Consider the following 244,878-nt stretch of genomic DNA (forward strand, 5'->3'; position numbering starts at 1 on the left):
GAAATGAATGACAGGCAAAGAAATTAATTTCTTAGACCCTTATGGCATAAAGGTTTGCATTAAGTTTTTCTGGTTTACCAGCATTCTTCTGGGACTTGCATACTTTTTATTTTTTATTTTGGCTCCTCCACCACAACTATTTTGATTGCTTACTTTCTCTGAAGTTTAAGGAATTGTATGAAGATGTTAACATACACTGTACAGCACTTTTTCACCTAGGAAGGCTTACCCCAGTAAAGACTCTGGGCAGAATGTGTGTATGGGGAAGTTCGAGCAGCACCATAGAAGTCTTCTGCCTTTGAAGCTCACCTTCAGGGATGCCAGGTCCTGGACCCCAGGAGATGCTCTAGCAGAAGCACTGTCTTACCTGGAACAACCTCACACAAGAAGACATGAGTTTCCCTTGGCCACTTTCACATCCCTCTGTTTCCAGAAACAATGGTGAAAGTCCTATTGAAAGCAGAAAAGAGTGTTTTGAAAGCAGTAAGACTGCCCATCTCCAGGCTGGATTGATGACCAGAGAGAAACAGCAGCCTTACACATTATCACTGTTCAGCATAGTGCATGTTGTACAACTGCCGCTACCCCATCTTCACTGCAGCTGCACCCAACCTCGGTAACAGCATGAAAGTGTGTCAAAGTGGAAGTTTTTCTTCCAGCCAACAAAGTGATCAAAGGCACCCTTAGGCTACACAACCACTGAAACTCTTGGATACAAAGTGAATGGAAGTATGTAGTACAGACCGTATTCTGTTAACAACATACAGGGCTGGCACTAGACTGTGCATCAAAAAATATTTATGTCTAACAAGCAACCGTGTGTGGTAGAACAAACTGTTCTGAAGATCACCCCATCCTTAAATAACTCAAGACCTTGGCACACAGCATGGATCTCAGTGCCACATGCACCAATAGTTGGCATCTCTTACTGCTGCCCTACAAAAACGCTGTCATACTGCTGCCTTTTCCTCCGCTAATGCTCATGCTTCCAAGCAAACATGCCTCTCTTCTTGCTGTCTCCTACCTAATCCTCACTGTTGGCTTACCCATACACCTTATAAAGCAGTGAGAGTGTTTCCACGGAGGTAAATGACATGAGCTCAGAGTAACTGCAGCTGCAAAGGTGGCTACTTTACCTGAAGACTAACACAGTACTGCAAAGATGCCTAAAACATTAAACCGATAGTAATAAAATAAGCCATGGTAATTCTGCACAAGCTAAGCCAGCCAGAAGGATTTTGAGAGCGATTTTCAGTGTTTAAATTCTCATAAATTAATTTTTACTACCTAGGAATAGTATTCTGATTATAACAAAAAAATCTCAGCTAAGGAGCTGTATGGTGCCCTCATAAACCTGTAAAATAATAATGCAAATGCACAAGTTTTTTGGGGTTTGGTTGTGGTTTTTTTTGTTAAGTGTATCACAGAATGCTGATGTGTAGAGTGGAATCATGTTGTCAGGAATAAATCTCTGGAATCACCTCTGGATCTATCCACTTATGTCATATTTTATCCATTACAGCAGCATTTGAACACCTTCCAACTACTTACAATACAAATAACAATCTCTGTCCCCTTTCCCACAATAGGATAGCATTCATATTCAGTTCTATGCTAGCAGATTAGTTGGTTTGTTGGCGTCTGTACAGTATATATCACAGCTTGTCCAGTGTCTCTGGGTACAATGTACAGTAAGTATAATAAGAAATAACAGAAATAATGTAATATATTGTTTGTCCGGTGATATGGTGTGTATAGACAAGCCTGAGAAATTGAATGGGTAAATATTGCATTTGCTTTTGAAAGTGAGTTTTATTTATCACACCAGCATTTCTTTCATTTTGCAGAGGCAGATTACCATCTCTACTCCTGAAGATTTCTTCTCATACTGGTTCAACCCCATATGCATTTCCTTGTAAGATAAATCCTCCACGAAATACTGGCAGGGAGATTTTGATTTTCACTGTAATTTAATAAAAAGTACTTCATTACTCATTCTATAGGAGTCTCTCTGGAAATATCAAGCTCTCTTTTAACAGGGAGATGTTTCACTTGTAAATCATAGGATACCAAATTAAGAAGATAAAACTGTCAAATGACTTTTACATCAACAGAGAATAGATGAACAATTCATAATTAATTATTTGGGAATGAATGCCACCTCAATTTATCATCGAGTATTTGCTAAACCAGTACATGCACTTGTATGCTTTTTAGTGTCTTTATAGGGTCCCTACTGAACATCGGCCCAATCCATTCCACTATGACTCATATATGGTCAGGTCACCAGTCCTTCACTGACTTCTCTGCAAAAAAAAAAAAAAAAAGTTTTAAGGATGATTTCCACAATAAACTAAATATTCAATTTCTTCAGGGATAAAAGAATTAGGAATTTCAAAGTCTGTGCCTGTTACTTCAACGTAACTGGCTGTAAACGGTTATGCAATGATTTGTTGAATCTCTGTATACACAATTTAAAAACAGCTTGATATTATGAATTCTCTGTGTTTAGTTTGTGAAAAATGCAATTTCACTTCAAACACATAGTTTGTCTTTCCTCTCTATTGGCTGTTTTATCTCATCATTTTTATTTTGAACTGAAATTCCCAATGACGGTGATTTAGGGCTAAGAGCTGCACAGTGATGCCACCTTCTGCCAGCAAGCGTCACATAACCTGTTAAGGAGACGTTCATCAGCTATTCGTTGCTAACTTTCTCACTCATATAACCACACATGCAGCATAATAGGAGTATTAACAAGATCCTTCTTCTACCATGATCATTATGTGCACCATCACACACATCACTTCTGGCCATGTGGTGGGACTGTGTACGTGCATCAGGTCCCCTAGGTGACTCCACATGCACATCTTAGGCCACAGCAAGAAGGCCCTGAGCATGCCAGCTGCAGTAAATATATTTCATTCCCAGTCTCATGATGAAAAAGCCCACTGAGACTTCAGGAGGGAGAATGACAGGGAAGAGCCTGTAAAATCCCAAAAAATCTTCCAGACCACTTCAGGCTGTCTTCTCATCTCCAGTCTACTCCACAGACTGGTTGAACTCTTTTAGTCATCAAATTTTTGTCATCCTCTGTTCACATGGAAATTTCATGGGATAAAATGTTCACTATCCCACTGGCCAGCTGCTTTCCTAAACCTAGATTTCAAAAGAGAATCAACTAAGCAAGGGAGTACTGAGAGGGGACTTGGATCACTTGAGGAGGCCAATTGAAGTTTTAATTGACACAGAGAAATTTGGCCTGAGTAGAGAAGCAGAGGTCTGTCCAGGAGAGGAGGCAGAAAGCTAGCTACATGCCAGAGAAAGAGACTCTAGGAGAGGAGTACCATTGCTGCAGGAGGACTGTGGGCACTCCAAGCCCAAGGACAGTTCCAGAGCAAGAAGAAAACTGGAGCACAGGTATATGCGAAGACACTTTGGTTCTGATTTCTTGTGCAAGGTCAAGCAAAGAATTAACATTTTATGGATGCTTTTTTCTGCATCCCCAGTCAGAGCTCTGAGAAAGAGTGAGCAACTGCATGTGAAGGACACCAAGTGATTGCCATTGCTTCTAGCTAGTTCAGGCTTCTAGGCATTAAAGCCCTGTTTCTGAGAAAGATTCCCAGGCTTCACATAAGAAGTTTATAGAAGAGAACAAGAAAACTATACCAGAATTATTCAAGTGACAGAAAGCTTAAAGGTACACAGGATCACCAGGAGCCAACTCAGCAGCATGCTGTGTACCCTGTTTTTTTAAAAAGTTTGGTTCAAAGTTCACATTCTTGAAAACTTCAGGATTCTCAGAATTTACCTGGGACTTCAAGACAGAACATCTCAGTAAAATGCAGTCTAGATAATGAGATCCAGAAGCAGCAATTAATGAATTCTCAAAGGAAAATACATTTGCTTTCGATGTTACAAAACCAGTTTCTGTAAAAATACATTTTATTTAAACTTTCAAAAAATATTTTGAGAGTTTCCAACACTATTCTATATCAATGTTTGCCATATTCTGAGATTCTCATTCAACTTTTATTCAGTTTGAACCCAGGACTGAGGAGAGAAAAAGAAGTGAAGCCTTCAGGATTTAATGCTCAGTGGGAATTTGTCTCCTGAATCATCACTATCTACATGTTATATGTAGCTCACTCCTTTGGGCTTGCATGTAACAAGGCTGTCCTGAACAGGCTCCTTTTTCTGATGTGAGAATTCTTGGTAGAGGAAATCTGAGGGATATATCCATTTGTCTGGAGTTTCTGGACTACTGTATGTGAGGAGGCTCCTCAGATTTTGTTGTCTATCATAACCCAACTGAATAGCACCTTCACAGCCAACTCTAGAACTAGATAGGGCTGCTGGAGAAGAAGCATATTGACTGTAGAACAAATCTCATATGTTCAAGGTGTTTGGGTTTTCCTATATATAAGCAAATCAGTTGTACCCCCATAAAGAGTGGATCCTAACTTTCTCAATAGCAGAGTCCTTGCTGTGCATTTACCATGCTTCTTATGAACACATACTGACATTTCCAAGACTCAAATTTCACCTTTCCTACCCAAAAGCAGAACTCAGCTTCCAATAGATCACCAACGGTAAGAAAGCATGGCAAGAGCTAAGAATATACTGAAGGCAAGGTCAATATAACTAACCTCCCTCAACCCTCACATAGATTTTCTTGAGGAAAGTTGTTTCATTCTTATGCGCCCATTCCCAGGGAGACCCCACTGTGACGGATCCACAGGTACTTCTGCACAAGAACAAACTACACTGAGAGCATTACCAAATTTTTCTATGAAAAATGTCAACCCAGGAGGTAACTGTACAGAGAAAATAGGTCCAATTCATGACTAGGCAAGTAAAATAAAACACACTGTTGATGCTCAAAATACTTAAAATTTATGAACCTGATTTTTTTTTTTTCCATGATTATTCATTCTTGCTGCAACAAATATGCTATTTATTCCCCTAAATTTCAAGCCACTTTGCCTGGTGGTATTTTTTCTCTAAGTTGGCCAAAATATTTGTGTCTGGAGATTTGCAATATCTCTGGCAAAGCCAGTGGAATGGCTTGCCAAATAACATCTGTGAACACATACAAAAGCTGGAATGAAAAAAAGATGTTGATGTTGGCCTACAAACTGGAGGCCAGGTTTCAAGGTCAGCAAGAGGTAAGTGGTTTGTTTGTTCCCCTGGGGTAAGTATTAAGCATCTGAGGCATAGAAGGGAATTAAACCCCAGTGTCTCATTTTCTAAGGAAGTGATGTACTCAGTAAGCTATTTTATAATATGAGGGGGCACATTCATCATGACTTTTTTATTGCCACCTAAAAGAGAGATATGTGTTGGGTTTTGAGAGAACAGCAGCAGCTAAAAATGTTTTCACACTACAGTTTCTCAATATTCTTCTCAGCTACCTTTAAATATGCAGCAGAAATACCTAAGCTTAAGCTAAGGCTTGGTCTAAGGTCAATAGATGCAGCCATTTCCAGAGAGCTTAGTTCGGATGCTAAGTATAACCTCTGTCTCCTGGAGTCGCAGGTCTTCACTCACTATAAAGCAGGTAGAGGCACTTCAGCTGGAAGCTTAAAGATGGTAGAATAAACACCGGTACCAGTACAAAGGCTTTTCAGGTAACTCTCTGGGACACCCAACTACATCCCTGGGTTTAAAAGAAAACCTCAGACATAGCTTTCAACTTTGGATCCCCCCTAGTGGATTAAGTACCTAAAAGTTACGTATTTATGTCTCCTACATCATCTTTTTTTCCCTCTCCCACCTATTAGTCAACTCCTGAGTCCGTTTTAAGTTTGAATTAATTTTGACCCGTAAGGAAGTACCCTGGAAAATCTCAAGAACCCTGACACTAAAGAGCCACTTGTAGCTCCTCAGCTACAGCAGATTTAGAAGCAGCTCAGATGTGGCTCTTCCATCAAAGCTGTGCCTCTCAGGGTTGCGCTGGCCCCACGGCTGGTGGGTCATCTAAACACTTGGCTGCTGTAAGAAGCTGGTGTTACTCATTTTGCTGGGTTGCAATCCATCTGCGCACCTAACTCAAGAGCCGTTGCCATCTCTTGTCCTTGTCCAGAGCTTTCTGTAGCTCTTGCAGCAGTGTAACAGGCACCTTGTTGTTCTCAGTCCCATGGAGACTGAGCACTGCGTTTGCAGGATCAAGCAGCCTCCCTTTTTTGGGGGCAGGTCAACATGAGCACAAACCTAATCTATATTCTGCATGGCTTCTCAGTGCACTTCTAGTCTCAGTTTCAAGTATCTGTGAATAAAACCTTTTGTAGCAGAGGATACAGATAACACAGAGAAAGCCTTTTGCCTCCTCAAAGCCCTCTTGTAGCAGGAAGATCAGTCAGCATGCCGCAGTCTCTCTCTGGATTTAGGTGCAGCTATGTGTAGAATTATTATTACCTACTATACTGAACACAGCCATTTATAATTGTAGAAATTCAAAAGGTCACGGCAACACCATCAGTGAGGCAGTCTGCAATAAGAACTCAAAGTGAGAGCGAGCTATGGCTCACAGACAAGCCAGCATTAATAGCTGTGGACACAACAGGAAGGTACAAGCAGTAATAGAAGAAAGGAAGAAAAGAAGAAAGATGATGGAGGGCAATGATAATAAATCAAACAGCTACAAGGCCTAACAAAGTACATAGCTGAGTGGTTTTAACTGAATTCAAAGTGTTATTCAGCAACTCCGTGGCTAACCTCTGGTCAACTGAAGGCTGATTTTTAAGATTATGCAGAAGTTAACATACGCACAATAATGAACAAATTTGATCACAAGCCACGGGATCTGCACAAACCCTTTCCACACATCGATGCCTACTCATGTTGGTGGAATCTGTGTACCCATACCTATTAAATAGTTCACGATACTTCAAAGACCAATGAAGAAATTCAGTGTGCAAATAAAAACAATAAAAACCTAAAAATTATTCTAGGAAGGCAGCTGTATTCCTAGTATATTGTGCTTGTCAGAGCAGAGGAAAAAAAATGCAAAATGAAAAAAATCCCCAAACAAACAAAAAAACCCCGACCCTGTATTAAATTGCTGATTGTTATTTAGTTATTATTTGTCATAAATTATTTGCAAAGTCTTACAACACTAACCAACAACTGAGTGGATTAAATATTCGTTTGGAGCATTAACTTGGATATCATGTGTTTTGTGGACTAAATTCTAATAACTGGGGGCATGGAATGGAGTGTGTGTATTTCAGTGTATCTATGTATGCATCCCATATGCATTTGGGAATCTTTTGAGGCTTACTAGTGTTACAAAAATACAGAACAGGAAAGAGAACAAGAAATCCAGGTACAGTGCTGGTTTAACCTACATGCAGTTTGATTCAACATACTTTCTTGGGACCAGATTCAGGTGTAAGGAGCTTGTATCAAATAGACACTTAGTAAGTGTCAGTAGCACTTAAGCCAGGAGAATCGCTGACAGGGTGGAAGCTATGCAGCTTAGACAGAACAAGCACAGGATTTACCAGGAGTCTCAGCTCCATCCCACACTGCTGTGGTCACAGCCATTTGGCTACACAGCACCTCCCTGATGTGCTCAGGGCACTGAGTCTCTCCTTGGATAAAGGAATCAAAACATGGCCTGCATCTTCTGATGTTTTTGTAGTCTTCATTTCTGCTGTGGCCTCTTCACACACTACCTGCTGACTGTCTGCATTTAAAGCATGCCCGACATTATTAATGAGTTTTCTGGATTAAAAATAACTGACAACAAATGTGAAACAATTCCTTTATCTTTTTTTTTTCCTTTTTTTTCTGCGCAAGCGAAACAGCACAATGTCATATATATTTCCTAATTAAAAACTTTAAATGCCGTTGCTGTAGAATAATGCCAAAATTAACAAAGGCACATAAAACAAACTGAATTACTGAAGACCAACAGAATAAAATTCCAAGACAAGATGAAAATGTATCATTATAATCTTTTATTGCTTGTGTATACTGCCTAAAATTACCACATAAAATTTTGTTCTACACCATCATAGGCAGCTATGCCAAATGATCCAGTGCTGAGCCTCCAGAAATAGAAATTTATGAATTGGCTGACTTCTCAGTTCTCTGTTTTTCAGACTCTGGAAACCTGGATGGTCCAAGGTCCCCCTGTTAGCTTTCTTGAAAAAAGGAGACGTTGTGCCACCTGAAAGCTAAGAGAAGACAGTATATTTTATCAAGTCAGAGGTACACGAGTCAGGGCTATTTGGCAGATTTTTTATTCCTCCAAAGCAACCAGTTTATACACCCTAGCATCACTGTTTCAGACAGAGGTTAAGCATTACCATTTCCAATGCTGCCATCTATTGGCGGAGGTGGGCTTTTATATTTTACAGTCTCTTGCCACATTTTCCTTACCAACTTTTTGCACTTTTACTGTTTTTTTTTTTTTTTCTCAATGGGATTTATCTGGATAAACATACACACCTGCAATAAGAGCACCTACGGAGAATTGCCTCAGGCTCCCTTGAAAATCAGTGGAAGAAACTAGCATTTCTGGGGTGCAGTTCACTTCACCCTAAAGTAGTTAACAAATATACATCAGATGAATACACCCACAAAGTATTAGTGTGCTTTGCCCGTGGCTACAATGGGATCTGAAGAGTGACTAGCTTAGGTGCAGAGATCACTGTCACATTGTAAGCAAGAACAGAAAGACAGCAAAACGAACACTACCCTCTTATCCAGCAGGGAGTCTTCAGAGATGCTGCTAATTTTTAATTCTTTGTCTTGTATCCAGATACAATGAGGCCACAGGTACTGCAGAAGACAGATATTAACTACATCTAACTTTAGGTAAGAGTGATGACATTTGGTTAGAAGTCCAGCTCCACTTCATATTTTCTTTGGCAGTAAAATCATCTTTAAGACATTTCAACCTCTTCCCCTACTCTGCCTTTGGTAGCCTGTCCACTTAACTCCTCAGAAAGGACAGCTAAGTAAAACAAGTCTCACATGCAGTTTTCTGCACACAAATACACATACCTCCCAGAAAGGGCTGTCAAGTTTCAGAACTGTAGATTCAGAACTGGACTTAAGTAGGATTTGGTTTAATCCAAAAATAGAATCTGCATCATGGTTGAAAATCTACTACAAATAATTTAATGTTAAATATGATTTTGTCTTAACAAAGGACAAGCAGAGTCAATAATTTCAATGCTCTAGCACTTTAGTCTACAGTTCTAAAGGTGACTTATTTTTGATTATGCTTAAGTCGGTAGAGCAATACTACAATAACACAATATTTGAAAAGTAATAGCCTACATACAAATTTGCACTAGTTTAACAGAGACACACATTTGAGTGTGACAGATGCGTACTTCTTGAACAGTGGTACAAGAATAAGAGATTACTGCCTGGTTTCCAACTTCCTATCATTGCATCCATGTGCTTAAAACTACCACCTTTCCAGATCTGATGGCCAGAATGTTCTTTTCAGCTTATATAAGCAGTACAGTGTGCTGAAGGTTTAAAACCTACATTTTTTACAAACCTCCATTACAGTCCTTGCTTCTTAAAGCACGTTAATTAAATTAGTTGGCTAATTAATGAATCTGAGTATCTGACAAATGCTCTCTGTCTAGACCCGACAGCTGCAAATGCTGCTTCTTATGAGAGAATTTTCCTGCTCTAACAGCTGTTCCAGCCTAACATTTCATTCTCTTTCCAGGAAACATCACCCTCTTTTCAGCCTGCTTCGAGACTAATGTTCAGCCACTGGAGCAACACTGAAAGCCACAAGGAACACAGCAACGCGAAAAAAGTAGTTTGAGACATGCTGCATTGTGGGACACCATTGATAAAAACTTGTAACTAAAACTAAACCTCCCCTGTGATGCTTCTGGCCCCAAACCTGGGAGGGAAAATCTCATGTTGGAATCAGAAGCCACCCTTCCTTCACCGGCATTAGCTCTGAGCAAGAAACCGCAGGGGTATTCACTTCATTCTAGACCCAGTTCACGTTTTTCATGTTTCATGGGCATGGGGGAAAAAAAAGGATTTGCAAAAAAACGCGCTGCTCACACACAGGCCCGTGAAAATGCTGGCTCGGTACCGCTCCACAGGCTGAACAGGAAGTTCAGAAACTAGTTTAGGAAAACAACAATAATCAGAGGACAAGAGTCAGTCATCAACAGCACAATCATCACCACATCGCACCCCGGTTTTGACTAACAATTCTGTTTGTACCGTCCTGCACACCCCTACGGCTGGAGGAGGTGGCAGACGGGATTACAGGAGCTCGCACCACCGTCCCTGTGAGGGGCGGGTGCCTACAATGGGGCAGCCCCTTCCCGGAGAAGGCTCTTGAGGAGACCGGGGCCATGCTGGGGAGCAGGGCCCTACCGCTGCCTCCCTACAGCCCCACGAGATGGCGCCGCGGGACCGGAGATGGATGGGCGGGCGGAAGCAGCGGGAGGAAGCTTTGCCCGCCGCGCTCGTCCTCGCCGGAAGGAAGGGAAGCCGGAACTGCCGGAGGAGTTTCCGCTCGCTTTCCGTCGGCTCTGCTTGCGTACCGGAGCCGCCGGCAGCCCTGTGCGTGTGCGGACGGCGGTGCCCCTGCGCAGGCTGTGGGTCAGGCCTCCCGCCTCGCTGGGCCGCGGCGGGGCAGTTGAGGGAGGGGGCAAGCCGGGGCGAGCGGTGGCGTGAGCGGGAAGACCGCAGCTCGGGAGGCGGTTTTGCGTTCGAGCTTGGCGGGGCGGAGGGGCGGTGTGTGTGGCGGCCACTCGGCTGTACGGGCTCGGCGCTTTTCCTTCTGTTTCCTCTGCAAGATGCGGGCCTCCGGCCTGGGGCGGGGTTTAGAGCTCGGGCGAGAGGGGTGCGCCGGCGTGAGCTTGGGCTTAAGGGTTCTTCTCCTGTGAGCTTTTTGGTTTGTTTGCCGTACTTGGCAGAGACAGGAGCTGCTTATGGGTTTTGTGATCCGTAAAGTCACTGACCAGAGCCTGTATGGCATCTGTGAGACGAGGAACGGAATTTTGCTTTCACAAGCAGTAGAGTAGAAGTTTCATCCTCTCCCTCGTTTATGGGTAAACTGCCAAGCCATATATGAAACATAAGCTAATTGAGGCTGCTAATAATTGTGCAGCTCTTAGCACTTTGCCTTTGACCTGTGACTTTTGACTTTTGGCTCAGTTAGCTTTTGGGTTTGTGTCCTGGATCTCAGAGAAGAAAAACCCTCTTTTTGGGAGCAGCAGAGCATTATGCTGGCTCATCTCTGCTCAGGTCAAAAGAGCTGTCATGCATATGGTTAAGTTTGGTCTGCATGCTTTTGGTCACAGGTCTAGTGATTAAATGTGGATTGTCCCTGCAATGAATGTAATTTTGTTTTATATGTAGTTTCCCTTCCATTTGCAGGAATTGATGTTACTGGTGTAAAGACACTGCTGTGAAGACATCGTAGTGATAGGTAGGTCTTCATAGGTCAACTAATTCTCCTGTTTAGATGATGACCAGCTGTACCTGTATCCTAAGTGCTGGACAGGTCTTGTATTTCGAGCATTCACAAACAAGAATGCAGTGTGTGGTGTTAGGAATTTAGGGAAATAACATGTACTGCTGACTGTCTCAAGAATCACAGGCTTATCTCTGTGACTAAGTAGGGCACTTCGGTATTAAAGTCATATGCCAGCAATGCACTGTATTAATCTGAAGCACAGAGTGTCAAAACACTTTCCAGACATTTCCCTTTTCTGATGGTGATTCTGCACCAAGAGTAAGCATTAGAAATATAAAATTAAATAGGTGGTTTTAGGAAGTTGTTACATGGCATGTTTTTCTTGCTGAATCCTTCAGATATTTTTAAAGAGTATGTAGTAGGGTGAGTTTAAAAATACACAGCACAATTTGGTGTTTAACACCTTAAATTGTGAAACTTAGTCTGATGGGGTGTTGTGGAAACACTTAGTATTAATAGGTTCAGAAAAATGGCAGTCTGGCTTTAAATTCCAGAACCAGCTGTCACTTGCTGAAATAGGGGCAAATGTACCTGGAAAAGTAATTCCTGTATGTGTGCTCTAGTGTTGTATTTTATTGAACATCTCTAATCTCTTTGCCAGAAACTGGATGCTGAGTTAGGGACATCTCTGGCCTGACTGAGGAAGCCACTTCTCACAGGCTAAAGAAGGAGGGAGGAAAGCAGCAGTGGGGAAAGGATGTGGCCAGCTGTCCTTTTGGGCATTTCTGATTTAAACATATTTTGCCTTTCGAGGAAAGGTTTATATAATTTTGTTGTTGTTTAAATCTGTTGAATTTATTGAAGTTTCACTTTTGTTTAATAACATCCTATGTTTTTATCTTACTACGGTGCAACGGGTTAATCTTGTTCACATTGGTGTTCTGAATAGCTAAACCTTCCTTGATCCCGCATTGGTGTTTCTGGCTGTACCCTGTACCCGTCGCCTCCACTATGGCAGCCATGTGGCAGCGCAGTATCCAAAACACCACAAGAGGGCCTTGCTCCCAGAATATGAGTGACATTACCAAGTTATAAAAAACAATGATTCGTGGTTGTGTTTCACAATATGACAGACATTCTCTCGGCTTCCTTTGACTCACTTTGGGATTAAGTGCTGTCATTGCTTTGATCAGATTTATTTATTTTCACTAATGCTTACTTGCCTCAGGTTGGTAAGGAGACAGATGTGATTTGATTTAAGGGAGTATGTCTGTATTTAATTATCAGTGAGGAAATATTTTTAAACTGAGAAAAGGAAGTAATAAAATTTATTTTAAAAATAACTTTATCATCATTAATGGTCAGCATAGGCAAACAAATCTCTTACTCATTTTAAAGTCTACATTTGTTAGAGAGTTTCAAGTGTTCAGTTGCATCCATATTTTATTTTTTAAAGTATGAATTATAGAAGTAGAGTTATCAACACATTTTGTGCTTCTTGCCATGTTTCACATTTTATGTAGTTTGTTTTGGAAGAGTAATTCAGCTGAAAATTTAGTGTCCCTGCTTGAAACATTGTTATGCTCTGCTTTATGTTTGTAGTCTAATGTTTCATAAATAATTTGTTAAAATTATTAATGTTTGTGTTTGACAAAACAGGTTTTTCGTATTTGGTAAATTAATGTAGTTGGATAGTTTTGCCGGAGTTTTTCCTCTCCTTCTCCTTTAGAAACTATGTATTAATAATAAAGTATCAAAATTCACCACTTTAAAAGTACTTTTATATTAAGCTTTAACCCTGAATTCTGTTTATGCTGAAGCTGGTTCGAAGAGTCTTTTGTCAGGTAGGAATTACAAGTGAACAAGGAAATGAAATACACATACTTTTTCTAAAGTGGAAAATGGAAGAATCGGCTACCATGGACTTAGGTTATTAAGTATGAGGAAAAAGATATTATGACAACCTTGACAGTATTCAGATGTATATAGGGAAGGGACAAAAGTTATATGTGTATGTCATGGGAGTGAAGTTTTAAAGAGGGCTAGCATGGGAAATGAGATGTTTGAAATGAGCAAAGAGGGGTATCACAAAAGCCTTTTATGTATGTGCGTGTTTCAAGTGTTACAAGTCACCACAGTGTTTTACAGTGACCTCAGCACTAGGTTTTCTTCTTCCTCCAAGCAGGCAGGAGAGAATACAATGAACTTGCACACTTTGGTTGCCTAACGTCTAATTCTACAATCCTTAGCTTGCATGAGTCATCCCATTGATTGTAAGGGAACTGCTCACATATGTAGGTTTTCTTGTAGGTAGGTTGGTGTGACCAAGGGTTTATAGGTTTGAGCATAGTGTAGGTTTTGCGAAGGATAATAAATTGCTTTTGAAGTAGCAGCATGAGTTGCATTTTCTTTGAATGTGGCTCATCCTTATTCTCCTTTCATGCAGCATGGCTTGTCTTAGAGACAAACTGTTGTTGTTTAATCAGTTCAGACAGAACACAGCTGGTGTATATACTAAATTCATATACATTTTGAAAAATCCTAGTTTTAAACTGGTATAAATCTGCAACAGTTGTAAGTGCTGTCTTGGCTATATTCAAGTGTTGCTGGGAATCGCATTTGACTGTGTCTTAGTGGTATCAGTGGAAGTTTAGTGTACTGAGTTTCTGTTACTTTTCACTGTCACTCACCTGACATAAAGTTCAAATCAATGCTGAGAGTGTCAGGAAAAATACGTGGATGAAGCAGCTAATATCTTAATAAAATAATTGTCAGGTAGGGAGGGGATTCAGATTTTCAGTGGTTCTTCTTGGTAAATCACGCTGAAAATGCTGGTAATGGTTAATCCTGCCTGGTGGTTACAGATAGCTTGTTTTCCATCTCTTCCCTTACCAAGAAGAGAGATAAAGCGAAAGAAGGTACTGTAGGTGGTTATAAGTGCACCACAGATTTGAATAGAGTCAAGATGATGTCGTGTTTTCAGCCTGTTTTAATTATTTTATAGTAATTGCTTCCTTTATATACATCCCACTAAAACGTGAGAACAGTGCATTTTGTTAAAGTTTATTATTTTTGTTCAGCATTTGGAAAATAAAGGTTGTAAAAGTATAAAGTGCATGAGAAAATAGAAAAGGGTACGGGGAGGGGGGGAGGGAAGCATTTAGTCACGGCATTTTTGGCTGCACAGTGTAGAAGGTTCCCTTTTCACCTTCTTATTGTAGTGGGGAATTTTAAGATCTGGGATTTTTACTGATGCTAGTCAAAAACTATAAATAAGAGACTTCAACAAGTCACAACAGAGAGGGGATATTTAATAGCTGCAGGCCATAGTATCCAAGTTTAACAAAAATATATTCAGTTCTTGTGACCATTTTAATACATACATTCTCATGAATTTTAAAGTTGCTGTTCTTTTCTCTAGTTCACCTTGATCACCAGAGCAAACTCCACAAGAGATGGTAAGTGGTCTTTACGGGTTTCTATGTAAGAACTTAGTCACTTTTTATATACAAAATGCATATAAACACTTATTGAACTGTCAGTGCAGACATGTAAAAATTAGATGTGAAAGTAGCTAAATTGCTCTAGAAATAGAATTCAGAATGTAACAGTGGATGATTTGTCTACTCCTGGGAAGACTCCAGAGACATAACAGGAAAATAACAGAGGACTCTGATCATTTGCCTTAGATTTATAGCTTTTATTTCCTTGAGGAAATCTCTTATTTCCATTTATTCTGCAGCTGAAAAAGCACAGACACAGAGCTAAGTTAAACTTTAAAGTGTTCCTTTCCCTTTTCCACACAGATCTAAAACATTTCTGTAATTTCTTTTTTAACAGATGTATTTTTAAAATTCAAATGTAAAAGGGATTTCAAGGGTCACTTGCAACAAAAAAGCCACAAAAAGTAGTTGGACGGGCACCAGCATCACAGTTTTGTCTACATGAACTGGCTTTTTGTCTTCTTTTCCCTTAAATTAACAACTGGAGCTAGTCAGCTAGACAAATCAGCCAGCTGGATTCCAGAGCTTTCAGTAAAGTGATGAACGCCCTTTTTAGAAACATTCTTTAAAAACTGGAGATAATTTTTGATATTTAAAAGAATATGTTGTCTTCTTTGGAAATACATAGAATGTAGGAGATACTTGCTTTTGTCAAGCTTCTTGATGTTTCAAAAACTGGTTTTTTAAGTACTGGGAAAAATAGAATGTTCCGAAAGTAACCTGCAAATGTATCAGATTTGACAACAGGACGCTGTCTGACTGCTGAAGGATGAGGAGTCAGTGTGGCATTCTTAAGTGAAGCAAGAACAGTAAATAAAACATTGTTCTTCCTAACTTTTAGGTGGCTGGATGATTAAGAATGAAGAAATTCCATATGGAAGACAGATGCTTTTCTTGCACCCACTCATGTTAAGAAAAAATATTCTGAAATGCATGGTCTTGTAGCGGTGCAATGTTAAACCAAGAGGAGAATCAGAATAAAGTTTCACCCCCATGAATTGTTGCTTTTCAGGACAGATAATTTGTCTAGACTTTTAAATCACGTAGCTGAGTCCCACAGCCTTTCACAAACAGGGTGCAATGTTTGATCAGAAATAGCCTCAAGTATGCAAGTTTGTTGTCATGCATTTTCTTCATGGGCTCTGTTAGTTGGAGGAATTTTGTTTCTGAGAGTGCTTCCCAATGACCTTAAAAAGATATTGTATTTATAGATCTCTTATGGGTTAACAAGCTAAATTTTGCAGAAGGAGGGGAAACATGAAAGTTACAATTATTATTCCAAATTCTGTAGCATTTACATTACTGCTTGAGAACCAGAAATTGAAACTAAATGTAAGTAAATGAAATTAACCTCTCTTGAAATTGTTGGCATTAAATAGAAGGTATTTCTTAGGGATGTTTTTTGTGTTTTGTTTTTGAATTATTTTTTCCCAGAAAATTATTCCTTTAAGGCTACAGAATGGTGCCAGTGCAGATCAAGAAAACACACTTAAAGATTTTTGTCTTGCATGCCTTTTTAAAAAAAAACAAACAAAAAAACCCAACTAAGCTAATAAAGGACTGTAAATGTCACATTTGTCTCTGAAAACTTCAGCTAAATCTCGCCTTAGTTTTGAGTGTTTGCCAAAGCATGGCTTAATTAAAATTCTTTCAATTTAAAGTACAGGCATTCTGGTTTGGCCCAGATAAAAGATAGTCTATGGAAATTAAGAGGTGAGGGAAAGAAAAAAATATATTTATTATACTTGTTCTAGGCTCTAGTTTACTTTGCGGCGTTCTTTTAAGATACCATATTATCCCCTCATTTTAAAGTAGGATGAGGGTGGAGAAGAAATGGCCTGTACAAAGAGGGCTTAATGCTAGAGGGACTGTGGGGCTTTGTAGTCACTGGTGAAATCTGAACAGCATGAAACTTTTTTTTCAGGAAAACTAAGAGTAGCTGGAAGACAGGAGAAGGTGTGTTACAGTGTGCTTCGTTCTATAGAACCATTTTTCCATGTACTTTATCAGTGGTACTTTATTACCCCTTTTCATATGTTGGTTGCTGATGAGTACAAAAGGGAGATTTACTGGCAGCATGCACTTGGCTAAATACAGTCTTGTTTTTGATCGAGGCCATGATGGATATATGAGCTTGGCTGAATTGCCATTTGACCTTTTCTGAGAAACTTATTTTGGCAGGCAGATGGAGGAAATATGTTACTGGATAAAATGAATGCCTTTGTTTAATATGGAGGAATTTTAATCTCTTGTGTTTTCTGTCTGCGGATTTGGAAATCAGGTGTAGGTTGTAATACATACACCTTGGAATGGTTCAGTTCTTACAACTCACATAAGCAGCTAAGGAACTGTGGAATATGTCCACACAGCATATCCTCTAAAAAGAGCTGATTCCCACTGTAGTAGCACAAATACTTGAAAAATACCTTCTGGAGACTACAAATTTTTGTTGCTGATTCTTCACTGGTAGTTGTGTTGATGCAAAACCAATCTCCTGTAATAATAAGAAAGTGTAGTGCAGTTGTACTGCGTTAATACTTGTCCTCTTTTAGACCTGTGTGGTTTACCGTAGGAAAAGGATGATTATTGATTAAAAGGCAGACTTTGTGCTTGCGTTTACAGTGCTTCCTCCCCTCAGTTACTCTTTGTTTTCTTTCTTTTTGGTGTTCTTTTCCTCTCCCCCATGTTTTGGCCACAGGAAGACACTGAGCCATGGTATTCTCGCCAAGTGTTCGCAAAATACTGGAAGCACTATGACTTAGCCATGCGCTGGATGCGTAGACACCAGCGAGCCTACAGGAAAGCCGTGGAGTCCTACTATCACCTACCATGGCATCTTCCTGCAGCCTTTCCAACTAGTCACTACTCAGATTGGAATGGGAATGACCTCCCACATACCCAAAGCTGTTCTTCCAGCTCTAGGCCAAGTGGCAGAGCTGTGTACCAGAGAGGAGCTCAGCAATTTGCAGATGCCCACCAAGAGAGGGAGGATGCTGATGGGGATTCTGAAATGGAGGAGGACTCTGAGTCTGAAGGGGAGATAGAATGTGACTTGAGTAACATGGAGATCACGGAGGAGCTTCGCCAGTTTTTTGCACAGACAGAGGCACACCGGGAAGAACTGCGTAAGTCAATGCTTGTTCTATGTTTTCTGGTTCTTGGTGGCCATAACATTGAATGATGGATGGTTTCAGCACTTACAGGTTTTGTATGAATTCACAGAAATGGGTACTGCAATGGAGCAAGACAAAAAAATGAAGTAGGGAAAGCTGATGGGTGCAGCTAAGTACCATGCATTACAAATAAGTCTCAGAAAATGTTTGAAGGTTTTTTGGTACGAGGGAGAGAAAATTATGACTGCAAAGAGGAGAATAACATGCTTGTTCAGAATATATTCTTCTTCAGTGCTGAAGGAAAAACTCCAGGATTTTTATGGTTAAATCTAGTTAACATGCTACATGTTTGAGAAGGGAACCCAAAGGAAGTGCTTTACTACCTCTTTGAACCCTAGAGTAAAACCTCAATGTATTTTATAACATGGAGCATCCATTTTGCTTGTTATTCTTTGGCTAACCCAACAGTAAAATTTCATGACCTTTTTCTTCTCCCTCTGCATCCCTAGGGTACCCTTCATTCTGTACTATACCACAAGTTTCTCTTTGTTTTACATCTTGATCTGGACCCAAGTCCTTAAGCAGGGAATGTAAGCCAAGGACTTAAGAATTTTCTCAGGTCTTAATCCTCAGAGGTGTTGGTCATCTTTGTTTTTATGAAATCCTTAAAAGAAATAAAAATTATGCAGTACTTTATTGACACATTACTGCATATACAAATGTTGCAGGCACATTTATTATCTGTTTTAAGAAAGCAGCGTGATGAAGATGACTTCCACATGACTCCAGTAGGCCATACCCAGAAAGAATGATTAATAGAGCTTCCTCTGGAAGAGGGAGATATTCTAAAAATGCATAATAAACACAGTGATGGGGAGGGAGAGATAAAAATTGTGTTGTTTTAAATTCTTTGATCAGAGGGTATCTGGTGAGCTGAAACACCTCAGCTTAACTTCACACTTCCCATCAGTATGATGCACGGTTGATCTTAAGGAGCTCAGTGTTAGTGCCTGACATGCATCCGTTTCTCATCATGCTTTCACAGAATCAGCTTGGTGCTCTCTGTTGAAATGTTCCTTTAATGAGGTACATAATGTTTTAAGATGCTTGTTTGTGTCTGGAAATGCAGTTTATTTTCTTCGGCTTTATGTTGTCTTTATGGTTAGTGGTGTTTAAAAGTATGCGAATGATTAAAGTGGTATCCTTGAAATTGGGAAATCTGGCCTCTGAGATGCTCTCTATTGCAGATATACTAGATGACCTTGGTATAGCTGTTTAATCTCTTCCTGACCTCTCACTGGCTGCTCTTGCTAAAAATATGATTTGATTCTTTATGATAAGCAGGTGAATTGGGAAAAGGTTTGTGACTCAGAATACAGATTTTACTTTTGTTCCTTCCACCACAGTGGTACCTGGAGCCTTTTGGAATAATTAGGTCTCTGCTGCGTGCCATCTAGTAGCCTAGTTCTGTGTAAGCATAATTCCATTCACTTCAGTGGCACTATTTCAGATCTTCATGCAAATTTAAGCCAAATCTGGTCTTTAGCTACTACTTGCCTCAGTTTCGTTAGTAGTTTCCCTGCTAAAGTGAGGTTAGTAATAATAATCTGTAATTCCTCAAAGCATGAAAAAGTAAGCAAGTACTTGATTTAATTGAAATTTTCAAGTGCTGCTGAGCTCTTGGGTGAACAGTGCTATCTAAATGCTAAATTTTGTGAGTAGGAAAGAATACGATATGATCTTGTTCAGAAATAATTCTTTTCTTGCGTGGTAAGGGAAAAGGAAAATAGAATGGAACAGATTTTTCTAATTCTTCTCAGAAGAAGAAACATAAGCAGCAGGAGGAGAGGAAAATCATTGTTTACCTGATGGCATGGAAATGAGCTGGTATGGCAGACATGTTGAAGGCAGTACCACTGTACTTCAGGAGGTAGTATTATTAATTTTCTTGGATGCTCTTTCTGAACAAAATGAAATTTGGGGTTCATTAAGCTGCAATCCATAATGATGCTGTCATGTTGTATCTTTCATACTGTGCTGAAGAATGATTCTGTCATTCTGTATCAATGCGCAAGAAGATGGAGATAATGCATCTACAAAAGAAACCCACAGTTACTTAAGTCCTTTTCCTTTTAATCCCAAACTGTATGTCCTGGGCTGCTCCCCCCTAGCTTAGGAGGAGATTTGTAGAGAAACTCGGGCACTAAAAAGCTGAGTAACACCTGAAATGTAGGCATCCATGTCCAGCAGAGACATTTGTAATGGTAAGAATTTTCAATTTTCTTTATGAACTGGAAAGTGATGTTTGGGTATGTCAGAGTGGAATACCAATAGTGACTTCAGCAATCAGTTGAAGTAATAAGTCAGCTGTTAAGGAAGGTTAAGGGAGGGCTGTCTCTCATGTTTTCTTTCTCTGGCATAAATAAAAGGCTATAGGTGGAGTTCACAGCCTTTGACTCCTGCACCTTGACATGCACTTGGTAAAGGACACCTGGCTTGCTCTTCTTTTAAAAAGAATACCATGCAACTTTGGTACACGTTTGTTGGCAGTTTACTGAAGTGTGAGACATGTGGGAAAAGAACAGCAGTGGGACAAATAGAAAGGGGAATTTGGCACATAAGGAAGGGGATGCTAGTACAGAGGGGTGGAGGTCTAATTTATCTTTGAAGGATGACTTCCATGAGTCTGGTGTTTTTCAAGCCCTGCAAAATTAGGAAATGCTGTGCAGCACTAATACAGGTATTTGGATATGCATAACGAGAGTGTTGATTTCCCAAGTAAGATATAGCTGGTTCCCGCATTTCATCCATGTCTCATCAACATGTAGAAGGATAATCAAAAGGACTGAAACAAATCCTAGCTGATGTCAGACTCTTCACTTCTAATGCTTGATCTAGAGTCTGCTAGAGGTGATCACAGACATCAGGGGCTAAGATCTTGCAAACTGTAACTGTGGAAGATTTACATAGGCCTGAGATGTAGGTGGGAAAGACATTTGTGTCTGGATGGTTAATGCTAATTGTAAAGAGAAGACTTTCAAAGAAAGCTGTCCCATCAGACTAGCCAATGAGGAAAACTTCAGGTTTATTTCATTTTTCAGTAACTGCCACAAACTTTAAGAACTAGCAGATTCCTCGCTTCTGTAGCGATTTTTTTTGTTCTGTTTTCACAGTGGGCATTTGCAGTGGTTGGCTGACTTGCACAGTAAAGCCTTTGAAACTGGCAAACTATGAGCCTTGCTGCATGATTTAACACTTCAGCAGTGATACAGTTGTTCACAACCAACCTCTTCTAAAACAATCTACTTTTTGTCTTTGAATTCATGTCAAATTCTCACTAGTTTTAGGTTCATGTAATGTATTGCAGTCAAGTTACATGTTCCTGGAATGCCCCGAAGTAATTGGGAGTGTTTTGCTGAGGCTGCATGAACTCAGGCATATTAATGCAATACAAACTTATCTTGTATTCTAGATATATAGTGCATTTGGTTATAATGTAATGCCCCTACAGACAGTTTACATTTTTCCACAGTTGTTTCTTCATATGCAATTGTAATTGTGTAGTGGTTCTGTTTTTAGGGGGATTTCTCATCAGGTTAGTCTGTTGTTCTAGTTCTTCATGTAACTGGTGATCCTAATATACTGTGCTTCTTGAGGATGTTTTTAGTTGCATTTAAAAATCTTCCCTCTGGCCATTGAAATGCATGAAGTTATTTCTGGGTTACCATACCTGTCAGACCTAGATAGTGTACTGAATTCTCCAAACATCCTAGGTGTAAAGAACAGAATACAGTAAGTTACCTTTTTATGTTTGCAAGAATTAAAAGGACAAAAACCAAGAAAGAAAGATGCACAAGCCCAGCAAATCTGTAAATTATCTAACTGTACGTATTTATTACACTATTAAATTTAGCCTTTGAAACATGTAGTTTGTCCTTATGCAGTTTTTCTTTGTTCCCTTTTTACATATAAGAGAAAGTGACTTCTGTAATTGAGTGAGTATAGTATTGCGAGTACATTAGAAACCATTCTGTAGTAGTCAGCAGGCAATGAGACTGTCCTTTATTTAAAAACAAAGAAAAGCAAAGGAAAGTACCATCATGTCAGTTCATTACTGACGGATAATAGTCTGCCAATTGTTAATGCTGTGACTAGCTTTTTCCATTAAAGCCTCTGTATTGCCCACACATACCCTCCAGCTTTTCCCAAAATAATGTTGTCTCAACTTGTAATTTTCATGCCAGATGGAAAACCTTTAAAAAAATTGAAAGGAAATGGTGAATGAAGATGTTTGTTTCAAATCTGCAATTTGTAGGTTTTTTCCCTTGGGTTTCTTTTTCTCTGAGAGATGACAGTTGTCACTGCCTCTTCCGTGAAGAGGGAGCAATGGAATTTTCCATGTTTTGAAACTTGTTTGAATAGTACCAGATCCATGAAGCTTTTGGTTTTGTTTAAGGCCTGTGTGCTTCCTTGGAAAGCAGACTTTGATTGAGGTTTTTTGCCACCATGTTTTCCATCTTTCCTTCTCTTCTCCCTGTTCTTCATCTGTTTTTCTCTCCATCAGGCTGTAGTTCAGATCCTTAGTCTTGGTCACCAGCATCTCTTTCATTTCTTCTTCCCTACCCTAAACTTTCAAAACAGTGTGGATGGTGAAGTTACAAATGTCCGCTCAACTTCCTTGGCTTTGTCAGCCTTGATTGTCACATGAACTTTTACCATTCTCTTTAGAAGCTGAATCGCTGAAGCTTCTGAAGAAATGCTTGTGAAGTAAGTGTTCTCTGCAGTACGTGTGGGTGTTTGGGAGATGCGTCTGAACCATGTTCCTCTATGAGCTGAAGGAGAAATTTGAAAGGCTTTCCTTTTATACCATGTCTCTGCTTTTGATGATTGAACCTTTTACTGTTTAGCAGCAGAATCTTCTCAAGTCCACACAGTGTGTCCAGTGTAGAGGCTGTGTTATTTTGCACTGGAAGCCAACAGCTAGGAAAAAAAAAAAAATGTCTTCTTACTAGAGAAACAAGGAAAAGTGCCACAATTTTTACTGTTTTAATATTGAAAACTAATCTGTACTTACAAAAATAGAGGGGCTGAATTGCATGTGGAGAGTAACAATTGGGCATAGTTTTATATCTGTTTCATAAGAAATGTTATCTCTGTACTAAGAGTATCAATTTGAGAATTCAGCCGTTCCTAGAATATGTGATAGTCAAGAAAATGCCCTTGGATCTCATACTAGGGACAGAATTAGAGCTTAGGAGAATGTGTAGTTTTGCTATGCGGACCTGTGGCTTTCCTATCAATCCAGCACTTGTTGTAACAAATGGACATTATGCTGTACTTGCCACTACAGGAATTAATGGAAGAGAGACACTAGAAAGCTTGAGGTGCTGCTGAGGAAACTGTGGCTGTGGTTTTTGTTTCACTGGACCAGAAACAGTTGGAAATGGAAATCCTCTGCTGAATGCTCAGGAGTGTTGTGTGAGGGTTAATACACAGAACTGGAAATTATATGTGAAATTTTTCTTATTCGTTATGTGCCTCTGGCTGAAACTTCTTGACAGTGTTGGCAACCCCTAAAACTATGCAAGTGCAAGGCCAGGCTTGTTTTCTTCTGCTAAGAGATGCTTCAGTTTTCAGCTTCCAGGTGACATCTAAGGATGCTGTGGACCACGCTCCTGTGCATGCATGCAGCCTGGACAGTTGGGTAGAGCTGGGGCCTGCAATGCCACTTTCCTGTCTTCAAGTGGCTGTACTGGGCTCAGACCTTCCTAAGCATGCTGTGGATTTCTGGTATTTGACTTACAGGAGGTTCATAGCTAGGAGCATGGGAAAAGAAGCTTACACGGCTCAATGCGGCTGTAGCATAGACATTGCTTTAAGAGGAATGCTAGGATGTCAAACACCCTCTATTTCCTCTTACATTTGATGGAAATGAAGAGTGTTGTCTTAATATGTATTAAGCTTTGGAAACCTGTTTTGGAAATTCTCACCCTTTATTTGTCTAATATGTTCCTGTTATTGTAGTGGAGATAGTGCATACCACAGGTGGCTTGTTGAGAGTTTCAGTCTCTTAAGATTTATAAGGGATTTTGGGTACCTTAGCAGGAAGTAAGCAAAAACCTCAAGTGGTAAAAGAATGAACAATATGATCTGAGAAGAATTGTTCATTCCAGACCTTTTGTTTAACATTCAAGTTAGATGTCATCCCTGTGACCAGAGCACATTGTGTCAACATCATCTTTGCTGAACAAATATGGGATTTGAGCTACTCTTTCTCCCAAAGAACTGTTGTCCTTAAGTTATTCATGAGGCAGTAAGAGAAGTCTGGTAATCTTGTATTGTTGCTGCTCTTAAGTGAATCTGTGGTAAAATTTCTTCTGACTGAACTTCTGTGACTTGTCTTGAGGATATGAGAATGAGATGTGCAGGACAGAGGCAGATAGATCATTGCTCCTCTCAGCTGCCCTGTCCCTTACCATCCCTGTGCTAGATCTGCTTTCGACAGCTGTGTCTTGGTAGTTGCTGGTCTCAAAAAGATCCTGTGGAAACAGGTCAGTGGCTTGCTGTGATGAATTAGCTATTGAAACTTTCTCCTTACAAAGAAAATACACGCAGTAACTCAGTTTTAGATCAAGTAAGCAGAGTGTCAGTGCCTGTTTTGTGTCCATGCAGTTTCCAAGGTTTGAGGGCATTGCTGCGATGTACTTGGACTTTGGTAAAGAACTACCAGGTAGACTCCAGGGCTGAGATGCCACATACAGAACAGGGAATCCTTCCCCAGTCTTGTAAGAGCAAAACCAGCTTTCAGAATGCTGTTATGGAAGATTGCTTCACATGGGAACAGTTTGGTGTGGGAAGATGCAGACACTACTTAAACTCAGAATTCATGCTGGTAATTTTTAAAGGCGGGTCTGCCTGCTTACTTATGCCGTTAGCATCTGCAGCTGCTCTGAGTGGCTCCTCTGGTCTTCTCTCCATTCTTTGTCCCTGCAGGGGAGCTTGTGAAAGCAGCTGCAGCTGCTGCGGAAAAGAGCAGGTGAGACCATGGTGACAGACACAGCTCTAGGGAAAAGTGGCATAAAAGCTGTGCTGTGCTAATCAGTCAGCTTGGGCAGTCTGTCTTTACAGTTTATGCACTTTCCCATTTCCCCTAAAATTCCTTGGTTACTGGTTCCATCTAAGTGCCACATGGATCATTTCTGCATCTCTGCATGATTTTACTTAGGAGACAGGGAGGGAGCTCTTGTCTCAGTTCTGTGCTGATAAATTTGAATTCATTCACCTTTAGCATAGTACTCTCAACCCTGTAAGTGGAAACAGTGATAGTGTGGGCTGTGAATTAAGCATTTTCTAACACAACCTTTTTTTGTATCTACCTGGGGGATCTGCTTCTGTACCACGAATGTTTAAAGTTTCAGCAGTGGAGTAATTGTGAAAAAACGGTGCTCTTTACAAAATCTGCTCAGAATCTACAACAGAACAGGGCAGCAGAATATCTCAAGTGTTACACATTTTAGATGTATCTGTTATAAAGTAAACTTCTTGTACAGATTTGCTTGGAGACACAACATTTACCCCTGTTAATTTTATTGGGTGTTGTTAATACCAACACTTCAAAGGCATCATTTCCTTTTCAACATCTCTCACTGTGCCTCATTTTATCAGAAGCATACAGATGGAATTCACATCCCTTGTTGTTTGGGAGATGTGGGTGCTGCGAAGGCAGAAACTGAGAGTTCAGAGACTTCTGTCTGCCTGGATCTTTTTGAATCTAATTTCCTTGCATGCTCAAAATCCAGTGAGAGAGACAGAGGCTGTTAGGCTCCCCATCTCAGACTTGGGTGGCCTTTACAGACTTCCATCATGACCTTGGACATGCCATTTGGGGCTAGATCCATAAAAGCTTGCAACAGAGGTGGAATTTAGAAACAGATGTCCAAAATAATAATCTTTCTCTTCCATCCATGCCTTCCAGGAAGAAGGGAGACAGTAATTTGTAGCCAAAGGATGGAGCATCTTAAACCCCAAGGTGCAAGGGGATGTTGTCAGTATTGTCTTTTCCAGTGGCTGTGTTAAGCACCTGTCCTATCTTGTCATGTGATCTGCTATGAAGCCCATATCAAGGAATCTAAAGCACCATCCTGTGCTAGGAATTTGTGTCCATTTTCTTTTTATTTGGACCTGTACTAGTGTTGTGGTTTAAGCCACTAGAGGGGTGGTAGCACTTCCCTTTCTATCAGGAAAGTAGAGAAGGTTGATATGACAGCACACCAGGAAAGAGTTGTGCTGCAGCCATATGAATTATTCAGTACAGATTGATCCATCTGTTCATTGGTGTTATAATTGCTATTGGTGTTATAATTGCTGTTGGCCTCCAAAGCACCCAAACCTGTTTCGCCACCAAAGCTTTCCCCCTGATATTTTCAAGGACATATGTCTAAGTTGTCATAACACTGCTCTGCAGTACACTGAAATCATGGAGGCAATGTAAAATGGAAAATAAATCTGAAATGGATATTTGTACTGAAATTAGGTTTGTACTAAATAAATAGCATGAGTGTTACACTATTGATCGCTGCTGTTCACATTTGGCTGGATAAGAATCTTGTGGGTTTAGTTTCATTTGTAATTGCTGAAGTGGAGGTTGTTGAGCTAAAAGTCAGCTCTCTGTTCATAGTAATTGGAGAAACTCTGCCAAGGAATGTAGGTCTCCAAAGATCATGCTGGGCCTCAATTTTAATATGGTTCTTCATATACTAGCAAGCCAATGCCGCTGTTCGCCCACTCTGCACAAAGCTTGCAGAGCACCTTCATATCTAGAAGGTCTGCAATTTCTGATGTGGTTGCTAAGCAGAAGGGTTGGAAGACTCGCTTGAAAATTCATCTCTTGTCATTGCTTTGGGCTTTTTGGCCACTGGTATGGTGGGAAGGAAGCTGAAAATCTGTAGAAGAGTCCAGACCATGGAGACTGCATCATGTGTGATGTGTTGGTGGAGGAGGTGTTGAGGTAGTAGATGGTAGAGCATCTGGATGACTTTGGAAAAGTGCAAGAAGTATCTGCCTTTTTCTGATCTCTCCATTTCTCAGTACATGAAGTTGGTGATGTGTAGTTATTTACATACCCTGATTTTGTATTCTTCTCTTGGCATTAGTCATTGGCCTCTGTCATGAATGCACTGTCAGGCTAAATGGGCTTTTAGTCTGATGGCTCTTCTCATGTAAAGTCTTCTTTCTCAAGTTATTTACACATTTCCTTCATGTGAGAATTGCCCCACTGAAAGAACAGAGGGGAGACATGGAGCTCCCAGTTGCTAAGTACAGCTTAACTCTCTGAAGGCCAGGACACAACCTGCGTTTTGGAAAGAAGACAGTGCTCAAACTTCTGCTATGAGGTCTCCACGCAGCCTTCTCTTCTCCAGGCTGAACAGCCCCAACTTCCTCAGCCTGTCTTCATACAGGAGGTGCTCCAGTCCCCTGATCATCTTCGTGGCCCTCCTCTGGACTTGCTCCAACAGTTCCATGTCCTTTTTATGTTGAGGACACCAGAACTGCACACAACACTCCAAGTGAGGTCTGACAAGAGCAGAGTAGAGGGGCAGGATCACCTCCTTCGACCTGCTGGTCACGCTCCTTTTGATGCAGCCCAGGATACGGTTGGCTTTCTGGGCTGCAAGGGCACACTGAAGCCGACTCATGTTCATTTTCTCATCGACCAGCACCCCCAAGTCCTTCTCCACAGGGCTGCTCTGAATCTCTTCACTGCCCAACCTGTAGCTGTGCCTGGGATTGCTCTGACCCAGGTGTAGGACCTTGCACTTGGCATGGTTGAACTTCACAAGGTTGGCATCAGCCCACCTCACAAGCGTGTCAAGGTCCCTCTGGATGGCATCCCTTCCCTCCAGCATATCAACCAGACCACACAGCTTGGTGTCATCGGCAAACTTGCTGAGGGCGCACTCAATCCCACTGTCCATGTCACCGACAAAGATGTTGAACAAGACCGGTCCCAACACCAATCCCTGAGGGACACCACTCGTTACCGGTCTCCAGCTGGACATCAAGCCATTGACCACAACTCTTTGTGTGCAGCCATCCAGCCAGTTCTTTATCCACCGAGTGGTCCATCCATCAAATTGATGTCTCTCCAATTTAGAGACAAGGATGTTGTGTGGGACAGTGTCAAACGCTTTGCAAAAGTCCAGGTAGATGACATCAACTGCTCTGCCCCTGTCCATCAGTTCCGCAGCCCCATGATAGAAAGCCACCAAATTGGTCAGGCAGGATTTCCCCTTAGTGAAGCCATGCTGGCTGTCACCAAGCACCTTGTTGTTTTTCATGTGCCTTAGCATGCCTTCTGGGAGAATCTGCTCCAGGACTTTGCCAGGCACAGAGGTGAGACTGACTGCTCTGTAGTTCCCCGGGTCTTCCATTTTCCCCTTCTTGAAAATGGGGGTTATATTTCCCTTTTTCCAGTCGTCAGGAACTTCACCTGACTGCCAAGATTTTTCAAATACGATGGCCAGTGTCTTAGCAACTTCATTCGCCAGCTCCTTCAGGACCCGCAGATGGATTTCATCAGGGCCCACGGACTTCTGCAGATTCAGGTTCTTAAGATGGTCCCGAACCAGACCCTCTCCTACAATGGGCCTAGGGTCCTCATTCTCACAGTCCCTGCATCTGCCTTCCAGGACTTGGGTGGTGTGGTCAGAGCCCTTCCCAGTGAAGACTGAGGCAAAGAAGTCATTCAGAACCTCAGCCTTCTCCAAATCCTGGGTAGCCAGTTCTCCCGATAGCTTACAGAGAGGGCCCAAGTTGTCCCTAGTCTGTCTTTTATTTACAATGTACCTATAGAATCCCTTCCTGTTGTCCTTCACATCCCTGGCCAGATTTCATTCTGACTGGGCCTTGGCTTTCCTGACCCGATCCCTACCTTCCCGGACTGACTGACGCCCTGACTGCCGCGCAGCGCTCCGCTCGCTCGCGCTCCTTAACCCGTGCTCTCCCCTGCTCAGGGCGGGGCCGTCCCTGCTGGCCCCGCCCCCTGTGAGCCCCTGCCCGCCTCAGCGGAGCTGCCGGCTCCTGGGCAAGGCCTGGCGGGGGCTCGGGGCTCCCTCGGTGGCTGTCGCCGCTCGGGGCTGAGGCTCCTGGACGCGGGGTTTCCCCTCGCCGCGGGGCTGGGGGCTCCTCGCTGGAGCTGCTCAGCTCGGCAAAGCGTTTTTTGTTGCGATTTTCATACTGGGCATAGCTTTATCGTCATGTATTGAAGCATATTTCATTTAATTTACTAGAATGCTGAAATGAGCAATGAGAAGCTCAGGTCAGAAGTAAACTGAAGTTTCCAAAGCTACCTCTCATCTCTTTCCCAGGATGTGATATATTTTGCTGATTCCTTTAGTTTGCCCCTCTTTCCAGATGTCTCTTTCAAAATGATTGGTCAGGGAGCGCACTGTAGTTTACTAACAGCATGGAAAAAAAAAACCCACATATTTACTTGCTGAAATTAATTTATCTGGGTCAGAGATTTTTATTTAATTCCACATGTCAGCGGTAGGTAATGCTAAGTTGTGGATCTGCCAGTTAGCTGAAAGGTCAGTTCATAACCTGAGTATGCTTCCTTTCAGAAAATCAGTGACATGGTCACAAGGAGCTGTTTTTCAAATGCTTTTCGTCAAGTAGCAGACTTCCCTGCAGATACTACTGAGCTGCTTTCTCATCTCATGCAATAAACCAGACTTGAGTTCAGCAGTGTAGTTTGTGGCTGGAGTCAAGAAAGACATTTCAGTATGAAGTTTTTATATGCAGGTTTGATTCAGAAGACTAACACAGGCTACTTCCTTTATATATTTATTTATTTTTGTGTGGAAGCACCAAACTTTCCGTATTAGCTGTCCAGCACACTGCATCATGGAACACTTTCTTCCAAGTGCATGTGCTTAATTTCTATGCAGGGAACATACAAAAAATGATTGTGAAACTCATGTTTCTTCAGTGTGCTGGTTTGCTTTTAAAGAAGCACTTTTAAATTTGAGCATTTCCTTGTTCAGTCTCCTCTGACTGTGCCGCAAATGTGCGTGTGTATATGGATATAGTTATATAGAGATTTAAGTAATCCTTCTGTTTACTCTAGCAGTGGTGTCTTTGTCTGACATCAGCATTGTTGCCATCAGTGACAGATTGGAGTTGTTTTGGGGGATGGGAGTGCAGAGTCAGCTGGTTTGCATTTAATCTTATTGCTGCAGACTTGATCCTTACTAGAGGCAGCTGCCAGTGCCTGATCCTGTACTAATTTCTAAGCAGTGGCTGATCAGCAGCTTCCTCGCCGTTAAATTCTGTCACAAGAATACCGCCTGGACATCTTGGTGTCTCTGGTGTGATACAGACCCCTGGTTACTCTGGGCTCACCTGTGTGTTTTCTATCCTAGACTTACATACATATATCTGATTATAATACATTATCTGATTCAGATTTCTAGAGGAGGCTTTCACTTGAGGTTCCACTGGGCTAGCTACTTGCTTGGTGTTTATGGGGTTTAATTGATTGTTTCAGTTCATTTTCTGGTTGGGATAAGAATATTCCTTCTTAAGGGTTTCATTGTGGAAGGTACTAGAAGAGAATACAAGAAAGGTGATTTCTTGTTTAGCTGGGCAGTAACCAGTGTAACCTACTGCTAGTGTAAACATGGACATGAAGGCTTGTATTGTTTCCATCTAGGATCTTTGGCAGTTTGTTTTGGAGACCACAAGACAACCTTTCTTGGGTTTTAATCCTAGTTCTAAAATAGTAATCAGTTTCTTTGTTCTCTGGTTTACTGTGTAACTTTTCGCCAGTTACTTAGCCCACAGATTTCAAAATAATGTGAGATAATTAATTCTTTAAAACTCTGTCAGGTAGGAAAGTCTGAGAATCATTTCACAGATCATTACAGTGAGGCATGTGCTTAATTAACTTGAGAGTGATACGTACCACGCAGTAGCAAACGTAGAAGTGGCACACCTTGGTTGTAACCTTACTCTTGGCTTACTATTAATTCTGATTTCAAAACTAGTTTCTCTGTTTGCAGTCTTGTTAAGCTTTCACCTGTTTCTACAGAACTGACCTCTTCAAAATGATTAGAAAATCTGTATTACAGTGAAAGAGAAGGTAAACTGAGTACTTCAGATTTGCAATGCTGTCTGCTTAGCTTGTTGCAACCGTGTCTTTCTTGGGGAGCATGCTCTTTCAACTTAGACTGTTTCCTGCTTTTACCAATAGGTTTTCAGTCAGACTGTGCTTCACTGAACATGTCTCTGTGCCAAAGTGACGTTAAGCAGTTTTTTTTCTTAGCCATTCAGTCCTGCTCCAGTGCTGCCCCTTTAGTTCAGCATGTGTGGTGCCAAGACACTGAACTGTACCAGGATTAAATATAACTTGTTGGGGTGGGAGTTTTGTTTGTTGGTGGGATTTTTTTAGGATTCATTGTGTGGCCCCTTAGACAATTGTAGCAGCATCCTGGAGAGGCCTGGGAGGGAGCTGGAGCATGAAGCTGAGGAAGAAGGAGGGGAGCAGAAACTGCATAAGCTGGTTTTGTAGCTGAGGCAAGAAAAATGTCCATGGAACCATGGTTTCAGACTGCCACAAGCTTGCCAAGGAATCACATCTGCTCTTGCTTCAAAGCTTGTAACAGAACATTTTCCTTTTTCTTGAGAATATTGCATTACTTGTAGATATATGTGGTGAAATATTCTATTTCTTTTAACTCATTCCCTCCTTAACTAGCAGATGGAAAACTTGTCAGCATTAGATACTTGTGAGTTTACTATTTTCAGCATTTTTTGTATTTCTTTTTCAGAGTGGTTGTGACTCTGGATGCTGAGAGGTTATTGTTGCAGGCAATTATTACCCCCAAAAAGTCACTTCTATTCCAAATTGGTGTTTTCAAGCCAGCCACAGCATTTGATTTTTGTGCATAGGTTGGACTGCTGGCATGGTAAGATACAGCCTGGCTGTCTCCACTTCTTTGAAGATTGGGCTTCTCCTGTTAAAAATGGGAAGGGGGAAGTTACGTTGTGTCGTCTGTAATCTTTTTCTTGCTTTTTTGCAAGCACTATTTTTTAAACTTAAGGAGTTTAAACGTAAGTCTGTTTTCTCCAAACCAACTTATAGCCAGAATGAGGCTGTTCATTCCACTATAAAATCTTCACTCTCTTCTTTCAGTATGTTTCCACAATTTCTTTAAGTTGTTTGGTGTTTCAAAGTAACCCTTCAGCAAGCCAGACCATGCTGTTTTCAGCAACCCAGAATGTTTTATCTTTAGAGATGTGGGGGTAAGGCACAATTGTTTGTATCTCACAGGCTCCCACTGATGGAAACTCTCTCATCCTGCAAAGCTTTGCACTTGATGAAGAGTAATTCTTGAGATGACAGCCCTCTGGAAATCCAGACCTCTGTTGATCTCTGTAGAAATTAAACTCCTTGAATATCCTGTTTACAAATCCCCAGTTTTAAATGCTTATTTTGTTGGAATTCCTTTAGGCAAAGAGTTTGGTTTTCCCTATGGTATGCCTGGTTCATGCAAGTATGGGCATAATAAAATGGTCTGATGCTATCACCTCAGAAAAACTCGTATGTAAGTTTATTGTAAAGGTACATAGCTTTTCTAGGGAGATGAAGAAGCTGGCATTTTGCATTGAGAAGCCTGTGTGGGCAGAACATTTAACACAGCAGACAGGCTTGTGGGAAGTGGCATTCAAAGAGAGAACTAGGAGTTTTTAATCAATAGAAATGGGTAGTGTTTTTAACTCTGTTAGTGGGGGCTGCTCAAGATCAGTTCAGGTAGCATTTAAAACAAGATGAGAAAGTTCAGAAAGTGCGCATGCAGCAGTAACAGAAAATCATTCATCATTTGAAATAAGCAGAAAAATATGTGAACAGGGGTATAGGTCAGGCTGAAATCATGGAAAAGAAAAAGCAGATCAAGGTTGGGGAAAGTGCATTATTTGCTTGAAGAATAATGTGCTAACTAAGCAAGAAACTCACAGTCAGTAAAGGCCATTTGACACGTAAGAGGAGCAAGCTCTTGGTCTCTTGCCATAACTACAGTCATATGGGGCAGAACATGGCAGACTGCAGGGTGGGAGCACCTAGAGAACAGTGGAGAAGGTTGTCTGTATAAGAAACATTGCCACGCTGCGTATGATCGCTGGTTACAGTGAGCTGAGGGTTGGATGTTTAAATGCTAAGAGCTAAAAATGATACAAGAAACCACACAATGTTGGGTATAAATCTGTCATAAAATTCCAACATAGATAATTACCCTCCCAACTTTCATCTCCTTTCAATGTTGAAAAGTCTCTCCACGGAGACTTCTCTCCAAATAAGGGAATTTATTTGGGTTTTGGGTTTAGGGTTGGTTTTTTAACTTGCTTTGGTGGGTTTGGGTTTTTTTTTGCTTTAATGAAAAAAAGAATGAATTCCAGAGAGGAAATATTTTTTGTTACTACTTAAGCTTCTCAAAGGATATTACAAAGAGGGAAGAGCAAAGTAAATCAAACTTACCAAAAGTTTATAACATTTTTCCTTTTTATAAAATAAGAGAAATAACACATCTGGATTTCTAAGGGCCTATGGGGAAAACAGCTTATGTCTTAAAGGGCTTAAGTCATGGTTTTGCTGAAAGTATGTAAGAGGGCATTTGTGTGCATATGAAGTCCCAAATGCAGTGAATAGCTAATATACTAGTTACTGTTTATCCTGCTTTTGGCACTCCCTGAGGATGAAGGTAGTTGTCTATATTTGTTTACTTTTCAGCTAGGATATCCTAGATTAAGTCATCCATAAAAAAGGAGGAAAGGGAAGAAACAACTACCCCAAATTTTTTTTTTAAAGGCCTGGAATCACTGATGATGTTCAGAATGCAGTATGAGTTAGGTATTCCCTAAATATGAAGAAAAAAGGCTTTACTGTGTTTGGAAAAAGATGTCTCAACTAGTTTTGGCCAGGTAGTGATGACTTCCCAGCAGAACTGGACTTAGTGGGAATAAGTTAATTCTGAAAAGATCCTGAAGAGATGAAAAGTATCTTTGGGAATAAATAGACCTGATCAATTTGGAAAATGCCCGCAATGCTTTTCATTTGCACAGGGACCAGAAGCCACTGCAGCTGCCTGCCTGCCTTGTGAACATTTGCAAGATAATGTTCCATGATGGGGGAAGCTTGCCAGTGATTGAAGCTGAATGCTGTAAAAGAAAGCACATTCTTCACTGTGTGAAGTGGAAGGAGGAACTACTTAGAACTGTGTAAAAATTATTTGTTTCACATTTATAACTTGGCAGCACAATGACTTATAAATTTGGAGTGTGAAACTATGACTTGAGAATGAGCTAGGGATGTAATGCTGCAGGCTGAGAATTAGGGTTTTCATAAACCTTGTTATCTAATTCATGGATGGCTGTTTGGTGCTTGCTTCAGAGAAATTCTGGTTAACTCTCTAGGTTTAGGGCTATAGAGAATTTTTTTTTCTGGTTGTTTTTTTACATTGTCAGATGCTTGTTGTAATCTTCTTGATGAAGAGGTAGTTCCCCATTTAGCTGCGGATTTATTGCTTTGTATGTTTTCAAAGTAAATCTTGAGGTAACAGAAAGAACCAGGCTGCGGGAAAGAAGAGCAGTTCAATTTCCTGACCTCTGCCCCACCAAAGGAGGTTTAGCATGCACCTCAACAGGACAAAACTTTCTCTGCTGCCATCTATTTCTTATCTTTGTGTTTGGCTGGAAATACTGCTCTTGGAAAAGCAGTAGTTTACATACCCATTTTAGTTCCATGGCTGTTCTTCCCTTGACTGACTGTGACAGCAGGTAGCACTGTCATGGTCAGTGGAGTTTTCTGGAGAGATATTACCATGACAATAACTGATTTGAAACAGCAGCATATTTCACACAGTTACAGTTATATTATCAGCAGCAGCTGCCATGTTCTATGCTCAAATTCAGCCTTTGGTGCAAAAAATAGTAGGTCACTGTAGCAGATTTCTGTCCCCAGCCTCTGTCTGGACTCTAGACCTGATTTACATGTCTGAGACTGTAATAGAGTCATTCTGGGAATTTTTAAGCAGTAGCTATGGAATAGTGAGAGTCAGGTTAGAAAGTTAAAGGCAGTGCATCTGATTAGTGTAAAGTAAACATTATACTTCAGATTTTTGTAGGTAATTTTGAGAATGCAGTTTCAAGTGGTGTTATTATTTTGATTGCTAACATTAAGATCCGTGAGTTCATGAACTACTCTCTGCTATAAATTGGAGATGACGCACACTAAACTGTAATCCACTCATCCATCATAAAGCTTCTGCTAGAGACCCATTTAATTTCCAAACCAAAGAATTCATTATCTGTCTCCAGAGAAATTAATTTTTCTTAAGTACTAGTTGTGCAATGAGCTGTCAGAGAGCATTCTATGGCAAAGAAGCAAGGAAGCAGTTGTCTCTAGCATGCAGCTATGGAACTAATGAATAAAAAATTTCCATGGGCAATACAGAAATACAAGGCATTATCTCTGTGGCCCAGGAGCGCCAACAAATCTGGGTTCCATTCTTTGCCCTGGCAGAGTTTTGCTGCATAACCTACAATGGGAAACATTTTCCGGCACAGATTTTTTCTAACTCTATTCAGTGTATGTTGCATCAAGTTCATGCTTAAAAGCGTGTTACCTAGTTGTGGGCAGTCTGGTGTTCCAGAAAGTTTGCATCAATGGAATGCAAGGGGCCCGTGTAGTCACTGCCTGGGTGCCATAGCCTGTCCACATAGTGCTCGGCCCTCCTTAGGCAATGTTAGTTCTTTTAATTTAGACCTTCTGGTTAAAATGGCCTGACGCCAAATAAATCTGACTCTTCCAAAAACACATACAGACTCTAATGTATGTTTCCTCATTAATTCTGGCAGTGAAGCTGCCTTCAGGGGTGTGCCTTTAAAGCAAAAAGTGAAGCGGCTCTCTGGAATAGATGGCTAATAGCCTTTCAAGCCCTTCTGTCGTGGTGTGCCTTTAAAGCAAAAAGTGAAGCGGCTCTCTGGAATAGATGGCTAATAGCCTTTCAAGCCCTTCTGTCGTTTGGCTACCAACACAAAACTGTGGACGGTGTTTGGAATGACAGGACAAAAGCTTTCTGTGGCCCTGTCAGACAGATGCAAAAATTGAAGTTTCTGAGTCTAGTGTTTAAAATACCTATTTTCTGTGAATGAGGGGTAATTCATTTAGGAAGGCTGACAGACAGTTGGCTGCTCTGTACAGTACTTTCCACTGTAAAAATAAACTGCAGATGTTTGACACAGATATTTCAGGTTATTTAACTTTGGGTTAGGGTTTGCAGATGTCGTGTTTAGTGGAAGCTAAATCTCTGTCTTAGGGGAAGGAGGGAAGAGATACACAGCACCAAATGCTGAGAAGCATGTCCTGTATGTGACTAATGCATCCTGACCGGTGGATACTCTGTCCCTTTGGAGTTTAAAAAAAACATGCTGTCATTAGTAGTGAACTGTTGCTGTGATGCAGCTTTGACAGCCCTCGTTTGTTACTGATAGCCAAAGGAGTCCAACTGCCAGGTGATTTTCTTCATCTTGTAGAAATGTCCCCATAAGAGGAGAGTCTTGTGTAGCACTTTGCTGTCTTAACTTCACAGAGCATTATTTGTTCCACCAGAGCAGCAGCCAGGAAGTAGAGGTAAGTTTGGGCACACAAAATCAAGTTCTTTGCTTCCTGATTGCGCTTCCCAAAGAGGATTTTTGACGACAATGTTTCACCACTCTCAACTGTTTTAAATCCTTTTTAAAAGAATGATGCAGGGATTTGTGTGCTGTTTTGGTTTGTCTTTAAAGCAATAGCAGTAATGCTGCCAGTTGCGAACTTTGCCAGTGTTGAGAAATGGATGAGATTGGATAGTTTATCTAAACACAACACTTACAGCTGTGTTTCATTGGATGCACTTAATGGCAGACGCTTACATGACAGAGCAATCTGTTCGTTTTCATAGTATAGTAACTGATTACATTTTCTCTTGGCTGTGGTTCAGCTGAAGTTGCATTGTCCTGTGCATTGTTTCCCTATCTCAGCTGCTAACTCATTGCTTTGGAAACAACTCTCTTGTTTGGTTTTTGGATTTTTTGGAGGGGGGATTGGTTTCGGTTTTTTGTTTTTTCTCTTCAAGAGGTATATGAGGGGAAGAAATAAGCAGTGACGATTTTTACGTTATTACTAATTCAAAGGTTTTTTCTCTTCAAGAGGTATATGAGGGGAAGAAATAAGCAGTGATGATTTTTACGTTATTACTAATTCAGAGGCTTTTTACAGTTTTAGGATTCAGTTCCAGGATCTTCTTCCTTTCTCCCCACTTCTTCCAGCCTGGTTCTATCATAATATTTAGTAGGAATTTGTAATTATGCATAATGAGCCCAGCAGGACAAATAACATGCAGTTTGTTTTGTAAGTTGCAGGAGTTGGCTGAACCCTCAGAAGTGTGGATATCGGCCCTTAGACCCAGCACAGATTTGAATATGTAACATTTTAAGAAGTTTAAATAAAATGTGATTGGTTGATAGCCCAGTAATTTACATCTCTTGTGGTTTATTTGTCCAGGGAGACAACAGCAGCTGGAAGCTGAGAATCAGTATGTGGAGGCTGATCAAGACCTTCACAAAAGAACAGGACGTTCCGTGCAACCACCCACAGAAAGACCTGGGGAAAGGCGAATGGCAGAAATGAAGAGGCTTTATGGTGCTGAAGCTGAAAAAATCCAGGCAATGGAGGCTGCCATGCAGCTTATCTTTGATAGAAGCTGTGACAAAAAGCAGCCCAAATACTGGCCTATTATTCCCCTTAAGCTGTGAGTACCTGGTCTGTGCTCTGACCTGGCACAGGTCTGTATGGATGGCTGCCTCTGTCAGGTTGTGCTGCTGAAAGAAACAAGTACAAATTTTGGGTTTGGCTGGGCTTTGGGGCAGAGACGGGCAAGGGCAGAATCTTTCTTGCCTGTCAGTGATGATCACAGTCCATTCTACCTACATAACAGTTGTCAAGTAGTGAATAGCTATTGTCAAGCTGTCAATAAGAGGGACAGTAACATAAACCTGTCCAAAGTCATAGTTTCACTCATTTGATACCTGCCTGCCTTGCCCGTGCTTGCAAGAAAAATAACACTGTCTATAGTCAGTGAACCATGAAAATTTAAAGCAGTGAGGTAAAGAAAAAAGACTATACAAATTGTCTGCTTTTCCCATTTAGGAAATGAGCGATCCCATTTTTCAGTCTCACTTAACATAGTAGCATTTGGATCCTGTTTAACACAGCACAGCCTGAAGTGTTATGTCTGCTGATCTTGGAGGGGTTTTTTGAGAACCAGGAGTCCACTGGCCAAGATACAATATATTAAATTACTCTAGGCCAGCCATTTGAATTCTTTTTCAAAGGTTTATAATAAAAGCAGGAAATTTTTGTTCCAGGCTGATACTTGTCTGGCAGAAGTTTGACTCTAAAGAAATATTATATCAAAAATGAAGGGGGTGGGGAGAGTGGAGGTAAAGCCTGATGTGGTCCTGTCTGTCAGAGATCTATTTAGCAGAAGAGACACCTTATGCTGTTCTACTTGTGACAAAGATTCATATGACTTTCTGGCAATAGAGGCAGGTCACAACTTCTAACTTCAGTTCGTGCCCACTATGTCTGGTGTATCTCTATGGCATGTGTAATTTGTAATACACACCAGCGGTTGCTGTGCCCTCTGCAGCAGGCAGCTGCACCAAAGTAAGTCTGTGGTGTAGTTTAGAGTATCTTTGGTTTTACTATTACTTACTATGTTTTTTCAAAGCAGCATTTTAGTTTCAGTTCTACCTCCTTCACTTTAGGTGTGACAAAATGGAGTTACATTGAGCACTGAAATTAAAACCCCCAGTCTCCAAGACTTACTACTGGTGTGATTAATCTGAAAAACTTGTGTGAGACAGGAGGGGGAAAAGGGTTATGAACAGTCCTGCATTTGTCTTCGCTCTTGTGTTTGGCGGGTTTTGTCAGAAATTCAGTGTTTTGTATGGGCTTCCATTTGGTCACTAAATAAAGTTTCCTTGTAACACCCTGTAATTGAATTTTATTTTTTATAACGAAGCTTCCATACTTCAGCACTCCAGTTCTCAGGTGCTAAAGCTTGCTTTTAGCTGCTGTATAGAGCAAGGACAGTTTTAACATACCGAGAAGCGTGAAGAGTGTTGACAAGACATTCACAGGAATGCCAGTCAATACCACACACGCGTGGTGTGGTACAGAATGAATGGGAGGGCTGTTGCATCTTCTGGGGAAAATCCCATCCCAGATGAACATGCATAGATCTCTCTGTTCCTGTTTGAAATGTTTCCAGTGTGATGATGGTGTCTTCTCTGTGCAGTTGAGTACCAAAGAAAGAAAGGATGGGTGAGAGTGGGCTTTTCTTACTTTTCAGTGTAATTCCTAGTTCTTCCTGTGGTTGTTTATTCATCCAACTGGTTTGGCTAGCAGAAGAAGAAATTCTGGTCTCCGAAAGTATTGTACACACCTTATATGAGACAAACATTGAATTCTTTTCCTACTTCATATAAAACATACAAGAAATATCTTTGCCTTTGATTCTTTTAATCTTTCTAGGAGGGTTTAAGATGCTTCATGAGGTTGGAAGTAGAGAGAACTGGATTAAATGTTCCTTAGGAATTACGTGCTGAGGCCTGCAAGGGAGGAACACACCACTGCAGATTTTGAGTTGCTAGTGGAGATAATCACTGTTCTGCTCCTGAATTTCAGGGAATGGGCTGTCGCTGTAGTTGGCCAAGTGTCTATTTTGCTGGTAGTTTGATGGAACTTGGGGGTTTTGTGTTGCAGTTTTTTTTCTCCATCTCTTGTGTCATTTTACATTTCTAAGAAATATCTCACATAAAAGCATGTGATCATGGAAGCGATGCAACTGCAACTCAAAAATGCCTGTTCAGTCAGAATGTCTGTAGCATTCACCTTTCTTGCACATATGTATTATGCTGCAATTCCCAATCATGGGACCATGTGTCCTTTATTTCCCCCCAAATACAATGTTATGTCAGCTTCTTGACTAGAACACAACTGTGATGCTGCAGACTTGATTCTTGTCCAGAATATTGCACCTTTGCTTTCAGTTACACCATCTGCTTCTACAGTTCTGCCCAAAGGGAATTCTTCACTTGCTGATGGAGGTTTCTCATGAGCTTTTCCCAGCTCCAGTAGAAGGAATTACACCCTTAAGTCACAAGTACAAGTTGTCATACAAACAATTAGTCTTAATTTCAGAAACTGGTTACCTCATTTGGTACATGCAAATATGCAAATCAGATTCATCTTTAGAAGAAAAGTTTGTGATTGCTTGAAGATGCTTTGAAGATTGGAGGAAAATGGTAATAGATCTTTTCTACTGAAAGCATTCTTAAAAAAAAAAAAAACAAAAACCTTTCAGAACTGGCACAGTATAAATTTAACATTAAAATGAAGCAATGACCTTTGTGTTTCCTACCAAAAGAAAATCTGCTTACTCTTCTGTTTTGGTGACATTGTCAAGAACACTCATCCTTTTAGAATTACTTCCCCACAAAGCCCCTGACGGTTTAGTATGCCTGTGTATACAGGTAAGCTGAGAAGAGATTAAACAATTTTTGATGAGCACAACTTTTTTGGTGAGCCTTACTGGTAAGTATTCAGCCTTTTTGATGATAGTCTTGTATAATGGATAGCTGCAAACATCTCATGCTTAGAAGAAGCTTTAATAAAATGCAACCTAAATTTCTTACCAGCCTTTGTAAAGGATAAACACATTGATAATATATGGATTTGTCCACTTGCGTCTTTTTCTCTTTGCAAAAGCTTCTCGCTCATTCATTATATGAAATACATTTCAAATACTGGCATCCTCATCTCTTGTTGCATTAGTATGAGTCTGGCTTCATGAATAGAAATTGAGAAAAGCAAAACACTTTGTGATTCTGCTGCTTAAATTTGGATTTTTAAGTATGATTTTTGGTATGCTAGTCTGAATATTTTGGCTGAAAGAATTAACGGAAGGGCCAAGATTATTGCCCAAAATGTGAAATACAGTCTGTCAAAAGGAAACATCCAGAACCCTGTTTTTCCTTCTGGTTTCTTAAAAGTGTAGGTTACTGGGGAATATACTAATCGATAAATAATACATTCATGCTATGACAAAATTCTGGGTTTATGTTTGTGTGCTGCTTCATCACCCATCTACCCTGTCTAACCTGCCCTGTTGTCTCCTGTGATCCTGCCGAAGGAATGACTTTCTTACGGGCTTTCTCCTGGGTAGAATAGCAGCCTGTGAGGGAGCCTCACCTGCTCCTGAAGGCCGGTTATGGCCAGAGTGTGTTCACGGCCTCACATCCCTTCATCTGTTTTTACATAGCTGAAATTCCTGAACTAGTACTCAGAGACGTGCAGTGGAGCTCTGGGTGGGTAAGTGATAGACTGGGTATTCTCTTGGCAACCTAGTTATCGTAGCAAAAGAATTGCTTGGACTCAGTCCATTCTTTGAAGTAGGTGAGCACACAGGCATCAGCCTCAAGTATGAATTTTGGCAGGGCAGGAGCAGCATGGAAATCTTGCTTGACCAAAAGTGGAAAAAGACCTTGCTCATCCTGAGCACTTTGAGTGTGTAATCAAGATTCTCTGTGTGTGGATTCTACTAATTACAGTCACAGAAGGGTTTTTTCCCCTTTAATCATGAAACATTTTCTTCTAAGAAAGCAAGAAAAATAAAGTGAGAACATACATAGTTTTTGAAAAGAAAATACTTTTCAGCCTAATGAGGCCAATACAACTGCTGGTTCCCTAAACTACATTGAGATCTTTTGCCTATAAAGCCTTTTTGAAAAGCCAAAATGCATAAAACTGCTATCCCCATGGCTGTTGTTTACAGCCATCCCAAAGAAATACCTTTGTGGAGAGGAAGGGATGAGAAAAGTAGAAAGGATTGGTAGGGATCATTTCTAAACAGAGTTCAAAGTGGTCCTCCTTAATTTTCAGACTCTGTTTTAAATAAAAGTATCAATTTATACCAAAATCTGGGTTCAATAAAGATGTGAGGCAAAAGCCTATCAGGGGCTGTTAAAAATTAAGTTACATTAGAGAAGACTACTTTATTCATGGACTTCTCTTACACTGGCCTATAGGCAGCTGCAATTGCCATTCTGATTGCATAGGAAGCTAACTAAACTGCTGATATCTTTATAGGGATCTTTTGAATCTTTCCACATGCTTATACTGAAGATGAAGATTGAAAGGTCTCAGTACAGAAGTTCAGCTTTCAGCTATCCCATGCATCCTTTTTCCTAGGTGCAGAAATTACCTCTGTGTCTCACTCCACCAAGGTTTCCTGCCATCAAGGTCTGTCAGCAGCTCTTAACTGTCTGATCAGTCCATTGCTGTGAGTCAAAAGGAGTTGAGTTGGAAAAGCCCTACTGCTAAGCTGTTTAATGTAACTTGTGAAAAGGATTAAAGGAAGCACTCGCTTGTGCAATCAGATGAGCAGGTCTGGAGGTGGCAGACTCCCCAGGCATAAGCATTCATAAGGCAATGTTGCTGCTGCTAGAAGAGAACTTACAAGCACATTTTTTTAGTGCTCAGAGCCTTTGAGGATTTTTTTGTGCTTTGGTCTAAAACATTTACATTTACATTTCTTTCCTTAGGCATGTTAGCCAGCTTCTGTAATACAAAACATGTAGAAAAGCAAACGTTTATTTTCATTGCTGAACACAGAAGGTAACACTCATTTTGGGCAAACCCACGGATGGGTTTATCCAAAGATTTCTAAGGTTTTTAGTTTTCGTTGCTACTTTCTATGTTAAAGTGTCTTGAGTTTGCAGATTTGCAGATGCTGTGCCAAGGAGCATACTTGCACGATTCAGGTTCATACCCTTTGCTTTGGCATGAACCATAGCAGGAGTCAGAGGCCCAAGATTCAGTTAGCCCTTTTGGTCTAGACGTGTACAAGTATCCAGCAAGAAAAAGTCTGTGGCTCGTATTTCATTAATTTTGATTCTGACATAGCTAAATCTTACTCCTATCCTTTGCGCTGGACAGGAACACTCTTGGGTCATCATGTCTAGTTTCTGCCACCTCCGGCAACCACAACCTGTTTGAAGCTTCCTCTTGCTCTGAAAGCCACAATGCTGAGTGTGTGACATGACTAGGTGCCATGGCAACAGGCTGTGATATCAGAAATGCCAGATGATTAGATAATTTCAGGACATGCCAGAAAGAACAGCTGCATTGTGCTGCAGAAAGCCCTTACTCCAGAACTGCTCTCTACTAGCAAAGAAAATAGAGAAAATGAGTGACGAATAACTGCCCAGTGCTCCCTCCTTTGCTTGCTCCATTGAGGAGATCCCTCTTCAGGTCATCTACAGCTCCAGTGTCAGAGCATAAACATTTATCTCTAGAGTGCAAAAGTGCTTCTACAAAGAACTTCTAAGGAGATTAGTTACTTGCCCTTCCTAAGTGTGCTTTACTGTGTAGGCCTGCTCTAAAAAGATGCCCTGTACTTTCCCTGTCAACAGCAGTTAAGTCTTGCTTGGAAGGAGAAAAAAAAGCTGCCTTAGTGTAGTCACTTCCCTTCAATAGCTATTTCAGTCTCGTAGTGTTACTTGCATTATTCAAGTCTAGCAAAATGAAATCTGTTTTTACAGCATGGCTATGGCTAGAGCTTTTTTTGTGGTAAATACATTGATTATAATCAACTGCACTAGTGGTTTGTGTTACATTGTGGAAACTGTCATTCCAGGCGTAGCCTGCAAGTGCGATAGTCCCTGTCAGCATGACAGAATTGTTCACTTCAGTCCAAGAAGATACTACATCCTACTGAAATATAACAATAGTTTATATTGTTGAAACTTTAAAATACCGTATTAAAAACCAGTAATAGAGCAATTTTGGTTTGCTAGTGTAACTTCCTCATGCCAGGTTTTTGATGTATGAAATGATGTAAAACCACAATAATGGTAGAAAACATACAGCTGACTCTCAAGTACAATGAGATTTATTCTTTTTTCGAGTAGGGTGACAAAAATTACAGTAATAATCGAGTAGGAAGAGTTAAAAAAAAGTTGGGTTTTTCCAATTTTTCAGTATTCTTTTAATTTCCTGGTTTCCAGAAATAAAATGCAAGGGGTTTTTTTATACTTCTTAGCTGAGCAACCTTTAAATGATGAACGGCTTAGCAGCCTCATTTTGCAGGGCTTGAAATAACATCTGAATGCATTCTGAATGTACGAAAACCGCCTACAGTGCCTTTCCCACTGCTGCCATCCCCACTAAGCTACCTGGAATTAAATGGATATGCGTTGTGATGCATTTTCCTGGCAATGTCCATCATAGTTTGCATCTCCAGGGATCTAGCTGAGCAGTTTTCAGGGTCTCTCTTGCCTCAGTCACTTTCGGTCCACCTGTGCTCTCTTCTTGCTCCCTCATCTTTTTCACAAAGGCTCCTATCCAGCTTGCATCCCTCCATCCCAAATACACACTCTTCTGCAGCCTGATTCTGCTCTCATCTCTCAGCTCCTACACTCTTGTCCACCTCCCACATGTGAGGCACGAAATGTTGCCTGGATGCACTCAGAAACCAGCAGGACTAATCTAGATGACCAGAAAAAGGGTCAGTGCCTCTGGCACCGTAAGTGCAGAAAGCAGAAAGTGCTGAGACACTTCCCACACTGTTGTCCCTGACCTGACAGTGGCTGAGGGGAGATCATTCTCTCTTCTTTTCCTAATTAAACCACAAAACTTCCTCACTGCTGTGCAAGTGGTGGGAAGGTGTTACTGCCAGTTCATCTCTCCTCACTTTGGGCAGACTCCAGTCACTCAGAGTAAATATCCCCATTTGTTTTAACGACGGACCAAAGCCTTTCTAAAGTTGCAATGCAGTGAAACAACCATGATCCTTTTGAGCACCAGGGGAAGCTTTTGTAAGACTTTCCCCTAGAGGGAGAAACAGTTACTGGATACAGAGCCTGGGCTTCACAATCCATCTGTTTAATTCATAGTGTGTCTCAACAGTGCATCTCTGTCAACTCCGTCTCTCCAGCAGCAAGGCATAGCTGTGATTTAGGAGCTTGGCCATTTGAAAGACCAGCCAGGCAACCATGATCTGTTCCCACTCAGCACATGAGGACGTTGCTAAGGCAGTTTCTCAATTTAAGAATGGTTTTATCTCTTTTTCTCTCTTTTTAGCCCTCTTTGCCAGCTGGCATCCCATTTTCTACTTTTCCAGTGGGCACTGTTCAGCTCAGTGTGAATCTTTGGAGGGGGAGCAGTAGCCTATTTAGAGCTTAAAACACATATTTACTGGCTGGAACCCCAGGGAACAACCTACCAAGAGGCTGATGAGGGCAGTTAGCCAGATCATCTCCAAAACATTATTGTTAAAAGAACCTGATGTGCATATTAAGTAAATATCAAATACGCAAAACCCCAGTACATGTAACATGCAGATAATAACACAAGGTAATAGGCCTTGTCTCCACATAAGTAATAACACTCTCATAACCACAGGCAGTTCCAGTATTTTATGTTCACTTTCAATGTCCTCTGACTGGTTCATATCTATAATATATTAAAACTCCCGCAGGCTCCAGCAGGACTAGGATTTAGTGTAAAACCATTGCTAAAAAGAGGGAAAGAAATTTTTCTTGCACACAAACAGGCAAAAAAAACTCTAGAATAAATGTGATCCGGGAAGCAATTATATAAAGGTTTTGATAGTTTGATTTGCATATAAGATAATAACAAGAACGGAAGCTAAGTTATCCCATATACACAGAAACCCTGGGTTTTCAGGATTGGCTACTCATTATTCTCTTGTCATACAAAGCAATTCAGTTTGCAGCTGCATTTCTCCCTTACAAATCCCATTCAATCAAGAGAAACATCATTAGCAAACCCACTGATTTATCCACCAGTAAAATGCTGATACAGGCTTCTATTCCTGCTGCTAATAAATTCTCTATGTAGCAGTGTTTGCTGCCTCTCTAGGGATCTCCCATTATACTAATGGCTACAGGTTTCTAACTTTACCACTGGAATTTTTAATAGAATAGTAGGGTCCAAAACCTGTGGAAGTCTTAGGAAAAGAAGGACACAAGCCCAGAGCATGCAGCCAGTTGCTACAGAGATGTGGCTACATGTCACTGCAGGTGGAGCAGCACCTGGTGCCTTCAAAATTGCTGTAACAAGACCTTTTGGGGGGGTTGGTTGGGTTGTTTTTTTCTTTTTTTATTTTCTGAAATAAAACCATCCTCTCCTGTTTTCCTCATCACTTTCCCTGATTCCTTCAGTGGGCTTGCTTCCAGTGCCTTGCCTCCCTCTCTGTACCTTTCCCTACCTCTTGCTTGGTTTGTTGCCTTGATTACCAGCCTGATGGGCTCATCTACATTTGCTTTGGCATCTTTTCTCCTGCAGACATGCAACAGTTCTGAAAACCCTTGCTAGGTGCTGTCTCCTGTTCCTCCTGCCCATCAGCTGCCACCAGGGCTCTGGGTGCTCAACTCATCACAGCATCATCCCCTTGCTGCTTTCACATACATGAGCCCTAACACACTATTTCAAGGCATGGGCACACGTTTCGGCATCTTTTTTAAGGTGGGCTCCAAAAGGGAAAGCCCAAGGGGTGTTAGAAGTGCTATTGTCTTTTGGGAATAATTTCCCAAGCTGCAGGTTCCATAGCTTCTTTAACAGTCCTAGGTCATTTTTATCTGCCAGGTTCATAGGATGCTGGGTTTGCCTGTGGCCCTTTCGTCATTTAAACTCAAAGAAGTTATTTCCATGGAATACTGGAAGCCAGAATTAATGTTCTAGGCTGTCTGGCAGCTAAGAAACACTTGAATTCGGCCTGAATTTTATTTAAAAAAAAAAAGTGCAAAATGTAAGAATCCAAATCCACCTATGACAGTAGCCCATGTTTAATATGGCTTTAATAAAAAGTTTTATTACATTCCTCTCTGGAGATTGTATTATTTTTCTACTTGCTGAACATGATATCCAAGATAACAAAAATCAGATTAAAAGAGTCCTTAAAAAAAAAAAAAATATTTGCAAAAATTCAGCATCTGGACTGAAAATAGTTGGAAAATGCTTATGTTTAGAATAACTGTTTGGATTTTTTAAAGAAAGAAAGAACACCGTTTTTGTTAGTCTAGGGAATGAGATGTTAAACTAATCTTCCGAACCCATGGTTCAATATCAAATGCCATCACACAGTTATTTGCCGATTTCCTCACTTGCATTCATCCTGGTTGGGCTTTCCTGGAGGGCTCTCACTCATCTGATGAGAGTGGCTTGTGCTTTTTTATTCCCGAATGTCGCATTTCTGGCAGGTCTAATGCATTTGGCTTTCAGTGAAGTCAGAAGGAGGTGAAGTGTTTCCATGACATCAGCACATCCGAAACCACATCTTCCTTCCAAAACCACACCTCACAGAGCTGATGAAGGATGTAATCGGCCCTTAGTCCCATTTCCATTACCTAGCAGTGAAGAATCTGCCACCATAGCTCCCACAGCCCAGGACACACACCCTCCACAGCCTGTTTGAACTATGCTGCTGCATTGTTGTGTATGCCAAGCCAGCAAGTTACACCACTGCTGAGTTACTGAGTCATTCCCATCTTGTCTCCAACACATCACATTTTTGCCACAAACCACAGCTCTTGAGTATAACCATTTGCTAGAACTGGACTGTGAGAAGTGTGAAGAGCAGTACAGGAGCAATAAAACACAGTGTGTGTAGGGGGAGAAAACCCAACACAAACCCCAGACCAGCATTTTGGAATGTATATTAGTAGAAAAGTAAAGCATTATGAGAGAATTTAGCTCAGCTTTATGATACAGTTTAAGTCCTAGGCACCATTCATGTTTACAGAGCTGAATTAAAACCTAATTTAGTCTAACTGTAAATCAGTCCTGCTGGAGCCTGTGGGAGTTTTATTATATTACAGATAAGTTACGGGCTGGTGCCTATTGACAGAAGTGAAAAAATGAGAAGTAAAATGAAATCATCTGGCTGTTACTCAGCCTTCACTGCCCAACTGGATCAGGAAAAGTGTTAAAATGAGTCCTGCAATTTTCCTTTCCAGCCTTTAGAATGTGATTTTCGGTTTGAAAAATAAAAGGGGGGGAGGGGGGGGGGGGGCACCTGAGAATGTTTTTAAATGCTCTCTGTGGCTGCCATCAAAGGAGTTTTCTACTTTGGAAAAAGAGAGCAAGCCTTGTCTCCAAATGCACTTTTGCCAGGAATTCTGTCCTGATTAGGCTGCCTTGGAGCACTTTATTGGGTGGGTGCCATACTGAATTTATTGGATGGCAGCCATGTGTTCAACACTCTTAAAATAAAGTCTATTCCCTTAATTTGCAACTCAGCATAAAGCTCAGGTTAAGTCCATTGATATTGCTGGAGGGCGGGGCTAATGTACATATGTATGCAATTATTTTCAGGATATTGCAATGAGTACATATATACTCCCACAGAAGTGGCTCTGAAGTTAAATGCTAATGTTCCTTGTGTATGCATTTTGCTCCTGTCTGGTTTCTTCATTTGCAAATTATTCCACATTAAGATCTCCTGGCTGGTACTAATGAAAATGCTGGATAATCCATACATTTGAGTCAACTCCTCCTAAAGACACTCAGTTGACCTCTCCAGCCCCCACAATCCTACCCCACAACAGGACCTTAGCAAAGCACTTAGGTAAATGTTTATAGCTAGGCCTGCTAGACTGAGCCCATCACCTCTGACCAAACTCAAGTGCATTTTTGAGCATAAATGTTTTAGAATGAGGCACATGGAAGAATGCCTTCACAGGGATCATTTTATAGTGACTCACATAGCAAGACGTAAGACTTTTCCCTCCCTTACTTGGAGAGAGGGTTGCCAGCATCTCTCATCCACATTTCACGTATCTATCAAGGAGAATGAAATGAGATGGGCTGCACATAGAAGGAAAGGTTGTATTGACTTGTATTTTTTCTGTGTAACAGGCATCCATTTCAGAGTTGTTACTCTTTCACTCACAAGCTTTCCACTCTGAATAATGCCTTACTGAGACCATCCACACTCTTTCAGACCTCATATTATCTCCTACATGATCCTCTACCAGCTATGGGTTACCTGTCTGGCACGCAGAGAGAGAAAGGCACAGGAAGGGATGCCATCCAGAGGGACCTTGACATGCTTGTGAGGTGGGCTGATGCCAACCTTGTGAAGTTCAACCATGCCAAGTGCAAGGTCCTACACCTGGGTCAGAGCAATCCCAGGCACAGCTACAGGTTGGGCAGAGAAGAGATTCAGAGCAGCCCTGTGGAGAAGGACTTGGTGGTGGTCGATGAGAAAATGAACATGAGCCGGTTTCAGTGTGCGCTCGCAGCCCAGAAAGCCAACCGTATCCTGGGCTGCATCAAAAGGAGGGTGACCAGCAGGTCGAAGGAGGTGATCCTGCCCCTCTACTCTGCTCTTGTGAGACCTCACCTGGAGTATTGTGTGCAGTTCTGGTGTCCTCAACATAAAAAGGACATGGAACTGTTGGAACAAGTCCAGAGGAGGGCCACGAGGATGATCAGGGGACTGGAGCACCTCCCGTATGAAGACAGGCTGAGGAAGTTGGGGCTGTTCAGCCTGGAGAAGAGAAGGCTGCGTGGAGACCTCGTAGCAGCCTTCCAGTATCTGAAGGGGTCCTATAGGGATGCTGGGGAGGGACTCTTCATCAGGGACTGTAGTGACAGGACAAGGGGTAACGGGTTAAAACTTAAACAGGGGAAGTTTAGATTGGATATAAGGAGGAAGTTCTTTCCTGTTAGGGTGGTGAGGCACTGGAATAGGTTGCCCAGGGAGGTTGTGAATGCTCCATCCCTGGCAGTGTTCAAGGCTGGATTGGACGAAGCCTTGGGTGACATGGTTTAGTGTGAGGTGTCCCTGCCCATGGCAGGGGGGTTGGAACTAGATGATCTTGAGGTCCTTTCCAACCCTAACTATTCTATGATTCTATGATATGTATACAGAATAAAAACAGCCAATACTGCTCTCTTGGTCTTCACCCAGGCCCAGTCTCTCACAGACACTTACAGAGTATCTACACACAGAAGTGCAAAATACTGTACTTCGGGTAAGGTAAGGTAAGAAAGAGGTCCTGATCTAAACATTAATCCTTCATTTTCAATTATATCTCCTAGGGTTTTTTTGTTTTTTCTTTTTTGTACCTTTAAAATCACAAAGTGACGTTGGTTATTCCACAAGTGACTTGGGGATATGAAACAGAGATGAGTCTGTCTTTGAACACTGGAGATGTATTCAGTACTCCGTAATTAACACCAAAATGGTAATCACTAATTTTCAGATAAAATCAACTATGGTTCATTGGGAAAAAAATATGCATTCTGTTGAATATATAATTATATCTATTCTAAAGCAATCACTGCTCGTATTTGCATATTGAGAAACAGTTCCTGGAAATATGACCTACTTGGTAATAAACAGTTTTGATTTTGAAGAATATTTATTCCTTACACTATCTATTGCACCTGTATGTTAAATTTCAGAAGGAGTACCTGCATGCTAGCTAAACTATATCAAATTACTTCTAATTTTTTATCTTTTTCTTTCTCTCTTTACCCCAGACTACACAGTACCCATGATCTGTACAATTTTGCTTGGATGAACTTTGCAAACAGCTCTCTGCAGTAAGCACTGAGAAGGGGTTTTGGTAGCAGCAGTTGGAGTCTAAAATGGATCAGCTTCACACAAAAGGTACAAACAACATAGGAGAGCGTGAGTCATTCCCCTTCATCTACACTGAGATGCTGAGTTTAAAACATGAAAAGGTCACCGCTTTTTTGTGCACAGATGAGAGCATAAAGTGATCCAATTGTCATCTTACTTCTCTTTAACATCCATGGCCTCTGAAACGCCACTTTGAACAGAAGATCACATGGGAGAGAAAATCCCCAGCATGGCTCAACTGTATGTGAAATCACAAAAGTTCAAGGCAGAGAGGATGGATGAACCCCCTTGAGAAAGGCCACAGAGAGCACTCACTGCAACTAAAACTGTATTTTATCACTTTTGATTCCCTTAAAACTAAAATACACTTGTGTTAACATTCAAAACGAGGCTGGTTTGTGAGTTTCTGATTTTATACGGTTTTGGAGATTTGCAGGATTTTTGCAAAATCAAGTGTAGGAATGGTACCCTATACACTCACTCTGGGAACTGGTACTGCCTCTGTAGTAGTTGGAAAAAGTAATATTTACAATTAACCACTAGCTTCACTATTAGCAGAGGGAGCCATGGGAAGGGGGCTCACCTACAGCCAAAGATAGGACACTGTGTGAGCTGAAGACCCACCGAAGCAGGTGTCCCACTGAAAGATAGTTTTACTAGACCACTGTCTTTAACATTACATAATGTTTAATCAAAGCTAAAACATAAAGTGGAAACATCCTGCCTTTGATTCTGGTTTTAATGGGGAAGGTTTCTTGTATCTAGGGCAATTTGTCTAGTTAGACAGCCTGGGGAAAGACAGAAGGGGTGGAAGACAGAGACAAGTAAACAGCTAGCGGCACCTACCACACTGTTCTGTCCACAAAGAAAATAGGGATTAATTTTAGAGCTAGGGTCTTCTCCACTGAAGAAGTAGGGAAACAGATGGAGCCTGGTAAATTAAAACCACAACAAAAAAGAATTGTATGCAACCAGCCTTCACTTGCTCTTGAAATCAGTTTCACCACTGATTGCTAGAAATGGTCAAATACAGTAAAAAGCAGAGTTTCAGGCTAATACCATGCCCTCAGTTATCACTGTTGAGGCCTTCCCTTTCCATCCTACCTCTCCCTGACTGATCTTGAGATTGAAGTTAAACTTTCTTCTGCAAATCAGAAGGCCTTTTTAAAACTTCTCTAGAGAAGAACACAGTGTTCCAGACCAGATCAGAAGATACACCAAGCATATTGCTGCAGGGAGTGAAGGTGTTTCTTGAAATACCTGGTATCATCACACTAGTATTAGGGTAACACTACAAATTTCTCTACAAATAAAGAAGTGCTTGCAGGTTGTTACCCAAGATATGGAAAAGGTTTCAAGCACCTAGCATAGACAATGAATGACATTAATCAGTGATGAATTCTGACCTCTGCCTTCTCTTTTACATATCAGATCTCCAATGGCACCAGGTTGTTTTATGATCCCTTGATGACAAGACTGTCTGGATCAATCTATCTGGCTTCCAGGGTAAACTACAGCAGGCCTTTATCCTTCCCTTAGGGCTACCAGCTATAGCACCCAAGGAGCCATTCAGCCACTGAGACTGGCTGAAATGCTACACATTCCAGCCTTTCTCCTTCCTGTTATATACTAGATAAAAGAGTAAATATGGACCAGAATCCAGCTGTAAGACTTTCCTAACTAGGGAAGTACCTATTTCTAGACAGCTTAGTTCTGAAATTAAATCCATCAGTTTCTATTCCTAGCAGAAATTCCAGCTAAGCATCCTTGCCTTCTTGACCTCATTTGAGTACTGTAGTGTAGTTTTGCTTAAAGAATCAAAACTTCTGACATCAGCCCTGTCAACTTCTCTCTTCACTTGTCAGAGACTCAGTATCTCTGTGAGTGGAGATCCCCACTGACTGCTGAGCCGTAACCAATATTTGGACAGCTGTTCTTTGCTTTGCTCTTTGGATAGTAAAATAACCAATGTTTCTGAGGATGACAGAAAGTGAGTCACTCCTCTCACTGCATATGTGCTAATATGGACAACTCCTGTGCTACCAAAAAAATGTCTACTCCATACTGTGGTGCAAGTATGCAAACCCAATCAGGACAGTGCTGACTGTGTTGACCAAATTCCCTTGAGCAACTAGTCCCACAGATTTCAGATGACTGTGCACACCACTTCACGAGCAGGGGGCTGAAATTGCAAAGAATGAGCTAATATCCCTCAAAATGAGTGGTCAGACTTGTCACTCCTTCGCCTTCATGTTTTATTAATATGTTCTTAAGCAATCGGTCTTCTTTAGAGGGGAATAATATGGTTACATAATTTAATAGATCAATTTGTTAATAATCATGGGAAAAGATTAAATATCTCTTTATACTTCACGTAAATAACAGAAAATTATGGTACTGTTATTGTGACAGAGAAATGCATGCCAATTACCCAATTAATGTAAATCAGCACAACCTGATTGATATTAGCCACTGTAGATGCATTTATTCTCACTAAAGAACTGGCCTTTGCCTCTGAATCAAATTGCTCTGATGGTAAAAATCCAACTTAGAAAAGAAACTAAACTGAAAAAAGCTGACTTTGCCACTCTGTTCCATACCCTTCACCTCCATCTGTGAAGACTCACTCCTACAACGCAACTGGTTTTGCCTTTCAACACATCCAGGTATGAAGGGGGTTTTACTGGTAAGCTCTCAGGGGAGAAGCCACTCATAGACCCCCCAAGCTATTTGGTGTGTTACTTTTGGATCCCTTTCTCTTTGGTTTCCCCAAAAGCTAAGATACATTTCTCGCGGTGCTTAAAGAAATTAAAAGGTCACTGCAAGCATAGGCAGGCAAGGCAGTGTGGCAGGAACATCACTTGGGCGGCAGCTACCGCAGTGCTATGTAGTGCCATACACCAGCATTCATAGGTTCAGAAGAGGCAGTGAAGATCAGAATCACGTTGCTGAACACGAATATAGATATTAATGAAGTAATGTTATGTTTGCGCACGTGGTGCCCTTGCCGTGGAGGAACATCAAGAAGCAGATGCCTCTGAAGGTCAAGGGTGCCCTTAGCCCCGTTTCCCGGGCAAGAGCCTGAAAGGTAGAGGAGCAGGGAACCAGCCTGGCCCCAGAGGCTCCTTCCTGGAAGCCTCCTGAGGAGAACGGTAAAACGCTGGAGGAAACCGGGGGCGCCATACGAAAGCGAGCCCCCGCTTCAGGGACCCCCCGGCAGCAGGGTCCAGGCGGGAGGAGCACGGCCGGGGTACCCCGTCAGGCCGCGGGGCGGCGCTTCGCCACTCTCCCCCGCGCCGGGCCGGGCCGGGCCGGGCCGGGCTCCCCCAGGGCGGAGCAGGCAGGCGGGGCTGTCCCCGCCCCTCTCTCCGCGCCGCAGCCGCCGGAGGCGAGTGGAGCCCGCCAGTGCGCGCCTCCCGCAGTCCAGCGAGGCACGGTAGAGCGAGTCCCTGCCCTGTTTCCCCCGCATCGCCCGGGCGACCAGAGCCGGCTATGGGTAAGCGAGAGGGGCTGCGGGGAGACCCCGCTCCGGGACCGCGGGGTAGGAGCAGGGGCAGGTGCTGGGCAGCCCCGGGGGTGGTGGCAGCCCCAGCCCGGCCTCTCGCCGTGAGGCGGCAGCCTGTTGAGCGCCCGGCAGAGCGGGCTGGGGGCGGCCGCCCCTCCATCCCGTTCGGGCCGCGCCGCTGCTGCAGCGGGGCGCGGGGGGCTCCTGGGCGGCGGGGCAGCGGGACCACGCGGGCTGCAGAGCGCTCTCTTCCTTTAGGAATCAGTTACTGTTAGTGGCGGTACCACAGGGTCCCGGAGCGATAGTTTCTTGGCTGTCCGCAGCCGGCCCGGAGTGCGCCTTCTTATGCGGTCCTGCCGGCGCTGAGGCTGGGGTCTGCGCCGCACGCCTGAGGCAGGGCAGCCGCTGGGGCCGGGCCGGAGCGCCGCAGGGCAGCCTCGGGGCTCGGGTAATGACTCGGTCTGCTCACCGCTTCCCCCCGGGCGCGGCGCGGGGTCCCTCTCAGTCCTCTGGGTGTGCTCAGCTTTGCCGTGGGGTGCAGTGTGGCTGGTGGGAGCAGGGATCATCTCGGGGGCAGGGCGGAGAGCGGACGTGCCTTTTTGGGATGGGGAAGGGTTGAGGGCGCTTGCTGTGCCCTGAGCGTTGGGAGGCACTGGGATAACGCGGTGCGCTTTTCCCTCTAGCCTGGGGTCTGCGCAGTGGGGAGAGTTGGGCATCGATGAGAATTGGCGGCTTCTGTTGCCCAACTTACAGGGAGGGTAGCGAGTGTGTGAGTGTGCTAACGCGAGCAGAAATGGGGCCCTGGCTAGGAAAGGACTCATCCTGCACACGGGTCACTCGATATTCAACACACACGCTCAGCGTTCCCATCCTTTCAGGCATGGGCTGCTTCCTGTGAGCTGTCCTTTCAACCAACAGAACATCCGAATTAATTAAGTAGTAATGAAAGTTACAAAATTTGGGAAATAAGAAAAAGGCAGCTGTATCTTTGATCCAGTTTGCCGGTGGTGTGTCATTGCTTAGAGGTTGCAGCTGCTAAAGCAGAGCCATCAGTGCATGCCTTTGTGTTAACATGCACATACTGATGCTGGCGCTGTCTCTGGTTTTAATTAAGAAGAAAAAAAAGATATTAATTACTCAGCCAAAACTAAAGGAAGCTGACAGAATTCCTATGGTTGCTACTTTGTTAAATTAATCCGCTTCACTTAAGTCCTGAATTTCTAAATGATGATTAACTGGTTTGTTCCCTAGTTTAGTGAAGATCAGACTCCTGTAGTATTAAGAGCCTTTTTAAGTTCTTTGAAGTTTACGACACCCTTTTCAATGCATGTTGAAGTACTGATTTCTGCTGCCTCTGCAGCTCTGAAGGCTGAAACAAGCAAGTCAGCTGCATTACTGGCACCAAAAAGCTTATATTTTCTGTGCATATTCTGATACCTTTTAGACAGTGCTTTCCCTATGTGAACTTTTGATATTAAACAGTGATGTTGACAGCCTCTCCTATGTCTGTATCTTAGTATCTGCTTAATACTTTTACTGTGTTACCGTAGGTTGGTGTCAAATAAATGTTGGAATGAGATGGAAGAGTGAAAGATAGAAAAAAATGTTTTTGGGTATTATTAGAAGAAGTGTATTCATTGGATTACTGTGTCGGGGGGGGGGGATAAAATTTATTAGATAACACATATCAAATTGTTCTTAAGTGTCTTTGCTGCTAAGTCTATGAAATAGCTTTTTCTTCAGAAAATTAAGCTGCTAGGGGTTTAATATCAAAAAGTTGGTTTAAATCTTTGTGAAGGATTCATCCTGAGAAGAAGCAAACCTTTATTTTAGTCCTAAAGTCTTCGAAAACCACTAAAGTTAGTCTTGCAGGTTGTGCAAGTGTGTGAAATGTATGTTTTGTGTTGGTATAGAATGTCTTGTCCTGGGTGTAGCAGTTGGGAAAAGGGGAGTGGAGGGAAGAATACATTTCTTAAACCTTTTCCTCATAACAGTGATAGCACAAAACTCCAATGTCTCTTGATTTCTTTGCTTAGAAACATTGCTGGATGATCAAGCAGTGGCTGGCTGGGCAGTGATGGCATGGTCAGCCAGGAGAGGGGACTTCTAGCACAAATTTCAGATGAAGTACTTCAAAAAGAAGTCACAAAAAGAAGTTGCAAAAAGAAGCCTTTGTCAGCTGTGGATCCAGTCCTTCATGAATACGATGTTTTGTTTATGCCATTGTATAACTGCTGCTTTGGCATTAGGTAGGCTGAGGCCAATGTGACCATCTAACCAGGACTTACTTGGAGCCCAGTGCTGTATTGAGCTTCCTGATCCAATGGCAAGGATGCATTTGACTGACTGTCATTGAGACACTTCGAATTGTCCTTGCTTGCACAAAACTTCTTTGTAGGACTGGCTTGCTGAGGCTGATTTTCCTTTTTCTTTTTGGAGGTGCTAAGAGCCCACAGTGGCCACTGATATTCATTGGGCTTTTGGCCCTCAGTGCTTCTGAAATCCAACACCAATCAGTGTCAGCATTGGCTGGAAGGTTGTTAGTAATGACCAGTGCAGTGCAAGAAAACCCACCTGTTGGTGTCTTACCTCGTGGCACACACTCTCCCAAATATAGTGTCTTATCTAGGAAGTGGAGAGAATGGGGGACTGTTGTTTTATAAAATGAACAGAAAATGCAAAAAGTTTATTTTTTCCAGAAGTTTCACAAGCATAATACAGTGTAATTTGTTGGAAACTGTGTGGTTTTGTCAGTTTACGCCTTTTCTTTTTGTACTCCCCAAACTGTTGCTTTCAAATAAGAAAAGTGGTTGGGGCAGGGTGTGTACGTATACTGTGTTTTGGTTGGTTGGTTTTTTTTAAAGAGATACAGCGGAGAACACTGTGTGCAAACAGGGGATGGTATGATGCCTGTCTTCATGTGGGTTTGCATCCCATCTCTCTGAGTCCCTTGCACAAAGTGCTGCCTAATGGAGCCTGCAGACACAGGAGTTCCCAGGGACATCGCACAGTTTTGTGCCAGGGCTGTCACCTGTCGTTCATCGCCTTCTGCAGCACATCCAGATCCCCCAACAGTATTTGCTGCTCCCATTCCAGAATGAACCATCCCTTCCTTGCAGGCAGTAACCTCAAGAGCTCCACTTTAGGGGCCTCTACACCTGTAGGAACAGTCCTTGCTTTTAAGTGAAAGGTGTCCAAAGTAGGTTTAAATATTCCCTAGACCAGGCTTTCTTCTTACAAACCACTGGGGGCAAAGCCTGAAAGAAAATCAGTCCTCTTTCTTTGTATTCAGCTATACACTTTGTTCAGGCAGGAGCTGAAGTCTTTTGTGTGTCACAGTAATAGTAAAATCTGATTAGTATCAGTCATTAAGGGTGGCTGGATTTCAATTGCCAAGTGGTGTAGTCCATATTCTGTTCAGTCTTGTACCTCTTAAATATATTTAACCTCATTTCTATAAAAAGAGGAAACTAAGTTTATCTTCCCTTAAAACCTGTGAAATATAAAATTTTATACTGCTGCCTTTCCTCTATCTCCGCAACACCTGCTTAGTCTATTAAAAAGTATTTTATTTTGCCTTCTCACTGTAATCCTTTGTGTCTGAGAAAGATGTGGAGGAGAAAATGTGCATTTCACATATTTCCCAGTATCCTAAATAACTTGTGTTTTCACCATATTTATGAATTCTCTCTCTAGCTCTCTTTTTAAACAAGTGGTTCAGTAATACAGGAAAGCTGCCTTCCCATGTGTGAATTATGATATGTCTGATAGATTTTGAAATGTTACATTTTAGAAAAACATACTGGATTATTGAATACATCCCTGGGAGGGCTGAACTCTGGCAGTGCCTGATTATTTGTCTTTTCAGAGTGTTTCTAGAATTTCTTAAACCAGTTGAAATCTTCAGGTCACTTTCAGTGTTTAAAGAACTTGAATTACTTTTCTGAAGCCAAGGATCTTTTTTTATTTTTTTTCATATTTGCTTCCATGTGTTGTGATTCCAGTGGTTGTCACGTTGCAAGCATCATTTATTTGTTTATATACAGCATCTTTCTATAGCCTTTGTTTTTCAAGATTTATGCTATCTAATCACAGAACAGAATCATAGAATAGTTTGGGTTGGAAGGGACCTTCAAGGGTCCCTCTGCAAAGAGCAGGGACATCTTCAACTAGATCAGGTTGTCCAGAAACACATCTGGCCTGGCCTTGAATGTCTCCAGGGATGGCACACTCACCACCTCTCTGGGCAACCTGTTCCAGTATTTTACCACCCTCATTGGAAAGAATGTTTTCCTTACATCCAACCTGAATCTTCTGTCTTTTAGTTTTAAACCATTATCCCTATTGCAAGAGGCCCTGCTAAAAAGTCTCTCCTCACAGAATGGTTTGGGTTGGAAAGGACCTTTAAAGGTCATCTAGTCCAATGCCCCTGCCATAGGCAGGGCCACTTTTTCACTTGCTCAAAGCCCTGTCCAGCCTGACCTTGAACACTTTCAAGGATGGAGTACTCAGAGATGGGGCATCTACAGCTTCTCTGAGCAGTATTTAGTAATATCTGAAGTCATTACTCTAAAACAAATGAAGTCCATTTCATGATAAGGTTAAAATAAATTGAAAATAAACCCAGTGAAGCCCACTTCTTGGTATCTTTTTATATTCATTGTCCCTGAGTGGTGCGTGTTCTTGTAGCGAGGATTTTGTTTTCCCTGAGATATACAGCTGGTACAGTGAGACGCAGAATTACCACACGTAATGTACTTTCACTGTTGGTATTTGGATGTAAATGCACTGTTATCTGTCTAGAAGTGCGAGAGCATTGTACCCAATGAAATTTCACTGGGGTAGATCATTTGCAGAGGGAACTGCTGTGGCTTGTTACATTACCACACTCCACAGGATGAGAGTTCTTCCCACTGAAAATCCTGGATTTCTTTTCTTTTTGACCTCCCCCATGTGCATCCCAGCTGTGTGTGCCTTTCACCCCTCTTCAGACACACATGTATGTATCCGGTCCCGGTGAATGTATTCCCCAGGGCGGCACATCACCTTGCTCTTCTGAGTACCTCCTTGGGCTGTTCCCACTGGGGGATTGAGAGCTTTCACAGAGCTGTAGAAGCAGCTTGCCTGTGAGTTGCTCAGGTCCACCTGCAAAACAAAATAATTGAACTCTTCATGGCACCACCGTGTTAACACTGCAGAAGATGTATGTATTTGCTTATAGGGTACTTTTAATGTAGGTGCTTTTTACCCTGAAGTGTGGAGTCAAGGCTTGCTCCTGATGGAACACATGGCATCTTGCTAGAGTGCCAGGCTGATCAGGGTACAAGTGTGGAGTCAAGGCTTGCTCCTGATGGAACACATGGCATCTTGCTGGAGTGCCAGGCTGATCGGAGTACACTGTGACACATTTGGGGGTTGTTCTCCAGGGTACTTGTGGCTGCATTGCTTTGAACTGTCCAGGGAAATCAAAATCCTTTCTGTTCTTCTGGCTTGTTCTTTAAAATCTGTTTGGGTGTGAGTGCCTCTGGGTTTGAGTTGTGGTAAGCAAATGTAAGGAAAGGTAGTTCAGTCTCCATGTGGGACATCAAAGAATGTTGTATAGGTCTCAGCTGAGCCTGTGAGGCTCTGTCCAGATGCAGAAGACAGGGCTGGGAGGGTTTGTGGGTTAATACCCAAAATAGCCAAAGGATGAAACAGAGCCATGGTGGCTCTTGGCCATCATATCCATCTTGTAAGATTTCTTCTTCCAGGTTGTATTCAACATAGCCTATGTCCCAGCGGAAGTGAACTTGGCATGACAGTACTGGGGGAGGAATCCAAGTCTTCTGATCCTTTCACAACTTTTCTTCTGTGGGCAGGTGTGAACTTCTGACAACTCGGGTGCTGGTATGGCTGTGCCCATCAAAATTCCCTGTCATCCCTCCCCTGTAAACAACAGGGGAGAAGATTTCACCATTCAGTGTAACAAATACATAGCATCCTATGTTCCACTGAGTCCTCAGATGTTTGTTACTTTCTGCTGTTGGTCTGTCTTGATTCTTTGGCAGTCTCTGTCTCTGTAATTATTTGTCTCTTGGGTTTTAGGCTCAAAAGCTTGCATGTGGAGTTGTGGCTTGGGAACCATTTACAAACAACACAGAGAGCTCTGAGAATTCGAAATCTTTTGTTCTCCCTGGTTTTGGAGCTGTTTCACTAGCAGTAGTTTCAAAATGTGAATGGAGCTTATGTTTCATTAATAGAAAGATGTGCCTGACAGAGCTATTGAGTGATATAAACCTTGGTGTGTTGCTATGCGTCAGTTTTGTGTTTGTTTTAATGCTTTGATAGTTGAATGGATGGGACACTCGTGAATTTCACCCTGAAGTTATATGTACAAAAGCTGACTTTCAGGAACGTGTTTGCACTTAATGTTTGGTTCTCTTTTGTGTTTTGTTTTGTTTTTTTTTTTTTTTTTTTTTTGCCCCAAGAATTGCCCCAGTCTAAGCCATGCATAAATCAAAGAGTGGGATTTCACTGAAAGCAAACAGGGCCAAACTTGCTCTGTTGGTGGCTCAGGAGTGAGGAAGCAGCTGGCTTGCCTTCCAGGTGCTGCTTTGTGGAATGACAGGCAGAAAGGACACCTTGTGTTAACAACACAGCTGGCTGGGAGATCCAAACACCAGAGTAAATGATGGGAGTCCAGCCAGAGGAGGATTATGTTTTGAGTAGTGAGCTGGTTTTCTTAATATTGGAAACATACATTCAGGCTCACTGGTGGTTTTGTTGAGCTGGAGCCATGGAGCTAGCTTAAGAGGAATCTGACTCCTGTTGCCAGCAAGCCACAGCTAACTAGGGTTCTCTGATGTCTGGTTTTTTCTTTACCTTTTAGTCTGTGTTTTGGTCAGCTTGCATGCTAGGAAATTCATAATTTCCTAAAAGTTCTAATGCTGAGTGTGCATCAGTGAAGCTGCTGGGTGAAGGTGAACGTTGGTTGACTTCAGTCTCTTGCTGCACCCTTTGTGAGTCTGCTTGGCAGAACAGCTGCTGTTGCATCTTAGGATCACTTTAAGAGAGATTCCCCACTGTTTGTTGGGGTTTTTTTTAACTCTTTGGGTTTATATGTTGTTTGGTTTCTGATGGGACATGAATGTTTCGTGGCATGAGAGTGCTTTCCTCAACTTAAGATGTCTTTTCAGAGCTTCTAAAGTTCAAGGTTCTAGGAACCTCTGTCAGGATCTGCTGGAATGAAGTCCTGGGCATTCACTGTTGACAAACGTTATGCAAGTCTGAATTAGTGCAGAGCTCTGGCTGGATCTAAAGTACTTTTTCCTAACTTCTCTACTAAACTAATCACCATTTTCTTGTTGGTTGTGTTTTCTGTATCTTATTCTGGGTTTCTTTTGAAGGAATGACTTCTGGAAGGTTTTAAACGATTGCTGTTTCTATGTAAACTTAGGCTTTTGTTACCAGAATTGTGTTGACATAAATGTCACCTACTTTCCCAAACAAAAGTGTAAAATGAGTTGTATTTGTGAAACACACAGCTGAAAGTAAGTTTACCACATGCAGTTTCCCTGGTGGGAAATTAAATGCTTTTCTTGAGCTGCTTAGGCATGTATTAAAAAAAAAAAAAAAAAAAAGTCAGGAGGAAAGAGAGATGACTAGTGGGAGTATTTGGAGCTGAGAACTCTTGGGGCAAGCACAGGGATCTGCTCCAGCACATCTGTCAAGAGCCCATGACTTGCAAGGTGTAATGAACAATAACACTTCATACAACATCTGCTTGGGCTCTGTGATGGGCTCTGATACAAAAGCCTTGAAATCTCTGAGATATTTGTCATACCATGTCAGGGGAATGCAACAGAATCTGGTGCATCATCTATTATTGCCTGCTCTCCAGACAGTGAAGTTACTAGGTGCTGAAGCTGATAGCTGTTTCCCTGAGCTAGTTTTACGTAAGCAAATACAAGGAATGCAGTGCAGAGGGGGCTTTAATATGTGTGACTGGTATAGCCCATGTTAGTAATTATATCCGTTAAAGAGTGTATACCTTCACGTATAAAGTGGCAATTTCTTATGCTTGATAATTGCCTGATGAAAATCCCCCATTTCAGATAATGTCTGGAAACTTAATGACATGGAATGAAAAATAGCCAGTTAAGTAATTTTGCTTTTTAATAGCCTGTAATTTTTAGTTTATCTCTTGAAATTGTTCTCAAACAGTTTGAAAATACCTATTTTTCTCCACAAACTTGAGCTATGAGAAGCATAAAATAGATATTCAATCTTTAACCTCCTCCTGGGCTTCTCAGTTTTTTTCATCTTACCTGCCACTTACATGCTTGCAAGGCCGTGTTTGACAAATTGTTGTAATCTACCACATATTAAATTCCTCTTATTTCTCAGTGGAAACCTCTGAGAGGCAGAAAAGAACCAGGAAGGAGTAAACAAACTCTTGAAAACACTAATTTAAAGTAGCTGTGGTGGACTGAAGGTGGGTATGTGGGGAGTGGGTGGAACCGAAAAAAAGCACAAATGAGGTAGAAGCATGAGTCAAGACTCAAGTGATTCTAGCCTTAACCAGTCTGCAGATTTCTTTTTTTTTTTTTTTTCTGTAAATCTTTGTTTCTGGAATTTTTTTAAGGTTTTCTATGGCTGTTGTCACAAAAACTGCTGGATGTTTTTCTCATTATGGTCAGCTCACCAGTGCATCCCAGACATCATTTAGGCTTTTTCCATCACCCTAACAAGGGGGAAGTGCTGGATCTTCATAGTTGAACCTTGTCTTGTCCTCCTGCCAGGCTGTTTTCTACCAGCTTTTGTGGGAGGGGTGCGCGTGTGAGGGCCGATTGTTCCTTGCACCTCTTATTCCTGTTGGCGTTTGAAGCCGTTCTCCCTGAAACGGTGACCAGGAAGGAGCCCTTGCTAGTTTTGCACGCATGTGTTTTACACGTGGTAGGTGAGCACGGCTATGACACCACCCGATGGTGCACTTGGGTACTTGCAGGTATGTTTTCCATAGGCTGATAGCTGCTAGCTTCTGTCTGTTTCAAAGTAAGGTACCCCTCCTAGGAAGAGAAAACAGTGGGTACTTTGGGAGAAACAGCTTTTAAATACACAGAAAATCAGGAGACACTCTCTTAAAGCAGAATTAAGTGCTTTGCTGGAGGAAGTTTGGGGGCTTGGTTTTCTCTTAACAGTAATAGAAAGCACTGCACATGTGTAATAGTGAATGTTCTTGCTGAGGCTAATGGGAGAGTCTTGGCTGCTGTTAAAAGCTGATGTATAACTGTTAATTACTCCACGGTGAATCTTTTAGCTCTTCTTACAAGAACATACAGAGAAAAAGTGCATGGAAATAACATCATAGTTACAATCAATGCTAGCTACTTCTTCCCATTACAAAATTCACTTAGTTGATGAACTGGTTCTGGCATGCTAAATGGGTGCCTGTGCAGGACTTCTGAGGAGAGTCTTATATGGACTTTGTAAGCAGACATAGATGGCAAGAAGCTCTTATCCAGCCTAAACGTGAGTTCTCAAAGCGTTCCTTCCTCTTTCTCATGGTATAAGGCAGGTTTCTAGATTAAAAAAATGCCATCATGCCTGCTTACATTCTCATCTACTGTAATTCTGTAAGTAAAAATAATAAAATACTTGATCCCTAACCCTTTGGGTTTTTAGGGAAGAGGATGGTAAGATTAGTAGGAGGGAAGCATGACTTATACCTTCAAGTTTGTGAGCGTGACTACTGTGCCCACTTCCCACATGGTCAGTAGTCTGTCTTCTTCTGCATGTGTGAAATGTTCCTTATGTTAGCTCCTGTACCTTGTAAATAAAGTATTTTCTATTGCCTTACTCAGAAAATATGTCAAGCTTTTAATTGCATATGCTTCATTGCTCCAACACTTGTGCCTTGCATTTGCATATTGTTATCAGATCTCTGTGGAAAGATATTTCTTCTCCTTACCCAAGTTTAAACACAGGAGAGAAATCTTAGAATCATAAAATGGTTTGGATTGGAAGGGACCTCAAAGATCATATCGTCTCAACCCCCCTGCCATAAGCAGGGACACCTTCCAGTAAACCAAGCTGCTCAAAGCCCTATCCAGCCTGGCCTTGAACACTGCCAGGAGTGGGGCAATCACAGCTTCTTTGGGCAACCTGAGCCAGTGCCTCAGCATCCTCACAGAAAATAACTTCTTCCTTGTATCTAATCTGAATCTACGTCCTTTCAGTTTAAAACCATTCTCCCTTGTCTTGTTCCTACATGCCCTTGTATTCTGTAGTCCCCTTTAGGTATTGGAAGGCTGCTAGGTCTCTCTTGAGCCTTTCCCAGGCTGAACAAGCCCAACTCTCTCAGCCTGTCTCCATAGGAGAGGTGCTCCAGCCCTTTGATCATCTTCATTGCCTCTGAATTTGCTCAAACAGATCAACATCCTTCTTATGTGGGGACCCCAGAGCTGAACGCAGTACTCCAGGTGGGGTCTTAGAAGAGCAGTGTAAAGGGGAAGAATCACCTCCCTTGACCTCCTTGCCACACTTTTTTTGGTGCAGCCCAAGATATGGTTGGCATTCTTGGCTGCAAGTACACATTACCAGGTAATATTCAAGTGAACTTGCAGCAGGAGCCTTTGCTCTTTGATGGCAAATATGGTGGAGCTGTGATGCTTAAAGCCTTCAGGCTTAGCATCTACTGCCTCTCTGCTTTGTCCTGAAGGAGACAGCTGAGAAGAGCACCCCAGTGAGAGTCTACATCCCAGACCTCCCGCAGCACTCAGGATGTACTGTGATACTAATGATTTAAAATCCTTCCCCTAGGTCATCATGACTTTTAAGGAGCTTTTGCACTTATCTCAGAAAATGCCTTTCTTCCTTGCGTGTGACCTACCGGGACAGCTGTGTTTCTCTTAAGCACTGAAGTTAATGATACAAAACATGAAGCTTGAGAAGGGGAGAGCAGGCTTACAGCTCTTCTTAGCTGTGTACCCACTGCCGATGTCCCTTGTGTGGGAGAACAGCATGACCAGGGCTTTTGTGGCTGCAGGACAGTTGTAAGGCATGACTTCAGCATCTGTGATCCTTTCTGCTAAGGGTTTAGAGGATGATGCTTGTATAGTCTTTCTGGGCTTAGTGTGAAACAAGGCAAGCTTTCTTATTTTCGCTGGTGTTTCTTTTTTGTTTGCGGGGGTTTCTTTTTGTTTGTTTGTTAATGCAGTGGAAAAGACTTTTTTTCAGACTTCACAGTAACAGTACATGCAAAGGTCTTCCTTGTGTTTGTGTACATTGCTAACATACACATTTCTGATAAGCCCTGTGGACTAGGTGGCTTTGCATCCTAGGGTGATCACAGTGCTTCTGCATGGAGTAAGACAAACCTTGTTCAGTGTGGATGTCTAGTAGTGTTTTGTCTGGACTGTACAGCTTCTTTCCTGTCAGTGTCCATACAGTAACCTAAACTTGCCTCTTTTCATATGACCTTGAATTGGCTATTAACTCGCTCTCTCACACACTAGCATGCACACTTTTTAATTTTCAGCTTTGCTTGACATCTCCTTCTCCTGTTACCTCTTCTCATGAAGCTGTGTGTGGGCTTACCTGCAGCATGGTAGGAGTTTGCATGAGGAACTACCTTCCCAAATATTAGCCTTGGCAGTTGTGCCTCTGTGAAGGCATATGGAAGAGGCAGGGCAGCAGCCCCAGCAAGCTTCACCACCTTCTTTTGTTTCCCTCATAGCTATGGTGACCCTGGATGTGAGACCAGGAATGTACGCACTGGAGATGATTGAAGGAAATGTGCAGCACTACATACTAATTAATTCAGGTCATGATACTCATAGGGTAAGCACAGTGGCTTCCTGCCTCCCAAGTGGTTGCTGTGATTCTGATGTGAACTCTTTTGGCTTATGCCAAGAAAAAAAACCTGTACAGTAATTAAAATGCACCTGAACTGCTTTAGAAGAGGCTGATTTGAATTAGGGCATGATTATTAACTCTAGTAGTACTCAGCTTTGCTAAATCTTTCTCTGACTTCCATGCTGTTCATTCCACTGCTGCTCCATCAGCTCAGTAACATTTGCTGGGATAGTATCTTCATTTCTGTGGAGAAGACAAGGACTTGGCTAAATGTACCATAAGCCTCGGTGGGACCCTGTCCGGGATGCGATGCCCGCTTCAGAGCTTGCTAATGGCTGAGAGTCTCATGTTAGCTCATCCTCAGAAAGCTAGAACTATGTGAGCAGAAAAAGGGGAGTGAATAGGCAACTTTATTGCTTGCATAACTGTGCTGAATGCTGACTTCTCATGGGTATCTGAAATAGTTAACAAAATTGGACTGCTTGGAGTTACTGCATGAAATTTAAGTCCTTTGGGATTTAAGGCATTGCCTTTTGTATGCATGTGTGGGAAATTCGGGGGAAAAGCGAGAATACAACAGAGTTTTAATCTCAGTCCATGACAGCTCTGTCAGTTTGAGGGCTCAGAGTCCCTTGCTTATGCTTTTCTTTCACATGAGCTAGATGATATGACTGGTTTTTTTCTTTATGTGTGGATGACACCACTTGAAAGAGTATCTTTAAACCCTCTTTGTGGGGACAGTACACTGTGAAACCTAGGTTTTCATAAAAAATTATGCAGTAAAGCTTTTCTGAAGAGAAGCATTTTGCATCAAGTCTTGTCACCAAGTCATGACTACGGAACACTAGTTTCAAAGTCTCTCATGTTACAGCTGTGCTACTTGTTTTCCAAAGCATTTTTCAGACAGAATCCACTGGGAGCTGCTGGTATGGTTTCCCAAATTCTTCTCCAGTATAGTTCCTGGATGCCCGGATGCCCCTGCCTTGATCTGCGGTACAGTGGTGTTGGTAAGGCCTACCGTGTTTGTAACCTCTGGTGATGGAGCAAATACTGGTTTCACTGTTGTTTGTTTTTACTACGTTTAAAAAGTTGCTGCTGGCAGAAGAACAAAAAGCAGTAGGATTTTATTTTTTTAATCCAAGAAGGATTTAATTCAAGAATCAGGATACTTATACTAGAAATGCCTTTCATAAGATATTGAAACATCTTTTTGGAAACAAAAGAAATTTGAAATGAGAGCTGTAGAAGGCTGTTTGTTGTTTTGACTTGTTTTGTTGTTTGGTTTTTTTTTTGTTTTTGTTTTTTTCCTCTCTGAAAGAGTTATCTCTGATGTGAAATGAAACCAGACCTTAGTTTGAAGGCTTGTATTCAACATCTGCTCAGCTTGGGAGCAATTAGAAAGGATTGCAAATGTATGAGTTACCTGGTCTAGTGAAGGGCGTCACTGCCCATGGCAGGGGAGTTGAAACTAGATGATCTTCAAGATCCCTTCCAAGCCAAACCATTCTGTGATTCTATGAGTTTTACAGAGGGGCTGTGTTTTGGTTCTGTGCTGATTTTCCATGTTTCTTCTTCTGAAGCTCTAATTTATCTTTGGAAAGTCCAGGAAATTAGAGCTAACTAAATGTAATTTTCTTTGTGCCTGCAAAATGATTGTATTGATCATCTCTACACATGACAGTACCTTCTTTTTAAGAATCATACTTTTGCAAGATATTATTGATCTCTACTACCAGTAAGATGTTTCAAGCTCTTCAGAGAGGGTCTCTGCTGTCTCTTTGCTTCTTGTGCAGGAGGTGGAAGAGTGTCCTTCAGAGAGCTGCTGGCATATGTTCTTAAGCATCAAAAAAATCTTTGGTCTTGGTTCCTGCTTGAATGATGAAAAAAATCACAAGACCTGCTTTTGGAGACTTTTGTTTACTGTTTGGTTTCTGAGCCCTTAGTGGCTGGTAGTTATTTCAAGTTTTCCCTCTTTTGCTGTGATAAATGGATATTGAATGGAAATCTACTTCCTTTTTTTTCTTCTTTTCATAATGAAAGATGCAGTTCTTCATGGGTGCTTTAGAATCGTGATTTAAGTTTGACCCCAGATCTTGATAAACTCAGTGCTGATACTGCAAGGTGCAGTTCAAGTGGAGATAGCATGCCTCTCTTCCTGCATGACATTAGTACCTTTGCTCTTGCCTTGGGATAAAAATAGCTGAATGTGTTCCATGCTATCTGCCTCTGCTTTTTACACTCTTATGTTTTATATAGGGTTTACTGTTGCAGACCTATGGGAAAGCATGAGCCCTAAGCAAGCCCTGAGCCTACAACACGTATAAAAGACATATGTTTTAAGGGAGCATATCTGAAAGAAAACAGTGGAAACAAAATGGGGATATTTTTTCTTATTTTGGTGGGTGATACCTATTTTGATAGGCTTAGACTGCCTGGAAGAAAAGTGTCGCTCCATAACATAGGGATGGTGCATTTTAAGTTCTCAAAATCCTCTGTGCTTCTTTCCTCATCTTCTCCCTATAGGGAAATAAGATCTTGCTATAAATTTATTGTCTGCATTTGAGCAATATAATACGTGTGTCTGACACTTCTGTGCATATCCTGTTCAGTCACTAAAGAGGCTCCCTCAGTTGTTATGTCTTTGTTACAAATGTTTAATTTAAAAACAATAAATTTGAGGCTGAGGGAATGGGGATTTTTACAGTAACGTCATTAAGGAAATGGTGCAAAACTGACTTAAGTGTTGGATTTCTTCTTTTTGGTTGTTTTTGGGGGTTTTTTGGTGGGGTTTTTTTGTTTTGTTTTTTTTTTTTTTTTTTTTTGGCTCTGCAGGCTGCATTTTTCAGGCAAACTTTCTCATAACAGAATAGTTAGGAAGCAGTGGTTAGTGGGTCAGACAGGCCCAGGGGGCTAAATTGGGGTTTGTTCAGCCAAATGTTAGTGCTTTTTAATCAACGCTGAATTCTGCATGCAACACTCTCTTCCTTCCCCAAAGCCATAACAAAATAAAATGGGTATTCAATTGGGTCATGAACAACATCTGCCCTTTACTAAAAACAGTTAGAGAGTTACCACAGCGAGGGAAGAGAAGCTGCCTATAGCTACTGCTAGAGCATCTTTTCACCACCATGGCTTTGATGGTCTGGTACAAACAGCTGCCAATGAAGATCTGTGCACAGTCCTCAAGCTCCCTTTAGAAAGAAAAGGAATATTTCCTTTCGTTTTCCGTGCAGCATTTTTACAACAAGGAGCAAAATTAAGATAAAACTGTGTCCTGAAAACTGAAAGTACAACAAATTTACAGTGCTGTGAAATAATTGCATAGATTTCTTTTCGTCCTGTACAGCTTCCATAGTTGTTAGGCTACTTCAAGTCAAGGAATTGTTTTTTTCAGATCTTGCTGCTGCCACCTGTTCAGTCTGTAGTTAATGTAATTAATGTGAGGGTAGAAATGCCAGAGGCTTTGGACTCTTGTCTAAATGGGTTACATATTCTCTACTGTAGACTGTGGGCTATCCTGATAAGTTTCAATTTGCCTTCATGTAGGCTTTTTGTTTGTTTGTTTGTTTGTTTGATAAAAGGCAGTCCCATTTCATTCATATAATTCAAGTGTCTTTGATTTGAAGATTTTAGGTTCAGCTGAACTTCTTCCAATTAACAGGAGCTTATCAAGTTCTTCACCCCAAGCAGGCTGTGTCAGAGGTGTATGGAAAACTAAAAATTAACCATGATTTATTGGATACTTATTGCTGGTTGCTGTAAAGGAACCTAAAAGCGAAAGATGGTAATTTTCTTTTTTAAAGTTCTGAAGCAATTCACTGTCTTTCATGGGAAGAGATTGGAGGATCTAGAACCAGATGATGTTGCCTTGATGTTGCAAAGAACAGGAGAGTTAACTTGGTCTTGCTTTGTTTTGGGTGAAGAGCTTAAAAAAATAAAACCATTATTTTTAGAGGGTTGTTCTCTACAAAATGTTACATTAGTAGATTACTTCCTCCTGAAACTTCCAAATACAAAGACTTTTCGAAGTAATGAAGATTGCTTTGAGGAATAACGTATCTCTGGAAACCAAGGACTAGTTGTCTTCTCACAATGCTCAGCATTGCCCCTCTTTCCCCCATTATATGGCAAGCCGCAGAGAAGCAGTGGGTGCAAATGAAAGTATGACATGCATGACATGTCTGTTTGAAAAGAGAGTAAGCTAAAATGTGAAACCAAATGCATGCTTATTTAAATAACTAATTCTCAGAGGGGAACTGTGTCTCAGGGTGCAGTCTGTTAGCAGCAAATGCTTGTTAATATAAAATTTTGTCTCAGTTCAGGAACACACTAACACATGTACTTATCCCTGGACACACCAACAAGCAGCCTTGTGAGCTTGAAAGACAATACTTGCTGTATGTGGCTGTAGAACATACAAGTAAACTGCTAGATCAGGGTCTCTAATGTGCGTGCTTGTGTTAAAAAGACATGTAGGAAAATATGCATGCACAGCAGGTATTAGAATTTAGAATTTAGCTCCGTTGAGACTTTGCAGTAGTGTTTTGTTACTATTGCAAATACTTGCGTGCTTTAACAGGCAGAAAAAGTCATAGTTTGTATTAGACTTAAAAGTAGGAAAAAAAGGGTTGGAGTGGTTTGCAAAGCATGACTTGGAATAATTTTTTATTTGGCAAGCATGTTGCATGAAAGATGAAATGAAATTAAATACTTCCTGAGCATCATCTTTCAGGTAACTAATCATAGAAATTGCTATTTGATAGTCCAGGAAACAACTTTTGATTATAAAAGATCTACAAAACACATTCCAGGCTATGAGCAGTTTTGGAAGTTGATTGAAGCTCACTACCGTGGAAACAAAGTACACTGCAACTTGGATACAAATGGTTAGGCTTAAGTAGAGAAATGACACATGAAAGCAAGGTTACTGGCTTCTAACAGATGTTTCATGCCGCAGTAGGGTAGCAGACATAGAAGGTTTTACATAAAACTTTTTTTCCCAGAACCACACACCACTCTCTTTTTGCAACTCTGTTCTTACTGATGTTTGCAATTGAATGCGTTGTAATACATAAAAAGTTGGTCTGTGGTGGGGATTGTAGGTATAATTGCAAAGTTGATAGTGTTTCATAGTTGCAAAATGTGTTAAATGTGCTTATACTTAATTGAAACAAGGCTTCTGACAGTTGCGGATGTGTTGGGAAGCGCTGAATTGGTTGCTAGGACTGCAGGGGAACATGCTGGTTGTGCTTTTCCAAGTTGCATTTTTCAGTCTTCTGTAAAAATGCAAAGACAACCCCAAATGCCAGTTTATTTTTCAGCAATGAATTGCTAACAGTTACTTTAACTGCAGCCTTCCTGGGTGATTTCTCTTACATAGATAGTCCCCATTACATGTGCATTTAGTGGTATAAACTAATGCTGTAATACATATACCATTTCAAAAATGTGTTATATTGTGAATAAACTTTCATCTCTGAAATGCTGAAACTCCTTTAGATATAGGCATACAAAAACCCACATGTAGCAGCTAGGTGGCAGAAACCGTACCTTTTTAAAATAAAGGGATACTATAAATGCAACAGTGTTGCTTTGTAGTGACTGCTCAGTTTCTTTAAAAGAAGGAATTTTGTGATACCCTTACATTGCCAGAAATTTGTCCTTTGAGAATACAAAAGTAAGCAACTTCCTTCTGTTTTATTCATGGCATATTTTCTCTAGGTGTCTAAACGGTCAGAAATAGATTCTTCTGTTGCATGTCTTCCATCTATCTGGTTTTAAAATAAAAGTAGCTGAGAGATGTCACTTTGTGCTTCTACAACCGTGGCTTTCTTAGCGTCTGACATCCAGTTATTTACCTGTCATACCTTGTACAACTGTATAAATACACCAATTAAACAATTCTTGTGAAAGGTTTGGTATGGGAGGGTGCTTGTGTAAATATTTGGAAGCAGGGGCTTTTCTGTGGGTTTGTGTATCACTCATTACACCTGAAGCTCACCCTAATTATATGGTCTAGGTCCTTTAAGAATGCAGAAATTATGGGGAGCAATATGGGGAGGAGGGAGGGAGAGAAAGGAGTTGTCTCTATTTTAAGGTATGCTACTCTTTCAAAAAGAATGCCTTATTTCTTAAATCAGTCTAAAAATGTAAATGGAATTGGTACCAAACGCCATGCCCTATAGGAAACCTTATGAACTCGGTTGATTACTGCAGTTCCACATATAGCTTGTTTAGTCATTTGCTGGGCATAGTTTACCTGCAGAGGTGGTAGATAGTTTATGTGCTGCTTTAAATTCTTCCAACTTCCAACCCTTTCTTTGTAGTATCTGGCTCATGGCCACTGTGGTTTGGATAGGAAGCCAGAGAAGACTTCAGCTCAACTCTGCATATATCTCTGCTTATTTGAGACAGAGCTGTCATTAGAGCTGGCAGCTATTAGAGCTATTAGACTAAATCACTGAGGTTGTTAGGGTAAAACCCTTGCTTTCCTGCATGAGTAAGAAACTTCTTTGGGGTTCTTCAGTCATACAGTCATAATGGTGATAAAAACTTCAGTCATCTGCTTCAGTTAGAGGAACTGTTAGAAAGCAAAGTGGAAAAAAAAAGAAAGAATCCTGCTGTTTATGAGCAATGGTGGCCTCGTCTAGCTGGTTTTTGCCTCTGTACAGGACATTGGGTCAGGTGCTATCTTCAGACTCTGTTCATTACAACAGGTTTGCTAGTCTGCAAGCTACCCACACTGAGTCAACAGCATAAAAAGTACTTCTGAGTGCACTATCTTATCAAGGTTACACAAATTTGTTTGTTTTAAGAAGAGTGCAGTAGAGTTTCTGTGTAACAGGTTGGGAAATAAATGTCTTGTTACAAAAGGAGGTGTTTAAGAAAATGCTTGAGGATGCAGAACTTATGTCCTTCTAAATGAACACTTCATGTACAACAGCTCTCTTAACACTTGAATTCCCAAAAAGCATGATTCTTTCACAACAGGTCTCTGGGTTTTGTAACATAAGAGCTGCAAGAAAGTTCATTTGTTCTGACGTTTAAACTTCATTAAATGAAGCACTAAATAGGATAATGTGATTTCCTAACAGCTGAAAATTGTCAAGAGCGTATTGTCCTAAACAGACAGTGGGCCTTGCATGTATTGAGCACTGAGAAACATAAGTCTTATGTAGCAGTTGATTAATTTGTAGAGTTGCTGTAAAGCTTGTTCAGTCACTCCTGCTTTTTAAGGTCAGCTTTTCATGTTAACATCATTGAGAAAGCATTATGTATTTGACTACAGAATGTTTTAGAGAATCTTCCCAAGTGCATTTTTTACAGGAATAAGCATATCAACTTAAGCAGAATGCTAAGCTGTTTATTAAGGCAATATGCTGTCATGCGATACATGTGAATTTTAAGTCATATCTGTATCTGTTAACTTGGCTTTATGGCTTTAAGAAAATTGGTTGAATTCTTTTAGGACACTTTCATTCTTTCATTTGCTTATGTATTCAGGATGCTTAATGGGTAATTATCATCTTCAAAATGCTTTGGTGTCTGAATAGAAGGTGATGCTGAAGAGGTTTCTCTGTGGGGAAAAAAACATAGCTTAGAGTTGCAGGCTTGATTCATACTTGTTCTTAGCATTTCAACTAGTGTACGTATCTGCATCCTCCAAGAGAGTGATGTATGAAAAGACATCTAAGTCCGGTCCCTTTGGTTTCTCCTGTTGCAACCATAAAGCAGATGACTGGAAGAAGAAATGGGCCATGGCTGAGGAAAGAGGCATTGCCTTGCCTTTCGGAAACCAGTGTCAATTTTTTTCCTGCAGTTTAGTTTCCTTTCGGAACTCTCCCAGCATGTCATCTTTCCTCTCCTCCTTTCCATGTAAGTTTGTCTAGACAGGAAAGACACAGTTTTTTTCATTCCAGATGGGGGAAAAAAGAACCCAAAATCAAACCAACAAAACCCAACCAAAAAAAAAAAAAAAAAAACAACCCCCCAAAACTAAGCAAGAAAAACCTTGGAAAAGCCCATTGCTGCTTCAGATTTTTGATTTGGAGCTCTCTGTGGCTCTGCCATCTGTGGAGCTTCAGATAGACAAAACATGTCCCAGCTGCAAACCAGCCTGTTGCTGCTTTCTGTGCTTACATGTGTAAGGCTGAGTTGCGTGGTTATCCAGGTGACAGAGGGACCTATGCCTCTTCTGGGTGACTGAGAAGGAGCTGGGTGATAGGGTTTAGGGTTTTGAGAGGTGTAACCACATTTCCTAGAGTTTGCATGCTTGACGGCTCTGGAATGGAGAAGCTCTTCTATTCTTTCCTGGCCTTGAGACATGCAGACCCTTCCTGCTTTGTCTACCCATCTTTGAAGATGAATTTTCCCTTGTGCTCTGCAAGTCAAGTCAGCTGTGCCCTGTTAATGGTCATGAAGGCAGAGATCCCAGCAGCTGGAGCAGGCAAGAGGTACATTTGCTTTGAGCCCTTATGAGGTGTTAATCTCTGTGGTGACCGAGTGACCCAGCTTGAAGAGGAGATGGAGCAGGCGATGAGCAGGGGGGTTGTGGCAGAGATGGGAAAGGCTGTACATGGGGTAAAAGTGGAAAGCTGTGGGAAAAGCAGCACTTCTTGCATATGAGGTTAAAGAAGAAAAAAATGGTCTAACCAGGAAGTGAGTTCAAATTTGTGTTTGGTACCTTGTCAATTAAATATTGATTTATTTACACGTGCAACTTCTGTATATAGCTTAGTGTATTATTACTTCTATGGATGACAGTATATGCATTTTCTTTTGGATACATAGTGCAAGTGGCATAAACCATGTAGAATTTAAACTCCCGCCCGTTTCACAATTTAGTGTTTCTTTACACTGTTAAATTGTTATGCGTTATGGTTTAATATCTTTTGGGACAAATCGGACTACATGGCAAGTTGTGGGAGAGGAAGTGTGTGTGTCTATTACTCATGATTTTAAGCGTAATTAATCTTTGTCTTTCTGCCTTCCCCATTTCATAAACTAATCTCAGTCATAGCTTCAGAGCCATCAATTTACATGTATGAGCAGTTTCTCACCTGTGCAGCCTCTCCTCTAGCCTCTGGTAGTGATTGCTTATGCAATAAATATGGGATTCACAGTCTGATTCAAAAGATTTTGGAAAGCTTTGTCAGTACTTTACATTTTTCAAGGGCACAGGGCATAGTATTTTCAGGCCAGGTTCTGGTATCCCTTCTTAATGAACACTGCAGTAAGTCCAAATCCAGATATTGAAGATCTGATAAAACCAGCCAGATTTGACTGGTTTTGGCTGTTACCATGTCCGCTGTGAACTTCAGTAATGTTTTTTCATTATGTTTGTGAGGTACTCCTATTTTTTTGCTGCTTGATTTATTTCTAACAACTCTGAATGCAGTATTTTCTGGAATGAAGGTTGTGTTTGGAGGCTGGGGGGAGTGTCAAGCTGGTTTTTGTCCTTTTGTTTTTAACCCCTCTTCCATAGAAGACACAGTGTCCTACAGACAGATAGAACAATGCTATATTCCATTTTAGCATCGAATCACAAGCGGGGTCTTTGGAATTAAATTTGGCGAATTGCCTGGATATGTTCAGTTTTCAACAAGCCCTGCTTTGTGCATTAGCACCCTACGCTTCCTCCCTCCCTCCCCCCAATGCTGCCACTGAAGAGAGGAGGCGAAACAAAAAAAAACCCAAACAGAATAAAAGCATCTGTTAGAGAAAATGGGGAGGAAAAAACGGATGAAAAGAGGAGGAAAGATGTTTTCCAGAACAGCTGTCAAATCTGTCAGAAGAGCTGGACATAATTTTTCACTTAGTCACACTCCTGAGTATCCGATTACATATGTGTAAATATTTCCTTTTTTAATTATTATTAACATTAGGTGCAATGTAGATATAACACAACTTTTTATACAAAATGCAGCTCAATTTGAACAGAATGTTTAAATGCTCATTTGCCAGGACTTTGAACCCAGGCACGAGCATGTCAGTATTTGACACTAATGCGTTCTTCCTTTTTCATGTGTGTGCAATTGGAAATGTGCTGTGGGAAGGAATATAGTCTATTATTGAGCATAGTAGCTAGATGAAGCTTTGACAGACTTTAAGGTGCATGTTAAGACTGTATTTTATTAAACATGAATGTTTGTGCTCCTTTATTTTAACTTGCTGAGGGATAAATGGAAATGTCAAGCTGAAAGGATTATATTCCTTGTAAGATCTGTGAAACTATTTCATGACCTGAAAGACAGTAACCTGTGAAGAAAAGTACTGTCCTACTGTGGGTAAGATAGTTGTTAACTTACTGACAAAACAGTGGGTAAAGACTGCCCTCTCACCCGCTGGTACTCTGTTAGGTCAAGCAGTGTGATTGATTGCACATCACCATTAAGGTACCATTTTTACTCGGCTAAAAAATGTTTGTTACATTCAATGCAGTGTATTGTTTCAGTCTACCTACAGAGCAAAAATTCTGATTTAAATGAGGATATATAGCTAAAATTAACCACCCTACAGTGGCTGCACCCAGTACTGCATTCCAAAGAGGAAGGAATCATAAATAAATGTGCAAATAAGCTAACTTTTAATGAGAGAGGGGAGTACAGAGGAGGTGTCCTTCTCTGTTCTCCAGCTGTGCTACACTTGTAGGAGCTGGGGTCAGCAAGCAAAGTTGAAAATTGAGAGCTGTGAACCTGAAGGGAATTCTTGTAATTCTTTTGAACTGCAGGCAAAATTATTTCATAGTGAAAATTGTACCAGAGGAATGTATAAGCTCAAATATTTTAAATTTAGAGAGCAAAGGGAAATCTGTAGTCAAATAAATGGCCATAACAGATGGTGGATTTTTTTCTATTTGTGTTTTATTTTTGTCCCAGGGATGCAGCTCTGAAGCAGATATCATTTATCCTTATGCAATGAGCTTTGGTTTGAGTCTCAGAGCTGTTCTGAAGTCCACAACCTGGGTTCATTATGGATGAAGCTGGACTGAAATGTGCCCTCCAGGTGGGCACCTGCAACATTCCTGCCACTGAGGATTGCTTAGTTCACGGCATTAGGCTAGAGCTGTCTAGAACTCACCTCTCCTCTCCTATGGAAGCACATCTTCTGCGGGTACTGAGTCCTCAGCAGCAGCTGTTTGCCCTGCAAGTCTGCTGCTGCTTTTGCTTTGCAAAATTATTTCTCAGTCTCTCCACTTAAAACATGTTGACTGAACTATAGATAGCTTTTGTGATAAATTTGCACATGATTTTGTCATGCATAAAGTGTGCAGGCCTATTTTAAGAAGATACATAATCTGAGGTTTTTTATTTATTAGAAGATGGAAGACGACTATTTTTAAACAATAAATAAGTTTTAAGTTTCACTTCATTTGAAAGAAAAGCACATCCTTTTAATGTACTCTAACACCTTCAGCGTTTTTTGCTTCACTAAAACAAGGTTAAATAAAACTGTCTAACAAACCTGCCTTAAAAAGAGATGTGTATGTGTGGCTAGTAAGTAGTTTGTCCTGTGTTCAGCTGGAACAGTTTGTTGGTTTTTTTTTCTTCTTCCTAGTAGCTGGTGCAGTGCTGTGTTTTGGCTTTAGTCTGAGAACAATGCTGATAACACACCGATGTTTTAGTTGTTGCTAAGTAATGCTTACTCCGATCAAGGACTTTCAGTCTCGTGCTCTGCCAGTGAGAAGAAGGGCACAATCTGGGAAGAAGCAGAGACAGGACACCTGACCCAAACTAGCCAAAGGTGTATTCCATACCACAGCACATCATGCCCAGTATATAAACTGCAAGGACTTACCAGGAAGGCCCAGATCGCTGCTTGGGTCAGACTGGGTGTGTTGGTCAGTGGGTGGTGAGCGATTTTATTGTGCATCGTTTGTGTTTATTGTTTCTTTTTTTTTTTCCTTTTCCCATTTAGTCTTATATTTTATCCCCTTGTTATTTCCCTTATCGTTATTATGTAAGTAGTAGTAATTTTATATTCTATTTTAGCTATCGGACTGTTCTTAACACATGGGGTTTACATTCTTTCTATTCTCCACTTCATCCCGCCTGGAGGGGGAAGTGTGTGTGTGTGTGACTGGACTAGCAGTAAATTAAGTGAGCAGGAAAGTAAGGGTTAAATAAATAGAAAAAAATAAAACCGAGAAAACCCTCTTTCATATCCTCTAATTCTGGATGCTTAGCTAGTGACTACCACTAATCTGATTTGTCTTTCTTTGAAACCTGACAGAAAGCATAAGCTGCTTGGATATATTCTGTACACAGTAATCATGTAGGTGATAAATCAGTGTTGACCTCAGCATTGGTTTTCAAAGCTCAGAAGTAGTTTTACTTTTGAGGAAAGCTAAAGGAAGTCTTTTATTTAATTTTTAATTTGCTTTTGGGATACATCCCACCACCATACCCAGCCATGCTTAGATAGCTGACCACAGTTCAGAGTAGCATTTGTGCCAAGGATATGGTGCATGTGAAGTATGGAAAGTCAGAAGGTGAAAGGTATGCCACAAAGAAGTGAAGTTACTGTGACTTATTTCACTTTGGCTTTTAGCTGTTCGATGTTTGTTTTTTTTTTGTTTGTTTTTTTTTTTTTTTTTTGATTTGTAATAGTTTCTGTAGTTCTCTTTTTAAATTGTGTTTAAGTTTAACAAAGCAGACCTTAGGAAGAAGTAAAACAAAGTGCTGTTAAAATGGTGGTGGCTGTAGCACAGCTTCTCAGCTTTTAGAGAGCTTATTCAGGTAGAGTATTGAAGGAAATACTTCAGTACTTTTAGTCACACTGGATACAGACCAGAGCTTGTTGCAGCCCAGTAGGTGCATCTCTTGCTGAGCCTCACGAGAGCTGTGGCTCTCCTGTGCCGAGTGCAGGTCTACTCAAAGGGGAGGCTGTGCAGCGCAGGTAGATGCAGCCAGAGGTGGCCATGTCCCATGCAAGCAAAAAGAGTGTGGCTCATTAGGGTTGGATCTGTAGAGTGAAACGGCTGTTGATAAGGTCCCAGTGTCCTTGCTGAACATGTTGCTGGAGTGTGGAGGGTTGTGTCAAATTAGCTTTGGTGTGAGCCTGAAAACTGAGTGTATTTACACAGTTGGGGCACACAGTTTAGTTTCATTAGAAATGAAGACGGTTTGTGTACTCTGAGACTATACTGCAGTGTGAAACAAGGTGTGGTAACTGGGAAAGACTGGGAGATTTGTGTCATAACTGTACTTGTCATTTCATCTAAATAGTAATCAGAGGGGATTGTATTATAGGTGCTCCCTAGCTGTTCAATCCCTATGTGTTTTTTCTAAGAGCACTGATTTTGCCTGTTCAAATTTTCATTAATGGTCCCTGGTTATTGAATGGGTTTCTGCTATGTCCTTAGCTTTTTTATTTTTTTGGTTTTGGCTGGAGCATATCACTTGGTTATCATTCAGATGATATTGTCCATCACTACTAAACTGCAGTGTTGCCTTTGTCAAAACTTGGCCCCAGCTGTTCACTAGAATGGTGTGAATGGTGTCTGAGTGTGTACATCTGGTCATTTTGGAACAGGTTTAGTACATTCCTTTCAGTACTAGAGTTTAATTTGCAGCTGGAAAGCAGACCAGCACAGCACTAAATTACTCAGTTTCAGATAAATGCTTTCTTTGTGACTGCTTTGTGAAAATGATTTATGGGAATACTCTGTACCCTGATATGTTTCTTCCCCTTCTTCCGCCACTTGCCCGGAGTCTGACATCCTGCAGTTTGTGTGTTAGTCTTTGCATCTGCTTGCTAAGTATATAATCATTACGTAAGATGAAGATCCGGACCATGTAATTAAAGCAATAAACTGAAATAGAAATTTAAATTTCATACCTTTCGGCAGTTGCAGAAATTAAGAAGAAAAATCGAACTTTTGCAGATAAGTACCAGCAACTTGTCTGTCCTGCACTTGAGGACTGTTTTTGTGATGGGTTTGAGTACTCTTGAAATAAAACTAGCAAAAGGGACTTTCACTGTCTGGAGAGCCAGAAACTGATTCTGGGAAAGCAAAATTAGAAATTATTTTTTTCCCCCTATAGAATTGCACTTGGATGCATTTCAATTAATAAGGTCTTTTTCTGGGGAGGGGGAGTGGTGTGAAGATAATTCCTGATCTGACATAGATTCAATGATGCTCAAATTGAATAAAGCTCAATCTTCAAGACTTCAGTAAACTGAAAAGTACTTGCTGTCCCTTGCAGGCTCAGATCTTGATATTTCTTTCTAAGCAGTAAGCGAAGAAGGACAAATGGAGGGTGCCTTTTTGCCACAGTTGCATCTTTGACTCTGCTCATCTTGTGACCTTGTCATTGGTATTTTCTTTGCATCTTGCATCTTCTCTCAGTGAAGATGATAAGGCTGCACCTGGTTTACTATTTGTAGTTTTTAAGAGGATCAGGCTGCTTGGTTTTCTTTATAATGATCAACCCATATTAATTATGTTTTAAATCATTGTAAGAAGGAAGCATCACTTATTAAATTCCAGCAAGAATTCAAACATTGATAGTTACATGTGGAGCTGTAAAAGTTCTGGGTTTGTTGATTTTTTTTCTAAGGTACAGACTTTTACAATGAGTTGGTCTTTTTCTTTTCATTCTTCAGTTCTTAGTTGACTGGTTGAGAATGCTTTTTGTACCACCTTCCCCCAGTCCTTTCCTACCTTCTTCATTCCTAGAAACAGCTGGTGCAAGCTGTTTCCTTTGTAATTATCAGTTCGCTGCTTTAGCAGTTCTCAAGATAGTATGCACACAAGAAAGTGGTGTTTCGAGGACCAGTCAAAAGTGATGCCAAGTATTAGAGAGACCATGGGAAGTGTGGGTGATGATAGCTTGCTATTTGTCACCTGACCTGAATTATTTCACAGTATTGCTGCCTTTTGCTTGGGATGTAGGAGGAGAACTTGCTGCCATTATATAGTTTTATCTAAAATGTCTCTCCATTTTGTTCTGCTTTCTACAATGACTTTGAAAAATACTTCATTCAGTTCCAGCAAAGAGGAAGCCACCTAATTGTTTATTGGTTGTACCACTGAGAAGATGGATAGTTGAAATGAAAACACAGATGTGCGTGCTTTGTACCCCCATGAGCAAAACTGAGGCAGTTTATGGAAGAAGCTGTGTATATGAATTTGTCTCTGGACATGTATCCCTGTGCATAGTAATCTCTTGACAAACTTCCTACTAGAGTAAATGTTATTTCTGTTGTATGTGCAGGCATTCTCCGTCTTCTAACAACAGGAGTGCATTGAGTATGCGCTTTGATAAGCAGAGGTTGGATTCGCTCACCTCCAGAGGTCCCTTACAAATGACTGGCTTTATTTGCACAATTTATAACACACCTTTGTGGAGTGTGTGTGGTCCTGTTTCTTATGCTATTTCTCCTACACCCCCTCCAGGGAAGTATGGGTACATAACTGTGGGAGAGAAATCCCTGGCATGAAAAAGACTTTGTATGCTTGTTATCAGTTACTTGAGAAGGTCCTGTCAGACAACTGGTCCTTCAAACTACTGCTAAGCTTCACAGGGAAACTTAATTCATCTGTGATTAGTCATGACTTTCTTGGATAAAAAAACCCCAAGACAAATTTTAAGTAGATGTTAAATTTCAATGGGAATGGATTCCTGTAATCCTAAACTGCTGTGTGTGACCAGGTAGTGTCATACATAACTTTTTGCACTATCCTGCTGTGGGGTGAAGACTCTGCAATGAGGTCAAATTTCAGGTCTCATATAATACACCCTTGTCCTCTCCTCAACCCTATCACGTAGTTTTATAGTCTGTGGTACTATTTTTTGTTGAAGGCCAGCACCTCCTGAATAATGCATGAATGGAGGATGTAGTATGAATGCCTGTTTTTTAAGTGTTATTTAATGAGTCAGGCCATTTTATGAGAATTTATGGTTGACTATGTGATCACTGCATAATGCAGAGACTGGGAAACCTTAGATGGAAAATGGAAGTGGCATCAGTCAAAGCAAGACAATTTTCCATTTTCACCTTGAACAAGCAAGTATCTGTTTTAAAGGGTTAATGAAATTTTAATCGTCTGCTATACATTCCCCAGTCACATTAACTGGTCCACCTGTTACTGTCTTTGCTCAAGGATCAGATCACTATTTTAAGAAGCCAGACTAGATAGTGCAGGTAGTTTTAGGCATTTTCCCCAACTTGAAAAGATGTTGTGTTTAACCAGTGTTTAAGGTAAGGGATTTTTGTTTTCTGCCACATTGAATAATCAGTGACTCTTGTGTTTCAATTAAAAAAAAAAAAAAAAAAAAAAAGAAAAACAAAAAAAGAAAAACAAACAGGATGCCTACTACAGTGCTGTTTGAGAGCCATGAAATGTGGCTGGGAGCTGAGAACTCATTAGCCCTGCTCAATCACATAAATATTTGTGTGTTTATAGAGTATTGTGGGTCTATGGTAACAAGGCTGTGCTTCCTTCCATCAATCACAATTGTCAGTGCCTAAGTTCTTAGTGCCACCATTCTCTCATTAAGCACATTAGCTGGTAAGCAAAACCAGGGAGCTACGGGTGCACCTCGGCCCTCTGCCCTCTGTGGATCTTCTGTGTGTCACTGTGGAGTTGCCTAACTCTACAGCTACTTCCATGTACAAGTGCAAGTGTGCAGTGTAACCTATTTTATAGGCACACATAAGATGGTTTAAATTACTGCTTTTCAAAGTGTGTCCTTAGATACCCGTTTATTTTCTTACATTGAAGAGAGCTCTTGAATATTTTGACCCATTGATACGACATTTTAACTCCTTGTAAAAGTGAGTCTAAAATATATGGGGGGGGGGGTTAGGCAAACTTAGTTATGGAAACTTACCATTGTTATGTGGTTAGGATTATTGTATTGTAGTTTCACAACCAGACTTTTCCTGAATGGAAAAATTGTGCATAAAAAGGTGGTGGCCAAACAGGAAAAATGCATATGCTGAATAGTTGTGGAGTGCAGCCAATACTAATGTGTGGAAAGGATTGCATAAGTCTTAGGAGATACTGGAAAGATCTGGTCACTGATGAATTCTAAAAGATTTTCAGAAATTCCTGGTATTATTTCTAAATCCTCTATTACATTCTGTGACAGCTTTTAGGACACAGATGCCAAAAAACCATGGATAAAAGTTGTTATGCATTTTCCAGAGCACTACCGTACCATTTATTTAAATATGTAGTTAAAGAAAAGCAACTTCTACAAAACTTCATTTTAAAGGATTAATATATATGAGTGTGAAGAGGGAAGAACTTTATTGTACTGTCCTTGAGTCAATAAAAAGGCAAGTGTGTTAAACCTTCTTTAACTGACCTGGGGAAAAAATTGTTACACTTTACAAATATTCATCATTTTGACTGAACAACAAAATACCAGAGGAATTGTTTTTTTCCTGTCACATACCATCCAGTAGAATATAACTGTGTAGCTGAAAGTGGTTAAATAATCTTTATTCCCTCTCACTCCTTGGATCAAAAAGGAAATTGCATAGTTGCTGCTCCTAAAAACCTGTCAAATCCCCTCAGATGGGTCTTTGCATTGCTTTGAAAGGCAGGAGAAGTTGTCAAGGGGTAGTTCAAAGTCATGAAACAGGGCAGTGGTGATTTGTTGAAAGAGTGTTGAAAGAGCTTCTCATCTCTTCAGACCTTTTAAAGTCTTTGATTGCCATTCACCTCTGGTGAATGCATTTCCCCTAAGTGGTAATCTCCTGTCAGCTATCTAATATAGATACATGGCTTTTGGTGAAAGCACTTGTAAAACAAAATGAAAGTGAATTAAACCTGGTAATCACAACACTGTAGGAAAGCACAGTGATCCCTGTTGTCCCATTGGTTCTCCCCAACATTTGTTTTGCCTGTTCTGAAAAACCTTCAGGGACTGACACTGTGGGCATCTCTAAGGTGACCTGTTCTGGTCCTTACACCTTGGACAAGAGTTTGTCTTTGTTTTGCCTGTTGCTCCTCTTCCCTCAACCATCGCCTCCCCACAGTTTCCTAATAACCAGTCTAACTTTCTTTTTGTCATCATTTTAAGCCAGCTGTTCTGTCGCTAGTGAATAGGGAGGATGATACGCTCTTATCCTCTTTGTGGAAACCTTTCAGATGTTCAAAACCTTTTGTCATGCTTCTTTCTTTTCTTTGTAGACTATTGATCTAATGACAGATAGAGGTCTTCCTGAGCCTAAAAAATAAAGGTATCTGCAAACCTGTGTGTGCATTCAACAGCAAATATGTAGCATAAGCAGTTCTGAGGAAGCACGTGTACACATCTTTCCTGTTTATCTCTTTAACCTTGATTTATGTGGCTTTAACCTGTCATGCTCAATTAATAACATATAACGGTCAATAGCACATAACTAGACAGTGAAGAATGACTTGGAAATAGCTGGCAGCAGTAGTTAGCTACACTTACTGTTTTTTTCTTGCATGTTGTGTCCAAGCACTGCCTGTGAATTGGCAAGGTGGGCTTGCTTTGCTATAGCTGGGTTTTGTGACTTGTGTGCACCCAGCCTGGAGCCAAACACCTCTATGTCTAGGTCGGTCTCCACAGAGCCTGCAATGAAACACCCCTCTGCTTGAGCCGAGTGGGGAATTTTAATCTGGCCTTGCTTGAAGGCTGCTGTTCTCAGTTTTGTGGAGTGCAAAGGGCAAAGAGAGGCCGTTCCTGCTGTTTTGGTTCAAAAGAGCCTGCACATCCTGGTAAACTGCTTCCATCCAAGATCCAGAAGCAGTTCTAGAGAGCTAGGGTTGAGGTTTCTTCTAAAAGTATATTAATGAAGTGAACTGTGCAGTCTGCTTACAAAAGTTCTAAATGTCATTGCCTGAAAGTCTTCCTATTCAGGAAATAAAAAATGGCTTTTTAATGAAGACTTTTTGGTTAAGCAGGAGCTTAAGAAATTCTTATAGTTCCTTCAAGCCTGATGAGGTCATATACATGCATCCACTGGAGGATGTTTTCAGTGCAGTGTCTTTGCAGAATCTGCCAGTGTAAAGCTGCATGGTTGGTATTTCATAGAATCATAGAATCATAGAATGGTTAGGGTTGGAAAGGACCTCAAGATCATCTAGTTCCAACCCCCCTGCCATGGACAGGGACACCTCTCACTAAACCATCCAACACAAGGCTTCATCCAACCTGGCCTTGAACACCGCCAGTGATGGAGCACTCACAACCTCCCTGGGCAACCGATTCCAGTGTCTCACCACCCTAACAGGAAAGAATTTCCTCCTTATATCCAATCTAAACTTCCCCTGTTTAAGTTTTAACCCATTACCCCTTGTCCTGTCACTACTGTTTTACTTTTTTTTGCACACACCTTTAAAAAGACCTTGTACACATTTTAGAAGAGATTGGGTCATGCTTCCTAGCACAAGTCAGAAAGCCACAATATTGGTCTGCTGGTAGCAAGTAACTTATAGGTGTTGTGTGTGACCAGTCTTAGGTGCTAAAACATCTGGCTGTGGGAGGAAGTGGTCTCTTTTGCTCAGTGTTGTTTAGTTACTGTGGGCTGATGGATGCTGAGGGAAAAGGTCTATCCTACCATTAAGACTGAGGCTCTCGGGGAACAGTCTCTTACGTCTTACTGGGACTTCTCACCTTGACATCTACAACTGAGACATATCTTGTAAATAATGACCATACATGCAACAATCAGCACCTAACTCTATCTTATTTGGGATCTATAGTCAATAGTACAATAGAAATGAAAAAAAACCTCATGGTAGGAAGGGAGAGTTAGATTTTTGGGTTTTGTTTGTTTGTTTTTGTGTGAGCAATGTTATGGAAAAGCAGTAAGAAAAAAAGACTAGTATTCAGGTGTTGTGGTAAAATAAATGGTCTCTGTAAACTTATAGGCATACTGCTCATCTTCTAATCCTCCCTCAAGCCACAACATGGAAGTGCACAAAGGTAGAAAAGGGAGAGTTGGAAGGCTGCTGTAGTATTTGAAGTTGTAATATTGCTTCAGTATTTCAGTAATAACAGGGACCATATCACCTTGTTTGAAGCTAGTTAATATTCTTTTAAGTCACCCTGCCCTTAATTCCAATTGTCTTCCTTCAAGCTTGTCAGCCAAAACCACATCCATTGATTATATCTCCCTTACACAACTCCTTACCTACAGAAAATACCATATAAAATTGTGACCATATAAAATTAGCTTGCATTTCAGACTGGAGTTTATATTGATGCATATAAGCTCTGAAACAAGTCTTGGCTTGGGCTGGCCTTGCCACACTGTATTTGTGAGTCCAGTGGCAATTTAAATTAAACAACCTTGTTTAGTGGTACAGATGTACCCTTGCGTGTTTTCTGTGTACTTTGGCCAGTAGCTGTTCCTTAGAAAGGGGAGGGTATAAGTGTGGGACCTTCATATATATATATATATATATATATATGAGTTTGAGATGATAACTTAATTGGGGAAAAAGCTGAGAGGAAAAATAGCTGGCCTGTATTACTTTGACCTATCCGAGATGTGATTTGACATCAGTAGGTAAGGCTTTATTGTGAACTGCAAGAGAATATAGGGATGACAGCTTAGCCCCAACCTCTCTTGGTAAAGATTCACTGGGATTTCTCGTTTATGAATGCCACAGCACTTTGCATGATGCCTAGGAAATACTGTTGTACTATTTACTCTTCTGAGTATAATAATGAGCTTCCAACTGAAAAGGGAATTAAAACAAAGGTGTGAGTAGCACATGAAGAGCTTCTTTTGGCTGCTAGTGATGAGGATCACTTTGATGCCTTGTTCAAACGCTGGTCAAGATGTAGCCAAAGCCCTGTTCCCATTCCCTTTTCCCTTCAGTGTGGGTGAACCCACACACCTGCTTATGCAACTGAAAACCTGCTCAGTTGGGTTTGTGGTGGCCTCTACTGGTGCTCCTCTGCAAAGGAAAGAGATCTGCTGTTCATGTTTGCTCTTTCAGAAACCTAATAGTCCAGAAAATCTCTCCTTTGTAAGTGAAGTTTGGGGGAGGGGGGGAAAGATAAAAAAGCCCTTCTAAGGCATCAGCTGTTCAGGGGAGCCCTTCAAATCAAGACCTACCACCAAGAGTATAGCTCTTAAAGCTTGTATATATTTTTCAGCTGAGTGTTATGGTTATGTTGCCTCAGTGAGCAGATGTGGCCTGTGAAAGACTAGCTCTGAGCCTTGAAGTATAGCAGAGCTCCTGTTGGCTTCAGCTTTGGGTTGCAACTGCAAGTTGGTTGGGGTCCGGCAGCTGGGGTGAATTGGGGTGCTGTGTCCTGTGTGCTTCTTGGCAAGGCTTGCTTGCTTTGGTTTGGCACTACCTGCGGTCTGGCTTAACCTCTTCCTGTCCTAAATAATTCTGTACCACAGGTAGTTAAAGCTATATAGAAGCCTTCCAGCTGTCGTGGGTGAAATAAGACGAGTGAATCAAGAGGCCTTGAGATGTTAGTCAGAAACATTGTGTTTATTGCTGAGAGAATGCTTTGGATTCATGTGGGTACAGGGCTCTTCTGTGCTCCTGCTGGGTCAGAGAAAGTGTGTCAGCGGGTCTGCATGCCAGGAAGAACATGGAGAGTGCTTGCATGGAGGGGAGAAACTGGAGCTGGGTCGAGAAATACCATGGAGAAGAGTTAGTGTCCAGGGTATGCCTCCATCCTTTTAAGCTGAAGAGCAAGGCAATGCTCTGAACAGCAAAAGGTCTTCTTTTTCCAGGTTTAAATGACTCTTCCTATGCTTCTAAACACCGAATCACTGCTTGTAAAGCCCTTTTACCAGTAACTTATGAGTAGGTGAGAGGGGATCTGTTGGTGGTTTGTCAATCGGCTGTGTTTAGTTTTTGCTAGAAACTAGAAAAGTTAGTGAGCTGTGTGCTGGTCCCTTCAGACAGTTGTGATGCAATGAAGGTGTGTGCTCTTATCTTTGAGTTGGGCTTGGTTTTGTTGGTTTTTTGCACAAATGCCCAAAAACTGGGCTCTAGAGCTGGTAAAGCAGAGGGTTGGACCTTCTCAAATTGGTCTGTGAACTCATCTGCTGGGCTTCCAGCCATGCTTACCTAGCTCATGAAGACAGCATCTGATGCAGAAGGTTGAACTGTTTGAAAGTCATGACCCAAAAGCACACAATTTGTTTTTAAACTGTAAGCACTTTGGGTTCATCAGTTTTTCTTTGTTTTGAGTTGTTAAAGGTTGTGTTCTTAGGCTTTTTCTTAGAAAACATGGAGGCTAAGAAATTTGGTTTTGTTTTGTTTGTTTTTTTAAGCAGCTTACAGCTGAGGTTTAACAGTTGAGAAGCTGAAGCCCTGATAAAAGCACTGAATATCAGGAGACTTGAAATAAAATCATGAGATGGCAGTGTTGCTTCTAGCAGCTGATCTTTTTGGCGGTGCTTCATTTTCAAGGTCTCTGTGCAAATGCTTTTTCCTTGCCAAACCGCCTATATTGACGAATTACAGCCAACACTAAATGCATTATTATTTCCACTATCTAACCTGTTTATCACTTCTGTGTTGCTTCTGGATTTGCCAGCTGAAGTTCTCCCAGGCACAAATTAGTGTACTTGTTTTTCTGGCAATGCATGGATTTTGAATATAGTTAAATATGCTTAAATTAATCTGACATCTGGAGATGTGGGTAGTGAGAACACGTTTCTATGTTACCAGCTAACTTTAGCCTTGTAGTTGAGGCGGCTTTCTCTAGCTAACAGTGTGTGGGGAGCTTGTAGAAGAGCCTTTTGGAGACAGCAGCCAGTGTCGGGCATGCTCTGGCAATTGAGAGAGCATGAAGTGACCTGCTTCTTGACTGATGTGTTTCAGTGTAATCCAACCTGTTTCAACCATGAGGGCATCATTAGTCTAATAGCAACCAGGGAGCTTCCCCTGTCAAGTTCAAGTGATTCAGCTCTTTCTGGCTGCATCTGTGCTTTGCTTTCAGGCTGAGTTTATTCGCGCATGCTATAAAGGAGAGCATCACCAGTGCTTGTTGACGGTAGCACTGACCCGCAAAAGTATGCTGTGTCAGACTAGCGCAGGCAGTGCTTTATAAGTTTAAAACCGTGCCTCCTTGGGCTTACCAAGTATATCAAAACTCAGCTAACACCATGAGAAGAGGTTTCTGTGAAGCCAGTGTCACATGTCACTTGCTTATCGTAGTCTGTTGGGACTGTAATAACACCACAATGTTTTCATATTGAGCTTAAAAATGGTATCAGCATACTTATGCTGATCTCTTTACCTGGGATGCAGTCCCAAGCAAGATCCTTTTCTGTGCTTCAAAGGGTAACTATACCTTTTACTTAGTTGTTTTTTCCATGTTGCTTTCCTTCTCATCCCAAAGCTTTGCTGCAGTTAGAACACTCAATGGGTGACGTTTTGTTGCTTTGAGCCAGAATAATGGCTGCTCTGACTGAACTTGAATAACGCTAATGTCCTTTGAGCAGGGGGATGCAGAAGCATTTCCTGGCTAGACAGTAAACCAAACTGGCAGAAGGATAAGCTTATAAGCAGCTTGCTTGCTGTGTGGGCAACATTCTCTACAGACTGCAAGGGTGGGAAATTCACTTCAGTATCTGGCTTTTGTGCATAGAAATCAACTGTCTTCACACTGATGAATAAGGCCTGGGTTTTGTTACTGGCTCTTGACCGATGCTAAGCACAGTGGTAGCAGCAGCTTCAGAGCTACAGTAAACTCAGGTGATGGAGCTTGACTTTGTGCAATATGGTGGTGGCCACCTCTTGGTCCCCTGTAGTGCTGTCATACTGTGGAAGCAATGAAGTGTGGTCTAAGAGTGTGAACTCAGGAGGAACAATTGTAAAGATGGTGGGTTAAGATATGGCAACGACATGTAGAAATATTTTCCCTGGAAAGAACCTTTATGCCATTTAGAATGGAAATAAGGGTGGCACCTACATTCTTCTGTCAGGATCCCCAGTTGCACATTCATTGTCTTGGTTTCGGTAATTTCGAGTAGAATTCAACTTCAGCTGCTCCCAGGTGAGCCAAATAAGAATTGAACTAACTTAAAGGAGGATTTTTCTCTATTTGAATACACAGATAATAAAAGGAAAAATCATTATAGGTATTAATGATTTGCAGATACCTGCCTGTGTCTTCTTTTGAGGCATTTTTGTGTTACTGAAATCTGTGCACTGCTGTTGATCAAGATCTACAGCATGTGTCACAGCAAGGGTTAATCCTGTAAGACTGTAATTTACAGATAGGAAAGGATTCAGAATTTCAGGGAAAATTTCAGTGGTAAGTTCCAAGTACCCCCTAACTTCTTTAGTATAGCAATTCCAAATCCTCAGGGAGTATAAGAGCTGCAAAAAATGGCCAGGCTTGCATGATCTTTCTAAATAGCATCTGCTTTTGTCATTCTCTGAGTCAGAACACTGGACTAGATGGCTATTGCTCTGACACAGCTGGCCATCATTACTTACATTTTTAAGCACCACAAAATTCCTGTTTTCATGTTCCCACAAACATCATGCTATAGATATTTTGTCCTCCGTGTATACATATGGACATGTTTATTTCCTGGGGGATGTATGCACCCTCATAGTGCTTCTCTTCCCATGCTGTTATTCCAAGATCAGGCAGTGGCTGCAAAAGAGAATTTCCTGAACAGGAAGAAGTCAGGTCTAGATTCTTTCTTCTGTCTCTGGCACACTTCTCATTAGTTGAGGGGAGACTCTGGATAAAACTTGTGCATAACTGGATATAATCTCCATGAAAATTTTCTGAGCGTCTTACCCAGAGTACCTTCAATAGTAGGTTTGTTAAAACTTTGTCACCTTGTTCTCAGAATTATCAAGTGAGGGATTTCATCTTCATTTTCTAAAGTGGATTAGCTCTGGCATAGCTGTGGTGCTACTCAGACTTCAGGGTGGCTTCAAGGTTGCACTGTCAAAGGCATTAGCAATATTGCTCTAAAAATGTGCCTGCTAGCAATTTGCAGTATTAATAATAAACGAAATGAGTCCATGTAGAAAAACTTTACAGGGAGTGTAATTTTTTATCACAGTGTGCCACTTTTTGTACTTTTGAAGTTACAGAATTTGGAGGTTTTGATTGTTTTGTTGTTTTTTTTGGGTTTTTTGATTTTTTTATTTTATTTTTTTTTTTTTTTTAGCAAATGTCCTGTTTCAGAAACTGTTGCAGCTGTTGGACGATCATTGTGTCTAGTTCAGGTAGTTTTGTAACCAAAATTCTAGTTCAAAGTTATAAAGAAGGTAGGCACAGCAGTATTAAAGTGGGATCCTCTAATAGCTTAGGGCATTTATGGACACACAGGTGGAGGGAGGGAATGAAATCCTGTGCTCATGACAGATGACTGGGAGCCTGGCTTGAATTCTTCTCATGGGTTTGTGTTCCCCTGGGTCTGTGTCTCAATCCCCTCAAAATTGGGGATGGATAACACTCATTTCACTGATAAAAAGGAGAGTGACTTTTTACAAGGACATGTAGTGAACAGAACAACGATTAGTGACTTCAAGCTGAAAGAGGGAAGATTTAGATAGTAAAAATAAAGTAAGTTATTTACCAAAAGGGTGATGAGGCACTGGAACAGATTGCCCCGAGAAGCTCTGGGTGCCCCATCCCTTGAAGCGTTCAAGGCCAGGTTGGACAGGGCCTTTGAGGAACCTGGTCTAGTGGAAGGTATCCTTGTTATGGTTCCTTTCAACCCAAACCATTCTGTGATTCTATGAAAAGGAGTTTTAAGTAAATGTTTCCTCAGATGTGCAACTTCCACAAACAGGGTAGTACAATGTCTGTCCGACTGTTTCAGGTAACAGTTGACAGTGTTGCAGAGTGCAGAATAAGCAAACTATGCCTCACTTTGAAAATTGTTTAAATTACTGCTGTTCTTACACAGATGTTGGTTGTTGCAAGCCCGCTTTGGGATTACAGCATTATGATTCATAGATGTCATCATATCTCCTCCAGCGCTGTTTATCCATCTGAGCTGAGTTTTCTCCTGACTCTGCACAGGGACAAAAAGGAAAGACAAAAGTCTAGATCTGATGATTGGCACTATCATTCTCATACTTCAAAGGCTATTGCTTGCTCTTGTCACCTCCTGCACTATTTATGTTGTATGTAAATCATCTGATCCATGTTGTGCTCCTGATAATTCTCAAGCTGTTTGCCAGAGCTGTTCATCACTATCCTTGCTGCCATGGAAACAAATTGTTCCCAGTTTCATAGGAAGAATATTTTCTTTTTCTGTGACAGCTTTGGTTATGATGCATCAGAAATTGAGAGGCCAGGCATCATCCTCTATAACCAGGTGCTCTTGGAAGAGTTTCTGGAGGAATATGGGGTGGGTGGTGCTACTTAACATTTGTTGTTTGTTCTGTTTGAAAAATCAAGTGAAAGAAGGGGGTGATGGGTATTTGATCATATTTGCTGCCTTTTGTTAAGGGAAGAGCTGCCACAAACTCTTGCTGCAGCACGTCATTTTAAAAAATGGATGACTGCCATTGTCCTTCCCTTGTCTTTTGTGTTTCCTGACAGCATGACTAGCGTGTTCCCATTGACTTCTTCTTTGACAACATTGAAGAGTCACTACTTATTTAAGCCACTTTTGACCGTTGCAACGTTTTGAACAAGTGTTGAGGGGAAGAACCAACCCCTTTCCTAATTGCAGTATCCTATGCATACATGCATACTATGTGCCTTCTCTGAGCTAACCTGCAGCTGGATTGTTACTAAGTATGTTCTCAGAAGCATGAAAATTGATCAAATAGTTTTTTGTTCTTATGCATGTAAACAAGCAAGGTATTCTGATACCAGCTTGGTGTGGATGTAAATTCTTTCACAAACAACTCTGTTGATTTTCATTGTGCCTTTTTATGCACATGACTTCTTATCCCCACTTGGATTGCTGCATCCAGCTCTGTGTCCCCCAACATAAGAAGGATGTGGACCTGTTAGAGCAAGTCCAGAGGAGGTTATGAAGATGGTCAGAGGGCTGGAGCACATTTCCTGTGGAGATAGGCTGAGAGAGTTGGGCTTGTTCAGCCTGGAGAAGAGAAGGCTCCGGTGAGACCCTAGAGCAGCCTTCCAGGATCTGAAGGGGCCTACAGGAAATCTGGAAAGGGATTTATTAGAAGGGCATGTAGTGATGGGACAAGGAGGAATGGCTTTAAGCTAGGAGAGGGGACATATTGATTAGACATTAGAAAGAAATTCTTTACTGTGGGATATCGAGACACTGGCACAGGTTGCCCAGAGAACTTGTGGCTGCCCCATCCTTAGCAGGTTCAAGGCAGTGTTCAAGGCTCTGAGAACCCCCATCTAGTGGAAGGTGTCCCTGCATATGGCAGGGGGTTGGAACTGGATGGTCTTTAAGGTCCCTTCCAACCCAAACCATTCTGTGATTCTTTGTAGTGCTGCAATGTGCACATGGAAAGAGCTCCCTCTCTGGAAAAGCAACGCTTAGCTAAACACCTCTTTTCCAGAGTGCATCTAGTAGCAGGCTGGCCTTGATCTTGAACATCTGACTGAAGGCTCAGATTTTGATAAAATGTGCCCTGATTTCACTACTGCTTTATCTTTCAGTTGAGGGACATTCCCTTCTATCCGTTTCTTTTGTTCAGCTCCTGCAACTTGTCTGTACAGCAGAGTTCAGTCTAGGATTACACAGCAGTCTGCTTTGCTCCTTTCTGACACGCCTGGCACAACAGGAACCTTCTCTGTAATTGAGCCTTGTAGGTGCTAATGCAGTAAGACTTTTGCTCATGATCACGGCAGCTTACAGTATATGGTTGCTTCTTGCAAAACAAGAATACCCTCACACGGCCGGGCTGCAGGGTGGGCAAGCTCAGCAGGCCGGTTGCATTTCTGCATTTCACCAGGTAAAGCAAACTTGCATCACAATTGCTGTTGATTCCCTTCTATGCTACCTTTAGTTGGTTTTTATTCTGCTGCTGTTACTTGTACTGTAGGTTTTACCTGTCAGCAAAGTTACAGCAGCGTTTGATTTCAGATTTGGTGGAACCCACTGTTGGGAGACTGAGGGGAAAAAGGAGAGAGGACATAGGAGTTGTCCTCTCCCTTTCAATAGTTTGGACCTTGATGGTACATTGTTTCAAACATATCTAAATTAATTGCTCAATTTTCCATCCTGGTGTTTAAATTTGGCAGGAAATGCTGCAGAAAGCAGCTTTGCTTTTTTTGTTTTTTTCCTCAGCATTGAGGGTTTTAATGTAAAGAAAAGACTTCTAATGGGAACAGAAATATTGCAAGCAAATCATTAAATTACATACAAGACAATGGTCTGTGCTTGTCTCATACTCCAGCAGCCATGACGGTAAACCTTGATACTGGATGTGGAAATGAAAGTGAACTCTCTGGTTTTCCTGTGATTTACAGCTTATGAAACTTGACGGTGGAACAAAAGAATAGACAGCTATCAAAAATGCCCTTTTGTCTAACAGCATAAGCAAGCGAGAGGTGCCCAGTGCCCTGCCAGGAAGATTTGGTGGCGTGGCATGTGCTTCAGTTCTCAGTGATCCCATTTTGAGCGGATCAGGTGCAGTGCTCAACAGACGCTTCAGAGCGCTAAGTAGTTGCGGGCGAGTGGGTGAAACACTGACTGACTTGTGTTGGCAGATGGGAATTCAGGGATTCATTAGTCATGCTGTAGTCTCTTGTTTTGCAGTTCATTGTGATGAAAAGAGAAAATAGTTGCCTTTCGATAGCTGAAGAGGGCTTTTAAATACTGCAAGCTGAAGGCCACTGTGCTTGAATGATACTGTTTTCCACAACAGTTGATCTTCAGGATAGTCATGTTGCAGATCAGGGAGACATATGTGGTGGGATTAGGATTACCAGGCTCTGTTAATTATAGAAAGTGGACTGGTGGACCTTGTTTTGGAATAATCAGAGATGGTCGAAAGAGATGCTATCTTAAATGTATTTTCTGTAGGTAGGAGGACCTTATTCAACTACAGCATAATCGCACAGTACTGTAGTTCTCATCTGACCAAATTAGGGGCTGTTCCTGTAAAAATCAGCCAACTGGGAGATAAAAATACTTTTTTCCAAACATCCTGCTTAATAGTATCTTTATGACACCCAAATTTGGAGTCTACATCTGTCTTGTGTCACTTTCTCCCCAGGAACATGTAATGTGCCTTAAGAGAAGCTTTGCCTTGCAATTCTTCAGTGATTCACTTTTTGGGTGGAAATTGGGTCTAGACCTGTGCTATCTGTCAAAGAAATATAAGATGTGTGAGGCATACTGTCCTGGTCACATAGTTTTAATTTTAGATTGCAGGAAGGAGGAGGAAGACAAACAAATCTTTCCAGCCACCTACATCATCAGTATTGAAGTCACAAATGTCTAAAAGGGTGTTAGTAGAAATGATTAGCAATGAAATCATCCATGTAAGTTAATAGACGGGTAAATATGATGAAGTGAAAGATGCCATAAAATTAATAGGTGGAGAGACATGAATATTTGTAACCTTGCTAATGTCTGTGGCAAAATAAAGTACTCTTGAATAAATTAGAATAGCAATGAGACGAATAAGCTTATGAAAAGTTTGAAGTATGTTCTGTCAAAATTGGGCAACGTTTCTTAATTGATACCTCAGAGGTATGCTTCTGCCTGAGGAAGCATGGACAAGCCTTGTGAAGGGATCCATCCAAGAGAAAACCAAGTTAATGGGTGCCAGGTTGCTTGGTAAATATTGGAGTGGAAAAGCCCTCCATGCAGTCAGACCAATTTCAAGTGACTGACTGCTGATAGGTGCTGGGCTAGAGCCCTCCAAGCTTGTTTTCACCCCTTCTCCTACTGAAGCGTGGGTAAATAAAAAAGTTTAAAATAAGCATTCCTCACAAAGTAAGTGAGGTTTCACCAGAGTCCTTTCATACCTTGGCTGCCTCCTAAGATATTTAATGTTGTGCTTTCCCCATGCTCTCTTCTGTCCCTGTTACTTTGCAAGCTTTGGAAATTTTTTACATTAGCAGTCAGCAACTCTTCTTTCGATTGTAGTGCTGGTCACAAATACTCTTCTGGCTCTTAAAAGAAGGAGCATGAACAGTCCTTTCTTAGACATTACAAGTAAGAATTATATTTGGAGGTGATCCCAACCTATGTTGTTCTTTAATCTGGAGAGGGACTTTATACAAGGGCAGGTAGTGCTGGGAAAAAGGGGAATGGCTTTAAACTGAAAGAAAGTAGATTTAGGTTAGACATAAGGCAGAAGTTCTTTACTGTATGAGTGGTGAGGCACTGGAACAGGTTGCCTAGAAAAGCTGTGGCTACCCCGTCCCTGGCAGTGTCTAAGACCAGGCTGAACAGGGCTTTGAGCAACCTGGTCTAGTGGGAGGTGGGGTTGGAACTAGGTGAAATTTGAGGTTGCTTGCAACCCAAACCGTTCTATGATTCTGTGATTCTAAGGGGACTGAACATTTCTTTCATAGCTGTGGGGGTCCAACACAAGCAGCTCACTACTGAGCCTTTCCACGAACGGTGACTTTGGCGTGCCTGAATGAAAATCAAAGCATCATGTTTGTACATCTCTTAAGGAGCTGCTTCTGCTCAAGTATGACCGGTGTCCTTGCAACACTATGGAGATCTAGCCCAGTCAAAACTGAAGCCCCATCTTTGAATAGCTTCTGGATATACGTACAGTGCAGAAGCAGCTTTTGTACGTGTGTGTGGGGCGAAGAAATCTGAAGCATTCTGTATTTCCAAAATGTTCTAACCATACTGTCAGTGTTGCTTAGCAGCAGAGGGTTTAAAATAGCGGTATTACTCAACAGTGTGAGCCACATTTGCACATGGTAATGTTCTGTGTCCTGTATTGACTTGCTGCATTATAAAAGTGCTAAGTTAATGTAAGGAAAATGAAGATAGCTCACCTCCTCCTCTCTAAACTTGATGAACAAATGACTAAACAGTGACATGTCTTCTTTATGGTTTCAGTAAGCAGATGTCCAATACAGGCATGCCACACTGTTTTGGTCCCCATAGATGTGTGCATGCAGAACTCACTTGGGTGTAAAGGCCTTTCACACCCCTGTTTTTCTATGAGAAAGTTGATCTCCCAGCCCAGCAGCTCACACTGGTGCTGACTAGGGCTGTGCTATTAATGCGGCATCATGTGGTTTGGGGGCATTGGCAACAAACAGTGGGAACAGGAGCAAGTGCAGATAACACTCACTGATCCCTCAGAAGTCCAACTTCTCAGTACTTGTCAGTGTATGTTTCCACTACTTATCTGCTTTCTGGTGGCTTGGTCTTCTGGAGTGAAGTTGAAATTGTCTGAGGCGGAGGTGTTTCACACACCATCTGTGGGATGGTGCCTACCCTGGTGTAAGGACATGCAGAACTGCAACTGTACTTGCTGTCTTCTCCAGAAGAGTGGAGTTACACTGGTTAGGGCAATAGATTGTGGTGGCTAGAGTGAAAAGTTTGACCCAGATATCAAGGAGTTTGAGAGTTTTGTCCTCTACAAGATTAAACTAAGGGTGGACAGTGGTTAAACTTTATGGTAGCCTACTGGAAAATGCTATTTGTTGATGTAAAGATGAACAGCCCAGTATATTGCATGTTTTATCTGCTTTGGAGAGCTTCAGCAGTTGCTTTAGAGCTATGGACATATTCCTTTAGCATTGCTAATTATCTTCCTAACAAACGTGACTGTGTATTATTGTGTCAAAATAGAGCCATGTTTTAAAGCCCTGAAGTTAATTAAAATAGTAACTGGATCTGTCATTAGTGTTTTGTGTTCCATACCATGGAAATAAAATGTTTATCAGATGCAGCTGCTTAAAAGCTGGCCTTAAAAATAAGGAAAATGTGTTTCTTAAGCAGATCCCCCTGTTTTTTTCAGTATTAAAAAGCATATCCTATTTCTTCAGTGAAGGCTCATAAAAACCCATCTTAAATTACGCAGTTAGAACTTTATTTACATTTATGGCTGCTTTATTCACCCTTTGCCTGAAGTATTGGCCATTTTATGATAGGCATTGTCTCAAAACACAGTATATGAACACTGTAGGAGTATGGCCGTTAAGTTTAAATCTAGGACTGGGCTGTGTGCAAGTAAAACTCTTCGTTCAGCCACTTTCAGCAAGAAATCTGGTAGTGCTTGTGACAAATAGTACAGTATAAATTGTGGGAATTAATATCAATTCTAAATGCTGATTTAATATTTTTAAGGGAGAGAGCCAACCTCTGCACAAGTATAATTGAAGTCAACCAATTTGGGTTGGGGATAGCAGTGTATTTAATACTTCCATAATCTCACCCACCATTGCTTTACCAATATAGAGACTTAAGGTCTGAGAGACAAGGACACTGGGGAAAAAAAAGATTATGCAACTGTTTGCTTGGAAAGATGATGATTTTCAGTTGTTAAAATAAACCAAAACTAAACAGACATTACGTTTTGGTCAGAAAAAGGACACCTGATATGCCAAGGGCTGATGCATTTTTTCCCCCAAATGATTATGAAAGACTTGAAGGTCATATGACAGACCTCATATTTCCCTGCACACATGCTTTGCACTACAGAAAGCAGCAAGCCTCTTGAGATGTCAGTTGCAAAGAAAACTATGCTTCTGTTTCCAGTTAGACAGGCAGGATCCTGTGAAACCATCTCGGCAACCTCCTGTAGCAGGAGGAGTAACAGGGGAGTCCAACTTGCAAGTTCTTCAGGTGCACAGGAGACGGTGCAAGTAATTTGTGCATTATTGGCTTTTTGTATTTGGGCCATGTGCTTCCCAGCTGATGTACAGAATGCCACATGCAGGCCAAGCATGTTGCTCCTGTGCTGGCTGGTGTGCTTCTGAGCTGGCAAAGCATTTTTAGTGAGTGTGATTCAAGGATGGTGCTTAAGTGTGCATTACAAAGGGGAGAGGGCTTTTTCAACTGAGATCTCTGTAAGTGAATTGTTCTGAACAGATTCTCAACTGCAGGAGAGGAAAAGAGGGGGATTGGAAAGCACTCGGTCCAGCTGAGTGCCATGTAGATATTATTTATCCCTTCAGATTAGTCCCTAAACAAATAATTTCCCCGTGTATGGGCATGTGCTATAACAAGGCCTTGAAATGTTTATCCCGTATTTCAGAAGTATCTTGTTCTTGTGGTTTCTAGTAACAGTGCTCATGTATGACCTGTTCCCTGGATACTTTCCAGTGAACACAAAATGTATTTAGTTAGAAGAAAGCAGTTGAATGAAAATTAGCTGGATACATGCACAATATTGTCCTTTGCATAACTGCATGCCCTTACTGATAAACTTCTCAGAGATAAGGAGGATTTCTTCTGTTTGATGCAGGGCAAAATCTTAGAGCTTGAAGTTCACAGGTGAGCAAAATTAGCTGTCAGTAGCATTACGGGACTCACCTGGGCTTCAGCAGGGCTTGGATTTAGTCCATTGAAAGTGTTGTTTCTGTATGTGTACTTGAAATGCGTGTTCCCCAGGCTTGCATGTTGCCTTAGATTATCAGATTGTTTTCTTGGAGACCTGGTGACTCCATTCAGGAGGAGGGATGAGATGCCAACTCATTCTGAAACCTTCTATAACTGTCCTAAAGGTTGGTTTCCTCTTTTTTTTTTTTTTTTTTTTTTTTTGTTTTGTTTGTTGTTGCATCTGTGCATGCTTAGGATCGTGAATGTCAACCTCTCAAGCTGGTTGTGGTGGAAAGGAGGAAAAAGCTCCATTTTCGGACTGCCACTGGGATGAGCCCAGGTTTGCCATGAGTGTCTCACATTTGGCTCTGAGGCCAAGCCAAGTAAAGAGACACATTTCCAGCTTCTCTTTGGCTCTAGAAACTAGTTTAACATCTGGAGAAAACGCTTCCATGAAATGCTTATCCCTTTGGGCAGAGACAGATGTGGACCCTGCGCGTGGGCACGGGCCAGCACCCGGATGTTTGTTAGCTCGAGTCAGCTGCTTGTCTGACAGCTCCCAGCTCCTGTGGGGCTGGTAGTGGCAGCCCTGAGGGAGCAGCACCTATCCTGCCTAGATGTGGGGTTACAAGCGCTTCTGGGCAGGCAAGGGGGCAGGTGCCTCTTCCTAGTAGACCCAGAAAGGGACACTTTCCTGCATCTTTTACCTCTAGGTGTGCCTAATGTTTTTTTTCAGGTCCACCAGATAAGTGATACATGTTAAACGTGGTGTTATTTCTACACGTAATGAAGCATTGCGTAAACTATTGCATAGATTACATTGCTGATGAGGCCTATTCACACGCCTGACCTAAGTATCCAGAGTGTCTACGGTCTGTTCTTGTGCTTTCACACCTTGCCAATTCAGGATCTAAATAATGAAAACCAGATTTCGACTGTATCAATTTGAGTTCACTTCCCAGGAGTTTGGTGCTTTCCCACGTCCGGCCAGTTTTACTCTCTTTGCCAGCCCTGTGTGTAGTCCTCAGCTGTGGGGAGCTCTTATGCATGTCGTGTCCTGTTCTGGGATGAGTTCCTGACTTTCCTTTCGTGTTTTGAAGGGAGTTTTTCTTCTTAAAATTTTCCTTCCAGTCAAATGGACAACATGGTTCCTTTGCTTGTTTTTGTTTAATCCTAGGGCTTCTGCTTCCAGGCATGGATCAGCTTTACTCTGTTTCACCTGCCTGGAGTAGCAGTTGCTGCTCCCTGAAAAGGCATTGGGCCCGAAGTGTTTCATTAGCATGTGCTGTCTGCAAGTAATTAAGGGGCAGGCTACAGCATGGCGAGCTATGACTTGTTTGTATTCTGTCACTTTGCTGGTTACCTGGTAGACATTTATCTTCAAAGAATCCATTTTGGTTTTCCTTGTTGTGAGAGAGCTTGGGGTATCGCACCAGTGCGACTTGTCCAGGGCACCCTGTGCAAGTGTGCTCCTGACAGCACCTGTATGCAAACTGGCATGATGTGGTAGGAAAACCTCAAACTGACACAGAGCTGGGATCCACACTTAACTGCTGACTGAGGTGTGCTGTTCAGTGCCCGGTTTCTTAAGCCTGTGTTTTGCTTTTAGTGAATAAAAGTGTCTATAAATTGATCCAGGAGCTGGTATTTGCAAAAGTCAAGCTAAGTGCAAAGTCCACTTAATATTTGGTGGATGTATTTTTTGATCTGCCAGTGTATTTTCTAGTGGTTCTTCCTCTGCAGTTTAAATGTCTCAGAACTGCGGAATGGGAGGGTGTGAGCATTGCAGTCCTAGATATCTCCTTGCTGCTTCCTGCCTCCTCCAGCCTTTCTCATGTTGCTGTGGTAACTCTGAGCGCCTACAGGCATGGAGAAGTTGATGCCTGTCCTTGCCTTCATGCTTCATAATCTTCTCTGCCTCTCAGTTTGTCACATGTTTTAGGGTCTGGGGGTTCTTTTGCTTGAGGTTAGGAACTGCTAACTTCTTTGGATGGCATTTGTCTAAGGAAAGATGTCTTAGATTACTTTTGGCAATGCTGTATGTTGAGTCTTGTTTGTGTTTGATTAAAATTCCTTAGGATTCTTTTCCCAGTAAAATGAAGCACGTGGTCATGCAGTGTCCAAGTCACAGGGTAACAAAGAGCTCCATAACAACATTTCATTAGAAGTCTGTGTATATCACAGTTACTTTCATTTCTAACAAGAAACCCACAAACAACCCGATGGAAAGTCAAATATGTGTATGCTGCTGTCCAGCTATCTGCTGGTGGCTGGATAGTGTTTTTGCAATCCCTGTCCTATGTTTTGTTAAAAATCTTCTTGCTCTCCTTTAAATTACAAGAATTTTTTTTTTCAATTTTATCAATTATTACAAAAATTGAGAATTAAGCAGAATGTACTTTGCTCTCATTTTCTTCAATTAAATACTTTATCTTTCTCTAATTAAGCTCGTTATCATGAGGAATTACTGTTGTCTTATAAAAACAATTGCCAAAAGGTTATCTTCATTTAATAATGGGACAGCAAATTGTGCTAGGGATTACAGGCCCTGTAGAGGCTTGACAGTAAATCTTCTACATAAATATTTCTAGTCATTGTAATTGCATACTGTACTTTGTGCTAGTGCAGAGTCACATTCTTCCCTCGAGTTCCTCATGCCTTAAGTCCTTTATGGTGCTCATGTGTTTAACATGCACTCGCTTCAGCAGCCAGAAAGTAGATTTAAATTGTGGAGGGAAAGAAAATGGCTAATGTTTTGCATATCTCTATTACTGTGCTACAAAGAATAGTAACACAGATGCAGATACAGACCAGTGGAGGGAAGGACGGCATGCCTGAAGGCAATCCCCGTTGCTGGGTATGGCTGCAGAGAAAGTGCAGGCAAGACTGAGGGGCTTCAAATCAGACTCTTCAAAATAGATTAGGCTTATGGGGACTGCAGTGAAATTGTGGTGTTTCACCCTTCATTTCAGATGAAATGCCTATGTACTTGAATTTGTACAGCTTGTTCTTCCATCTCTTTCCTTGTGACTTGGCTTGTGATTAATAACTACACAAGCTAGAGAGTATCTAACTTGGGAATGTCTTCCTGTGCCACTATTGTGCTTCTGACAATAACGTGTACTGGGGAAAAAAATCTATAAAAACTGTATAGGTCAGTGTGAATTCTTCCCATCATCCCCCCTCCCAGTTTACTCCATGTTATGTTCTTTGCTTGATGATAGTCTTCTAGCCAGGAATCCATCAAAAATAAACATTGAGCATTAGAATACAAACAAATAATTTTGCTTATGATTTTTTAATTTTAACTAATGGAATGCCCTCTTGATAATTGAGATTAAATGGGGTCTCTGGAAGAGAATTGTTTGGTGATGACCCCAAAGGGATAGAGGTTTGTTTCAGAGAGATCTTCTCATTAGCGAACTGCTTTCCCAACTTTGCCAAGTATGTATCCATCTATAGGAAAGACACTTCTGGTTATTGAACTCTTAACATTTAACTGTGTTTGCAGGCACATATCTGGGCTCTGTATGTTCAATTTTGATTTAATGCAGCAGTAATGTGTCCAATATATTGAATTTGAAAATAAAGAATTGTGCTATAGCAGCAGCGGTGGTATTATTGTAAGGTACAGTAACTTCAGGCCAAATCCATACTAGAAGAGGCTTCAGCTACCTAAGGCTGAATTTACAAATGTGAAAATTCCTTCCCAATTAAATTGAGAAAACTTGTGGGATCCCATCATTGTTCAGGGGAGCCAAGGGAGTTTTATTCCGTTTAAATCTGGAGCTCTGGGCAAGTTCAGTTCTTCTTTCTAGTCCTGAGCTGTGTTTGTACAAAAGGCAGAGAGGGGTGCAGAAGAAAGTTTAGGGTCTAGTGGAAGGTGACTCTGCCCACAGCAGGAGGGTTGGAACTAGATGATCTTCTAACCCAAACCATTCTATGATTCTATGATTTTAGTAGGCAAACTACATTCAGGAGTGTTGTCTATCTCTTGATCCAACTCATATTCTTTAGTATATAAGGAGCTTTCTTCTCATGTCACAATTTAAAACTAAAACATAGCATTTGAAATTCCCTTAAGTAGTCCAGTTCTACTGCTTATCTGAAGATACAAAACTAAAATAAAAGCTAAGTTTGAGGTTTATAATACATTACTTCAATACAAAAATATCATCTTCCAGCCCCAAATGCAGCCTTTTGAGTGCACTTCTTCAATGCCTCAGCAGGCCCCCAGATCTACACTACATGGAAAATGAAGCTACCAGCTACTCTGAAGCCAAGGCTGGTCATTATAAAACCTCTGTAAGCTGGCTGCCAGCCTTGGAGTTCATTATAAGGGAGGTCATTCTTCCTTACAGGAATGAATGTAGCTTTTGAGTACATTTTAGAAGTTTCATTTAATCACAATGCGGATGAGTTGTTTTAGCTGTGATTGCCTGATGGGAAACTAACTTTCTTCTTCCTGAAAAAAAAATACTGTGTTGATTCTTACAGCAGCTTTTAGAACTACAGGATGTGATTTTCTTTTTTCTTTTTTTTTTTTTTTTTTTAAGAGTTGAAGATTTTGGCAATAACAGAGGAAATTTTTCTCCCTCTTCTTTGCTTTTCCTTTAATACTGAGTAGTCAGTTTTCTTTTGAAATTTGTGAATGCACAGAATAAGGTCTTTAATGGAGCTCTTTCTTGAAGCATCCTCCCAAAACATATTTCTTTATAAATATTTTCAGCTCCTCCATAAAAATTGTGATTGTATAATGCTTTGAAAACTGTATCAGTTTCATATTTGGGTAAAATGTTTTTGAAGTGGTAGAAAGAAAGAATTTATTTCTCTCCATGGTGGATAGTCTTTCATGCCCGAGTAGAAGGCTTTGGAGTGGAATCATAGAATACCAGGTTGGAAGAGACCTCAAGGATCATCTGTTCCAACCTGTCATGGTTTAAGCCCAGCCGGTAACTCAGAACCATGCAGCTGCTCGTTCTCTCACTCCCCCCTCTTCTTCTAGCAAAGTATGTCACAGCACCCTGTCCAACCAGATCTTCAAAGCATCCAGTGGTGGGGAATCCACCACTTGCCTGAGGAGATTATTCTAATGGGTGATTGTTCTCTTTGTTAAAAATTTTCTGCTTGTGTCCAGACGGAATCTCCGCAGGAGTAACTTGTGCCTGTTACCCCTCGTCTTTTCCATGTGACTCACTGTATAAAGGAAGTCTCTGTCTTCTTTGTAGCCACACTTTGAACAGTGGAACAAGAAACCAGGCTCACTTTGAAGGTTCATGGTATTAGCATGAGAAAACACATCCTCAGGCTGAAACACAAGAATTCCCAATGAGATCAAAGGAAATCTTTTTTTCCCTATGACAGAAGAGGTTGCTCAGGGTGGCTGGGGATGCTCCATCATTGGAGATACTTGGTATGGGGCACATCAAAGCCATGACAGTTCTGCTGTGACTGACTGCTTTGGCCAGCACACTGGACTAGAAACCATCAGGAATCCTTCCTAAACTAAATTCTATGATTCTGTGAAAATAATCTTCACTGTATATGCAATATCTGTGATATTGCATGAGTTTGTCATTCTACTGTATGATTGTAATCTTTTTATAATTGCTGACAGCAGCAGAGAAATGGAAATGAGGGGATGGTCTTGGTAGAGGTCACAAGTCTACAGCAGCAACTAGTCAGTGAGCAATTAAAGTTCAGGAGTCCAGCACAGCAAACTGCTGCATATTCAGGATATTATCTTGCAGCCATGAAATGGTGTGTGTAGAGGTGTACATTAGTGCTTGTCAACTGCCTGAGGATTGTCGTGTGAAGTAGCTGTGAAGACGTGTGCCCAGGATGGATTTTCATTATGTGCATAAAAATGTGTTGGTGAATGAAAATGGTAAGTTTAAAACACTGTATAGCTTTAATTTCCCTAGTATAGACCTTTGCCAGGACCGGTTTAAAAGAATCGAGTCTCACAGTACTAGTTAGTGAATGCTGTGAAAAGCAGATAGCAGCTATTTCAAACCCCTGTCTCCTCCCAGCAAAACTCCAGGACTTTTTTCAAGTAAGTACTTGTTTCAAAACATGTTTAAATACTTAATTTTAACCTAAACACATAAAGTACCAGGGATATCCAGTTCTAATCCTCTGTAAGCTTTTTTTATTTACTTTATGGTTGTTGGAGAGGATATTGACTGCCTGTTGCCAGAGATTCAAGATGAGTAAAAAGTCATGGTCTTGTAGATGCTTCCCAACCCAACAGGTCAAGAAGTGAAAATTCCTTGGCTTTAAGGAACATGAAATGTATCAGCAGAAGATATTGTGCTCTTTATCCTAGAGGTTCCCTTTCTTGCTATTCTGAAGTAATTCTTTAAGTCCCTTATCTAACATGGTTGTGTAAGTGCTGTCCTGTTTCAGGCCATCAGTGTCAAAAAACTTTTAAATCAATTAGGTATGTGGTCCAGGCTGGAAGCAGCTGGGTAAGAGTCTGGTTTCTTGTTGTATTCTGCATATTGGTATTCTTACGCCATTTTTTTCAAGTGGTAGGTGACTTGAGGAAGAGTACAAGCTGTAACAAAGCACTAGGTGATGTTCACTGAAAGACCAAGTTTCTTGTTTTGAAATACTTCTGAAGACTTTTTTTTCTGGGACGAACTCAACCAAGTAGCATTGGGATGCATCTTTTGCGCTGTGCAAAGTTGCAGAAGCCATTTAAAACCATTACACTACTGAGCTGAGATGAAACTCTGTAGCTATGACTGAAAAAGCAATTGGATTTTTGTTTCTTCCTCCCTCCCGTCCTCCCTAGAAGTGGAAAAGTAAGTCATTTAATGTTAGTTGCTCCTGGAGTACCTGGGTTGCATAATCCAACAGGTCTAATTTAAGGGTGACTTACCTTCCTACTGACCAATGAAAAAAAAGGGGGCATAAGAAGGTCTTGGCAGCACCATTTTAACAGTGAAAAAATGCTATTGTGAGTAAATTACACGTGACATGAAATGGCTTCATAAAAATCCTGTGGACTTCAAGTAGATGTTTTTTTGGGTGGGCAGTTGGGGGAGAAGGATAATCTCTCTTTAATTCATTCAACCAGCTACAGGTGATGAAGATAGAATATTGATGAAAATAAAGTATCAATACAGTATTGTATCTAGCAACTGCATTTAGGTCACAATCCAAAAGAGGGAAGAACTGCAGTTGGAGAGGCACATACGGTTTGTGATGGATAATGAAACATGAGGTTTTGGTGTAAAGTACTCGGTAAAGGAACACAGCTGATCCCTGGCTACAGGACTGATGAAAATTCAGTACTGTGTGAAAGAGTTTGAATCACAAGATTTGCAAGGAGAACAGTAAGTCTAGAAAAGCTGGGAAGGAGTGAGTTTTCGCTTTGATCTAAGTGAAATTTAGGTTGCTGCCAGGCCAGTCTCTATGTGGGAGAATACTTCTACCTGTGGACAGAGATTTGATTCATAAGGCAGTGGCATAACAAGATTTGATGTCTGGAAGTTGGAATGCAAAATGCATGCTACTAATAAGTAGTACTCTGTACTATGCTGATGATTCATTTATAAAAGAAGTAAGCCAAAAATTTGGCAGGTTCCCCATCTGGTCAAGTCTTTAAAGAGATCAGATTAGCAGTCTTTTTCCAGAAGAAATGGTACAGATTTATAGATTTGCAGCAAAGATGGAAGACGGTGAGATGATGGAGGACTCACTGGATGAAGTCTTTTGGGCTATAATAATTTGGAAGTCTTGTGATCTGGAATAAGTCTGTCAGGAACTGGAGTAAGGCCATCAGGTTTTTTCAGATAGGCTGCTGAACAGCTGTCAGACAGTAGCTGCCAGTTAACATAAAGAATGTGTCCTATATTGCCAAAAGTCTAAGTGGTTTTGGCAGTGGAAGAAAATGTGGGCTTGCTTCATAGTCTTTTCACTGCAGGAAGGGATGATGCACATTATAATCTGTTCTAGCAGAGCATTTCTTTGGGCATCAGAGGAAACAAAATAATATACAGAACAAAAATCTGTATGAGTGCCCTGTAGAGAAGAAAGGGCAAGACTTAGATCTTGGAGGCTTTTACATGCAGTTAAATTCCACTCTTCAGGAAACTTTTAGAAGCAGCTTAGGAAATCATTTAATATTTTCTGTTGACAGTTGTGACTGGCTTGAAGCTCTATGCATCATTGCATCAGAATAGGTTCTGCTGGACTCAACTGTGCCAGTTTTGGGCTAGTGCCCTTTCACAGAGGTTTCACAGAGACCTGACTGTCTTCATTATGTACACCCAAATGGATGCTGGCCTCGTACTGATTTAGGCGTCCTTTTAGGTGACCTCCTAGGACCTCTGCTCCCCTCATGGCAGGTGCTTATGGTTTGACATGCAGAATGTAGACCATGCAAATGTTGAGAGGGAAACTGAAATCTCTCATACTCTGATTTTTTTTCTTTTTATGCACTTCTCTGCAGTACTATTTAAAAGTGTGTCCTGTAAGTTTCTGGAGTACCATGCTCTGTCTAGCTTGGCAAGTCTTTATGTGGTAAGTATTATCTCCAGTCAAATGCCAATAAGAAAGTTATCTTCTGATGCTGCAGTCTTGTTCCCCTACCTGTCTTGTGACACCCTGACCTACTACAGCACGTTATCACAAGGTGGTGGTCTAGTTTAGTGATTTGTCTCCAGCCTATTAGGGCAGACTGACATCTGTAGGTACCAAATCTTTCTCTAGAGCCTTCCACATGATTATCAACGCTGTTTAGTGATTCTTCATTAATAGCTCATTGACATTGCTCTTTGAAACTTCCTTTCAGGAAAGGAATAGACATAGCAAAGATGTCAAACAAACTTGAGCTCCTCAGTTTGTACAGATCTTCATACAGTCTGTAGACATTAAAAAATACCGCAAAACAAGGAATCCTAGATTGTATGTAGACCACTGAGCTCGGCCTTGTTCCTGCTTGAAAGTACCTCATCTGGAGAGAGGCATGAGGAAAATGCCTATGTCAGCAGTCAGCAGTCTGTGACTCCCAACTTCAGAAGTTGATAGTGAAGCATTATTTTAAAACAGTCACTACTAAGTCCTAATAAACTGGAAATTGGGAATTGAGAAAGGATGAATATACTACAGAAGCACAGCACTCTTCATATACCACAGGTGTTTAAAATACAACTTTTCTACTAACACTGAGATTCCGCTGAAAGTCAGTCTTAAAAAAAAAAAAAAATCTATTGTAATGAAACACAACAAAAGTTGGAATTAGTTTCCTCTCATAATAATCAGGACATGTATGTAATTCGTGACTACTCAGCTCTCGGAGAGACGCGTGTCTCTAACAAAACAATTCAGTAAAGCTGACAGAGTTAGTATGAGGGAGGGGTTCAATGCACTTTCAAGTAAGTTTATCTGCTCAGCTAAAAATAAGCATATACAAACATTACAGGTTTTGAGAGGACACCAGCGAACCAGCTTGCTTCTGAAGGAAAGGTCTCATTGCCCATCTGTTTCCACAGAAAAGTACCTCTACCCATCACTGTATTTTGAAGAACCACTATTGTTGGGGTCTTTTTGTTCTGCAGTAGGTGTCTAATCAAAAGCTACTAAGTTAAAAAAAGTTCTTTCATAGTAATTCAGGAATAGTTCAGTACCATCAAAGATGACTAGTTGAATGGAATGCTATACCTCAAATGCCTTTTTTTGTTGTTGCTGTTAAATCTTCAGTCCTTTCTGTAAAATACCTGCTTTGCTTTGCTGAAAACTCCCTACACTTTAATTGAAGGTCTTCTCCTCACTAACTCCAGACTATGCCTGTAGATCAGGTCTTTCTCCTTACTAACTGGCAGTTTGCACTTCATCTGATCTTCAGAAATTCTCATGAGCTCCATGAATTTGATATGCTTTTCTGTAAACGGTGCTATATTTCAAACTTCCATATGGTACTATGAGGGATGAAGGAACAGAGTGCCACTTGAAGTCCTCCTTTGCGTGTGGGTAGATGAGTAAACCCTGGTGAAGTTCTCATGTGCTCTGGTTACTTCTGAGTAGCAGTCAAGTCTTCGGGCTCTATAAGTGCCTCTAGTGGTGCTGTGTGAGAGAATGAGGCAATGAGACAAAATCTGAGCAAAACTTTACCACCTCTTACCAAAATATGTTTTGCATGCCAACTTTTCTGAGTCTTCAGCTGTAATTAATCCTCTTTCTGATTATTCACTTAAAACCTACTAAACTCCAACAATTCACCAAGTCCATCTTGGCATATAGAGGCATGAGGTATGTCAACATGTGGGCTGATTACTTCCATGAGCTTTCCCTGAGCTTGGTGACTAGCTCTGACAGCATGACTGAATTGCTGGCATCATGATGAATGCTGGGATGTGATGGTGCTTTTGGAGAATGGCTTGGGTATTGCGTATTGGAGGGAGAGAGGGGAGCATCTATCTTCTACTTGTACTGAGAACTAGAGAAAGTGAGAAGAAACCTGCTGGCAAGTTTAGGTATGTTTCTGCTGCTTTACCTACATTTGTAATAGAAATCTGTAACAGAAATCTATCTGGTCACAAGCAAAGATATTAACCCTTCTTCACCAGATGAAGCAATTCACAGAGAGAAAGTTTCTAAAGCACAAGGGCATTCCTATTAGAGGACAGTTTTTTGTACTGGATATGTTGAACAGGCTGAAATTATATCTAATCAATGACTGCATAAGCTGGCCTTGTGCTAGAAGGACATATGTTCATATGTGTAGAGATGGTGAACAGCATCTTCAGTGATTACAGATCTGCCTCAGAGCTGCTTACTCACTTGATGAGGAAGGTAGAGCTGGTGCCAGCCACCTGAAGTAACACTGATGCTCACTGATGATACATGAACAGATACAACAGTCTATGAATATTCATGGCCCATTGCTGCTTGCAGGTTTTGTCACTATGGAATGGGGTCCTCAGCCTCTTGGCTGGTTGGGAGGCACCTCATCTGTAGGAGGGCTGGATCATCATATAAATGCTTGGATACTCGGAGCAGCCTGTGTATGCAGCACCAGCACGGTAGATAGTGCATGAGCAAGTGCTTCTCTTTAAAGACAAGGGAAGCAGGCATGAGTGCAAAGGGCTCACCTATACAGAGCTAGAGCTGGGAGCTTTTCTCCAGCCCATGGTAGCAAAGTGTCTTTCATCACCAGATCCACAAATCTTGACTGTGTGTGCAAAGCTAGCAGGAATGTGCATGTACCTTTTAAGTACAATTCTCTCCGGGAAGGGAAGGGAAGGAAAGGAGTGTGTTATAAAGGTGGACAAGTAGTAGCTCAGGGTAAAATCTCTTCAGAAAATCTGTCTCGGCCTTCGAGAAAGTGCTGCGAGTGCTTTTTGGCTGTTTTTCTTTCTGCTTGAGGACTTAGATATCAGCAATAGTTCAGGGAGCCGATAGGAGACTCGGGGAAGGACCAGAGCAAAGAAGATAGCTTTGTTGTGGCCTATTTCTATAAGATGATGATGACCATTTACCTTTCACCAGAGTTGTTGTTTGAGTGGGGAGACGATGCCTTGGGTTGTGTAAGCAGAGTCTGGAAAACTTTTATTGAGCTGGAGGAAACAACGCATTCCTTTGTATTTAAGGTGTTTTGTGTTTGTCCTCTAGTATGAAGGACAGATGAAACAGGCTAACTTTGGAAAAATAAGAAGTCTCATCATTCTACCTCCCTGCCATTTTTACTGTTTTAGATAGCTCTGTCTTTTTAATACTGTTTTTGCTCTGACTCTTGTTCTGCTGGAAACTAGCTCCAGGGTGGATGGCTTCCAGCGCTCTTCTGCACATGAGGAAAAAACATTAGCCAAGGAAGGAGGCAGAGGAGAGGTATTGTTCAGCTCAGTGTCTCCAAATAGGAGCACTTAAATCCTCCAAAAGTGGGGTTTGTGTTAGAAGATAGGAAGATTTGTAGTCACTTGCAGTGATTTGGAATAATTTTTATGTCTGCCTATACACCATCAATGGACAAGTGGGCTTTTCTGATCAGTTCCAGAAGAAGCTGGAGATATTTTGTCTCAGTATCTCTGTGGGTTTAGTCCTTAATTATCCTCTTCTGCCATTCTGCTGAAGTGCATTTGTTAATCACTCCAGGGTACTTTAGCTTCTTTCAATGTATTGAATTCCACTTGGATGCTTTTTAAAGTGTTTGCGCAGCATATGCCTTTCTTAGGAATATGGGAAGTATCCACAGTCTGAAACAAAAGTGCAGTGTTCTGAACTCCACATCCATGTTGTTATCCCATAAATTAGTACGCTCTGTGCTGTTACATAAGGTTTATCTCGTGTCAGAATAATAAAAGCTGAGTGTGCTGAAAGGCTGATAAGCATGCTGTGAAGAAGTAGGTCGTTCAAAGTCTTGTGCTTTGAAATAATGCCTGTTGCTCTACTGACTGGTGCTGGTAGGATAGTGTGTCTCGAGAACTAGTATGAAGTGTAAAAGAAAAAGAGAAAAAAATACTTTAGAAGGTGGTGGGGAGGATATGGTATGTTTTTCCGGCAGTTCACGTCTGAGCCTTGTCAGCTCTGAGTTTCATATTGTCTCTGAGCCACTCTTATATGAAAGGACTACGTGAAAGCACAGCTGTTCTATATTTTTGGATATTAAAAATGGACAAAGTGACTTTTCAGTAATACTGCTGTAGCCTCAAGGACCGAATGCAAAAAAAACAAGTGCTCCTTCTGTTGGCAGGTGGGAAGTTTAATCCCTTAAAACGCAAAATAAAAAATAAAATAAAAATAAAAATAGATGGTTGTGCAGATTCTGAGGGTAGCCTGCAATGAGGGCAAAGGGACAAGCACCCCACAGCTGCCAGCAGAAATCACTGCTGGCAGTGTGTGTGCATAAACTAACAGCGCTCTTCCAGCAGCCCTTAAATAAATGGCAGGGGGGAGAGGGGAAGTTCATCCCTGATACCATGGTTCTGCACAATGATCCCCTTTCTGGGTGCCGGGGTCACAGCTGCTGTCTGGAGATTATGTACAGAAGCACTCTTCTTCTCGGGAGAGTGAGATTTCCTGGAGGATTAAGCACAGGCTGAAAGCAGGAGGAGTTACTCAGAAGGGAGACAAAGAAAGCAAGCCTATGGTCGTGACAGGGGAGGAAGACAGTGAGTGATAAGACAACTGTTCAGAGTTGCTGCTTGGGCAGGAGATTCTCCAGTTTTGGTTCCTGAGGTGGTCCAATTGTGAGGTGAAACCCACTGTGGGTTTGGCACAACCCTGCCTGCTTGCAGGAGTTGAAGCACTGCTTTCCCACTTATGTGGGAGGTGGGTGCAGTCTGAAAAAGCTCTGCCATCTCCTGCATCTGAACTGAAGTAATTTCTTTACTCGCATCTCAAGTCCCCTGTAGTCATCCAGAAATAGTGATCAGTGCGGTAACCTGAATCCCTATGTAAAGGTACATTTGTGCTACCCATCTGCCTAAAGCTATGCTTTTTTGCATTTTCCTTGGTCATAAACATGGTATCAGCATCCCTTCTGAGCCTGCTGCTTTGGTGCTTCCTCCTTCCTAGCTTTGTATGTCATCGTCCCCCCTGCCTTTTCTCTCTTATCCTATTTCACCTCTTGGGTGCACATATTCCTGGGAAAGTATCCAGAAAAATCGTTCAACCCACGTATCATGTGCCATCACCTCTGTTTTGTGTAGGAAGGTCTTCTATATTTGAAACCAGGGCCATCTGTCTTGTTCCTAAAAAAAAAAAAAAAACCAAACAGGTTTCTTGCCGTTTTCTTCAAGGGTGATGGTCACAGTTCTTGTGTGTAACTTCAAAAGGAAAATGCAACCCATCCTATAGTAATAATATTTGAAACTTCTGTTTATCAGTAAATTCTAAAGTTGAGTCTTATTTCACTTACTAGATCAAATTTCCCACAGCTCCCATATGGTGGCTACTTCTTTTTAGTGGCTTTAGAATCTAGTGGCTTTTTATAATCTGAAACAAATGGGTGCTGCACATAACGTAGGAGAGGTGGAGGCAGAGGAGGCTGACAATGTGTGTATTCAAATGATGTGAAAATACAAGTTGGAAAAAAACATGACTGTATCGGTAGAGCCTGTCAGAGGAGGTTTAGCACATGTTATGTATTAGCAAATCATAGCTATTTTGAAGGCAAGAGAATGAAACCTTTTAAAAGGAGCAAGATTCTAGAAGGACACTAATGAGTAAGTATTGGGTACCAGTGTTTAGATGTAATGTCATAGCTGCTAGTTATTGTCCCTGCTGCATGGGTATCTCCTAAGTGTTGTATTGAGTCTTAACCATCTCACTTTTAAAACTCTCTTTGCATTTGCCTCTGACTGTAAAATCTTCTCTAAAAAGAAACATTGATAACATTGGTAAGGGATAAAATACTGCTGTTGCAGCTGAAAATAGTTCATGCTTTTGATGTTGCATTTAGACACAAACCTAAATAAATGGTAAATGATACAAAAGCTATTAAGAGGAGAAACTTGGTATAAAAGAGAAATGTAACCTGTGCTGCTCACTTCAGTCCCTGGGTTATACTTCTGCAGGAGATAAATGCTGAAGAGAGCTACCATGCCAAGGACTAACTGAAGCAGCTTCAGTATTTTTCATGAATCATGAGTCCTTAATGGGAAGAGTACTGATGACTGCCCGCATCTTGTGAACTGTGGTAGAACCTAATTAGCATGAAGAGTTTAGGAAACTCTTACAAAGTTTTAAAAAATAGTATGTGAAAGAAAGAAATAGCTAAAAAGTCAGAGAAACATTACTGAAGTGTTCCTCGGGGTTAACTTGAAAGTAGCTTTCTTGTTCCTGGAAGATGTAGCACACACGAATGGGAACCTGTTTTATTTGTTAACATTTTCTGTTCAGATAATTTGGTACATTTAAAGGTATCTGTTGCACCTAATTGACCACTGTAGTTTCGAGTCCATCTGGAAATCTAGGCATTTACTGTGAAAGATCAATAAAGTGATTTTTGTGCTTGTGAAAACAATTTTTCTGGCCTAGTTTATACATTAAAAGGATAATACACCTGTCCTCCATTTGTAAAGTATCTGAGCAAACACTAAAGGAGAGTCTGTTGGGTTTATGTACTTTGTTTTCCAACACTGTTGTAATGGCATGTTTCCAAGCAAAAACATTTTTTCCCTCTACTCACTCACATGCACATCAACTATGCTGTATATCAAAGAAAGGTTAAATTTGGGCTGAAATGTGGTCTGAAGGAGAGAGGGAGCCAGAAACTCCTTCTATAAATGCATACTGTGGAGGAACACATATTCTTTCCCCATGTCTCCAAATTCAGGGTTTACACCAGCTTTGAGAAGCTAAGACTTTTTAAAAAGAAAACGATGAGTTGCATAGTAGAAATTACAAGTATTTTAAGATAGAAATAGCTGCTTTCATTGCTTCCCTCTCTGTTGCATTTCTGAATATCTGCTCAGCTTTGGGTGTGCAATTTCTTTTTTTTGGTGGGATTGCACAGGCCTTATTTGCACAGCATATCCATAGCAGCGCTTCAGCTTGTAGGGGTGGAAAGTGGGAACCTCTGTGTATTGTTAGTAGGTATTTTGTGTCCTTAGGAAAAATCCTGAGCAATAGTGAGGGTAGACCAGCATGTCTAACGCTGCATCAGATGATTCAAAACTGTGGGAGAATTACATTTGACTTGTGTAGGGCATCTCACATACTTGGTTGCTACATCTTTGATTAATTGTGATTTCTTTCTTTTTTTTTTTTTTTTCTATGAAGCTCTAAACCTTTTCTCTTTAAAATATTTAGAAGAGGGATGATACCTTGTCAGCACCTGTGGTGTTGTAGGAATAGCAGAGGTAGAAAGGAAACATGAGTATGGCTGTTAGAGAGAGAAGGGTTTGTATGTTTCAAAGCATATGGGCACTTGAGTGTTTCTGGAGTTGTTCAAAGGTACATCTCTACGAGAAAGTCCCACTGTAGCAGGACACAGGATATTCCTCCTCAGTTTGGGATCAGCATGTGCAGCATGCCTGTGACCGTGAAGAACTGTGATGTGAATGATGGGCTCCATACAGGCACTACGCTTCAACTACGAATGAGCAGGATGCATAGGATGCGATGTGGGGAGGCACTTCTTTCTCCTCTCACCCTGCTGTGTGCCAGCTTGCGTCACTGTCCTGATGTTGAACATGATGTGGCCACTGGCCCAGCTCCAGTATTTGGCGTTCCCCACTCTCCAGCCTTGATTTGAAAGGATTTTCCTATTTTATGGGACCCTGTTCCTCTGTCCCAGCACAGCTTTGGGAACCCAGAATGCTTTTTCATGTAACAGCTGTATGTGTGTGTCTAAACAAGTGCTGAGGCTCTTACATTTAGAGCAGAAATTTTAGGCTGGCAAATCTCTACCATATCCTGAGAATGCTGAAAATCACCTATACCTTAACTTGATACTTCCTGCTAGATTCCCCAAGTCAGAGCAGTGTTTGGAAAGTAGTAAAAAAAATAATGATCCAGGAAGTCAATTTTGTTACACTGAGTTAATAGGATAAGAAAGGAGACATGAGGGACATGTCCCGCCTCATAGTAAATCAGTTTCTAGTTGTGTGCCAGTAGTTTTGGGGTTTGTTTTTTCGTGGGATTAATACAGAAGACCAGAAACTATTTCTGCCTGCAGGAGCAGGCATAGTATGTCCTGAACATCCTCTGTGCCTTCTCTTCTCACTGAAAGCTGAAGCATGAAGCGTATTTTGAGATACTATATTGGTCACTTGCACAGAAGAAAGTAGCAGTAGGTGGGATACTGGGACAGTTAGTAACGCTTAGTGTGGAAGTGAGAAGGTAGTTTTGTTTCAGCAAGGTTACGACTCGTTATGCCAAAACTAATGTAATGAGGATGGTTTATTTTAGCTTAGATATCATACCTGTTGGGGTCCAAGAAAAAGCAAGTGAACCTTTGGTAGGAAAACTGTCAGAGTTCAATACCCTGTAGTGATCTGAGTTGTAAAAGCCCGTCTCATCACATGAGAATAGAGCGCTCTTTCTGGGGCCTTCTGAAAGGAAGAGTGGTGCCTTTGTTGATAGGGTGCTGCCCTGTGCCAGAACGCCACGGCGGATGGCAGCATGTGCTGTGTATTCATCATTGGTCTGAATCCAGTGAATCTGAAGAATAAACGGAATTTGAGGATGTTTTCCTTGATTGGTAAAGTACTGTGGTCAGGTCCCTTTGGAGCATCAGCAACAAGAAAGGCACTGCTTTACCTTGCTCTGACTTCTTTAACTTACTTTCTTCTCCACATCCCAGCCATCCTGAAGAGAAATCAGGTGGGTGAGATGTAGTGTTTCCTAATCGGTGAAGGGCTTTGTTTTAACTCTGCCTTCTCTTTTCTTGATCTAAGTTCAAAGTTATGAGACTATTTTACTTGAAGTTTCTGTTGATAGATCCCATCCCCAAGAAGCCTAGATCTCATTGCTGGGTTGACCATGGCTGGATGCCCACCAAATCCACTCTATCACTCCCCTCCTAAGCTGCACAGAGAAGAGAAAATGTTACAAAACCCTGTGGCTTGAGGTAACAGCAGGGAGATCACTTAGCAATTACCATCATGGGCAAAACAGACTTGACTTGGGGAAAAAAATAATTTATTGCCAGTCAAATTGAAGTAGGACAATAGGAAATAAAACCAAATCTTAAAACCACCTTCCCCTCACCTCCCCTTTCCTCTTGGGCTTAACTTTACTCTCGAATTCTCTACCTCCTCTCACCCAGCAGCACAGGGGAATGGGGGTTGTGGTCAGTTTATCATGTTGTCTCTGCCACTCCTCCCTCCTTAGGAGAGGACAACTTGCACTATTCCACAGTTCCAGCATGAGATCCCTTTCACAGGAGAAAGTTCTCCATGAACTTCTCCAAGGCAAGTCCTTCCCACGGGCTTCAGTTCATGCACTGCTCCAGCTTGGGTCACTTCCATGTGATGCAGTCCTTCAGGAGCAGACTATTCCAGCATGGGTCCTTCCATGGGGTGCAGCCCTTCAGGAGCAGATTGCTCCAGTGTGGCTCCCCTGTGGGGTCATGGCTCCTGCCAGCAAACCTGCTCCATCACAGGCTCCTCTCTTCACGGGGCCACAGGTCCTGCAAGGAGCCTGTTCCCACATGGGCTTCCCATGGAGTCACAGCCTCCTTCAGGCATCCCTCTCCTCCAGTGTGGATTCCTCCATGGGCTGCAGGTGGAGATCTGCTCCACCATGGACCTCCCTGGGCTGCAGGGGCACAGTTGCCTCACCATGGCCTGCACTACACGCTGCAGGGGAATCTGCTCCAGTGCCTGGAGCACCTCCTCCCCTCCTTCTGCACTGGTCTTGGTGTCTGCAGGGATGTGTCTCTCACATACTCTCACTCCTCTCTCCAGCTGCAATTGCTCCTGTGTAGTAACTTCTCCCCCTTCTTAAGGAGAAGCTTTGGCCAGTAGTGGGTCCATCTTGGAGCCAGCTGGCATTGGTTCTCTTGGACGTGGGGAAAGCTTCTGGCAGCTTTTCACAGAAGTCACCCCCCACCCCAGCTACCAAAGCCTTGCCATGCAAACCCAATGCACCACCTTTCTGTTACCTGTAAGAACTGCAGCAGTACAAGTACATCCATTTGTAAATAGAACTGAAATCTGTTTCTGTGCTAAGCTGTCATGGCAGTTGATTGGACAACTCATCTTGGAAGGAGTGCTTATAAAGTGAAGTTCTGCTCAACCTCGCATGAGTGAGAAGACAGGTCTCCATTTTGAACTTTAATTCCCCTGTCTCCTGCCTAGACTGCTTAATTACTCTCATCCAGCTGTTAATGAGTGAATGAAGGCTTCTCAAGGGCAGTGGAAGCCCTTCCTCCTTTTGCTTTGACATGACACCTTTCATGTGGTAGCATGGAACTCTTGTCCAGTATTTTGGTATCAAGTTGTGAAGTGCCTCAGAGTGTGGAAAAATGTGTGTCCTGCCTTTACAAGCAATTTATGAGCTGTGGTAGCAAAATACTTCCAAATAATACATAGTATTTTCCAACCAGATTCCTTCAGCCTCTTTTGGTCAGAAAGTCACCATCTGGTTATTCATGGTCTCAAGTACAGCAAACGCATCTTTAAAGCAAATGTGGAGCTATTGGAGACCAGGAAGAGCTTTCCTGGGGAGGGAAAGTTGGCTGGTTACTGGCAGAGCTGATGCATCAGAGGACAGTGCTAGTCATCAGCAAACAGACCTTCGGGCTGTAGGTGCTTGATGCTGCAAGGGTGTTTTGGTGAGAAGGGTGTGAGAACATCTGCCAGAGGGAGGAATATGTCTACAGTTAGACCTCCGTTACTGCTGCATAGCTGCCATATGGACACCATACCATACTAGTGCCAGGAACTCTTTGGTTCTGATGGAAATCAGCAAGTGAAATGCCTGTCCTGCCAGGTAGTACAAATCTGCAAAAAACACTGGGTTAACACTCTGCAGGAGGGAGCATGGTGCTGCGTGGGCTGCTTGGCACGTGGCAGGGGAAAAGTGGATGGTTGAGAGCAAACTGCTCACAGCAGAGACTGTTGAGTATCTTGAGCACTGCTGCTAAGGAAATCAAGGAATGGAGATGGCTTCTGATCCTCAGGAAAATTCCCTGAAACAGAAGAGTCTGAACAAAGCAGACATTTCTTTTACAAGGCTCTTTCTGCAGGCTGCATCCCAGGATTTTTTTCTGAACAGTTTCTATATACACCTCACTTGCATGCTGCCTGCCTGGGATCTCATTGGCATTCTGCTTTTCTGCTGTAGTCTCATGTTGTTAAGGAACGTGATTTTTGTTCTTAGCTATGCCGCATATAGAAAATTACATAAATACCTTGGAAATCATAGGAGGGAAAGAAAACCAAGCCCCAGAACACCAAACCCTTCTTCTGAGAAACATTTAGACCAGGGAATCTTATGTCTTCCTCAGAGAAAAATCTGCTTAACACAGGGGAGAAGCAGAAATGCTCTTTACCAGGAAAGCCACAAACTGGCTTCCTAATGATCCAGCTGTGCTAATGAGCAATTACAGACCAACACAGTGAGCCGAGGTAGATTGGTTCTCCTAGCCACTGTTGCTCAAATATGTTTTGATATGGAAGTGCTTTATCCTCCTCTCCTCCCTATGTGTGTCATTTCCATCTCCTTGCTGCCCTCCTTTCCCTGGTAAATAGCTATTCACTTTCTAATTTGAAGCAATTTCATAAAGATTGTACTTCTGAGGTTCAGGTCTCCTGTTCATAACCCTCAAGTTAAACCAAAGGATAATCCAAGGGGCTGGGGGAGCTGGTTTGTTTTTCTTTGTACCACAGTGATTTAATTTCTCATTGAAAACTGGTATTTTCAGCAGTGTGCTGCTGATATGGGGGGAAATTGAGCTGTGGGTACAGGATTCTTTATAGTGGGTTACTGTGAATGTGTTTGAGTTCCAGAATCCTTGATGACAGGGTTCATGCTAGTGCTGGGGACAGCCAGACAAGCTCACTGGTGGGTGGACCTTCAGCCTGCAGTTCAGTGGAATCAGTGCATGGACACCATGTTGCTCTCTGCCACATGCTTTTTTTAATTTCTTTAAAGTCTGAAATGTAGCAAATAATATAATTTACTAAAAAGCTTTTATCAGTCGTGCTTGCTTTTTTTTTTTTTCAGAAGAGTGAAATTTATTAGATATGCTTGCGACCTGGGAGAGAGAGGGGGAATAAAACTTCAAACAGCGCTGCTAAAAACAGCCTGGGCTGCTTTTGTTTGGACTTTCAAAATGCAGCAGCTTAAAGCCTCCATTGTATGCAGGGGGAAATATGCTAATTCGAAGCGCATTTCCCATCAGAAGCCCTTTCAGTCCTGTCATCGTTGAGATATGAAGGATGATAAAAGCGGGGAGAAGGGGGAGGCCCGTATCTATGGGAGCGCGGCTGCTGGTTATTGTGCGCGGGGAGCGGGGCTGAATAGGGCTGACGAGCCCGGTCACCCGTGAAGCCCCAGGGCTGTGTGGATTCCCATGGGCGCCAGCTGCCCCCAAACCCTGCCAGGACCCCCATCACTGCTGCCAGGGCAGGAGACCTCGAGAGTGCTCTCCGTGTCAGCCACCCTGCTGCCAGCCAGGACAGGAACTTGAGGGTTGCCATCAATATAAGCAAGCACCAGCCACCATCACCCATCCTGCAGCCCTGTAACCCAGAATTTGTTTCTGGGTAACACAGGCAGCGACTTTCTGTTCACCCTAAGTGCAACTGAAGCTGAAATAACTGATTTTTCCTGACAAGGTCCCCTTGCTTCCTTTACAAGTTGTTGACGGCTGTGGGGCAGTGGTGCTTGCCGGCTGTGTGCCACTGAGCTCCCTCAGTGAAGACACGCCTTCAACTCGGGAAATGGGTGCTGCTCCAGTTGGGGTGGCTTTTTTCCTCACGGTTCTGAAACAGAAGGGAACCTGTGAAATGCTACTTAGTCTGTTACAGCTCATTTATATGAGTATGTTTTAGGTTGAGATAACTACATTCGTCAGTGTTTGGTATATAGTAAAAATCTGTAAGCCCTACTCTTCAAATACTGTGTGATAGATAGAAAAACCTAGGATTTTGGAGTTTTTCTTGTCTTTTTTAAAGTTGGGGTTTATATCAGGAATCTGACCCTGTTGGTCTGGAGCTGGGGAGATGCTCAGTTTACGCAGGATGACTACTTTTTCTGTTTTCTTTTCAACAGGTGCTAGGGTTGTTTTATTGGAAAGAATTTGGGATTAAATGAACTCGAGGTTCTGATAATGTTGCTATGATATTTACTTGGAAACAGTTCAAAATGGCAATGAGAATTTAGTTGTAGTTGTTTGTTTGTCTCTATAAGCCTCCAGAGTACTAATAGCAAATTAAACTAAGAAAATGGGCTTTTGATTGCATTTGCAATCTGGTGATGTTCTTTCTGCGATAGAAGTATGTGCTGCACTCAAACACACAATCAGTTTAAATATTTCTGAGGACCATAGCTGGAATTAAGTGCTTACAAATACTTTTAAAGCTGTGCTTGGTCTTCAGTTTCTTCCCTGTAGCAGAAACTTATGAACAGCCAAATCAGGCCTGTTGATTCAGGCTGGGTATGAGAAGCTGTGATCTTTTTACTGCAACCTATGGGCAAGACTCTGTTTTGCAATTAAAGGAGCTCTATCCCACATTGAGCAACATCACTTGGGTCTCCTCTAGAATGGTGAGTGCACAATTGACGTAGTACAGTTTTTTGATATGGAGACACAATTCCTCCTATGGACCAAAGAAATAACCTTAGACAAAGGCTTGGCCTTTGTTTCTGCCTTTTGCTTTTCTCCATTGGTTTAGAGTTAGGGGGTTGTGGGATTTTTGTGGGTTTTTTTTCAATATATCTATTCCTTCTTTCTTTCCTTGGCTCCTTAGCTGCTTTCTTTTCCTCTCCAAATGGTACAGAAAGGTGGAGCAGATGATGGTACTTCAGGAATCGATAGTGGTAATAGATACTCAAGGTGTGTCTATATTATGACTGAAAGCAAAAATACCCAGTGCAATTTTCAGTAAATAGGAGGATCTCCAGAGCAAGCACATAATGGTAATACTTAGTGGCTACACTTGGAAAACTCTGAGTGCAAGAGAGATGGTTGCAAATGTGCTGAAACCCTGAAAGAGAAACAAAACAGGATGGGAATGATAAAGGAACAGATGAAGGGAGTAGATGCTAAATGAATTTCATTCTGACTCATGATATAGTGCAGAAATGATGCCTTTCAGCTGTTTAAAACAAGTGAATGTCATCTTTGGAAAGAAACAGGGAAATGAGGATGTAGCTAGGCAGTGTCAGGGTGGGATTGCTCAATAGAGAGTCTGCGTGTTTTTCAGGTGGAGGGACTGGAGGCCATTTCAGAGGCCAGGATCTTGTTCTTTCTGCTCCGACTGTGGCAGGGGCTTAGCCATTGTGCAAGCCTTCCTTTGTGCTGGGCCTCAAAACCTGCCAGGCTGCAGGATGGCTGCTCCCACAAAACAACTGAAATGCTCTGAGCTTGTAATACTTAAAATTAGGTGAGACGAAGTATTGGAAATGTATACTGTAGGGAATAACCCTGCCCTGGCAAAGGATTTTACTTGACAGCCTATCTGGGAATCCAGGTTGAAAGCTGCTACTTTGTCCTTAACTCACCCGGCAGCACTTTTGTCTCGGAGCTTGCTTTGTATGCAGGATCACCCACTGCTGAGGTTTGGCGAAAATTGAGGCGTGACATGATCCAGACGGAGCTCCAACCGTGCTTGTGGTTGGCAGGTTAAGTTAGTCCCTGTTTATAAGGTAGAGGGTGGGGTTTGTTTAATTGTGCTGAACTCCCCAAATGCACACTTAACTTTTCATGGCTGCAAGTGAAAGGCCTGTTAAACACTTCAGCGGCCATGGTTGTTGTCCACCGGTAGCATTCTGAAAGGCATTGTACAGCACAGAAAGAACTGCTACTTTATACATGACTGGGATCCCAATTGATGCAGCTAGAAAGAGGGGATTGGAAAAGCTAGCCCAGTCAGAATTGCCTGGCACACATTTAGTTGATGAGTTAATTGGACACCCTCAAAGTGGAACTTGTTAATGTCCTGCCCTGTTCCTAATGAGGGTATCTGCTCTTGCAAAGCATACAGTGATTAACTGGGGACTTTCGTTAGTGTCTTAACTGAGAATTTCTTGGCTAGTGCCTTGTGTGTGAACAGAACCTATATTTGCAATTCAACAGGTAGTCCACAGCTGCATATCAGAACCAGTCCAGGATCTTTCCCAACGTGTAGTTTAATTACACTAGAATGGGAATTTTCAGTATCAGGGAAACAGCTGCAGTAATGGTGACTTACAAGGTGCTGAAACTTTAAACGATGAATTTCAGTACCTTGTACTAATCATTATTTTGATGCTTTCTTTTACATCAACATTTTGGCTGCCATATTACATGGGTTTTCCAAAACACCAACACACAACTACCCAATAATCCATGAGTGGGTCTTGGAGCAATGTGTAGCTGAGCCTAGTGTTGGTAGGGCCAGCTGTTCAACCTGGTATACTGAGGTGAGTAATGGTGCCTAAGAAATGGTGGTCTTGCTGTGTGGTGTAGCTCTGCCTCAAACTCCAGTATGACACTGAGTGACTTGGTTTTCAGCCCTGAAATCCTGAGCTGGAGGAGGCTGTAGCACTCAAATGGTGCTTTGCTGTGTATTCACTATCAACTTGATTACCTACTGCATGACTATATGAATGATTTGGCATTCCTTTGTTGTGGTTCCAATGATGTTGGTAAGGTTTTTTTCTCAATAAAAATATGTATATAATCATGCATATGCTTTCTTCTTGTATATATGCTTACAGATCCATACGTGTTTTCTGCTTATGTGTACACACGCATATCTGTATCTATGATTTATGCATGGAATCCCTCATGAAATTCAGGAGGAGTCTTCATCCCTGTCTCTCCCCATGCCTCTCCAGTGTGAGGTACTTTTTCATAATGAATGCTCCTGGTTTCTTTCTGGGGAGCTGTAGAGTTTTGTACTTCTTAATACCTCCCAGCTTTTCTTCATGCTTTGTGAAAAGACTGGACTGAGGCCAAGAATGAAGAACAAAACGAGCGCTGAATAGATGAGAGATTGTAGGTGGGATGCTGAAGTCTATGCAAAGAGTGGGAGGGCAATTTTGAAAATCAGAACTGGATATAAAGTTAACACTGGATTGTCTGGTTAAATCTGACTTTGTGGAGCAAAAGAATAAGTTTGTGTCAAGGCTGAACCCAGTGAAGTTTAGATTTATTTATAGGTAGAGAAAAAAAAATCAACAGGTAGCCTCCCAGTATTAATTTTGCCTCAAACTCTCATGTGTTTTGAGACTAAGCAGCTGTATTAGCAGGAGTGTATTATAATGATACCTTTGCTGCCTTCTAAAACGCTGGCAGAAATAGCTTTTCTACAAGTACAAGAGGCACTTCTACTTAAGTGCTAGCAAGTGTGACACAGATATCTAGGATGCTATTTGAGTATGTCCAGGCATTTAGAAACTCTTGCTGGTCTTCTGAGATGGCAGTAGGCTTTGGAAACAGTATTGGAGAAGAGGGTTCATAGAAAAAGCTAAGTAGGTTGGATGGTCTTTGGGGTGCAAAATTAAGGGAACAAAGACAAAAGACCTGAGCCTGTTGTTTTCCTGCTGCACTGCAGTATTCCTGCTGCTGCCGAATGTGTGATTTGAGGCAGAGGCATGACAGCTGGGAATCCCCACTCTATTGTGAAGGTGACAGAGAAAAAAAAAAAAGGTGTTTATGCATCCCAAACTCCTAGCAGAACCTAGCTTTTACAATGATGCAGGAGTGTTTGAAGCACTGTTGGAGGGCTTCATATATTAATCGTGAAATGTGAGGATATTGCCACTGCAGAACAGAAAATGTATATAAGATTGGGTAATGCAAAGCCTTGTTTTGCTGCCTAATTTTAAATTTAAAGCATTTGAAACTTGCCATGTATTATACTTGTAGGAAACTATACATATTGCCATAAAATGGTTGAGCTGCAGTAGAAGCTGAAGATGACCATCAGGACTGGTACTCTGAATGTTGCTTACGGAATGAAAGCTTCTGCTGGAGGAGATGCTAGGAGGTCTTTGCTTTTTGTTTCCTATATTTCCGTGCTCCTTCAGCTGTAGTATAGGGCTCCAGTTTGTCGGCATATTTCTTTATGGCTTGCCAAGACCATGATGATTCTCCAGGCAGCCTTGCAGGAGATGAGTGCAGGAAGTGATGCTGCTTCCAGCTCAGTTTCAGATGTAGCCTGTTTTGTTTTCATTTGTATTACTTTTCCTCAAGTCTTTGGTGTGATTGAGATTGTCGTGTTCTGTCTATCAGTTTCCCCAGCTATGTTTTTTAAACACAATTTTCTTATACCTTTCTTACTTGTTAATAAGGTAAACCTTACTAAGTCAGTAGTTAGGATAAAGAAATAATATCTAGCATTTTTTTAATTACTTTCATGCTATCAACTGCCTTTCATAAGCAGAAATGGACTTCCCAGCTGCTTAGGGACATCATCAACTTTTGCTTTCATTTTTACTTTGATTATAGCTCTTCAGGCTTTCCCCTTTGGTCGCTTTCACATCTGCCGTTTGAGTCATCTTTGGGACTAGAACTTGATCAGATTTATCTACTAGAAAAGCCATACAGAACCATACATTCACTCTTTAACGGTTTTTTGCCCCCCTCCCTCCCACAGACACCCTTTATGTTCCAAATAAAAGTTAGGCATCAGTGTATGTTCTGGATTTAGGCTGTTTATTGCCTTTGATTCTCACCAGTTACTGTAACTGCAGTTAACTGAAGCAGTGTCCAGCTGGAAGCTAGCAGGCTGGCCAGACAATTGCATGAAACCCAACAAATGAACGACATCTACTTTGCCTGCCTGCTTGCCAACAAGCATTTAGCTTGGCAGTGCTTAGTGCCATCTTTGTGGGGCTTTATTAAGAGGGTCACAGAACTGGCACCTTCATGCTTACCCTCCTGGACTTACCTGCATCAGTTAATTCAGTGATTTTCTGTGTTTGTAAAGATAACTACTTAATGCTTAAACCTTTAGTTTTGCCCTTTCTACAGAAATCCAAGATTGAGAACCCTAAGTGCAGTGTAGACTCATGTTTTTTCAGTAGTCTATCTTTTATATTGTGGTAAAACTGCAGATTTTTTTCCGCTGTTACTTGTTCATTAATTTGGGTTTCATTTTCCCAGTAACTTACTATGTCTGAAAGAACGAGCCCCAAATCTGCTTTTTTTTTTAAGTCCTTGCCAGGTATATGACTGCTGCACAGCTAAAAGCTTGTTGCCATGTTTTGATTTTATACACATGGAAAGTTTGCCTGCCTTTGAGTAAGCATGGAGATTGGGCTTTATACTCAAGTCTTAGGTAACTGGTCTAAAGCTGGTCTGAACATCAGCAATTGGTGTGTTGAGAGACACACCAAGTTACTGCATGTGGATTTATGCTTTCTCTTGAATATTTTTGGCATATTTCCTTAAAAAAAAAAAAAAGAAAAGAAAAAGGGTGTTCTACAAGTTGTCTTTAAGATTAGTTGTTTGGAATACATGTCAATCTTGTTTGAGGGACAGTCTTGTATTTTAGCTTCTGAGTTTCAGATCTCATAGGCTAATCTTAAATTGCTCTTGAAGTATGTGAGAACACTCTTTATTACAGCTCTGTGAAGCCTTTGTAGGAATGGCAAGTGTGTATTCATCTCCTGAAAGCTTGTGAAGAATTTGCAGTAGCTCATGATAGAGCTTCTCAGCCTTCAGGAATGTAAACTAGATTCAGTGACATTAAAGATAGATGTTCAAAAGGAATTGGCGCATGAACAGAATTTTTTTTTTAATAACTTTTTAAACTTGTGCAATTGGGCTGTTTTTCTTGACTGAACAAAATGATTAAATGCTTTTTAAAACCTAGATAAAATAGATTAAAACCTTTATTAAAAAAAACTGTTTTGCAGTTAATGTGACTTGATCTGCAGTGCTTTCAAATACTTTGCTCCGCTGCTATTCATCTTGAAGTTTGGCTGTCAGCTCAGAGCTGTGCTTTAGCAGCAGAAGCCCTTACTGATCAGGCCCTCTGCTCATTTCATTTTCATTTTGGTCTGCAAATCAAACTCTGGGCTGAACTCCTGAAATGTAACCAGCTGCCTTCCCTAGTTGCTGGTTATCTAAATCAGCCTGGTCTGTACAGCAGGTTTTTGCTGAATATCAGTCTTTAAAGAAGTTTTTTGTTTTTTCTCCCTTTATGGCTTAGTCTTCTGTCATTTTATCATAGGCTTAGACTTGATGTCTTCCAATCTCATCAGGTATTATGAAAAGGATGTATCTATTAAGGGAGGCAGCATTGGATGAGACAACTTTCTGGCTGAGATTAATGCTCAAAGCTCAAGATCAGCACCCATGTTGGCACTGAAGGAAATAACATATAGTTTGTTTTATCTGCTGTGTTTATCAATGACAGTGGAGAGGTTGGAAGATTAAGAAATGACTTAAGATGAAAGTGCTTAAAACCCATCATACATTACAGCAATCTGGAAAGTAGTAAGAAGGGAGGGGGGTGGGCAGAACTTTACTCTCATGCATCACTTGAAGCTTTTAGAGGATGATTTAGTAGGTAGAATTAATGCTTTTGAATAGTTAGGATTGATGGCTTTGAAGTCTTCAGTTCAAGCTTTTGTGAAGTTGATTGTGGTATTGTGCATTGATTTCTTCTTTGCTTGTTTGGGGAGGGGGTTATCTTTTAATATTTTAGACCTTCCTAAGTAAGCAAAAGTTGTTAGGAAATGGAGGTCTGGACTGTGACAGTAGCAAGCAGAAGTACAGAATGAGCAATGAGAAATTCCAAGAAGGGAATTTTAATATCAGAGGCAATCAACTGTTTTGACCAGTGACTAAAATTTACATTACTTTTAGCAAGTAGGGTGTGTTTGCTATGGTTTTTCAATTTTAATAATGTTATATAGAGAACAAAAACCACTCTTTGTATAATATTTTGTTTGTATAATCATTATCCCTAATGTAAAGAAGTCATCTTTCCTTTCTTGACTGTGGGATTTAAACAACTTTTAGTAACGGTTAAAAGAATACAGCAAACACATCAACTACAATTTCACCTTTCAGCTGATTTCTTGAGACAGTATGTTTGCAGTACATGGTTTTGCTGGGCGGGGATTTCAAGGTGTATATGGACTACTGGGTGGGCACTGGGGAAGGAGATAGGAGACATACGACTTGCACCTGGTTTGAGGTCTCTGCCAGGGTTGATGATTTGATTACCCTCAGGAACCCAACCCATTGTCTCATGTTGGCTCCTGAGGATACTTCCTGTCCTCTGCACATACTACCTTCATGCTGCTTACAAAAAGGTCTGTTGGGGTGGGAGCTTCAGCTGCAGACTTTTCCTGGACTCCAAGAAAGCTTTTTAGGCAAATACTTGTGATGGTGTGTTATGAAACCCTAGGGTAAGCCCAAGACCTCTTGGCAGCTGAGCTGAAGCATATGTTTCAGCAGTAATGCCCAAAGAAAAGTAACAACTGTGGTGACAGTGGTTAAGAGATGATGATTTGTGCACTGATTGCTTGCAAGAGAAGAGAACTTTCTCTAAAGGTTGAGTCTGAGGGTTGTTTTGTGCTTTTCACTAGGCGCCTATAGAAATAAAAATGCACAGCAAAATTGTGGGTGTAGTAACTTCAGCCAGAAGAGGCTGAATTGAAGCTACAAATCTTTGGACTGCTTCCCTCTTCCCACTCTCCTGGTTGAATCTGTTATATGGAACATGCAGCGTGTAGGTTTTAACATCCCCAGCATTTGCTGAATCTGCTAGGCATTTTTGCAGCCTGCAGGATCGGCTGTGGTGGCTAGACCAGCAAAGCCTGCCAGACTGCAAAGGCCATTGCTCCATGGTTGCTCCATCATCCTACACACAAAAAGGGGTCCCTTTGGGCATGTCTGCTCTGTGCAGTGTGGCATGCTGTGAAGCCACTGAGACAAGCAAAGTGATAGGTGAGGTTAATTAGCCTCAGTGCAGCATTAAATATGTTATTTTGGGGTTTGGAAGGAAGTCCTGCACGGTGTTGCCTTGCTCTGTGTTTCCCCAGCTAAGAGCAGTCTGTGCACACCTAAATTCACCTCACACAGTGCAGCATAGATGTGTCCTGGCTTTGTTGCTGCCAGAGTCAGGTTAGTACAGCTTGTTAGATCATATTGCAGCCTGTCTGGATCTGGGGGAGCATCAAACATGTCCTTAACAATAGCTCTGCACTCACTTCTAAGCATGGCTTTAGGTCTCTAACGACAGACATTCTTTTAAAACCCAAGCTGTGTTTTCTTAAACATTTTTTCCTTTAAAGTATTGCACATGCATTTTAAGTCACTTGAGCTTGCTTCCTTTCTACTTGTGCCTTTTTTTCCATCGCGCTTGCTGGTCAGAGAAAGAATTTAAATTTTCCATGTATTTTATATATATATATATATATATACATATACATACCCACTTTTGCTTTTATGCTTCTCTCACAGAGTCTTTTGCCGTGGGTGAGCGGAACTTAGTCAGCAAAGAAAGCAAACAGAGAGAGCAGACCCATCGCCCCCTGCTCCTTGAAAGAGCAGAGGGCATGTGGAATAAATCAAAATGCAAAGCATAATTACGAAGTCCCATGGGAAAGGGAACCTTGAGATTGTATGCTGGCGTGCACTCCCCTTAGAGACGGCAGCTGGGGGGCTCACCCCATGGTGGCCAGGGGGCTCCTTTCTTTCTCGCCTGTATCTCCCCTCCCGATGTCACTGATCCATTCACCGCCCAGAGAATTGATTAACATTCGTTGGGAGACAGGGAAAAAGGGGGAGAGCGGAGGGCAAGGGGAAGGGGGCTTGAGCTAGTGATGCTGGTCCCCAGGACGTGGCAAGTGGAGGCACGGTCAGGAGCAGGATGGCTATTTTATAGCTGGGGACCGCGGTGACGTATGGCTGAGCGCTTGCTGGCACCGCTCCTCGTGGACCAGTCAGCGGAGCGAAATTGAAGCTGACAAGACTTTTCTGGCGTTTTGGAAAGGACTGTAATCTACTGTAGGGGAGAACTGAGCCATTCAATCACCGCCGCTGTAAATAGGAGACGGAAGGGAGTGAGAAAGGAGGCGAAGAGAAAAAGTGCTTGCTGGGGGGGGAGGGGGGGGCGGCATTTTTGGTGGATGGTATGAAGCCAGCCATGGAAACTGCAGCAGAGGAAAATGCAGAACAAAGCCAAGAGAAAAAAGGTACCCAGGGGTCTAACAATAGCCTGTTTAAATCTTTTCATTCAGGGGGCTTAAAGAGGTTTAGGCCAGTTCTGTCACTTTTTCAAATAGCTCTTAAACAATCATTACTGCATCTTCGGGCTTTCAGCTATCCTTTCCTGCATGGCTTGACAACAAATTAATAGAGCGGCAGTCTTTCTGTCTGTGTCTGTATTTGCTCTGAATCTGTCCTAACCCTACCCAAAATGATGTTTGCAAAAGAATTCTTGTTATTGCTGCATCTTTGATAGATTTTGGTAAATTTGGTTTACAGAGGTAGCGTGTGCCTGTGTGTTTGCATATTGTTTTCAGAACCATAATCTGGTGTCTTCATTGAGGCTGGCCATGTAGCCAGGTTTTGCAATGCAGTGTGGGAGACCTAGGTTATAATACCATATAATATGTTATAGTATCTCGTAATGTTTGTGTAGCTAGCTTGATGCAAATGCTACTTTTATTTTTAAATTCCTTTTCTGTGGTTTTGTCCGGCAAATTTTGCTATTGTAGAGATCTGCTTGTGGTATAGTAATGGAGAATAATGCAATGAGTTTCACAACATGAGATTTCAGGATCTGTTAATCACCAGGAATTGTTGCTTAAGGGAGAGAACAATTCCATGGTAGTGGTCCTGCGGTAGGGAGATGGAGGCGCAGAAGGAGAGGTGCTTCATCCATCCCAGCCTTCCTTACAGATGATTTATTTGGTCTGGAGTGCTGAACTTCAGAGGGTAGATTCAGCTACCAAAAGATGTTTTGTTTCTGCATCATATCATTTATGACAAGTGAATGTCCCTCTTCAGTGTGGCAGACTGTGTATGAATTACAGCAATGGTGTTTTGCAAAATGATACAGCAGCAACAAAATTACTGACGTTTCTACTGCCTTTTTACATGAGTTGTTGTATACTTTTGAACCTGTTGTGTCATTTTTAAGCAATCTAAGTATCTCAGAGGCATAAGCAGCTGGTACACAACTAATACATTTTGCCAAGTGGAATTGTTTCATTTATTGTTAAACAGTTCAGATACAAACATAATGACAAATCCCTGTACTGTCCAGTACCAGATTCTGTTTTCCTACTTCAAATCTGTTTCCTCCTACACACTTTGTATGATTCAAACCTAGCTTCAGTTTCAAGTAAATGAAATTTGTCAAGTGATTATACGTAGTACTACATAATCTGTTAGGGATTTCACAAAAGGAGGTCCACTGATAAGAGATTAAACTCTGAAAGTCATTACTGTGTGTGGACAATAACCCACCTCACTGTAGATGTTGAGAAATTGATGTACAAAATGTCCTAAATACCTTGACTGTAAAACTACTTTGAACTCATAGATCACTCTTCAAAAATTACAGCATTTTTTGCTTCTGATTGATGAGTTTCCTTTAAACTGATAGAACTCATGTACAATAAACACCAAAGAAAGTTATCCGTATGCATCAGCAGCTGTGCAAAATGAAATCTGTTGCTGAGTGTGCTTATGATGAATTTATGGTTTCCCTTTTGTTTTGGCAAGGATGAAAGCACAACATGTAGAACAGTAAATCTGTTACCAAGTCAGGGTGCTTGATCTGTTGCCTTCATAAGATGCAAGTAGGGGAACTTCCTATCTTAATTTTACCACCATTTCCTAGCTTTTCTGTGATAATTTTATACTTTGGATCTGTTACATAGGTATGTGTATGTAACACTTCAAGGCTTTGTTCTTGCCAGTTCCCTAATTTCTCAAAGTAACACATGGTCTCTCACATTATGCTCTTTTTTTCCTATTCGCTTAAATTCCAAACATGTTTCACAGTGAACTAGAATGCAGAAAGCTGAAATAGTCCCACTCCTAGTTTCAATAGCTAAATAATTAGCCCAGGTCTCTCTGCAAAGTTACTGCCATGAAGCAGTGATGTCGGAGGCATATTTGATTTGTGGGGGACACGACAGGTTTTCCAAAGTGCTAAGGCTGGTGCGCCCAGTTGGGTTTTCAGATGGGCTCAGCAGCTATAAGGTGCCTCTGAAATGGCAGGATTTTTCAAAAGAGTTCTTTTCCCTTTTCTCATTTTCTCATGAGCTTTTTCTCTGTGTGAACAAACTTCCAGGAAAATGCTGCTGTTTCGTTTTGGGAGTATGAAATAGAAGATGACACCTTAAAAAAATGATTCCATTTATTGTCTGGACTGGATCCCTTGCCTTCTGTGCCTTACATGCTTGCTAGGCTTGCAACATTTGCTTCTCCCTCCAAGATCCTACCTGGACTTAGTGTAATGGCCATCTTTTATGTGATGCCCTAGATCCAGGGATTGCAAGGCAGCCACCACAGCTTGAAGCAATTGAAGTGCTATCACAAAGTCTTTTAACTCTGCCTTCCAGAAATGAATTTTCCAAGGAGATAACTGAACATCTGAAGGAGTTTGGGGGATGTCACTGTTGCTAGGACTGAGCAAGAGGTCCTGAGCATTCCACTTTGGGTATTCAGGTTGACACCACAGCATACTGTCCGCTGCCAAGTTCTGGAGAAAGTATTTGCATTTAGCTAATAGCAAAAGTACTTTTAATCTAAGAGTTTTTTCCCTGTAAACAAATTTTAAATTACACTTTTCCAGGTTGGACTTTTTAATGAAAGGACCTCCTCAGTGATGTGCTGTGTTTGTATAGGATACACACTTGGAGGAAGTTGGGTTGGGACTACATGCTGTCTATATACAGGGCTCCCCGTACTCGGGAGAACTCTGGAGAACAATAACTGCCCAAGCACTTGGGATGAGCAGCGAGATCTATTTTCGGTTCAAGCACCATAATACAGTCAGATCTGAATGGTGGTGTCTCATAGGTGCTGGTTTGCATTTCCCATCCCTGTGGCAAATGTGGATGGCCAGTTATTTCGGACTGCAGTCTAGCTGGGACAATTTACACATGCTAAGATGCTTTATGAATAATTACTGAATGATAAATGAAAATGATTGACCTTATTTAGAATTTTAAAGTTTGCAAAATTTTATATGAATTCCAGGTTTATATTTTAATAGTTATTATTATGAATATCCTGCCTGATTCAGGCAGTGCTATTACCCAGCTGATGGATTCAGTGTTTATCAGACATTTGTTTCTCTGCACCCAGATGAGTGGCTGCTGCCCCAGTTTTTTAATTGGAAATGGAGCAACACCCATGTTGATGGAGATAAGAAGGAAGTCGGTTTTATATACTGTGTATCAGCAGCCCTTATCAGAAGAGAACACCATGAGCAAGCTGAAGCAAAATGTTTAACAGATACTTTACAGGGCTGCAGGACAGATTGGATGCATTTTAAAGATGAAGGTTTGCAAATTATTACAAATGACAGGGTTTATCTTGCAGGCATTAAATTAAATCAGAATGTGAGGTCTGGGCAGGCAGATTTACTGAGGTGGAATAAATAAGAAAAACGAAATGCCGTTTTGCATCAGCAGTGAAGGATATAGATCCTGATACACATTAACAGAGACAAGAAGTTTCCCTTTACATTTAACTATGAGAAATTCTACCAGGTTTCAAAATTTAAAAAAAAAGTAAATTATCAAAACCAACCAAACAAAACCCCACGTCAGCTGTGGATGACCGTAGTGCATTCACAAGGTACGCATGGGAGGATGGAAGAAAGCTATTACACTAGGATATAGATTCCTTATATGAGCACATATGATGTTTGAATTGTATATGCTGTGCTGGGGAATAATGAAAACCAGCCAGAGCAGCTGTACCAAAGGTTCCTTTTAATTGGCTCTTCTTTGCTAATTTGCTCTTCATGAAAGATGACGTTATGCTCTGGAATAGCAGTGTGCTTTTTTATTTTCATCATATATGAAGCTATCTTTCTACTCTTAAACTCGAAGTAGACAAGTATATGGTAGTCAAAAATAGAAAGAAAATACTTCAACACAACTGTGTGGCTGCGTAAATGAAGCTGCTGAAGTGTTATGTGAGAAAGGGGTGAGTTAATGTGCAGTTTGTTAACTTTTAGTGAAATTCTTTTTATGCTGTGAGCTTATGACATATGAATGTGTTACAGGTAGATGTACTTTGCATGGCAGCAAATTGAAAAAATTGTCTTTTTTTAGATATGTGTTATGTTATTTGGTATATAACTAAAATGTTCAAGCATACCCATTTAATATTAGGCTCAAGCCGTTTAAAGATTTGTAGTATGCTGCATATTTTTTTCCCATTTTATACAGGTTATTGGTGTTTCAGATGCCCTGAAAACACTTAACTGCCTTAAGTATAAGTCCCTAAAGAGTACGACTGTAGGAAGAGAGGTCCAGCCCAGAGAGAATCTGGGACACACGATATTCTGGGGATAATAATTTGGTAGGCTTAGTGATTTAGGTTTTAATGAATAGGATTTGGTTTCTAAATAGGAGGGGGTTGAAAAACACTCAGAGAACATACTCATACTGGTCTGGACAACCTCATGAAAGCAGAAAACCCAGACATATGTGTCACAGGATACAGTAATGGGGAGGGGAGCCCAGATGGCACTGCATGTGCACAATGGACTCTTCAGTGGGAGCAAAAGGGCTAAAAAGGGGAAGCAAAGAGGGGTTAAGAGAGTCCTCTTCGGTTACTCTGACCCTTCTGTGTTTTCTGACCAGCCTTGCTCCTAATGCAATATTCATCACCAGGTTGCCAGATCATAAATGACCAAATGACAGCCCTCTCTTTGCTCCTACAGACTGCTTCATCAGCTGCAACAGATGAATGTCATAACTGTTTGTTTGCTCTAAAACCATATGCTAAAGGCAGCAAGCGTGAGGATGTTGGGCACTGGGAGTTTTATTACAGGCGTGCAAGATGATTCATCCCAATGAATATTGAACACCACAGTCGCCATCATTGTGCCTGCATGGTATGACATGAAAACATTGTCAGTTCTGTAGCTACTGCGCCTGTGCAGGGTCGAGTACAACCTGGTGCTGACAGCAGGGCTTGAGTTGCATGAGCTTGGCTGTCCGTGGAGAGTGTTGTAACCTAGACCTGGGAATGCAGTCAGTGTAGTTAGTTCCTCAGAAAGCAGAAAGTAGTCATTTAAAGCTATTTCCTTTCTTAACTATTGGGGTACAGAGTTAAACTTCTAACTCATACGTACTGTGTGCAGTAGTTGTTACGTCACTGAAGCCTGTAGAGCTTTTGACCTGGTGATGATGGGCCTGGGTGGGTCCCAGCAAAGGCACCAAAGATGCCCTTCAGCTTCAGAGATCACGTCAGGCTTGCAGTAAGGGCTACCAAACAGCCATTGCTAAGTGGCTCTTTGTAGAGCAGCAGAAAACCTGAGATTCCTTACAGAATTTGAACTGGCTCCTAATGAAGGAAGCCCTGTTACTGCAAAATCAGAAATTGCTAATTAAAAAAACCCAACTTCATAGAATATTTTCATTTACAGAAATGATGTTGTGTCCACATTTACGGTTTTCATGTTTGTCCCACAGCAGACAGTGGTGACTTCACCAGTGTCTCCCCAGGCCAAGGGAGAAAGCAAGCCGCGTGCTCTGCTGCCCAGATCCAGCTGGATTTTGTAGCTGCTGCAGGAGAAATCACGAATTGTGTGTTCCGGCCTGGCAGGATAAAATCCTTTTGCTGTCAAGAGTTTGGTCTAGATACTATCGCAGTGCAAAAGAAAAATTTAAACAATATTAAAATACATAAATAATATTAAAAATAACCAGTCTTTTAAATTTATTTATTTTTAAATCTGAATCTCTTACCAATATCCAGTAAGTAGCTTCAAAAAAGCAGGGAGCAGATAGTTGGGAGGGAGGGGGCAAAAGATATGCAGTACCAGCAAGGAATTCTGTCATTTTCCGTTTTATATTCAAGTCATTTTATTATGGTGGTCCTTCTGATCACAGAATCATAGAATGTTTGGGGTTGGAAAGGACCTCAAGATCATCTAGATCTCATAAACAGGATTGTTCCTGTACAAACAAAAGGAGATGATATCATTCTGAGTGTGCACATTTTGGAACAATACCTTTGACACCTCTTGAATTTGGTTATGCTCGTAAGATGTGGTATTTGCCTTTCCTAAAAAGAAGGGTAAGCCATACAAAATGGAATAATGTCTTGCAGGAAAAACAGGCTGCCTAATACCTGTTTGGCTGTGCCAAGCCACGAAGTATCCTTTAGAGAGTCACTAAGTTTACATCCCAAACCCAAAAGACTGTGTTGGAGTTTATTTGCTGATGTCAAAGATGAACAAAAAAATTCTTGTCTCAAATCTCTAGATCCAGCATTTGGATTTGAGGCTGAGATTTTTTTTTCTCTTCTTGACATATGCAGATGTAGCTGTGCCAAACTCCTTATTGCACCAGCAGCAAAACCATATGAGAGAGGGACCAGGTCCAGGACCTTCCTAAGCCCCTCAGGGACCAGAAATACATGGTACTCCTACTCCCCCTGCCCCCAGAATTTGTTTGTGATTGAGTCTACAGCTGATGGATTTTCAGCATTGTAACCTTCAGTTCGTCCACATGCTCAAACACTGCTGAATTGAATTTATTTTGGCCAGAGATGATGGTTGCTTTCTGATTTAGGCACCACAGAGTGGGACTGCAGTGCATTTTAAATAAAGACTTGTCCGTCTCACCCTGACAGCCTTGACAAAGCCATAGCAGTGCTGAAGGGGACGTGTCAGTTCAAAAGTGGTTTGATGTTGTTTTGCCAGTGGCCTCTTTCAGGAGGCGCAGAAGCCCCATGCTGGTGAGTGTGTGATGAGTGTGCAGGAGGGTCAGGTGTGATTCTGCATGCGGGGTCTTGTTGCTGAGCTTCAGCTGTCCTCTGAGGAATAACTGCTCTCCTTCATTGTAAACTTAGAACAAGTCTGTTTTAACATACTTGGGTCAGATTTTTGGACGTGAGCAGAGCCTAGGTGAAATAAAGCGTGTGACTTACTTTTTAATGTGTGAAAATAACGGAACAATCTCGTGTGTTTGCCCTACCATTACACATCACAGTAACCATTTTCTTTAACAGATTTAGAGTCTTTTAAAAAAACAGATAATGTGGCTTTCCATGACTTTGTCTTCCTTTACTTCTGGTACAGCACTTTTCACCATGGACAAAGAGAAAGAGATGTGGGAGTGGGTGGGAGGAACGAATAACGAGTCCTTCCTTACATGTTTAATTCAAATACTAGCTGGAGTTTTAGCTATTCAACCTTTCTTAACACCTGTGTTAGCATTTCCCTGTTGATCGTCCGTCTCAACCCTTCCCTTGGTTTGTAAGCTTGTGTTGTTTCACTTCTGAAACTACAGTGTTTTTTTCTGGGCTCTTAGTTTTTAAAGTTAAATGATTGAAAGTACTGAGCTAAAACTCGCTGGTGACACTGACTTTTTACCACCTAAAATTGGCAGTGATCACCAGACCAGAAATGGAAATTGGCAGGTACCACTGGATGTACAAGAGTTCAAGGCCACACCGGTACCATCATGTGCCAGCATTGAGAGGCAATATTAGTCCTTTGGGGATTCAAGGTAAATAAAGGGCTGGGTGAAAGGGAAATGGAGAGTTCAGAAATGGTAGTAGCATAATCCTAACGCTTTGCACTAGTCCTAACAATTTAAGATAAATGTCCTTCTATTTTTCTTGTCTTGTTTGTTAAGGCTGTAAAGAGTCCAGTTCTTCCATTTGAATACTTACCCTAAACTTAAATTTGGTTGTTAATGCTTGAAAGACAGTAATGTGTGGTGAGGGACACCTCACTTTTAACTGTGCTGCCCGATTGCTTCAAAACTGTTTACAGATGAGATGGTGTAGTATGGGTTTTGTATGCCAATGAGTCTACCAAATTCGTCAGTCACAACTGCAATAGTTGATACTAAATTGACACACAGTACATCTGACTTACTGGTCTGCTGCAGTACACTTCCTAGGAAATGTTCTGTGATTTTGTTTGTGTTTTTCCCTTGCTAGAAGCAGTAAGTGTCTATGTCAGAATCTAAAGGAGGAATCCAGCTGAAGCTTTAAAAATGGTTTGGCAATTCCACATTCCTGCTCTTTCAATATCTGGCTTGAGACCTCAAAAAGATCCTGCTTTGTTTTCCTGAAGCTTTATTTTAATACTTCAGGAGGAATTTAGTTTTGAAGCATCTCAGAAAGACACCTGAAGTCAAGCACATGATTGATTGCATTGGAAAATTCCAGTCTGAGAGTTAGCACAGCGAAGGATATAAATGCTCAGAGACAGTGTTTGCAGCTAGCTCTGACCAGCAATCCTCTTCCCTTGATGGAGCTGATTGAAGCCTGCTTGACAGCTTGTTTACTGGAGGTGTCTGCCTCCGCATTAGAGATTTAACAGCAGTTGCAGGGAAATGTTCACCAAAGCTTGCTGCCTCATCCTTCACCTTTCCATTATATTTGCACACTTTTGTTCTTTGGGATTCAAATGTTTATATATTTTAGAATGGCTTTTTTTTTTCTCCTTCTGATACTTAGGTTGCAATTCATGATCTCAGTCTTCAATATTCTTTTTAGACATATTTTATGACAAATTGCCTGGCTGCCAAAAGACATTCCAAACTTCAGATCAGTGCACATAGCATACTTTATACACAGCAGAAATGCTTCAGGAAGGAGCAATAGGTTAAGAATGGTGCTTCCTGGGCTGTAGAGGACATGGAGGGAGCAGTCAGGTCCCTGGTTATCAATGTGTTCTGCCTCTTCATCTGTCCTAGTGATGAGACACGTCCATATGTGCTGGCACAGATGAGCCAGGACACAGAGGAGACTCATAGCCTTCTGTTGCAGCAGCTGGGAGTCTGGCACCTCAAATGGTGCTAGAGACCCTTGTTTAGGTAACCAAACCCTATTCAGGCTGCCTTGGGAATCTTCCTGAAGTAACATGCAGGTAAATGTGGTGCCTGTCATGGATAAGTTGAAAAAGGGGTTAAAAAAACCCACTAACAAAGCCCAGAAATGCTAATTCAAAGGGAAGGTCCTTTAAATGGCTGCACTTAAATTAAAACGTTTTTAGACAGTGATGAAACAGATTTTGAATAAGACTAATCTACCAGTGATGGATTAACCACAGTGAAAATATTGGTCTTTGCTCCTTTCCCTTAGATTGGAGGGAAAATGTTGCTTCAGTCACAACACAAGTCACAGCTCTAACACGTCTCCCTTCAGTACTGGTGTACAGCTTCCCGCTGCTGGGTTGCACTGCCTACTGTGCTGAGATAAACTCTCCATTTCTCTGACAAGCCACATTATTTCTTGGTTGCCTTTGCAGTATGGATATTTTTACTTTGCCTCCTCTGTCAGTGTCTGAATGGACATCACTAGGAGAGCACCCTTCTGGCAGTTCTCATGGCATCCATCTCTTCTCTCAGGGCCTCCATATATGACACGATCTCCCCCATTTTAAGCTTTATGCAGCACTTGAGCTATGAGGGAAGAGTCAGCGTGGGATATTCGCTGTGGTGCTGGAGCTAAGACATCCCCAGAACACCTGCAAGCTTAATGAGCCTTTCAAAATGCCTAAAACAATTTTTTCCCAGGAAGCAAAGTACCATCTTTTACTTAACCAAGAGAAACTTAGCAATGGTTGTTTAACATGAGCTTAGCTCTGGGCACTCTTCCAGGCTGGGTGGGTGTTGTTTGCTTTATGGGAATCTTTTTTTTTTTTTTTTGTTCTTCTTTTTATTTCCCTTGACTTGTCTCCCCCAGATGCTGGGAGGTGTTTCAGCTGCTTTGTGAGCACACTGAAGGCATATGTGGAGTATCTCACTGAAACAGCCTGCTCCCTTAATGAAGCAAGCTTACATTTTGAAAACGGTGTGGTTGTGGCTCAACTGGAGAAATGCCTGCATGAAAGCTCTTGCAAGGCAAAAGATTTCTGCAGTTGTGGTTCAAGTTTCTTATTGCTCCTCTAGTTCCATAGTTGAGTAAATGTCTGAGAAGACCTTGGCATCTTCAGTTGTCTCTGAAATGGAGAATTTACCTTCCAAATCTTATACCCACCAGGCTGAATTTCTGTGTGTCCCCCCCCCGGCCAGGTTTTGGCCCTTAGCTCTAGGGAGAGACAGGTTGTGTTTCTGTTTGCTTCTTTGTAGCTAGGGAGGAGTCAACTGGAGAAGCGGTCCATAGCAGTGACTGAAATCCAGTGTGGCTAAAGTCTTGCTTTCCTGCTGAGTTCTGAAGGTTGATGGAGAGTGAGGTGAGTTACAGCTGCCAGAAAGGTGGAGCTAAGAGTCTCAACTCCAGTTTTCCAGGTAAGATACTCACCTTTGATTAAAGTCAGCTTTAAAAATTATGTCAACCAAGTACAGGTGGCTCTGGAGGATGGTTGAATCAAGAAAACCCAAATGTCCTTACAGAAGGTTTCACAGAACTGCTGCAGTAGCTCAGGGGACTGAAATGCTTAAGGGCTTTTGTACTGCCCCCAGTGAGCTTGTCTAGGCTTTCAGGCATTTGACTATCTTTGGCAGTCTGCCCATTGCTTCATCTATTGTACCTCTTTGGCTTGAGTTTGTCCAAAATTATCACCTGGACTGGCATCTACTGATGCAGCAGTTCTTGCATGTTGAGCCTGCAGCATGTTTCTGCAAGAAGGAAGGGAGGGAGGTCAGGGTAAGGGCACTAAGGAGGAATGTCTTCAGGCACGTTTTACAGTGAGTTGTTGCTATGTCATCTGAGAGTTACAGACACAGTTTGGAGCAGCAGCTGCCCTTGCTGGTGCAATGTGTTTGAACTTTGAGCTCTGTGTGTCAATGAGCTCTTCCACATGCTCCGGCTGTGCAAAAGTCCCAAGGGTTATTTTGCATAGTAAAACAGTAGAATGAGTCTCCAGGAGGAATAATGCCAAAACTTATATGAGTACTGCTTGAGCCATCCCTTACATGAGAAGTCTCTTTTTGAATCACCATTTTTTTTTTTTCTGTGCAGTAGTAGCTTACAGCTAAAAGGTCTTGATCCATAAGGATTCCCTTATAAATATGATTCAACTAAGGCCTCTCCCAAAGTATAAATTAGGTATTTTTATTCTGCTGTGGTTTCCACTTTTTCATAGGCCAAAAGTAAAACAGACAAAACATGAATTAAAACTTAAGTTCTGCCTGACCTTTGTCCAAGAGCTGGAGAAGAGCAATTCTCTTGTCCCACTGTCTCATGGGGCAGCAGTGTTCTCGCCATGCAGGTCTGACTCCTTGCTCTCACTCAGCAAACGCCTGATATGGGCACTTGCAGTAAGCATGGATGGAGTGGTTCATCTTTCATAGATTGCACTGCCTGAAAAAGATGCCTTCAGAACACCTGTGAGCTTAATGAGCCTTACAGAGGCTGGGAATGATATAGATGGGGAGTGTGTGCATTCATTTCAGTGAATTTGAAGAAGATGAATTAGAAAAAGCCTGTGAAAGGCAATGCAGATTATCTGTCCTCACATGAAACAGGTTTGATTCCTACAGTGGGAATGTTTTTCGGATTTTTTTTAAGAAGTCTGGTTTGGACCTGAGATTTGAAGAAGAATGGGGCTTATGTGTACAGCTGTCTTCTTTCTGTCCTTTAACAGCATCCAGAAGAGACAAATCCTGCCTTGGTAAAACATTTTCTGCAATCTGGAGGTCATGTTTTCATTAGTGAGAGGAAAATTTAAATTGCCTTTTGCTGTTGATGAACATTGATAACCTCTGTCAGGGGTATTTGGGTTGTGGGTTTTTTTGTTCCTAGTGTGTAGCCATTCTCCCGGGTTTTCTGCACTGGTTCCACCACAGGAAGCATGAGCTAGGATTTATAGTTCTCTGCTATGCTAAAGTATGGAAGCTTCTAAAGAAATTTAAAGATGGCAGTTGTAAACCTGGGAAAAGAAAATAAATACATTCTCAGAAGTGGGGACCTAGCTGCAGTGCAGTGCTGAAACCACATCTGTCATATATGTATCAAGAATATCTGAAGAGGTTACCATTAATGTTGAAAACATTCAGAAAGGATCTGCTTGTTCTTTAAGTAGCTCTTAAATATTACTGGTTGGGTTGAGACTTACTGGATGGATCAGACTTACTGCAGGTCTCATTTCTTTTCACTTGGATGAATCATCTTGTGCTAGCCACTGTGATGGATGAGAGTGGTTGTCTTGCTGGACTTCAGGTCTGATCCTTGGTGGCAGCCCTGATGGCTGTGGTCTCCAAAGGTCATGTCTTCTCCATCACGGATACTGTACTGGCTAGGAAGGAGAATTTATTGACTAACAACTGGAAGAGCGGGATGTGAATGCAGGGTGGGGGGAGATTATCGATCTTTCTAGACCAAAGTACCCTTGCATTAAGTTTTCTGGCTCTCATGAACAGTTCATTTTTAGTATAAGTTAATTTCACAACTTCCGATTTGGGAAGGGCAAAAGGGCAAAATTAAGAGAAGCTGAACTTGAAGCTATCTGTGGAAGATCTTTAAGAGGTTTGTGGGAGGAAAATAAAGGAGTTTCTCTATGTGAGCTCATTACTTATTTAGTCTGTTTAATGTACTTAATCCAAAAGTGTGTGGTGGGTGAGCATTTACTGCAATTAATTATAGAGGTTTTAGCTTTGTGTCATGTTCTGGAAATCAACAACATTTAAGATGAACAGGAACAGGTAAGGATAGAGCTTCAACGAAGACTTCCAAGTGATTTAACACACAGCCTTTTTATCTTAGTGCCCCTGTTAATGCAGGGAAATAAATTTGTCACATGCTTTAAACTCACCCATGTAAAATTACAGGTTTTATCTTATTGCACTGTTGCCACTGACCCTTGGCTGCTGGTGTGGGTGATAAATGTGGGAAGTTATTTTACTGCCAGGTGGTGGCTTATTCTCGCACAGGGAAGAAGGAGGTAAATTCTGGTTTTGCTTCTGAGATATTAGTGTATTGTTGCATCCCTCACCACTTCCCCTGTAGCTGTCGGTCATGCTGTAAGGTATGAAAATGTACATCCTAGCATGCATAAGCCATTCATAATGGAGATTTAAAAAAATACAGTCAGTGGCAGAAAGTAAAATGAGCATTTGCTTTCACTGACTTACAGTTCATTTTCTGACAAAGATCCATGGTGGTTTAGGACTCCAATGCTATTATGCAGTCTTGGTATTGAATAATCTTCAGCACTGGGGAAATGGGAGGTGAATCTGAAGTGCTGACCTCTCACATTTATTTGTGAATTGGGAATAATGCTCCCAACACCAGGCTCCTGTGGGTATGTAATAATGAGCCTGATTTACATGTGATGACTGCATTTAAGATGCTATCTAGTGCTTTAATTTAAGGTATTATCTAGTGCTTTTCCTTTCCTTGGGTCTTTTGCAACATTCTCTTTGTCACAGCAGTTTTTTCCACATGCGCTCCCTGCGCTGTGGTGCTGAAGCCAACAGAGATCTTGGTTCTGTGGTGGAACATGTCATGTAATTTCTACCACATGTTAACTGAGCAAGGGTCCAACATGACAGGATTTCTAGAAATGCATTACATGATTACAGAAAGAGATGAGAAAAAAAATGGTGCTTATTGCGTCATCTTTCAGAACAGCAAGGTTGATTTATGGGAGGGAAACAAATGGAACTTCTAAGGGAAAGAGAGCTGGAACTAACTCTGAAAATGGCTATGGGAGCCTGGAGGTTTAGATCCTTGAAACTGAGCGGTTTTCAAACCTCTTTTCAGGCTTTATTCCTTGTTTTTTTTGTTCCACAGTAACCTTGACTATGAGATCAATGATTCATACCTGAGATACACTGAGGGACTAATTCAACCTACGAGGAGTTTGGGATGTTCAAGGACAGGCTGGTTTTCTGTCCAGGAGGTGTGGACACTCCCTCCTTGCTTCATGCTTTCCATGCTTTGCTTTGAGGGATGGCTTTGCGATGGCTTTGTCTATCTCAGCTTTTGAAGTCTGGCTTTGGTTCACAGAGTGTGAACTTCCTAGAACAAGCCCTGGGAATACTTGGGACAGCTACCTGATCCCATTGCATTGTCCTTTGTAATTTCTGAAGCACAGAATTGACCTTAGTAGGATGAGTTAGAGTCGGAGAATTGCCCTTTTTTAAGACCATTTTCCATTAATTCTGCATTACCTTGCTTCTGTGAGTTTAAATCTTAAAGCCGTACTTAAAGTATCAAAGAAGGTTTAGCCACACAATTGCCATTTGACATGGGAAATTGAATGGCTAAGCCCCTGCATATATGCAATAGCCTGTACACTGCTGGGTAGGTTGTATAATTATTCTTCATACATTAAGCAACCAATTGCCCGTTTGTGTACATATGTAGGTTCATCCTTTACCAATTTCCTGTGACTGATAGTTTCCAGGAGATTAAAAGAATAGGCGGTTCCTGTTTTTTCTCCTCTCTTTATTTTTGTCCTTTAGCAAGAATATTTGTGTGTGTGTGTGTGTGTGTGTGTGTGTTTAAGAGCATTCATTCCCGAGAGAATAATCTCAGTCCTTGTTTTAGCTGGCCTCCTTCTGAGAGTGTGTTAAATCTGTAGCCAAGATCACAGGCAGCTCTGGGCAAATCATTGGGCTGTTATTAACCTGCCTCCATGGCAACTGCTGCTCGCCAGCCTGAGGACAAAAAATGTTTTTATTCTGCTGAGTTGCACAAAAGGTTCTAGTGATGCCTTGCACAAAATGGCCATTGAAAGGGGAGATGCAGTGATGTGTGTTTGTGCTGTACAGTTTCATGTTTAAATCGTTCTACACTGTTGCATTGGAAGTGGATGTACAGCTGAAAAGTTCAGCATGTTGGCCATATGGAAAGGAAAAATTAGCAGAAAATTTGGACTAAACTTATTTTAATACTGCTTATTTTTGTCAGCTGGAGTTCACAGGCCTCCAGCCTGCAGTTGTCATCAGTGCATTAGCAAGTTATTTTGTGAACTAGGCAAACATCATCATGGGTTTTCAGTTGTATGGTATGAAGATACTTGCTGACTTGGGGTTACAGAGATCAGGTTTCCTGGAAAGCTTTAATTTTTTTCAGCAATCCTTCGATTTGTTTCAGCATTTTTTTGGGAAGCTTGGTAAACACATAGAAGTGCTTCATGAGCTTCAAATTTTAGCTGGTTTTGAAAGCTGCTCTTGGCAGTACTGTTTTAGGCTTGCTTTAAAACAAGATTATAAACCCAGCTATACTGCTCAGGCTAGGCATGAATTTAAGCTGCTCATAAAGAGTGTTCACAGTGGGAGCTGTTGGGGTCTGGCAGCCTCAGCATCATGAAGAGGTTGTGTCATGCAGTTAGTTACCCTCTGGAAGGAAGCTGTGCAGCTCTGCTGTCTATCTGGGTGCAGAATGACTATGTATGGATGCATGCTGTCTCTCAGAAATGTACTGGTTTGGGATGCTTCCTGTGCTTGCCAACTAGCAGCCTACTATTTCCCCATGAACTGGAGTCCCTCTGCTTCCTGCTTTAGGCATGCTGCAAAAGTGAGTAGTTTCCGCAGCTCTGCATTTGAGCAGTTTTCTGTGCCTTACCCAAAATAGTGTGGTTGCTTTAGACACCTCTCAGGTCATCCCTTGGCCATCATCTGCACTGATAAAATGAAGGCCACCTAAATATTGTAATGCTTTTTCACTTCAGCTATTAAAGACAACACGAAGTGTATGGTCACAAAGTCGCTTTGTGCAGCTGCATGGCGCCGGGTGATGAGAGGAGCTTTGCCACTGTTGGGTTGTGTTTAAGGGTCTGTGGATTAGTGGCAGATGTTGTCATGTCTTTGGGTAAGGGGTCTAGCAAATTGTGCAGGGTGAGTTCTGCCAGTGGCCTGGAAAACTGGCTGTGCAGTGTAGGGTGTTAATCATCAGTCCTGGGTCTACACCGATATTTAGTTTTGTCATGCAGGCTGCTCCCGTTTTCTGAAACCATCAGCTTTTCTTTCAGACCTTGACAGTCCCTTGGCTTTGCTTCCAGCTGTTTTTCTTTCCTGTCTTTGATGGGATCCTTCTGCAAAGCAATCTGTGGATCAGCATGATTAGGTTCTCCTCCACACCAAGCAACGATCTGGCATTCAGTCACTCTCCTTTAGGAGTGTGGCTCGAAAGTCTATTTGTTTTGTGCTGGGCTGTGGCCCAGAGCGTTGCCTGCTGGGTGAGAGTGTGGTTGCTCTTAGATAATCCTTCACTGCTAATCCTGTGCCAGGTGCAAGCATTCCTTGGATTAACTCTTGGAGGTTTGGGCCTGACCCGGGAGCAGATGCTGGGGAGGCGAGCCAGCCTCACAATGTATGGCTGCTGTTGCATGTGGCTTGTAAGCTGCGCTCAGGCAGATTCCCCAAAGCAGAGTGTTGCTTTGCAAGCTCTGGTGTCTGAAGTCATCTCTGGATCTCTGTGGTAAAATGAACCCCGGAGATGATTTCCTCTGATAGCATGCATTTGGATTTTGTTTGCGCTGTCACTGCTAAGCTGCAGTGTTTGTTCATTTGGCACTATTTTTGCATGAAGATAGCTCCTACTGAATGGACTCCAGCTGTGGGCTTGACTATAAAATCTTCCCAGGCTTGTTTCTAGACAATTAAATCTTATTTGCAGTTAGTGAAGTGGCATTTCATAAGTCATTTTGGTGGTGATAGCTGCTTAAGCCTGACCAGGACGCTTGCTAGTGACTCTCTAAAAGAAGAGTTTCCCACTTGTGAAACAAGAAAGCTTTCAATTATCGGATGCATATTATTCCCCAGTGTTCCACGGAAGTGCCTGCTCTGCAACTCATTCATTAGTGGGAAAGGGAGGGGGGATAAAAATAAACTTGCCTCATGTGGTGGATGGAAACTTGCTGATCTTTGTGAAGAGTTTTGGGGGTGGGAAGATGTGATGTGATGTACATGCTCACCAGCTGTCTCCTTGCCTTCAAAAGCTTTGTCCATCTAGCGCCTTCCCAGAGAAGCAGTGGGCTGTTCCTGCGACGTGCAATGCTGGTCACTCCATTAAGCATTGTCTTAATGGCTTGTGTTTTGCGCAGTTGTACGAAATGCACATTAATGGAGACAGCTTAATGCCATCACCCTGAAGTAATGAATTGGTATGGATTGCCATTACCATTATAGTGCAGTTAAAAGCTGCGTTTGTTTCCAATTTGCATTTCCCAGCCCTGCAAGCAGATGGGTTTTCAGGCCACACGGTTGGAAGGAACCTGGCAATTCAGCTGCAACCTCCTGATTGCAGTGTTTGTGAAACAGCAGTTTGAAGGAGGAGGGATGGTGATTTGATAACTCAGACTGCTTAAACGATACATTTCATTAAAACTATGATTATGCTACTGCAGACTGTATTCAGGGATCACTGAAAATCTAGTGTATCCTATAAAGCTGGAAATGTACTGTCTGTGTAACACAGCTGCATCTCACTGCTCTCAGTATAAATTGCTACTCCTTGATTCCCATTCAATTTTTCAGTTGTTAAAATAGCTGTATCCCTATAACCTCATATAGATTTATACAAAAAGATGCTTGGGAGCCATGGGAGAGTGTAAGGTGGCTAAGTTTTGCAGACTTAAATATGTTTCTCTTCCAAGTGCAAAAGGCACTTTCCAAAAGGCTGTATTGTCTTGAGTATTTGCTTCTCTGGCTTCCTGAATGGTGCCAGTGTAGCTGGTGCTGCTGCAATTAGTAATGCTGAAACATGGTGAGCTCTGTGTGAGCAGCTGAGTTGCAATGGATCTCTTTAGACAAGCGATTTTTTAACTTTTTCCATTTCATAGGCTGTCTCATCGATCTCTTGATCCTGTAAAGATAGGAGCACTCAGCACACTTTCTGGGCATTGAGTCCACACCAACAGATCTGTAGGTCACTGCTTTAGAGGGTGATGTTGTCTTGCAACACCTATAGATTTTTGCTTAGCGTGTCAATGCCTGGGCCTTTTAGCCCGTGTGGCTTTTACCAAGCGGAGGACGGATGTTCTTTTCCTCATAATTTGCTTTTTGCTTATAATGTTTCTTCTGCTTTCTCTCTTCTGCTTAGGTTGCTTTGAATGTTGCATTAAGTGCCTAGGAGGAGTGCCATATGCTTCACTCGTGGCAACCATTCTCTGCTTCTCGGGGGTTGCGTTGTTTTGTGGCTGCGGCCATGTGGCGCTCACGGGAACTGTGTCTATCCTGGAGCAGCACTTCTCCACGACTGCCAGTGACCATGCTTTGCTGAGTGAAGTGTAAGTATGCCTCCCATTTCCATTATTCCTCGTAATACCCTCGTTCTGTATGGGTACAAATGGATTCAAACCCCAGTCTCCATCCCTGAGTATTAGGTTTCTTATTTGTCCAAAGTGCTCAGTGTCTTCTTGGTGTTCCCACACAAAGAAAGAACCAGAGTGTGTATCCTGCTTAACCTGTTTATATTGTGACCAACACTGTTTAATATCTTCATCAATGCCATAAGCAGTGGGATCGAGTGCAGCCACCCTCAGCAGGTTTGTAGATGACACCATGACGAGTGGTGCAGTTATTTCACTTGAGGGAGTGCCATCCAGAGTTCACTCTGAATGCCATTGGCAGGGACCTTGACAGCCTTGAGGAGTGGGGCCCTGCAAACCTCATGAGGGTTGACAAGGCCAAGTGCAAGGTCCTGCACCTGAGTCAGGGCAATGCCCAGTGCAGACTGGGGGATGAAGGGGTTGAGAGCAGCCATGTGGAGAAGGACTTGGGGACACTGGTGGATGAAAATTCAGACATGAGCTGACAGTCTGTGCTCACAGCCCAAAAAGCCAACTGTATCCTGGGCTTCATCAAAAGGAACATGAGCAGAAGGTCAAGAGAGGTGATTCTCACCCTCCACTCTGCTCTCATGATTCCTCACCTGGAGTCCTGTGTTCAGCTCTGGGGTTCCCACATAAAAAGAACATGGACTTGTTAGAGCAAGTCCAGAGAAGGAACATAAAGATAGTCAGAGGGCGAGAATACCTGTCCTATGGAGGCAGGCTGAGAGAGCTGGGCTTGTTCAGTGTGGAGAAGGGAAGGTTCCACAGAGACCATATAGCAGCCATCTAGTACTTAAAGGGGGCCCATAAGAAAGAAGGAGAAATGCTTTTCATCAAGGCTTGTAGTAACAGAACAGGGGTAACAATTCTAATCTGAAAGAGGGTAGATTTATTGTGAAATATCTGGGGCTTTTGTGCTCCTGAGGCTTCTCCATGAAACCAGGGTGAGGCCTGGAGGCCTGCATCAGGGTCTGCATTCAAGCACGCAGCCCCATTGGCATGAGTCTCTCTCCCCTTGGCACTGAGGGTTGTGGGGGTCCCAGGTTCTGGGCTGATGGTCTGAACACAATGGGTCTTGTGTGGCCCCTCCAGTTGAACAGCCAGAGTGTGAAAAGGCTTTTGTGTGATGGCACTGAGGAAGTTTGCACACGTTGTGATTCATGACAACTGCACACCAGTGTTGAGATGCTGACTGGATCTAGGTTCATCATCTTGCCTGCACCAGCACCAGCCACAGGCAGAGTGCACAGCCAGCCACAGGCAGTGGGACAGCGTGAAGGAGGGCAGCCAAAACCTGAAAGCCATCTGAAGGCTCTGGGAGGGGTCCCTGTGCAGGCCACTTGCATCTGTGATAAGGGGGCCTACGTGGTGCACACTGCGTTTTGTGCAGAGGGATGCACTGGCAGCAAACAAGGCACGCATGCTTTGCTTACCTGCCCTTAAGACCCAGCTTTTAGGACGTTATTTGAAGACTTTGCTATCAGGGTCCAGCTTGACATGCTTTATTCTCATGTGTTTCTTTTTCTTTTCTTTACTTGCATCACTGCTTCTATATGCCTGCAGACATAGACCTGCCGGTTTGCATGTGCAACTGACCCCTTCCCATCTCCTGGGATCACTGGCATCAGTCTTGCAGCACCATTTCAGGGCTTCCCTGCCTTGCAGCACCCTCTTGTCCGGGCCTGCCACGTGGACTGAACCCTGCCAAGGTCCCCCATCCCAGCACTGCCCACCCGTACACCCTGAGACTGGGTACTGCGTCCACAGCTCCAGTGCATGAGCCATGAGAACCCTGCAGTTAGCCACAAAATTTAGCAAATGGCCATTCTTCAGCAACCAAGTAACGAAAACACCCTGTTCTCATATCAGTCTTCATTTAAGCAAAATAGAAATCGCCAAGGCAGCCATAAAAGGCAGCGACTTTAAGATTTTTGGACTGTTCTTGACAATTATTTCTTGTCAAAGACAGCATCATCACCCAGGGAAACGTGTCATTCCTACCAAAGCAGCTGAGGTCTTGGACTTGCTAGAGGCCTAGCAAGAAAGGCAAGGGAGGTGATAATAAGGGGCAAATAATTTAGGGCCACAGAGACATAAAATAAATTAAACTATACTAGTAAGGCACCCTTTGGAACAGATTTTTTAAAACTGGTTTTCATGTTATTAATTTCCAGTAACATGCATTGAGTTTCTCCTAGAGTGTTAATGATGGTGAAATGAATTCTGCTGTATTCTCTCAAATCTTGACTTGATTTTTTCATGCTTTACAGCACAGGTGCAACAGATTTATCCTGTTATTTTTAATCAGTTTGGAAAACAAGCATAACACTTCCCACATATAATTTTAAATGAGCAAGATCTTATTTTGGTACAAGGGATGTGCTATCTGTCTGGATAACATTCAACTATATAAATGGTAGTCATTAAATTAAGCTAAAACATGCAGATGCTCCTTGGAGATCTATGTTAGCAGCTACTTAGTGGAGAGTGGTAAGACATCTGAGGAAAAATATATTTATCCTTAGAAAACTGGCAGCATGGATTTATAAAATTAACCTCTCTGTTCTTTGAATAGCTTCATCCAAAATAGCCATCCCAAATTACTTTTAAGAAGGCACAAGTTCTGGAGAAGTTGTGCGAATAACAAAGTATGACTTTCAGAGGCCAAAAGTGGTGTGTGGAAGATCTGACGTTCTGGTCCTCCAAAACAATTAGCTTCAGATACTGAATCTGATTGAAAATATTTAGAAATTGCTCTTTCCATTTACCTATTCTAGACATAACAGAGTCATTGCAGGTAGTAGATCTTTAAGGAATTGTGAACTTTTTCAAGTAATATCTGAAGGAGTGCTTATACCATGTGCCCCAAGCATGTACAAGGCTAATGCACATTAGTATTGCTTACCCGTAGAACTGGGATAGTCATGCTGGCCTCTTTTGCAGTCTGCTTGCTTAAAATGCATTAAGGAGCCTTGGACTGTATTTCTGGAAAAGGAGTTGTCTTACACCTGTTATGACGTGGGAGGACTGACTGTGTTTTTATAGGAGTGCAATCTAATTACATCTTTTCTTTTCCATTTTAGGATTCAGCTAATGCAGTATGTAATTTATGGCATTGCATCATTTTTCTTCTTATACGGAATAATCCTTTTGGCAGAAGGTTTTTATACAACAAGTGCTGTGAAGGAGCTGCATGGAGAGTTCAAAACAACAGCTTGTGGCCGCTGCATCAGTGGAATGGTAAGCAGCATCAGAAATGAGAACAGTAGTCCTCAGCCAAAACCTGTTGAGCTTGGTTTGACTCCTGTCTTTCTGAACAACAGTATATTGCTGCCTTCTTTGTTTAACTCCTTATGGGTGGTCAGAGTCAATCCCTGTTGCTGGTCCTTCCTTGAGCTCCAAAGCTGCTTGGTCAAATCCAAGTTCTGCAGGTGTACTGTCAGGGTGCTACCATGGCCTCTCATGTCATAAAGCTGAACCCACTGATCTGGAGACTGCTGATTTTAAAACAACATGAGACAAACTGAAGTTTGTGCTTTTAAACATGGAGCACACTAGTGATGCTTGAAGGCTGACTGTAAAATAGATGTGGTCTGCAGAGCTATTTAAATAGCAAACAGTAAATGTAAATGACTTCTACAGTCAATTCTGCTTGTGGATGTCTGGATCCTTCAGACAAACAGTAATGAATGAAGCTTCACAACATCTTTGCACTTGAATCAAGTATTGCTGTCTTCCGTTTGCAGATGGCAAAAGGCAGAGGTGAATGCTCCATGTCTGGCAGTGTTCAAGGCCAGGTTGGACAGGGCTTTGAGAAAACCGCTGTAGTGAAAGGTGTCCCTGCCTGTGGCAGGGGGGTTGGAACCAGATGAGCTTAAGGTTCTTTCAAACCCAAACTATTCAATGATTCTATGATAGATATAACAGGGAGCCTTTCTTGCAAAGCTGAAACACTTAAAGCCTTAAAGTTACAATCCGTCTTCCCTTCAATATACTTCTGTATGAGAACAAAATTTTGAACAAAGTTTAACTAAAAATAAAACTTCAGATTCTCCCCCACATTGCCCCCCAGGGCGCACTCTGCAAGAACAGAAAACATAACCATGTTTCTGAGACAGGATTTCAAAGCTATTTCTGAAAATCTGAATTCAAAGCTTGCAGTTATGGAGGAAGCTAAGCAGTATGACAGATCGCCCACGGGAAAGTGTGGGTGAAAAGAGAAGAGGCTTTTGATGTGATTGTTGCATTTTAATATACAATCTATATCCTGTACTTTAAAAATATGTACTTTCAGCTGGTTAAATACAAAAGAAATGCATGTTTATTTTCAAGAGGGTTAACAATTTTTCCCCTGTGCTGTTGGGTAGTTACTGAATTTTCCAGGAGCTAATAAAAAGAAGACATACAATCATTTTCCAGTCAAGCAGCTATTAACTTACTTTTTTTTTTTCTCCTAGCAAGTATGATCTTCACTGAGGAGCAAAATTAGATCTATTGCAGTGTTTTCCAGAGATCCAAACTATAGTAGAAACATACACATATGTGCATCTAATTACTGCAGAGAATTGCTTGTGAAGCTGAGTAGCTGCAGGCACGTGATTGTCAGCTGCTTACACAAATACCAGCGTGACACATAGAAATATGGCAGGAAAAATGTATCTTCATGTTTGCCCATATTTGTCCACACAAGTGAAGGAGAGAATTTAGCAGCTGAATAATTGCTTGGAGCTCTGGTTAGACACATTAGTGTTAGTGGTGACAGTCATGGCGTAAAAATGCCTGTATGCTGCTGTGTAGTGGTAGAGCTGCTTAAAACACCAGGGTCAGAACAAGATTTGCAAGGAGATAAAATACCTTAACAGAATGTTGGGCACAGCTGGGTATGGACAACAAACTTTTAGATATACAGTAATTATTTTATTTATATTTTTTTTTTATTAGCTTTTTCCTCCTTTAATCTACTCCTGTCTCTGTTACATTACTGAGGTCCTGAAAGGCTGTCCCTTCCATCTTGCATAAGCTTATAGCAGAAGACAGACTTCCAGCTTCCATAAATCATTTGTTTTGGCTGTGGTAATGCAAAATAGCCATTTCCCACAGTTATCACATTAAATGTGAGAATGAGTTTGTGTTTTCCTTGCTATTTTAGGAGTTAAAGGCTTTACGTTCTTCCTTGCATGAACACTTCCACATACATGCATGCAAACATACTCATCATAAAATGTGGATCTATAAAAATCCTGTAAACTGATCCATTTATCCAAAATCCAAAGAGAGAATTCTCAATTCTCACGTAAAACACACAGGTCTGGTGTGTGGCACTATCTAATATGAAATAGGGTATTTCAGTTCAGCTGTGTATGAATTAAAGGCTAGCTGGGTTATTTGTGTGCCTTAGTTTGCAAGCTCTCCCACCTCCCCACACACACCACCTTCACTGACTGTAAAGCCTCACCAATTGCTCAACCTTTGCTGTAATGTTTGCAGTATTGTTCAGCACATCTGGACAAAAACCTGTGCGGATGTGAACTTCCACCACTGCAGCATTAGTTCAGTCTGTCATTTCTGGGTGAGGCTGAGAGAACCTTCTCCCACATCAGAGCCTTTTCCATCCTCACTGTTGTTCTCTGGCACACAAGTTTTAAGTAAGACAGTGCAGCAGCAGTGTAAGTAAAGCCTTTCCAGTACACCTACAGTTAAATAACAGTGAACAGGGAACACAGAAAATGCCATAGTGTTCCTGCACTTTCCAAGTGGGATCCAAATCCTTGTCTCACCAGGAGGAGGGAGCTAGGAACTGATGCCAGGGAATTCAGTTTTATCATGAAACTTAGAGGGGAAAAGGGAAGAAGTCCAGTGGGTGGGAGTGGGAAGCTGGAAATTTCCAGAGCAATGAGTGCCATACTTTGTAATCTTATCAAAGAAAATGCGTGTAGTAATTTTTTTTTATTTTTAAAAAGAGCAAACCCAAACCAGCAAATTTCAATGGAAAATCCATGGTTCCCTAAGGCGAAGTAACTCATTTTCTTCTTTGCAAATGTGTATTAGATCAGCTGAATCCTTCTGATCTGCTGTAAAGGTTGTGGTATGTTTTAAAAAATAGGCATTCTCAAATGTTACATTCAAAACTGACTTCAATAAATCAGGGAGTATGGGAAAGCTCTGTGAGCATTGATTCGCTCTGTTGTTTTGATTTGCAAGTTGCATAGAAATGCTGGTGTACTACAGTTAATTAAAAAACTCCTTGAATTGATTTTTGTTGGAATGTTATTGGGTTTAGCCTACAATCAGCATCCCTGCTTAGCTGAGAATCTTGAGGAATTAATGGACTGCTCTTTCAGGAGGGCAAGCTGTTTGCTCAAGCAGGCTGATGAAAAAGGAAACGCCTGAATTACTTTCTTAGTAGCACTCAAACTACCAAAGTAATTGTAAGCAATGAGAATACAGATTTTATTCCTGCTTGGAAATCAAATGTTTTATTCTTTGATTTCCAAAAGTATGCTTAAAGATTATTTTGAAGCCTTGTTAAGGAAAATTCAAGTGTTCTTTTCAAAGAATAAACGTGAAGTGCTTGTGTTTTCTCTGCCCAGTTTGTTTTCCTCACCTATGTGCTTGGAGTGGCCTGGCTTGGGGTCTTTGGCTTCTCTGCTGTGCCTGTCTTTATGTTCTATAACATATGGTCAACTTGCGAAGTCATCAAATCTCTTCAGACAAATGTGACAGTTCCAGGGGACCAGATCTGCGTGGATATCAGGCAATACGGTACTCATTTTAATCCTGATTAAATGCTTTATCCTTTCTCCTTGGACTGTCTTCAGTAGTTTTGTCTCAGCCTTATCAAATGAACCAAATGCAAAAGCATCTTGTATCTCTGAATGTGCTATTACTTTTCTAATTAATTCAGATTGCACTGATCTCTTTCCAGATGCAATCAATTTAACTGAACTGGCAAGTCATTTATCTAAAGTGATTTTGTGGTGGTTTCCAATACTATAATATTAGGTTTAAAAATAGATCAGCCTCAAAATAAAGTGCTTGGAACCAGTGCTGAGAAATAGATAACCAGATCCTGGTTTTTGAACCCACATGTATAAATTCTTTCCTTTCAAAAAGCTGGTTTTGTATTTAAACAGGAAGTTAGCACCTGAACTTTGCACTAACGGTTACTTTCAAGTTTAAAAGACCAAAAACCTGCAATCAGAAGTCTGCCTTAACAGTTATCGAATTAATGCTGCTTTGATGAGACACAGCAATCCCACGGGTGTGCAGGTAGCAGAGAAGAGAGTGGGACAATAGCTTAAAATAGGGCCAGGTTTTTCAAAGTAGTTCATTCCTTAAGGAGAATTTTGTCTGAAGTTAATCTTTGCAGCTTCCCTTGTGCAGAAGAGCTTTTGTCACCAGGACTTTTGGCATCATTTTAGCAAGCGTTTTCTAGGAATGTTTCTTTCTTTGGACTGAGGCATTCAAAGCTCATGTCCTGGTTTCGGCTGGCTCAAACCATGACAGCTGAGGAAACGGATTCAGAGTTGAAAAAGTAAGGAAGCATGGGCTTGCTTTCCTTTCCGGACTGTAAGTCCGGTAGAAGAGATAATACTCATTTTAAAAGCAAGAAGTCCCAAATTAGTTAAATGCTTGCAACCTATTTTAGTGACTGACAGCAAGAGGCTGGGAAGACGTTTTCTTCTGCAGCAGAGCCTGGGAGTGCAGGGAGGAGATGGGATCTTCCACCTTTCTGCTTCTCCCTGTTGTTTGGCAGCTGTGCAAGCATCGCATGAGGCTTGGCTGTTCCTCTGATCAGTAAAATCATTTTGGTTTCAGTGCATGGTGGGAGAGAGCAGCTCCTTAACCGGCAACTTGTGTCACTGAACTGCCCTCATGTTTTTGGCTGGAAGCAGTAGCTAAAAGGCTTCAAGTGTATATTGCAGTTGCAGAGAAGAAGCTGGCTTTAAAGTAAATCCTATAAAATCTCTTTGAAAGTCAAACCATCCTGAGATAATTTCAGTGACCTGCCCCTTGCAGAGTTGCTAATTCTAGCCAGCTGAGTTTGAAATGCAAGCTCGATGGGGGAGACAAGCTGGTTTTCTCCTGTTTCAAATGACTTTTGCTTAAGCTTTGCATCTGTTACTGGTCTAGGAGTTATTTTAAATCTGCTAGATGCCGTTGACTTTTCAGATTTTCAGTCATGTTAAGAAAAGTAACTGGGAGTAGGTGAGGTGCCGCAGGCTGAATTTCCTTGTAGCAGTGTTCCCCAAGCACTTTTTACCTATTGGTACTTAAACCAGAAAAAAATCCTGCAATTCTACTGTCTAGCTCCATATTCACACTCTCCTAATTTCAAATAGATCTTAACCTAGTAAGTGCATGCTATCCTGAAAGGTGCCAAGTACCTCTGAGGTGCAGTTCATCCCTTTCAGTGCTGAGTGGGGGAGTAGGCGGTATGGGACTGGACCCGGAGTGCAAAAACCCAACCAACCATTTGGCTGCCATATGGGAAAACCACATCTGAGAACATGCCTTGGCAGCGAGCCTCGGTGTGAGGAGAAAGCGCATCTTGAGTGAGTTAATTCCTCCTGCCAACTCAGAGCTCTGCTGGTCAACGTGCAGATGCCCAGAATGAGAACACAACTGGCAGGTGGGCGGAAAAGAGGAGAGAGGAACATAAAGTGTGTATTGATCGCTAAAATTAGTGGTTTCTTTTGCTGTGGTATTTCAGGTATTATCCCTTGGAATGCTGTACCTGGCAAAGCCTGTGGCCCAATCCTAGAGAACATCTGCAACACGAATGAGGTACAGAAACATAACCTGTTGGCAGCTTTTGCCTACAAGTCACTCAGGCACAGTGTAATAAATAGCTTGATAAAAAACTTTGGAGAAAACTAATCCTGGTAGTATAAAGAGATTGATTTAAACGCAACAATGAGATTATTCTGTGAGGTCATCCAATAAAAGGAAATTACTTCAGAACAGTTTTATTTTCTAAAGCTTTGAATACCCTGCAGGGAAGATGCCTTTATTATCCTTATCCTTGAGAACAGTTGAAATGCATATTGCATTATTCTCATTTATTTCAATGTTTTTAACATTTTTTTTCCCCTAGTTCTACATGTCTTACCACCTGTTCATTGTGGCTTGTGCTGGAGCTGGTGCCACCGTCATAGCATTGGTGGGTAGTATTTTTTGATGGTTTACTGCACAACATGTTCCTTTCAGGCTTAAGATGCTCTAAGATTAAATTTTGTGTATCTATCTTCAAAATAGTGATAGTAGACATTACGGAAAATGAGCTGTAATCACCATTATTTGCTGCTGCAGTTTGGTTATTACAAGTCAGCAGGTCCCAAACATTTGCTCTAAGAAGTCATTGTAACCCACCTCCCTCATCCTTAGAAAAATTTTTTTTGCATATCCTTTGAAAATCCTACTTCTACCCACTATTTCTGGGTTTATATCCATTATTTCGTTTCATTTTTGTAGTTTCTTTGATCAGTTGCTTGTAACCTCGTGGTTTTTTTTGTCTGGGCCCAGGCAGTTTGGCTAGTCCAACTCTGCAATGCCACTTACAGGTGGCAGTTGGAAAAAGGAGATGTTAAGGAAATGCCTTATTCATACATCTAATGCTTCCTTTTGCTGCCAGCTTCTAATCTCATGTCAGCCAACCGAGGTGTAACCCAAATATTTATAGATGAAATAGCCTTTAGGTCTGCATGTAGGTTATCCTCTCTGGGATAAATGGCAAATGATTTATCTTGCATCTTCACCCTGGAAGAAGCTCAGAATAACGTCTGTTGTAAAAGTATCGACAGTTGCCCAAGTGGGCTTGAGCCGTCACCTTGTTGTATCTTACTGTCCTGTATTTTGTTCTCTTCCACCAGCTGATCTACATGATGGCTACTACATATAACTATGCTGTTTTGAAGTTTAAGAGTCGGGAAGATTGCTGCACTAAATTCTAAATTGTATAAGCCCAGTAAAGAGCTGCATTGCGTAGCTTGAAATACCACTGACACCCTAGGCTGAAAGTCTAGCTTTCTGAATTTTGTGACAGTAATTGTAAATAGCTTCAATAAGCATCATTTAGCTGATCAGATTAATAAAATGACTTCTTGTATATGAACTATGATGTGGATGAGATCTGGCTATTCTTTCATGTTGAGAGGATTCAGTTACTGTAGGGGTGTTTCTAAAGCATCCTTCTGAAGATGGGATGTTTTCAGTTCAAGTCTCCACTGGCTTTCTAACAGTCATCTCTAAAACAAGTACTGGAACAGTTCAGGGTCAGAATTGTTAATTTATTCTTCATCAAATATAAACCCCTCCCAAGCATACAAAATATGTATGATGCAAAAGAAAAGGAGTAAAAAGGTAGTGCCAATCTCTTTCCACAGAAATTGGAAGCCCAGGTATCAATGGACTAATTGGCTTGTGTTTCCAGTGATTCCATGGATGAAGAAGTTGATTATTTTCGGTTACTTCAGTTTCAAGTAATTGCCAAATCACACTCTCTCTGGAAGGAAATACATCCTTGCATTAGCTCTGCGTAAAACAATCACATTCTTTCTTTTAGACCCTGAACTAGTAAGAACGAGCTTATAAACAGTTTCTGCTCTTGTACAGCTTGCACTTTAGTAACTGATTTCTCAGTAGCCAGATCTCAAAAATGTAAGTATGACTGCACGGGAAGCAAAACCATGCATAGGCCAGAGAGACTTTTTTACACTGTTAGGGAAAAGAGGAGGAAAAAAAAGTGAATCAGTGTTTTCAGATGTAGATTTTGTTGCATGAAGTGTGGTGAAAAGAAGTTGGGAAGAGACGAAGGCACAAACTAGAAAAAATCTACCCGGTAACTAAAAGAAAAAGAACCGGTTGCTACATGTGGTACAAAACTCTTCACCTGAGGTTAGACAACGGAAATTTAAGATGTAGCTATAAAAGTACACGATTAAGACTTCTTAACCCGGAGATTGCATGCTTTTGCTTAGTTTTGGATTCATGTTTTGTTGTTTAATTTTTCACTCTGTTACTGTAGCCTTGTTCACGTAAATAAAACTGTTTACAGTTGCAGGCTTTTTCCAGGGGGAGGGTGGAATTCTCATCTGCTTGTTGGGGGAAAAGACATGCCGGGATCTGGGCTTGGATATGCGTAACCAGCACAACCTCAGCCAGCAGTTCTCCTGAGCACCTCGTAGTTTATGGATGCCGTGTCTCGCCACGTACAAAACCTTTTTCCTGCTTCCCCCATTCTGCATTTTAATTGATCCGTACAACTCTGTAGCTCATTTTGTTACTGTTCTACTAACTGCCTCTAAATTGTGAATAACTGACTGAAGTGTTAGCATGCCAGATCCTAGAGACCTGTGGAAATAGCCTCTGTGCTTGTTTTCATAACAGAATGCTTATTAACGTAGAGTAACTTTATTTTTTTGGTTGTTACTTCAAAGAGCGTCTATTAATCTAACTAGCAGCTTGCTTTGCCTCTTGACATGCTCACTAGCCATCATGCTCACCCTTCTCTTCCAGATCCACTTCCTCATGATACTGTCTTCTAACTGGGCCTACTTAAAGGATGCCAGCAAAATGCAGGCCTACCAAGATATCAAAGCAAAAGAAGAGCAGGAGCTTCAGGATATCCAGTCTCGGTCAAAAGAGCAACTCAATTCTTACACATAGATGTTTGCCACAGTAATTCCGCAGAAGAATTCCTGTAGCTCTGACAAATCAACAAATAGCTGCTCTGCAGTACAGATGTGTGTCTACCAAACAAAGTTAGAAGTGCAAAAGCTTCACATTCCAGCTCCTGGAACACTTTCATAGGGAAATCTTCCCGTGGGTAATCGTCCATCCTTTCTTATAGAGAATGGAGGTTTTATTCCAGGCATTTTAAAAGGCAACACTTCACACTAAGTGACCAAATTATTCTTCTTCCAAACTTTTGATATTTAGCATTTGATGTGTTCCTACAGCCCTGAGCCCTGCACAGAGCTGTGGCAGGTGCTCCACACCCGCAGGCAGCCACCCGCTGTGCAGACCTTAGGCAAAGGCCTGAAGTCTCCTGAGCTGCAGGAGGGCTGCCCTGGAACATTCCTGCAGCCCAGCGCCCTGCTCTTGTGCCACAGTTTTCTATGATGAAGCAGTTGCGCTCCTGTGCTCATGGGAGTGCTGAGTAGAGGTCCCAAGTTTTAATCTTTTTATTACGTATTTAACGGAATGCAGATCCCTGGGTCTGGATAATGATCCCCTTCTTGGAAAATAAATGTCAGCTTTGCCTTAATATTTATTTTCTATAAATGTCTTAGCATTTATATAATGGCAGGAGACCATTATCCTACATTTTAAGTATGTGAAAAGTGTTACCTTATTAAAATGACACTGATCTGACTATTCCAAATGAGCGGATGAGAAAGTTTGCAGAGATTTACACGAACAATACAAATTACAGCCATAAAGCAGAATACAGGTTGTCCACCTTTCTCTATCTTGGTGCTTAGCAAATTTATTATAGTCAGTGCTTCTGTGTTCTCCTTTTTACAAATGAATTAGCACATTAAGAAAATGTGGTGTTCAGAGAAACAACAACAAACAAACTGGTGCCATTTTAAAGTCATTTCCCATAGAAATCTGCCTTCTAATTCATGTTTTTTTTCAGAAGCATTCAGTGATATCTTGAGTATTAGTGATGGTATATTTGGTGTTTGTTCTATATGATATATATATATATATAAATGTTGGGGGGGGGAGTAAAACACATCAGCATTTGAAAAAATTAAATATTCAAGTCATACCCATGTTAAACTGACGTGTGGTTTGATAGTTTTGACTGTTTGCTGAATATAAAGCAAAGGCAGCACAAATTCCTTCAAAGTCAGTATTAAGAGAAAGGCGTTTTGGGGGGTTTTAACTTCAAATAGAATCTTTTTTTTTTTTTAATGTTGAAGTCTAATTTGACAGTTTCAAAACAGGGGCAAAGTAAGTTGATCAATGTAGAGCAAATATGACAAAATAGCCTAGTGTATGTTCTTACCTGTTGCATGAAGGAGACATTTCTACGGCAATGCAGGTGATGTTCTAGCCCAGTGTTTGCATAAGGGTAAAATGGAGGCAGTGTCTTAAAGCCTAATTCTTTTCTAATTCAGTGTAGCTATGACTGGGAGTTTTTGAAGTTTTGTTTAAGTAGTCTAATATTTTTATGTAAAGAGCATTAAATTTTGCTATGTATAAATTTTTGTAACCTAACAGTGAATCAATATTTTCTATCAGTGCCAAGGGCTTCCTGTAGTTACATCCAAGTGTTAAAATAAATATTTGTAGATAATAGAAAACACTTGTGTACGCTTATTTGAAAACAGACTTACAGCTGCTCCGTCCTGGTGCACCTTCAGGCTTTCTGCCCCGGTCTGAAGTTAAAGATGTTTTCTTCAGGAGTATCCAGGTGCTCCTGTAGTGGGAAGGGAGGCCCTGGCGGTGTACGCTTCAGCGTGGCAAATCAGCAGGTGGCTCTAGCACAAAGTGGTGGTAGTTGTTCCTGGCCAGCATAATGCAACAAGCACTACCTGTCCCATTCTGGGCATCAAACAGAAGGCCTCTCAGAAATATCCCAACTGCCAGCATTGCTGCAGCACCAAATTAAGCAGCATGTAAAATTAGACTTGCCACCAGATTACATACTAGCTTGATTTCTAAAAGCAAAGTTTATTTCTGTCACATTTGTGGTACACGTTTCAGCTTCTGATGAATTCAAGACAGAGCTTTGGTTTTTGCCCCTAAATTCTGTCAAACTTGGCTTCATGTTCCTGTAGCTAGGTCAAGCTGAGCAGCCTCAAATGCAGTGCAAGTTGTAATATATGCTGCCACTCAAAATCATTTCATTGATAAAAATACTGTATTTTATACTGTAAATAAAGTTTAATGATCTTGCCTATAATCTACCTACAAAATACAAAGCTTAAATAAAGATGAGTTAAATAGCATTTTTATTTTAATCTCTCCATTCTGGGGTGGTTAATACCAACAAGGTGATTGATACACAAGATAAGGCTGCTTCTACAGGTGTGTGTTTGCTTCCCCTGCCACAGCAGTAAAAGGGACATGTTGGCTCGGGTCTGTCACACTCCACTCTCAAACCACCCAAGCCACCTTGTCCCTAAGAGACACCTTTAAAAACAGGTCATGATGACTGCATTTTTCTGTTACCTGCTGTCGTGGTTTAAACCCAACCACAAACCTCGTCCACTCACTCCCCCCACTTCTTGCCCTCCCCCTGCTCCTGGAGGGACGGAGAGGAGAATCGAAAAGAATGCAACTCCCACGGGTTGAGATAAGAACAGTTTAGTAACTAAGGTATAACACAAATCACTACTGCTACCACCAATAATAATAGTGCTAAAGGAAATAACAAGAGGAAAGAATACAACACCTCAGCACCAGCTGACTGATAACTCGCCCCACTCCCCCCAGCCAAGCACCGACCGATACCTCGTCCAACCCTGCAGTCCCTCTACCCCTTCCGGGTCCCTCCAAGTTACATCCTGGGCATGACGTGCTGTGGTATGGAATACCTCTTTGGCTAGTTTGGGTCAGGTGTCCTGTCTCCGCTTCCTCCCGGCCTCCCCTCCTCCCTGGCAGAGCATGAGGCTCAGAAAGTCCTTGGCCAGACCAAACATTCGAGCAGCAACTGAAAACATCGGCGTTATCACCACTGTTCCAAGGCCAAAAGATCAAAACACAGCACTGTACTAGCTCCTAAGAAGGAGAAAAATGACTGCTGCTGCTCAAAACCAGGACACCTGCACACTGTTACTTTGACCTACAGTGGGGAGGGGGTTGGGGGGAGGGCCCCACTTGAAAAGCTGTCAATGTTTATAGAAATTACAGGAATTCAGTGCCAAAGCCAATCTACCTGGACATGCCGATTAATTTCTTCACACTGCTTTGTCCTTTCTTTTGCCCCACCCAAGCACCTTCTCCTGAGTTAGTGACACACTGAGACTATTTGAAGTCAATGGCTCAAACTCAGCTTTATTAGTTTATAATTATACAGTCTGCAATCTTGGTGCCTGACACTTGTTACAGGCAGAAAGCTGCTTTAAAAACATTGTCATAATACTAATTAGCAGCAGCTATTGTTCACCAGAAGCTTTCATCCATGTCTCCATGAGAAATGTCTGCAGTGCTGTATTAAGGATAGAAGGGAGGGAAAGAAAGTTGTGTGAGTCCAAAGTAGTTTGTATCTTAAATATAAATATTTGTTTTAAAAAGGAAGTTACGAGATTGCCTATGCTGCAGTTCTCTTGCTGTTTCAGTGAACTGAAAGAAGTAAACAAGCCCTTAAGGGTGAATACTTGGGCCTTAATGAACAGAAAGTCATCTCCTACCTACCAAAAAGGCATACTATCTATCTGTCTACCTGCTCCTTCTGTGGTACTCACCCAGTAAAAGTAACACTGCACATGTACCAATTCAGGAGCACAGGGTAGGGTCTGGTATGTAAACCAGCACTTCAAGGGCACAGAATACTGAATCATTAGTACTGCTGCAGTGAGCATTTAATTTTTTTAATTGCTCCATCTTTTTTTATTATACATATTTTCATTTCTACATCTTCAATTAAACTGAAAGATGTGATAGAGGGTTGGTTTTTTTCCCATCTTAAGCAACTAAGAACTACATATCCTTATTTATCAGTGCCTAGAAAGAAGCAGAGGAAATGCCCTAGCTGTGGTAATCAAGTGCAAGCAGTGCAAATCTCTGACAAAAAGTGTGAACTCATTTGTTAAAACCCCACAATGCTCCTGGTAACTCAAAGCTAGATTCAATGCTAGTAACAGACTATCTGCAAGGTGCAGCACTGACAAACCTTCAGTGTGAAGAATCAAGAGATGCCACCCAGATGCAGATAAAAAGATCTAATTGCCTCAGCTATCAAAATGGATCATTCCACAGCTTACCTGTGTAAGAACTGGAAGGGTCCTCAATTTTTCACAACACATTTGGTTTTGATTACTGGTTTATTTTTCTTTTAAGAGGCAGATGTCTCTTAACCATAATCATACTGTAGCTATTAATATGGAGTAACAGAAGTGATGAATAATAATATATGAGCCTTACCTGTCATCCTTTTCACTAAGTCCAAATCCCTCTGTAAGTGACACTTCTACTTCTTTCTTTGAATCCTGCCAACCAAGAGAAAAAATACATTGTCTGTAATTGGTTCTTCAGTTAAGGTTTAAGTGACTCTAAGAATCTGTACTTTAAGGCACCTAACTGAAAATAAGTCATCCAAAGGAGATGATACCCTATTTCTACAAACACTACATTGCATCTAGAATAACGCTTTGGAAAAATCAGGTTTGGATAATGTCTGAACAAAAATATGCTACATTCCTTCACCTAAGTCATGTGATACATCCACACACATACCTGCTCTTTAAGATCAAATTTTCCATTTTGCCAGAAAAAAGTTCTCTCAGTTGTGTCAGTGGAACACAAACTGACTTGTGTAGGTTAAAACTATTTAAGCACAGTTTAAACTAAAAACTGAGGACTTTTAAATATAAATATTGTCCTAGTACCTAAAACCTAAACAAACAAGCCAACCCCTCCCACAGGACACAGAACAAAAGCCCTTATAGAAGAAAGGTTTCAGATTTTGTTCTTTTGAGTCAACACAGTTTTGCAATACAAATCCAAACACACTTCTGCAGGTTGTTAGATAAAGCTTCTGAATGAAGGGGAAAAAAAATGGGGATCCTGTTTTCATTGGAAGCATACTTAGCAAGTTCTAAATTCAGACAATATTATTTTTGGAACCCCACTTTGAGAATAATCACCTTGTTTGCCCTCCTTTGCTGAATTAGTTTCATGTATTTTTCTAATGGATTTGGAGTAGGATCCTTTACATTATCTTCAGCACCAGAATTACTGTTTTCAGATTTTACCCTCTCCTTATCTTCTTTTTCTTCATCTGTCTTCACTGAGTCCTGAATCTGCTTTAAGACACATAATCAAAATTAAATATTGATCAGCTCAAAAAAAAAAAACCCAAAACACCTTTATATTTTAATACCTGCATTACAAGGAGGAATTTACATTAATGTGGGTAAAACATGCCAGTCTAAACAGCATTAAACCCATTACATGCACTTCAAGACGAAATGTTAAGCTATTGCTTCAATTACAAACATGACACTCGCAAAATCCCCCTGTCTGGGTGTCTGAAATGCTGTGAAGCCTGAGATTTGTGTGTGACACCTACATGTGAACTGAAGATGAGCTGACACAGGTACGCCACTTTCTTGAAGGGTCTAGTTTGTTGGTGTGAAGGGCAGGGTAAGCACGGCTGAATTAAATTAACCAAGGTTTATGGGTGGGAAGAGGAAGGTGAAATGGAAGGGAGCAAAACCCAAGTTTTATACTGGTCCTAGAAGTCCACAACGCTATTTCAACACATGCCACGTCAGCTCAAAGGGATTTAAGCAAACTCCTTAAGGTCTCCTTACAACATCTGCTTCCAAGAAAGTACCCTAGATACCCTGACATAAGCTAGTAAAGAGAGGGACATTAATATGTTCCAGTGGTGTCCCACCAGGAATGGTCCAGATGAGAAAGACAGTGACTGTATACCCTGTTCCAATAACACAGTTCTGGCCATAAAACTGTAGCTTCCAGCTGCATGAAGCATGGAAGAAAAACCATCTGCTTCCTGTGAAAAAAGTTACTTGGCATAAGGAGATATTCTATCAAGGCTGGTTAATCATAAAAGAACTTTGCCTCTACTGCTTTCACTTAAAAGAATAAAGTCTATTTTAAATCAATTAACACACAGAGCAATCCTAAAATACAGGACACTACAAAGCTGCATTACTGTCAGAAGTTAAAATACTAAATCATTACCTCTTTGTTAAGCTTTTCCTCTTCTTTTTGCCGTCTTTCCAAAGCTTCCTGTAGTTCTCTCTCTCCCCTTTCTTCTCTTGCTTTCCTTTCTTCTTCTTCTTCCAAGTTTTTCTCCACTTCTCTATCCTGTTCTTCGATCTGTTTTTGATCCAGCACCGCTGTGAAAAATTATTTCAACAGCTGTGACCTATGTAGTTCAGTTATTTACTACAGTAGCATACAAATAAGTATCAGGGGCCTCTGTAACATTACTAGTAAATGAAGAACAACTGGATATACCGTTTACATACATACCAGCGTTATTCTTAGGTATCTGGTAATGTTTCTTCCCACCTCTAAGCATTTTTATTCTGATGTATGACTCCCTAAGAGCTAAACAGTAAAGCCAAAGTAGAGGCCAGAGAGCTGACAAATCTCTCTATGTACTTCTCATTCCTGTCATGGACCTTCTCATTAAATCTCTGTTATCCTGAAGTTCATGTTGCTATATTCTTTCCCCCTCAGCAATATGACTGGACATAATTCTTTACATTTATAAAGCAAAGTACTTACAAACCCCTTGAAAATCATTTCAGGACACGCTGCTGATGTGACCAGCATATTTAAAAAGCTGTGCAAGTAGGACAACATTCAGACACAGTAATTAGATAGGCAAACTAAATACTGGGAATTGTTAGAAAGCTCTTCTCTAAATAAAAATAATCATAATGCTTCTATCTAGGACAATTGGAAAAGTGGCATATGCTGCACTGACATCATCTTCATCTACCCGAAAAATTAACACAGCACTGTGGTAATACAATTTGCGAACACAGTCAAGAAAAATGAAAAAAATCCAGACAAGCACTATGTAAAACACGTAAAACAGAAACACAACTGCCAAAACACTTTCAAGTCTTATTTCTATCAAGAGCAGAAAGAATATTTAATAATTATCCTGAAAAGAACAAAAATCATCCCTCCAAAAGCTGGACAGGAGGGTGGGATGGCTGGTAAAAGTGTTTAAATTAAAAACAAATTTGACCAAAACAAGGGTGAAGTCATCCTAATTCAGTAAAGCAACAGAAAACTTTCCTTCCTCTTTACCACATAATTAGGGCTTTCGGACAAATTTTCCATCACACCAGCATACATACCTACCGCATGTTAAATATTTGGCTTTTTGTGTTATACATACAACATGTAAAAAGGGCATTCACTTCAGTTTCTGAGTGGAGAACTCACTTAAGTCCTGCAGCGAAGCAGCTGCTGCTGGCACAGTGGCTGTGACATGGTTTCCATTGACGATGTCCCCACACGGATGCAAGGCATCACTTTCACACTGCTCTGGAATGTCTCCCTGATCTGGAGAAGAAATTTGAACAATGGCTTCATTATTTTGTAATCACAATAGTGGAGCAAAGCAATGGACACAAAGTGTGGGAATGGCTGAACTAGAACACATAAATATCAGCACTAATTGAGCATTTTCCCTTCAACCTGGTCATTTCCCTGAGGACTAAGAATTATCATAGGCTGTACTTGCCTTTTTAATTACAGAATTGCTAGTTTTGAAATTAGCTCTTGGAACACACCTGTTTACAAAGCCAAAACAGATTCATGAATAAATATGTAACAGAAAACCAAAATGTTTCAATTTCTTTATGTAAGATACAGGTCACAGAAAAATTACATGGCCAAGTTTAGCCCAGTTCATACCTCCTATGCACGTTAACCAACCTATAATTGTTTGATTGCATACTATTTTTTTAGTAGAATCCTTGTCTTCTTCAGTGCACAGGATGGATAACTGCCAATCCCCATATTCTAGTTTGTATTCTTCTCTCTGTGTAACGTGGCTCTGAATTTACAAACCACAGTACTGCACTTCAACTGTGATCACTGCTGTGATACTCAACTGCTTCCTGATTATTTATTTGCCAAGTATGCAGGCTGCTATTGTCTCAATTTTATGAGAGAAAATAAAGAGAAATGAAAAGTCAGATGTAGCCTTTACCTCTAGGTAGCCATCCTCAAATACCATTTTCAAAGCATTTGGTGTACCATAGTACAGATACCTCCTGTATCTCCTTAATTTTTAGGTAAGGGTTTTGAAATTTCTTATCCTTTAAATATTATCAAGGTTTCAAGTTTTTTGTTTCCCACATTATAATAAAACTGAAATATACTGCATGAAGAAAATTGAGACACCCAAACCAATCAGCCTCTCTCTCTGAATGCTCTGAATCTCTTTAAAATATTTTAAAGGAATTATAGATGAAAGCATCAGAGAAAATGTCTGCCAAACTGCCAGTCTAGCTAAGTTACAAGACTGTTTCAGTTTCTTACAAAAGCACCGGAAGTCCTATCAGCTTCACCTGGGAAAGTGAATTCTATGCAAGTTTTACCTAAAATCAAAATGATGAGCTATTAAATTCAGAAGAAAAACTACTCTGGTTTTTTTGCTCTTTAACTTGAGGTTTAAATTATAGTGTTATCAACATCATTATTTCCACATGAAACTTCAGTAATGTTTTCTGGGGTAAGTAATGTTTAGTCAAAAAGTTCCTTTCACAAATAGGTTCCTGATAAATATTGTATCTAAATTCTAAAGGTCTGATAATCTCACAAACAAAGGAAACAAACCAAACCCAAAACAATATAGCACAAAGTATCTTTACATTAACTACTCTGCAAAGGACAAAAAGGTAACAGTTTTTGTACACCATCACTGCTTTACGTAAGGGTGGACAGCAAGAGATGCATTTTTCCTTAAGACATGCACATCAACTAAAGCAATTACCGCCAACAGAAATTCCAATTTTTTCCCGCTAGAGCTCACTCACAGTAGGATTAAAAGGCTTCCACCACATTTTCTGGCATCTTCTTCACTCAATTTTTTTTTTCCTACTCTTACCAACTTCTTCCTTAATGATATCTTACTCTACATTTATTTTTTAGATTCTACATCCTTATCCTCCCTCCATCCCAAGTTTCTCCTGGGTTACCTGCTCCCTTTTTTAGCCATTCTGGTTTCCTTCTGCACACTGAGATTGTCTTGTGATGCAGCCTGACCCAGCTGAAGTACTGTTGATTGAGAAATCATCAGCATATGCAAGCTCTTGAAACCATCCTTTCAATTACCCCACATCACTTAATGACACAGTGGTAACTTACTTGGCCACAGCACCTACTCAGGTAGATTTGCCAAGGAAAGGCCAGTTTAGTCTCATATGTGACAAAAGTGAAATATCTAATGTATTCCTAAAGTCTCCAATACAAAATTAAACAAGTAAATCTAAATCTAACTAAAATATGAGGAGAAACCATTAGTGGCTACAGACTCAATTTACATTCAAATAATGTGCTTAAAGCTTATAAAAGAAAAGTAAATGAGATAAATTAAAAAATAATGAATATACTGAGTAAGACTTGACAGAGAAATGAATAGATAAGTCGTCAGCTTCTGCTAGTTACCACTGAAAATTGTCACCACAATTGCTGTTCAAACAAACAGTATCTTGGGGTTGGTTCTTTTTAAAACACTGAAAGCCGTATACTCGTAGGTTCAGGAGCATGAGCAGCTGCATCACTCCATCTACCTAACCACAACCAAAAGAATAAGCCAGTGCGGGACCTAACTCACACCAGTCAGAGATATTTTCCTTGAAATCAGTGATTCTAACTCTCCCATACAGTAATTATAATCTCTTCACCAACTGTGGATTTAATCATACCACCTAATGGCATATCTCTACCAGTATCAAGACTTTACAGACCTATCAAAATTTAGAAATGGGAAAGGTGTTTAGCTTGCAGTCTACATCTTCCTTACTGACAGTTTCACTTACTTTAAACCCCCACTTTCATAGGAGAGAACTCTGCTCAGGTCCACCATTAAGATGTCACTCAAATGCTGAAAAACTAGGAAATACTGCCAGTAAATGTGCTCCTCTTTTCTCTCAATACACAAATGGCTATAAAGTGCATTAACTTCAATTATCCTCCTTTTTCTACAGTACCACAGTTACATCAAAAATGTTTGGGAACTGACCCTGTAGGCTTACTGCAGCATATAGACAGAAGGAAAGAGCACGCAATGCAAACCATTACTGACACAATGACAAAGGCCTTCCTGCAATCAGCAAGAGCACAAAAATGTAAATAAACAAAATGCTGACCTCAGAGGAAAAAAAAGACAGAATAGGGTAACACTGATGTTTCAGTAACTGAACCGCATGTTCCAAAACTACTCAAAGATGCTGATTAATGTTAGTGTAATTGCAACTGTTCACATGCTTACAAACACTTCTAAAGTTACTCCTAATTCATAATACTATTAAAGCCTTAGTTACTGAAGGAAGAATCAACAAGAGAACATGTAATGGCTGCAAGAAACTTACCTTCAAAATTACAGCTTGGTAACAGTACTGTGATACTGGTCCACAAGAAACCTCCTTGGAGTTTTACTTTATGCAGCGAATACAAAACAGCTTCAAGGTAGTTCATATACTAATATGCTTTCCTGTTTAAAACCAAAACCAAACCCTACACAATTTTAAACCGCTCTGAAACAACTGTCAGACCTACGTGCATTAATCAGAACAAGGTTATACAAGATTCTGGAACAAAAAGTTCTCAAAATTCAGAACCAACTTGATTTTAGTGCGTACTTATCGCTACATACCCTTCTCCTCCTAAATGTGCAAATATGAAGAAAATTTATCCCTCCTCATTAGAGACTCTTTTTCTTATTTCCAACATCAGTCAGGTTTTATTCTCTCCCACTACAGTCTTAAGCTATCAACACAATTGTCTCACAACCATTACGCACTAAGGTGTAAAACGAACTTACATTCAAGAGAGGAAATGCATTCTTCAAGGTCCTCGTATATTAGTTTGTCTGGTTTGGGAATGTCACTGAAATCTGGTTTATCTGTTTGCTGATTATGAAGTCTGAAAGAAAAAGGAAGGGCATAAACAATTTAATAAATATAAATGCTAAACTTTTAAGCAAATAGCAATCTGAGATTTAAATACAAGGACTACTTACATGCTTAGAAACAGACTAAACCAAACATAAAAAACATGCAACCAGAATGCTGCAAGTTTCTGGCTCAAAGACTGAGGTATTTAAATACATTTAAATATATTTTGGTGATGTTTACCAAAAGACAGCTCCACCTCTCTGATACCCATCTCCATGCTGCCTTTCCCTAAGGACTTACATATAACATAAAGGCACTATATTAAAACAAATTGCACTCTCAAAAAGCATAAAAAAGAGTAAGAAAGAAGGAGGAATACAATGAGTTGTGACACTTAGTCAAATGAAATTAAGAATTTTGCCTTTTTAGGCTCTGTGTTACAGTCTAATTCCCACTTTGATGTCATCTTAACAGATGTGTTTGAAGTATATTAGGATTAGATGTCTGGCAAAACATATATGCAGGAGTGAAAATCTGGGTGCTATGAAAAATGGGGTTAGCGCCCTCATTCTAAATCCCCATTTATCTCATCAGAAAGATAATGTGAAAGAACAGTATCTCCCATATGACCCAATTACTAAACCCTGACCAAAACCAGAAGAGAACAAAGGAGAGTAGATCACTAATGAAATTCAACAGCAGCGCTTCATAAAGGAGCTTATTCCACACCAGCTGGTGCTCTTCACCACCACATAAATATGTTGTACTTACAATCTAAGGAATTCAGGTCTTCTACGGAGCAACAGTGGAGAACAAACAAAACACGCCCCCACAATGAGACATGTTCAACAAAAATGTAAATGGGTGGACAAACAACTAAAACTGCATTGCCAGAAGGATAGTTCAATAAAGTCAGTGGAGGAAAACACCCTGTAAGTTAAATATGGCAGAGTAAATGGAACTTCAAGTTTTTGGAATTCTATGTCATGTTTTTAGCCTTTCCTTCACAGAAATGGTTAAGTGTTAAATATTTTTTTTAAGGATGCAAGGTTCATGGACATCCATGCCACTTTCTTCAATACTGTGTCCTGCTAGACAGACAGTCAACACACTGCCTCTGAGTCAGCAAACTGAAGAGGTCAGCTCCATGAAGGGAGGTAAACACACATACTTCCAAACAGTTTTCAAAATTCATTCCATCATGCAAAGTTGGCAACCAAGCCCTGAGCTGTACTTAATGTCAATATTCCATAAAACGAGACTGCTGTGCCAGTCAACACCACATTGTTAAATTGCATGGGTTATGCGTAAAATTACCATTAAAGCTTAAAAAACCCCCACCAAAACCCCAATCACCACCATCTAAACTATTTTGTTAATGTCCAAAATTACTTTTTTAGCCTAAAACTGGTAATAAACCTCACAATCATTTTCTTCATTCCTAAATAAAAAGAAGGAATAGTTTAGATAATAATCTGCCTTAGAACTCCAGTCTTCCCGTGTTTATTGGCTTCCTTCATAACACTCATATCTTGAAACATAAATAAACAAGCAGCTCCTGTAGTCATAGAAGCAACTGTTCTGCCACACTGACACTGGTCTAACTTGTAATAGCTTACCAGTGTTAGAGCATTATATTTTCTTTTCAAAGAAGTTCCCATTGCCACTTAAAATCTACAGGTCATAAACTAATCCCACAATACACTAATGATGCAGCATTTACCCAATAATGAGAGTAAATAACTGGAAAAGCCCACACATGCATTTCTCAAATATTTTATGTAACAGAAAACAGTCCAAGGCACAAGAAATTGAGAAATCCTCAACAATGTTTTCCCTTTAGGAAGGCCTTGGGAAAGCAGCAAGTTCAAGAAAATTATTGGGACCTCATCCCCTTGCTTTGTCACAAGGAACCCAAGAACACAACTACAACCCACTGCTGCCTGCCCAGACCCTGGCCTTTTCTTTGCAACACAACTTGCACATGCTATTCACTCTTCAGGCAGCGTGGACTCTGTAACATCCTCCAAAGAAGTACAGTCCCTCACAGTATTAGAGCATTTTCCCATGTCACCTTAACATGCAGGTTAACATTCAACCTTCGCTTTGGAAGGTCTGTCAGAGGAATACAGGATATCTGAGGTAATACTGTAGAAAATGTGAATGAGCAGGGAAAGCAGAGACAGCCGCTTAAAGGAAATAACCCTCCAGTCCCTGGAAATCCCAACAGCTTCTTTTCAAGGCCAAGATCATAAAGGCTCTCCCCAAATTCTAACCACAGAACAGACCATGTCTACATGACATGTCTAGTCTATTGAGGACTGGATAACAAAATAAGAAAGCCCTGTGAATACTTTCTAGAGCCGCCCCAGGACAAGCGGTCTTTCTTCAGCCATCAAATCCAGAATGTTGCCTAGCAGGTTAAGGCCAATTCAAGTTTCTCTAAAGAAAGAAACACTAAATACTTGAGCTTTTTCTGAAGACACCTATTCAGGATTCTCAATTTTGGAGAGAGGAGGCACCAAATTACTATAAGAACAGAATAATTTCATACATGGAAATAGGAGATACAAAGAGGAAACAGAAGTCATTCTTATGCAGCTTAATTTTGCGACATTACTCACTTACTTGAAAGAAGAAAAAAAAAGAAAAAGAACAATCAACCAAACCAATTAAAAAATAAATGAAAAGAGAAAAGTTCTGCTACCCATCATCCCTTTCTCACATGCAAAGGAGACTGGAGAATTCCTATTCTGAAAATTATAAAATAGGCACATGAACAAGCTCTTCAGAGAACAACAACAACAAAGTTAGCATTACAGCTTGTTAATGAAGTGAGAATGTACAACTGCCTTGATTTAAATTCTCAGGTAGCAAAAACTACCCAGCTTCAATCAGCAAAAGCTCAGCAGTCAGGTCACAGATGTGAAAAATAGAGACACAATAAAAGAGGCATAACTTTGCTCAAGGAATTAGTGGCCTTTTTTTTTTTATTAAGGGGTTTTGTGTGCATCAAATATAACCTTGGCAGCTTTTGAACATCAAGCGTATTCAAAACACCTGTTCTAAGGAAGATGAAAAATAATTTTAAGTCATTGAAAAATGAAGTTTACTGCTCTAAAGACCCAACTTTGTCTTCTGAAACAAAGTTTGTTCTCAAATTAGTCTACAATGTCAGCAAGAGTTCTTGTTAGCGTTATTGGAACCAAATTTCTATGCATGGCATAGAAGCCTACTAGAAGAATCAAAACTGTCAAATCCCAAAAAACCTCATGACAGCAAACTGCTAAAAATACATTCACATTTGGGTAATTCATACAAGGGTGAGATGTCTGACAGGACTGTTGTGAATAAGACATGCCAAGTAATACTCAATTGGCTACCGTGGTACCTTTACGTTCCCATTTGCAACATGGTTCAAATATTATAGTCATACAAGTCAGTGGCTGATTAACTCAGATTTACATTTAGGAACTGATTTTAAACATTTTTTTGAATGCTTAAGCTTCTGGAAAAGCCATTTTCTGAAATCAGTGATTAACAAAACATTTATTTATTAACAATACATCTTTTAGTCAGCTGCCTGAAAATGGTCTACCATATAAAGAAATGCAATGGAACAGGTGGACTACAGCACTACAATAGATTTCAAGCCCTGCAGAGCTCGAAATACGAGAATCCACAGCAAACCTTGCTTTCAAAAATTTGTCAGAACACTGACACAGGAAACGCTGAAAAGCAAACAGGGGCAGAAACAAAGAAGGGCAAAAGCAAAATTCATTGTTAAATCTATGTAGATATCTACAGCAGTCTGAAAAACAACAGTCACTCAGTCCTGAGCCCAGGAACATCTAACCTTTTTATGACTTTTGCCTTAGTGGTGGCATTGAACACCAAATGAACCACCTGCTGTCTCTGAAGGCACACATGGCAACAAAGCAATACTTACATTGGTCGAAGTAGCACAACCTGGAAGTGCTGAGAAGCACAGTTCTACACATTAATATCCTTAAATGGCAGAATTTGAGCTAAGTTTCAGTGATGAATGTTTATCAATTTATTCTATCTGCATTAAACTAACATGTGCTTAGGATGCCTCAGGTTCCCACTCCCCAGACTGACTTGTCAGTCGTTCGCCTAGCACTTTTGGACTTTTTAGGCCCTGGGTCTACTTCTGTCATTATCGTTTGCCCCAACAGAGGGAATCTTTCTAACCTTTCATCTTCGCTTTGCTAGAACACTACGTAAATCAATCAAGTTTTACTTTGTCACAGGACTTTTTTTATTATTTTCTTTTTTTTTTTAAAGAAACACCACATTCACCTGAAGTTTCTAATGCACTTAAGTATTTCACTGCACATAACTTTGCCTTGTAAGGAGGCACAAATTTAACAGAGATGAAAAATATTAAATCATATTTGCCAAAGGTGTTTGGATGTGGGGGGGATGTTTGGTTTTTTTATAACTAAGTTCCTCCTCAGGCATGATATTCAAGAAGGGAAATCCTCATCCATCTTTACAAGAGCTTGGCATGCACAGGTAGACAAATGTTTCTTCAAAAAGCAGGTTAAAAAAGTTGCTTTGTAAACAATGTTACCTGATTTTCTGGTCGTGACTGGATGGTGAGGAAGAAACAGACTCAGAAGATGAAAGTGGATACGGCTTTGAAATAGGAGAGAGCACCTTGTCAACACTCTGCTGTGAAGAGTTAAGGTACAAGTGACTGGTGTCTGCAGAATAAAAATCCCACAATTAGTATTAGTCAGTGATTTGTCCTACCATTTCTCAGACACGGCTGCACATGCATAACTGAACCATGCAGACACCGTAAGACAACTAACATCCAGATCTTAACCTGACTTCTTGTGCTGGTAATTTCTTTATTTTGGGTTTGTTTGATTTAGTTTTCCTGTGGGCAGTTCTCCTTTACAGGCCTTCATCATAAACTTACTCCTGACAAAGCCATGATTTTCATCACCCATACACACCTGTGCTCTCCGCAAACTGCAGCCCCTCTGCAAAACACCAAATAATGTCTCCCCTGCTGGTCATTAGAGGAAGCAGTTAACAGACCCAGATTTCAAGTTAAGGATGTGCTTACTAGCCAGCAAAAGATAATTCTTGAGGTCTCTCAAAGGCAATGCTTCATTAGGAAATTAAACCTGAAAGGTTTTTTCTACAGATTTGTGAAAACAGGTGATGAAGGAAAGAGGAAAAATCTTTGAAGGTTTTATCCTCTTATCAACAGCTGTAAAGTCAGCACAGAAGGAAACGGACAGTATAACTATAGAGGCTTGAGTTTCCTAAGAAACCAAGGTAAAACCAAAAATCCATAAATTAAAAAGGCTTTTAATCAAATTTGCAAAGTCCAGCGCTTTGGTTAAATTTTACTTTGCAATTTCAATTTTCCTTTCTTGTGCAGCTGTACAGGTCTTTCATTACTAGACTATGAATTATTACTTTTCCCACAAGATACGATATTCACTCAGTAGGCAGGTACTGGGTTTTTTTCCATCTCTTCATTAACTACATAACTTTTACAGTAGTCAGTGCTAATTTGGCTTAAGAAAAAGATAAAAAGCCATTATTAACACTCCTATACTTGAAGTCCTTTCAGATGGTTGTATAGAAGTGGACTTACGCAACTTATGGTGCACATCCCACTGCAGAAGTCAGGATGCTTCAGACTAAGGGCTGCCCATGTATTTTTACCTCCAGACAGCCCCTATGCTCACGCACCACAGATGAACACCCTAACAGAACAGGACCCAGCAGTTACGTCATACTCATGTATCAGAAGTACCTATTAGTGGTAGAAACCCTCAGCTCACCCACAACCAATCTTTTATAAAATAACTTGTCAAACTTTCATGTGCAGAACAAACGGACAAGAACAGCACACAGTATTTATGCACGTAAGTACTTAGTGCCTCCTCAGTGTAACACATACTGCCTGTCAGAAGACAGACGGCACAAGAGTCATCTCACACCATAATCTACTACAACCTACTATCACTTTGAAATGATGTAGGATTGAATTTACTGATGTTCTACCAGAAGACAAATACGTGAAGTGTTTGGCTCACAGCTTGCAACCTGCAAGACACACCAACCTTGCTTTTTCTCATCAGAAGGTATGAAGCTTGATCAAGTAGTAATTAAGGAGAAAAGTACTGATCAAGTAATAAGATGACAATCTGAATTTTCCCCTCAGAGACTATTTCTTGATCTGTATTACTGCCCACAGATTGAAGACAGTAAGCGGGGGAAAGCAGAAAAGGATCCTCTCCTACTTTTAGTAGCTTTTTACACGAGGAGGACATACTTCTTCCTTTCATCCTTCAAAGATAGGTCCTCCTGACCATGAGGTTTTATTCCTGCATCTCCATCTGTTGCCACTGGAACAATAACTTCCACAACTGACTTATAGTATGACAAAGTACTTCTTTCTCTTTCCTTTCAATTTCACAGGATGGTAGAGTCTGTGAAGGAGTGGTTAACTTATCCATTCTCACCTTTTCTACATCACTCATGGCCTTCCAGATTTTCCACAGCCCACCCCAGCCAACTCTTTTCCAAACTAAGCTGCCATTCCTGCATTTAACCTTCCCTCACGCAGAAGCTGTTCAGCATCTTTTTTTTTGTTTTGTTAGTGTCTCTTTTTAACATCCCATTAAATCCACTTTGGGCTAGGGCAGCAAGAATTGCATGACTTGAAAAGCAGACGTACAGCAGATTTGAAACAACATACTACTGTTTAATTTTCAATTCTTTTCTATTTTGTTTGCTTTTCTGAATACTGCCACTTTGAAAAAAAGACTTAGTAATTATTAGACATTGTCAAATTAATAGCAAGTTACAATTTTCCAAACACTAATCCCTTCCCCCTTAAAACTGCTCAGGAATATTTGATAAAGATGTCACAGCAAAAAGAACAAACAAAATCATATCTGGATTTTTCAGATGAGAAAACTCAATTTAAGAGAAGCCAGATGAAGCAGCCTTTTGCTGCACATTAACTACAGTGTTAAATGAAAGTATAGGAATACAGAGGGAAGGTTATTAAAACTAGGAAGTTACAAATAATGTTGCAAAGTAGTTATACTTGATTGCAACTTTTGAACCAAACTCTGCATACCATAAAGTTACACCTGCAGCAAACTATATGGCATAATCTTCTCTTAAAGCTACCTGAAGTACAATATGTTTAGCCTCCCTCAATCTCTTTCTCCAGTATCTGTTTCCATGAGGAAGTCACACTCCAAGGAGCTAGCATATTTTGTTTCTGACTTCTCCTGCCTCTTAGCAATTAACAAATAAGTGAAAGACTATCACTGCTAAATCTTTCTCTTCCCACAGCACAAGAGGAACAGTAAGGAAAAGCCCAATACCACACATTAACAATCATAGAATCAGTTTGGATTGAAAGGAACATTTAAAGGTCTTCTAGTTCCAATCCCCTGGCAATGAGCAGGGACATCTTCAACCAGATCAGTTGCTCAGAGTGCCATTCAACCTGACCTTGTAAGTTTCCAGGGATGGGGCATCTACCACATCTCTGGGTAACCTGTTCCAGAGTTTCACTGCCTTCATTGTCAAAACTTTCTTCCTTGTATCTAGGCTAAACCCTCTTTCAGCCTAAAGCCCCTTGTCCTATTGCAACAGGCCTTGCTAAGAAGTTTACCCCCATCTTCCTTGTAATCTCCCTTTAAGTACTAAAAGGCCACAATAAGGTCTCCCCAGAGCCTTCTCTTCTCCAGGCTGAACAACCCCAGCTCTCAGCCTGCCCTCATCGTGACTTACCATCTGAAACTTTCTTGTTACTGAGATCTCTTTCCACTTTGGAAACAGGAGTAGAAGAAAAGCATCTTGAAACAGATGTTCTTCTGTGTGGTGGCGTTGAGGGATTTTTAAAGACACCAACTGACCCAGTTCTTTTGATGGCTTTTTCACCTCTTGGACTGCTCAGAGGGGAATGCTGGGACCTAGGATCATCCTCAAGAACTTCATGCTCTGCAGACAAGGGTAGTCTACCCGTAGCACACTGTAGAAGTAAAGGAGACTGCATTTTTCTTGGTGTTCTGCTTGCAGCTGCATCCTGCATGACACAGCGTCGGTAGTTCTGGTAGGCTTCTTCCAAACACTCTGCCTCTTTTTGTAGTTCTTTTATTCTAGCCCGGGTTTGTGCCACACACTCCAGGTCAGAATCCGTAGAAGCACTGCGTGCCTGTAGCTGCTGCCAATAGCCAGCTCTTGGAACATTTACCTTCATGACATCAGTCATAACCTGATTCTTCAAGAACGCACTATCCACATAAATATCATGAGGTACAGCTCTGTCACCAGTGAAGTCAAGGACAGAGCGATCAACAAGTGAAGGCTTTGGATTCCGATATACTTCATTTTCCAGAGCTAAATGATAGCAATGAAAGTGAGTGACAGCCAACAGTGAGAGAGGGAGACAATAACAAAATAGAAAAAGTCAAACATGGCATTCAAATTCCAATTTGATCAAAATTACTATTACATGGAATTGGCTTAATTTTGAGAATTTAATGGGTTGATTTAAATATATTTTAATATAGCTGCGCAGCTGCAAATAATAACTGATTTTTTTTAAATACGTAATTCTTACATGTAAAACTACATAGAGTGTGCACTCTATAATGTTATTTCTTAAATTATGCTTAAATGACAAATAAATACAAAAATGTCACCACTTCAGACACATAAAATCCAATCATGCTGTTAAAGGGTGAGGGATACAGGGCAGGCTACAAGTCTTAACAGTTTCCTTCTATTTAGATAAGAAGAAAAAAAAAAAAAAAAAGAAGTGGAAAAAAAAAAAAAAGAAGTGGAAAAAAACAACACAGTAAATAGACAATGTTGCTTTGAGTTTGTTTGTTTGTGGGTGGTTTTAATTATTTCTCCACAACTGTCAGTTAAATGGAACATTCTGGGGCTGTCTGTTTCCTGGCTTGCATTTTTACACTTCAGCAAGCTCAAAAGACCAATCTATCGGGCTGCATTTTTCTCAGTAAATCAATAGCTTTAGTTTTATTCTACATAAATGGTTCTTCAACGACATCCTTACCTCTGATGCAAAATAAAAGTCTCTTCAGTACCTTAGACATTTAATTAAAATTTATACTTGCTATTTCAACACTAACAAATTTCCAATTCCAAATGGTACCAATGCTTGTACCATATATGAAAATGCACGTTGGTCTAGCAAATAATATAAAGTATGAACGTACCCAACTATGGTGCAATCGTTGAAGAATTTTAAAATTAAATATACATCCCAAAATTGTATTTGTCATACTTGATACTAGCCATTTGACATAGGCATCTTTAGAACTGGCATTTCTTCAGCAGAATGAATTGCTTTAGGCAACTTAGGCTTTTGCCTCTCTCTTTCTAATGCCCACACAAGGTGCATAAGTGATTAGCCTTGACAGCAACTGCTCAAAAGTTTGATTTAAATTTGCGAGGTATGCAATACAGTTTCAAATTGATTATTCTTATTACAAACATTCAAGAATCAAAATGCACTAAAACACAACTTGCCTCCTGGAAAACAGTGATTATGTTATCAACAAACATTAATGTCTTTATGCTGAGGAAAAACAAGTAAGAAAAACATGGAAGCATTCAAGGAGGAACGCTTTTCCTTCTTCCTGTATGTGCGTCTTCCATTTGTAGTAAGTGTACTTTTTAAATTGGACTTTAAAATAGATTTTTATTTTAAACTTGAAATCCACTCACTGGTGTTGTATTAATTCTATGTAACTGCAGGTTCTTTAAGCTTTTGGAAATTCTTGCACTGGTTAGGTAAGTGGACTTCTCATAAAGGACTGCTCTGGGGTAAGACACAAACCTGCCTGTGTTTGTTTCACCTGCAGTTTCAGTTCTTCAACCTGCACATTTAACTTCCTGACAGTAGTTTCGGAGTCTAACAGCTGGGCCTTTAATTGAGCACAACGCTCAACCTATAGGAGATTAAGAGAAAAACAAAATCAGCATAATTCAAACAAACAGAGTGATCTCAACTGTCTGAATACTAATTCCTGAATGTTTTTCAGGTCCAGTCAAACCATATACATATGGTATCGTACTGAAAGTCAGTACTGGCAACTTAATGACTTGAAAAGACACAGTTTGGTTATGTTGGGTTGGTTTGGGGTTTAGGGGTCATTTTTTGGTGACGTTTGGTTTGTTTTCTTTAGAGTTGCTTACGCAAAACCAAACAAGAGTATAAAAAAAACCCAAAATATAAATGGCCTGCACACGTACATAGATAAAGAAGAAAAAGATGACAGGAAGAAGAAAGAATTCAAATTATTTAGGAAGAATAATTTACCTCACTTTGTAGCTGCTTTTCCAAAGTCTGCCTATAACTTTCAAATTCATCCATTGCCAGCTTCTTAGAATGTTCCACTCTCCTCAGCTCCACTTGGCAGGCCAGATGCTCTGCTGAGGGCTGGGACAGCTCTACCCAGAAAGAGACATACTAGACAGTCAGCTGTAAAAGAGTTAAGTGTGTACTTTTCCACATGATATCCCCTTCAAAATGTCAAGCTGAGTTGTTTTAGGAACATAACAAGGCTTTGTTTGAATAAAATACTTAGGGATGTTCTCCTTTCCAAAGGATGGAAATTTTTGTTGGTGTGGTTATCTAAGAACTAGACCAAGACTGTCCTATTCTGGAAGAAAAATGTACATGCATACCTTACATAAGTGGGTATACGTCTCTATCTTCCCATAATCTCTAATGCACATTAAAAATAATTGGCATTTTATAACTACAGTCAGGCAAGCACTTCAAAATAGCAACGCAATATTCTTTTACTACTATTACCCATAGTAATGCTATGGTTAGAAATATTGCACTGCTTTTTTGAAAGGGTGAAAGGGATATTCTTCATATTATAGCCAACAAGTCAGGATTTCTACTATACAGGCGTATTAAAGAAAATAAATTTAATATCAAGGACTGTTTCATTTTACACAAACATTAGCTGGGATTTATTGCAAACCACTAGTAAACCTAACACAAAGAATGGATTGCAATGAAAACAATTTCTAAAAAAATACTTGTAGGGAAACATAAACAAAAAAATTACTAAATCAGTCACACTGACTGTCTCGAAGATGCTGGTTTTCACTGCGAGTCTCATCCAATTGTTGCCTCAGGAGTTTATTCTGCACTTGGAGCTCCAATTTCTCTTCCTTCAGCAAAGGATAGTCTGACAACTCTTTGAGTTTTTCTGTCAACAACTGATTCTGTTTATTTAGCAACAGAACCTGGGCCGTCACTGACTCCAAATCCAGCTGCAGATAAAGAACAGTTCAGAAGCTTATGAACTGCTGTACTACTTAAGAATTATTTTTATTTCACATTTTCTTTTTTTAATATAGCTCAAATGCACTAACTATAATACAGCTTATTTAAATTCATGTTTACAGTTACCTCGAGCTCTTTTGTGCGTGATATAGCTTGCTTGAGCTCTTCCTTTTTGGAATTAACAGCAATGGCTTCTTCATGCAGCAGCAAAGCTTTCTCTGTAGGGAGGATTACAAATGCTGAATTAAAATTAGTAGAGCATTACAGTAAAAAAAACTGTGTCAGCAAAAGGAGTTTAAGCTGCTAAGCCCAACATTCAATTTAATTCAACACATAAAAATGACTGTATGTTATACACACTCCTTCAAGATTAAGTAAATCACACTGTGTGAATATATTCATATGCATACATATACTGCTTTAGAATTAAGTAAATCAAATTCATATGCATACGATACATCATTTCTTTCACATGCCCCCAAATTAAAAGTCTAAACATGTAATCTGTCCCAGCTTCCTCCTCAAGCTCCAATTAAACATCTTGCGCACAATAAATGTAGAAGCTGGCAACCATTCAAGGGTATGGTACCAGACTGTACAAGAGTTCAATTAGAGAATGAATGAGCTAGTAGGACTTCAGAAGGAGATGGGAAACTGAAAAAGCAGGAATGCTTGGCAGCCTCTGTGTGAAGCAACAGCTCACAGTTCCCACTGCATTCTGAACAGTAAGGAATTGCTGACCTGTCACTGGAACCTGCTACATGTTTTCAAAACCTATTTTGATGGCTTTTCCGTCAGTTATCCCACTGTTACTGAACACCATGACTGTTCAGTAACAACAGTGTTTTGATACCTATTAGTAAAAGCTCTAGAGATAAAACAGCTACTTTACTAATCTCAGAGAGATGGTTACCTTTATTTTTTTTCTCATCTTCAGTAACTTTATTAGTTCTGGCTATGTATTCTTCTTTTAACTCCAGCTGATATCTAGAAGTAAAAAGAATTATGTATTCCAGTTTGCCCAGGGGGGTTGTGGAGTCTCCCTCTCTGAAGACATTAAAAATACACCTGGACATGGTCCTGTGTAACCTGCTCTAGGTGGCCCCGCCTTGGCAGGGGGATTGGACTAGATGATCTCCAGAGGTACCTTCCAACCATAGTGATTCTGTGATTCCCAAAGTATGTGTGTACACATGTGTGCATGTGTGTAAATTCCAGTTTTCCGAGACTAAACTACAATCACACAATTATTTAATCGACAAAATCAGCTAATGAAGGCCCACTGAAACAGTTGGAAAGGGTGCTGCCAATCACCTCATTCAACCACCTGCCAAAAAGCAAGACTCTCACCAGCTCTAGAGCAGGTCACCTGTGGCTCTTCCTACCAGAGTCTCAAAGAATGCATATTCCACCACCTTGCTAGATGACCTGTGCCAATGCTGCACTATTCTCCCAGAAATTTTTTTTCCCCATGTCCAAGCTGAAGCTCCCAAGACACAATTTACAGCCCCTGCCATATGAATTCAGAAGTCACATCTGACAGTCCCAGTACTATCCTGCCAGACTTTTAGTAGACCACCCCCACTTTCCTCATGACTTTCTTGAATCCTGGGCATGGCATTTCTAGCACAGACTTCACCAATACCTGAAGGATATACTCACTGCAACACCTCAAAAGCAGTCACAGATGATGTCTTAAGCTCTCAAAGAGCATTTCTAAGCAAATTGTTTGAAACCATGCTCAAGCAGATGGTAATCAATAAAACGGGGTGACCTATATCAGAGAATCCCTCTCCAAAAATGGGGATGGGTTAAGAGCCAATCTGTCTGTACAGTGAGCTAGTGTGCCTTTCACCCTTTTTCCAAGAAACCTATAATATCTCTTTAATGCTAATTTCCTCCCATGTCTTCTCTGCATTTGTAAAATGATCAGCTGTTTTAAGTATGCTTAAAAGAATGCTTCAAATCCTTCTGTGTAAACATGCAAGTAATGTCACATCTCTTTTCCAGATATAGCAACACAGAATTTAAACTGCAACATAATATAGCCTATAATAAACAGAATTATTTCCTATAGCAAGCTTTTTCTGAACCTGATAGAAAATTTTGGTTTAATAGCTAAGAGCTAAGATAAGAAAAAATTTAAGCAGATTAAACAAAAAACGACTGCCTTTTTCAAAGTCCTTGCTTTGTTATACTTGTCAAAAGAGATCCTACAGAATTTATCATTATGTTTTCACAAGAAGTAGTATGTGTCCTATTAGAAAGAAAAGAAAAAATTACTTTAAGAGGTCTGTCTTAAGCTTTTGGTCATATGTGTCCTCTATGTTCTTCACAGCAACCTCCCGACGTCGAAGTGCATCATCAATAGCTTTATTTTTCTCTTCCTGAAGTTTCTGAGAGCTGAAATATCCATAAATATACAGACAATGACCAGTTATAGAGCCAAAACTAGTTTTGGTTTTTGTTTTGATTTGGTTTGTTTTTTTTTAATAACACTTAGAGACATCAAAGGGTAATGCGCTCGCTTGGAACACTGTAGCAATTTAAAATTATCATCAGAATCTGTCACTGTAATTCATTAAGAACAAGGAGATGTGACAGAAATTAAACTGCCCTATTTAAAATCCAGTACCAATCAATTATGCAGCTAACCCGGGTTAACCCTAGCTCAGTTTCCCACACCAGAAATGCTTCAGAGGACATAGCGCTAAGCATGCTATTCTACCAGCACCCTCTGCTGGGTTGTTAAAAAAAACCAAGTTTTTGTTAGCAGGATGCATTTTGCTATAAAAGCCAGATGACAAAGTAATGACATCAAGTAGTATTGAAAACCTGTCTACAAATAGCTATTTTTTTTTTATTTAACCAAAGCAAAATGATCTCACTAAGGACAAGTTAAAAAAAAAACAAACAACTAACCCATCAGACACACAAAGAAACAGTGAGGATATTTTGCTTCTTTAGCATATATCATATATATCTGCATGAATGTTATGGTTACATACTGCGCTGGTTTTGTTGTTTGGTTGTGGTTTTTTTTAATTTTTAGCACTTCAAAACGAACATCTGGTTCATTGCCTCCAATGTGATACTGCACTGGTTTGGTTGGATGAGGTGGCATAGAAAAAAACCCCTAAATCATCTTTATTTATGAGGCATCCCTGCTAGCAGAGACAGTACACAATACTGCTCAAACTACAAAACATAACTTCTGGGATATATAATCTATTTCAAAGTCCCAGAAGTAGCAACATCTTGAAGCATGCTTTCCAGAAAAAGGACAATAGCACCATTTAGCATTATATATGCCTTTCAGCAACTTACACTTCAAATGCCTCAATTCTTTGCTTCAGTTCTGCCTCTCTGGTCCTTATGACTTCAATATCTTTCAGTAGACTTTGTCTCTGAGCATATACTTCCTTTGCTTCTATCTAAATCAGAAAATATTTCTATTTTTACTTCATACTTTATACAGGTATTTACTGTTTAACACATTCAGACTTTCAAAGATACCCTTCAGGAATGGGTCTTACTCCAATAAATATTATTTATATAGTCTTAATTTAAAGTAAGATCCAGGATCAATTGTAATTTTTTTTTTAATTCCTTATCTGCTTTTATCCTGAATAAAAATGGTTTGGATGGAGTCACCACAGTCTATCCTTAAACACTTTCCTCTTAAGAAATAGATTAAAACTTCTTTAAAAGAAAAAAAAAAGTCAAAAAAAATTGCAACGATGAACATGTTCAAAACAGTTGAATTTTTTAAAAAATGAACAATAGCTTTGTATGCTCCTCATAAGAACAAATTTGAAAAAGTAAATGCAAAACGCCCTGATAAAGCATGATTTAAAACTGAAACTGAGTAAACCAGCAGTCTTTCCATTTTTGTAGTTTAATTTACAGAAATCAAACAAATTGTAAAAGGGATTCTCCAAGTGATGAGCATGCTAATGCCAAACTCCACATATCTTCTTAGCACACAAGTCATTATTTCTTTCCAAAGAAATAATAAGTGCCCAAGAAGAATAAAATCATGATTTTGCCATATGGGTGGTCATATCAAGTTTGCAGTCATGGGCATTTGACAATGCAGAAAGACTAAGCTGCTGGTCCTGGTGCAAAAATAGAGCAGCTTGTCAAGACATATTGCCTGGGCTTAAAGTTATCTTAGTCAAGGGTTAAATGACTTTCTATCTTTAGTTTAAATATGCTTCAACTCAGTAGAGCTCCTGGTCTCTGTTAAGAGCCTCCAGGTAAATGAAGTGAGTTGTACCAACAATACCAACCAGATATTCATACATGATACTGGACAAATATGTTGACCTAGTAATCCCTTTTTTTTTTTTGTTTTAATTACTGAATTAATTTCATGCTCACAGAAGAAGACTGACAGCATAAAATAGGGGGTCTTCTTGTAAACTTCCAAGGACATCACCATGAAAACAATTCATATCATAGTGATAAGATGTTTAATTTTCAGATTGGAAGGAGGGCAATGGTAGATTCCATCAACATAGATAATAATACATAGAGAGACCTGCATGACTGCTTTGCTAACTAATACCATGCTCCCATGGAGGGGGGGGAAACCCAAAGCAAAACCAAAATAAAATAAAAAAAACCCCACACCACCACAACATAGCAAAAAGGTGGTTAGCAGTTGTGGACGGCTATAATTTGCATAGAGAGGTCTACTGCTGAGAGCAGGGAAATGGCTAGGAAAACAAGAAACAGAACAGCAATCAAAACTATTCCTCCAAAAACTGAAAAGTAATAGAAATTGGGAGAAGACATTTAAAACTATATACAAATTATTGCGTGCTGCAGTAACAGTTACTGCTCTGGCAAAACACCATGAGTTAACAGCCCAAAAGAGGAACTCATGAACAAAAAGTGTTCAAAAAACCAAACTGAGATGACAGTTTATAGTAAAGACAGTGGCTATTAATAATATACAACATATAATGACACAAAGAAATGGCATATGCATACCATACAGTCTACATATTCCATTTAGTGTTCTTCTGAGCTAAAAGAATTTATAGTACAACTAAAAGCAACATTCAACTTATTAAAACAGATTTTAAAGTATTTATTACATTTAAATCCTTCAATACTAACTTGCAGAACTGTTCCTTTTCTAGCCTACACTCATTCCTGCAGCTGCTAAATGCATTCTCCTAATTATGAGAGTATAAGTAAATTCAAAGCTTTCACTAATAAGCCAATTAAGATCTGAAGGTAAATCTCCCAAAGATAAAAGGACAGGTTAAGCAACTCCCTGAATCATTCTGTACTAGATCAAGAAAAAAATATTTGGAACTTTACCTCTTGCTGCTTTTGAAGCCTCTCAATAGCATTCTTTTCACGAGAAATCAAGGCTTCAGCCTTTGCTTGATGTGCTCTCTCTAGCTCATGACGCAACTCAGAGATTTCTTTCTGGGTCTGTGCTTTCTCCTCCATCTTAATCTTTGCTATTTCAACTTCTTTAAAATGTTCTAGCTTTTACATAAGGAGGAAGACAGGGTTAAGTAGGGGCATCTTCAAATTAACAAAGACAATCCCTCATCAGACAATTCTAAATTTCACCTAGAAAGTCTTATTATGAAATGATAATTCAATGAAAATAAATTACTGTGATAAAAATATCTTAGCAGCACATACTATTTGCATGTATCACATACTTTTCATGCATTTACCTGGAATCCCAAAGCAGATCTTACACAGAACTAATAGCTTTAGACAACAGCAGAACAGAGAACTATGAAGAAAAACACACTGCAGGACTGGTACTCTGCTTGCAGTTAAGGCATGGCCACACTCTTTAATTCCTCCTCTGACCCTGTCTCTATTCTTGCCCTTTTCCCAAAGAACAACTTCTGATCGATTATGCAAGAAATGGCAGAAGCAAACCCATCACAAATCGCTCAAGAACAACAGAAATTCATCTGGACACAAAAGAACTTCCAAACATGTAAAAAAATATATGCAGAACTCCACACAAAGAGGGTTACAGAAACAGAATACCTGATTTATGGACTTCTTAGCACAACAGAAAAAAAAAGTAAACGCATACAAACAGGAAAACATGCATCTGGCAACTACACAGAAGAATTGTAGGTAACATGTGTCCATACAATGTGTGAAGTGCCATACGTGCAAGAAAAAAAGTGTTTATTAAGAATTATAATAAAAATTAGAAGAAAATGGAAAAGCAAACTTACAAAATAAAAGATAAGAAAAAACCCAATAGAATAAAAAGAGAATGATAGAAAAATTATGAGACTGAAGAAAACAAGGTTAAAGAGAGGAAAAAGCACAGCAGGAATGTCAAATCTGTGAGCATAAAATTTGTGAAAAAAAGAAACAGTGAGACAGTACAGTATCACTTGTACAGACACAGACTGGTTTAGAAACATGTTACAGTAATTCACATCACACTGATAAGGAATCAGTGTAAAGATAACTGAATTTAGAAATTATTTATAACTGGTTAAGATTCCAATCTCCTTTGTTTCAACTACTTTGCTTAAACAGAGACAAACTTAATGACACACAAATCAACATGTTTTACATGCCGAAAAGGCAGTGCCAGTTGGGGAATAAAGACCAAAGGGAACAGGAAGTTTACGGCAATTTTAACTGCCCATCCTTCTACTAGTCTAGCTGAATAAATACGACTCAGCTGATTTCATCAAACAGTTTATATGCAGATGAATGCCTTTAAAAGTATATCTAGGAATTGTAACTTATTATCAGAGCACCATTTCTGTATCCAAATAGACTATTGACAGAAATTACTGGGAAAAAATACTACATTTGAATGAACTACAGTTAATTTAATTTTTTTCTAAGCTAATAAGGTATTTATTTTGACAGAAATTTAAGGGGAAAAAAATCCATACTTAAATTAACTGCAGTATATTCTTCTGCTCCATTTTTCAGACATAAGGATTATTGAGGATTTATGTAGCAAAAAAAAAAAAAAAAAAATTTTATTCACAAAATAAAGAAATTCTCTAAATGAGCTGTCTTCAATTTCAGAAATAAAAATCCCAGAATTCATAATATTGTCTGTTATGATTTTAGTGTTTCTGTGTAATGTTTTGAAACAGTATGTAAATTCTCATCATTATTAAAAATTAACTACAAGCTACCATCAAGCTACACAGCAGCAATTCACACCTCTCAGTTGCTATGCATTACACTGAAATTCAAGCTTCAAAATCTTAACTGGGAAGGAAAATTAATAGTATGACTAAACAGAGTAAACATTTCTCTATAAACCAAAATCAAAGAGCAAATATAATTTACCAAATTACAACAATCAAAATAAGAAGTTGTGTTACAAATTAACATCAGAACAAAAAGCTTAGCATTCTGTGCACATTCAAAAAAAAAAAGGAATGGAAAATATACACATGCAGTATCATCAAAATAACAATTGATATTGGATTAACTTAGCCTTTTGTGTTCGTCGTAACTCACTATTAGATTTCTTCTTTCAATTTACATTAAGCATTAAAACTTTGTAACGTGCAAAGTAAAAATTAACAAATGTCTCTCTCAAATTCAATGTCAGTGTTATACCTTTTGACACATTTCCGCTTGAAACTGCTTCTCTATTTCTTTTCTATATTCATGAAGTTTTGCTTCTAAAGATTCATATTTCTGATGCCAGGGATAAGAGTCTGCAAACTCTTCATCAATCAGCTGAAGCTTCTCAGCTATAAAAAGAGCAACATATCCGTCATAACTTAAGACATCACAGTTATCTTGCCAAAGACTGTAGGAACCTGTCTCTCTGTAGGAAGTTCCTTAGTTTACCTAAATAGCATTGTCATAGAAAGACAAACCTGTGTGGTACTGAAGCAGAGGCAGCACAGAAATACCATTTATCAGCTTTGTGCCACACAACACATATATTGGAGGAGGCACTTAGCTGCGTAGGCACTATTTGTGGTATTATTACATAGTCATTCATTCTCTTTATCATGGATGTACAAGAATTTTCTTCTGCATGCAACATTAAGATGGTTTTTATTACTAATAGCATGTGTATATATCCTAATAGCATGTAATATACAAGAACTCTCAATATATGCCTGTCACTGAAGCACTACTATAGGAAGAAAAGCAAGACACTCATCTGCAATTATGTTTTTCAGAACATAATTCAGCACATAACACTTATAATCTATCTAAGATGTTACAGGTGTTAGGTAAATGCCGAAGAAAACATTTGATTAAAAAAAATAATAATCGTTACAGGACTTTGGCCTTATTTTAAGAAAGGTTAAAAAAAAAAAAAAATCAACATATTAGTGACAGGTATGACTTTTACTGATAACTACTTCAGGCTGCATTTGAGTAAGTGATGAATGAATATAACTAACAGAATTTATAAATCAATACCATTTATCAATACGAAATATCTGGGGAGACTTGTGTATAGAGTCTTACCAAAACTTACCAAGAGATTCTCTGTAAGGAGGCACTGAGTTTGTCTGAGTTTCTGTGTCATGAGTTTCCTTGCTTAGATGATGCTCTGTAAGCTCAATTAAAATCTGCATAAGAAAACCTGTCAAGATCCAATATATTAGTTACGTCTGATTTCACACCAAAACTGAATTTGAGACTGCAATTAATGAAACCATCATAATTGTACAATAAAACCTATTCAATTTATGGAAAGAACCAAGTATTCAAGTAAAAAGCAGTACTAGTAAGATCTTAAGATTTTATTATAGGCATAACCCAGTCCACCTCACCCTGTAAAAGTTGTTCGTTTCCCTTCACTCATGTCTCTGTCTCTGATTTCTGAGGTAATTTGAGAGAACAGATTTTTACTACTTTAATTATGAGGTCACTATGTAACAGGGTTTCTGAAGCTCAAGATACCTTAGGCTATACAATATAGCTAGATTTCATCATACAAACATAAGAATTATTTCTTATATAAAACAATGGAAAGTCAATTAAATCTTTAACTAGCTTTTGAAGTACATTAGCAAGCTAATACAAGCAGTTACGAATACAATCCAAAGTCTGAGCTTGCCAAAGTTAGTCTGAAGAGCTTCAAGAGCATTATATTTCATACCTGATTACAGGTGTTTTTCATATATCTGCTCTAGTCATTTATTTTGTAGGTGAATGTTAAGATTTAATTCACACCACAAATAGCAGTTGGATACTCCTGAAATATAATACTCATCATCCTGGTGTACTGCAAGTTTCAAAATCTGACTGAATCCACGTAACTCCACAGCAACATACACTCAAGAAATAATTTCTATTGCTTGCATCTTAATAGAAAGGAAGCTGATAGAATTATCCTTGTCTGCATCATGTATAAACATCTTGTACCTTTATTCTCCTTCCCAGTTTCTGAAGTCTGTAAAAAATAAAAGATGTTTTAGACAGTCTGCTTCATCACCACTGTAATTTAAGCTTATTTTCAAAATCAAAATAACTTTACCAGTGATTTGTAAAGACTGGACTTTGGGTTGATCCTCATAAACTGGAGAAGATCTTGCACAGTCCACAGCTTTAGGGGGGGAGGGAAAGGGGAGAGAAGGAGGAGAGGGTAATTTAGAAAAGGTTAAGTAATTTAAAATAATTGCAAATATGTAATAGGCACTATTCTATATTTGTAGAATGTTTTCCATTCAAGAAAGATCTATCACCTTGTAAAACAATTTTCAGTGGCCTGCTATTCTGGTACTTCATTTAGTTATTTCCACTACCGAAGACATACAGAAGTCAGCATGTAGTTACATGATCAACTGAAGCTGTGAAAAGAGTTTAGTTTCCTCCCCACCCTGAACACATGCTTTTGCTACTCTTCTTGCCCCTTTTCTTGATTTATCACACCAGTCAGATGAGCTCACTAACCACTCACCAGGTCAAAAAATTAATTTTCAGTTAGAAACAGCTTCACCCCATCACATACTCAGAGAGGAGAAACAGAGAGAGGGCAGGGACTGTACTTTTCAGACACAGATTCTAGGCAAAACACCTTAAACTGACCATGAACCACATTTTCAGGGAACTGAATGCCCAAACAAGAGGCTAGCTTTAGTAGGGATCAGTTTCCCAAGTGCTGTCACACAGTCTCACAAACAGTCATGTCAGACCGTGGCTACGGGTGAAGCAAGTGGAATTTTAAGAGGCTTGTGCTCTCTCTCTCTCAAGAACAGCATCATTAGCTTATTGCCAGCATTTATGAAAACAGCCCTGAATAAAGAAATCCTTTATGGAGATAATCAGAAGCTGTACTTGTGTTTGTATTTCACTATCATAAAAAGGGATGATTTTTTTATTTTATTTTTTAATTTTGTTTGAATATGACAACCCTCAGAAAGCAAAGCTCACAGAAGTCTTAGAAGAGGTAGATTACTGAACTTACCTTCTTCTTTTCTAAACCACTTTCTGGAAAGAAAACAGAAAGTGAGTACTCATAGCCACATCTCTGTAGGTGATCTGCGACCAGACTGTTAGAAGCTGTGATCAAAAGTGAACTCCCTTCACTTTGAACAGCCTGTGGCTGAAGTTCTCCACTTAAAATTGGGTGCATCAGTTCATGGATTAGCTGGTTTCGGAGCTGTGTCTGATACAGAAAAGACATTATAATCTCAGTGTACATGTTATTTAATGAATTTTTACTTTTCAAAATTCACAGTGAGTCTCATATTACTTGTACAAGTTACATTACAACCTATGTAACAGAAATGGGCAGACCAGCATTGACAAAATGCAGAATAGTGCTTGGGACACTTTGCCTTTCTTCAAAACATTACAAGTTAATAATAGGCTACAGTGAAGTTTGACTTTCCCTCAAAATTTATCAAATGTAGAACTGAAAAGAAGTCTTGTTCTGTCAAGAACTCGCATAACCTCCACTCTAGTACCCCCAGCTTCAGTTTTAGACCACTGCCTTCCTGTTCTCCTTCTCACTGGCTCAAATAAAGCCTGCCTGATATGGGCTCAAATTTCAGGTGTACTTGGAAAACTCACTAGTCCTATTCTGAGTCTCATATTGAGAAGCTGCCAACACCATCACAAAAGCAGATGGGAAAATAAACAGGAAATTCAATGTCTTTAACACAAATTTTACAGGGAAGCAAGAGTACTAGTTTAAAAAACCTAATAATTAAATAGCATTTTCTACTCATTATTTGCATTCTATAAAATTACAATAGAACAAAAAAAGTAATAAGGAATCAGAAAGTCTCCCTCATACAAAAAGAAGATGTATGATTTTTATTATATAATCACAGAAATTGTTTATAGTGTACTAGAAGACTACAACAGAAACAGTGTTTTTAAGCTTTCAACAGCAGGTATGCAACAGTGACGAAGATGATTAAAGAAGTAGCATCTTACAAAAACAGGACAAAATATTTACCAAAACTTAAGAAATCTAAACCATCAGACCATCTTGATATTTTAGCATGGCTTTCTACAGAAATTAGGCTGACAACAGAAGTTAAAACAACTGAAAAAATGTTTTCCTTATTAATTTCTGAACTTGTCCAGTTTCAAGTCAGCTTAGAGGTGATACTGTCTCAAAAACAACTGAGACCAGCAACACCTTACACATCTCATGACAAAGCACAGGTGGAAAACTTAGGGCTAAATCACCATCCATACTATGGGAAAGGAAGGCAGAAATCAGTTGTTTACGTGTTGGCCATTCAGCCTACCTACAGCTCCAGATCCACTCTGCCTCTTACAAGCAGAGACACACAGATAAGAAATTTGAGAGCATTCCCATTAGAAGATGTAATCCATGAGAATCCAAAAGAAATCAGTAAGAATCCATAACTGTATTAATTCTTCAGCTGAGAAAAACTAAAACCATATACTCTTCTGTACAAGGAAAATGAAGCAGGAAAACAGACTTAGCTTGCCACCTGATGGACTATTAGTTAAGTCAAACAAGACATGAAATGGTTCAAGAACTGCAAGCTTTGTACGGAAATCACAGAGGGAAAAACAAGTTGCCCTGAAAAAGAGAATTGTTGGCCATAAGATTATCAGTGGCATTCTTAAAATATAGATTAATTTTTTTTTAACTTTAATGAATTCGACATAAAAAGCAGGAGCTAAAAATTTTGCTGGTGACATAAAGATGCGCACAAAAGTACACAAAGATCAAGACTTTAAAAAAAAAAGGCAGTCAGATGATTTTTAAAGACTAGCAAAAAACTTAAACTGCATGAAATACATTTCAGCATTTAAAGCCTGGTACAAATTTCTGCTGTAACACAAGGGATTTCTTGTTTTGAAAAAGCAAGATGTGGTTGTAACAATCAATGACAAACACTCTAAATGCAACGTGCTTCAAGAAGAGATATATGCAGCCGTCCACAGGCTCTCTCACAAAAACAAGAAAAAATGAACATAATTTTAAACTCTGTCTGGAAAGCTTGTAACGATTACAATCTAATTCCTTTAAAACAAGGATGAAAGACTTCAAAGTGATGCAGAGGACTGCTGGGGTAACCAACAATGAGCCTACTGCCCCTCAACTTGCTTAGCACTGTAGAACAGAATCCTGAAGAAAAGGTGTGACTGCTGCCTATAAATCATCAGGAAGAGCAAGAGCTATGTAAACTGAAAGATACTTTCAGCAGAATATAAAGGCCAGAGCAACCAGAAATTAGGTTTATTTACCTAGGCTACAAACCAGAACAAAGCTTCACTCTTGAGCACAACCAGAGCCTAAAATATTCTCCTGAATAAGCAGACAGGAAGAAATCAGCTCAAATGACTCTATGACTCAAATAGTTTTAAAACAGAACTGTAGTATTTTAGGAGGATAATTCCTATAGCATGCTTACTTACAGTAGCTAACAGACTCTGTGCCCTATGAAATCCTTTCCAGTCCTGTATTTTCATTTACTCCTCTCTTCCCTTTTTCATCAAGCATAAAAATTCAAAGACCTGATACAGACCTTTAACCCCCCTGAAAAAGACTCAGACTAACCCTCACAAAAACAGCAGAACACAAATTAGGCTGTGACAAAAAGAATACATTTGGGAAGAAGGTGAAACCCATTTATTTAGCATGACTTTTACTGCTTTCGATGTTAAGCAGTACAGTGAATCACGGGCGGCACCTGCTGAGAACAAAGCACACCTTAAGTGTGTCCAGTACACCTCGGTTCTTAAAAGTCTGATAGAGCCTTTTCCGGAGTTCATCCTGGGACAGCGTCTCCTTTCCAACCGAAGCCATCCTGCCCTACAACACCAGGAAACAGAAACAAGGAAGCAAACAAAAAGGCGCATTATTATTGACTCCCAGCTCGATCCACGGCCGGCCGGGGCCCCATCTGCCCGGCCTCTCCCTCCAGCAGGACCAGGCTTTGCCAGGCAGCCTCCCCCCTTCCCACGGGGACAGCGACCGGCCCCGGCCCGCTCCCGTGCGCTGCGCCTCGACCCTCCGGTTCCTGCCTGAAGAGCGGCGGCGGGCGCTCCCCGTGAGGCGCCGGCAGCCCGTGCCACCGCGTTCCGGGAGCGCGGCAAGCAGCACGGGGCAACACACCAGCTCCGACCGCATGAGGGCTGCGGGCGGACGCTCAGGCGTCACGGGCGCGCCGGATGCTGAAGGAGCGTTTCCGGGAGGCCGTTGGAAGCCGTTGGAGACCGGTCGTCGCGGGGTAGGCGGTGGGCCCCTGCAGGCGTAGACAGCCCTTCTCCCCCGCCCCATTCTCTCGTTCTCCCCTCCTCTTTCCCTCCCTCCCCCGCTGGTTCCGCGGGCAGCTCCTGCGGCACCTGCCCCTTCCCCCGGGGACATCAGCCGCGGGCGGGCCTCTGGGTGCTGGAACGCGGCGTCGGGGTGCGCTGCCCCGGGTAGCTTCGGAGTCCCCGGGGATGGGAACTGCAAGGCCAGGTTGCGGGCCTTGAGCAACCTGATCTAGTGGGAGGTGGCCCTGCCACCTTCCACAGTGGGAGGGGGTTGGAACTGGATGAGCTTTAAGGTCTCTGCCAGCCCAACCGTTCTGTGCTTCTATGGAGCCGGGCTATGGAACTGCCATCTGCCAGCCTTCCCCTTTCTACCGCCTGTTTGTAGGGCCCCTGAGGGAGAGACAGGCGAGGAGAGTCTTCAGAGGCAGATGCGCCTCATTACTTCACGGGATCGTTGCTGTCCAAGTCATGGGGAGGGATGTCAGGGGATAGAGTTGTAGAGTAAGCATTTTTAAGCAGTAGTAACTTAGGCTCACTTCCAGGAGATGTTTCACTTCATAAGGATGTTTTCTCCCGCTATTTGAGTATAAATGGACATACCTAGGAAAATGCTGATCTCTTTTTAGCCTATGGTAATTATGAATAGAAAGCATGTTGGCTGTTTTTTAAGAGCGCTGTCACATGGATTGAGTTTGTCTGTAGACTCATCAGTGTGTCTGTCTTTTTCTTGTAAGGAGCGTTACTTTGGAGAATGTCTGGAAGTTTCTACTTTGTGATAGTTGGTCATCATGATAATCCCATATTTGAAATGGAATTTCTGCCTCCTGGAAAAGTGGAGTCCAAGGTGTGGGTTTTTTCCCCTGTGATACTCCTATGTTGTAATTATGATGCTTTTTCTTTTATAATTTTATGCTGTGTTAGAAGCATGGCCAGCATTTTGTTTGAAGTGTTATTAGTGTCTACTGTTTTCTGCTTTTTGGCAGAAACTTTGTCATAGGGAGTAGAACTCTGGCATTCTGGAGTGTCTTAAAAGTTCTTTGTCAGATCATACTAGTTCTTCATAAAACATGGTTTCCTTAAATATTTGATGCTGTATGGTGAAGAATATATGTGCTAGTCATGCTTGGTCATTGCTCTTAGGGTGTAGAGCTTTTGTAATAGCTGTTTATTATTTAACGCTTGCTCTAAGGTCTCTGTAAATAGTTACAAGGTAAAGTGAGGAATATATGTTTGAAAGCTTTATTTAGTCCTTTATTTTTTATGCTATAAACCATCTTATTTTTTTAATCATCCTCATTAGTTGTATTTGCTTTTAAGTAAGAAAAGTTTAAAGCTTGTATTGATAAATACAAGTTTTTAAATGTGAGAAATGTCAGACTGTTGAGTAAGTAAGGTTTCCAGTGGGAAAAGAACAAATCTGATGTTACATTGAGAAAAAAATAAATTGCAGAATAAAAGGCCATGGATCTGTAAGTTTGTCCAAAAATTGAAGTCTGTGCTATCACTGATTTGAACAGCATGGTGTCATCTGTATTTCGATCTAGTGTCCCATTAAGATAAGGCTAGTTATACCATAATCAATGAGTGTGGGGATGTGTCAGTGGAAAATTTCATTTTCTGCATTCTGCTATTGGAAATAGCTTAGCTTGGGTAAGCTTCTTGTCTGACTGAGGTTGAAATACTAATTTTTCTCATAAGAGAGAATCTAAACTTGATGTACAGTGAAAGAGAGCTATTAGACATTCATGTTTTGGCAGTTGTCACTTCTGTTTCTGAGACATGCCATTAAAGAATGAATTCAGTTCAGATGCACTTAGTAATGGACTTCAGATAAAGTAAGTGGTTTGCATAACATACATGGTAAATCAGCATGAGCTTTTGCCCCTTAAACTTCACTACTTAGTCTCTTCCTCAGTATGGTTTAGTGGAACTTACAAAGCTATTAATGCCCTGAGCCAAACTTGGTTTGAGGGAAAACATAGTGCACTGAGAGAAACAGTGCAAGACCACTTACGTTTCCAGTCTAATACAAGCTTACAGTATGGCTTAGTCCCACATTTCTTCTTCACAGGTGTCCTCTGATGTTGTAGTTCTTGTGCAAAGTAAATGGCTGTTTGCCTACGTAAGTCTTGCAGTGTTGGGGCCAACCACTGTGATAAGTCTTATGAAGGCCATTCATGTGTATTATAGGAAGAGGTGCAATTTACATCTGCAAGCATACATTTAATGCAAGTTGCAGGAAGCCTTTCTGTGCTAGCTCTTAGGAAAAATAAAAATCCCAAAAGAATAAAGCAATCCTATGTTTCTAGGCAAATAACCTTAAAACCCAGAATCTTAATTGATAATTTTATTAGTGTATCTGTCCTCTGTATTTCTCTGCTTTCCCCATCTGTACCCAACTTTTACACATTGTAGTATTTTACAGTGTTTTAACACACAGTGTTTTACATTTTAACATTTACACATTTTAACATTGTAGCATTGTATGCTCAACTTCAGCCAAATTTGACAGAGACCTTATGGCAAAAAAATACTAAATTGCTGTAAATTTCACAAAACCAGGTGACTGGAAAGCAGAGAAGATGACTTTTATGAGGGCCTCTGTTGTGGAATAACTTTGCAGTCAGAGATTACTCATTGGTAAACAAAAGAATTCATGCTTGAATTCATTCCTGAGGCATAAATAAAAGCTTTATTGGTTTTACTATCATGGCTGGTTTTGTGATGACCTTTTATGTCTTTTTTTTTTTCTCTTGAAACTAAGTATCATGACAGTAGGTACTAATTTCACTTACAGGATGGCATATATGTAACAGAAAAGAATGATGTATATATGACTAGTTGTTTAGCAACTTGAGGAAACTATTGTTTATATTTCACTCCTTTCACTGAATAACTAATCCTCTGTCTTCTGGAAATACATTAGGATGATCATCGCCATCTCAACCAGTTCATTGCCCATGCTGCTCTTGACCTGGTAGATGAGAACATGTGGCTTTCTAACAACATGTATCTGAAGACTGTGGACAAGTTTAATGAATGGTTTGTTTCGGCTTTTGTCACAGCTGGACATATCCTTCCCTCTTGTCTTTCCATATATTTATATAGGTAAATCCTTTTGCCAGAAAGGGACAAGTTAGATAAAATGAGTTTGGAGCAGATTTCACTGGCTGCTCATCACTGTTATAGTTAGAGAGAGTCACCAGCTTCAAGATAAATTAAGAGGCACAGAAGGTGATTAAAACTGGGACCAGTTGGAAAGGTGGCTTTTTCCTTTTGGAAGAACTGAAATAGCCTAATAAAATGTGGAGCTTACCTGGGACAGAGGAAAGAGGTATGACTTGGAGCTTTCACGATTCTCTGTTCCCAGTCCTTGAATAGTACTAGACAGGAGAAAGAGGGATAAACATGCTTGGTGTCCCTCACACCCATCTTGACAATGCAGCGTCAAGGCTCAATCTCATATACAGGTCATCCTAGAAATATTTGTTGTGAAACATTTTTTATATGTGGCAAGTAACGTTGAATGTCATTTTAACTTCAGGGGTATATGGCAGTGCTGCTGAGAGTGTTATCCCCATTCAGAACTGTGTAGCTTTAAAAAGAATAATCTTGACTAGAGAGGTGATTATTTTCAAATAGGGGAGTTTTTAAACAGAAAGGTAATACTTTCTAAATTTCACTGCTTCAGGTACTTTAAAGTACTTCCTCCTATAGAGTCACTGCTATTTCATGTACAGCTAAACATTTTAAGTGTATGCAGAATTAGGTGTAAGTGCTTATCTCAGGATATGTTAAATGTCTCTCTTCTTTGTGAAAGATAAATTTTTCTTAATTTCTTTACATATGAGATTTATAATGCTTCATGATGTAAGGCAAGAAGATGGAATTAAGAACTTCTTTAATGACGTATATGACTTATATATAAAGGTAAGAACCCACTTCCTATGGTCTCACAGCAGTGCTTCTAGGTGTGTTCTGCTGTAGATGCTCAGGCATGCCTGTATTAGCATGTTTTCTCATGGGGGCCAATGTAAGTGGAGAAGAACCCATGCAGTCCACATGAGCCAGAGTTGATAATATGTGACATAAAGGCTGTATTTTCTATTATACAGAACAGATTTTTCTGCATTGTTATAAATTGTGCTTCTTCAGAACTTATGCTTCATGTTAGTCCAGTGATTTTGGGGCAGTATTGTGTCATTCATGGGAACAGGGAAAGCAAAGGGCTGTTGTACAGAAGCCTGGTCAAAGTGCTTTTGCTCTCAGAACAAGTGGCCCGTGTTCTCTAAGCCTGCAGGTACTTCCACTAGATGGGGCAATCACGCGAACCCTTTGGAAGAACTGCCATCTCGGCCTCCTCCGAGCACTCAACTGACACTTATTTCCAAACTAGAAATTTCCACCAGAGTCATGATGGATTTGCTCTGAGGAGCTGCTATAAGGGGTGGCTGTGTATGTACACGGGGTGAATGCAAGGGCCTGGAAAGCAAGCGACTGTTCAGGAGCTCCCTGCTCTCAAGTGGCTTTAAATAGGCTGAAAGCTAATAGTAGCTGTCATCTGAAGTAACATTTGCTAGTGCTGGGCATTGTGCTTATTGATGACTTTTTCTTTTTTCTTCAGTTTGCAATGAATCCATTTTATGAACTTAATTCTCCTATTCGATCCAGTGCCTTTGAAAGGAAAGTACAGTTCCTTGGGAAGAAACACCTGTTAAGCTAAATGAATGAATTTCCTGAGTGAGTGCTTTTTCCATACTTTCCTGATTATTTAAACTGTAGTTCTGGTTATTTCTCAGCATGTTTGATATTCATCTTCTGAAGACTGACAAACTGGATGCTGAAGAAGCTTTTTTGTTGCTGTTGCCAATAGAGATCAGAACAGCCAAGCTTCTCTGGTTAAAACATGTGTAACTTAAGAAGTTTCCTTTTATGTGCTATGGAATAGGTACAAGCCTCTTATATGCGGTGGGAGGAAATCAGATCTAAACACAAAAAACATCTCCAGTCATGCAATTTAATACAAATAAATAATAAAAGGGAATTCTTGACTGTTTGGCCTAAGGGGTTAATTTTATTATACACTTTTCTACTTACAGACGTTTGCTAGAGAACATACTCTGCAGACTAATCAGACTAACCTTACTGTTTCTGGTATTAAATTAGGTCCATGTTTATATTGTAATGTGTAATGTATGTATTATAAAGTGTTTAATAAAAAGAGGGTGTATCAGCAAAGCTCTGTCTTCAATATTTCCATTTGGGAAAAAAACTCTAATGTTTTAGAGCTTAAAACTGAAACTTCAGACTTACTAAATGTTTACATTAGTGATGCATGTTTAGCTGCAGCATTGCATCAAGTGAAGCGACTGAAGTAGCCCAGAACACCCATGTCTGGCCTGACTTTAATCCTAATTCACCTATGTAAGAAAACTAAAGTAAAATGTTTAAACCCATGTCTTTCCATTTTCTCTGCAAGTGCTGAAAAGAAAATGTCGTAAGAGTAGGATCTTTGAACCATGAATCTCATTTGTTAATGTTTCAGAAAGGCATAATTTGGCCTGTCTGGCTACTATTCCATTGTAAAATGCGGTTAGGGACTTTCCTGCAAAACTCACCATCATTCCAAACCAGTAATTTTTAAACAAGCCGTTTGGCATATATGTACCTAATATTTTGGTTGGTTTCACAGTCTTTTAAGTAGCCTGTTTTCTTTTGCAGTGAAGCTGTGTAAGCTATCTTCTTGGACTTCTCTTTGAAATGTCTGAGAAGTAATTCTCAAAGGAAGTGGTATGCTGTTCTAAGAATTACATCTTGCGTAGTCTGTGTAAAGGGACCACGTGTGTATGTGCTTTAAACATACAGCCAGTCATTATTTCTTTGTAATTTACACTTACTGCTACACTGTCACTGTAAAATACTATACAAGAACACAACACAATGGTGCAATATACCTTAAATAAAACATGTAATGATGCAGAATGGATGCCTGTTGGGTATACTTGAAATGATCTAACAGAAAACTAGATGATCATGGTAAGACTACCTTATTGGTGGGGTGGCAAGTGAAGATGGGAATACTTGTCTGCAGTATTATTTCATAAAAAGTGCATTGTACAAAAATATATTGACATTTTGATAATGTCATGTAATCTTGTATAAGTCAACTGGTTTGGGGTTTCTTGCTATACACATGAAAGCAACAGAAACACAATTGAGGTGTCCTCATTCGTGCGATAAGGAATCGTTAAGCTTTAGCCATTATGCTGTTTTCTGCCTCCTCCCCAGTAGCAGGATGGTTGGAAAAATACGAACACTTAAGATCCACTGAGGAAATGCTTCCTCTAAATAATCGTATGTGGCAGTAAGAAGAGTTTTTGGCAGAGATGAAGGATTAGCACTAGAAGTTTCCACCAGTTTTGGAAACTAGGGATTTTTTATAATTATATTCTTTTCTGCCATCATACAGTAGCAAGTTATGTAATATAACAGCATTTTCTGTCTTGCCTGATCTCTGAAGGCAGTTAAACAAATGGTGCCTGGTTTTATGCCCACTGTATGTTTTCCCTCTTCTGTGTATAGGAGTTGTAAATGGGAAATGCAGTCTCACAGGTCCTTCTAGGCTTTATAAAGACAGACTGTTACTGGCCAGGAAAGGGAGAATTGTCTGAACTCATTACATCAATCATTATAAAATTTGTGTTGAAGAACATTGTCTCAGAACTCTGAGGGACCTTGGCTAGGTAGCTGTGATTTCCCTGTGGTATGAGGGAACACTTGTTTATGCTTTGATTTGTGACTTCTCACAATAAGTGAAAAAGTGACAGGTGAAAGTTGTGATCAGCTACAGTCACAAATCTGCTCTAAGTCTGAAAGATGAAGTTCTAGTGCATCAGACAATGAACAGTTCCTCTATGAACAAGGCAGGAGACAGGCCTCCCTTGCACAAGTATTATGTTCCTGCCCCACCTCAGAGCCTTACAAATAAAAATTAAATATGTTGCAGTATGAGAAAGCAGCAGATAACCTGTATTATATAATAAAGGCCACAAAAAAGTTTGTAAGTAAGTTAAAGGGACTAGAACTACCCTAGATAGTACAAAAAAATCACACATAAGGAAATGAGAACATTAGCATAACCTAAGAACATGAACCAGCTTTAAGTAAACTAGGGTGGAGATGCAACTCATTCTCACCTTTCTGCAAGGTTATGTTACCATTTAGGTAACCTGTCCTATGACTTGGAGTAAGATCTGCTGGAAGTATATAGACCTGTCAAAGCAAGTAGCCTGGTTCTAGCAGCAGTCTCATGCTAAACATCTGTATACTTTGCTTCAACACGAGCCATTAGCTGTCCTAGCTAGCTGCTTCTGCCCTTTCTCATTCTGCTGTCTGTTCCAACATGCACAGCTTTCATCAGTCCCATCCATGTACCATGACAGTACTTTTTTTGCTTCTCATTTTGAAGGACATCTGCAACTTTAGATACACACTACACAACATGCCCTGTCACTCTACAGAACTCTCAATATTGCTAACAGGACCCCCTAATGCTTGTGGTATGTTAGTATTTGAAATGAATCAATGATTTGAAATACTTACCTACATATTGAATGATGGATACCAAAGTTTACACAAGGTACAAAAATTGAGCAGTTCTTTTTTTTTTTTTTTATCCACCATCTACATCTGCTAGTCATAGGACTTCTGCTTCTTTCAAGTACTCCACAGCCTCCCTCTAAGCCCAAATCCTGACCTCAAAAATAATTCTCATACTGTCATATTTACTATAGTATGTAACTCCTTCCACCTTTACTAGCTACTTTTGTGATTAGTGTACAGTTGTACAGCAGTTCCCAGGCACAAGTAATACACTTCTATTAAGTTTTATTTAACTTTATTAAACCTACTTCTCAGGCAGAGGCTTGGTAACCGTGATGTTACATGAAAAGAGGACAGATGGGGAAACACAGATGGACACTTAGGCATAAGAAAGACTACAATGGTTCTCGTCCTTCACTGTTTTCTTTTAGCAATCTCATTTTAGTCATATCTGTAATACTCTAGTCATGGCAACTTATCTCCTGGCTTGTTTCAACCTTAACCTCTGCCAAAATGATCATTAAAGGAAGCTTTTAGTAGTAATGTAGTAGTTTTACAACAATTTCATATCACTAGCTTAGTAGTTCCCAATGCAAGCAATCTTTAAAGCTTTTTGCTCTTGGCTTAAGATTAAGAGAAATTTATTTTCTTCACAAATCTTTTTATTCATTCACTAGAAATATAACAGAAGTAGCAGCTCACCCTGTATTTAGCTGTTAGGTGACTGAAGCTTACAACAGTTCTGTTTCTGTATATGCAGGACTGCAAGAATTAATGAGACTTAGGAATGTACAAAAGGTAAAAAAGTATCACTTTTAAGTGATTTTAAGCAGGAGCAGCAGATATATGCAGTAAAGTTGTCCTGGAAAGGTTCAAGAAATACAATACAGAAAAGTGTATTAAGAGCAACAAGCAGGGTTTGTTTTGTAAGCTTTACTTCCATACAATTACACCTGGTACAGACTGTAGAGATACGTTAAGAGAAAACTTTTGCTGTTACTGTACTCTCAAGAAAGGCTTTTCTATTGGAACAAAAAACCTTACTGTACAGAAAACAAGAGTCTGTGTAGCTTAGTGAATAACATGGCCTGTTCCCATAGGCCACAGACTTCCTTCTGAAGTCCACGATGTATGTGCATGCTGGTTAGCAGTCAAATTACATATTTGAAACAATAGCACACTATCAAGTTTGCTATTACAAGGACAGTGGGTACTCCAAGAGCCGACATTCACCAACAACTCATATTCTACCACTTAACTGCAATGGAGAACTTCAGATGCACCTTCTGTGGTGTCATCTGCATCACTGCAGAAAGACTGTCCATTAAATATAGAATTTGCTTCTGTTCATCACTATATAATGAGTACACTAATATAAAACACATTGTCTTAAATGTGTAAGTCTGTATAAGTCCATATTCAAAAAAATAACACTAGCTGTAGGTATTTACTTGTATTAGGGCTGAAAGCTGTCACAATATACTGTAAGTCAAAAGCTTCCTGAGTTTTCTACGTATTGCCAATCCTTAGTTTCACAGTGCAGAGATTACTAGTAAACACATTCATAGCTCATGTTAACAGGAACAAGAAGTTTGGAACTTTAAGGCTGTTTACGAAAAGTTTTCCTACAAACTTGTCATAATGTGGATCTGTCCAAGTGCTGTTAAAGCTGACTGAATAAAATGTATCTTCTTCATAACTAAAAATTATTATACTTCAGTTACTCTTGATTTTTCACCTTATTGATCAGAAACATGCTAGAGTGGGACTTAAGGCAAATACATGTATTAACTTAAAAAAAATCATCAGTCTCTTGTATTAAGCTGGTGGGCAAATTAGTACAGCATTAGAATAGAAAATGAAAAGAAAATGGATATTAAATATGTAGGAAATTTATTTCCTACTTAAAAATCTATACAAATTATAGCAACATTAGGCAATTAGAGAAAACCCAAAGGTAATTTATATTAACTTACAATAAACATATTAGAGATGAAGTACCACTCACAGCAAAAGGAATGTAGTGAGACTGAAGTTTAATATCTAGCATAGTTAAGAAACTTGACTTCTAGTGAAATAACGGAATGCCGATTTCATAAAAATATACACATATAAAAGTATCTTTGTGCATGAATTCCAGAACAGTTTCTCCAAAGTAGTGCTTCTAGAACTTTCAAGTTTTAATTATATTCAAAGTATTTATCACTTGAATAAAGTTGGCAAATTACATTCTTATATTAATGTTTTTACTTGACACCTTCCTAAATAGAAGGTGTCACTAATTCAATAATGGGTCACTCATGAATGGAAATTTTTCTTTTACTCCCCCAAGAAAGCAGCAGAGTATTACAATTTTAACATAGAGTGGAACCCGTTTGTTATTTTATCTATTACACCTTCCCCATCCTTCCATAGAGCAAGCTAGTCAAAAGTAATTTGGCCAAAGAGATTATTTAAGTCAGCAACAAGATGAACTGGGTTTCGGTTTCCGATGAAGGTTTACTGTATCCGTTTGAATAAAGTGATCTGATCTATCTTCAGAGGCTAGAACTCTTCTAACGGCTTCTTCAAAGGCTGCTGCAACATTAGTAGCATCTTTCGCACTGGTTTCAAAATAGGGATGGTTGCCATTATTCCTGCACCAGTCTTGGGCTTCTTCTGTTGACACTTGCCTTTCATCGATATCAATTTTGTTACCCAGTATCACAAATGGAAAACTTTCAGGCTCCTTGACATCTGCATAATAAATGAATTCTTTCTTCCAGTTGCTTAAGTTTTGGAAGCTCTGAGAGTCATCCACACTGAAGGTTAGAAGGCAACAGTCAGAACCTCTATAGAAAGGAGTCCGCAAGCTCCTAAAACGTTCCTGACCTGCTGTGTCCCATATCTGCATTGTAACAAAATGTCCATCAACTTCCAACTCTTTATTTAAGAATTCCACACCTATTGTATGAAACAGCTGTGCATCAAACTTGTTGGTGACGTATCGGTTCATAAGGGAACTCTTCCCAACTCCACCATCTCCTAGCAGTATTACTTTAAGGAGTGACGATTTTGCTGCCATTGTTATAGGAATATATTCTCCTGGTTTCCTAGACCTGTAAAGATTAAGAAAACCATTGAAAAGGAAAGAGTTATAAGCAGAAAATTTTACGCACATGAATATCTAGAAAGTGTGAAAGTCCACCAACATCAATTTTCATGTACAAAAGCAGGAGGACTATGTTATACACGTGTAGATACTCATAGTAAAAACACCCACTCAAGAACACCCCGTGTTTATGAGGCGTCTCTTGCACAGACTGCAGTCTGCATGGCAGTCATGGGCAGTCCACTGCACCAATTACTGGTCTGTCATTTCAAACACCTAAAACTCCCAAACCCTTCAATGTGCACAAGGGGCACTGCATCACATTCAGCAAGTGCAATGATTCGTTTATGTTCACTGAAAAAGATCCATGAAGAAAGCATGAAAGAAAATTTTATGAGATGAGCATGAGAGAAGATTTTATAATGCACGTGCCTTAAACTAATCACTTAAGTGACATATTCCATTAGCAAAGTAAGTTTTAACACACAAAAGTGAAGAGGAAGCTTTAGGAATAAAGCAGGACACTATCTTTTGTTCGGGAGTAACTGCTGCACTTTGCCCAAAACTGCAGCCAGACAAGGCATTTTAAATCAACTCCCAAGGAACACAGTCACCTATAGAGCAAATGCAAATGCTGTGATTTTATTTTAAAAGTCAAGTGACGAGGTAACTGTACATAAACATTCAGCATTTTACAGTTCAATCCTTGCAGAACAGCCACGAGGAAAGGAATACTATTACAACTACTGCAGAAGCAAATCCACTGTTGCTACTTTAAATGGTACTCATGTTGCCAAGCACTGAGGCCAAGACTACACTGACAGTTTGTTAATTTTATATTTACTACTGTCAAACTTCTTAAAAAAATCACCAAAACACCACAAAAACAACAACAACAACAAAATTAAAACAACAAACCATTACCATTTAAAAAATCCTTTAAGAATAAAGTAACTACCTCAGTGGTGTTTTGTACCAACCCAAGCTTGGTCATTATTACAGCAGTATCATCTAATAAGAAAGTAAAAAGTGTAAAAAAGTGTTTTAAATGCTTGGGGGTACAATTTCAGTTTTAAGAGCCCAAAGTTATGTTTCTGTATGAGAACTGCTGTTCCTATACCTGCACAGTACTGAAAGATCTCAACGTAATTCAGCCAGAACAGGCTTCTCTGGAAATAGCATCTATTTAAAATGGAAATGGGTCATAAGTTGCCTAGTCCATCCCCTTCTCTGAAAGAAGGAATGCAGTCTTGCTAGTTGTAATTAGCATTACTGGCATATACATCACCCACAGAGTATGGCTGTGGAATTAATACCTGATATAAGCTGGCATGAGAGTCATATGATGCTGTGCTGCTTTAGAATCAAGGCCAAGATAAGAAACAAGAAATTTCAAGAATTTTTTCATCTCTAGCTTTGCATCTTTGAATGTTTGTTAGACACAACCTACAGTAAGACAGAAGAAATTCTTTATAGTCTGAGAAGAGCTGAAGCCACAACACAAAGGAATTTCAAAATATAAGGGACAGTGGCTGCTTCCATTGAAAATTTTTTCAAAGCAAGTAATTTTATTTATTCATATTGTGCAATTAAAAACAACATTTATAACTCCTTCATTTTGTACAGGCTTGTATTACAATGATGTTAAAACTGCTTAAGAGCTACAAGTGGATTGTTCATGTAGGGATAGGACAAGGAACAAAGGGGTGGCTTTAAACTGAAAGAGGGCAGATTTAGATTAGATACAAGGAAGAAGTTCTTTACTGTGAGGGTGGTGAAACACTGGAACAGGTTTCCCAGAGAAGCTGTGGCTGCCCCATCCCTGGGAGTGTGCAAGGCCAGGTTGGACAGGGCTTTGACCAACCTGTTCTGGGTTGCTCTGTGGCAGGGGCAGTGGAACTAGATGAGCTTTAGGGTCCCTTCCAATCCAAACCATTCTAGGATTCTTTCACAGAGCTAGGGGATAATTGCTGTGGCTCAGGATACGAATACATACGTTTTTATATATGTGAAAAGCCATCTTAGAGTCACTGGACTACATGCATATGAGTTCCAGGTTCATGCTGTTTAAAGTGGCCTAGCGTCTTCATTTATCCCCCTAATTCCCACTATTGGCTAACAAGTAAGTTATCTGAGTTAAGCCATTAGATAGGAACACCTCCTTGATAAATAATGCATTCATAAGAACAGAGGGTACTGAGTGTCTTCCTATTCTTTCCACTTCAACACAGGGAACAAGTTAGAATTTTATTTTTTTTCTCTCCTGTCCCAGTGAAACCGTAAGTTCCCTAAAAGACATACTGTGAATAAATGACTGACTTAGTAGTTCTGACTGGTACTATGCACTTGTTTCTTTAGTTTCTACAGTTCGAAGAACTCCAGTTATTATGAATTTTTCCATGAAGTCACATTTTAAACAAAATGAAAGGAAAGTCTGTTAACAGTATCTAGTACTTTTATGCGTCCATAGCCCAAGAATTTAATTTGCACAACTTCAACTACATGGGCCACTGCAGCAAGGTGTAGGAGACTGATGACCATACAAACACTTTTACCGAGCAATCACAGACCAACCACAAACCATTAAGTGTTTTTTCAACTAGAGCCAAAATGGTCCTTCTACAAAGAGACTATAAAAACAGTCTTCCCAGGACTGATAAGCAAGTATCTCAATGTGATGCTACAGGCAACACCAGTTTTCAGGACATTCAGCTTCCACAGTAGCAGCTGTTATGCATAGCTGTCAGCTTATGTTTTTACGAAGGTTTTAATAAAAAAAATAAATAGGACATATATTCAGCCATTTAAATGCATGCTTATAAGCATTTTTAGAGGCATTAAGACCCATTTTTATTTGGAAGCAGCAAAGACTTTATAGGATTTTTGACTATATAAGGGACTTCTCTGCAGCCCCACTGAGTATGTGATTTAGATTATCTGCCAAACCAGGGCAACAGTTGTCAGCACAGTAGGCTGCTGCATTTTATCTACTACTCATCTTTTATTAAGTTTTTTTTTAAAGGAATTTATAATTTTTTAAATAAAATAATGATGAAATCCTTAAGACACTGGGAAAAGTAATGTTATTTCCCCTATTATATACTTTGAACTTATCTGTATAATATGCGTTTTGTTAATACTCTTGAAGGAGCAGTCAACATCTGATACTGTGTTTCTGAAGATTTATTGCCATAATTGTTCCTTTTAAATCATCATTCAATAGCCAAAAACAAAACAAAAACTTCATTCCCAATGTGCATGTGATTGTTTTAATCATCAGGAACTGCAAGACACCACAAAATCTTACAGTTCTGGTGCCCTCAACATACAAAGGACATGGAACTGTTGGAACAAGTCCAGAGGAGGGCCATGAGGATGATGAGGGACTGGAGCACCTCCCATATAAAGATAGGCTGAGAAAGTTGGGGCTGTTCAGCCTGGAGAAGAGAAGGCTGTGTGGAGACCTCATAGCAGCCTTCCAGTATCTGAAGGAGGCCTACAAGGATGCTGGGGAGGCACTATTCATTAGCGACTGTAGTGACAGGACAAGGGGTAATGGGTTCAAACTTAAACAGGGGAAGTTTAGATTGGATATAAGGAAGAAGTTCTTTACTGTAAGGGTGGTGAGGCACTGCAGTGGGTTGCCTAGGGAGGTTGTGAGTGCTCCATCCCTGGCAGTGTTCAAGCCCAGCCTGAACAGAGCCTTGGGTGACATGGTTTAGTGTAAGGTGTCTCTGCCCATGGCAGGGGGGTTTGAACTTGATGATCTTAATGTCCTTTTCAAGCCTAACTATTCTATAGTTCTAATTACAGGAAACAATTTGTTCCAGTTATTTCTTACTGTGCTGCACAATTAGTTTAATGTAAAAGTAGTCTCAATGTAGTACACAGAGAAGTCGGTAAAGAGAAGATTTTCCCCTTGTCTTCCTTTATCATTTCAATATTCAAAGAGCAAATAAACAAAAAGCAGCCTCATTCTGGTCCATTTTGATAACCATTTCTGAATTGCCTCCACTGACTTACAGGTACTCAAGCTCTTAGACCACCAATTATTATTATTTATTCCAGTTAAAAGGAGGGAATTGTTTCTACTAAATACCATTTTTAATACAATCATATACCATAATACAAAATATAACTGAACTGAATTACACGTCTGAAACATTTCCATTAGCAGTTCAAACATTTGCTGGCAAGACTAACACCAGAGTGCTAAGCAACTTAAAAAAAAAAAAATAAATAAATAAATAAATCACTGCTTTTCAAAATCTTTGATTCCTAGCTCTGCAAAGCTTAGAGAAACACCACTGCCTTGTCCAATCCATTTATCTAGGTTTTCTTAATTCCAAGACTGTCAACCTCATAGGTGCCTTTTTAGAGTGCAATTACCTCTTTTAACATTATGTAATGGGCAGCACTCAAAGAAAAGTGAGATTCTTGGTCTAAAAAATCCACAGCAGCAACACAAACTTAATCTAGGAATTTGTCTTTTTTTATAAAAATAATTTAATAGATTAAGGGGGACCTGCTTATACAAGAGTACTGAAGGCTGAAGAACTCCAGTTTTCTTTGTGGAAAAATAAGTTTTAGCCAACACGTAATTTCATTCTATCTATGATGTCAGCAAGCCACAACTCCACTTAAACTATTAAGCAAACCAAGTTAATTGGAAATAGTTATATTTATCTCACCTCTACCTCCTCTTTTTTTAATAAAAGACACCAAAACCTGGATCTGTTGCAACAGCACCACTCAATTCTCTCAGTATTCTTGAGAAAAATTATGTAAGGGATACTTAAAAATTCCAGACTATTGTTTCTTCACTGGTACCTACTTTCAAACTTAGAAATAGGCAAGAAAATTGATTTTAGTCACCATTTTCAGCCCATAGTCACCCATGAACCACTTACAATATAAAGAATCAAGACTAAACCCAAAGGTTTCCTTGAAGATATGCAGTATGCTGTCCTTAGCTGAAGTTGTTAAGAAGCACTCATTTGACTTGGGGAAGAAAAAAACAATAATTGAAAAAAAAAAAGAATCTCAGGTAAGACAGACCCAAGTATATTCCAACTAATCACATTTATTTACAACCGAATATGCTTTCCCAAGACTTCTTAAAAAGAGGAGCCATCTTTAACTTAAGAAAAACACACTCTCAAAGTCAATGACAGGCAGAATTAGCAGTTCCATAACTAGCATAACAATAACACTGACCATGTTTCATAACCTCCTGTTCTCAAATTTACACAAATATGACACATCCATTTCAGCTTGGAAGCCTATTCACAATCTTCTTTGCTAAGACATCTTCTTTTGCTAAACCACAGGTATCAGATCTTAATAGTTTTAAAACGCACACCAACACTCCAAGTATTCTCTCTGACAAAAACACTTGCCTTTCAATAACAATATATATTTACTCTGTCATTAGTAATTCTTTTTCTTCACACTAACAAAACATTTGACAATTACCAGACCAGCTTGGGAGAAAAAAATGTTTCCCATGGTTTGTTAGCTGCAGGGGCTCATCAAAAACATGATATAAATTGCTTCTCTGCAAAATGTCTGAAAAAAAGTCCCAAGAACTACCAGAGTGCTGCAGAAAGGGGCAGAATACAGAACTACATAAAGCAGTTTTCAACACTACACTTACTGTTTAAGGAGCATTTACATCTCTCAGCCCTCAGTCACTAGAGTAGTTACAGTGGTCATCCAATAGCACAAGAACATTTCAGTGTTATAAGGCCACAAGCTTGTCTGACCTTGGAAGATTTCTGCTCTCAAGTCAAAGGGAAACACACAGATACGAAGTCAAGATGCTGCACACTTTGTAATATTTAATGCATTACAAGCTCAGACATTGGTCAGCCTCCAAATTGACCTTTGCCTCCACAGGGTACTGACATAAGAGCCATGGTTCTGGAACAGCCCTTTACTGATGGCCGCTTTTCAGCTGCCTACTTCTGCAGAAGCCTGGAAGCCCTTCAATCATACAGCTCGACCTACTGAGATCCTAATCATCTCGCAAGCTTGCCTTCCTTTATATACGATTTCACTATTGTACTGTAAAGATAGTTTGTGTTTTCTGTTGGATAGGTCTTCAATAATTTGATGACAGGTTATCTGAAAATTGACTCTAGTTGTAAGCTGCCTCAACAGACTTCATCTAACACCACAATATCATGAGAGTTTATTCATAGTAATTTGTAATACAAAAACAGGCCAAACTGAACTGACATACAGCTGTTGCCACTCATTCGTATACCAAAAAGCTGTATTTGGGGATTTTTTCATAAGGTTATTTTTAACTCCTATGTACTTCAGGATTCTAGTTCACACAGTTGCTTGGCACAACTCAGAACTATGAAAGCAGCAGCCAAAGGAAGGAATCCTTAGGTCTACATAACTCCTGGATCATTAAATCATCCCAATACCTACTGCCAGAATAATTTTGTTTTTTTTTTAACTACCCACAAACTCAATAAGCAAATCCTGTCAGGAGAAATACCTAAATTTATATCTCTCCTAATTTAGTCTTGCAGGGACCTGGTCTTCTTTTTCCATCTTTTTCCCCACATTCAAGTAGAATAATCAAATTATTACTTATCCTGATTTAATCAGAATTGACATTGCTCAGCAGCTCACAGTTGAGCATCTCTCAACTTAAATAGTCTATTACTTTCAGCCAGCTTTAAATCACTCTTAGGTGCTGCTGCTCTTGGTGTAACATTTCTAACAATTAATGAGTTAACTGACACCCTGCAACCTACTTATCTGTTACCATTTCTACTCTTTCAATAACATATCAAGCAATTATTTCTTCTTATATGTACTCATCTTTCTCCGTTGCATTAATTTCTCTTTCCCTCCAGGGGAACCTGAGCAATAGCAGTCTGTTGGTCAAGCTACATTGTACATTCGTATTTTTCCTCAATGTAACTATGTGACCAAAGACCATCCCTAAGGGATTAAGTGGGCTACACTATACCAGGCCAACATACCCTCTGCTCTATAGAGAATGAAAACAAAACCAAGACACTAAGGAGAAAGTACAGCATTAAAAAATGTTGATTAATTCTTACAAGCTTTTTTTCTTTCCCCCTGGGAAATTTTTATTCATTGTGAAACATTTATGTAAAGTTCCAATCCTAAGGAGCTGAAAGATCTGTTTCTCATAATTTATTACTACATTACACAAAATACAACTTGAAATCTAAATACCTTGTGTGACCCTCTGCAATTCCCCCCCCCCCCCGCATATTTTCAATTTAAAGAAATTGATCGCTTGTTTGAGCACTCAAAACAGGGATTGCTAGGGGATTTTTCTTACTACACACTTCCTATTTTTAGCTTAACAGAAAAGACTTTACTAAGGTTAAGACAACAGAGCTCCAATCAACCTGAAAGACAGCAGAGAAAAATAACAGTTCATTATTAGCTTCATGTTTAACCTGAAACACAGATGTAGCTGTACCATCCTTTGGTTAGGTTTCTCTAGAAACAAAACTGCAAGTTAAAAAAGTCTGGATTTATTTTGGGTATATCTGAAAAACATCTCTTGCTCCAGACTGCCACTGCAGCTTGTTACCTGTATAAGCTACTAAAAAGTCACAGAAATATCCCCCACAAGAGACAGCCACACACTACTACCCTTGCTCTAAGAAACAGCAAGCACCAACAACTTCAGTGTTGTACAACACTTTAAAGGCAAATAGAAACCACATGCTTATTTAGTAAAGCTGTAAATTATTGTGGACAAGAAGGAAAACAACATGCAAGGGAGCAGACTGCATGACAGCTATTTGCAGACAAATATTTTAATTCCAAAACAAAATTTAGCCGAGTTCCCTGCTTGACTATCCAACTTAGTAAAATTAAGTGCTCTCCATGTGTCTAATTACATGTAACCTTTCCAGGAGGGTCACTAGTATAGGATTTTAAAACTAGCTCTCTTGCAGTATTCTGTTATCCAATTATTTTGCACCAGTTACGTTTAACATGGAATAAATACACACTGAAAACTGCTTATTACACACTCAAACCTAAGCTATTCAACTTCCTCATCCTAACCCTTTGGGCCCTTCAGCCATCCCCACATAATTTTTGCATAGCCACCTGCCTGGATCAGAACAGCAACCGGCCGTTGCAGAGAAGAGCTGAATCGAGTCACTGGTTCGAAAAAGAAGAACTAGAAACTCATTGCTCAGGGTCTCCCTGGGAAAACAAAGTCCTTCAGCAGACGCCAAGAAGAAGGGGCGGTAAAGGCATCGGCTGGGCTTTTTTTCAGTTCGGAAGGTGCTGAGGAGGCAGATACTAAACCCAAATTCACCCTCGCAGATCAAACCTTTACGTGCGCTGAGGAAGCACGGCGGAGCCGGACACTTGACAGCGCGCCGCCGGGAACGGCCCGGCAGGAGCCGCCTCCCTGCGGAGCTCCCGCCTGCCCCGGAGTCACGGGATCCCCAATCACGCCACGCTCCCCCGCTGCCCGCACCGGCGGGGCCTTCTCCCACCGCTGCCCCAGCCAGGGCCGCTCCGCAGAGAGGTGACTGGGGGGACGAAGAACCGCCGGGGCTCCCCTCCTGCTCCCCGGAGGCTGCAGAAGGCGGAGCTCGGTGAGCGGAGACGGAACCACTGGGAGCCAGGGAATAAGGAAACCCCGGTCAGCTCCGGACCGCTGCCCCCCAGCGCTACCGCAGGAAGTGGGAGCTCGACCCCCTCACCTCACAGCGGAGGGCGAGGGGAAAGCCCCCGGCGCGGGTCGCCTCTCCCGAGACACCGGCCCTAGAGCCAGCGGCTGCTGCCCGCCCACCGAGAAGGGGTGGGATGTGGGTCGGAGAGACCGATACCTACCCACGAGAAGGAGACTACCGCCAGTCCCGAGCCCACGCTCCGCCACCAGGCGCTGGAGGAGGAAGAAACAACATGGCGGCGCGGGCAAGGGGGCGGGTGGGGTAAGATCACGTGAGCACTTGGCCCCTCCTCCCGGCGGAGCCGCTGAGTGTTCGGCCCCGTGCGCGGAGCTGCTGCTGCCCCGGAGGGTCCGGTCTGACGCGGAGCAGCGAGCAAGGCCAGGGTTGGGCCTGGTGGGGCCGGTGACGGGAGCAGTGCGCCCCGGCACACGGTATCAGTGGAAAGGCTGTGAGTACTTCTCACTGCCCGGCAGCCTGTAACGTCTGGCTTTACACGAGTAGGGGGCAGGTTTAGATATAAGGAAGTTCTTCACTATGAGGGTGGTGAGGCACGGGCACCGCTTGCCCAGAGAATCTGTGGATGCCGCATCCCTGGCAGTGTTCAAGGCTGGACGGGGCTTCGAGCAACCTGGTCTAGTGGAAGGCGTCCCTAGCCATGGCAGGGGGTTGGAACTAGGTGAGCTTTAGGTCCTTCCAAGCCAAACTATTCCGTGATTCTATGATTAAAAAGAAGCAGTGCTGTTCCACTGCAAAAGGACAATACTTTTATTTGTATTTGTAATAATGCTCTGAATTACTCCACTTTAAAACGCCTTTACATAGCTGTTTGCAGGTCAGAGTTATTTATTAAAGGCAGTAGTCTCACTGTGCTCTACATCGCATGCTTCACATTACATGCTCCTCATGTAAACAAACTCCTGATTGTAAGGCATCTTCACTTTAAGGGAGAGACATTTAAAAATATACACGTCACTGAAGAAACTAACCGAAGCCCAAAGTGCACTATTTAAAAAGAGTAGTCAGACACTATTTTTTTTTTTTCCTGTAGGAATTCAGGATAATGTCGACTTGACTGTTTAAATAAGATCACAGGAAAAAAGGTCTGAAGCAGCTGGTATAGAGACTTTTTTGTGCTTTTACAAACCATCATGAGAACAGGGCAAAATGTAATTAAAATGAAAAGAGCATAAATTGTTTATGTGTACTTACAGAGGTTCCCACATCATCAAAAGGGATAGGCAATGACAGGTGTCCAGAAAGAGCACTGGAAATATACCCATGTGCTCTAGCAGTCATCACATGCCTCTGATCATAAGGGAGATGCAATCAGACTGGAACTGCCACTTGCAGAGTCATCTTGTTTTGGATCAGATTTACAACATGTCCCAACAAAAGGAAAACAAGATCTCAGTCTCATCAAAAGGAAATGCCTCCTACTGACAGGTGGAGTATCAAAAGGCAGGCCATGCTAAAGGTACATCTGATGATACTAGTCCCATTCTTATTTAATAAAGCTGGACTTTGAAAATTTTGAGTACTTTTTTCCTGGGATCTGCTTTCATACAATGCTAAAGTAAAATACAAGTAAGTGCTGGAGGAGCAGAAAAATGGTCTTTCAGTTATTGCATTATTTTGTGATTTAAAATGATTAAAAAAAAAAAAACACAAAAAAACCCCCATCCACCCCCCACCCGCTAAAAAAAAAAAATATCAACCTGCATTTAGAAGTGGAGGAGATAATTACTATTTTGCACTTGATATCTTGTGGGATGAAGCTACCGTCTTTCTTGAGACAGCACTGGTTCTCAGACATTTGGATACACTTAAGGGAGATAAATCATAGAATCATAGAATAGTTTGGGCTGGAAGGGATCTTTGCAGGTCATGTAGTCAAGTACCCCTGCAATGAGCAGAGACACCTTCAACTAGATCAGGTTGCTCAGAGCTCTGTCCAGCCTGACCTTGAATGTTTCCAGGGATGGGGCAGACACCTATCATAACAGGCCCTGCTAAAAAGTTTGTCCCTATCTTTCTTATAAGACTCCTTTAGGTACTGGAAGGCTGCTCTAATGTCTCCCTGGAGCTTTCTCTTCTTCAGGCTAAACAACCCCTTCTCTCAGCCTGTCTTCATAGGAAAGGTGCTCCAACCCTCTGATCATCCTCGTGGCCCTCCTCTGGACTTGCTCCAACACTTCCATATCCTTTTTATGTTGAGGACACCAGAACTGTACACAATACTCCAAGTGGGGTTTCATGAGAGCAAAGTAGAGGGAGGGGCAGGATCACCTCCTTCGACCAGCTGGTTATGCTCCTTTTGATGCAGCCCAGGGTACAGCTGGCTTTCTAGGCTGCAAATATACACTGCCAGCTCATGTCCAGCTTTTCATCCACCAGTACCCCCAAGTCTTTCTCTGTAGGGCTGCTCTGAATCACTTCATCCACCAGCCTGCAGTGATATTGGGGGTTGCCTTGTTGTTCAACAAGGCCAAGTGCAAGGTCCTGCATCTGCACTATGAGGTTCACATGGGCCCACTTTTCAAGCTTGTCCAGGTCCCTCATATTCTTAAAAATCTAGTTAGAAACAAAATTCTTAAACTTTTGATATAAGATGTATTTTTATTTCTTTTATATGGGAACACAAAAGAAAATAGAAAAGGACCATAATGTAACCATGGCCTATTATACTTATGATGTTATAGGCATAACTGAGTATTAACAGATTTAGTCCTACAGTTAAAACACACGCATGCATGCCTGAGGATCAGAAACTAAAGGTCCTTTTCCCTTGTGTCCACCCTGTTCCTATTACTCATGTGTGTAACAAAGCCAATAGTTGCTGTAGAACAATCAAAAACTCTAGAACAAATAATGCCACCAATGAAGCTGGTCACATGAAGTAAACCCGCCTGTTCTTAGGTACAGACAGAAGATGTGGTTTGAAACATGTACACCAAAATCACTCCCATTTTAAATTCTGCAGCCAGTGTAGGGTCCTGACAGTGGGCGCACCACCCCTTACTGCTCCCTCGTGTGCACGTTCACCTGAAAGCATACTCTGCACCTTAAGGATTTTATTCACAGAGCTGTATTCAGGAAGAGGTCTTTTTGTCACATGCTAGCGAACAGCACAAACAGCATCCCAATAACAAATAAAGGGCAATTTTTTTGTGTGTGTGTATGAGAAAGTTCTGTATCATCAAAGCTCTTATAAAGCTTGTCAATAATGCTTTTTACCATCTGTAGTTGGCAAGGAGACTTTGTTCCATCCTGGCAAGTGATGACATGGCCTCAGTAAAACATGACTTCGTCAGCTCCTGGCTGAATTACAGCAGTACAAAATAGTGAGATATGAAGTCATTTGCCTTTATGCCTCTGTTAATATCAGAATGCAGCAAGCCAAGAAATTATCAAAGTGCTCTTGTTTCTTTCCTTATCTTCCAGGCAGTCAGTGAACTGAGCCATTACACCCTGAAGATTCCCTGAAGGACTGTAATTCAATATACTTGATCTTTAACCACAGCCTGTTACCAGGTAACTTTTCTTTCTGTCAGAAAAAGCTGTTCTTTTTTTGTTTAAAGAGCTGCATCTCTTGTCTTTAGTAACAGATGTACATAGCACAGCAGACTGAAAGGAATACACTTTAAATAAACAATAAACAGCACAAATTTTCTTCACATTTGGAAAGGAAAAGAGAGTTATAAACAACAAATGCAGCCAAGTACCTCCCTGAAAAGTGCTATAGTGAGAGAGTTAAGAGGGAGATACAAAAGGCACTCAATAGAACAAAATGAAATGGATCTGGCAGTGGATCCCCAGGAACCATGAGTTTTGTCACTGATGCTAAAGGAGCAACACCGATTCTAATTAGCAGAGCTCTTCCTAATAATATATTTGTTTTTACATTGAAAGCTGCGTGAAATTAGTCGCTAACTTAGCTCTCATATTTTTAAGACATGTATTGCAAGTCCTGCAGCCCCAGGCTGCTTGAGCTTTGAGTGCAATCTACATTTAAGAACTACTATGAAATCGTAGGATTCAAGAAGCAGCTGAATTTGCAGTCTCTCTGGAAAACCTAGTGAAAACAACATACAGACTTCAGACTTATCTGGCTAATTTTTGGTTACTTTTATTGAGCCTGATTTGTTCTGTGTGTGTTTGGATCACCTCTAATATTGTGCTTCTTTGTGCAGTAGCAATATGGATATGCTAAACATCATACCAAAATTAATCGTCTCTGCTTAAAAAAGTTAAAAGAACTTTTTCACATCTGGACAAACTGGAAAAAAAAAGAAAAAAAAAAAAAGAGAAAAGAAAAAGACAATTTTATCAACATATAAGAATCTCACTTTTCAAAGCTTTCCTTTTTATTCTTGTTTCTAGACTCCAATACTCCCTGTACTACCATAATCTAGACCCTCCTGCTGGCATATATGCTGTGTAGGTCCAAGTTGACTCTTTAGAGCCTTTCTGAGCCAAAGCACACAATCTTATCCAGTCAAACATTTTAAGCCTGCGCAGTTACACAGTCTGGGTAGGGACAATATAACCTATTAACAAACTGCAGCCTGGGGCAGTACTTTGCTTAGTGAAATTATGAACACACCTCTTTAAATAAGAGTAATGATTTACTTGAATGACCATCTCATATTTGACTCTTCATGTCTGTAGAATATTCTGATATATAGTGTCACACAATGCTACACATGACATCTGTTTTCTGTTAAACCTTTCAAGTAACAAGCATTGGATACAAACACAGAAAAATGGCCAGAGTAGCAATGAGCTATCTTAGGTGAAAATAACCCAAGGGAATACAATGATTTGTATACAGTTTCACTGTTATATATAGAGTTGCGGACAGCATGTTTACCAGTATGAACTAGTTATAAAGTGAAACCAAGCCTGGATGAGTTTTTTCACCAGTCCTGGAACAACAAAGCTCCATTTCCTAAAGAGTTGTGTCCTCAGCACACTTAAAATAGGTCTTGTTCAGTTTCCCTGCCTCCCAACACTTTCTGCTCTTTTCTGCCAGTATTCCCAGATCTCCTCCTTGTGCCGAACTACTATCCGGGCAAGCAGGAGTGTATTTTGTGTGTGGCTTTCAGGTAATAATTAACAACCTAGCAACTATACGTGTGTTTAACCAGCAGCCAGCAGTTTAGGCGAGGTAACTCCTGAATAAAAGGGCTCCATCTCCATAAATAGGAACAGAAATTCTGGATTTCACAAGATTTACAAATATATTCTCATCTTTTACTGTATAGATTTAACTGGATTAGTTGCAAAGCCAGCTGTCAGGTTCAATTGTTATTGGGAAGGAAGGCAATGGAGGAATGCCTGCTCACAATGTATTACCATGTAAAACAACTTTAAAATGCTGAGGGCTTGCCCTAAGACTTCTGACTGCTCTTGGTTTGAAATGGACAGAAGGATGTTCAGGGACAGCTGTGAAAGTGGCATGATTACAATCCATTATTTGTCAATTTGTATTTACTGGCAGTTGTTTCTATATCATATAAACTGCAACTGCAGTTGTTAGTAACTGGATTCTTCTGTATCTTAGAAGAAGAGTCAAATGACCCTTGTGCTGCTGCAGGCAGGGCTCACTTAGATCACAGTAAGGCAGGCTCACTCAGTGATTCAAAAATGTTTTAAGATACCAGCTGTTCACGTTTCCTCAGCTGTTCAGTAAATGTGGATCTGTAGAAAACCCCAGTCCTGTTGGGGCATACGGCTTAGCACTATACATTTATTGATGGGCAGTTCAAAAGAAAATGAGGTTACACCAGTACCCTAGAGGAGAAGTACTTAGGAGTACTGGCGGATGAAAGATTGGATATAACCCAGCAATGTGCACTCGCATCCCAGAATGCCAATTATATCTTGGCCTGCATCAAAAGGTGTGTGGATAAGCAGGTTGAGGGAGGTGATTTTCCCTCTCTACTCTGTGCAGGTGAGACCCCATCTGGAGTACTGTGTTCAGCTCTGGGGTCCTCAGCACAGGAAAGACATGGACCTGTTGGAGAAGGTCCAGAGGAGAGCCACAAAAATGATCAGAGAGCTGGGGCACCTCTTCCATGAAGAAAGGTGGAAAGAGTTGGGGTTGTTTAACCTGGAGAAAATGCCAGGCAGACCTTATTGCAGCATTTCAGTTCTGCAAAGAAGAGATTCAGAGCAGCCCTGCGGAGAAGGACTTGGGGGTGCTGGTTGATGAGAAAATGAACATGAGCCGGCAGTGTGCACTCACAGCCCAGAAAGCCAACCATATCCTGGGCTGCATCAAAAGGAGCGTGACCAGCAGGTTGAAGGAGGTGATCCTGCCCCTCTATTCTGCTCTTGTGAGACCTCACCTGGAGTATTGTGTGCAGTTCTGGTGTCCTCAGCATAAAAAGGACATGGAACTGCTGGAACAAGTCCAGAGGAGGGCCACGAGGATGATCAGGGGACTGGAGCACCTCCTATATGAAGACAGGCTGAGGAAGCTGGGGCCGTTCAGCCTGGAGAAGAGAAGGCTGCGTGGAGACCTCATAGCAGCCTTCCAGTACCTGAAGGGGGCCTATAGGGATGCTGGGGAGGGACTCTTCGTCAGGGACTGTAGTGACAGGACAAGGGGTAACGGGTTAAAACTTAAACAGGGGAAGTTTAGATTGGATATAAGGAGGAAGTTCTTTCCTGTTAGGGTGGTGAGGCACTGGAATCGGTTGCCCAGGGAGGTTGTGAGTGCCCCATCCTGGCAGTGTTCAAGGCCAGGTTGGATGAAGCCTTGGGTGGGATGGTTTAGTGTGAGGTGTCCCTTATGGCAGGGGGGTTGGAACTAGATGATCTTGAGGTCCTTTCCAACCCTAACTATTCTATGATTCTATATAAGAAAGATGGGGAGAGACTTTTTTGCAGGGCCTGTTGCAATAGGATGAGAGGTAATGGTTTTCAACTAAAAGAGGTGAGATTCAGGCTGGAAGCAAGGAAGAAATTTTTTACAACTAGTGTGGTAAAATACTGGCACACATTGCCCAGAGCGGTGTAGATGCATCCTCCCCGGAGACATTCAAGGCTAGGCTGGATGCAGCTCTGGGCAACCTGATCAAGTGGAAGAGGGGGTTGGACTAGATAACCTTTGAAGGTCCCTTCCAAACTAAACTATTCTATGGTTACACCATTACATCACAAATGCAGTCAATATAATAGTTACAAATTTTACCCTTGAAATATAATTTTCTGTTAAAACCACTGTCCATGACTTGTAACATTTGACTTTGCCAAGACAAAACTTGGATGAGCTGTACATTACTGGAATGGCTTCAAAACCATCTGCAGGCAGAAATTATTTATAACTGTCTGTTGTTCACAGCTAAAATAAAACTCTCCTGCTACACAGTGTTCCGACACTGCACAGAACTGGCATATAGCTCCACTCAATAGGACCACGACCTCCAAAACAACAGCACGCAACTTTGTGCTTACTGTGAACCAGTAACACAGACATGTTTGCTTTCCTGGAGTTTTACTGAAAGCTAAAAATAATACTTTTCACTGAAGTACTTCCACTTACTTAAACAAGCAGGAAGGACTACTTGTAAGCATCAATCCAAGCGCATGAGCAGGGGTGGGAAGGAAGGCTGGTTATTAAACTAACTGGTTACTCAACTGAACACCGGAGGACTGGCGTAATGCTTAAATATTTGTTTTACATCAGTGGAATTCCATTAAAACACATATTTTCACATGATAAATCACAGTAAGTCACACCACTGAAAGTCAACACTTCACAGAATAGAAAAGATTTTTCTTGGCTTTTTCCAGTACCGTAATTGTAAGCGCCTCTTTGTAACATCAGGTTACACACCATTTTCACCATATACACACAAAAGACCGTCTTCTCTTTTATTTTCAGTCCTGGCTGGCTTTTAGTTCACCACTAGCTGTATTTTCTCATTCCATGCCCCCAACTCCTTTCTCTGACAGGTCATGTGGCTGGAAAGCTCCAGGGCAGTGCCTCAGCCCTAAAAACCTGACCAGCCTCAGCTGTGTGACAGCCAGACAGAAGGTACTGCCCTAAATTCCCCCAGCAGACACTCACCAAGTGTCTCTGCTCAGCTGATGCGTTTTAGCCTTGAACTGCAAAAAGCCTGTTATGCATTTGTAAAAGATATCTCCATTAATGCTAAGTATGCCATTTTATTGTTTATATAAGACTGAAACTAAACACTTTCTTCTGTGCCTAAAGCATGACTTTGGCAATTTGCTGACCCATTTCACCATCTTGTCCATGCTCCAACAAGGAAATACATTATGAAGGTTATGTGTCCAGACAGTACCCACTGATTTGCTGCAAAAGGCAGGCTGGCAGAGCAGATTTATTCTTCACTGCATCTTCTTAGGTCCGTGAGTTCACAAACTGATGTGCTCATAAAATCAGGACTCAATGCAAGACCCATTTCCTCTTATTAAAGCATTTACAGTAACTCAAAACCAGTGAAGAAATCAAAAGACAGACACACAGTATGAACACATTCTTCTACAGACCAACAGACAACTGTGAAAGATACCCGGACTTGGGTGGTGCTCCCAGTTCAGAAAAGAAACATCTCCTTAACTGCTGGTATGTACTGCATTCTAAGTACTCAGATGAATTTGAAGTAATTTTATATTTTCCAGAAAAAGAATGCTGAGGTGGGGTTTTTGTTGGTGTTTTTTTTTTTTTTTGTTTTGTTTGTTTTTTCTGATAAATAAATGCTCCTGGAATACAGCCAGTGGGAATCCTGTTGCCTCTGGAACAAAAACACATATAAACACTTCAGCTGTCAGAGCTCCTCATATTCATTTTTCTGGGTAATCTGCACTATTTAAAAACATGAATTTGTTCAGTGCAAGACAGATGTACCAGTTCAAGAGAAAATTTCCATTCAGAAAGTGATTAGTTTCATGCCTTTATTAAATAAAGATAAATTTAATAACATACTTTTTTTTTAAATAAATTATTGTCTGATCCTCCGTTAATTTCTTGACAGTAACAGGACACATCACCTTACACTGCAAATCTGAACTGCAAACTGGCAAGATTGTCACAAGTCCTATTTTCCTCCCAACAGCTGTAGAAAGCTAAAGAATTTAATTTCTGCATTCATTAGCTAGCTCCTTCTCCCTCTTTTACACTGTTATTCATTCTTTTTTTTCTCCTCTTAGACATTACCTCTTGAACTTAATAATCTAACGCTTACTTGCAAAAAGTCATTTAATTAAGGAGTGAATCTATGCTGAACAGTCTGCAATGCACACAAGTCTGTGAACTGCAGTTTTGGGAACAGTTTGTTGATTCTAAATGAAGCTTACATTCTGTGAAAGAACTCCTGCTGAAGACAATGAAAATCCCATGTACTCAGCATCTCTAGGAAAAAAACCTGCAACATCTGGAATATTTTTAATGGATTTACCAGTGAATATTCCACTCTCAGATACACTATTACCATTTTTTCCTTTTATTTCTTTACACATTGACATTACTTAAAACCACATAGATTTGTTCAAGTCATCTTCAAAAATAACAGCCATTTTTAAAACCTGTTTTTTTCACTTTTTACTTGCAGTATCTACATAGTACCAATAAAAAAATTTTAAATTACAGTTTCAACTGAAATCCTGTCTCATATCTGGTTCTAAACTGCTTATTAAAGAGGGATGGCATTATAAACAAATCCATCTGCTGTGATACCACTGTTCTCCACATTCATTACAAATAACGTATGTCAACATTTGTTCATCTGGATTTGTGTTTCTCACCCAACCTGGAAGAAAGAGAGTTCCTCTGGTGATCATAGTGACTGTGCAATCAAATTTTTCACAACGCCTACACTTTATTTTGTTTGTCTGTGTGCCACTAATAACTTGTGGAAGCTTATGTTCCTGAAGAGATGATTCAGTGTACAGAGCCCTCAGCTGTTTCAGTTCATCGCTGGCCATTTCCATCACTGTCATCTCAGCAAAAGCCTTTGGACTCAAAGTCCCCGAAAAAAGGTTATGTTTTAAGTGGCAACTTTTAGGGTTCTTCAGGTTAGCAATTTTGCTTCTGATGCAATTTTTATACTTTTTGTCACTTTTAGCATGAAGATCAAAAATACATTTTTCGATTTCTTTAGCTAGCTCTAGCCATTTATCAGTTTCTTCTTTGTCTTTGGCAGAACCAGTTAAAGATTTATAAAGAAGATCTGTACATTTACACCTCAGAGCTCTCACTGGATCCTGCTGCAGACTTGCTTGGTTAAGAAGTTTAGAATCTTCATTATCAGCGTGATGTTCCTCAAAAGCAGAAAGCTGATTCGTGCTGCCTTCTGCCTTGTTACATACTACATTTTTAACAGTTTGTGATGGGATCAACATCTTAGAACTAGTAGCATCTAATGCCTCCTGCTGACATGGTCCTTCAGACAGTGATTGTTCTCTAGGAACCACGCTAAGATGTTCAGTTTCCTTTTTCACATACACAAAATCTGACTTTTTAACTTGCATCGATTCAACACAGTTATTCTTGTAAAGTGCTTTCCACCTTGACAGTAACTGCTTTGCTTTCTTTTTTAACTCTGCTGAAGGGCAGCTCTTGAGTACTCTATATACAGCCTTGGCAACTCCTGTCCCCTGAAGATACTCTGTAGTCATATCAACATCTTCAAGTTCTTTAAGATGATATTCAATATCTTGGAAAGCGTTCTCAGACAGCAGTTTTTCAATACAATGGGCTCTGTGTACAATGTTTTTCTGGTCAGACATTTTGAAACCTGAAAGCAAAAAAATGTTTATTGTATTTATTGCAGTTGTGACATGAATTAATTTTCTGTATATTCTTATAAGGTTTTCTTTTTTTTTTTTTTATGCTATTTTACACTATTTTAATGTTTTTTCCAGCTTTTACCTTAAATGGTGTAGAGCTAGTGGTGCAAATGCAAAATGCAGAGAAGCCTGGGTCCTGGAAAAATGCAAGTGGGTAGGGGTAGTCTAACTTGTGCAAAAAGAATACTGCCAAAAAAGAAAGCTTACAGGGACTTCTGCTATAGTAGGGTTAGCAACTTAAAAGTAGGGTATGACACTAATATTTAAGGAAAAGAACATGGTCTTGCCAAAACAGTCTTGCACGGACACCACAACAGATGTTTGCAGGGAGATTCTCAACTACTGCAAAGTAGATAAATACACAACCACTCTGCTGTATGAGATTACAGGTAGACTTTGCATATTATCCCAAGACCCATAAAACATACAAAGCTAGAAAGTTTAAGAAACCTCACACACTCACATTGTTTTAGTTAGTATTAACTTCTACAGCAGACAGACAAGATACTGGGAATTGAGGTGTTTTGTTTTGTGGGGATTTTTTGCTTGGGTTTTGATTGGTTGGTTGGTTGGGTTATTTTCATTTCAGACTTTTTCCTCAAGCCTTTGTTAACTTCAAAAGAATAAAATTAAACAGCTAATGTGGGCATGGTATCTGACTAAAAAAACCACTGACATAAATGACTTTTTCAAGCACCTAGTGGAGATGTCACACTTTTCAGGCCTTTTGACAAACTTTTATACATCACATAACTTGGTATCAGGCATTTCTTCAATTACTATGCAGTAAGTAGCTGAACACAGTCCATTTGGAGCTGCAAAGTGAAGGTTTGGGGCTACTCTGCAGCAAGTTGAAGTGACCCTGATAAAATTTCACGGACCTTAAACCCAAAATGCCACCCTAGTTCCTACATGATGCTCACCTTTCACTTGCTATGCAAGAAATCACTTATATATCTCTTCCAAAAGTTTCTCTTTTTAGCTGCTAACAAAGAGGCAAGTCAGACTAATAAATTTTTAACTGAGGTCCCCACTGTTGCCCTTCCAGCCTGGCATCATATTTCAGTTTGATTACTGAGGAAGGGCAGCTAAAACCAGTGCTATCTACGAAATGGTTTTAAAAGAATGAAATCTACAAACTCCTAATTGTTATTTTTGGAAATTCTTAAAAAGTTAAAAGACATATCCCTCTATCTCCTAAAAGGTACCTATTTTCTTACAGCCACAGAGGATTTCAGAAGCAGTCTCATGGCTTGAGTATTTCCCTTTGATTCCTTTTTATCAAGTCCTTTCACCAACAAATGCTCAGTACATTGCTGTTGTGAAATTTACACAGAAAAAGTGTCAGTACTACTAACATTATTCTCCTGTTTGCTGCAAAAGAGAATTAAATGTTGAATGCAGAATTGAATGTGCTGTGTTAAGTGTTCCTATTTTCTTAGGAGTTTGTCTTCTAAACTTGTGCAGAAAACCATTTTTTTTGTCTGAAGTTATATACATCCTGATTCTACCCTAGAAAAAGTCATCTGCCTGACAGCCTGACACAAGGCTAGCTACAGATGTCCATATTTAAAAGAGTGCATGCAGATTTCTTGCACCATCACTGTTTCCATGATGAAACCTCCTAGAGAATGGGGAGAGAGAAGGGACAAGTGATACAGCTGGGTGATTCGCATGCTCTGTTGCTTTCTGTAACCACCAGCCCAGCTAACCTGTTTTATGCACGACAGAAGTTCAAACTTTAGGTAGCGCCTCAGAGCTCCACAAAAGAAAAGCACAGAGACAAAGAGCATGAACTGTCATCTGTTTCTATAATCCTTAACCACAGACCAACCTGACCTCCATAGTGAATTCACTTAATGTGAATTTAAACTCTCTGCACTCACTTAATGTGTGTTTAAACAGCTCCTTCTTGTCTCAAGATTTTGGAGTCCTGCAAAACCTCAGTAACGGCTATTACAGGAGCTGATTTACTGGTCAAGACATTTCAGAACCAGAGAAACAGCATGCATTTTTCAAATACTAAAGTTGAACTCCATGCTTCGTTACACTGAAAAGCACATATAATTGTATCTAATCATCTGTTCTGCTGCAGGACCACACAGAGGCTGTGAGAGTAGAAAGACATGTTTTATTATGTTGGGCAGCCATCACTACAGCAGGACAGTTCCCCATCTCCAGAACACCAAGTAGCTGACATCAGAAAATGATGATCTGCTGATTTACCATTTTTCAGGCAAACAGGGCAGAGCTGATGACACAGTTACATGCTCAAGCGGTATGACTGCCCTATGCCTTGGAATCAAGAGCTCCTCCCAACATACTCCAAACGTAATTTTCTTCAGTTATTGTATGTATGTATGTATTATGGTACACATACCATAAAATATACTTATCCAAACGCAAGATGACTTCATGAATTCTCAATATTTAGTATACAGGACTATTGACATGCAAAAATAAAAACTACTCACAAAGTGCTCTGTTGGTAATTAGTCCATGCATATGCCTTGATCCTGGACAAAGGTGAGGTCTTTTGATCTTTCATAGAGGGCTGTGCTTCACCGAAAATATTCTCTCTTATAGTGCAGGGTGAAGATCTGTATGTAAGAAATGATGATTAAAGTCCATGGAGATCATCCGCTTTATGGTAGTGGTCCTTGCTCATGGTTATCCACCTGATCCTAGGCAGCCCACCAGGGTGGCAAGGTGAAAATATGCCCATTTGTGTGGCTAATCTCACACAAGAAAATTATATGGCTGCAAAAGACTCCTTTGGCTCCACAGCTACAAGTAGGCATTGACAGCTGGGGTGACTAACACAAAACCTCTGAGGGGACCTAGAGCCCACACACTGGCATCTGCAGTAAGAATGCAGCCATTCTGCCACACACTCAATGAGTTACCTTACACTTATTGGACACATACAGCTACTCAGAAGGAGCTGATGTATGCTAATTTATCACCCACACTAAGATGCTTTTTCCTTAACAGGCAGATCTAAGACAACCTGGTTTAGTTTTTTATTTGTTAACTCTCTACCAGATATATAAAAGGCTGGTTTAGAGTGGGCTAAATGCAGTATGTATGTTCTGCGTCAGGACTTTTTCCACAAGTACACTAAGGCAATAAATAATTACAAATTTTAAGATCTTCTTAGTCATGCATTAACTTTTTCAAGTTTATGCAACATTAAATTCAAGTACATAAACGTTATGCCATTTACAGTTACATAAACTGAAAACAGAATATGGATACCAAAATATAAACAATGATTTTAAAATAATTTCGGAAGTTCAACCACCTAACAGACTATTCACATTTAAGTCAAAACAATCACTTCTAAGGGAATACTTTCCTCAACGTGTACAACAGGTAGCAAAGAGGTAGGACTGAGTGACTGACTCCCTTCAAATTTACTAAGCAAACCCAGGTGAAAATAACAGAAAAAGAAAGTTATCAAAATATATGACAAAATCAGAACCAAATCCTTAATTAACTATGTCAATGGAGGAGGGTACCCCCTGGTAACTAGCAGAAGCATAAAAACCAGCCAGCAGATAAACCACTAAATAAAGGTAATAAACATGTCTTTATCAGTGAAAGGTTTGTATGGGGAAAGAATTTTTGGAATGGTACTGGCTTTGCTGTGTGTACCTAGTTTGCAAAGGATCTTGACATCCTTCAATATGAAAAGTAATACATAGCTCTGAAATACTAGGCTAACTACTCAATCATAAATTTAATCTCACCTTCCAAATTAAAAGGCAGTGTGGTGGAAAAACAAAACAAAACTGTGCATTTGTTGCCCTATAAATCAAGCAAGGATTGGATTTATCACCGAGGTTGACAGAGACCATTATTTTACAGGATGAGAAATTCAAGAGAGATTCCTCAACTTCTAAATAACATATGCAGTTATGAAATGGCTTACTTTACTACCGCTGCCTTCCTTCAAAAGATGAAGCAGAGCTCTTCTTTAATACTGGAAACCCTGCGTAACATTTCATATTAAGTCTGGATGTCAAGCAGAAACTTCTCTAATCACACAACTTGATTTCTTCAGACAACTGTAGAAAACATGTTTTGCATGTTCTTGTAGGGAGAAACAAGAAATTACTGATACAGTGGGAATACTGGAGTGTACTTTCTAGCCAAAGTTGACTGGGAACTTAGGTATAGCAAGCTGGAGTTCCTTCCTGCTCAGACTCCAGTTCCTTGAACTCTAATGTTCCCGCTGTAAAACAGGGTTTTGGTGTTTGTGGTACCATTGCAAAGCCTCCAGGTATGTGTATGCTTTATTTGGTTACTTTGTACAAAGAATAGTGGAAGTTTGCAATACCCAAGACAGCTGCCAGATCTCTGAGTGCCCACGGACAAGGCATTTTTGAGTTTTGTGCTGTGTCAGATAAGCAGAATCACTGACTGAAATACAAACTACTTTTAAAAAGAATTAAGAGGGAGGCATTAAAAATACTCTAATGGTCTACAAATATTTATCATTCTCTCTAGTTCTCAGATAACAGAAGTAAAGCTTACGGGGTGAAATGACCTTCCTAAACTGGTTCAATAGGTCAGCTGCAGAACAAAGATAATGTTTTAAACTACAGCTCTACTTCTTTGACAACTCCACAATCCTAAGGAGCTGTTCATAATGTTCAAAATTTGAGGGAAGGGAAAAATAAAAAAGAAAAATGAAAAAAAAAAAAAAGATAAAACAAAGAGAAAGTTGGGAGAAGCCTTAAAACTTTTTGAGGAGAAAGCAAGCACTTCACAGAAACCAAGCTGCAATGCCAAATGGAAAATTATTTTACCACTTGAGGGAGCTGGAGCATAGTAAACCCATGAGCCTTGTGAAATGTGCATAATGAGAAAATCCAGACTGTTAAGAAAAAAGACAAAATAATTTCCCTATGACCTTTAGGAGACTTGACATTTTTAGGTACCTATTTGCTTTGGGAAAATAAAACAAAAAAACCCCCATAAACCTGTAAGTCCAAAGGTGCTGGGATACAGACAGGAGGGAAAGTGTGCATCCCTTATCCAGTCATTGTCCTGTATATTGCTCTTTCATTTGACGTCTTTTGAATTTGGAATCTGACCACTTTTATACGTGATTTGATAATATTTGGCAAATGCTGCTGAATTTGCTAAATTAACTGAATCATACTCAGTCAGCACTGACCTGCTGCGTTCCTAGTTCCAAGAAGTAAGGAATCCAAGAAGGGAGGATTTGTTTATTCAAATAAGTTACAAAGTTTTTTATTGTAGAGATGCAAGAATGAAAGTACAAATGATAGTATCACAATTTTGTGCAGTACAAAATGAACATTCTCTTTTCCCATGCAACTAAACAAGGCATTTCCACCCTGCTTAACTTTAGCAATGCATGAGAACATCTATTTGAACTCGAAGTATCTATTGAAGGTTACAAAGTAGAAACTGACTTGTTTTTACAATGAGACCCTGTAATGCTGTGGTGATGAAGCACTTTCTTCCTAAATCATTAGGTCTCTCACACTGACTGCATCATATAATGAGTCATTCCTGTATACAAGAATAAATGATGGTGATCAATAAAAATCTTGTAAGTCAGTTTGCTCCTAAGGAAAAAAAGATCAGTCTATCTCAGTTTAAAATATGGCCATCCTGTAATAATACCACGTTGAATCAGAACCTTTTTAAACAGTAAAATGACTAAGCAGGAAAAAAACAATCAACCGGTCAACCAACCCAGCCTGAGACATTTGCTGCTAACTGCAAAGCCAGTCCCTGAGAAATACACCATCCTCTCCAAAACCATTTGAGTTAAATTCCTTTTCTCTGCTATATGCCTATCTGGTTCAAAGCCATAACCTATTTTCCCTTAGCACAGATAACTCCCACTAACAAACCAAGACAAACTCAGAATGCACCCAAGTATGGATGAATGTCTTAGAAGGTCAGAGAAGGCTAAACACCACTCCTTCCTCATCCCAATCTCAAAAGTAGATGATTTTTTCTCTAAGGAATTCTATGTAATCAGTAGAAAATCCAGACCACAGCCAATATAAAGATAAGAAGCAGCCAAGTACTCTTAATGGTGCAGTAAAATTTCTGCCAAAAATGCACACAGCAGTCTTGGAAATACCATATTTCTTGCTTTGGGCAACCTAAATTCCATATAAACAACAAAAATGATCAAATGCTATTTTAAACTCAGAGCCTAAGTAGAAATCAGAGAATTCTCACAGCCAGCCTCCAGACTCAAAAACACTACTTCACTGTATCTACAGTGAAAGACACATCAAAGATGTCACCAATTTCCAGGGCTTTTATTTCATCTTGGCAAAAATAAGAGCTCTTCCTGCCTCTCAGCAGGAACCCCTTCCACCCTCACAAATTTCTGAACTATAGAGAAATTGCTTTCTGAAGAATAACCACATGAACAAAGCTAAGTTTTTTATTTAGCTAATAAAGCTAAATACAGTAACAGTACTATTGTCAGATGACCATAACCACTGATACCTCACTGACCAAGAGAGTCACCTCTTGGCCAAAGATCAAGAAGCAGCAAATTAAGTGAGCTCAGGATTACTGCAAAACCATTCCCCAAAGATCTTTACCTCACTTGCACAACTCTATCACTGTAATACCAGAGGGAAAGTGCACATTTTATTCTTTTTAAAACAACAGAATAGAGCCACAGCAATCAAGAAAATGAAAATTAAGGAAGAATACTTTGGAAAACACTGTTTCAAGAAATTCTCAAGGACAACATCTGGTGAAAAAGTTTGTGCATGATGGAAAGTAGTCTGATAGGTAAATAGCTTTGCTCTGCATCTTTTACATCGACTACTTGAACTACAGCACTCAACTAATCTGGAGCTATACTTCATCTACCCTGTGTTTCTCTCACTGGAAAGATTCTCCCACAGCTTTCTTCCCAAGAGAAGGAGTTTGCAAGGGAGAGAAGGCAGAGTACACCACAGTCATGTGAAGATGTACACAGTAGCCTCTTTTACAAACAAGAATTTTTAAGCCTCATTCGGAGTCTACCCCAAAGTAGAGTTCTCAGCACACTTTTTTAGTAAGATCAAACATCCATGGATTTAATGAGATTGGAACAGCTGTTGCCTTAACCGAACTGCTTAGCTACTGGCTTTATTTGACCTTAGTATATAAGCTCGGGCTCAGGAAAAGACTCCAAATATTACAGCCACACCAGACAAACAACACCTTTGACTTGTCTCATGGCAAAATGTATCTGGGAAATTCTTTACGAATTGAAGAGATAGAGCTGTTTTGAGTTCTAGGAGGTCCAGATGATGTTACAGTGGGCACACACATCCCGGCAGAGATGTTACCTTGCTAACAGGTTCTTTTAATGGTTTAGAATTGAACTGATTCTTACTGGGAGGTATTTTAGATTTCCTGTATCTTGTCTGCCTTACACCTGTGATTTTTTCCCACTCAATTGTATGGTTATCCAAGTGAGATAAACACCTTAAACCCTGAAAGTGTTACAAGTAATGCATTATTCCACTGATTTGAAACCTCTACCTCTACTATGTGATTGACCTTTTTAATAAAATACTTATAAGGTGTCAAAAAAAATTTACAAAATTTAGTTTTAACAAGTTGCAGATTGCAAGTATCAAGTAAAGGTATCGCTAATGTCTTCCACAATAAAATAGCTATACAGATTGATATTACATTCTAATACATCATGATTCAGTGGGGCAATAATAAATCAGAGAGATTTGTGATTAAGTTTAATCTGAAATTATGTATAAATAACATGCTTCTATTTGTTTTAAAACTTGCACCATTTCACACAAAGAAAGATGGTTTCTCTATGTATTGCTTACTTTGATCAAGAACTTTTCAGTCTCTCATGCTCTGCCTGTGAGGAGGGGCACAAGAAGCCAGGAGGGAGCAGAGACAGGACACCTGACTCAAACTAGCCAAAGGGGTATTCCATACCACAGCACATCATGTCCAGTGTATAAACTGGGGGGAGTCACCTGGAAGGGCAGATAGCTGCTTGGGTCAGGCTGGGCATCGGTCAGTGGGTAGTGATCATTTTTCAGTATTAATTAACTTTATTCAAAATCATGCTTTCAAGTTTGGGCACAAGGTCACACAGATTTTTCATGGGGCTCTCTGGTTTTTCAAATTTTTATGACAAAGCCTTATCAAAGCTAGCAGAGGAATACCTTTTCTCTCAGCCACTTTCCACTACTCGCCAGTATGAGTTGGAGCTTCCAGCAGGTCAAAAGTCAGACTTTTGATATATAGTGTATATCTTTGAAACATGAACTACCCTTTTGACCACAGGTGACAAATACACATCAGGAAAGAAGAGTCTTGAATGAAATTTAAGCAGATGATTCAGACGTGAATTAATGCTACACAGCTATGGAAGGGACACAGATTGTGACTTATGTATCTGAATTTCACCGTGTGAAATTATTTTTTTTGCACTTCATGAAACTTTTCCTTCATTTTCAACCATTCATGTTTTTCCAACAGCAACAGAATTTAAACCAAGAAGAATTTATTAGTAGCACTGTTAAACTTGAAAGACAATATGAAGATTATGTCACTATTTTCTCACAGCAAGGGGATGCTACACACATTCTTCATCACTCAAGAAACACACCAGGCAATAGCAATATGATTTTAGCAGCTTTGTGTCATCATTTACTAATTAACTCTTTCACTCAATACATTTAGGTCTCCTAAACTGCTTATGGATGGATGCAAATGATCGTATTTACACTTCCAATCACTTAGGACAGAAAACCAACTGCATAATTTCAACAAAGCAGTGACATCTTCCAAGGGGAAGCTGGTTTCTTCAATATACATTAACTGCAATGGGCTACAGAATTGATGCTAACAGTTCCAGCTTGTGAAGCACTTGTGCGCTCTCTTGACACCACTGGGATTGTATCAGACATCTGGACTGCTCCCTCTACTCAACATCTGTGCACAAGAAGCATTCATAATGCTGTCCTCCAAATACTGGGAAATCATAATTCAAAACTCTCAGTACATCGAGATTGGCTTATATGCTAAAATGCTCTTAGAAGCGAAAAGCTGGGACCTGTTCTGCATGTAAGGCTGTAAGCCTCTAGGGTTCCCATCTCTCCACCACAGACAAAATTATAGCAAGTTTACTTTTTAAAAAAGCAAGGTTACACAATCATATACAAAGTGGCTTCAAGGACCAGTATTTGAAGGAATCAGAGTTTTGAGCACTCTACTGTACCTGTAGTAGACTGACAATGCTTTTCTTGTTCACCTATAATGATATCTCACATGTTCCTGCTTGGTATTAGAGCTCTCCTCCACTATTTTCTAACTTTCTTTTGAATTTCTTGCTCATTTACCCAGGTGGAACTAATTGGGTGGGTTCTTTTACACCTACTGAAGTGAACGAACTTGCTGTGAGCTGCAGGTTTAAAATTGGCTTTTAAGTGACAGATCTAACATTCTTGCACATCCACTTATTATTCAGTCTTCATAAATACTGTTTGTACCCCTTGCAGATGTACTGATTTGAAAATTGGACAGCCTCAGTATAAACAAAGCTTTCCTAAGGTGGATCGCAGTACCTGCCAGTAAGCTTCTGCATTGGCACAGAAGTTCAAAAAACCAGACTGCCTTGCAGACAGGAGCATTTTCTTGACAAAAACAGCTTTAAAGATTATTCATATAGAGCTATCAAAAACTTCAATTCTATCACACTAAAAGCAGAAGTATATGTTCAGTCTGCAGTGCCTTTTTATGGTAAATTGTGCTGACAAATTAATATAAAAATGGAACATGTAAGTAATAGAAACATATTTTATCAATTTTTATGAGCTTCTGATTATTTGTCAGATGAGCACAGACATTTTACGGCTTTAACGTTCAGTTTCTAGTTGAGCCTCAGCTCAGTACTGTTTCTACTTTTCATTTCATTGTCAGGGACACACGTTAGATACTGCCTTATCATTCTTTTACAGGTTTTCCACTAAAAAACGGTAAACTTTTCCTCTAAAAACAAATCTTTTTCATGCAGAACAGCACATATGTTCCTGATGCCTCTACAGAGAAAGTGTACAAAGAGTATTTGTAAGATATTATTAGACGTGAAATACAACTGAAATGAAATTGATTCTTATACATCTAATTGCTTCAAATAAGACTACAATGAAAAGCGTGAACTAATTGCTTTCTACATTTACGCCAGCATTTCACTTATCTCAAGACATAATGCTGCCTGGAGACCTATATAACAAATATCTAAAAATTTACCATAGTACTACCATACTGCAATTTTTAAGGTCAGCCTCTTCGGTGAGTGGGAATTACAGACACTTATGACACAAAACAGTAGGGAGAAGCAGCCCAGCCATATGTATTTGTCTGAAAGCAGCTGACACTTGCCTGAGGTAGAAGCAAGCCAGCCACAGATGACAGAGTGGGAGAGGTTTACAGTCGGCCTCATGATGCCAGCAGCTCACCAATACCACTATAACCTGCATAGTCACTCCTATAAATTGGGTGGGCCAGTGCACATTGGTACTATGCTCCAAAATGTCCCTCAGTAATGCAACAAGTACACGTAACTCCATGTTTTTACTCCAAGTCACAGAATGGTTACCGTTGTAAGGGACCTTAAAGATCATATAGCTCCAACCCCCTGCCATGGGCAGGGACACCTTCCACTAAGACCAGGTTGCTCAAAGCCGTGTCCAGCCTGTCCTTGAACACTGCCAGGGATGGGGCAGCCACAGCTTCTCTGTGCAACCTGTGCCAGTGTTAAACGACTCTCATAGTGAAGATTTTTTTCCTTATGTCTAACCTTAAACCTACCCTCTTCTCATTTAAAGCCACTCCCCCTTGTCTTATCACTTGTCCTTGCAAGAAGTCCCTCTCCAGCTTTCCTGCAGGCCCCCTCTAGGTACCAAAAGGCTGCTATTAGGTCTCTCCGGAGCCTTCATTAAAACTTTCTCATGTCTGTGGCTCCTCCACATCCTTGGACACGTGTACATAAGTCTGATCTACCGCAGTATTGCTTAGGGGTGAAATGCCGCCCCTCCTCACACTCCTGCCATGCCCCATCAGAAGCAGCCGGCAGGTACCTACCTATCATCGCCCCCCGCTCCTCAGGGAGTGTTTACCCGACCCCCTCCGGCCCCGGAGGCCTCAGCCGGGGCTAGCACCATGCTGACGGGCAAACCGGGCACGGGGAGAAGCCCCCCGGTTTTTGTCCCACGTGGGCGAAGACAGTGCGGGGCAGACCGCGCACCGCTCACTCTCACCGCGCTGCTGCCGGACCTGATCCCCTGGCCCAGAGCACGGAGCAGAGCCTTCCCGGAATGACGGAGGGGACTCCCGCTGCCGCCAGCGAAACACGCAGCATGGCTGCCACACAACCCACGGCCCCGCATACCGCGGCACCGGGGCCCATGCCGTTACCTCTGCAGCGGGCCTCAACATGGCGCCTCGCTCCCGCTTCCTGCTCCGCGCCGGGCCACGCCTCTGCCGTGTCCCGCGAGCGGGCGGGCGGGCCGAGCTGAGGGGTTGAGCGGCTGGGCTCTGGTCCTCGCGGCGGCAGCGGAGCGGTCTGTGGCGGGCGTGAGGCCCGGGGCAGAAACTCGCCTCGGACCTTGGGCAGCCCCGCCTGCTCCCGCAGTGGGCGGTGAGCCCTGAGCAGAGAAGGCACGTCCTGTGGTCAGGGGGCCATCCCCATCCTCCCTCCTCCTGCAGCGTATTCGGTGTGAGCTCGTATGCTGTCCCCGGCCACTGCAGGGCTGAAGGCACCTCCGAAGGAGCCACGGTGTCCGTAGAGCCACAGTGGAAACAACCAGCTTTCCTAAGCAGCCTCCGGTGCGAAGGCACAGCTTCCACTGGGGCTACTGTCACATTCTGGGTGTTGCTCCCTCTGACATGGCCATGGGGTTCAAAGGGCTCCGTGAACGCTGTCTTGGGGTCGCTGTGCTAGGCACAGCCTTACCCTGGTGCATGGCAGTGTGGTGGTAGGAGCCCTGCCATGCTGATGGAACAGGAGCCAGACACAGGTCTTGCAAATGGGGCTTTGGGAGTGCTCAGCTCGGGTGAGCTAGAAAAGCACTTAGGCTTTGCTTAGCCCTGAGATGAATGAAAAAGTAGAGGATATTTATGTAATGTTAAAGTTTAACCTCAATGGTCCTTCAGCAAACACAGCTTGAGAAAGGCAACAAGTATGATAGAAAGGCCAGGCTGGACAGGGCTTTGAGCAACCTGGTCTAGTGGAAGATGTCCCTGCTCATGGTAGGAGGGTTGGAACTACGTGAGCTTTAAGGTCCCTTTCAACTGTAACCATTCAGGGATTCTAGGCAAGACAGCATGACACAGAAACACAGGAAGAGGGGTAAATGAGTATCATACGTAAGGCTAATGAAGAACAGAAAAAACCAGTAAAACTAATTTTCAGCATTTTGCTGCATCACTTTTGACAGAATCAACTAGTCTTTTGGATGATTCTTTGACAGAGCTATTCATATACATAAGGTTGAAAAAATAAATATAAAAATTACTTCTTAGGGTAACAGCTTTGGGTATAATGAAGTGTCCTGGACATACCGAGTGTGGCAATAAACACCTAAAAGTTGATATATTTTAGCCAAAGCAAATGTGTTTGTCATTGCCTTTATTGTAGTGCTTTCCTCTTTTGTATGTTTTACATAGGCATGCAAAATGATTCTGTAAAAGATTAATACTTTTAGAACTTCAGCTCTACAGCAAAAGTACAGGTATGTGCTGGGGTTTGTTCTCAATTACAGTAAAAGGTCGGTGTGATTCGTTTTGGTTTTATTCACTGATGAGGCCTATGTTGCCCTCTGCTGACAGTAAACTGAATTTACCTACCTGCACTTGCCAGGTGCATGAATGTCATGTACAGCAGACACACCTCTTTCTCCCTGTTTTCACGTGATGAACATTACCAGTACTAGTCATAAAGGGGGAAAAAATAATCCTTTCATTATTGTTTACTGGGTGTAAAAATATCACATAAGCAATTATTAAATACTTGCAATGAACCAGTGATCAGTGTTCATTATTGAGTGCTGTCAAACCTCTCCTTGCCAGTGCTGCAGTGGCTGCATTATACACTGATAACTGAAGAACCCTAAATGATTGCTAATTCTGTGTAATGCTTAACTCACAATGTATTTGTGACAAACCCAAAAATTCATTGGCGATTGATTGTGTGGTATAGTGGTTAGCCCTGGCTAGCTGGAGGCCACAGTTGAGATCAGCTTTTCTTTTCGCCTTTTATGGCTCACACGGCCAGAAAGTGTGGGTCAAAACCTATGCCAAAGAGTCCATAACTTTATGAAACAAGAGATGAAGAATTTGAAGCAGATGACATGACTGTCCAGAACTGGCACAAGAAAATACTAGCAGTCCAAGCCTTATGGGTCCAAATGTTGTCATCCAGTGGCCTGTCTTACATATTTTTAAGCATTTTTGCAACATACGTATGTCATTAGCTCAGCAGCAGCTATCATTGCAATACTCCAGAGTTTGCAGTTAGTTTCAGTCTGGGGCTCCCAGGTTAAGACTCTTGAATGCCTTTTCTCTATCTGTACAGTTGCGAGTATGGTACATATAGGATTCGTTATATCCTCAGCTGAAAGTGCCTTGCCTACTGCAGAGGAGTAAGGCTTCCTTGGCAGGAAGACACAAGAGGCAGCATGACTTGCTTCTTGTGATTAGCCCTCCTTTGTTCAGGGATAAAAACTGAGGATGCCCCTCCTGTGAGGAGGTTCTTCTCACAAAGGACAGCTTCTGCATCTCCATTAAGTTGTTTTTGATCTAATTAATAAGAATGATCTAATGAATCATTACTCCAGTTTCTCATTTATAAATCAGAGACAATGTTTTCTCAAATACCCCCAAAGTAAAACAAAACAAAAATATGATAAAAATTATATACCCATTATATTAATGCATATGTGCATATGTGTGTTACAATATATATGTGTATCTCTGTTTGCATGGGGTTTTGGGATAAAATCAGTGCTAGTCTCACAGTGACAATTGCTTTGAGACTTTAGTATTGGCTATGATAAGTACCTGCTTCTCTAAAAACAGGCTTCTATGCAACAAAGTGAGATATTCTGTGAGCTGATAGAGCGTTAAATATCCACAGAACTAGTTGGAAAAATGTTGGTCAAACAATGCTCATCATGAGGTTCTCGCATAGGATAGTATCAATTTCAAATAAGCTTCCCTATTTTTATTTTTTTCTAAAACAATGTCTATATAAAGAAAACTAAAATAAAAATAAAATCAATTGGTATTATTTATAACATTATTTCTATATTTTTATTTTTTAAGCTATGTCGTATCACAATGTCGTAACAGGCTGCTATTTTATCATGTAATTTACTGCTATGTCATATAGTGCCAAAGTGCTACAACACATCCTGTTGGACATGCTATAAACATTTAATATTTCAGAGTTCAGATGAGCTTTGCATTTTCTGCATGTGATGTACATAAAAGATAATGTTAGCATAAGAATGCATGTGAGCAGTTCTGGCTTGCAATGAAGCAGGAAACATCCTGCAAAATTGCCACAATGATTTTACTTATACCCATATCCTTGAAAGAGATCACAGTCACTGAAAGCAGGACAAAAATGTGGTGATAATGTGGTTTCTTTTAATGAAATAAAAGCTTTTTTTTAAAATGAGTTTTGAAGATTATGTGTATTGATAATACATTAGCAGTGATATACCGAGGAGATGTACTCCCATTCACAACATAATTGTAGTGTATTTATTTGAAAAAAAATATGTGTGCATTCCCTTAAAAAAATTCTTCAATTTGTTTTACAAAGGATAATCTTTGGCCTGTCATTTTCATTGTTCATTCTTGGAATTGTAACAACTGCCTCTTCAGAATAGTTCAGGCAAAATGTGTTGTACAGAAAGTACAGATAGCATTTCCTCTAACATCCCTGGGTACAGGTACTGAACTGTGGTTTGAACTTTCTGAAACCTTGTGCACAGGTAATGGCAACAACTGTTCCTTATGGAGAGGATTCAAGGAAACTGTATCCTCCCTGAAAACCTGAAAGGGAACTGGTAAACGGTCACTTGCTAGAAATGCCTCTAGGCAGGGAGGCAAAGTCAACACCAGTATAAATCAAAATGTCTGTAGTGAAATAAAAGATGAATAAAAGATTTACACCAACATGGCTGAGAAAAGAATGCATCTCAGTATCTTCAGCAAAAAGCTTGAATGCCAAAGTTGTGATAAATGATTCAAAACCGTTCTTGACTTCTGACTGAAAATCAAAGAAAGGCAAAATTACAAATATAATTATTTAAAGTACCATTAATCCTATAAAAAAGTATTCTTTTTCTTTATACCTCATACAACCTTTTTAATAGGTTTTTAAACACTGAATTGACAACAGGATGGTTTTATAGTCATTCTCTGTGATAATATGACTGTGAAGACAAAATGAAAGGTAGTGATGGTTCAGAAACTCCTAATTAGCAAGGCTTAATGGAAAGGATTTTTTTCAGAATTACAGAAATTTTCTGGCATGAACTTTAAAACCTGATTTTTATTATTGTGTTTCTTGCCTAAAACAATTAGATCACATTATTCTTGAAAATCTAGAAAGCCAAGAATGATTAATCATCACAGCACTGACTGACTAAGGAAAAGGACCCCAGAGGGCCTAGTGTTTGGAAGAGGGTGGTCCTGAGTAGCAGAGCAGCAGCAACAAATGGAGAAACAGATACTGCATATAGCAAACTGGTGAAATTGGAGGTGTGGGAGGCTACTAGGAGAATATCCTGCAGTGATTTTGAAGGCTTCTTTTCAACTGCTTGAATTCCTGTGTAAGCCCTGAGTGGCCAATGTATTTATGCCTCAATCTCACTGGCAGAAGATTTCATGATTTTGCAATTGTATCTGTCTCCCATATCCAACAGACACTAGCCAGATGAGGCATCTGTCTCCAGACAGGAGAATGTACATCAAAAAGAAGACTTTCAACTTAGTATGCAATTTGAGGGGAAGTACACAATTATATCCATTCTAACATATACCCCTGAAAATCATTTCCATCTTGTGCAGGAAGGCAGCTGGGATAGCAGGAAAAGCAGAAGTACACAATACTTTCAAAGTGTTTTATTGTTTGGGTTTTTTTTTTATTTAATATTGGAATTTATTGATTTACCAAGCATTGCAGTAGGAGGAAACTTGAGTATGTTCAGGGAGCAGTAAGAACCAGGCACAAGAAAATATCCCTCACTGTTTACCAGCATTCAAGGCTGGCTTTCATGTTTTTCCCACACTCCAGTTAGTAGCCCTTCTCCCAAGTTCCCTTCCCTACTTGTGGGTTGCCTAATGCCAACTTTCTCCATTGTTTAGTTATGTAGCGGCCAGTTTCTTTCAGTGGCAAGATCTGTTCTGTCTTAAGAGCGGTGCTCAGATCAAGCAAATTTTGAAAGAAATAAAAAAGGGCCCATAGAAAGAGATGCCCTCACTATGGCATTCATTTTTTGGTCCAGTGCTTTATTTCTATCTGGAGAACTTTCTTCAGTTTGAATGTTATCTTGTCAATAGGTCTTGAATTTACATTGGTTTTTAGTGTTCTCAGAAAAAAGCCTACAAAATCTGTCTATGATGTAGACATGTGATTCAGTTCATGAAAGGCTCCTTACCATTATGTGTGCAAGTAAGGAAAAAAATTACATAATGTGAGCACTATAAGTGAATCATTATAATGAATCTGCTTAGCATGATCTGCTATTTTGGTCATTTTTAATGCAGAGTATTTCAAAGGAAATGTAGTCATTGTCAAATCATTTTCCTTACAATTAGTAGCTAAATTGGAGCAACTGACTATATAGATAGAAAGATTATTCCTGGTGCATTACTTTGCAGCCATCCACAATTTATTTTCCCATCCCAGTTTTGTGCACAGTCACCCAGTATCATGATATTCTTTGCAATCACCTTTCAGTTTCATGGTTTTGAACCATGAAGACAAACTTTGCCACCTTGCTGTTCACACTTCCACTCACATTTTCAATCGATTGCATGCATAGTTGGGCCATTCTGCAAGTGCCCCCTTGCCTCTAGAAAAGGTGACTATTTTAACATTCTGGCAGTTTCCAAGAATATAGGGGAAATTAGGACTGCCATATCTTTACATCCTGGGCAGGAAGGTGATGCTAATGAATAATTCACTGTAAGTGAGCATGTGACTTTCTTGAGTACAGACCTGCTCTAGCACTTTTAAAACTTGCTGTGAACATTACTTAGTTTAGAACAAAATTAGTACTTGAGGGAGTAATATTTTTTCAGGGTGTTTTTTAAATATAATGTTTCTGATTACTTTATGGCATGTATTTCTCAAAGTTTTTTATCACTGTTTTTTATCATTTTATCATGTTTGTGACTGCTGGGTTTTTATGGTATTATATCATTGTAAATTGAGTCATATTTTCAGGTGACAAGATGACTCCTGATGCAGTACTCAAAAATACCACTTATTAAGCTATCAGCTATAGCAAGAAAACTGTAATACTGCAGTGAGTCAAAGAACAGAGATTAGAGTAATTGTATTAAACTGCAGTGAATCAAAACAGAGATTTAAACTTCTATCAGCCTGAAACCAAGGAACAAATTCTGATTGACTGCATTACCTGCCTAAGTCAGATTTACTGGACACCCAAGAGGTGTCCAGCTCAGCGAACAGATTTTGGGCATCAAAGTTAAGCACTGATATTCCCTGTACAGCAAGCAGAAAGCAATGGAGCAGGGCAGTTGACTCTGGAAGATTTAAAGTGCCTGCTTGAGCTGCTAACTTTGCTATTGTCTGCGTGCAGAGGGAACAGCAGGAAATTAAATACGCCACCTCCTCCCCTATGCTACAAAAAATGGGGCTGCTGCATGCAAATTACCTCCTGGGTGTGCTTTTGATTCTTAAACTTGGCCTGGAAATCATTTGAGCGCTTGGAGTTGCTCCTGCACATCATCCAACTTGCTGAAGCACCATCTTTGCATAGAAGCAAAAAGAAGTATATGAAGAAAAAAGAATGAAATGCTATTTTAAGGCAAGTCTAGGGAAATGCTGTTTCCTTTAACTCAGACCTTATTTCTGTTAGTATCAGATGCATTAGCTGTCTATCCTAAATTGTATTATTCTAGACAATATTTAGCTTTGAAATAATTTTATTTAATTTAAAATAAATTAATAAAACACTTTAAATGTTGAATTGAAGTTAGGTCTGAGTACGTAAAAGGATCACTATTGAAATGATTTCTCAAATCTCTCCAAGGAGAATATTCTTGTCAGGGGTGTATATGAAATAGAAATTGGTATA

The 244,878-nt window shown here is 40.6% G+C and overlaps 6 protein-coding genes and 1 long non-coding RNA gene across 24 annotated transcripts; 4 read left to right on the plus strand and 3 right to left on the minus strand.

The window, feature by feature from the left end:
* Positions 1 to 10,459: 10,459 nt before the first annotated feature.
* On the plus strand, positions 10,460 to 39,135 carry GEMIN8 (gem nuclear organelle associated protein 8). 3 transcript variants are annotated; one of them, XM_065677418.1, is made up of 5 exons: positions 10,460 to 10,563; positions 11,383 to 11,434; positions 14,844 to 14,880; positions 17,624 to 18,050; positions 37,639 to 39,135. In XM_065677418.1, the coding sequence occupies exons 3-5, from the start codon at positions 14,878 to 14,880 to the stop codon at positions 37,887 to 37,889; spliced, it is 681 nt and encodes a 226-aa protein (XP_065533490.1). In that variant the 5' UTR covers positions 10,460 to 10,563; positions 11,383 to 11,434; positions 14,844 to 14,877; the 3' UTR covers positions 37,890 to 39,135. The 3 variants fall into 3 exon arrangements, with proteins under 3 accessions (XP_065533490.1, XP_065533489.1, XP_065533491.1); XM_065677417.1 differs by having other exon boundaries at positions 10,470 to 10,602; XM_065677419.1 differs by having other exon boundaries at positions 10,470 to 10,598.
* Positions 39,136 to 54,182: 15,047 nt separating this feature from the next.
* On the plus strand, positions 54,183 to 162,417 carry GPM6B (glycoprotein M6B). Of its 8 annotated transcripts, none has more exons than XM_065677432.1 (8): positions 54,183 to 54,311; positions 137,664 to 137,783; positions 148,222 to 148,408; positions 151,537 to 151,693; positions 155,044 to 155,215; positions 157,167 to 157,240; positions 157,551 to 157,616; positions 159,971 to 162,417. In XM_065677432.1, exons 1-8 carry the CDS (start codon positions 54,308 to 54,310, stop codon positions 160,118 to 160,120), a joined length of 930 nt encoding a protein of 309 aa, XP_065533504.1. In that variant the 5' UTR covers positions 54,183 to 54,307; the 3' UTR covers positions 160,121 to 162,417. The 8 variants fall into 8 exon arrangements, with proteins under 8 accessions (XP_065533504.1, XP_065533510.1, XP_065533506.1 ...); XM_065677431.1 differs by lacking the exon at positions 54,183 to 54,311 and adding an exon at positions 130,190 to 130,265; XM_065677433.1 differs by lacking the exons at positions 54,183 to 54,311; positions 159,971 to 162,417 and adding exons at positions 130,190 to 130,265; positions 158,326 to 158,567.
* Positions 162,418 to 163,438: 1,021 nt separating this feature from the next.
* OFD1 (OFD1 centriole and centriolar satellite protein) lies at positions 163,439 to 196,452 on the minus strand. Of its 4 annotated transcripts, none has more exons than XM_065677423.1 (23): positions 196,379 to 196,452; positions 195,744 to 195,845; positions 193,008 to 193,208; positions 192,078 to 192,146; positions 191,966 to 191,993; positions 191,073 to 191,180; positions 190,190 to 190,326; positions 187,928 to 188,101; positions 185,921 to 186,027; positions 184,877 to 184,996; positions 183,507 to 183,580; positions 182,720 to 182,811; positions 182,391 to 182,580; positions 181,610 to 181,740; positions 181,127 to 181,238; positions 179,050 to 179,658; positions 175,844 to 175,976; positions 171,174 to 171,274; positions 167,564 to 167,683; positions 166,340 to 166,497; positions 165,277 to 165,435; positions 164,555 to 164,619; positions 163,439 to 163,619 (listed from the first exon to the last, which is right to left on the minus strand). In XM_065677423.1, exons 2-23 carry the CDS (start codon positions 195,837 to 195,839, stop codon positions 163,574 to 163,576), a joined length of 3,030 nt encoding a protein of 1,009 aa, XP_065533495.1. In that variant the 5' UTR covers positions 195,840 to 195,845; positions 196,379 to 196,452; the 3' UTR covers positions 163,439 to 163,573. The 4 variants fall into 4 exon arrangements, with proteins under 4 accessions (XP_065533495.1, XP_065533493.1, XP_065533494.1 ...); XM_065677421.1 differs by lacking the exon at positions 196,379 to 196,452 and adding an exon at positions 196,058 to 196,203; XM_065677422.1 differs by lacking the exon at positions 196,379 to 196,452 and having other exon boundaries at positions 195,744 to 196,014.
* Positions 196,188 to 202,273, plus strand: TRAPPC2 (trafficking protein particle complex subunit 2). Its single transcript, XM_065677441.1, has 6 exons — positions 196,188 to 196,263; positions 197,026 to 197,135; positions 199,218 to 199,360; positions 200,134 to 200,221; positions 200,916 to 201,031; positions 202,013 to 202,273. Exons 2-5 carry the CDS (start codon positions 197,043 to 197,045, stop codon positions 201,012 to 201,014), a joined length of 423 nt encoding a protein of 140 aa, XP_065533513.1. The 5' UTR covers positions 196,188 to 196,263; positions 197,026 to 197,042; the 3' UTR covers positions 201,015 to 201,031; positions 202,013 to 202,273.
* Positions 202,274 to 204,161: 1,888 nt separating this feature from the next.
* On the minus strand, positions 204,162 to 215,946 carry RAB9A (RAB9A, member RAS oncogene family). Its single transcript, XM_065677440.1, has 2 exons — positions 215,841 to 215,946; positions 204,162 to 206,991 (listed from the first exon to the last, which is right to left on the minus strand). Exon 2 carries the CDS (start codon positions 206,955 to 206,957, stop codon positions 206,352 to 206,354), a length of 606 nt encoding a protein of 201 aa, XP_065533512.1. The 5' UTR covers positions 206,958 to 206,991; positions 215,841 to 215,946; the 3' UTR covers positions 204,162 to 206,351.
* Positions 215,214 to 227,900, plus strand: LOC136013504 (uncharacterized). Its single transcript, XR_010612268.1, has 3 exons — positions 215,214 to 215,941; positions 219,122 to 219,211; positions 223,643 to 227,900. It is a non-coding gene; the product is annotated as an uncharacterized LOC136013504 (long non-coding RNA).
* TCEANC (transcription elongation factor A N-terminal and central domain containing) lies at positions 224,595 to 238,146 on the minus strand. 6 transcript variants are annotated; one of them, XM_065677425.1, is made up of 3 exons: positions 237,956 to 238,032; positions 228,976 to 229,101; positions 224,595 to 226,449 (listed from the first exon to the last, which is right to left on the minus strand). In XM_065677425.1, the coding sequence occupies exons 2-3, from the start codon at positions 229,004 to 229,006 to the stop codon at positions 225,362 to 225,364; spliced, it is 1,119 nt and encodes a 372-aa protein (XP_065533497.1). In that variant the 5' UTR covers positions 229,007 to 229,101; positions 237,956 to 238,032; the 3' UTR covers positions 224,595 to 225,361. The 6 variants fall into 6 exon arrangements, with proteins under 6 accessions (XP_065533497.1, XP_065533500.1, XP_065533499.1 ...); XM_065677428.1 differs by lacking the exon at positions 237,956 to 238,032 and adding an exon at positions 237,815 to 237,949; XM_065677427.1 differs by lacking the exon at positions 237,956 to 238,032 and adding an exon at positions 237,799 to 237,949.
* Positions 238,147 to 244,878: the final 6,732 nt, after the last annotated feature.

Source organism: Lathamus discolor, chromosome 4, assembly GCF_037157495.1.
Source record: "Lathamus discolor isolate bLatDis1 chromosome 4, bLatDis1.hap1, whole genome shotgun sequence".
NCBI lineage: Eukaryota > Metazoa > Chordata > Aves > Psittaciformes > Psittacidae > Lathamus > Lathamus discolor.

What these genes read in the sequence shown, in the direction of transcription:
- GEMIN8 (XM_065677418.1), top strand. An exon ending in GGCACACCGGGAAGAACTGC is followed by an intron (nt 18,051 to 37,638) that starts GTAAGTCAATGC and finishes TTATTTGTCCAG; the next exon opens with GGAGACAACAGCAGCTGGAA.
- GPM6B (XM_065677431.1), top strand. Translation starts at nt 130,205, where the DNA reads ATGAAGCCAGCCATGGAAACTGCAGCAGAGGAAAATGCAGAACAAAGC. An exon ending in GCCGCTGCATCAGTGGAATG is followed by an intron (nt 151,694 to 155,043) that starts GTAAGCAGCATC and finishes TTCTCTGCCCAG; the next exon opens with TTTGTTTTCCTCACCTATGT. An exon ending in CGTGGATATCAGGCAATACG is followed by an intron (nt 155,216 to 157,166) that starts GTACTCATTTTA and finishes GTGGTATTTCAG; the next exon opens with GTATTATCCCTTGGAATGCT.
- OFD1 (XM_065677423.1), bottom strand. Translation starts at nt 195,839, where the DNA reads ATGGCTTCGGTTGGAAAGGAGACGCTGTCCCAGGATGAACTCCGGAAA. An exon ending in AGATGAGAAAAAAAATAAAG is followed by an intron (nt 182,812 to 183,506) that starts GTAACCATCTCT and finishes TCCTCCCTACAG; the next exon opens with AGAAAGCTTTGCTGCTGCAT. An exon ending in CTTAGTGAAAAGGATGACAG is followed by an intron (nt 163,620 to 164,554) that starts GTAAGGCTCATA and finishes TCCTTAATACAG; the next exon opens with CACTGCAGACATTTCTCATG.
- TRAPPC2 (XM_065677441.1), top strand. Translation starts at nt 197,043, where the DNA reads ATGTCTGGAAGTTTCTACTTTGTGATAGTTGGTCATCATGATAATCCC. An exon ending in CTGGAAAAGTGGAGTCCAAG is followed by an intron (nt 197,136 to 199,217) that starts GTGTGGGTTTTT and finishes GAAATACATTAG; the next exon opens with GATGATCATCGCCATCTCAA. An exon ending in TCGGCTTTTGTCACAGCTGG is followed by an intron (nt 199,361 to 200,133) that starts ACATATCCTTCC and finishes CTTAATTTCTTT; the next exon opens with ACATATGAGATTTATAATGC.
- RAB9A (XM_065677440.1), bottom strand. Translation starts at nt 206,957, where the DNA reads ATGGCAGCAAAATCGTCACTCCTTAAAGTAATACTGCTAGGAGATGGT.
- TCEANC (XM_065677425.1), bottom strand. Translation starts at nt 229,006, where the DNA reads ATGCATGGACTAATTACCAACAGAGCACTTT. An exon ending in AATTACCAACAGAGCACTTT is followed by an intron (nt 226,450 to 228,975) that starts GTGAGTAGTTTT and finishes TTTTGCTTTCAG; the next exon opens with GTTTCAAAATGTCTGACCAG.